The sequence below is a fragment of the Thunnus maccoyii genome, chromosome 22, assembly GCF_910596095.1.
Source record: "Thunnus maccoyii chromosome 22, fThuMac1.1, whole genome shotgun sequence".
Taxonomy (NCBI): domain Eukaryota; kingdom Metazoa; phylum Chordata; class Actinopteri; order Scombriformes; family Scombridae; genus Thunnus; species Thunnus maccoyii.
This window is the reverse complement of record NC_056554.1, coordinates 3,064,395-3,346,216: the sequence shown is the minus strand read 5'-3', so window position 1 is coordinate 3,346,216 and position 281,822 is coordinate 3,064,395. Positions and strand designations below refer to the sequence as shown.

At 39.3% G+C, this 281,822-nt stretch overlaps 5 protein-coding genes across 24 annotated transcripts; 2 read left to right on the top strand and 3 right to left on the bottom strand.

The window, feature by feature from the left end:
• Window positions 1-43,185: 43,185 nt before the first annotated feature.
• On the bottom strand, window positions 43,186-143,387 carry ablim2 (actin binding LIM protein family, member 2). Of its 15 annotated transcripts, none has more exons than XM_042400520.1 (23): window positions 143,095-143,387; window positions 109,565-109,726; window positions 93,659-93,842; window positions 88,274-88,386; window positions 87,848-87,974; window positions 86,778-86,871; window positions 77,739-77,826; window positions 76,969-77,027; window positions 75,471-75,524; window positions 73,743-73,820; window positions 73,444-73,587; window positions 72,757-72,789; window positions 71,025-71,142; window positions 68,914-69,201; window positions 61,664-61,771; window positions 59,150-59,203; window positions 55,584-55,621; window positions 55,281-55,389; window positions 55,108-55,166; window positions 52,203-52,263; window positions 50,969-50,976; window positions 50,768-50,848; window positions 43,186-45,230 (listed from the first exon to the last, which is right to left on the bottom strand). In XM_042400520.1, exons 1-23 carry the CDS (start codon window positions 143,105-143,107, stop codon window positions 45,117-45,119), a joined length of 2,187 nt encoding a protein of 728 aa, XP_042256454.1. In that variant the 5' UTR covers window positions 143,108-143,387; the 3' UTR covers window positions 43,186-45,116. The 15 variants fall into 15 exon arrangements, with proteins under 15 accessions (XP_042256454.1, XP_042256453.1, XP_042256455.1 ...); XM_042400519.1 differs by lacking the exon at window positions 143,095-143,387 and adding an exon at window positions 119,958-120,181; XM_042400521.1 differs by lacking the exon at window positions 143,095-143,387 and adding an exon at window positions 119,958-120,181 and having other exon boundaries at window positions 75,471-75,521.
• A 2,609-nt stretch (window positions 143,388-145,996) lies between these two features.
• On the top strand, window positions 145,997-156,231 carry zcchc4 (zinc finger, CCHC domain containing 4). The gene is made up of 13 exons (XM_042402429.1): window positions 145,997-146,203; window positions 146,515-146,633; window positions 146,709-146,791; window positions 147,045-147,317; window positions 148,630-148,710; window positions 152,946-153,018; window positions 153,092-153,242; window positions 154,412-154,512; window positions 154,807-154,928; window positions 155,365-155,440; window positions 155,554-155,605; window positions 155,714-155,861; window positions 155,974-156,231. Exons 1-13 carry the CDS (start codon window positions 146,116-146,118, stop codon window positions 156,095-156,097), a joined length of 1,491 nt encoding a protein of 496 aa, XP_042258363.1. The 5' UTR covers window positions 145,997-146,115; the 3' UTR covers window positions 156,098-156,231.
• Window positions 148,718-152,937, bottom strand: si:dkey-219e21.4 (nuclear factor 7, ovary). Its single transcript, XM_042402430.1, has 5 exons — window positions 152,031-152,937; window positions 149,924-150,340; window positions 149,806-149,825; window positions 149,580-149,710; window positions 148,718-149,424 (listed from the first exon to the last, which is right to left on the bottom strand). Exons 2-5 carry the CDS (start codon window positions 150,137-150,139, stop codon window positions 148,826-148,828), a joined length of 966 nt encoding a protein of 321 aa, XP_042258364.1. The 5' UTR covers window positions 150,140-150,340; window positions 152,031-152,937; the 3' UTR covers window positions 148,718-148,825.
• Window positions 156,232-170,651: 14,420 nt separating the features above from the next.
• Window positions 170,652-265,374, top strand: pde5ab (phosphodiesterase 5A, cGMP-specific, b). 6 transcript variants are annotated; one of them, XM_042400973.1, is made up of 22 exons: window positions 170,652-170,875; window positions 206,184-206,703; window positions 207,049-207,222; window positions 213,539-213,628; window positions 215,050-215,121; window positions 215,828-215,917; window positions 216,022-216,159; window positions 231,981-232,048; window positions 239,098-239,206; window positions 239,294-239,378; window positions 240,698-240,873; window positions 244,462-244,521; window positions 246,849-246,995; window positions 250,095-250,220; window positions 250,844-250,938; window positions 251,085-251,172; window positions 255,461-255,561; window positions 256,921-256,998; window positions 257,938-258,001; window positions 263,982-264,056; window positions 264,847-264,930; window positions 265,155-265,374. In XM_042400973.1, exons 1-22 carry the CDS (start codon window positions 170,871-170,873, stop codon window positions 265,272-265,274), a joined length of 2,565 nt encoding a protein of 854 aa, XP_042256907.1. In that variant the 5' UTR covers window positions 170,652-170,870; the 3' UTR covers window positions 265,275-265,374. The 6 variants fall into 6 exon arrangements, with proteins under 6 accessions (XP_042256907.1, XP_042256910.1, XP_042256908.1 ...); XM_042400976.1 differs by lacking the exon at window positions 170,652-170,875 and adding an exon at window positions 171,602-171,675; XM_042400974.1 differs by lacking the exon at window positions 170,652-170,875 and adding an exon at window positions 196,753-197,060.
• A 4,014-nt stretch (window positions 265,375-269,388) lies between these two features.
• Window positions 269,389-274,423, bottom strand: mad2l1 (MAD2 mitotic arrest deficient-like 1 (yeast)). The gene is made up of 5 exons (XM_042400331.1): window positions 274,235-274,423; window positions 271,900-272,046; window positions 270,631-270,751; window positions 270,031-270,134; window positions 269,389-269,920 (listed from the first exon to the last, which is right to left on the bottom strand). Exons 1-5 carry the CDS (start codon window positions 274,296-274,298, stop codon window positions 269,748-269,750), a joined length of 609 nt encoding a protein of 202 aa, XP_042256265.1. The 5' UTR covers window positions 274,299-274,423; the 3' UTR covers window positions 269,389-269,747.
• Window positions 274,424-281,822: the final 7,399 nt, after the last annotated feature.

Sequence of the window (281,822 nt, the reverse complement as noted above, 5' to 3'; positions counted from 1 at the left end):
TAATACTGCTTTTTGTCTCAGTAGCTCACTGCCCGCAATGTTTGTAGATTTGTCTTCACATGTGATTTGCCTTTGCAGCTGGGATGACTACTGTTGCTCATTCTGACTATACATACAGTATCAGTCAAAGGTTTGGACACACCAACTCATTCAAGGGTTTTTCTTTATTTTTACTATTTTCTGCATTGTAGAACAATACTGAAGACGTCAGAATTTTGAAAGAACACATATGGAACTATGTAGTAAAAAGTAAAAAGTGTTAATTGAAAACCATTTCAGGTAACTACCTCATAAAGTTGGTTAAGATATTGCCAATAGTGTGCAAAGCTGTTATCAAGGCAAACAGTGACAGGAATCTAAAATACGAAACATATTTTGGTTTGTTTAACACTTTTTTGTTTACATACTTCCATATTTATTATTTTACAGTTTTCATGTCTTCAGTGTTGTTCTACAATGTAGAAAGTAGTAAAAATGAAGAAAAACCCTTGAATGAATAGATGTACATACTATACATACTTAAGTAATTTTAGCCATGCTAGCAGCATGGCTCTAGGGATGACAGTGTTGATCTGTCGGCCGCTTAGTTAGTCCAACACTTTGGTCCAGACTGGATGAACTGGAATAACTTTAACAGTTACTCTAGCGCCATCATCAGTTCAACATTTTAATTTGTTCAATACTTTTGTTTTATGATCAAACACCTGCAAAACAAGGTACATTTACATCAGTCTCAGCTTTACTTTGTGTTTTGTGTTAATGAGCAAATGTTAGCATTGTAACACACTTAACTAAGATGTGAATTTGATAACAGTATTGTCATTGTGAACATGGACATGTGGACATGTTAGCATGCTAGCAGATAGGCCAAAGCTATATCTACAGTAAGTAAAACTCACAGAGTTGCTAGCAGACTGTAGATTTTTTCCAACCTGTATTTTTACCCAAAAACTTGCCCAGAGTATCCCTAACAAAGCAACATTATGGGGTACTCCTGATGTTCAACAGTACCCTCTGAGTTGCCTCAGCATATTGGATAGATTTTTGACCCTAGCTCTCACTGATGTTTGTTGATGCATAGCTCATAAAATTGCCAAATGTTTCACCACCCTAAGCTCAACCAACATCGATAAGAGAGGGAAGTTTATGCTTTTCCATCTAAAGCTAGATATTTTGCTAGTGCCCTTTAAATATAAAAATAAATGTCTGAATCAAACATTATTTATATTTACAATACACATTAAAAGTTTGGTTAATATTGGCTTTCTGGCTTCCTAAGTTGCTCATGTTTGCTAGCTAGCTAAGTTTTACCTTTTTTAGCTAGGCACACTATAAAAATAACATCTTAATATTACTTTCAGATTGTTTCAATTTGAGCCAGAAATATAGCAATGCTCATCAGACTAACTGGCTAACTGTTAGCTCACCTATGCAAGCTAATATTACCTTACTTCCATGGTGTAAAAATGCTAATTTAAAAAATCAATATGCATTTTAATATAATAATAATAAAGCTGTAGCTTTTTTTTTTTTTTTTTTTTTTTAAATTGGCTGGCATATCATCTTTTGGGAAGTATCTGTTGAAACTGTCAAGGAGGCTAAAGTGAGGCAATAACTCCTGTCATTGTTTGGATGCTTATGTCATAACTGTCCATAAAGTCTCTGAGTTCAGGGAACATTTCAACACTGCCCTCTTCGACTTGCACGGGCCATCGCTCCAGCTTCCTTTTAAATGCTGTCACCTTGTAAGAAAGAGCAAGGTGATTTGTGTTTGGGACTTGGAGGGACATGTTTATACAATTCAATTTGTCAAAAATGTCTGCCAAATATGCAAGGCTCAACCCACTTTGGGTCAGTAAGATGGTCAGCAAGGGAAAAACCACAATCTGATAGGAAGATATGGACCTCTTCACACAGTTCAAACAGTCTGATCAATACTTTTCCCTGAGAAAGCCATCTGACCTCTGTGGGAAACAGTAGTGATTCATGGTCTGATCCCATTTCATGGCAGAGTGTGACGAACAGTCTAGATTGCACTGGCTGGGATTTTATGAAGTTAACTGTCATTTGGAGAACACAACAAAGTTCTGGCTTGAGGTTCTTTCTAGCTAGGGCCTCTCTGTGGATAAGGCAGTGTGAAAATTTCACATGCAGAGCGACTTCCAAAACACTGGTTTTTAGCCCCTTTCTTGTCTTCTGCATAGTGCCAGGAGACACACTTTTCCCAACTCAGTCCCTCTTTGTGCATTTTACTGTCCAGGTTATTAAAAATGTTTTCAGAAATGTTTTCTTTACTCTGTTAGTGAGCCCAATTGTGTCATTTAACAGCAGAATAGTCTCAAGTGTAAGAGCTATTTTCTCACCATGCATAGCTCTTATCATTGCAATGGCTGCTGGGCAAACGAGGCTCTCTGCAATAGTGTGCGGCTTTTTCGATTGAACCAGCAGATATGCTACTTCATATGAAGCTGCCAGGGCCTTAGCGGGGACTGTAGCGTACTCACTCACCACTGTCTTTTGGCTCTGTAGTTCTCCCTCCTTACATCGAAAAAAGCTTGTTGGGAGCTTGAGCTCTTGGAACCACTGGTGCCTTGTGTTTTCTTGCGACTTTCGGGTGACCCACCTTGAGACACCTCCTGTTGGCCCAAGTCTTGAGCTGGAATACTTTTTTTGAGAAGACGATTCTCCATATTCATTCCATGTGATAGCTAGCAAAACTGGCTACAGCTGCTTGGTTAAGCACGATTCTGTGGCATAAAAGTGCCTTTTTGTGTCCAATCAGAACTCATTTGCACGCACACTCTCACAAACACACTCAATAAAATCTATTCTAAAGTAATCACTGGTACAGGCGATGTAATGTAAAAACCATTCACCAGTCTAAAATATGTTATTTTACTTTTTTCTCCACAATCATCTGGCGACCCACGGAAATAAGGTTGGAACCCCCAGGTTGAGAACCAATACTCTAAAGTATTCCTTGTTCTATGTCCTTGATGACAGTATGGTCTCTGATTCAGCATCCTCCGCCCCTGATGTCTTTATGACAGACTGTTGTCCACTTGCTCATATATTTTTAATGGAGCCAACCCAAACACACAAACATGCAAAACAATAAAAATCCGGTGGCCAATACAAACAGGAGCAGATGTGTAATTATGTCTTGTAATTACTCACACACACACACACACAAACACACACACACACACACACACACACACACACATACACTCACCATGACAAGTGAAAGGCCATATGGTTCAATGAAAGATGACTGGATGCTCAAAAGAAGGCTGGATGAAGGAGGATTGGATTGGGGGTGGGTGGGGGTTGATGGATCCAGGGTGGGGCTTATGGAAAAAAAAAACCCAAAAAACTCCTATTCAGTATATTTCCTGATTTTTACCAACAGAAAACATCCAGTGTTCATCTCCTCTGATCGTGTCACTTTCACTTTTGGCTTTGTGTGTGTATATATTTATTACATATGTGTTTAATATATAGAATACACAGGCTCATGACCAGAAATTCATTTTGAATCCAGACTGGGTAAAATACACCCTGCAGTTGCCATGTGGAGCTCAGCTTATGAAGGCTGGAGTAAAGGGAATGGAGGCATTAAAGCAAGACTTTCTAGTCAGTATAGTCATTTTTTAGGAGAGGACATGACACATTCTTCCTCTTACAAATGAAAAGTCAAAATCTTAAGTAATAAAACTCATCCTTGCTCACTTCAGTAAATTCAGGGGTTTTGCTGCTACAGCCTTACTTGGTCTGGTATGACCAGTAGCTTATGGTTGCTGTTGTTAGGAAATATTAGCAAGCTTTGTTATGTAACTGGCATTACTGAGTCAGTTCATTGACTTCATGACTTTTCTCAACTTGCTACTCTTACGCTACATGTTAGCATGTCACAGATAAACATTTCCAGAAACAAGTTTGTTGTTCCCAACTTGCAAAAAGGGTAATAACTGATCTTGTTTTCAGTTGAAGGTATCCCGTCAACTGTTTACAAGATGTCTGTTTTATAATAAATGTAGCCTCCTACCTGCTCGCTTGCTGACAAGTATCAACTTAAAATGTTATAGTATGTCAATGTTTTGTTTACAGCTTATTTCCACTGCCCCAAGGTGGCCAATAAAGAGTCTTAAAGTAACAGCTGCATTATTACCAAGTGTGATTTTTTGGTCCCATCTTGTAGAGGGGCCCTGGCTTAAAATATTGTGCTTATGTGATGCATTTTAATAAAATACATTGGAGTAATTTGTGTGAGCGAAAAAAAGCGTTCAGGAGTATCAATAGAGACCCACCGTTTCTTTTTTGCCCTGGAGCCCTATTGTGGGTTTATTCGGCCGTGGCAGCACCAGACACTCCAGATACACATGATTACACGCACAAGCTCTGTATTTAATCAACACAGCCTGAGTGCCAGGACAGAAGAAATACCTGGCTGCAGTTTTCTGTACATGCTTGTGTGTGTGCATGGATACATTTGGATGAGAAAGACTCGACCCTGCTTTTAGGCCAAATGGATGTAACCTACAGCTGTGAACATCCAGTGAAATAAATGAATTAAACTCAGATTTCTTTAATGAAGTGAAAAATCTGCCCTTGGAATGAGATAATTCCATTTATTTTCTATGCTAATCAACTATCTTTTCTTAGATGAAGAGTTGTGTTGTTGATAGTAAAGTGGCTTACTTAAATTAAATATATTAAACACCACTGAAAACCCATAGAATTCTGTCACTCTATTGGAGATATTTTTTACAGTACAGCAAAGAGCCATCGGTATGCACCATGCACACACTCAAACCAGGACTATATAAAAGCCATATGCTCCAGCAATGTGGTGGGTGATCCCGGGGATGGAATGAAATGAAATGACTTCATCTCTTCCACTGGATCCAAAAGGAAGAGGGGTGGAGGAGGTGGGACAGACAGAGCCTGGAGAGCAGAGGATGTTTCATCATCCTGTACGAATCAACGGCTGCTTCAGCTTACTGTCACATGGTATTTATAGTTTCAGCGGTTGCTGGAAGTCTTCTGTGTGTGTGTGTGTGTTTGGAGTTTCATACGAGACTCACACAAGCTCACAAACACACATCTCAGTCACCCGCCATGCCGGCTGATGGTTGTTTGGCATGCAGGTAGGAAACTTAACACGAAGGGCTTATTCAGCTTGTAACCAACCAGAGTGCATTCGTGTGTGCGTGTATGTGTGTGTGTGTGTGAGCAGGCAGCGCCACACACCATTGGCTCCTAAGTGGTCAGAGCAGGCTCCATCCAGCCAACCAGTATTTAGCCAAATCCCAGCTGCGTTTCCAGTCTGGGAACAGGTCTCAAGAGTTCATACATGCAACTGAATGTTTCTAACACTGGTAATTATTCAAGTTCAGCTTTCAGCTTTAATAATATCACTCACATTATAATGGAATTAAGTAATTTTGTAAAGAGTGGGAAGCATTTACAATCTAATTTGACCCTTTTTTGGCAAAAAATATTGTGAAAATTAGACAACTGAAAAAACTCATAAATAATACAGTGAATGGTACCACTTGTTATATAACTAATATGCAGCACAATATATCTATATAATGCTAAATTTAAATTAACCCAATATAACCACTGACAATAATGGGATAATGCTAAATGCTAAAATGTAATGTAACAGTCACACAAAGAATCATGAAGTCAGTGAATTGACTCAGTAATTTTAGCTGCACAGCAATATCTGTCTTAAGTTTGCTAATATCAGCTAACATTTACCAAATAAAGTAATGGTGATAACAGACAACAGTGAAGCTGTAATGACAAAGCCATTATATTAAAGTGTATTTTATTGCTTATCAAGTCTTTTAATTCTAAAGAGGAAGAATTCATCATCCCCTGAGGATGAATCCTAATGTGGTTTTGGTGACCTGCAGACTTTTTGTGCCATCATCAGATTTCAAAACTTACAAATAATATCAAAACGTAAGAAGAATATCACAATGTAATGTACAGATTTTATGTACAGCCTTTTCTATTTTATCATATATTTTCTATATTATTCCTCCAGCACCAAGATATCTCATAATCTAATACTCAGATTGCCATGAAAGGTGCTGAACATGTTTATGTTCCCAAGAAGATAAACCCTTTGACTTTATTGACTCTACAACCATTCCTCTAGCCCCACCCTCAGAACAAATTTGACATATTCAACTCCACTACTGGTAAGGCTCTAAGAGTATTAAAATTGTGGTTTTCAGCCCAACTAGAGTTCCAGGTACTCTGATTTCCATGCCACACAGCAAAATACACATGAATAAGGTATCACAGTAATAGCATTGCCACTGGCATGACCAATAGTCCCTCCATGCTACGCTGCAACTCCATACCCATTGATTGTAAAGAGGTCAATTACAGAGGTTATATTTCCCCACTCAGGTCAATAAAATTCCACTTAATCATTTTTATAAATATCAATAAAGGAAGTAAATTTTCAAGGCAATCCTGAGATTCAGGGCAAACACACTAAACTATTCCAGAGACTGAGCCTCCTTCTCTGGCTGTACACACTATCGCTTGCCTTTTTCTCTCTTCCAAGAAATACTGAGAAAACAAACACCAGTTTGAAACTGAAATCTAATCTCAAACACTTTTCTTTCCAATGTAATGTAAGTCATGTAAATAACTACACAGCTACCGCGCTCTACTGAAACATCAAAGAGAGAAGGGAAAAAACCTCACATGAGAGCCGGGACCATGTAAGGACAAACCAGGAGTCCACATGATTCATGTTAGGAAACCAACCTTGTTCAGCTATGAAACCGTATCGGATCAATAGCTTAAATGCCTATGCTTCTTCTTATTACTGAAACCTCATGAAGTCTCCCAAAATTACATAAGCTATATAAAGGGATTGATTAAAAAGTTATTCCAGTAACGCAAAACATGTCTGCCTCTCACACAAGAATCTGATCTGTAAGAGCATGTGCTCTTTCAGTAGAACCATTACAGATGGTTGGATTGGTGCTGTATTAGCAGTAAGGTTGTGTTCAGACAGACAACAGCAGTGTGTGAAAAAAAAAAAAACGTGGCTGCCTCAGTTATTTGAGTGGGACCAATTTTACATAGCTGGGGTGCCAGCGGAGAGAGCTCCATCAAAAAGTTGAACCTGGCTCAATTTGAATCACAATGCAAAACAGCTTCATCCTATGAGGTGCTGCATTGGCCAGTCAAATACATGCAAACGCACTTCCCTGTTAGATTACTTTGTTATGTCAGTGCTGTCCAGGCAAACAGTGGCAACTGTTGTAAAGAAACAAAGTTATTGCTGCCGTTATAACTCTTTTGGTGTCTGATAAGACTTCAAACTCAAATTGGAATTCTTGGGTGGTATTTCATTGTCTCAGCAGTGCCTCAAGTAACACGGCCACACCAACAAACCCACTTGCACTTATTATAAAATGCGGGCTTATTTTGGTCTGAATGCTTAATAATGCCGACATGGTACCGGACTGTTGTAGTGAAGAGGGAGCTGAGCCTGAAGGCAAAGTTCTTGATTTCCAGTCAATCTATGTTCTAACCCTTAACTATGGTCATGAGTTTGGGTGATGACTGAAAAAGAATGGGATCATGCATAGAAACAGCCAAAACTAGTTTCATTAGCAGGATTGCTGGGATCACCCTTAGAGATAGGGTGACGCCTTTAGACATCTGGAAGGAGTTTAGAGTCAAACCACACACCCTTCATATTGAAAGGAGCCAGTTGAGGTGGTTCGGGTACCTGATCTGGATGCCATAGGGTGGGGCTAGCCCCTCCAAGAATTACAATAGCCACACTGTAGCCATCCAAGAAATTACCAGGTGCTTGACATATAAACTCCTGTATGATTTTCTTCATTTGGCTGCTGTTTATAATATTCTGGTAGATGAGTTCCAATGGAACCCCCATTTACTATGTTCTCTGTATTGGAATCACCTACTTGAGTTCACATTGCTCACGTCAAAGCGAGATGCATTTAGTGAAGTGACACTGTTTCACCATAAAAGAATCTTGTCAAATGAACCAGAAACTAGTGAAAATGCTGAAGTGGAGGCAGGTAGAGAGAGAGAGTTACACCAGCCAGAGGAGACCACCTGTGACAGGTACAGTAGCTCCTCCGCTGCTGCTCACTCCTGCAGTGCTGTTAGCGGCCAGCAGCCTGAGAAGGGTTACTGGCGCCCAGCCTTTATGATGTAACCTACCCCCCAAAATAATCCACAACTAGCAAAGGAGCTCCAGAGCCTGTAGGAGCAGGATATTGTGTCACCAGTGAATAACACAGCCCCTACCTAGCCCGAGCATAACAAAAACTCTGGATGCCTCCTGGATGCCTTATTGTGGAGGTGTTTTGCGCACATCCAACTGGGAGGAGACCCCAGGACAAGTCCAGAACATACTGGAGAGATTAAATACCCCATCTGGCCTGGAAACATTCCCCAGGATGAGCTGGAGGACTTGGCTAGGGAGAAGCATGTTTCGTATACCTCAGTCTGCTGCTGCCCAAACCCGGATAAGCAGGAGATAATTGATGGATGGCATTTCAGATGGTTATAAACAAGGTACCACTTTGTCTCTTTGATACACGCCCTTTCAAAATGAGTTAAATATGCTGGAAAAAACAGAACATCCATTATTTTGATGATTGATCCCATTGCTTCTGTGTCAATACTTCTAATATTTCCAATACACAAGGAATTCATCATGGGCTAACAGCTCACACACTAAGTATTTGTGGACTAACACAGCGGCAGATTTATTGGCGAATCAATGGATATGAAGGGTTTAAGATAATTAAATGACAAGTAATGTCTCTGTTCATTATGAGGCAAGTTACTTTCAGTGGGTGGCATCCATTCATTGTAAGGCCATTTGAAAGGCCAGCGCTAAGAATAAAGCCACAATTGAATTGAAATGATTTGTTTTTTTCCCTCCCTGGCGAGAATTTGAGGTGAGGACACATCGCCAAGGGAAACACATATTTTCAAAGACACAAATTGTGCAGTAAATCCTGAGAGCCGGGTCCGGATTTATAGCCTAATGAGAGGCAAAAAGAGGAGTATTAGGGAGAAGATGATGAGGTAATAAGAAAATGGTGATGAGTTTCATATGTCTGCCTTAGTAATACATGTAGTACACACAAGATAGGGGGCAAGTGGCACAGTGCATGACAAAGACCAAAACCATGTTTATATTGCTCTTATTGTTGAGTGCCTCTTTCCATTTTATAAATTGTGTTTTTATTTGCTGTTTTCATATGCTTTGTATTATTATACACTTTTATTATCAACTGCTGATTTGAAAAATGCTACGTAAATAAAGTTTACTTACTTACTTATATGTATGCTACATGGTAGCTTGAACACCATGAGGACTGCTTCTCCAGCTAACTCAGTGAAAGAACATGGCTAGATGAGACCAGATTAGACACCTTTTTTTAAACGCTAATTTTTACATTATCTTTACTGTTTGACAAAGGTTGACATTTAGAAATCACTTAGAAATCACTGCTGATTCAAATCCTTCAAATGCACCTCAGTATGTATGTCAACAAGCAACAGAATCACTCTTCACAACAGTGTGACATTATTGACTGTTTTAGGTTCAGTAGTGAGTTTGATCTGTTTTGTTAAAGGTGAACTCAACCAATTTTACACATCAAAGTCTATTTCCAGGTGTTGGAAGCACTACTGCTTAGTATGTTAAATGATGTCACTTGAGCTGAGGATTACAAGTTTGAGAATGAAAAAAATCTGGGGGTGTGGAGTTAGAAAGAAGTGAGGTTACCAGACCTCTGTAGCCCGCTTGTCATCTGCTGGAGGCTAGCGGCTTTACACTACATTAGCTGCTACTAGCGTGAAAACCTGAAGCTCCAACCGAACTGTCTGTGGTTGAGTTACATTGGGGTAATGAAGGCACCAGGTTTTGAAAAAGAAAGAATGCATAGAATATAAACATATATATAAATATAAATAAATATAATATCTCTGGTTTTACTGCATTCATTTTGATAAAACCTTATATTTCAAACAGTCCATTGTGAGTCTGACACTGTTATAGAAGTGAAATTCTAAATTGGTGGAGTGCACTTTGAAGTTCAGTACAAACAGGCCTTTACAAGCACTGCAACAAAGTTATCACATCTTGATCTTTTCTAGGTAATTGTTTCATTTACCTTACGAAGCAGCTGGATTTGTGAGATCACAACATCACAAGATCCCACAAGAATCCATCTTGTCTGGCTTCAAATTATGCAATTGTGTCTGAAACACTGGTGGTTCAGACCAATCAGCATGGCAAAGCCGCCTCGCAAGGTAAGACGGTGATAGACGGTGATAGACAGATGGTTCATCCGATCACCTGCCAAGTATTTTTTTGAAAGTGCCTGCCCTTTTCCAAACACTTTCCATGGATGACTTCTCAGATTGTTCTGTGTAACAAACCATCTGACGCGTCAGGTTACGTTTCTGTGGTTTGCACAGTTTTTAAGTCGGGATTTAACTATGAAGTAACATACTGTGAATCACTGCTGAGTTGACAATGGTGCTTTCAGTCATCAATGAGGGGAACTCCAATGCTACAAGCTAATGATTCAGTGACACTGATGATTTAATACACTCAGTTCAGCATGAGAATTCAGTGTTAGGATTTGTCTGTACATGTACTTAATGCCTCTACTATGTCAGTAGTTTATCTTAGGCAATGCTAACTAACATATCCACTGGTTTAGTCCACTTTTGATGACAGGAGTTGGCAAAATATATACACCTCTCCTAGTAAAGCAAAATAAATCGACAGTACACGATCTATAGCCTCCAGAATTCAACACAAATTTAAAAAATGTTTAAAAAAATCATCCTTCATTAAGGTCAGACTTACTGCAGTGTTGTTGTATTAGACTGCATTAGTTTTAGCTAGGTGTACCTCATAAACTGAATGTATTATCACCTTAGAAAGTTGTTCTGTTGAACTGGAGCAACATTAGCATTCATTTGGAGACATTTTTGTGTCCAGCAAATGGATGTAAGTCCAATATTCACTCTCCTTTTAGCTCTGTTTTGGTCTCCACCAACTCCTGGAGAATGAAAAATGTTGCCTTTTAGCTGATAATGTGCCGCTTTTTTTACCAGTTGTCTTCTACATTACTCAGTCACTTCCTCCATTGTTAATATAAGAAATATCAATATAAAAATATCAATGTCTTTATTCTGCTCCTCATGAAAACAGCACTTTGAGATTCTACATTTCTAAAACTCCATTGGAAATAAATGAGATGAAATGTCCACTTGTGTTCCAGCTCTTGACACATTTTTGTGTGCATGTGCAGAGAGAGCGAGAGGGACGATGTGAGTGTGTCCTGTGTGACGGAGAAGAGTGAAGCCTTGTTAAGGCTCAGCTCTACTTTCCATTCGCCCTCTTGTTATAGCTGCTATTTACTCAGGGATTCCAGTGTATAGATGGTTCAGTGTGGCAAGACACACCCACATCCACACACTCAAAATCATACAACTATGTATATATATATATATATATATATAGCATTATAAATCTACCAACAAACATACACTCAAACATATGTCCATAAAAGCCCATGTGCACACTTCAAGGCAAGGTGGGAATGCCACAGCTGCCCTTCACAGCTGTAACTCCAACCAACACAATTTTTTCCCACTTTTTCTTTTTTTCCACCCATTATTTTTTCAATTAATTTTTTAAAAGGGTGTGTCACTCTCATTATCAGTATAAATATGGCAATTGGAGCCTAGAATAGCTGGCATTTGCATCGGCAGAGGAGGAATAAAGTGGGTTAGAATAATAACAGAATGGAAACTTTGCGTGAAATTGACTTTCAGCTTCGCCGTTAGCACGCGGGCCTTATATAAATAATGACTAGAGTGGGGCTGCCAACCACACACACACACACACACATACACACACACACATACACATTCACCTACAGTACACACACATATACACACTGTTCACTTGGAAAGAAATGCCAGGGCCTGCTTATTAACATTAAGTCAATTTGCCAAAAGCCACACATGGCAAATATGTGGTGCTGTAAGAGAAGGGAGGGAGGGAAGGATAAAAATTAAGGAAGGAGGGAGGGAAGGAAGGAAAGAAAGAATGGAGGAAAAAAGAGGGGAAAAAGAAATAAAAAAAGAAAGAAGGGAGGGACAGTGGAAAGCAAGAAGGAAAAAAGAAAGAAAGAAGGGAGGGAGGAAAGAAAGAAAGAAAGGAAAAATAAAATAAAAAAGAAGGAAAAACAAAAAAGAAATAGGAAAGAAAGAAGAAAGGAAGGATTTCTTTTGACACTTCCAAGAAGCGAGCACCCTCAACCCTCAGTACAGCACACTGCAGTTCTAACATGCACAATATAACAGCAAGATTAACTGTAGACACTGGGATGACTACGGTGTGTGTGTGTGTGTGTGTGTGTGTGTGTGTGTGTGTGTGTGTGTGTGTGTGTGTGCTTATATAAAGTGGCCTTGGGAAGCAGTAAGCAGATTATGCTACATTTTCCTTTGGATGAATGTTGGAAGATAGGGACACACTTTTATTGTGTGTGGGTGTGTGTGCATCCCTCCATCTGCTTTCAATAGATTTTTGGAGTTGCCGTGGCACCCGGCAGGTTTCTGAATCTCTCTGAGCTTCAAGAGCGCGTGCACACACACACACAACCACAGAGGAGACAGAGGTCACTACAGGACCTTTTACAATCACACACACACGTTTCCTCTTTACACCTGTGGCCCTGTGGGACCCACTGTGCTTTCATCAGGACCTGCTACTGCTTCAGACGCCCAACAGTAAGTAAAGAGTTAAAGCTGCAACATTCACCTTTTTTACATTAAAATACCTGGAGGGAAACAGGAGATCTATGCTATCAGTTTGACAGCCTGTCCAAGCTGCATATAAAATTCTGTCACTTGAGTTAAACACAATTAGGGCTGCAACTAACGATTATTTTCATTATTGATTAATGTGATGATTATTTTCCCAATTAAGTGATGAATCGTTTTGGCTATAAAATGTCAGAAAATAGTGAATATATATAACTTTTTAATCATGTATTTATTTTATAATTTCTTAGAGCCCAAGACGACGTTTTCAAAAGTTTTGTTTTGTCCAATCAACAGTCCTGAATCCAAAGATAACCCTCCCAAATCATCACGTTTGAGAAGCTGCAACCAGAAAATGGCATTTTTCCTTAAAAATTGATTACAATGATTATTTGATTATCAAAATAGTTGCTGATTTATTTCCTGTCAATAAACTAATGGATTAATCATTGCAGCTCTGATCACAATCATTAATACGATTAAACCAACATAGCATCTATTTTTCATTACGTCGTTCTATAAGTCCAAATGAGTATTTTCTGAGTAATCAGTAAGGAGATTGTTGCACATGATTTAGGATTTTATTATAGTAAATATGGAATTTATAAAGGCCTGATACCATGAGACCACAAAGTTTCCCCATAACTTATTCATATGAAACATCCATCCATTCATTTTCTGCTGCTTATCCAGGACTGGGTCGTGGTGGCATTAGACTAAGTAAGGAAACCCGGACAACCTTCACCCCGGCAACGCCCTCCAGTTTCTCCTGGGGATCCCAAGGCGTTCCTAGGCCAATAGAGATATGAAGTCCCTCCAGCTGGTACTGGGTCTGCTCCGGGGTCTCCTACCAGTTAGACGTGCCTGGAACACCTCCAGACGGAGGCATCCTGGAGGATCCTATCCAGATGGTGCCCAAACCACCTCAGCTGGCTCCTTTTGATGCGAAGGAGCAGCAGTTCTACCCCGAGCTCCCCTCGCATTTTATTATCAATTCATCTATCAATAGTTTTCCCAATAATCAATACATTTTTTACAGTATAAAATGTCAAACAATAATGAAAATAGCTTTTTTTGTGCGACCAACAACCCAGAACTCAAAGACAGAGTATAAAAATTACAATGAGAGAAAACAGAGAAAAGCAGCAAATGCTCAAGAACTTAAACAATTGTCAAAATGTTGTGTTTTTCATAAGGTGTCATGTAAAATGTTTGCAACACACTACATGAAACGTCAAAATATCAACTACAAAAAACTTCATATCTCCCTTTTAAAATAATATTTGTTCATACCTATGTGCACCGTATTTCTATGTAGTGTGTTTAGCTATTTTCCTCTACATAAATGTCCAAAATAGCACAAAAGACAGATGTATTTAGTCTGGATACCTGCAGCACTAGTTCAGCAGTTAACCACAGTGAGAGTAATGATGGGCAGCTGAGAGTGTGGAATGGACTCATTCATTCACACGGTGGGTGAGATTTAATGAGTGACTCAGCGCAGCAGGAAGTGACATTATAAATCTGTCACTGGCTATTTCCTCTCACGGGTCACCAGTGGCTGATCAGGTTCAAGCACTTCCATGATTGAAATTTTCCCTTTTTCCCTTCCTCCTCTTCCTCTCACCCCTTCTATTACTTTTTCTTCAGATGAGGATGAAAAAGTCATTTTTGGATTTAAAATGATATTTAATACATTTAAATTGCATCATTTTCTTACAGAAAATTACAAGTATTTGCCCCCAAAAAATGAGAAATATGATAAAAGACAGGAAAGAGAAAGTGCACGAGAGTTATAAAGAGACATAGAGACGCCATGGAGACGTTACAGTATGAGCTGGTTGTGATACACACACTGCTGGACAGCTGGGCAACACATTATCATAAATGTGTGCACACGAGTTAGGAGGGTGAACACTGAAGAGAAGGATGAACAGAGGATGATGAAAGGAGAGAAATGAGAGGAAAGGAAAGCCTGAGGCGCTGAATACCTGTAGCTACACACCTGCGTCACACACACACACACACACACATTTACACACAGAAATCGAGACAAGCTGCTTGTACGCTCCTGCTGCCTGCGGCTAAATGAAGCCTGTGTGTCAGTATGAGAATCTCTGGCATTTCATTCCTATAAAGTAGCGAGCTGGAAGATTTTCTGACCACAGCATGAATCTGCCTCATCACATTCCATCCAATCAGTGCAGCCTCAGCCTTAAGACAGACTCGGTTTGTCTCGTTTGACTTGCGTTCTGGTGTGAAGGCATGCAGAGGCAGTAGGGAGGTATGGGCTGGGGTTTGTGTGTGTGTGTGTGTGTGCGTGTGTCTGAGTACATATTTTTTGTCCCGGGTGAGTGTGTGTTGCTTTGTCTCTCTGGATGTTAAAAGGCTTAGACTCTCTCTCTCTCTCTCTCTATCTCTCTCTCTAGGGGGGATTGGTGTTTTTTTTCTGTTGTCTTCACCCTGCAGGCTTTTTAATAAACAGCCTTTATCTGTGATCAGACTATAACAACAAGGCAGACCCTGACCCTATACCCTTCATACAGGAAATGGAATCCCACTGGCACTGAAGCAGTGTGTTTTAGGGGTTTTTATCATTATTATGAATGAATGAACAGCCAAAATGTAGACAAAACAACATTTTAAAAAAGATGGAAGGAAATTGAAAGACCCCATATGAGGAAAAACATTAATAACATACAGCATGTTGTAAAATGTGTGTGCTTTACATATTAAGATAATATACAATGTTTGCAGAATTATACTTTAATGCTGCACGAATCAGTCTTTACCTAAACAATGAATCAAATGAATATGTGTAGGCGTTGCACATGGTGATGTCTGTAGATAATTATCACACAACTCTGTAGTTCCACTCAACTCTACTGGCCATTTTAGCCTCTTTAAGCTCATTGTTTTGGTTTCATGGCCCATTAACTCTGCTCTAACAAACAGCAGACAGACAAAGTTAGCGACTAGCTGGTGAACATGGTGGAGCATTTAGCAGCTAAAGAAGCAGATATTTTTCTCAGAAGTCGGTGACCAAAGTGGAGCAAACTAAACTTCATCAGGCGGCCAGAAACATGACTCCAGATGTTTGCAAATGTTGCTCATTGTCTCTTGGATGTGCTAATAGACAACACGTTTGCCATGGCTGCTTTTTAAAGAGGACACATTCTGCACATTTTCAGGTCTTTATTTTTAATCTGGGGCTCCACTGGAATATCTTTGCATGATTAACAGTTGAAAAAACTCCTTATTTAACTCATACTGGCTCTTTATGCAGCCCTTCAGTTCAGCCTCTGTCTGAAACAGGCAGTTTTAGCTCCCGTCTCTTTAAGGCCCCTTTCTAAGCAGCCCACTCTGTTCATGGGAGACTTCCAGTGGCTCAAACCATGCAACAAACTATAGTAGTAGGACTACTCACTACTTTTTCTCGTTCTTTACTCAAAATGTTAACTTCTCAAATACATGTTTGAGCCGAAATCTGATCCAAAATATGAGCCAGGCTGAAGCCCTCACTTTTGACTTGCAGGGAGCATCTCTACATATGTTAACCCCAGGTTTTGGAACTCTGACCATGTTCAACATAGAAATACGACGATAATAGTATATAACTAACAGAAACCACAAAAAGCATAATATGTCCCTTTAAAGCTAATAAGATGTCAATGTTGTGTTTTCAGCTTGTATCGATGCCCCCAAGTGGTCAAAAATATGCTTTTATGTAGCTTTAGCATTGTACTATTTGGGCTGAGTATTGAACTTTAATACTTCTTGACTACAGACTGAAATGTGTCTGTTGCAGCGAGTATCAGCAAAGCAATCTGCAAGTAGTGAAAGTTGGCATTGAAAGCTTGGACAGATTCTTCAGCTTGTTTACTGGTTCTTTGATCATACATTTTCTGATCAAGCAATTCAAAACTTTCCAAACTAAAGACTATATTTTCTTTGGGCAAAGTTCTTAGCTTCAGAATTATACAGAGCAGAGCACATCCAAATCTATTTCTTTGTTCTTACTGGACTTTAACTGTGGTTATGAATCCCATCTCTTTTTTCGTTGGTTGAACACAATGTTTTTTTCTTCAACCTCTATATATGAACCTACATATTATGTAAGTTGTAAAGGTATAGAGTATATACAACACATATAGTAAACAGATTGTGCAGTTTGTGCAGTAAGTGGCCATAATAATGTATACGAACATTTATGCTTAGGTACCATATAACCTTTCAATAAAAGATGTAAAAATACTATCCAAAAACACACAATCCTACATTTCCCCTAATGCACCATCACATGATGAATAGTATTCCACATAAAGTGACTTTGACCTGTAAAATCAGTGGAGTTATCCTTAATAGTTCTCCTGTTACTGTACTATTACTGTGTCTACTTCATGATTTCTAAAACATCTAAAAAAAACAGTCGAATGACCAGAAAGCTTCACTCACACCTTCCTGACACACAATCAGGAGCTGATGATTAGCTTGACAAGTCAACATTATTTCTTACATACTCTCCCTTGTTTCCTCCCAGTAAAAAGGAGCTTCAGAGTGGTGTGAGGTGAGGAAAAGCAGGTGTTGTTTTGGGTGTTGCGAGACATTCAGGGACCTTATGGCATGGCTGTTAACAAGTCCAGGCCAGTGGTCTGACCTACATTGATGCATTCATGTACTGTAGGCTCACGTGAAGGAGGAGGAGATAGAGGAGGTGATTTAAGGTCCAGATGATGCCTCCCTTTCTTCTGGCTTTATTATGATCATTCTTTGTCTCAGAGCTCTGGAGCATCTGTTTGTGTGTGTGTTTGAGTGTGTCTGTGGGTGCGTTTGATATACGTATGTATGAGAGGTATTTCATGAGGGCAGGGAGATAAATGATGTTGGTGAAAGAATGAAGGGACCCCACAGTTTGAAACAATGAGTAACGGTATATGTGCACGGGTGTGTATAGCGTGTGTGTGTGTGTGTGTGTGTATAGCGTGTGTGTGTAATGGCCACAGTGAACACCCAAGCAGAAGAACAGCTGTGCATGATGAGGCATAGTCTGAAAAATGTGATGACACAATGTAAAACACCTTCAACATCTATTTGCCTTTAAGATTTGGTCTTCAGTCTGACCTTCAACAGTGATTCCACATTTTGTCCTCCAAATGGACTCAACAGATACAAATCTATATTCCATTACAGGCCACTTAGATGAAACTGGCTGTTTTGATTGCCTGGAAAGACTTGGCAGCAGTGGGTGTCACTGGGATTATGAAGTGAACACCTCCCTTCAAAATGTTTTTATATTAAAGCAGACCTACAGCTCCTCCAGGAGGTTTTCCAAGGTAAAGTGTACTGGCCTAGCTAAAGAGATGTAATCAAAAACAAATACATTGCTTGGTCTTGGATAGAAATGGATAATGCACTCTAAACAATTAAGAGAGTAATTTTCTAATTTCACACCAATAACTGCAATTTAAAGCCTAAAAAGCCTTGTGAATTTTTTAGGCCAATGCCTTCATTGATATTTGAGAAAATAATGGCCAATTACATACAGAGCTGCAATGATTAGTCGATAACTCAATTAGTCAATCCACAGAAAATGAATCACCAACTACTTTGATAATCAATTAAAAGTCTTTTTTTTTTTAAGATAAAATGTATTTTCAATGCCAAATTCTGACTCCAGCTTCTCAAATATAAATATTTTCTGGTTTCTTTAGTCTGCTATGACAATAAACTAAACATCTTTGGGTTGTGGACTGTTGGGACTAAAAAAGAAGACATTTTATGGACCAAACAACAAATCAATTGATCGTGAAAACAGTCAACAGATTAATTGATCATGAAGATAATCAATAGTTGCAGCCCTAGTGATATATCATCAGATATTCAGATCTTTTATATAAATACATAGGACATAATATTTTTGAGAAGGATCCTGTAAATTGGTTAAGGAATTGTAACCAAGCTATGCAATGAATTCAACATTTCACAGTGCCCCCTATGGTCAAAGTATGTAATGGCAACAACATTGTTAAATTACTCAACTAAATTTCTGTACGGCAATTTCTGGTTAATTATTGTGCGACACTCACTGATACTGTTTACATTATCTGTGATAATGTAATATTGGTTTGTATACGACCTTTTTATCCCATAATCTGCTCACACTGGCTAATAGAGCCTGACTAATAAATTGGTCAGACTGATATATCAGCTCATTGCAGATACATTGGTATCGCTGTGTATGTCAGCTGATAAACGACAAGAAATTGAAGCAGAGAAATGTCAAAGATGAGTTTTGAAACAGTCTCACCATTCTATAGTTTGTACACCAGAGAGTAGTGACCAGTTTATTTTTACACTGTAACACAGTCTTGCCCAGTACATTTCTTGGTTGTAATAGTTAAAACAAACCTTAAAGCTGGAGTGTGGGGGTTTTGTCTCCCTCTTCTGGCAGTGAGAGTAAAGGGAGGCGCTCAGCTGTGACTGCCTGACACAGGCAGTATGTAACTAAAACCAAAAACTCATTTTTTGACAGTCCACTGGGATTTGTCCCAAAACAGTATGTCCGATAGCCAGTACACCACTGGCCATAACCTGCTGTTGCGGCTGTAAATGGGTGGATAAATTGTTTTGAACGTCACCAACCCCTGCGAAATGACTCATTTCATTATCAGAATTTGATCTATTTAGTCCTATGACATTTGGAAAGTCTAGAAGAGCCACTCAATTAACGGCCAAACAGCCAGCATGGGAATATTGCACCCGACATGAGATATAAAAAATCTTATCTGGTGGTGATAGGCTTGATCGGCATTGTGTGAACTCATTTGACAAGGGCTTGAATTAACAGACGTTCATTCATATGTAAAAGTTCTACACTGCGAGTTAAACAAAATATTTATTTTTGTACTGGGTTGTGTAAAGAAAGTTATGATCAGCTGATATATCATTATCAGATATTTTTAACTCTCAAATATCAATATCATCACTTGCGCTATAGTGGCTGCTAATAAAATAAAACAGATAAGGTTGGTAACTAAGTGGTTTGTACATTATGTTTATAATTTTTCTATAGTTTGGTGGGGTCACTTGTTTCTATTGTGGCAATAGATAATAATTTACAGAAACCACAGCTTGTATTTTTTATCTATGCACCAACCAGTTCTATATTGTAACTTTGATGATAGATTCTAGAGTCTTACTTAACAAAACATCAAGGAAAATCATCAAGGAAAACAAAGTACATATGACACAGACCTACATTGATCAAAAAAAATTACCAAGGTATTATTTCGGCTTAATACCATTTATTGCATTTCAAATGATTGACTTTCAAGTACTTTCTGATCTTTACTTCCAAAAATGATAGAAGTTATAGTTCCTGGATTTGTGATGCGACCCCTAAGCCTTTACTGAGTGGTACATCCTCTAAATAGACAGTCCTTGACTTTGCTTAGCATCTGTGAACCATTTAGCTTGCCTTTAACAGGAGCTGGGAGCCTCATTCAGATGAACACCGCTCTTACAACTCGCATTACACTGCTCCCTGAAGGTAAGTGAGGTTGAAACTCCATCCGCTTCTCTTTAAATGCATCTACTTTGGACCAAACCCAAGCCACACCACTTTACTCCGTTTACTTTTCCTTGGATGTGGCTGAGGCGCTAACGATACATTCGCTCTTCATCTCTCTATCTCCATCTCCTCATCACTGGCAATCGCTACCATGTGGGGGATGCTAGTTAGGTTTGTAGTGCGTGTGTACGTGAATGTGGACTGTACCAAATTTTGGATAACACTATACCATATCATCATAGGTGCCTGGTTATGTATTAAAATGGGAGAGCAAACTTGGAAAGATACATAATTGGTGGGGAGGTGCAATGTGTGTAAAAATGTAATTTAAAATAAACTGCATTTGCTTCACTTGCTCCACTGCTAAGGCGCCTATGCATATCATTACAAATCACATTTTTATCTACTTTTGAGGAAAAACATGCAAAGAAATTGACAATGGGAAAAGAGATAAGTGGTGAGAATGTACAAGCCATGAAATAAGCTATTTAACACACACACAGATTGTTAGAGAGCTAATATGAATACTGATATGAACTTTTAAACAGTGATAAAATGTGAAACTGCTGGTAAAGGCTGATTTATCATTCTCTATTTCTCTGTTTAGCGTCTTCAGGTTATGCTCGCTCATTGTTGCTAATTTTGGAGCTAACCCCCTTCGCTTTTCCAGCAGTTGGGGAAACAGACTTGCCTTTTCTTGGTCTTGAGAAGCTGTACATTTACTGCCAGACTGACAACTTACTGCTAACCTTTTCCTCCACTCAGCTTGCATTTACCGTCACTTTTCTGCCGCTTGCTCTCTTGCTCAACCACTCACTCACCTGCTACACCACATTTTATGCACTGCCCTATTCCTTAAAAGGAGCTACACTACCAAGAGTTTCCTAGGCAACGACACAGAGGTTAACTCACATTTCAGAACAGCGCTGCACAGAGGCTCCCAAATGCTATTGATTTCTGAATGAATGGAAATTTGGTGTTATTATTGGCATTAAAAATTTTTCTTTTGGCCTGGTGGGGGTTCTTGTTGGCCTGGCAGCCCACCAGGCTTGTACTATTATAGGGGAAACACTGAACTGCCTGTGGACGTATTTGCTCCGTTTTACATGCATAACCATAGTCATTGTGTATTGGGCCCTGAGCGCTTCCAAAACGCAAGTGACCTATGCTCAACAATGTACCTGAACGCCTCCTATGTAGTCAATCACTGCTGATCTGCTAAACGTGCTGCTAACGCTACGCTTTCTGTCTAGACGTGGGATAGTGTCCATTCTTGATTCAAAGCTCTGTTTTTGTTGTCTACTTTTCTCTTTTTAAATCACATTTCTCTGACTTGTGTCACGCCTCGTCTCTGGTCTCTCTGATATGCTGGAGTCAGTGTGCAGAGCCCTGAAGCTCCGCCCTGCCTCTGCACAGAGCAGAACAGCTCACTGATCCCTTTTTTATTCAAAGTTTATTAATATTGAATGTATCGCGTGTCCAAATTGCACCAAATTCGACACTGCACTCCCTTTTTTCCCCAGCCATACACCCTCCAAGAGTGGAGTCGATCAGATGAATGGTTCAAGAGATACGTGAAGGACATACATACAGACAGAGATTCCTTCCTTTTGTAGACAAATTCATTGTTCAATTTGTGTTTGTAGCTACTCTTGTAACAAGGGTTATGAAGTGTTGGATTTGTTGTCATGTTATTTCCTCTTTTATGTATAGATAGCTATTCATCTGACTGGCTCAATGATATGCCTGTGGTATTCTGATATGAGTAATAGGCATACTAAAATCCACTACTGGTCCGCCAGTTTTCCCCCCATATCATTTTTATACATATCTCAGCTTAAAAAAATTCAGGCCCATCCAGATTTTTCCAGTCATTAGCCACGTTCTGTATTCGCTACTGTATCTTTGGCATGTCTGTACTATAATTCAAGAAATCATGATAAAAGGCACTTAGAAGACAAACTCCAAGATTTAGGTGAAATATAAAGATCAGAAGTGAAGTGAAAAGAAGGCGAACGTGGACAGACTGAATGGAAATAATGGGAGTCTCTGTGGATGTTTGATGGACATATTTTACAGAGTGGATGAGAAAGACAGAGGAAGAGTGAGACAAAGGCTCTCCTGTGTACCAACCTCACTGAACTGTGTGTGAAGAACTGACTACACACTTACATACACACCAATAGACAGCTCATACCCCCTCAGACAGTGACTCACAGCACTGGGGGTTCATCTGTTAAATTCCTTGACATCTTACACACATACACATATACACACACACACACCTCCCTATCCATTATTTCTCACTAATGCTTTTCTTTTACCTGCCCTGCAGCAAAGTCTGTATGTTATATGACATCTTAATGGAACAGAACTTCCCCTAAACCTGCCTGACTAACATGCTCACTTACCTAACACTAATACACACACACCTCTGTTATACTTGAGCTGATGTTGACTTAGACATTCTTCAACACCTGAGGTTAAGCCTATTTATCTTCACATGCTGACAGCCTAACACTGACCCTGATTTGAAATATATTTCACTCTTAAAAAAAGCTTTTGGATGAATATTTGGATTCCGTAAGATATCATAAATATAACACACAGACACACACACACACACACACACACACACACACACACACACACACTGTATTTATCTGTATATCAATGGTCAAACATATCTGCAGTGCATTTCTATATGCTGTGCATTTGCTGTCAAATTGCCTTAATTTGCTTGCATTTTGTTTATTTGCAGCATTTTTGGCTTCACATGCATCCGTTTTGTCTTTTCACATGTATTGTCTTCAGTTGCAGTGCTTTGAGTTCTCTTGGCTATCGTTTAAGCCATAAACTGTTAGAAAATTGTGAAAAATTTCCAGGATGACATCTTTTAATTACTTGTTTTGTCCAACCAACAATCCAAAAACCAGATATTCCATTTAAAATAATACAAAAAAGGCAAAGTCCTGGTCTCCTGCACAGTACTTGGAAGGATGTTGAAGAACACACAGTAACTCAGCACCAGCTTGTAACCTTCTTACATAATTTTTAATCTCTCTAATCACTTCTGGTGTTTCCTTTCAGTTGAAACAGTTGAGGATCACAGCAAGGGAAAAGTGCCAACAATCAGTCCAACAGATGATTGAATTACAAAGGCTCTCTCATGCAAGGAAATGTGTGTCTGGGTTCTCAAATGGCATTTTAAAAATGATAAATATGTGTTTGTGTTTTGCATCGGTGATGAGCGGAGATGAAGAATAGTTAGCAAGGAGATAACGCACTCTCTCTCACACACAAACACACACACACAGCACAAACATCCTTTCTACAACCAAAACACAGCCGCTCTGATGCTCAAGTGTCAGTGATGCTGTAGGTTGAAGGCCGGTGACAACCTGTTTGTTTAACCATAAACGTACACTTCAGACAACTTCCTTCTTCCCATGTCAACATGCAGCACGAACATATTCAATACAAAAACACTTGATCAAGTGTCTAAATGTCAAGTGATATTTTTTAAATGGAAATTAACAAGTTCCTTAGATTTTGCTTCTATTTTTGGTGATAGACCACTGAGTATCTTCTCCTATTTTATTATTTTAAAATGACTGTTGTATATTTCAGTGTTTTTCCATCAATCAGTGAACAGTTTGTGTCCCTCCTTGTGTAAAGGATGTTTCACTTTTGGTACACAGCTCCACTAACAAACCCAGAGAGAAGACAGAGTGTGAAGTGAAGAAAGGGAATGATGGTTTGCTGAACTTGTATTGACAGAGGCTGAACTATCTAAACACATTAGCTGTAAGCTGCAGATACCGGCCGTGTCCCGACTTGAAGTTGAACACCTCAGCTTTTTTAACGCAAGCATTGCAATCATGCATTTCGTCTGTCTCCTCACAAGCACTGACAGGCAGACAGAGTTGAGGCAGAAAGACAGATGTCTTCTGCTAAATCACCTCTGAGCTCTGCTCAATGCAAAATGCTCTTTTTAACTCATTATGGAGACGACTACCTCAGCCAGACTGTCCTATAGGGGACGATATCAGGCCATGGTTTACTTAGTGTTGTAACCTAAAGCTGGAAACACACACCCCACTCACAACCACTGTTTCCACTAGCATATACAGATTTCCTTGGTGCTATGTTTGAGTAGTTTGGGCAATAATCTATATTTTCAGCTGGTATTATCATCATTGCGTTTGATGATACCTGATTGGGTGGTTGCATAGAGGGCAGCCTGGATAGGATTTATCTGCACTAGATAATCAATATTCTTTCATCAGAATCAGAACTTCCATAACGCAGCATTAAGGCTTTTGTAAGAAGAATCATTTGTATCATTCGTCTTACAACACACATTTTCACTGAATAATTAAAGTCCTCTTCCACTCAAAATTGTGTTTTGCTTATTATTACTCAGCAGTGGAAGAAGTATTCAGATCCTTTACTTAAGTAAAAACACCAATACAGCAATGTAAAAATACTCCATTGCAAGTAAAAGTCCTGCATGAAAAATCCTACTACAGTAAAAGTACATAAGTATTATGAGCTTGATGTAGTTAAAGTATTGCAGTAAAAGTACATAAGTATTATGAGCTTAATGTAGTTAAAGTATTGCAGTAAAAGTATTGGTTTGGTCCCTCTGACTGATATATTATTATATATGACATCATTAGATTATTAATAGTGAAGCATCAGTGTTAGAGCAGCATGTTACTGTTGTAGCTGCTGGAGGTGGAGCTAGTTTACACTACTTTATATACAGTTAGCTAGTTTAGTCCAGTAGTTCCCAACCTAGGGGTTAAGTACATGCACCTCAAAATACTTAAATACAGTACTTGAGCAAACGTGCTTAGTTACTTTCCACAACTAATGTTACTTCAGTTGGATGTTTGAGCTTCTCTACAGAATGATGGACATGCAGAGTTTGTTGTCACATTCATCTGCTGAAGGAGGAAAGTTTCTCTGTGATCACCTTAAATCTCAGTTTAACACAAGTTCCTACAAGCATGATTTCTGACATCATGATTAGTGTGGAGCCAATCCTGGTCCAGCGGTAACCTCCGGGGCTGAAAAATGAAGCCAACGCAGAAGTGCCAAGTGAGTCAATCCCCATAGATGCCCAACTTTACAGCAGAAATAAACATGTTTACAGTCTGGTACAACAGACCGTTTTGGTCTCTATAGCTAATTTCCCCTTTCATGACAACTGTACAGGGGGTGAATTTTTTTATAACTCACTTGTTTAAATTTTATTAGCCGGGAGTTAGGCGGAATCAGGCACTGCCAACATGGCGACAGCTGGAGCCGCCCACTTTGAGCTTCAAAACTGCTCTTCGGAAACCAATGGGTGACGTCACGGTGGCTACGTCCATATTTTTTTTACAATCTATGACTGTGGTCCAGTATGCACATTAAAACAATGATGTGGAAACTCCAGTGCACAAATACTGAGAATGGACTTTACAGTGATGTATGAGACATCTTGTGTCCAGCAGGAAAACTTTTGAAATGAAATATATTTGCATATTCACAGATTCTGGATTTTTTAACAAGGTAGAAGGAGTAAATGTCATTTTAAGTATTTCTAACAAGGAAAAAAAAAAACACACACACAATTGTGTCAGACACAATTCTTATTCAAAGCAGAGAATCATTATATGTATGATTGTTGAAGGGGCTTTTAATATATAATAACAAGCTGAGTTTTTAGGGCTGATTAAAATAATGTTTTCAGCCTTGTTATCAGTTCCCTTCCCAAAATGTGCCTTTACAGCAGTTTCAGAGCAACTCTGAGACTCATCAGCCATAGCCTGATCTGAGTGTCCAAATTTTGAGTGTGAAATTTATTAAATATTTGAAACCTCCTACAATGGAGTGAAATTATGGAGTGAAGTTCTTTTTTTAAACATTATTTCTGCCCTTCACAAATGTGATGTTGACGCTCCGAGTCTCAGTTGTAAAAATGAAACTTGACCTTAAACTTGATCTTAATGAGAATGTCGGGCTGTGACTGGTGGACGGACACACATACATACTAATAGGTGCAAGTGTGTGCACATGCCAATGTGACACACCATACAGTATGTGTAAGGAAAGGTTGCACATGCCCACAAACTCAGCAGAAGTGTACTCGCATTAACTCACACCCCAGATCAAATATTTCATCTTTTTTTCATCTTTATGACTTCTGGATATGAAGGTAGAGTCCTCCTGCAGGCAAACACCTGGACCAGACAGCAGAGAGAGGATTATACACAGCGAGTGAGAGAGAGGATATTGTCTGGAGACAGAGAGCAGACTGGAAATGTTGGCCTAAAGCAAGACACAGTGGGATACAAATACTATGGAGGGAGGGGGGTGGGGGTGGGGGGGGAGGGGGGGGGGGGGACAGAAGGAGAAAAATGATACAAAAGGAGGAGGGGAACAAAAGGAAGGATAAAATAGTATAGAAAGAAGGGAGAACCAAAGAAAAACTTGCAATTGCAATGCACATAGGACGTGTAATGTCACTCATATTTACGATATTTCAGGCAGCACATGAAGGCAGCAGTTGTAATGCTTGCAACAGGAGGGATATAACTGAACACATGGGGTTTACTGACAGGGGGCCTGTGTATCAAATCTCAGCTCCCACTGTTACCATGGCATCTCAACACACACACACACACACACACACACACACACACACACACACACACACACACAGACACACACACTGGACCCAGATGTCCAATAGTGATGATGTCATCAGCAGGATCAACGGTATTGACAGGGCTGAGATAATGGAGCCAGCTGTTTCACACATAGGAAGTGTTTTCTCCATTAGAGCACTGATTCACATAAAGAATACAACTGATAACATTTCCATTTACACTGAATAAAATAAACATATTTTCAAGAGGTCATGTTAATTTGAATAGTTATGGCTTTGAAGGCTTGAGTCCTCAAAAAAAACAAAATAATAAGCAATATTTCAATTCTCTCACTGTTCGTTAAGTTGCCGTTAACAAACAAGCTAGTTAGTGTAGTCGTTAGTTAGTAATTAGTGTATGGGTTGATTTCCTGTCCTTTCATAGAAATATATTCTATATTTTTTCAGAGATGATGGTAATTGTGTCTGTTATTCATTATTACATCAACAAATATCAGATTACATAGAAAAATGTAAGTGTGTGGGTAGATGTAGCGACCCAAACCACTAGGAAGCATCTTTCCCAAAGTATGAACTTTTCAAGAATGTTAGAAAAATAAAATATATATTTTTCTGTATCGGATTACTAAGATGTTTTTCTGTGGAGAAGCCTGGCCAGAGTGTCAAGGAAGATGGTAGGAGGCAGAGATTTGTTGATTGACTTAAAAAAAAGGTGATTTATTTACACTGTGCAACTGTAGAACACATGGAAGTCCAAAAAAAATGAAAAGAAAAACAACTGGTGGCTAACTTGAGAAAGCTCAATTCGTAAAACATCACATCACAGGCACACAGCTGCAACTCATACACACTAAAGAACCCCCCCCCCCCCCCCATTAAACAGGCCCTCCAATCAGCTGCACAGTCAGCTTGTGATCAGTCAGGCAGAACCACATGTCTCTCAGGGGTTTCAGTCTCTCACACCTACAACAGGTAAATGACAACGTATCAGTCAACACTATCTGTTCAAACAAGACTGTAAATATTTCTAACTGTATGCAAAGAACGTTCTTCTTTTTCTTCTTTCAGCTGCTACCGTTAGGGGTCTCTCCAGCGGATCTTCCATTTCCATCTCTTCCTGTCCTCTGCATCTTCCTCTGTCTTACCAACCACCTGCATGTCTTCCCTCACCATATCCTCTTTTCCTCTTGCCTGGCAGCTCCATCTCCAGCATCCCAATATAAACAGCATCTCTCCTCTACACATGTCCAAACCATTTCAATCTCACCTCTCGCTCTGTCTCCAAACCATCCAACCTGAGCTGTCCCTCTAATATACTCATCGTTAATCCTGTCTGTCCTCGTCACTCCCAACGAAAATCTTCACCTCTGCCACCTCCAGCTCCACTTCCTTTCTTTTTTGCAGTGCTACCGCCTCCAAACCATACAACATAGCTGGTCTCACTACCCTCTTATAGACCTTCCCGTTCACTCTTGCTGGTACACATTCTGTCATAGATCACTCCTGACACTGCACTCTCTTCTTTACCTCTCTTACGCACTCCCAAGGTGATTTTTGCTCCTCAAGACTTAAAAGGTTCATTTTAGTCGAGGACTAGACTTTACTGCCCCTTACAGTAAACTTGCAGCTCTCATTTAGCCTGTATGAGAAAATGAGAGAATAATCATGACAATGAAAGCACATGATGAGAGGCATCATCATATTTCAAAATAATGCCATCCAAAGTCTGACTAAAACTGAAACTAAAGCAGAGTGTTCTGCAGAAGTCTAAATAAGTAACCTCCCATCACTGAACATTTGATTGTTAATTCAGACACTGTGACAATGTGAGGAAAAGCTCCTCTCAGTCTGTCTCTCTCTCACGATGGGCTGGACCAAACCAACTTTCAGGGTGGTCCGAAAACATAATTTATTACTTGTTTTTGTCAGTTGCTGAAAATAGAAAAATGATCAGTGATACATTGGGGACTGTATGATAATAAGTTTATTTGTAAAAAGACAAAAAGTGGGGTAGCAACACCATAACTTTGCTCCTCCTAATTGAATAACGGAGATGCATTTGCTCCCCTTGCTCCACTGCTCAGGCGTCTATGCCACCTCTACGTCTTGCATCCTCATCATTCCACTGTCCTCCCTCTCATTCATGCTCACGTATCCCATCTCGTTCCTTCTGACTTTCATTCCTCTTCTCTCCAGTGCATACCTCCACCTCTCCTTTCTCTCCTCAACCTGCTCCCTACTAATCATAGTCCATAGGCAGAGACTCCTGCCCGATCTCATCCGTCAACCTGTCCGTCACCATTAGCAAACGAGAAAGGGCTCAGAGCCGATCCTTGACGTAATCCCTCCTCCACCCTGAACCCATCCGTCACTCCAACCGCACACCTCACCGCTGTCACACTGCACCACTCTTAAATACTTCTCTGCCGCTCCTGACTTCCTCATACAATACCGCACCTCCTCTCTGCACCCTGTCATGTGCTTTCTCTAGATCCACAAAGACTCAATGCAACTCCTTCTGACCTTCTCTACACTTCTCCATCAACATTCTCAAAGCAAACATCACATCTGTGGTGCTCTTTCCTGGCATGAACCCATACTGCCGCTCACTAATCATCACGTCTCCTCTCAACCTAGCTTCCACTACTGATTTCCATTACTTCATGCTGTGGCTTATCAACTTTACACCTCTGTAGTTAGGACAGCTCTGCACATCACTCCCTTATTCTTGAAAATCGGTACCAGTACACGTCTTCTCCACTCCTCAGGCATCCTCTCACTTTCCAAAATTGTGTTAAACAATCTAGTTAGAATCTCTTAGAATCTCTCATCAACTGTCTTTTCGCTCTTCATCCTCTTCATAGCTGCCCTCACTTCCTCCTTACTAATCTGCCGCACTTCCTGGTTCGATATCCCCACATTATCCAACCTTCTCTCTCTCTCATTCTATTCATCAGCCCCTCAAAGTTCTCCTTCCACCTTCTTAACACATTCTCCTCACTAGTCAGCATGTTTCCATGTCTATCTTTCATCATCCTAACCTTCTCCACATCCTTCCCAGCTCAGTCCCTCCTAGCCGATCGGTACAAGTCCTTTTCTCCTTTCTTAGTGTCCAACCTCTCAATACAACTCGCCATACGCCTTTTCCTTCACGCCTTCACCACTTCTCTCTCTTCTCCTTACACTGCATCTCCTAGTACTCCAGTCTACTTTCTTCAAATGACAAACACCAAGTGTCAAAAGCAATCTCAAATACTTGGTTTAATCCATGACATCATCGGTGATGTCAGGAAGAGCATGGAAAGTATGATCAGTCAGAACAACAAAAGCTGCTATTCAGAAAACTAACTAATTAAATCCATACACAATAACTGAACTAAATCAATACTTGTCTGTACTGATTTAACCATAAAATGCTGATGTAAATAACAAAACATAATGCTAAACGCTAACAAATCAGGGATAGCATGCACTAGCAATGCTAAAGATAAAGATGTTATACTGGCTAAACAAATGACAGGCCTGGGAGGAAATGCACTAAAGTGGAAATGGACAAATGTAAGGAACAAATTATCTTTACTGACATTTGTTGGGAACAGGATGACTCACATGTTGGCGGGAAAAAATACATTTCTGCTACACAAATTTGTTTTCCTCAGATTTTTCAGATTTTTTTTATTGTGAAATATTGAATAGCTTTATCTGTTCAGGCCTATAAAAATATTTTAAAGACAAAATACAACAAAAAATACTTTCATTGTGCATGATTTACAGCAGTGAAAGGCAAATAGCAGCCCGTGGCTCAAATCTGGCCCTCCAGCAAAAACATCTGGCCCCTGAAGAAAGCTGAACTTTTAACTTTCAGAATTTACATCAAAACGTTTGTTTTTCAAAAATGAACTCAGTAGACAGTAAATCTACTATTACATCTGTAGTCTGCTAGTGCAACACAGAGGAAACATTTTCATATAAAAGTCTTTTTTTTTTGCCAAATTTATTTTAATATAAGTTGCTCTAATTATGTCCCTCGCTTAGTAATGACAGGAACTGACATCTGCTGTTGGATACAGTGCCAAAAGAAAGAGTTTCATCGATCAATTATATTAAATTGATTATTAGAAATAAAGGACAAAATATTGGAAAAATACAGGCCTGTGTTTTCACCACAACTGTAACCCCCCTGACCCCCCACATGAAAAAACTGGCCCATGGTTGAATGGTTTCACATATGGTTTTTAGACCTAACAAAGCAAGCTGCTGCTACTTTTTCTACAGTGACTCAGCATTAACAACACAGTAACCTCCTCTAGTTTCATGTTTAGTAATGATTAAATTGTGCAAAATTGTAAATTCTCAGAAGTACTTCAGTGTCAGTTCAAGATAATTTGGCCCTGATCTGCCCCCCAGTGGATTTAATTTAAATCATCCAGCTACACACAAAGTACACTAAAGATTGTTAAAAATATATATTCAGTCTCATTTCATTCCTGTTGAGGATGGGACTGACTGCTTTTAAACAATCCAGTGTAACGTGAGTCTAACCCCTCAGTGTTGTTTACCGCTCCTCTCTCCTCCGTGTCTGCAGGTTACATTTTTGGCTCACAGCTCCATCCTCTCTACAAGCCAGCAGGATGTATACAATTTGTCTGCCTGCTATTGTCCATTGTCACATAACAAGTGGCTGTGGTGAAGCCGGCCTGGCCTTCCAAGCAGCTGAGGAAATACAGAGCCTCAGGCACATACAGACACATGTACAACAAAGGGTAAAAATAAAGACAAGAGGCTGTGGAAGTATAAAGTGTTCTTGGAATTCAAATTCAGGACAGAGCCATGTCGGGTAAGGTAAAAACTGGTACATAAACAGTACTACCTGTTCTGAACAAGGATCGTACAACTGCAACATTTTTCATATATTTTAAATCAACATTTTACCTATTTTAGACTGCACTTTATTCTTCATTCATAATCATCAATCAGTTATGACTGTCCCTCCAGTAAAAGTGTCCCAGTTGATGATTTTACAGCCACATCATCCCTGTGTGTAAACCATAGGAGTTGAGAAGCAAACACAGCATACTGGAAAAAAACCATATCACAATTTGAATGTCAATAAGAGATATAATGTAAAAGGTATTGACCTTGCTTAGTGATAAAACTGATGAAAACAGGGTTTTGTGGTTCAGAATAAACATGGTTCTTATATCCCTGAACCCTGATAATCTCCACTATCCATTCATATGTGGATATTTGTGCTGTATTGAAAACTGCTTTACATAAAGAAAAAAAAATGACGATATTTCAATGATTTATTTTCCATAGTGTCTCCTTGAACATGTATAGTATACTTCTAGCCACAAAAAGATGGCGTATCTGATGAGCCTGACTAAAAGGTTAAGCAAAGTTCTTGTTTTTAACATTGGAGAACTTGTGCTTCTTTCCTTAATTGTAAAAATTTGGTACTGTAGAAAACATGTTTATATTTCTAAAGGTTTTAAGAAAGTAAAGCTATTTTACTGTAAAAATGAAGTGGCACACAACTGATTTGTACTTCAGCATCAGAGCAAGGAGAAGAAAATCTATAAAAGCACATGAGTCATTTTATAATAAATTGTTGGTTACTGGGAATATTAGTAACTCGGATTTGTTAGGAATGTTTTGTTTTTGGGGGGGTCAGGATTTGCACAATATGTAATTTATTTGCAATAGAGCTAAATCATTTGTTGATGGATCCATAATTGTCTGTCAGAAAATTATCAGCAACTATTTTGACAATTGAGTCATTGTTATTTTTGAAAGTAAAAATGCTGAAAAACTTCACTGTTTTCAGCTTCTATGTGAATATTTGCTGGTTTTCTTTGGGGTTTGAACTGTTGGTCAACAATTTCACTATTCTGTGACATTTTATAGATCAAATACTACATCAATTAATCAATAAAACAACTGGCAGTTTAATCAATAATGAAAATGATCATTAGCTGTAGCCCTGATTTCCAACATCACTTGAAAGCAGCAAGTTCTAAACCCTCTAAATAGACGGCTAATGATGGTGATTGAGGCTTTATTAGAAGTCATTTCCAGTGCAAGTTGATTTTTTTAATCCCATCAACAGTTCCAGACTAATTATTCTGAATCTCATGTTTTGTCTATCTGGTTGCTCTATTGTATTTGATTAATTGGATTTGTCCCACATCATTAAATTGCAGGAACGCCCTGCTCCATCCACAGTCTGTTGCATTAAGCTGGGAGGGGTGGGGGGGGAGTTACTGGCTGCTAGATCAGCTGATGCCTGCAACCCTTCCTCTCAGCCTGTTACTGTACAGCCTCAGCCAAATTTCTACATCAAGATATATTTTTTTTAATGGAGTTTTGAATGGTGAAATAAACCCTCCTTAAACAAATCAGACACTGCCTCCCTTGCCGTTCTCTCCTCTCCTTTCTCCTTGTCTGGAGGTCACAACAGACAGTTGTCAGACATCAAGGCTCCCAGCTGGTCTCCCTCCTCCTCCTCCTCCTCCTCCTCCTCCTCTGATGCTGGGAATAGCCTGCAGCCTTCAGCCAGGGGCATCACACACCCTCAGTCTGCCAATTAATCACACTCCTCCCTCCTTCCCCTCTCCTCTTCCTCCTCTCCTCTCCTATACCACATGGTCCTTTGTACCCCTTATAGTCCCATTCACATCACTGAAGCTCCTGTATTTTTTGTGCTGACATGTGTCTGTACTCTAATACATCACAATTATACAATTTTGATTTAACAGCATAGATAAAATCTATTCTACATCACAAAAAGAACTAGGTAGTGAGATAGTAACAGTCATTATGGGTATGCGATTTAAATATCACAATAAAACGTCTAAATAAGGGGAAAATATAATATAGACAAAGAAAATAACAAAGGCAAACACTGTTAAAGACAATAAATTCACTATGAAGTCATCACTCAGCACCACAAAGACATTATAATTACATTTAATGATATTTAAGTGCTGTTAATTGGATTAATAAAAATACCAAACTGCACAAAGTTGACCATAAACAATTATAGCAGCACCACATTAGTCCACAAAAGCATTACATGTCAATATACGACATTTAAAAAAAAAAAAAAATGACATGAAGGGAAACTCAACATACATCCTCCTCCTTCACTTTTACCTCCATTTACTGGTTCAGGGAGGCAGCTTTCAAGCCAGCTGACCTCCGTGACAACAAACCGCGCTAAAAGCAAACAAGCAGCGAGCAACTGGTGAATGAAAGTCGACCCGGACAAAGTATTTCAAACCAGCAAGCAGCTTACCTTTGTCGTTTTTCATCCTTTTCCAAGTTAAAAATAAATATTCCTCTCGGGCCGGTGACAATAGAGGCAGGACGGGCACGCCTGTCAAACCCCCCCCCAAACAGTGACTGACAGCGGCGGCAGCCAATCGTAGGCTACGTCACAGGAGGCGGGTCTTGTGGCGTTCACAGCCATGTGGGACACCTTGCTCAATATGTGAGAGAAAATATACAGTGTTTTGGCCTTTGTTGTTCTGTTGGCGTCTAGCATGCTGTCTATTCTCACAATAAATTACATCCATGAAGCACCTGATCATAGGCTGCTTTTCTCTGATAAAAATTAAAGGAAAATTACAATCTTTCATGGTACATCTCTGATTTACCATCTCTGATTCGGTTTAAATTTCTGAATCTGCTGATGCGCAAATTAAGATGAAAAACACTGAAATTACATATTTCTAATGGCTTTATTGGTTTCAAAGGAAAAATATGCATAGAAGTGAACTCACATGTTGTTATATATTGCTATTTCTTCTAGTGTCTTTCCTGAAAAAGAACATAATCTGTGTGAAACAATTTAGTTTTACACTTACATAAATCTGAGAGACTAGCAGCATGGCTCTATGGACGGTATGTTGGCTGGTCAGTCCACCACTTTGATCCAGACTCAGATATCTTGACAAACTGACTGATGGTTTAAGATGAAACTTTGTGCAGACATTTATAGCATGCAGAGAATATCTGTTGAATCCAAAGATTTTTTTTTGACTTGATATTTCATTACTATCCTTATATGCTGAGTGATATGGGTGACAAGAATGAAGCTCATTCTCTGCACATCTTCACGCATTCTTTCAGGTTGAACACTGTCTAATGAATGCAATAAATGAAATATCAAAGAAATGAAACCATTTCATTCTCATTATGCTTGAGACCCCTGGAGCTCCCTTAAGGACATGGTACATTTAGATTTAATTAGATAAAACATCATAATAAGGAAATTTGGCTGTTGTAGCAGTAGAGAGGATATGACAGGAACAACTTAATACAGTTCTATAATACCACAACAAATGCATTGTTAGAGATCTTCTTGGAACACCTTTGTGATCTTAAGTCATTTTCTGATCATTATAGTAATAACAATCCAGTAAGGGAGGTCAAATAACCAGAATATATCAGACAAGAGCCAACACTGTTGAATTTAATATTTATTACAAGATGGACATCAGATATTTCTTTGCAAATTTGCAGCAAGTCCAACCAGGAAGCAAATCAGACAAATACATTCAGCTATAACAAAACCCCATCCATCAGACCTTTGATTTCATTATCAGACACACTAAAAAATGAATAGTTGTCGAGATATATCATAAATCCGGTTATAAAACGCTATGACTTGAATTCAGCTGATTATGACTCATAGGGTACATTCATTTCTCCACATTGAAATAGATTTTCATTTCAGCATGCACATTCTGTTGCTCTGAATGTCTGTATTGAGAAAGGAACTTCCAAATATTGTTTCTCAATGTGAATCTTACACCACAGGCTCTGCGCAATGTGTGAAGGTCCTCAGTGTTGTTTTCTCTGGGTCAGAGGCCTGTTTGTCTAAAGACATGAAAGGTCTCTCTGTTGCAATCCAGCCTGGTTGGGTTTACATCCACTCACTGCTCTGGAACATCACTTTAGCTGCATTCACACTGTAGGCTTCATGCTCAATTTGAAATTACCACTCATATTAGCACTGTTCATATCTTTCTTGGATGTAACCAATATCTGATACTGCCACATATGAGAAAGATGTCCTCGATGTTTCATCACAGTTGGAAGCAGTTATGGGCCTTTTCCCTACACATGTTCTAGCTTGCTTGACTCGGTTTGACTTGGCACATCAGCCCTGCCAGCATGGATTTGCATCTTCACTACAACAGGGCTACCACATGGATGTATTAAGAGAACTGGACACAGTGTTGGAGGCAGGGCCCTGTTCATTCCTATGAAAGTTGCTCAGTGGCGCATGAAGCCAAAAAAACCCACATCCTGCTGTGAAGAAATTACCTGGATGTTGCTCACATTTCCTGATTATTGGGCCCACGCAGTATACGCACCAGAGACTTCCACCAGCCGGGCCGGCTAACGGCTAACTTGAATGAGGAGAAAATAATTAAATCATGCGACTCTTCTAGACTTTCCATATGTTATCGGACCAAATGGATCAGATTCTGATAGTATCATTTCGCGGGGGTTGTCATGCTCAAAACAATTTATCCATCATTTTACAGCTGCTCCTTTTCCCGTTATTGTGTGTCCCTGTCGGACCTGGAAGGTGTAATTACACAGTTTGGCCACAATGTCAAATTGGCTTGAAAGCCCAGCACACCTCCTGGGGGCTTGGGCTACCCACTTGAAGGTGTGTCTTTAACTAATGGTGTGCTTGTCTTGAGTTGATGACGTTTGAAAGCAATGTCCTCTTTAGCACTGTTTAGTCAGGCCCCCAGGAAGTGCACTGGGCTGTGACTAGTGGTCAAAGGAGCGGCTGTAAAAAGGTAGATAAACACATTTCTTTTCTTATAAATTCTTCACAATAAAAGCCTTCTGTTAGTTTGTCAGTGGAAAGCTTTTAATATGAAGCAGCAGGAAATGTTTTCATCAGCAGTAACTTGAAACGACTCCTATATCACTGAAAGTGAACAGGAAACAGTATATCTGAAAGTACAAACAGGGACATAGGAGAGAAACTAAACTCCAAATCACAGAGATTCAGATAGAAGCTACAGAAGTACTGAGAGCTGAACACAAAGAGACTTTTAAAAACATCTTTTTCTCTGGTCTCCAGCACAGATATGAGTTGAGTCTTGTAACACACGCTTGTTTGAAGGGAAGAAGGGGGGTCATCACAGGTTGGTCATGGTCGGTCCTGCCACATCCTGCTTGGAGGCGGATTGACCTGACTTCGGAGATGGTCCATCTCAGGAGGACTCCCTTAACTTGTTACTTCACCCAAGGGCGGTGCCTAAATGTCCTGCGTCACACACAGTATTGTGTGCCTGATGCATGTTGTCGTCAGCTCATTGGGTCATCTCATCACTTTTTGGATAAGCTAGCAAAACCGTTACCTAAAAGTTTGTTTATTAACCGAATCATTGCCTTAATCCTAAGATTAAACGTAAACATACAAGACTCACGCTTCATTGTAACTTCAGAAAATTTTTTTTTTTTTGTGATCATCGATCTACAAAGAGACACTTGGATTTTTGCTCCTTGTACTGCTGGCATGGCTGCAACCATGACTAGACTTCCCTGCAGATTTTCAAATGACTTTTACCTTACTGTTGATGAATTCTCAAATTTCCCATCATAATGTTTTACTAAAAAAGATGTACAACTAAATAGTGCTAAAATATATTGACATTTAGATGGACTGAATTATGTCCAATGTCAGATGGGGGGTCTGTGTTCTGATATCAGTGTAGTATCTTGCATCAATAGATGCCAACCACAAACAGGCTTAACAAGGCAGGCTATCAAGAGAGTGAGACCAAATATACAAATTATAGGAAAACATGAATAGTATATTCTGTATGCCTTCATACTTGACATGCATCAAATAAACTGTTCTCATATTGTATGCATGTATTATTCAGTCCAGTTTGCCTAATTTTCCAAGCTTTAGAAATAAAACTAGCCCATACTTTGCCACTCAGTCTAACTTCTTATTTTTATCAAACCAAAATAATTCAGGTAATAATAATTTGTTCTGAATTCTTACAAAGGAGCATGCATGTTATCATATAAAGTACACCACAATAAAACTAAGTGAAGGCAGGTGGTCTGTGTGAATACATAAAGATGAATTCACATTTAGTAACACAAACTTGCTAAAATGAAGTTAGCTTGTTAACAGTTAGCTAACATTAGCTTGCCAGTAAATTTCATCCAATATTTACATGGCACATGATATGGGGCACATGTTATTACATTCTAATGTTAGCATGACTAGTGCAAATTAAAAAGAGTAACCTACATTATTTGTACAAAACTAACATAACTCACCCTCCATTGTGGAAAACTGATGAATGTGCACTCAGAGCACGGGATGAGATGGTCACAGAGAACACCGAAATGTGCACTGTTATGTCCCGCAAAACCACCATCCAGGTGAAATACTAAGTTTTTAGGGAGTCCCTCATCTCAGACGCAACTTGGCACAACTCAGCGCGTTTAAACTGGTAATGGAAATGCAAATCAACGCAGCATGGTTTGACTTGACGTGGCCAAAAGTGCCAATGGAAAAACACTATTTGAGTCTTTTTTACACCCTCATTAGGTTAATCAGTATAATCTTTGATAATGCATTAATGCTTCAAGTTTCATAAAAGTCAGAACAGTGGAGTCTGACATCATGCCTGATGGTGGTTGGGCCCAGTCCAATCCATGATCCTCCTAGATGCTAATGGATAGCCAATTTGGAAGAGAGCATTGGGCAGCTGGAGCTAGAGGGAACTGTAAAGCCGTAATGATTAAATGTTGTTTTTTTCCTCCTGTTTATTGACTTGCTGCTCAGCATTCTCACAGTCTTTACATCCAGGATATAAAACACTGCTTTAGTGTTGCAGATTTTTTGCTGACACAAGGAAACATGTGTGAATCTTTTGCTTAAAACAGCTAGGATTATTATTATTGTGGGTCAGACAGCAGACTTCTGAAGCAATGGCTGCAAAGCAGGCCTGTAATCATCAATATGACATTCCTAAGTATGTATTCATAGATGCCTGGTTATGTATTAAAATGGGGGAGCAAACTTGGAAAGATACATTATTAAATAGTAATTTAAAACAAATTTCCTGTATTTCTACACTACCTTTATCTTGGATTGTCTTGGATTGAGTCAAGAAACAACCACCTGCACTAGTCAAGATTAGTTAGACTGAGGATGCTATGAAAACCAGGAATGCATCAAGAACAGTATATAATAGGGTGGATCAGGACAGGGAATGATTATGAGAAGAATGGCTATTTCATATTTGACATAATACTCATAAAAACATTATGTAGCCTAAAATGTTAGTAGGTTGCAGGCTACTAGGTCATCTTCAAGGTCAAACAAGGACAGACAATTTATATAAATGAAATAGTCTCACAACACATATGATTTAAACCTGGTTAAACAACCTGACGGTTGCTGTTCTCAATACTCACAAGGCATCTTCAAAGTCTAACAGTTGCAACAAAGTACAAACAGTTTGGATGAATGAAATGGCCTCACAACAACTATCTAATTCCAATCCCACACACAGGTTCTAGTGGAAGCTATTGTAGTTGTAATGTTATACAGGAATGAATAATCACAACTTCAAAAGCAGATTATTTTAAATGGAGTTATTATTATAGCAAAGGTTCAGGAACAAGACCACACTCCTCTCTCTCACTGAATACAATCACCTGTGCCTCACTAATTCAATCACCTGTGCATATTTATATAAGCGTGTCTAACCCCTTTTCTCCCGTTTGTCTCAGCTCTCACGCGACCTATGACACGCTTGCATCGCAAACGCTTACCTCCCGCCCGTGCTCCTTGATCCACGTTCCTCGGCAACATACCGCCCAAGACTAGATCCAGCAGTACCAACATGATATCTCCTTCACCACCACATCCACATGGAAGCCCTCTCCTCCAGCTGATCAGCTGGGATCCAGACGCTCCACATGCATCCACGCAATGGCCCACTGGGACGCTGCTCTTTTCCAAGCGATTAACATCTTCAACCGGATGTTTGCTCACCTCCGGCGAGCTCTCAAGGAGACGGTCGTCCCACTCCTACGAAACGATGATAAAGACAAAGTTTCCAACTCTATGCAGACTCTACTTCCATCAACTCTCTCGCTGGCAGCTCAAATTCTCCCGCTCCTCCGGGTTCATTGTCCGCCGCCGGGCCGACACACATCAATGACGTCACAATGCCGCCTACTACAACAGAACCGAGACTTCTTCAGCCCCGGCTGAAGGCCAGGCTGAACTCCAGATACAAATCCCGTTTCGCTGAACCGACAACAAAGCCAGGTTCTTCCTGCTCCTCTCTGCCTCCACCTCCACCACCGCTCCGGACGGCCGCTCACTTCCGGGTTCCCCGTCCAGCGCCACCCTCTCGCAGGGCCAGGTCGTATCTTCCCCTAGCCTGCTCCCTCCCTGTCTGATCTGTTGCATGTTTTTCATCTTTTCTCCGATCCCCGTGTCTGCAGGCTGCACAATCAACCCACCATACACTATCCTCATCCAATCCTGAACCCTCTCAACAATCCAAATAAAACTACTTTTCATACCGTTCAAATGGTGTGGTCTTTGCTAGTGAACCTACATTATCTCAAATCAAGGATTATTTTAATGCACAACTCAGAAGGTGATTTTTGCTCCTCAAGACTTAAAAGGTTCATTTTAGTCGAGGACTAGACTTTACTGCCCCTTACAGTAAACTTGCAGCTCTCATTTAGCCTGTATGAGAAAATGAGAGAATAATCACAATAATGAAAGCACAGCGCAGAGCAGCAAGATGAGAGGTCATTACATGGAGTGATGCATCATCACATTTAAAAACAATTCTGCCCACAGTCTGACTAAAACTGAAACTTAAGCAGAGTGTTCTGTAGAAGTCTAAATAAGTAACTTCCCATCACTGAACATTTGATTGATTTTTAATTCAGACACTGACAATGTGAGGAAAAGCTCCTCTCAGTCTGTCTTTCTCTCACAATGGGCTGGACCAAACCAACTTTCAGGGTGGTCCGAAAACACTTATTACTTGTTTTTGTCAGTTGCTGAAAATAGAAAAATGATCATTGATATAGGCTGCTTAAATATAATCACCTAATTGCGGAGACTGTATGATAAGTTTATTTTTAAAAAGACAAAAAGTGGGTTAGCAAAACCATAACTTTGTGTGAATAATAGGGATGCATTCGCTCCACTTGCTCCATTGCTCAGGCGCCTATGTACATATTCCTTAGTGTGTAATCACCTGAAAATAAGAATCGTTGTGTTTACGTTCCCTTAGGATGAGCCCTTTATATTTACATAGGGAGCGCGTCCTCTTTCACAGAAGCCAGCATGTTGCAGTGTTGTGTTTCTACAGTAGCCCAGAATCCTTAAAGGTCCTTAAAGTTGTTTAAGAGTGGAATAAATAAGAATAAAACTGGCGCAGATTTTGTTTCCATTATCTTGCGTTTTCATTGGCTGCACTTGTCAACATGGTACTAACTAACCCTATTCACATACTGAAAAGAAAAAAAGCCTTAGATGCATTGATAAGATACTCTCTTTGCTGCAGTGTGAACATAGCTGAAGATGCTTTCATCAGTCTTAGTGTAAGCAACCTCGTCTCCTCAACATTATGTTATATTCTACTAAATAGTTTTGCCTGATGCCTTTTGGAGCTAATGTAATTGCTGTATGGATTATGTTCACTTTTTGGCCACTTGGGGGCCGTGGAAAAAAATAGTGAACACAGCGACATGTTATCTGTTAAGTTAATATGTTGAACTTGTTAGCAAACAAGCAGTTACGGAGCAACATTATCATTTATTTGGAGGCATGATAATTCTCTGAAGGTTCATCACTACAAGCGACACCTCTCACATTACACACTGTCATCTGATACATTATTATAAGGATATTGATTATAGCTGCTTTAAAGTTAGTCACCAATGACTTTTTCTTTATTTAACCATTGACTGTATATACATATGGACAACATGTCTCCACTTCCTACCACCATGCAAAAGTGAAGCCAAAATATCTCCTTTCTGGGAGCTGTCATCTTACTTGTGGCTCATTTGGAGCCAGAGTCTGTGCTGTAGAGTTGGCGAAGGTTTGAGAGTGGCTGTCACACCTGTCAATCATGATGTCATGGTCCCTTTTTATATAATCAAATAACTAATTAAAAACAAACTTATCAGAAAAAATAACACTTGGGCAAACATCAGCGTAATAAGAACTACCTAAAATGACAGAAACCAACTTTGGAAAAAATTTATTTTTTTAGTTTGGCTCATATCCCATCCACTAACATGGAGGGGGCGGGACTTATGACCTACACTGCAGCCAGCCACCAGGAAGCAATCGAGATATTTTGGCTTCACTTCTGGGGAGCTGTCATGATGTCCATCTTTTACGCAGTCAGTGGATTTAACCAAGAAGACCACAATCTTTCTCTTACTTTAACAAGCTGCTGTGAGTGCCTTAGCATACTCATAATCATGCTTTACTTTCTACTAGCGGATATTATAGGAAAAAACAAAACTAAATTTGTCAGCTAATACATTCAGTATGAACATGTTGCGACGTGGCACATACGTTCATTAAAAATGCCTTCTCATTATGTTGAACAAAAACATAATCCAAATGGCATCATTTTAGATTCAAAACATATTTGCTGTTGCAAAATAGTAAACAAACGTAATTTTTAGGGGACAATCTCAGGCTGATTTCTGCAGTTTCTACTCCTACAACCTGCTCTCTATGGCAGTGGCTTATGCTAATGTTTCCACAGCTGTATAAATCTGACGCTAACCCTTAATTCTGACAGTTTCTAACACCAGCTGTTTAAATGCTGCTGTGAACTATTTGGTGATCATCTATCACTACTGATCATATCATAGACTCAACTCCTTCTCCCTGATATCTTTAAAAAAACATCCACACGTCTCTGGTATACACTTTACTTGAAGCTATAGTTATTCCATACAAAGAAGAAACTAATTTTTCACAATCATTTAATAAACACAAGCACTCAAATCCATGGCGACTCTGTAGTTTGGATAAAGCACTTTAATAGCAGATGAATATTAGAAAGAAGACATGACGGTTTATGACAACAGTTAGTGTGTTACTTACAGGAGCAAAATTTGATTTGACACTCAGATTAAACTAAAAATTTGATATGTTTTTCTTCAAAAACTCTGTGGTGCCATTCACTCGACACTACACCCTTAAGATTTCAAAATAACATCCCTTCCTTGATATTGCAATTAAATAAATATCTAACACAAGCTAATGTAAGCAGCTGACCCGGGCCTTTCATCTGAATTAATGTAACCAGAAAATAATCAATCACTCAAACCACATTGATGATATTATTTTCATACATTTCTTAACTGAGGTCATCGGATAAAACCCCATTTTCCCATCCTCATGCATGCCTGAAGAGTTATACACCATGGCTTGTATACAGACAAATATATCTGGTATATGTCCAGTATATGTTCACATACATCTTACAGTATGTTAGTTGTCGAGTTGATGGATTTACTGCCCAGAAATCAAGCGAAGCTGATGTACTTCAGCTTAAATGTGTAGCTTTGACTGTACACAACAATGCTTTCAAACAACAAACATATAAAGAGTTAAATCTCTATCTGAGAAGATATAACACAGTTATAGTATTGAGTTTTAAATCAAGCAAGACCTCACTTGTTATGCTTAAGTGCTGCTGCAGGTCTGTGAAGCTTAACAAAGTCAGCATGGGCTTTTTGTCTTGTAACAAAATCATGATTTCTCTCAGCTGTGTCTCATGATTGCTTTAATGATCCTTTCCAGAAGTCAAAAATAGCTTATAAAAATAATTTCATTTTTGTTTTGTTGATGTGAGTGCATGTCAATCTGGCAATGCTGCATGTTTGACACCTTTGCACACCCTGAAACCTTCTGCACTGTATGTCTATTGAGGGATCTGCAGGGCCCCACATTCTCCTTTTTTTTATTCCTCCCTCTATCTGTGATTCACTGCCATGTTGTGGCCCCTATCCAGCCTTGGCTCCCCTATCTGTGCAGATTTACAAGGGGCTTGTGTAAGATATGGGACTGCATTCAAACGTATCAGGGCAGGCATGTCAAAACTACCCAGCCAGTCTTCTCTGATTGAGCTTGAAATTGAAAACAAAAGCGTATGATAAGGTGCTTTTACAGTTTTTGAAGTAAAAGATCAGAGAAGCTGAAGTAGTTTCTTATCCCTGTCTTTGGCCTTGACATGCTTCAACAGTCAATGTGTACAACTCTGCAGTCTCTTCACTGTCCTAAAGTAATGGCAAGGGTGTAAAAATGTAAAAATGAACTCAGTGCAGGGAGAACAACTTAAGATGATGGAGAGACAGCAAGAGAGAAAAGGCAAAACAAATGATATGTAGACAGACAACATGATAAACCCTCGCAAAGTGAAAACAAACAAGCTGTGAGTGAAAAACTCAAGATAGAAACAGGGAGATAAGTCAAGATAGACAGAGTAGAAGAAGGCGCACAAAAAACAGTCAGAACCACAGAAACCTGGAGGAAGGCCTGCACGAGAATTACAAAAAGCTGTTATTTTTTTTGCCAGGGAGTATGACTGCGCCTGGATGGGCGGGCGGGGGCAGATGCAGAAACCACATGGGAGGCGAGGAGCATCAACACAGGCCATGCAAACGCAGCTCCTCTTCCTCCTCCATAAGGTTGTCAGTCAAACATTCGGACCACATTGCATACAAAAAGCTATAGATGCTGCCTCAACATCGTGAAAATGTTCCCACACGGAGTGCCTCTCCGTGGCATCACAGGCAGATGGCATGGCGTTTTACAGGTGGAAAGTTGGGGTATCATGGCGGTGCATATATAGATATTTCAGATGAGTTGTTTTTTTCTTTTCTGCTTCCTTCTGGACAGGACAGGTGCTTGTTGAGATGCTGCTTGGCGCCTTTTTTTGTTTTGGTCTAAAAAAGGCGTGCCCTCTTCTTCATGTCATTCCTCTTCCAGAGGGCCAGGCGGTCAAACTGATCGAGGGTCATACCGAACACCCGATGGAAGTCTTCAGGTGATAGATGTCTCTGGAAATGCAAAACACAGCAAAGGAAAGATACTGACTTAGTGAAAAAGACCAATATTGTACTTATCTTTAAAGAGACTGGTGAGGACAGTCTCTCAAACTCTACTGAACACCACTCTTCCAAAACATATTCCCTCATTTGGGGTATTGATGATAGAGATGGAGAGTGCTTGTACCACCATCTAATGTCTCCAGGGTGGATGGTTGGTGGGAGCAAAGATTCTCATTCTCACCAACAGTCAATGTTTGTGTCTTTTTACCATAAAGGTGATCCTTCTCTAACCTCAACCAAGTACTCATTGTTGACTAAACTTGAAAAAACTACAGCTACAGTTTCTTCATCCAACTGATGATGGCACCAGATCAGCAAAATGCTCACATGGGTTGTTTTGGAATGTACTGAAAAGCAACTTTTTTGTCATGTATGCGTTATTGGATTTAAAATAAGCTCCAAGGGGCTAGTGAGTTGGGGGAAAAAAGCCATTAATGATGAAAATATAATTCAAACTATAAACGGCAATTTTGTTTTTCAACTGTCAAAGCCATGTAATTCATTTTTTTCAGGGAAGCAGGTTGGCTAGCTAGCTAACCAACAGCACCTATACTGTATAGGCTAATATGGATAGTGTGAACTTAAAAGCTCAGTTAGGCTAACTATATAACTTAGATAAGTTATTATGGCTAGAAATCGATTTTTTTAGTTTGTGTCTCTTCCTAATAGCATGGTCAAACTAGAAGGTGGCCCAACAAAATTAATTTGCATTTTGTCATGAAATAGACTGCTGGAGGCTTTATGTAATGATTACTTGCGGTCAGGCCTTGCATAGTTTCAGTTATGGCAAAATGGATATAAAGAGGTGAGCTCTAACTGGGATAACTTCTCATTATGATTGGACAGGGTTATATAAAACTGAATGGTGCAATAGAGCTACTACAATAACATCCTGTACCTTGGACTCTTTTTGCAATTGGTCAACAGCGCAAATGTGTGTGTCATTGCTCACTAAAGTGGAAGTAAAGTGCCAATCCACTGATCATGGCAATTCCAGGGAAAATAACTGATTTGGGGTTGAATGTGTGGTGTGATCAACACCAGCTTTCTCTTTGCTTGTAGTTGTTGAATTTTCACTAGGCTTCACTGATATAAACCAAATGTTCCACTAAGCCAGAAAGCATCTGGTTCTTTGGCTCAATTCATCAGGGTTTTTACCTGAACCAATGAGATTATTTAAGCCTCCAATAGAGCTCTGCTGCTGAGAAACATATTTGGCACCTGTCTGCCGAGACCTGGCATATAATTTTCCCCATGACATGCTGATGAGTCTCTTCTCAGGAGACTGTGATGTTTACAGTGAGACAGTAGCCTACAATGGGTTACAAATCAGGAGAGTTCTAAATAACAATAACAATGGCACACTTTGTCCTAGCAAAGGGTGCAATTAGCAAACGAAAGACCTCCGACATTTTGCTGATGGCATATATTACCCTCTTTTGCTTGATGGTGCATCAATAGCCAGCTTCATACTCTCAAACTGGACTCACATATATGACATTCACCCAATCCTTAGACAATGTTGGTGTTCATCACATAAACAGATGTTACATTGCCTTCTGTACTGAGGTTTAACACAGCAAACTGAATTCTGTGCCTCAGAAGTTTATCCAAACAAAAGTACTTTCCAAAACCAAACTTGGCTCACACTGCACGCTGCAAACTCCTCTGTAAATGTCAAGAATATACCATGGAACAAAAACATGCATGGTGTTGATTTAGACCCAGAACAAAAGCATAAGCTGCTTCATTGTAAAACTCTGGCTGTAGTGTGCACAGCAGTTGTGAGTCTCTCTGATGATAGTCATGGTAAATTAGAGGCAGGCTGTTGTTGTGTGATAGCCAATCGCCTGGTTTCTATAACAACCAGATTGAGGAATGTGGAGCGATAGATTTCCACCCCGAGGCAACAACATCCCGACCCCTTTTATTTTTCACCTGTCATGCTGACAGGATAATAACATGATAAAAAAATAGACAGAGAATATAATCTCTATTACCAGGAAAATTGGATTTTCAAAATATGTCACACAATAAAGATATCATTACTATCATTACAGTATTATCCAATAATTTCCTTCAGATGGTGTAACCTTACCTTCCCACCCCATAACTTCTTATTGTTAAAATTTTAACTTTTACAAGTCAAAGGGTAAATAAATGGATTGTAAAACCACTGGTACAATACTTATATAGTTTCAGACTTTCAAGGGTGTGGCACTTTTGGCCACACCCCAAGACAGTGATGTCACAGAGGGTGTTTTCCATTAGTTGTTGAAACACTGGCTGTGACACAAGCTCAGCTTTGTTTGATATATTTTTCATATACCAAAAAATACATGTATCTTACCCTTGAGCTTAATCTTTTCTTCCTCTGACAAGACTAAAAGTATTTAGGAATACTTTTAAGAAAATCTTTTGGCATGAAAAGGGTTGAAATTAAAGATACTTAATATACATGAAAAATGTCAGATAACTCTAAATTCTGAGTGGTCTAGCTGGGGTATCTTAGAACAGATTGAACTGCATATATTCATGATTTGCATAAACCAAAGTGCATATGAGTTTAAATGTGTACTAAAATAATTTCAAATGTGAGACGTATTAGTGTCACATCTACAGATTGTTGTTTGATGCATGTTCATCACAGTATGTTACAAGCTGCTCAGATCTTTTACTCTTTGAATCAACAAGCTTTTGCCCGCAGGATGATGACATCACTGCTAGTGTGTTGGGTGACACGCACATACTACGATAGAAGAAGCATGACACACACACACCCACGCCGTGCAGATAAAGAGGGGGGAAGGATACATTTCACCACATTGTAACTCATGCTGCAGACAGAGCCAGGCTAGCTGTTCCCCCCCTGTTTCCAGTTTTTATGCTAAGCTAGGCTAACCACGTCTTGACTCTTGCTCTGTACCCATCTTTTCATCTCACATCTTTCATTTCTCAGAAAGAAAGCGAATAAGCATACTTCCCTAAAATGTTCAACTATTCCTGTAAGTTTTGCCTCTGCACTATGTACAACTACAGGTCAAAAATATCACATTTGGTTGTACTGCCTCATGGAAAAGAGCCTCTGTCTTGGCTCTGAGTTTGAGTTTTGATACCAGTTTAGCTGCTGATTAGTTTGGGTAAACCAACAGCACTTTGAGGTCAAGGATCAAGCACAGTGGTGGGTTAGAGAGAGGTTGGAATATTTCTTCAATATACACACAAATGACCATACGACTCCAGTCTTGTGCTCTCAACCACAGAGGGGATCTCTTGCGTCAGTAACACCTCAATATCCCGACGATCCGACTCCTCTTGGGACAATATTCCCATAATCAAAAGGCTCACAGGGAGTTCTCATATTAGGGTGACTGAAGGTTTAAATGTTTTAAGGGGGGTGTTTTTGAAAGGAAAAAGTTCATGAAACCTCTTCTGGGGACATCAGATCTGCACCACAAGACTAACCAGAATTTGTGGTAAAGTTTTTAAATGGGATTTTTATCCAATGTGGAAGTTTATTTAAGTTGACTAAAACATTTTCTATTTTCAACTGAGCAATGTTAATGAGAGTTCTGAATCTATAAATGGGTAGTTTAAGAAAAACAGCTGCAGGAAATTAGTTATTACAGGACATTAAGTCCAATTATGCTTAATTTTTTATTATAAGGCATGCATGTGGGTTAAACTTGCTGTGACCCTGAGAAAGTGCTAGTAATGTAATACAACTTCAGAACCTAAAACCAACACTACTGCCAATTATATTCACATTTCCAATAAAATCTGACAATTTATTGACTTTATTTTGCACAAAGTACAGCTCAAACTTAAGCATTTTTCTCGCAGTAAACTGTGCCACAAGACCAAAAGTATGTGGACACCCGAATATTACACCCATATGTGATTGTTGAACATCTCTTTCCAAAACCATGGGCATTAATCTGCTGCTATAATGGTCTCCACTCTTCTGGGAAGTACAGATTTTGGAACATGCCTGCAGAGATTTGCTCCCATTCAGGCACAAGAGCATTAGTGCAGTCGGGCACTCATCGACTGCGAGCCAGGCTTTATTGCCTAAAGGTGTTGGATAGGGTTAAGGTCAGGGCTCTGTGCGGACCAGTCAAGTTCTTCCACACCAAACTAGGAAAAACGTTTCTTCATAGAGCTGGCTTTGTGCACGGGAGCATTGTCATGTTGATACAGGAAAGGGACTTCCCAAACTGTTGCCACAGACTTCCCCTAAATGAGACTAATGGCTTCAATATGCTAAAAACAAACTAGGTCATAGAAGGTTGTCCGACAGTGTTTATACCTGTTTGTAATGGCTACACTCAAGATGGGGGTGAAAATCATCAAAACATACCAGTGGCACCACACACCTTGTTAATATTATGTAAGAATGCAAGGTGAGCCTTCAGGGCAAAGGTACCTGCAGTCAACCCAATGCTTCTAACACTATTTTAGCAACTAATGCTACTTCCAAACCATGTTGGCTCCTAAAAATCACTGCTTACTCAAACAGTTTATTGTTGCTGATGTGGCAACAATAGTTTCTAGTACCTTTTTAATTTAGTGCTTTAAAATAAAACTTGAGTGATTATTAATGTTTCCTTTTTTTGGTAATTCTAAACTTAACACTTCATTAACAACTGAAAATATTAGATCTGAGCTGAATCAATAGTAAATAACAGCTAAATCAAATCCAATCAATTCAGCATTGAATTGCAGTGCAAATTATCTGAAGATGCATACACACAGGGTTGTAGCCAGGATTTTAGAAATACTGAGGTCCAGATTCCCCCATTTTCCCCATGTTTATTTATTCACTCAACTGAGCGATTCAATTTTCTGCTAATTTTATCCTCCAAAATGATGGTCTAAATGTAATTTCAAAGCCTTCACCACATTGCTAGAAATATAAATCTGGTGGTGAAATACTAAATCCATTTATGTAATTTAATTTAACAATTTTTCCCTCTAAGAAAAGTGTGCCAAAATGTAATATCTTTTGTGTAAAGTCGAGGACATGACAGACCCTGATGTCCTCAATGGCCCTGAATGCATCATACCATCACCAAGATCCCAAACTTTCATAGCTTTCCTCTTACTTTCTAATATAATCATATCTTTTTTTCTAAGATTGAAGGTGGAAAGTGGGTTCCCCACTCTATTAGATGATCTGACAAGCACTTCCTGTGAAGCATATTGAGGCCTTTAGGGGTCTAGGCCCATATCATGAAAGACAAAATACACACAAAACACCCTCCTGTCCACATACTTTTGGCCAAACATTTATCCACCTTAACAGAAATTGGAGATGGCATTTCTTTAAGCTTTGGCTTATACAGTAGCTCTCTCACTACTTCACCCAAACCACACAATTCTGACTTTTCTAACTCATTTCTAAGCTGCAATTTCTCCAGTTTTTTAATGATCTGTGAATAGAAGGGAGGAAATGACAGAGCAGGGAGAGGAAGATTAGAGCTCACCTCCAGTCTGGTGCGATCTATGTCTCTGGGAAGCTTCACTTTCACTCTATGCGTCACTGCCAGCATTTCATAGGGGTAGACCTGGCGAGCACAAAGTAAGCATTGTAGGAGATTTATTAGGGAACACAATTATAATCCAGTGTTCATATAACACTGCCAAGAATATTATTTCTAAGTATTAACAAATGAGGGAAATCTTACCTTGTACTCTGAGAAAGAAAGGAAAGAGAAAGAGAGAATTAATCTGGTGGAACAATGAGTTTTTATTTGAATTGCAGACCTATTATGATACAGCCTGAAAATAAATTACAACTCGTGGACTCAAATCTCCTCAAAACATTGGGTTTCAAAAGGCGTCAAAAGCATTATAAAAGGTTGTTCTACACACACACACACACACACACACACACACACACACACACACACACACACTGTTACGAGTTTGGCATCCCTTCAACTCACTCTTTGCCCAAGATAAAGCCGGGACTGTACACACACATACTTGTAAACACACATCAATAATTCTGCAGCTGGAAAAATGACATCACCTCTCCACGCTGTTACCTCCACTCACTGATCTGGAGCCAGAGCTGCCAGGCTCCATATGCATGGGAACAATGTAATCGGGGATTGTAAACTGACCTTAGATCTGTACTCAAAAGGAAAGATGATATGGGCCTTTCCACATTTTATCGTTTAAAATTTTAGCTGATACTGTTATCTGGAGCTGGGAATCCAGCCTGTGACCTTTCTATTAAAAAACAGTCTCATACTGCACATAGATGTACACAATGCAGTAGGATGTATTAACACACTGATACAGCTCTTGTGTGTTGGCTCTGTACTACAGGATTTATAATGAAACAATGGAGTTGCAAAGTGGGAAAGTTTCTCCAGAAGTTAAAATTCTGTTCATTTTCTTTAAGGAGGCTAAGAGTTTGGCTTGGATGGACATGAAACTCTACTGGTCTGAATATCAGTATAAATGACAAGCAACTGTGTTTGAAAATATCTGTTTTTTTGATTAAAAACTCAAAGATATGTTAACTACAACGCCTATGGAATATTTTGGTCCAATCACAGTGTGGGCATGCTATTGTCAGTGTAATATTGTCAGTGACAATTCAAAGACAACTCTGAAATGGGAATTTAGGGGAGAAGAACACCTCCAGAACAGCAGATCCTCAAACCTTTACTCTATGACTACAACGTTAAATTGCAGATTTTAAGAACCAGTTAACATAAACTTAAATTAATAAATAAATAATATTTAATACGTGTCTGCAGTAATTTGCAGTTAGTGACTGTATGAGGTTACAAAGCTGTATGTACTTTTGGCATTTAGCTGATGCACCGATGAACAGTGCAACAATGGAAACAACTGACATTAGCAAGAACAAAATAAAGAGCCGAGGATTAATAGCCTCACTCTCACCTCTCATGCCTCCCCAGCTCTGGGAGTCTGGGTCCACTTCATCCTCCACCATCTCAGCAGCCTGTAGGAACACACACACATATACATACACCTTTTAGACCACTGTTCAGCCCAGAACGTTGCTGTTTTTCATCAAAGCATGGGTTCATCTGAGAGTCTTTTAGTCACTGTGTTTGACCTTAATTTGTTCACATTCTTTCAGGGTGACCAACAGGAAGTGAGTGTCACACATTCTTCCGATAGTGAGCTTACATCCCTTAGTTTAAGACTAAAAGACAACTGAGAAGAGAAGGAAGCGCTCATGTTGGAAAGTGTTTGTCTGTCTGTTAATAGAACACAAGACACATAACCATGTTTATAGATGAGAAGAAAACATTAGCTAGAAGGCTGATATGGGTTGTGGTTCTTGAGGCTCTTTTTGTGTTGTGTCATGTCTATCTTCTGGCTTTTTGGTCAGTATAACTATTAGCCATAATGGTAGTAAAGTATAAATGATTGCAGCATGGCTATGCCAGTCGCTCAACCACTTTGGTCCAACCATTCAATAATTGGAGCAAAGTTTGATGTATCATATAGTCACTATTGGATACGTTGCCATTAATTTCATACAGACATTTGTGATCCCCAGCAGATAACTTCCTAATGATAAGGTGAAACCCTGACCCTTTCTCTAGCACCAGAATGAGGTTCATATTTTTGTTTTTTAGTGTAATATCTCGACAATTATTGGATGGACTGGCACAACTTTTTTTTTCTCTACAGGATGAACTGTTATCACTTTGTTGGTCTTCTGACATTTCATGTTTTGCCACCATCAGGTTACAATTTCAGTTTGAATAGTACTTTGCCAAATTTATGACCAAATGAATTACATTACCATCAGCCTCAGCTGTACTTTGTGTTTAATTCTAATTATTAAATGTAAGCATGCTGATATACTAAACTAATATGAACCTGGGAAACTATACAGTCTAAACATCAGCATGTTTATATTGTCATTCTGGACATGTTAGCATTTAGCCTCACAGAGCCGCTAGCTTGGCTGTAGACTCTTTGTACTGTTTCTTGAAAGAGAACACATGACATTTAATTTATGGATATCTATACTTTAGCAGAATAAAACAAAATCATCCAAGTAAGTGCAATGAATTTTTACTTTAAATGGAGATCGAGCACTACTGTATATCATTCTGTGTGTATGCAATGTGCTTGCATAAAAATGTATTGTATATTATAAGTATAATGTTACATAGCTCCACGGTTAATAGAAAACAACATATCTCCCTTCATTCTGCTTCCAACATACTAAATCCACATTGTCAACAACACTAACCAGTAATGTCAGCAAGTGAAAAATAGTTCAATATACTTTGTGCCATGAATCCGTCACGGCTCCTGAGCTTTCATTTCCTTCTCTGTTCTGTTTTGTCTGCCTGTCCTCTATCCATCAACAAACTCAGAGGGAGAGCAGCAACGTCACATCAGTGGATGATAGACTAAATACCCCCAACGTCCTCATAATAAACTGGAGCCCTGCTTGTGAGGAGTGCATGGTACTGACTGACCTCTGAGTAATGTGATACCAAAACTGTGACAGAAAAGCTCAGGGAGGTTGAATTTTAAAACTGTGGAAAACATTCAAATGGTCTTAAATGCCACTCTGAAACTTCCTGTGTTGATTAGTGTAGGTCGGAGGTTGACTGAGAGAGGGGAGTGTTGATTTGATAAAACCTGTGGTGTAAACACATGAAATTGGAGGCCTGTTACTGTAACACAGTGGGTGATAGAGCTAGAGTAAGAAACAGCACCACCTAGTGGTCTCAAATGCAACAACAGTTAGATCCAACCAACACCTCAGTTAAGGCCCTCTCTTTCTTAGATCAAATAGCAAACCAAGAGAGCTTCCTCCTTGTCGTACAGTGGGCACTCAGGGTTTTTCTGTGCAATGGGGTACTATTATTATTTCAGGTGCGTTCAATTTTGGTTTTACTTCAAAACAAAATGGTAGCCAATCTGGCTTAATTGTTGTGTTGGTTTATTTACAACCCAGATGACCACCAGTTGGACCTACTTTCAGCTAAATTGCCATTCAGAGAGCTCAGCAATTACTTTGGTGAGTCAGTGTTATCTTAACTGATAAAACCAATGGCCAGAGCTATGAAAATGCAACTCAAGTTGTAATAAACCATAGTTGTCATTTGAGGACTAAAGGTAAAGTTATGGGATTTTAATACTTTTTGATTTCCTCCACTTCCTTGCAAATACCCTGTTTGAGTTTCTTTTTATGCTGTTCTATTTGTTGAACAATTCCTAATATATAGCCTCTGTCCCTTTACTGTCCCATCTTTGGTTTTATGTTTTTTTAGGCAATATGTGTTGAATTTTTATGTAGAAACTTTTACAGTATTCTGATCGCATACATTTTTGTCTGTAAAAAATGACACAGTCCCATTAAACATTAGCACAGTTAATGTGCTGCTCCCACTGTCTTTTTGATAGTACCACTGGGGGGCGCCAAAGTTGGAAATTTTCAAATTTACATAGGGCCTTTTTTTGAGTAATTTCTGGCTTTATATCCATTAGCTGGTGCATAAGAATGTGACCACATTAATTTATTTATAAATAAATATCTTTGTTAAATATATATATATATATATATATATATATATATATATATATATATATATATATATATATATATATATATATATATTTAAATGACTTGATCATCTCTAGTAAATTCTTGAAAGACTCTTTTCACTACCCTATTGGTTACATAGGAACTTTTTAATTATTTTTTTAAAATACATATTACAGCCATTTTGAAATGGCTCCAGTTGTGACCAAAGCAACCACTTGTGCCATAACAATATTTGGATAATCTGTCACAAATGTAGCAGCTCACCTTATAGATGCCATTCCTTCCATAGCCAGGTAAGGATGCAGACTTACTGTAGGGGAAATCTGATGAGAGACAAAGACATTTATGATCATTTTACACTGTAGTTTTTGTTCAAAGATTCATGTTGTTTAATTTGTTTCACTCACACCAGGCTGAGCTTGTGATTGGCTACTTACTTGGGTGAGAAGTGTCAGTGGGCAGACTGCAGGTTGACTTGCAGGGATCAAGGTCTTCTGGACCCATATGTCCATCAATCTCACTCTTCAAAATCATCCAACTGGTCCTCTGTAGAGAGAGAGGGAAAGAAAGAGAGAGAGACAGAGACAGAAAGATGGACAGAAGTGATGGATGATGGAAAAGTATGAGTTAGTGAATTAGTAAATGGATGTATCTGTATAGTATTAAATGTGACTTGAAAAAAGGACAGATATGGACAGACAGATACAGACACTTTTGTGTAAACACTCACTCACACCCACCTTGCTATCGTCCCCATCCTGCCAGGATGTTCTAGAAGCTGTAAAACAGTCAGATGTTACATGATGTCACAGTTAATGTGCTAGATCATCTGCCTCTCCGCTCCAGTGTAATGCACTATTAACTCTAGAGTAAATCACCTCTGGACCATGACATCATCAGCTGTAGACAGCACCTACAGGGAGCTCCACATGCACTGTGTAACTGTACAGTAAAACAGGGTGGATAGCAACCAGTAACATCTGTATCAACACAGTACTCCAACATTTTGGGAGTTTGACCCATTGGTCATAGGAGGAAGATATTTCAACAACTATAACCCTGACTACCATGAAATTTGATATGGATATTCATGGTTGCCTGATTTGACCCCATGCTCTTTCATCTAGTGTCACTATATGGTCAACAAACACTTTTCTCCAATACAAGCTAGCAGCTGTGTTATGGTATTGAGGTGCATACAGACAGTAAATGTATTCTTTCATATTGATATACTATGTTACTGTTTCATTACATTTGTCCTTGTCACCTCAACACTTCTTTTTATACAGCTGTGACGCTACCTTGGTATACATTGCTATATTAGTATTTAGCTATATTAGCTTTAACTACTATTTGTTAGCTGTTCATCAGAGCTAAAACAATGGATCAATTAGTTGATCGACACAAAATTAATCTGCAGCTTTTTCGGGAACTGATTAATCTTTTAGGTCAATTTTTGTAACAAAAATGGCAAACCTTATTGATTCCAGGTTATCAGTTGTGATTTTTTGCTGCTCTTCATTGTCTTATCTGATGGTAAACTCAGTTTCTCTGGATTTTTGACTGTCAGACAAAGCAATTTCAGACTTTGCAAATGATGTTATATAGACCAAAGATTAATCAATTATCAGCAGAATAATCAAACTTTCTCAAGGACTACAACATACATATTTTGGATAGGGAGGACAGATGGTTTGAAAGAGTGAAGGATGGTGATCTACGTCAAAGTAGGGAAACCATCTCTCAACAGAGGAGGAGGGCTACGACACCAATTATCCCCCACCTACAATGCTGTCCTTTCATCCCTTCCCAGGAGATTTAACAACCACTCACATTTGGCCTCATGTGACAACTCCAATGACTGTTGTTTACACTTGGCCTCAGGTGACACCAACACACAGCCAGGAGCACTAACAAACCAAGTGGTATCAATGACCTTGATAACAGCCCCACAGAGGTTAAATACCTGGGACTCCCTGCCAGTCAGTTAGAACTGAAGAAGCCCCTTGGATGAGAAGTGAGATGTCTTGAAGGATCTATAACCAGTCAACCAGATTAAATCCTCCTTGGAAGTAGGAGCATTCATTACTTGGAAGAAAGGCTCAGATTTTCTTTTCCTTTTTCTCTCTGGCAGACAGCACCAGCTGTGTCAATGACTTAACGTTTGCTTGAATGTATACTATCTAAGATGCTGACAGCTAGCTTATACATCTGTATGACATATGCAGCTGGTTTACTTGTCATATTTGAAAAAGATTAATATTTCCTTGTGTGATTGAGGTGATAAAAGCTCCTGTGTCCATGTGGTTTGGTTGAACCCTTTCATATGCTTGACTGTGTTTCTTCAGAAATGCAACATGTAGCTGGAGGGTAACTATAGTGAAAACCACACACCATATTTTAGACACACAAACAATGGTCAGGAGTGACGGTGATAAAAACAGTGACCGGCACAACACTAATGCCACCATACAAAGTGATTCATGTACCCAACCATTCACAGTGAACACGCTGTCACAGTTTCACCACTAAAACCAACAAATGAGCTGGTGAGATGAGTGCAGACATGCATGAACGGGATGAGCAAATTAACACCAATAGACCCCCAATCCCAATCAACTTCACTCCCAAATGGGTTGTATTATTTATATAGATATGTTGCAATATGTTGCAATATCAATCAGACATTGAAATTTGGCCTTTGTTTGAGTAAAACCCAATTATGCAAACTTTGTTTCTAAGATCAAATTTTTTAAAAAGCAGTATGATGTTATCACTAGACCCTGATCAAGGATTTTTCCCTTCTCTCTAGTTAATTTTAAGTCTAAATCTACTAGTTAAATTTAAGTATTGCAGAAAACTGCTACCACACCGCCCTCTAGAAAATTTTAATCACGTTTGGCAACACCCCAATCAGTGATGTCATAGAAGGTGTTTTGCATTTGACTTCTGATGTAAAATACCTCCTGTGACATCACTGATTAGAGAGCAGCCAGAAATGCAACATACTTCAATGTTTCAGCCTGTAAAGACCCGTACATCAGCTCTTTAAAACTACAGTAGGATTATATGCAGGCAAGTGGCTCCAAATGGCAGTGAGAAGCTGTTCTAGCTACTGAAGATCAAAACATTTTGAATTGATTAGTTAGAAATTAACTTTAAAAAATATCAAGTAAGCTATCAATTAACCTAATCAAGTGCACATTCCTGGTAGATTACTTGGAAACTTAAACTGAGAAATTCTACTGTTTACTTCACAATCGTCGATATGGAAAATAAAATCATTTCTAAGATAACTTTCCAGAATTTCTAAATATCCCAGTATTATAGACCGCTGTGCAGTGTTTTGGCATCTGATAAATCTTGGATGTAGCACAACTCACAGATGTAGTGAGGCCTTAGTAAGCTTCTCATAAAGTGCTAACAGCACTGAAACAGTGCAGATGATCCGACAAGCGCTTCCACCATAAGAGAATTATTTTGGGTTGTTTGTGGATTGTCTGTTTCAGTAACTTTCCGAAACAATCTGACTGTTATGCCCATTTTATGCAATGACTGTTCAGGTCTTTTATTCATTCCTCATACAACTGCTTCCTTTTGTCAAGACTACAAAGACTCGCAAAACGCACTTAATTCTTGGAGAGCGATTGGGTAGGCAGTGTGATGAAGCCAGAGGGAGGTTATTACAGCAGGCTTTTTAAAACCACTTTCAAGTGTGGCTATTTGGAAGAGGTATAACACTTAATCTTAGATATGCTTGAAGCATACTGAACTGTTTACTCAAGCTGGTCTTCCTGGTTTGCATTTTATCTTGTCACGGGTACCTGGAGCATTATGCCCACAACGATTGTTTTCTGTCTGCATGTCAACTTAGGCTGATAGTGTCAGCTAAATTTTTTACATATTTATCTTGCCTCGTTAAAGCCTTTTATTTCAGGGAAGGGCAACTTCTCTCAGAGCAGGGTCATATGAAAACACCTTAGATTTGCTTCTACCTTAAAAGCTTCTGGTTTGCAAAAGTCAATGTTTTTTTTGGTACATTTTGTCATAACCTTGTGCTCAATCACAATGTCAAACCTTGATAGATTTTGCTTTTGTCTATTAAGTTGATTTATAACACTGAATGGGTGCTGTACTCTTACACCAGCCCTATGCATGTAGATCCATGGAGTCTACTAGACCAGTGCAGGCCTAGGTGAAAAGGGAGGAGAGCTTGGATAAACAGATGATGAGATGACTGACAGGCGACATGCAACACATCGTGCAGAGACCAGACCAGAGAAGGTAGTGTTAACGAGGACTGTACCATGCTGTCTGTAGATGGGGGGTTTTCTATAGATATTATCTTTGACCATAGTCTCTGGAGATGGGAACAGGCGCAGAGGAAAGAAAATGGAAGAAGCCAACATGGGAGGGAGAGAAAGAAAGAGAGAGAATGAGAAAAAGAAACATGAGTTAGCAGTTACTGGGGGATGAGATATTTTGAAGAAGCAAAGGAGGCGCAGTATAGTTTGATTCAACACAAGACATTTGTCATTTTTATTATGGCACATCAGAAACATCAGCAGTTTTGTATTATTCATGCAGCATATTCAAAATATATCAATTTATTGGTCTTTGTTGAAGGGGAATGGGAGGTTATTTGATGCAGAACTATTCATTGACATTCAAAGAATAATATATGAAATCACATATGTTCCCCAGGCATCAAACAGTCCAATTGTATTAGCAAATCTTTAAAGAATTTCAGAGAATGTAATAATTATAAAACCATTCAAAAAGGGGCACCTACATTAATAATATAAACATCACAACAATAGAGCAAAGTCAAAAGTTAATTTAAGTCATGTTGCATTAACTGTAATACCAGATTAAGTTCCTCTGGAGGATAATGGGGATAGTATGTTCTTCCCTAAGGCTGATCTAATCCATTTTAGTGTCAGTGGACCCAGACAGGCCCCTGACAGAGATGCTTAGTAACAACTGTCACACATTAAGCCACAGCAGAAACATGACTCACAATAAAACAACACATGTGGGTCATTTATCTGGCTTGTTTCAGTGCCTGCCAGCATCTGAAACAATATCCATATAAAAGCAATAAGGACGAAGACTATGAAAGCCATTAAGTGGATAATCATTGGCTGTTTTTTCCACTTAACTTGCTTCCAACATGGGAGGTTTTTTTTCCTCTGCATGACTGACAGTGTAATTGTCAATGGGAACAATATGTTGGATCAAATGGGTTTTCCTCTGTGAGAGACTGAAAGTAATGAAAGATACACTGTTTAATGTCAAATCCTATCCAAATGTATTGTAAATTTTATTATAAGTGATGCAATCTCATGTCAGATCATTGCTGTGTCAGAAAGGAATTGCTTTGAAATTAGCAAACAGTAGGGACACCAGGAATAAAAGAGTCTGAGATATATATATTAAAAAAAAACAGAAAGGCAAGAAGTCAACACTATAAAGTACAACGTTAAGACATTGGGCCTCATGCAAGAACCACCCATATGAACATATTAATTCTTAAGTAGCATGTACGAGGGATTTAGGGACATTTTCAAACCTGTAGTTTATTTGCTCTGGTCCAAATTGACGGATGAGTCGGTAAAACTTTTGACTAGTATGGTAGGTTGGATCACGTTCCACAAATAAACCACTCCAGAATCAATTTGTGTTTTCATACAGCACGTCCAAAATAAAACCCACAAAAACGTGACAAACATCTAAATCATTGCAATTCAAATTTAAGGCTGTTACCCCCTGTTATTTCAGAAAGGTTGTTTCACCATAACAGGACCACATGGCAGTGAAGACATTTTGGATATGCAAGCCCTGCATTTAAGAACAGAGAAAAGGCAATACCACAGCTAATAAAAGCCATTAAAATGTTTTGATTAGGGAAGGTCATTTGATAGATAAATTAAGATAATTAAAATGTAAAATATAATACAGTTTTGTATTGATTTTGAGGAGGTGCTGTATTTTGTTCTGGTATTTTAAGTCTACAGTCATAGTTGGAGTACTTGCCATTAGATCAAACCATTCATTCTTTATTTCTGTGACTTTCTGGACTTAAACCCCTGCAGAATGAAGTTCTTTTTATCATTTTTGTGAATGAAACCAGTAGCAGAAAAGGTAGCCTTAGTTTACAATAAGGTGTGCACTTAAGACATTTTGCAAAATTTTATTAGGGATAAAAACAAGCAAGTCTCACATAAAAAAGAGAGGTGTAGAATAAGGATATGAACATGTTTTTGCATGAGGCCCATTGTAACCAGTTTGGTACTGTAAATCTAACATATATTGTTACCTTCACAAGACTTAGCAGCATATACCTGGGCAGAAAGAGGTCCAATGCCCTGGAAAAAAAAAGTCTTACTTGGTCAAAACTAGCAATCTTGAATTGGCTGGCCTCCAGGTGTTGAAGTTTTAATCTTGCTGCAGTGATGTAGAAGTGTATTTGATACACCTAACATTTTTGGGTGGATCAGAGGTACAACAGAAACTTTCATCCATTGGAAGGTCAATGAAACAATGCTTTTCAGTTTGGGGTTAAGGAATTGGTTGGCAAACCAACCTAAACTGTGCTATCAAATAATTTAGTGACAGAGATTCTCATTACTACGAATGCCAAACAAGTTGGCACTAATAGTTTTGTAAAGCTCATGTTGTTTTTGTAATGTTATGATTTGGTAGCCTGCCTTGTAATTCACCTTCATACCACACATCACAGCCTTGTCCATAGAATGTGTAAAGATGTAGGGAAGATTAAGAGTTAAGCTGCGAGCCAAGCGGTGCGGTTATGGCCTACCTGGTATGTGGAAATGTCGAGGAGCAGCCACGTATGTAGAAGCAGAGGAAGGGGATTTGCCATCAGAGTAGGTGGATAAGCTTGGGGTACTCCGACCACTTTCACTACCTCCAGTTGGGGACGCAGTTGGGTGAGCAATGGATATGAAAGGCAAAAGGGGAGGGGTTTGGGGGAAAAAAAGGGTGTTGGGGGGCAAAAGGGCAGCGTTATGGTAGGCATATTGATAAAGCTCAAATATAAAGCTTTGATTATGACATTTATGCAGGTGACTTGATGACCCAGCCGTTTACTATATTTATATTTGTTTTACTGAAACTATATCTTATGCAAATTCACTGCGTTTTTGGTGGAATGTCCTGCTTATTATCCACTTATTAAAGTGATGGGATACAAAACTCATCCTGGTAGACTTCTGGATGTTACTTTAGCATACACTATGTTACGCTATGTTGTCCCTCAGTCCAAATCTCCTTTTCCTCAACAACTTGCTCCAGATCCTTCACAATGGCACTCAGGTGAGCTGGGAGGTGTAATCTCTCCTGAGTCTCTCCGAGTCTGTTACATCTGAAACACCACACAAAGGCATCCAGGGTGCCTGAACCATGTCTTATGACTCCTCTCATTGCAAAGCAGTGGCATCCTAAAAGCTAGGCACTGTGAAATTACTGGTCTCCCTAATCAAACATAGCATGGAACCAGCCATCCTTCTCAGAAACCTTGCTTCAGCTACTGGTACTTTCAATTTTAGTCTGTTTATCCAAAGCCTATGACTATAGTTGAGGGTCAAAATGAAGACCAGTCCATAAATTGATAGCTTTGCTTTGTAGCAAAGGGTTTGTTCACTACCATGACCCAGTGTGAAGCCTGGATTACCGCTGCAGGTGCTCCTAACTCACATGTCACAACTTTTTGATACCCTACACTTGTGAACAAGACCCCAAGATAGAGTACCTTAACTCCTCCACTTAGGGTAACTGTCACTGCCACTTAGACTGACCAATCCACCTTTTTGCATAATAAACATGGAGATGCTGATCTTGATTGCGTCACACTTAACAAACTGCTCAAGAGCTTACCCTTGATTGAACTAAAGCCTCTTTCACACATAGTTCCCGGCAAATTTCTGCGATAACTTTTCAGGCACCGCTAGTGATTTTTACTATTCACACATGCAGCTACATTCAGGAACATTTCTGTCTTGCGCCACTTCACACATGCTACGGCAATGCCGGGATAGATGGGGCAAAGGACAGTCCAGCAGATGGCAGTAATAAAACACTTATGGATGCCAACCGCCATAAAACTAAACAGAGGAAGAGAGCTAAACTCACATAACTCAGATCAACCTTTCAGTTCTGATTAAATATGAATTAAGATTATATTACTGCATTGCCTATTTCTCTCCTCAAATGTTTTTAGAAACTAAACAGTGTACTGTTTAGCTGTAATATGAAAAAGTTTGTGACTGCCATGTTGAAAACAAACAAGCCAAAACCAATCACCTCCCAACTCGCAGTACTTCACCCACAGGTCAAGTCTTGTGATTGGTTCGCTCGCTCCACATGAAAGCGTCTTTTGTCAGATGGACGTAACCCTATATGTGCTTGTCCCTGCAATGTTACCACTTTCATTCACAACAAAGCCGAACCAGCATTTTCCCTGAAATGGTACTAGGTCTCGTGGTCAGAAATTGGCGGTACAGATTTCCCAGAATATCCATCCCTGCTCCCATTCACACATGACCTGTGAAAGGGGCTTAAAAGGACAACATGCTACATCTTACAGTATATCCATTATGTTTCATATCCAAAATTTCACCAACCTTTGTCGATCAAAGGTTGCTTTTCATGGCTAAATACACCATGCAGCTGCTTTTGATTTGGTTCCACTGGCTGGCGTAAACCTGTCTGTGTGGAGTTTGGATGTTCTTCCTGTGGCTGTGGGGGCATCCTCCGGGCCCTCCAGTTTCCTCCCACAGTCCAAAGACATACAGGTTAGGTTAACTGGAGACTCTACATTACCCATAGGTGTTACCTTTGACAGACTGGCAACCTGTAACTATACCAGGAGTTGGGATAGGCTTCAGCCCCCTATGACCCTGTGCAGGATAAGTGGATCTGCTTCACAGAACAAAGTGCTTCACACTGAAGTGATTAATCGAAGCCACTGAACTGATTCATTCAAAACTTGCAGAGTTCTTGAAACCCAGCCCGTTTTCACACCTATGCACATCTGGCCAGTTGCTGCAGAAAGTGGAGGTATAGACTATAGGAGTGTTGGTTTTGAATAGCTCTAATCACTGTTCAGACACAGCTGGTATTGTTCTAAACAGCTCTTTTCAGGAGGGGATGGTCTTGGAGACTTTGTTCTCATCACTTAATAGCTTAAGGTACAAAATCCCAATGATAATAATCAATAATGGCAGTGAAAGTTACCCATAATTATGTTTGATCTTTGTTTTTTCCAGTTTGGGTGTGTGTGTGTTGTTGTAAGTGTTAAGTGCATGTTTGACCATGACCAGGGTCCACCCTATTGTGTTACGTCACAGGCAGGCTGGGTGATGGAGTCACTGACACCCTTAAGGCCAAAACTAATAAACACTCTACATCCAGAGCTTTGAGGAAGAAACAGAGAGAGGAATTGAGTGTGTGTGTGTGTGTGTGTGTGTGTGTGTTTGTGTGTGTGTGTGTGAAAGAAAGTGTTAGCTGATTGAACACACACTCTTCTCCCCTCAGACAAAGAGGAACCAACAGCAGCAATCTGGATGCAAGTGGATGAGATCACTGACACACACAGCAGTGCCGTTAGTGCAGGTTTGAGTGATCTCCTACACATAAACACAATCACACACACATGCCCATAAACACACACACGCGTACACACCAGAGTACTGTTAGTGCAGGTCTAAATGTAGGGCAGATCCTCCACACAAACATCTGGTGCTAAGGTTGAACGTGATGGAGGCTTGGGGAGTTTGGGGAGGAGATGCATTATAATTCGTCTTAACAGGTTGCACAAAAGGTCGACAAAAGGTGGACACCATTCATCACTCAAAAACCAATAACACAATAACAAGATATAAAAGTTGATTGCAAAAAAGCATGCATTATTCATCCTTGCAAGGTCACTTCCCCATCTCCCCCTCAATCGGAATCACTTGACAACACATTTGAATAGTCTGAGAGCGTTGTTTAGGTCTTACTACAACAGTAACTCTTATGAGGGAACCTGATAACTTATTAAAACATGAGCCTGTTGCATGACAACAAATAGCCCTCTTTCACGGTGTGTTAGGAACCGCTAGAGCCTGAAAGAGGCCAGCGACGCACTGTGTTACATGCCACTGCAACTGGCAACCAGACCCCAAATTACAGCTCGGCCAGCTCGGGCTATTTCATTCCTCTATTCCCCCTCCTCTCTTTCATCTTCCCCATTGGAGAACTCCCCTCTCAGCCTCTCCACCCTGTCATGGAAAAACCACCAAAACCCTGGACCACGTGTTCGTGATTTTCTGTGCAAATGTTCAAGTGGAAGCTCATTCCGTTCCTTCTCTACCTCCTCCTTTTAATCAGGCTATTTCAAGGTCCAGTGATGCACATGTTAGAAAAATGTGTTCCTACTGTTGTATATAGGACAAAAATACTAATCCTTTTTAATGCAAAGGTTCTATAAGTGAAAAGGAGCTACTTCAATTAGGACTGTCACTCTTTATTCAAAATTGAAACTACCATTTGAACATTATAAAAAAATATATTAGATCTGTAATGATCTGTTTAAATTCAACATTCTCAGTGTAGAAGTGCAACAGGCTGTGCCTTCTTCTTCAGCAGAGGGCGGTTCCTAAAATGCACTGTCTGATGCAGTAAATTAGACTATTGTTGTGATCTTTGCTAACGCAAAATGGAGAACAAAAACGGAGAACAAAAAGTGCTAAACAGATCATCATGACACCAAACAATCTCAGAAGTAATGGAGAAATAGTGGATAAAGGTAGGGCCAGGGACACACTGCCTGCATGAGCAGCATGTGTACAATGCTGAACTTCTTGCTTTTCATTTTGGCGCCCATGTTAACAGGTTAGAGCAGCCACAAAGCCTGTGTGAGCCACACATCTCACGCACATCTCACGTGCAGCTGGAGCAGTGCATGATCTAGAGATTCAGTGTCTTGCCTATTTTTTCATGACATGCGCGGTTCTCAGCAAAAATAGAAATAGATAATAGAAGTGATCTGTTGATAGTCATATTGACATCATACTAGCAACATTACACCTTCCACTATAGTTTCAATGTCCATATCTGTAGAATATGTCACAGACATGAAAAAAATATGAAGTGTCACCGCTGCATGTCAGCCTGCATGGTGCATGCCAAGCCAGGGAGCCTCTCTGGTGGGGAACTCTCCTGCTCGCATTCTGTGATATTAGTTCAAACGGAGGCTCCTGCCTGTTCTTTTACCTGCTTTCAAATTGAGATTTGATGTTGTTATTTTTTGTTGTGAGTTAGTTTGAGGTTTGTGTTTGGCTCGTTCGGGGAACTAGGTGTTGTCTGGAGGGATTTTCTTCACTTGGAGCTGTGACAGTGGGGCGAAATAATCAATATAATCAATAAAAAATCCCTGTCCTGTGTGAGGAGTGCATGTGCCTGTCACCGAAGTAGCCCCAACCTGACCCCACTATGCCTGTCAGAAAGAAAGCCACTTTCACCACGCTTCTTAATCTTTTTCTGTCTAAACTAAATTTAAATGAAATTTATAATGAAATCATACGAAACATTCTATTATTGATGGCCATTATCAAAGTCAAACTCTATGTAGAAAGATAGTCTGGCAGTGTCAGCGCCTTGGCAGCAACACTGTCTGTATGGACACTGCACATGTGCAAGCCACAGCGATTCAGCAATGCACACATGCTGCTCAGGTCGAGGTAGGCTGTGTGGCCCAGGCCTAAAGTTGTTTCCTGACTTGTAAAACACAACTGCCCTACAGTAACATTAACTTATCTCTCAAGTGACGCAGCATAGGCACTGCAAATGAACAAGACAATGTCAATTCTAAGACATAGTTCAGGGTTAGGCAATGTGTGTAGCATTTGGAGTGATTTGAAAAAATTCCATTAGTTAAAGTTTGTTCGAACTTTTCCTGCATCTGCTTCTTCAGCATTTGGTTCTATTAGTTATGATAATATTGTACTCACTAATGTAACTGATCAGATCTTGGAATGCTGTGACATCCTTAAAATATGTCCAATAGGGCAGCAAACGTGTGATCAGGTGATAAGACAGGTTATAAATACATGGCAGTTACCAATTAATTTGAGGTAACACTACGAGCATACACATAATGCCGCTAATAATCCCTCATTGCACAATGGAACTTTGAAGAACACAGCTACAGCAACTAGGGTAGGTCAAATTTGAACAAAGGAAAGAAGTCAGGCTGTACACTGTGGTGGATGCTGGGCAATAATTTTATTGTTTGTCTTATCTTTCTCTTTAAAATTCATCTAACTAACCTGGGGAGTTAGTTTTCAACCAGTCTCTTCCCTTCTGGACTTACTTTTAGCAAGGTCACTGTATTGCGAGTTTTCAGCACTTATTTTGGTGAGTACAATGTCATCATAACTGATAAGAGAAAACGGCTCTTGGCTTTTAAGATACGAAAATAAAACCCAAGTTGTTATAAACTGTAGTTTCCCTTTAAACTGTGTCAGGGTGTATCTTTAATGACTCTTATCTGTTGTAAAAAATATGCTGGTGATAACATCTGCAGATGGTCAATATACCACATGTATGCAGTTTGGGTAATGATGCTGCAGAGTCTCCAAGATTTATGCTGACCAATCCCTCTTTCTTATCTCCTTGGCTTGCAGCTAAAACATCTCAATATTTGTCAGTGCCTTGGTCAAGGGAGTTGTTTCTAAGGAATGCATTTACTGATAATAGTTTGACATGACTTGACATTATGTGTTTCTGTCAAAAAACAACTGATTTTAACAATGATTGTCATCACTCTGCCAACAAACCTCAATGTGCCTTTTCATCAGTCATCAAAAAAAAAACAACTGCATTCTCCTTTAGATTCACATCAAGGACACAAGAAGATAAACACCAAAGGGATACAGTTGGCCACATGATAATGAACAAGGAATCATTCAGGAAAAACAACGGGGTAAATTATAGGTCAAAAGCAGGCAAACAATTGGGTCAACAATCTGAACAGACAAGCACAAAAACGAAAAAATCATGAATCACCCTAAACCTTCCCCTATAAAGCCAGGGTTAAACTCAGATCTACATCAAGTTAAACCATGCACGACAACAACCACGTCCACAGACACAGGTGAACAGGGCAAGCAGAATGAGAAAACTGAGTGGTCCTACAAATGTACCTTGATGCACACCATGAAACCCGACAACACCACGATACCGGACAACAACATCACAAAACCTGCTAACCATTCCACTAGGGGACAGGGGGACACAAAGAAGAGAAAAACTACTGAGGTTTTACCGTTAGGAGGAGGTAAACTGAGATGCAGGGATGTCCTAGGTTTAGGGTCAGGTAGGGGGTCCTGTTTGAACCCTGAAGGGCAAAAGGGAGGTGGTTGGATAAGCCTTTCTGTATGGGTTACAACGTGCAAGGGGAATGTGTACAATACTGGTTTGTGATGTTGATTTCGGGGACGTGTGGTATCGTGAATAGCATTAACAGTTTCATGGCTTTAGTTCAAGAATTAAATAAAATAAACCTTCATGTGTGATCAAACAGTGGTTAGAGCAGATTGACCCAAATGCAGTGCACACCAGGTCAGATGTTCTGTTTCCCATTATGACTCATGGGTCTATGGTGAACCGAGAGACTCAAAGACCCAGAGTGAGCGTTTCCATCACATGGTTAATTTGGTGCTTAACCACAGCCCATGCCAAGTGAAGTCAGGACCAATTTCATGGCCGAATCACAGCACTCCATTCTTTAGGACCTTTGATCACAGTCAAATACAGAGCGGACCGGCAATGTGCTGCTTTGGTAAAATCAAGAGTTTCATGTTTTTGATTCTAAATTCAACGGTTACATGTTTCCTCTCTGCTTGGGGAACATCTGTAATTTTGTGCCAAAATTGAGCACTACACAAATATCCTTTCAAATATCAGTTTTCTTTTTAATGGCTTGACAGCAGCAATGATACCAGCAAATGGTCCATTGTCTGTATTGGACCAGGTCTTAGTCTCAATCTCGGCATGCTTTGATACCTCTGAAGTAAGGGATGAAGTTGTGCTGCTGCAGCATGGCCAGGGTGGTGGGGTTGAGGTGTAAAGACAAGCCTCCACTGCCACTTGCTGGTGTGGGTGAGTACTTGCCACCACCTCCACCAACACCACTCCCTTCAGCCCCTCCAGAATAGTGCATAGGGAGGGAGGATGAGTCCCTGGCCCAGCTGGAGGGGGACTTACTGCCACCCATGACGGTTGGGGGCAAAGGAAGAGAACTGGAGTCACGGCCCTGGCTGCTGTATCTACTGCCAAGGGATACCTCTGGCCCTGAATGTCCAATCAGATCACAGGAAACATGTTGTGTCACATGTTGAGCCATGGATAAAATTATAAATGTATTAACTTCGTTTATAGTTCATTTTTTTTGTGCAGGAACAGTACATTTGTGGTGCTGAAGTATTTATCAGTTTACGAAAGTTCAACAGTACATTCTGAAGCCTTAAATATTGATCTTAAAGATCAACTGTAAATTTCAGAAAATTTCACGTTTACACAATTACACATTTTTATGTTATGAAGCAAGCCCTGTCAACCTATTCAAAAAGTAATATGGAAGACTGAGGAGTGACACTGAAATAATTATTACGAATTAGGGCCTGTATTTATCAAGCGTCTCAGAGTAGGAAATCAGTCATAAGTGACTGAAAATTGTGTATACAGATATTTTTATCTACTTGTGGGGTAAAAAAGCAACTTTCTTAACTTTAGAAATTACTTTTATCTTTTCTTGAGAGATAGGAGAAATTATGGTACAGGTAACTTTACGCCTTTGCAACAGTGGTGATTTGGGTCTACCAATTTCTACAGTGATCAGTCAATCTTTTGTCGATCAGTACTTTAAATAATGCGCAGATTGGTTTATTTCCCCACCACTCAGCATTACATTATGGAAAGATAAGCTGCATTCATGCAAATCACTGTCATCAACTTATTTATTTTGCTTTGCCATAGGCAGGACTATAATATTCGAGAGATATGATCATACCTAATACATGTATGTATTTAAGACTGGTTGACTTTACAAAAAATACCAAATGTTCCCCCACCTGTAGGGCACATATGTAAATAGGGGGTGTAGTTGAAGATTTCTTTAGCCCATCGAGGGTTTGAACCTTGCTGAGAATGCCACAGTGCACAATATATCAAAGAGGTATTATAAAATGCATTAAATATATAGTATGTACATGTATTCAATTTGTCATAATATTTTTACATATATAATCTAGATAACTAACCCTGATTATTTGCCTACACATAAAAGCAGTGCTATTTTCTGCATTTCAAATTGTTCCACTGTTTAATACTCCAAACCCCAACTATTAGGAAAATATGTTATTTATGTCATGCCAATTTCTACATTGTGTCATAACACAGCAGTGTCACACTATCTCCCAGGAGTCATCCTTCTCCTTTCTGAAAGTCAGTGTACGAAGCTTTCTGAATAATTCTCAAGTCCTTTTCTGAGTATCCGTAGTGTTAGTAGTCCTTGGTCAGCACAATTCCTATAGGAGGGATTCTTAGATGCTTGATAAATGCTGGCCCAAAAAAGGAAAATACATCATTTCTACTTTGAGCAATGATACTGTAGGTAAATATGTACAGTTCTCAAACACATTGTATCATACAGGAATGAATGGCTGGTGTCAGGGGAAAAGTTTATCAGGATGTAAAAATAGCAGACTTTTACTTAGCTGGACAGCCATGCAGTTTTTTTCCAATCATCCAATGGGTTTTGACAGTGTAATATAAGGGTTGCAGAATTTAATCAAGCCGTAGAGCATGTAATTTAATTTCTGGTTTTGGGTATGGTCACCAGCAGGAAATCTTCTCAAAATACAGGGAGTGAGGAATCATTTGTGATGTTTGTAGCAGATGTTTTCCCCTAAATACAGTAAGCAAGTGTTTTTTTCCCACCATCTTGTTCCCTATCATTCACTAAGAGGTAAGTGGAAAGAGTATGAATGTGATCTCACATGATTCATGGGAAATGTAATCCTTCAAATTTTATTTAAACTTTAATAGAATTTTTCTCGTGACAACAGCCATATATGGATTGTGGGGTGTGTGTCACATGCGAATGAGGATGATACCTGCTCGGCTGTAATTCTGGGGGGAACGGGACGGGGTGTAACGTCCGTAGCCCCCCAGAGAGCTGTTGGAGCTGGGGCTGGAAGGCCTCCGCTGACGGGGTGACTTCTCCCCATCGCCCTGGACACACGATTAAAATACAAAAAAAGTACATTCTGGTTATAAACATTACTGCAGATTTACTCCTTAATCACAGTCATGCAGGAATGTGGGAAAGAGTCCATCTCTGATATGTTCCTAATGAGCTGGATCAATCATGTTGCAGAAGGCATACAAAGAATCTAGGAAAACGTATGGCTAACGTCAAGATAACACAGATGTCAGGGGAAATACTCATACTGTTATGTCTAAGAGCTTGATTCACAACATGAATCAACAAATGGAAAAAATAGGTCTTTGAAGTCAGAAATGGATTTTAATACATGTGCCAAACAAAAATAGAGGCACAAAAATGTGATTAGATATACATGTTCCAAATGTTGCTTGGTATACAACATTGAAGTTTTTTCTTTCTGCAAAAAATGTGTAATAATGGCACAAAGTTATTATTATTATACTGTTATTATACTTGTACACTACTACTTGTGAATCAGAGACGTCAAGTTGAATATCTTTGTTTGGATTCAATACAAGTGTATGATTTATTTGTTTGAGGCATAGTATTAATGGGAAAGTTTTTGCATAGTGCATCTTTGCTACGCATAGAATTTATACAAAAAAACACTAGTTAAAGCATGACAATGGTGAAATTTAAAGGATAATTCACTTTTATTACTATTTGGGTCTTAATTGCAGAGATCTGGGTATGCAACTAGACTTATATTCAGACTGAATTGCCATTTTGTTTCAAATCATTAATTCAACTTGTCATCACATTCATGTTTCTGGTTGGGAAGGGGGTAATTTATTTTTGTTTTGCCTTAACCAATTAGTAGTGATTGATGTCTCCATCTCAGTGAGCCATTTTTAGTCAACACTGTTGCTGCAGTAGCGCTTGCTAGGAGCAGGAGCAATTGTTACTACCACTACTACCAGCAGCTTGACAGGGTTTTCTGACAATCAAAGAAACATACCAGTTTAAGAGTTGTTATTTCTATAGGTCTTCCAACAACCTGACCAGCTGCGCCCATCACATCCATGCTTGTCATTATTTTTGTGGCCATTTTCACATATGAACTTGGCATCCATGTAGGAAGATGGTGTCCCCATTTTTAATTCCACACCTACAAAGCTCTGATTAGTCAATTGCTCCTCCAGCTGGTGCATATATCAATGGGCACAACATTAAACCTTTTTGAATTACAGAAAAGCAAAGAGGTGGGCGGTAATTCTGAGATCTGAACCAGACTGCGATGACATCACTAAAAACTAGTTTGATGGGACATGAAACATGAGCAGTCTGACTATCATACAGGTTTTAAACAATCCCTCAGTCAAATTTATTTAACCCAAATTGTAATAAACTGGAATTATCCTTTAAGAATATGAACATATCAGCTGCTTTAATAGTCTATATGGACCACTAAAACACATATCAAAGTTCTCATTTTCCCTAAAAAAGCCTTAAAGATCTCAACTGAAGTCTTTTCAAGTATACAACTCCTTTGTGCTCACACACACACACACACACACACACACACACACACACACACACACACACACACACACACAGGAAGCATGTTAAACTGATGAAGGTAAATGACACCCACAATGAGACATAGTGCATTATATTACCTCAGTAGGAGTAGGAGAAAGCAGCTGGGGGGACTGCAAATGAAGAGGGGGAGAAAGCCAATGATTAGGACGAACTCATATGTGAGGTAATATGAGTTAAGCATCCAGCCATGAGAGTGATCACTCAATGTCAGTGAGTAATAACGTCCACTGTTAGGACGTTCCTGATGGATGGAAGAACTGAATGAACTGGGTCCAAAGTATACGTTTTAATTTACATGCTCAGGGCTATGAGACTGTGACTGCACTGCAAAGGAATGGGGATGTGTTTGTGAAAGAAAAGCGAGCACTGACAAATGACTGTTACTGATGTCATTGACTGAGGGAGGGTGATGGAGGGATAGCAAGGTGAAAAATGATAAAAACTGACTCAAAACACAAAAGGTAGATTACTTAAGAAAATCAGTTGGTTGTTTAAATTGTTTGGGATAGAAAAGCAATAATTTTTTTTTTTTAAAAAACTCTATTTAAATGAAAGCATCAAATCAGTTTTTTAAATTTGTTGTTATCATCATATATGTATATTTTAATTGGTATAGTTTGTGTACAGCTTTCTAATATGACACCCTTTATACGCTGAAGTACTTGAGTACTTAGATGCTATCTTCAATTAGAAACTAGTGAGAAGAAAAGAGTTAGGAAAGAGGGCAGAAAGACAAAGTAAAGAGCTGTGGGAGGCTGCTCTACCTCTCCATAGTGCCTCTCCTCAGATGGGTAGCTGACGTAGGGAGAGTAGGACAGCATGTCAGGCCTGTCTATGTTATAGATAGCCTTGGTCTTTGGAAGGGCTGCCAGGTCCTTGTAGTCCAGCATCTCCTCTCCTAGTTTGGCCTGGCAGCAGGAAGAGAACATTTGTAGATCATTTACTGGTAATCCAGAGGTTTACATGAGTTTATATGCATCAAACAAATGTTGCACTGAAGTAGAAAGATGAACTGTGTGCAGCTACTGCCTCCTAGTGGTGAGTAGAAGCGGTGTAAGCTTACGTAGATGACTCTGCTGGGAGAGCCCGAGGCGCTGGATGCTGGGACTGAAGTGATGCTCTCAGATGAAGTCCGGGTCACCTGAAACACACATACACACATACACAATTATTGCTTAACTATACTGGTTGCTCATAGGTTGAGGGAGGCGGCAGAGAGACATATTTGGTATATTTACTGCTCATCAAGCTCATGCTTTGTGTGAACAGCCCCGAATTCAATTAAACCTGCCTTGTTCTGTTCTTTTAAACAACCCCATTCACTTTTCATCAGTGTTGCATGTCTAGCAGTTTTGTTAGTGAAGCAATTTTTATTCATAAATTATTCCCTTTATTCTATTTCCATTAATGGATTAATCTGTAAAATGCTACAAAATAGTGAATAGCTAGTGTTTCAGCTGTTAGCAATTTAAGCTACCTGCCTTTTTACAAAATGATATCCATTGTGCTTTTAGGTTTATGGAAGCTAGTTAGCCTAGCTTGCTAAAATCAGCTGGAAGTTACTTTTTCTTTTTTTTTTTTACATTATTTTAACACTAGGTGAGTCACTAGCAGCTCCTACACTCTCAGTGTTGTGGAGAGAATGTAACTGACTTAACTGTCAAAAGCAACAGATAGCCCCATCAGTCACTAGCACTACACATTGCTATAGTTCAAACCTACACTGAACAGTAATATGCTTAAAACTGCCTATTAGGCTGTTGAAATTGAAGTGGTGTAACAGTATTTTTGGTGCCCCATCCACATCCACCTTCACTGTTGTATATAAAACACTCTACATCTCCTGCTTCACTGTAAAGTCTATTCTCAGTGTTTGTGCACTGGAAGCTTCAAGTTTCCACATCACACTTGTGTAAGTTGTATACTGGACCAAGATGGCTCCAAATTAGTTGTGATGTCACAAATGCTCATTAGCCCACCCCTTAAAAACCAGATTTTCAATGGGCACAGAGAAACTTTCCACTTTCAGCAGATAAATGTGAAAACAGCGTTCTAGTGTCAAACTTTGCACACACATCATTCTGCACAGTAAAGCTCAAACATCCAACTGTAGGAAGAAGAAGAAAAACACATTTCTGAGTGGCGGGGGACTTTAAACCTTAACTAATTATGACTTTACATCATTTTTGGAACTTTTTAGTCAGCACAAGCAAAAACACATTTTAATTTATTTATGTTCAACCAGACATAAATACTGCATTACACACACAAAGTACAGTGGCTTTATTAGTGAAGCTGTGTCGAGCGTGGGCAATCAGCACCAATCAGTTATTGTTGTTAAAGCGCACAAGTTGAAGACAGAGAGTGGACTTTCCCCTTCATAACAAGTTAAATAGTAAACAAAGGATAATACTATTGCTTAATCTTGAAACATCTCAGATTTGTCCCCTGTCTGTTCAAATTGTGAGTGTCACTTTCTGTAAATACAGATGATATATTCTGCAGATGCAGGTACTGAGACACATCAGCCATCTCTACTCGCTCATTAAACCATCCCTGTACATGCACAGACTGATAATCAGCATATTACAGCATCATCAGTCACTGACCAATCAAATCTGTCAGTTCTGCATCACATGAGAAGTGTTCAGTATTGTATGTGTGTTTTTACAGTACATGGCTGCTGCTCAACATGAAGCAAATACATTAAGGTGTCAAACGTTATGATCAACCCATGCAGCAGATGACTGTGGAGGGGCTGAGTGGGGTTTGGGTGGGTGCAGGGACGTACAGGAGCACCAACCTCTTGCTCAGGGATGTCATTGATCTGTATCCGGACCTGCTTCTGGGAAGGAGAGGGGTTATGATGAGGAATGAAAATGGGGATGGAGGAAGGGCAGGGCTGCTGATTCAATGGTAAAACAATGGTATTTTGTCCCTAACTGTCAATTAAATCCCTCCTCCTCATTATGAATGGTCAGTCGCACCTTCCTTGTATTTACTGAGTAGTCTGGAAAACCCTTCTAAAGAGTTGAACTGTTGAGAGTTAATACAACTAACAAGGTGACTTTTTTGCTCACTTGTAGAGCAGTCAGTATGTTTACTACAGAGGACAGCTTGTAATACTGGTCTATAACTAATGTTAGATATTGTGCAGAATCCTGAAAACTAAGAGAGAGAAGTGTATGTATGGGTCAGATACAATAAAAGTAGTCAAAAGATTTCTGAGCAAGGCCTTCAAAACAGTAGCTTAGGTTGAAGGGGACAAGTAGTATTGGAAAACCTAAACTTTTTGTTTGGCTCAATCTTATAATCTCGTTTATCTAGAAATACATTTTTAAAAACTTCTGGCAGTGGAGTGAAATAATTTGAAAAGTAAAATAAGTGAAACATCACAGGTTTAGGAAATTCTTTCCCTGAAATTAAAGCTACATTTGTTGTTTTTTATTATTATTATTATTTTGGCCACTTGGGGGCAGTGGAGCAAGATGAAAACAAAACATTAATGGCACCCTGTGGAGTTTTCTTGTAAACAAACAGTCTCTACTACTTACAGTGTTACCCACCAAAATGCCTTGAGGTTGAATGCATTTCCTTCCTCGTAGAACATTTACAAAGATTTTTTCTTAAAACTTTGAAAGCTACATGGTTTACATCCATGTTTGCTAGCTTGCTGGAGGTCAGAAACTCCACAGATAATCTCTATATGATCACCTTATAAAGTTGCTGTTAACATTGTTGCTAACATGTTTTACACTAGCAGTCATTGCTAGTGAGTATATAGAAATGCATTCTGCAACTTAATAACTTCAAGCTTTTCTTTAGTCTCCCAGAGTATAATTATATAGGATATACATGGGATCCATTCTCATACACATAAAGAGATTTTAGACAAAATAGCAGGCATTGACCGTTTGCTGTTTTCTCATCCAAGTTAGAACACAAAAAAGTCAAAATGGTCTAGCACCGCAGTTCTCCAATGTAGTTGTAAGGACTCCTGAGGGATATTAAGCGGTTTCAGGGTTCATTAGGCAGGTCAAAAACAAAATGAGGAATAAGTGAACTAATTCAACTGCTCTTATCTCCCTAAAATGCACTTCCACAATTGAAAACCCCACAACATCTGAAATCAGCACATATGACATGTACGTATACATTTTAAGAAATGCGGCTCTGTGGTCTAAAAGTTCCATTTTAGTTGTATCTGGGGATTTGTGACATGACAGCATGAAGAGTCTGATCTCTTTCCTCAAGTATAGAGTCGTGGTTTGACAATCTTTTCCACCCACCTTACTCTTCTCCTCCTGCTTGGCTGCTTGTCTGCATGGAGGGTGCCAGATAGAAGATCCTGAAGAGACAGAGAGAGACAGGAACTGTCAGAAATCAGATGCAGCCATGCATTATGACTTTTGATGTACTCTGTACTTTCCCACTGTAATAATTTACTTACAAATATGATTATTTTTGTAAAATATGCCCACCTTTCATGTATTAGCTTGCATATTCTGTTCCTGATTTTACCCTATTAGCTGATTATTTTCCAGGAGCAGGAACTCACTAACAAAATTTTCATCTTATCCTTTTAAGGAAATGACATCTATGCAAGACGAAGCTAGAGACCCCAATATGACTCTTCTACTTTGGTTTCTGGTTTCAGAACTCTACTTCCATTATTAAATCAATATTCCTTTCAGTGACAAACACGTGGCAGCTCAATAGGAGTTAAGACAAATCAAGCTCTTACGGCAAAGCACCAGCTGCTACTTTATTTTAGTGCCACAGCAGATATACTGATATAGCTGATATACTGTTGTAGGTGAATGAGAAGAAAGAGAGGCTGAAGACAGATTGGAATAAGAGAGTGAAGAGAAAAAAAACGTGTCATCACCTGATTTTTATCTGTGGTGCTCCTTATGATCTAAGAATAGACAGTCATGCGTTTTTGAATCCTCTGTGGTTAGGCAGCAATAGCAACAGTACCTGCCCTGAAGTTTGGAGCTACAATAAAAGAAGTCTTTGAAGGACCTGCAGACAACCTTAGTGGGATCCAAAACTTTACCTTGCAGATACATTTCTTCTCCCTCTGCAAACATCTGCTCACAGCGGACACAGCGGGCACATGTGGGGTGGTAATGCTTCTCTCCAGCCTGTTACATATAAAACAAGAAAAGGTTTTAATAATGTGGCAGTCATTGTTGTGTTTGGTCTCTTCTGGATATTGTTACAGGGGTGCTTAAGCAATTTAGTATTGTAATTCAATAATGTTGGACTTGCAAAAAACATTTTTTAAAAAGGAATGATCAGAATTGAAGCAGCAGTAGTTTGGGTCAAGCTCCAAAAACACCAGATCCTACATTACCCATTATGCAACTCAGTAGCTTGTCAGTTTAGTTATTTTCTCAGACATGACAGAGCTCATCCTGAGCCACAGAAGACATACTGTACAACTGTTTTTACAGGCTGAACAGTGTCTCCATGACTACTAAACAGTCTTTAATGTGTAAAATCAGGCGAGACAAAGTAACCCCAGTCTTCTTCTTAATAATCAGCTGTAGAATGCACATAAGTATAGTGCTCATGCATAGTTCTGATAATGATGATAAACCAATGCAGCTCAGGAAAAACGGCAAAAAAAACCCCACTCACAACTGAACAAGAAAAGACTAGTTGTGGATTTCACAGCTGAGTACTTAACATATTTAAGGAATACAAATGTGCCTAAGTGCTTTGTCTCATCTCAGTGCATGATGATCTGGAAAAACACTGTCTCACCAACCCTGCAACCACAAACTGATTCAAAGATATTAGTGTTTGTGTGTGTGCATCCAAGAGGTTTCTCTCTGCATGTCTGAAAGCTCACTTTATTAGCAAATTCATGAATAGTTGATTCAAAATGCTGATGCAGTATGAATAGCTAGTCCCTGGAGTGTTGCTGACCTTATTGTAATTCGGAATTCAATTAGCATTCCTTAATTAAGGTGCCACAAGCTACAAATGACCAAAGAAAAGGGTGTGTTGTATGAGTTGACCACAAGGTGGAGCCTTTGTGTTGCGCAATAGGCATTGCAGTAGCGTTTAGTGCAGAGAAGGATGCAAAGGCAACATACAATCATCTTGACTCATCTAAGACTTACATAATGAACTCAAAATGCAAGGTACATAACAATTAGTTGTTAATTTTGGCTTCAATGGTGAAATCGCCCTCTCCACTCAACTCAAATTGTCCAAAACATTCAAAAAATGATCCAATAAACCTAAACAATAGTAAGCACTGGCTGACCATTTATCATGACCTGTGAGTTTAGCATGGAGTTACTATTATGTGGCTTGATGTTTAGAGGTTAATGGGGGTGATATGTTATCTCCAGAGCTTGAAGAGGAATCCACAAGGCAGTGTGAGTCTTCAAGGCGAGGATGTATGTGTCTGTGATACTTAAATCTTTAAAGCCATAGTGTACAATGCCTCTGGGTGAAACCACAGGCACCAGGGATCTAGAGGTCCTCACCGGTCCACCCTGTTCTCAGGTCTCGGTTACTAGTAATCGAGTCGAGTTAGGTCCAAAATACTGCTGCCAATGTTGGTGAAGACTCAAAAATGCATTTTTTCATTTGGGTCAGTTTGGATCGGATTAGCTTAGCACCTAACTGTTCTCAGGTCCCTTTTGGACTTTGGCTCTTTTTTTGAAAAATGCATTAATGCATGTTGGGTTCGTGTAGATTTCATGGGTCCATCATGTATCTATCCAAAATTTTGGATGAATGACGACCTCCAAGGGCACCTCAACAGTGTCTAAGCTAACTTAAGCTAGTTTGTCTCAAACCTTTTCTCCAAAAAACAAAACTAAATTATGACTGTTTATTCAGTCTATTATGTAATCCAAAGACCATCCTATTTGTACAGCCATTATTCAATATCAGTGAGTTTTTCTGTCTTGTTTTGTGTTATGACAACACAAAACTCTACTGGAACCAAGCAGAATTATCTCACTCTGTTGGCAGATTTTCTTGTTTTAAAACATATGATTTATGGACTCACCAATGAACCAAATCACTTAAAATGGATTCCTTTGCAATGAGACCTTTTCTCTTCTTGCAAAACAGTCATCTAAATTCTGTTGATCTCGGCCTCCCAAAGGAATCCCATATTGCTTCAACAGCGGACTGATTGCTTACAAATCCTCTGCGGTCCCGCCACTTTGCTGCATCATCTCAATATGGAACAATACCAGAAAACAGGACGTCGACACCCTATTTCTTGGATAACACCCTGCTTAATTCTTATCTGGAACAAATAGACAGCAGGTGGAGAGAGGAAGCAACCTGACATGTACTGACTAAAAACGAGCATGTGGACTCCATCCAGGTACAACTGGGAGAAAAATAGAGGTCAGGTGCTTGAGTACTGGCAGCATCTTGTGGACGCCATGCCAAAAGTTCATATTTGAACTGAATTGAGACAGATAAATAGACAGAGACTGAGAGAAAAGAGGAAGTTGACTTAGAAACATTGAGGCCCAGAGATAAAAGCCCGGAACTGGATTGAAATTCAAACATGGAAAGTATGAGGAGGCCGGAAAGGAGATAGCCCTGCAATCAAATCCCTCCTTTGTCAGAATCTGAAGCAGCAAGAGGGGAAAATTATCATATTCAATGTCCTGCAGGGCTGATAAGTCAAGGAAGAGGAGGGGTTGAGGATATTAGAGGGGGAATGAACTTGAAAGCTAATGACTGGATGTTTTACTTTGGAATGGGGCTGTAGCTGGGGAGCCAGGATTGAGGTTTGTGGCTGAGGCTCCTGCCGAGTTTTAGGCTTACCCACACATCTGTGGTAGAGAGCAGGGAGAGATGATGGCAACTAAGTGGTAAAAGGGCAGCTGAGGTTACCTCTTCATTTACCCAATTACCTACAGACCATCTGCTCTCTCAAAATTATCCTCTCTCTGCCACCCTGTCCATCACCTCATCTAGCAAGTGCAGAAACCAGTCAGGCGAGGGAGGTGGTCCATTTAGAAGATTGGAATAGATTTTGGTGAGCCTGGCACGGCTACAGCACAAACACACACACAAAATCAATGATGTGTTTCATAGTCTAGGTCAGTCTTTCATCAAGTCAAGTGTACCTACATCAAACTCTGTGTTTCAAAGTAATAATTTGTGACATTTTCCTACTCTCTGCATCACTGACTACAACACAACAGAAATTCAATCAATATCCAAGCTTCAAGCTTGAACATTCCCTGTTCTACAAACTCACACTCAAGGTCTCAGTGTACTTCAAACAAACTAGGTCGTACAATATATGAATACTTGCTTGAAAAGGCAGCCAGACGAGCATGCAGTTAATGGGTTGATTACAATGCGCACTATCTGACAGACTCTTCTTGAAGGCCTTCATGTGTTGCACTCAATTATACAAACAAAAGGTGAAGAAAGCAATTGTGCGAAGAAGGAAAAGAGAGCTTGAGAGAGTTCAAACCTTGCCTACTTTCTCACCTCCACACACCCAGCCAATCGTTGCGTAAAGTGACTGTGATTGTCAGATTGTTTCATTAAGTTACAAAAATTGTCGGATGCAGTCCCCCTTTATTCCGCCATTGTGAGCAAGATTTAAACGCTGTTAGATGGTCCAACAGGGACTTTGAAGCATACTGAGGCCTTTCTCTCACACTAGAGTGAGAATGAGTGTTATACTGTATTTCTGGCTTACTTGGAGCAAACAGAAGAACAGCTTGTGGTCAGAATTATTTTCTCATGGAGAGAGCGAAGATGTCGAACTTTGTGGCTGCACTACCTTGTGAGCTCAGTTTCAACTTTGACCTTGTTTGTCCATGGTGTAACCTGAGAGAGACTCATGATGGACAATGCCCAAACCCTTCTTGACTGCTGGATTCTTACTCATCTTCTCAGAGGTAGGCTACTTGTCAGTTTTCTTCTGTATTAAAATAAAATCATTGCTGGAGTAAACCTACATTATACCGCCCCTCTGCACTGTGCTCTTTCACCCACTGTTCCATAAGCATACTTATATCTCTGCCTAACAGAAAATCCAGACATCAGAGCACTTACTCACACTATATGACTGACAGGTGATTACTGGGACGAGCAATGAACAGACACAGCAATGAGTACTGAGCTGCTAAGATAGAGGCAAAAACAATAAACAGTCTCAATTCGCCCTCCTCCACCACTACCAGCTCCAGTTATTGACTCGTTACATCCCCACAGAACAGACTCTTTGATCTCAACCAAATGTCATGACATTTTAAATGCTCAGTCTCTCCATTACTGTTTCAAAGTGCAGTCCAGCACAGGTAGAGTGGCTGGAAATGGCCTCTACTCCTAATACACTGAGACAACTCTGCATGGTGGCATTTGATTTAAAAATTACAAAGACTCCCAAAGAGCTGGGACTTTGTTTATTGAGCATGACAAAATCTTTCAGAGGAACTGTGCCTCAGAAGGTCTGTTTGCATGTCATATTTAATATCATACAATATCAACTCACTCTTGGTGCTGCAGCAGGAAAAGTTGAGTGGAAGAGATAGCCTAGTTAACTGTTAGCTAGCGTTTTTTTACATATGAATTCTACAAGAAGAACTATTTAGTCTCTTGGAACATTTTATTAAAATGTCAACATCACACTAATATTATGGGTATGAAGCATTCAAATCTTGGTTTAAAATGTTCAAATCCTGTTTCTCGATAGCTCAAACCTACTTTCAACCTTTCACATTTAGTTTTATTTTATCAAGTGTGAATTTGACAGTGGTGGAATAAGTATTCTTTAGTTAGCTTTAGTTAAGTAAGAGTACCAAGTTCTGCATTCAAAATCCTACTTACAGTAAAAGTACAGAAGTACAGAAGTATTATCAGCAAAATGTTCTTTAAGTATCAAGAGTAAAAGTTGATACTGATGCATCAATATGTAAGAAGCATTTTACTGTTGCACCTGGTCAAATCTAGAGACAACTACTTTGTACACAGTCCTTGTTTGGTCCAGTGATTCCCAAAAGATAACTCTGGCGGGTTGTTAGATGATTCATTTGGTAGGAAAGAAGAAAAAACAAAGTTATGCTTCACAAAACTTTTTTGTGAACAATTTTAACCCTTTGATCTCTAAAAGTTATTTAAATGAAACCATCTCTTTGGTGGAACTGCTAACAACTCACTGACATCTGAAATGTGACAAGGGACCCCAACTAGCCAAAAAGGTTGGGAACCTATGGTATAATTTTTAACGAAAAGTTGTACCTTATTAGCTTGTCGTATGTTTTTTTAATGTAAAATCTTAGAAGTAAAAAGTAGCAGAAAATGAAAATATTCAAAGTATAAGTACCTAAAAATGTACTTAATTACAGTACTTGATTAAATGTACTTAGTTACTTTCCACCATTGGAGTTTGATTTCAGGAGAGATTGTTTTACTTTTTTAGACTCTCTACTGCTCCATAGTCATATGACTCATACTTTTCAGGTAGTAAATGTGTTTCTTATTAGTATCAATTCAAAAACTCAAAACTCTGGGTAATATGGTGAAAACGTTAACCTCTGCCTCAAGCAAATAAACTCCACTACTCCCTCGTCAGTACACACACATGAACAAAACACACACAGACACTTTATAGGTAGAGTTCCTTTTAGTTCTGCTTGACTGACTTTAGCTCCAGACCCTGCAGGGCCAAAGAACCAAGTACACACCTGATCGCCCAACACAATGGCAAATGGAGGTGGATGATGTCATTTACACACAAACACACACACTGAGAGAAACACAGAAACATGCTCTCATTCCATTTCTTATGTTTCCGCTGCTCTCTAGACACTGGAACCTGATAGGTGTTTATGAAAGGAGAGAATGTGAGAGACCGCTATGTGATGAAAGAAACGAGAGAAAGTGAGAGAGAGGGATTGTTGTTCGTCCCTATAAAGCTGCTCTGTTGTTCCGAGGTCACGGCGGGAGCTTCCAAGACCCCCAGTCTAAAAGCTTTCTTCCTTTCCTCCTCCCCTCATCCCTCTATCCGCCCAAGGAGAGTATCCCGTGTCTGTTCCCTCCATCACCACAGAACAACAGGCTGCTTGACTACCACATTCTCCTGCACTGATTTCTACCTGCCTCTCCCATCCAGTCCTTTCCATCTCTCTCTGTCTCGTCTTACTCATTAAACTACCAGGCTAAATTGCATGGACTGCTGCAAAACATCAGACTTATTTTAATCACAGTCACACAAATGTTTCTTGGAGGTAGGGCAGCTGTATGAATATACTCATTGATAACACTAAACATAAAGATCCTACAGCTTTTCAGAATACATAATAGCTGAGAGGGAATACTTCAGGGAATACTTCATACATTATAATTATAATTCAGTAAATATAATTATAATAACTGCAACCAGATCTGTATGTTGTCTATGTATTATATGGTTTTACACAGCTCTTAGGTTGGCTTTGAAGGATAACGTCGGCTATATTTTTCTTATATATTTTCTGTACAAATCCCATTGAAAAGACCAAACCCTTATTCCTCTGTGTCGTAGAGCTTCATTGTTATCCAAGACTAACACTAGGTGATCTGCTCCTGCTGTCACTGCCCTGCTGTCGGAAATACACACTAGCACCAAAAAAAGCACCAAATGTGGATTAAAGTAATCCCCAACAAATGTGTTATTTTTTTCTGTTTGAGTAAAGTTTGCTAAAAAACTATAGTGCACAGTCATTTTAGGAATTTACTGACACTTTTTGAAAATTCATATATTTGCAACACATTTTAAGCATAGTTGGTTCTGGTTTTTTCGTGCAATTTGTTGAAAATAATGAAGATAAAGAAAAATGTCGGCCTTATTCTTTCAGGTGAACTTTCAGTTAAAAATAAAGAGCTATATGTGTTGTTCTTCTACCAGCTATCTCAGCTAGTGATATCATGAATCTCGTCATAATTTAACAGAGTAAAATTTCTGTTCACCACTAAGATCCATCAGACAACCACTGAACCACTTCAGCATTTTGTGTGCATAAAAATAAGACACCTCAGCTTGAAAATATGTTATTGATTATGCTGAATATATAGAATTTCTTGGAGTCAGCAAGACATGTGTTTTATTATTTAGCATGACTACATGAAAAATGAAAGCAGTATGCAGGTAGGAAACCCCATTAGTCTAATTTTTCATAAAATCTAAATATTAAACCTTGGTTCCAAGATCATATGAACAAAAATTCATTGGTAAAAATGGAATAATCTCACCCCAGTGTCAGATTTTTGGCCCCATTGTGTAGTCCGGTTGTTGGCCACCTGCATTGCTTTTTTACTCTTCTAGTCTAGTTTTGTCTGTTCCACTATTTTTGCAGTGAAACTCTCTCTTTCTGTCCATCTGTGTATATACTGTTCAATAAGGCACACAGACTGAATCAGGTCACACACACACACACACACACACACACACACACACACACACACACACACACAAACAGCAAAATGACACACACATGACTTAATGACAGTGACAACCTGGGGATGACGTGTCTGTTCTGACATGTTTCTGACACCATGTATCTAATAACATTTCAGAATTCATTGGACACCGGTGACGTTTTGTAGCTGTCGGTATTTTCTAGAACAGGAGGCTGCGTCACTTTGTTTCATGGCACAGAGAGGAATGTAGAGGCAGACTGGCACCTGAGAGTGAGTGACAAGCCTGAGAGGCAGAGGAGGAGAGGGAACAAAGAGAGCTAATATGTGTGTGTGTGCTGTAGATGGTGAGGTCAAAGCCGTTAGCCCAGAGCAAAGAAAAAGAAAAAGAGATTGTGCTGAATAGCCATGCAGATCCTGGCTGGCTGGTTATTCTCTGTGGACCCACACACAGCAGGCTACAGTGGGACTAATGCATAATCTCACCCCATTCGCCTCTGGAAGCTGCACTGTGCACTGTCCTTTTCATAGTCACAGGGAAATTCTAGTACTGACGATGTCAAAGCTTAAAAACTGTAAAGTCATACATAAAACAGAGCTTTTTCGAGATCTATACCGAGGTGTAGGTATTCTATAAGCCCTTCTCTATGCATTTATTATGCATCTCTTCTGCGTTATGGGCTGTATAAGATCTAATAAAATTTTAAACATCCCTTTGGGGAAATGAGGTCAACACTGGAGCCTCTTGCTATGAGAAAAACAAGATCATAACATTATACAAAATAGTAATGGTAGAAGACAGAAACAGAAGAATATGATGACAATAAGTTTATGCTTTAAAGTGGCACTCAAGTGATTTACTTTTTTCACCTCAAAAAACTGAAGACCCACAAAAGACATATTTTAAAAAGAATTGTCAAAATTGGAGAAGCAGAGGCTGAGATATCCTGACTTCTAGTCCATAGTATGGGTCAGGATCAAGAATCCTACATTTCCCAGAATGCAACATGATAGTGTCTTACCATTAGACCCTTTCTGACTGGTAAATCCCTACCTCTTTTCACCTCAATGCACCCAGATCCAAGAGAATTACAAGCTCTGTGATAAGATGTGTCTTACCTAAATGCACGTTGGGAGTTGTAGTTTCTTTGTTTTTATATGCACAGGTTGCATTTTTATATTGCAGTTGCTCATCTTTTGTACTGGTGATCCAACTAGGAGAGTTTGAGCCCAATATGTGCTCCAACTGCAAGTCAAGTGACATAGTCTGTGCAAAAAATGAACAGTACTTTTATTCTCGGAACATTGGATGCCTGAAATAACTCCTCCCACGTACTCTACTTCCTCAGACTTGACAGAGCTTATCCAGAGCCACAAAAGACATTGTACAATTGTTTATACAAACTAAGTAGTACTCCCTGTGACTAGTTAATTGACATGTACAATTGGTGGAGTGCCCCTTTAAGGCCTCTTTATGTATTTATCCTGCATCCAACATGCATTTCTGATGCATGTTTTTGTTGTTATTTGTTGATTATTACACAGCAGTATTGCTCATAAAAACCTTTATATCTATTTCTTGTTTAGTCTCTATGAGGGCGAGCTAAAAACTACAAGCTACATCCCGGTGAGCTAAAAGCTACCGTAAAGTATTTATTTTAAATGTAACCCGTCAGTGCTGTGACTTTACCTCCAGGACTTTTCCGGTGATGTACTTCTTGCAGCTCTCGCACTGGATGCCGAACATGGCGTGGTAGTCCATCTCGCAGTAGGGGATCCCATCCCTGGTGGCACAAAACAGGACAAGACAGCAGATTAGAGACAGCGCAGGCGATCAGACACACTTCACTTCACACAGGAGACAGCTTAGAGCGTCAGAATCCTCTGAACTGACAGCAATCAGCAAGTGCTTAAGGAAGGTGCTGGGTATAGCTCCTGCTGCAGCCATCCAACCATCAGAATGTACACACAGTGCAAGACTGTTCAAAAGTAGTTCTACAGCATCCTCTGCTTCCAGAATTGTGATGTAATATATGTAGTTCTTATTATTACAATATAATTCAGAGGATGGTATTACAGTGCTCATATCTGAAATCATAGCTTGGTTTCTTAAAGTGTTTACTCTACATCTACTCTCCTTATTATTTGTACTCCAGTAGGTATTGTAGTTTGGGGTTACATACCATCAATATGAAACTGTGACAGAAAACAAAAATTAAATTTTTCATTGAAGAGTGTCAAGAATGGGTGTAATATGGTGAACACTTTTAGATTTAGTCAAAAGAAAAGTTTGCTTTGACCAATTTCTTAGACTTCAAGCCTGTGGTTAAATATAATCATAGGTCCTTTTTTTCAAGATTAGAAAAGATCAAAAAAATTATATTTTTGGCTTTACACAGATGGGTGACAATTTTGAAAAACAAACAAAAAAACAGTGTAAAATGTAATAGTGTGGTGTTTTTCCACCAGAAGAACTCAGTGCTCTTTGTCATAGATTCTCAAAGTGTGTGGAACTTTATTGGAGTGATAAACAGCAATGTTTTTAAATATATTCCCTGATTTGGTGTTTTGATGATGGTGGTGGAGAATGCTAAGAATGTTAAAGTGTTTCCTTTAATTTGTCAAAAAGTGGCAAGAAATGTAAAATTACCTGATTTGATGGAAATTTGGCAGCCAAATAAAAGGAACTCTGGTTTTGATTGATTCAGTTGTAAGATCTTCTGTGACACTTGAGTTAAAAGCAATGAAGGCCAGACTTACTTGCTGATGTACTCGGCATTGAGGACCTTGTTGCAGACTTTACACTTGAAGCAGCCCAGGTGCCAATGCTTGTCCAGTGCTACAAGGGACTGTTCATTCTGAAACTCCTTCCCACAGCCGCAGCAGTCTGCACACAGGACGGAGAGATGAAGGGAGATCAATCGATGAGAAATAATACTAAAGTTTGCTTTTTCCGAGCCGAAGAATTCTCTGTGCAGTACTTTGATTTAAGTTAAAGGACAAAAAGAACATTTTGGTTTCCGGAGAAGGGAATGGCTTGACACAAATTAAGAAAGTGCCAATTTAAGAGATGGAACAGAAAATTATGGTACCAAGCAGTGCAAAAAACATAGTTTGCAAGGGGCAAAAGTTTACCTTTGGCATGATTTAGAGACAGAGAGACAGAGACATAAACAAAGTACTAACTGTGGACAGCCTGTATGGGTGCAGGGCTGTTGGCAGGGAGAGGCTGGGTACAGTTTTGGCAGATACACTCCTTCCCGTTAAATGTCACTCGGTCACCAGCCGGGAATGGCTGTCTGCAAACAAAAAGAAAACAGTCAGAACATCAAGCTAAGGCTTTGTCTGATATACTGTACGTTCTGCTTCTAAAAAGCTTACAAACTTATTAAAAGCTTTTGAAACAGGCAGGGTGAGGCAGATTTCATTGCAGACTGATGAGTAAAATCCTCCTACACCATACCTGAAAGAATTCTCTGAACAAACATGAAGTTAAAGCATTAACTGATGACTATCTGTTTGATCAATGACTATCTGATTGACTATTGATGACTATCTGTGGTTAGGATGTAGCCTCCGTCTAATCATTAGGGAGTAACGTTTACTGGACATTTTCAGTGAAAGGCTATCCCAAAACTGCTGAGTAATTTATGATGAGGCATTGCTTTTCCATATATTTAAAAATAGGACTCATAGTTTTTGAGATTTAAACCTTAATTGATGGGGAGTCCCTGTCATACTCTCATTGACTGCAATACAGTCTGCTGGCTGTTTGTCTCCTCTCATTCCAGTTCCTTAAACTTACAGATTCTCTCTTCCTTCAAACGCTTTGTACACATATAATACATTCTCATGGTAAGGTAATCCTGCTGCCACCAATAATGCACAAATTTCTAAACTACAAGCTCTAGTTTTAGGCAAATAAATTTCTCCTCAACAAAACTGGAACTTTTTTCTGACATTTAAGGGAATGTCTGCCAGCTCAATGGTAGATCTCAGTACTGTTCTCATAGTCAGCTTTCCCTGACAGATAACAAGCTTCTGCATTCGATACCTGCTCATTGTTGTTTTAGATTTTCAATATTATTGAGCTTCCAGTAATGCAATCTAAATCAGCTTTCAACAATCACACGCAATTTCTACAGAAACTGTCTTTTCTAGTCTGATTTATTTTGGATTTGGATTAATTTGGGCACGACTGTGTGTACTTTTGTTCTGTAATAAACCTCAGAGCACCATAATAAACATAATCCAAAGTGCAAGACATTAGGAAAAGGCATGTTTGTCTAAACTGTCTCCATAGCCCATAAAAAGAAAGAAATGTGGCAGTGACAAGATTTTTCTCAACCTTGAATGGAAAGTCCTGCCTTTCTTTTGAAATATCGGGAATGAAAAGAGAGACAGGTATTGATTACAAATCCATCATATTTGTACACAGACACTGACTCATTCTCATCAGTCTGAATAGGAGTGACAGGATCAAGGTCATCGTTGTAAAACATTAAAGCAGACAATAAATTACAAAAGTTTCTTTCTGAGATGGTGCAGAACAGTAAATAACTGTGTCATCAGCATAAAAGTGGAAATTTGCAATTCCAAGACTGTGACAGGAAAAATAAGGGGCTCCAATACTCAACCCTGTGGTGCACCCTCGGTCACATTTAGAGATATTGATTTAAGCCCTTCAACCTGCACATATTGTGATCTGCCTGATAAATAGTGTGCTTCAATGGAAGAATTTGACTGGCCCGCACAGAGCCCTGACCTCAACCCCATCCAACACCATTGAGATAAACTGGAACATTGACTACCAGCCAGGCCTCATCACCCAAGAACAGTCACCAAACTAATTCTTGTGCATGGCACCAAATCCCTGCAGCCATGTTCCAAATGCTCTTGAAAAACCTTCCCAGAGGAGTGGAGGCTGTAATAGTAGCAGATCACTGCCTATGGTTTTGGAAATTACATGTTCAGTATTCACATTTAGGTGTAATGTTCGGGTGTGACCAAGTCATCACCTGGTTACACATTAAATGTTATATAAATGAGCTGATCTTGTTGTGACACAAATGTAATAACTTTTATTTCCAGACAGAGTTTGTTTACTTCCAGGCAGCATTTCGTGGGCAATTGAAGAAGTGCAGCTTAAGGCACACTGACACTGGATTCAACATTCAGACATGGATGCTGCTGCAAGGAAATGATTAGATCAAGCTATTGAGTAATTGTAAATTTATTCACCAGCCAAAGTCCCTTCAGAGACAAATGACATTATAATGTTAGAGTCAATATAAACACAGTGTAACCATGTTTATATCTCCTGGCTGTTGGTACATGCTGCTCAAATGCAGCTGCTGTCACTGAGTCAAGTACAGACGGAATAACTATTCCTTGGCAAAGCAGGGCTCTGACTGGCTGCCACGTGCTGCTTCCCACAGCTCGGAAATGTGATATTAGAGCTGCTGTCACACTATGACAGCCAGCTACTGAGGAGAAATACATCCAGGCAAACTGGGAGAGGCAGAGATTACTGGTTATTCATGCATAAACAGTCAAGTTCTGGGTTTTTTTTTTCAGGGTTGGCATAACGAGTCTTTCTGGTTTAAAGATTCACTTGTATAGCTTCTTGTTGTAATCTGTACAAATACAGAGGCAGGGGGAGGGGGTGGCTGCAGCACTGCCCCTGCCTATTTTATTATGTTTAACTTATATGCTTGTTTACCACAGCCAATTCAGTAACTATTTTCTTTTGTTTAACCTATTGTTTTATTAATTTTTCTTTCATATGTTTCTACTGATCAGCATTCCTTTGGTTTTGGTTCTTCTGTTTTGTTAAATATTTGAAGACCTCTGTTAGTGCAATACCAATGAAGTTTTTTATGTTGGTATAATAACTTTGTGAGAAATGTGAGTCACGCATTGTGATTGTGCAATGTGCTGTAAAAGAGTCCAAAAGAAACCAAATTTGCTGTTGTTATTAATGAAAATGGCTAAAATGTAAAGAAAAAAAGAACTAAAAATCAGGAAACATGACTATAAATTGATGCATTCTGTGATGATAGCCAAGTTTGACAGTGTTGATTAATGAGTCATCTGATCCTTTCTCAGTGGTTTAACATAAATTGTATGCAGTGATATATTGCAATTTAAACATGTATTGAACTTGCAGGTGAATTGTGTGGTAGCAAACATATACAAATGCAGACAGACAGACATAAACACACAACAAAGCCCAGACAGTGAGTGAAAACACAGCTAGATTACTCTTGATGAATTACTGAAGATCAATACAGTGCTGTGACCATCACACACACACACACACACACACACACACAGCTGAGCTGGATGTCTCCCTTAGGCTCTCTCAACCTATTTTTATATTCCTCACAATAAGCCTGTGTGTTTTGCTACCACAAAAGTGATATTTGTTATAAGAGGAGCACAGGAGTTTCATGATCACATTACAAACCTCAAATGCCACACTGGAACATTCTGATCTCTGATTCAGTGGAGGGATCACCAAGGTATGATAGCATGATAACACACACGCACATAGAAAAACCCACCCCCAGTTCAGAAGATACTTAACACTAGCTGTGGGAATGGGCTAAGTGGCCGCACTGTCTGACCACACACTTAACATGCCTGCCAGAGAGAGGCTCCCATTACCTTTCTAGGCCTGAGAAACAACACTGGTCATACACACACATTGCACAGTCAGTAAGAGCATGCACATGGCTGGAAACAGGTGAGGATGACACGTGTCTTCATGTGTGTGCCTATATTTATACATCTATGTTATAGTTTTATGTACTTGTAAATGACACCTACAGTCCACCAGAGGAGTCCTGCTGTTGATGATGTGTGTAAAATAACACATTGCGTGTGCCATATCTCCATCTGAAAAGATGTTTTTGTATCTTGATTTTGAGCTCTTTTAGTCACGGGAAGTACAAGGAGGGGTCAGGCCACCAGCTGATGCAGACATATCCGTTTTGCATCATAGTTAGCCTATTCACTTCCTAATGTAGCATGTAAACGTGGTTAAGACCTTGTATGACCTTCATAATTATTTAAGACACTTTTAGATCTGTAAGAACCCACAGAGACACGGAACATTGTGGAAAAGGAGTGCTCTGAGCTAATGAGGTTTAGGTTAAAGGTTCACTTAATGATAGATGCAAAACAGGCATACATCAGAGGAACTCAAATGTAGAAATGTGTATGTGCATGTACCCCTCCCCACATTTTGGTTACCTACAAGTCATCTTTGGGTGTTATTAACAAATGTGGCTAAAAGCTAAAACCCTAGAGGTGGATGCTAAGGTAGGTGGCATTCAGTGCACTCAGAATGCTGCTACTAGCAAACCCAGCAAACAAATACAAAAAAAAAACTGAACACATAATAATTCTTAGGTCTCAGCATTAGCTTCCAATGTGTCATAAAAAAGAGCTTAAGGTGCAACTGCTTGCCTATAAATCTCAACCAAAATACATCTCGGACTGTCTTTAAATTAAATGAACCCCCTCAGCCTCTCAGTTCATCGGTTAGAGGTCCACTAACTGTTCCCAGAGAGCTCACTAGAGATTAAGAAGCAGCATTTAGTTAAGGCCGGGGTATGCTTGAACCAAAGTAGCTCATATAAAGTGTCGTGCAACCACACCTAAAGTAAAAAGCATTTCTAACTGTTCTGAATGGCCACACTCAAAGTCAGGCCGTCGTAGAGAGAGGGGCAGGAAGTGATGAAACATACAAATGGGGATTATGGCACATACTTTTGGACGGTCTCACCTACAGACACTTGTAGTTTCGCACTTGGTTGTGCACACGAAAGGTGACGGAAGCAGTTGTGTAAAGAATGAAAAACATGAATTTGAGAAGGAGGTTCAAGTCATGCCTACTTTCTAACCTCTGCACACCTGACTGATCACTGCATGAAGTGGGCATGATTGTGACGAAAGTCACAAAAATTGTCAGATGCATCAGAAAGAGGGTTTCAGATGCTGAATAAGACCTGCCCAAAATTTTATTACCTTTAAATTCAGGTTAAAAACATCTATGTTCTCCGCTGCCTTTGATTAAACCTGAATTCATCATCATCATCACCCATAATGTATGTAATAATCCCTCCTTGCACTGGAAACTGTGTGCACGCAACTATGGGAAGTACAGTGGGTCAAAATTGAGCCAGAATGTTTCCGACGGACAACTTGGGTGATGACAAGCCTAGGGGTTTGTTTAAAAATAGTGTTTCTTGACCTGCCTGATTTCTTTTTACTATGCCATGTTCCCAGTTTTTAGCAATGAACTAGATCAGTGCAATGATATTATTACTGATAAGAATGATGACCAAAACTACAGGTTGCATGGAACTGAAATGTCTCTTTAAGCTATGAGTCTTTTTTGATTCCTTAGAGTCTGAAAACATCAAATTCATGACTTGAGTGCAAAAAATGTGACCCAAGTCTACATCTTACAGTGTTTGGAGTTGTAGAGCTGGACACCAGAGTACAACAGAAGATGTGGCTACGTGAAACTAAATGCTATCCCCCAAATCCTTGGTCTCTTACTTGCAGGAGGCGCAGACGAAGCAGCGAGGGTGGTAAGTCTTTCCCAGGGCGGACACCACCTCCCCCTCAATGAAGTCCTGGCAGCTGAAGCAACGAGTCCCGTACATCCGCTGATAGTCCAGAGTGCAGATATATTCACCCTGACGCACAAAAAAGCCTCCCTGGGCCAGTTCACATCCACACACTGAGAGGAGGCAGGGAGGGAGGAGAAAGGGAAGCATGGACAGAAGAAAGGAAAGGTTAAAAAAAGACAGATTACACAAAACTGATAACTGAAATAATTTAATAGCAAAAACTATAAGAATACAAATGCATCCTCTGCAACATGAATGGCGTCAAGCTAATTACAAAATCAAAGTCATTGTGCATAGTGACTTATTCATCACAAGGGTAGGCATCAGCTTTGTCATCCACTTTTTACTAGGTTATGTCTTTTCTCAATGTAGATGACTGACCAATAATGATATAATTGTTCTTTGTAGCCATGCTAGCAATGGTAATCAATCGGTGGGTTGGTCCAGACTGAAATATCTTGACAAATATTGGATTGATTGCCGTTTGGAACAGACATTAATGTTGTCCTCAGGATGAATTGTAATTGTAATCCCATGACTTTTCCTCTAGTGCCACTAATAGCTAAAAATGTATTTTCTGTTTTTAGTCATAATAGCCAAATTTGGCTAATATGCTAAACTACCATGGAGAACGTTATACTTGCTAAATCTGCATCGACATGTTAACATTGTCATTGTGAGCATTTTAGCATTGCGACATTAGCATTTAGCTCAAAGCACAACTGTACCAAACAACAGCCTCACAGAGCCACCAGCACTGTAGATTCTTAGTATTGCGATTATATTCTTTCTTATCTTTTACTCTCTTTTTTTCTCCTAAAATAAACTTTCATAATGGTATGTTCTGTCTTGCCTTTGACTCTTTAACTTTTTTATGATTTGTCCATTTGTTTTGCTAGTATACTATGGGTACAACTGCGTAAAAAAGGCCCTTATAATTATTTATTTTCCTCATAAATCCTGTTTGTTTGATTGACATTGCTATGTTTAAGAAGCAGGTATATCTTGTGAATGTGAAATATCATCAATTCTTTTTAACCTATTACCTTTTTATCATGAAGTGTGTTGATGTAAATGACTTGACAATACTGTCTATCAACAAAGCCTCAGCAGAAAAAAAGATATAATGATCTCACAAAGCAGCAACACACACACACACACACACACACACACACATACAGACATCCATTTGAAAAGAAGTCAAATGAAGACAAGGCATTGTGGTGAGCAGAGCCAGTTTGACACATCTGGTTGTTTTCAGTCGGCTTAAAGAGCCAATAACATCACAGTGTGAGAATGGGTGTGTTATTAGCTTGTGTGTGTGTGTGTGTAAAGACTGCAATGTGCCTATTAACAATGCATGACAGGATCTCCAAATGTCTCCCTTGAAAAACACAATGATTACACACAGTAACCATGGCAACCGCATGACATCACAGAGCAGCCACACCCTCAGGGGAAACCTCGCTCTATTTTTCCACTCCTTTAGCAAAAACAAAAGCCTTTCCTTTCTTTTCCCTCCATTCTTTCTGTCTAGGGAAAAAAAAAACAGGAAAGATAAATGAGAGATGTTTGCACTGGTTGGTGTCACAACCCGGGACTGCTCAGTGAACTTTTAGCACAAACACACACTGTCTCAATCTGGCAGGGATGTGTGAAGGTATGAGCTAAGACAGATTTGAGGCAGGTGGGTGAGATCACACACACACACATAACATACGCTTTACAGAACACACACATACATGCTTGCAGGAATGTGAGAAGGTAAGAGGTGACACATGTACAAAACGTGGATGAAATCATACGCAACACACTGCAGAGAATAGGCTCAGACACACCCAGACACACTTGCAGTAGTGCCTATGGGTTTTCTTGCTCTCATTAAGGTTAGTTATTGGTTATAAACTGATGTCCACATTGCTGGCAGACAGCTCAACAACAAATATCCAACTAGCACCGTGACCTAGGCCAAGTTTCTGTCCACTGAAACCAGTAAGAGACCAGTTCACAACCCCAGGAACAGGAGTGGTCGCAGCTTTGTTTAGCTGGATTTATTCTTATTACGGTGCAAAGGAGCCTATGAACATAGTCTTTGTAGCTACATCAAAGGCTACACCAGAGCTATTATGCACCTCCTAAAAAATGTAATTACATGTCAAGGCTACGGCAGCGATGGAGAAATCACATGGAGACTGCATGGATACTTGTTGATAGTGAAGACATCATACCATGCCCAGTAATTCTTTCCTTTTCAGGGACACTTTTGTGATCTAGCAAAAAAAAAAAAAGCAAAGCATAGCTATGGCACCCAGAAGTTGCTTGACGCCCTCCTGGATCCATATTCTTCACGTATGTTTGCAGTCTATCTCCCTCATGTTGTCATTCTGATTTCCCCTACTGTAATTTTATTATTATTATTTTGTTCTGCTCTGTACACGTATCCACTGTATTATTGCATTTCTGTCCATCCTGGAAGAAGGTTATCTCTTTCCTGAGGTTTCTTACATTTGCTTTTTCTGGTAAGTTTTTCCTTATCTGAATCAAAGATCTTAAGATAGAGGCTGTCATATGCTGTACAGATTAGATTAAAGCTCTTTGAAGCAATTTTGTGAGTTTGGCTATATAAATAAATTGACTTGACAGCTGGTATGATTACACAAAAATAGGTTTTCAGTAGTTAGTGAGGCAAAGCATATATATACATGAATAAATGATGAAATGTAAGCACAGTTATTTTGCAGTATATAATTAAAAAACAGATTTTCTCACTTGCCCATAATGCAAATAGCCTTTTGGGGGGCTAACAGCATTAGAAAATGATCAAATTGGTCCAACTGTCTCCAGAAACATCACTATGCTTCAAACAAAGTGCTGATCTGATTGTCTCTTTCTCCAGCAGAGAAACAAAGGAGTTTACATTTTCAAAAAAGACAAACTGACAGTAATGCCCGCTTTACACAGTGATTGGCTATGTAGGGTTTAATCTTCTCTCTCAAGCTTACTACTTCTATCACTTTTCATGTGTTCAACTGAGTGCAACACTATGCACGGTTTAGAGGAGAGACTGCCTGAAAGTGTGCGCTGTTATTCCAATTTGTATGATTCATCACCTGGAAAGGAAAAAGACACACAAAACACATTCTTGGAGAGAAGTGAGGGAAGCAATGGGCCTTAGACTTTTGCCTTAGACATGATTTAATGATACATAGAACAACATAGTAGTTGTGAAACATACTGAGGCATCTACACTGGATGATCCATAAACCACACTGTTGAACGTTTTCAATGGAACTACAGTAATAGTCCCTATAAGCATTGTTAACAGTGAGGTTTGTAGATTATCTAGAATAACAGGGACAGTTATGATGCATGTTGGTTTAATGGGAACCTGACCTTCACCTGAACTGATCCTAATGAGACATTTTAATCATATTCCATATTCCATGTTGTTAAATCCTGTCGTCAAATCCTGATATTTGGGTCTAAGTTGTAGTGGAAGTGCAGCTTTTCATTTCTCTAGTGGTAGAGGTAATCTCTTGCTGTGATGTTGCGCAACTACTAAATGCATGTAGGGGATCAAGCCTGTGCATAGAGCGATTACAGTGAACTTAAAAGTGACAGAGAATGTAAAATGAAGGCAGGTTTGCAACGTTTGTGATGTTTTTCATCCGTCTTAAATCATTTAAACTAAACTGAAACTTCCACATTTCACATTTTCCTTTTAGTTACATAACAATCCAACTTTCCCACCCTTTTATCTCCTTGTAAAAAATTTGACCGACATGTTGGATAACCTTTGTCCAGCATTTTCACCATTTCATTTTTTCATCAAGCCCGTCCAGGGGTTACACCATGCTAATAAAACAACCACAACAATACGAGCAGGAATGTTTTCTCAGGAAGTGGACGGAATACTTTCCAGCGGCTGCTACCGGCTCCCTTACATCCGGTTCAGATGTCTGGCAACGTGTCTAGAATGAGATAATGCCCTGGGCTGATGGAGAAAACACCAGCAGAGTGGAAAGCCTGGTGGATGGATAATTGGTTGGATGGACTGAAGGATGCAGGAGAAGGAGAAACATACTGTAAGTACACTAAGATCATGTTCTGGTTTAACAGTTTAAATGGAAAATACAACCATAAAGTCTAAAGCATTCTCTACAACAACATAAGGTTCTTTGTAAAAACCTTACAGAACATTTTCGATGAGAGTTTATCGCAACTAGAATCTTATCAAGTTTTAACATATCTATAATCAAACTGGCCCAGTAAGACTTGGACTTGACTCAGATTTAAGTCACAATAATGAGGACTTGAGACTTCTTTGAGACTTGAGTGATTTGACTTACTTACTTGATTGCCTAAGGACTTGAGATTTGAAAGAAAGAAGTCTAAAGTTCTGACCTGGTGAAATCCCACAACATAAAAAAAGAAAACAGTAACACAGCAGGCATAGCCACGCCAACTGAACATTCACTCTGAGGCCTGTGCATTTAAAGAACTCTGTGTCAAATAGAAAAAAACACTGTCAATGAGACACAACTTGACGCGTGACTTGGACTTGTGTTGAAGGATTTGAGACTTTAGACGTGCTCTCACACTCCTGACACTTGACTAGTCTCAAATGACTTGAGATTTGATTTGAAATTGGCTGAGCAAGACTTGAGACTTGACATGAACTTCCCCAAAAGATTTAAAACAGTCCTGCTACAGAAAAAAGCTGGATAGAGATGGAGACAGAGATCCTCACTCTGAGTCCTGAGTGGAGCTTCCCGTCAGCTCGTCTTTCAGTCCTTCAATATTTATACCTGTGTTGCCAGTTGGCACACAGACTCCTCTCCTCACTACATTATAACTTAAGCAGCTCAGCAGCTGCGCCAATAGAAGCTCAAGTTGAAGCCCATTCATCATGTATAGGCCGAACACCAGCAGAAAGCATTACATCCTTTTAACAGTTACAGTAAACCCAATCACTTTATATCATTGTTTTCATCTGCAGTGCAGCACCATGGTATATATACTGCACAGAGCACAAGGTTACTGGACTACAAACTAGTCTCTAATGCAGACAAAAAAAGTGTGTGAGTGCACTGTATAAGTGAGTGGAAGACTTTCTATCTTGTCCTTCATCGCTAATGGAAACCACCAAAGTCGACTTCCTCTCATCCCTTTCTCGTTATTCTCACTTCTCCAATCTGTCATTCCCTAATCCCTCATTCATTCGGGAGTAGTGTTAAAAGACAGTGAGAGGTTGAAGAAATGAAGCAGAACCGTGTGAGGAAGTCAGTAAATTGTGTTTAATCAAATGAAGATTGAAGTTCACTTTTAAATACGCTGTTACAGAAACATTAGTCCTACAGCAAATGCAACCAAAGGTGATAAATTCTTTACTTGTAATAAATTCTTTATTTTTAGTTCTCATTGTACAGTAATGTGTCATAACTTCTTCTAGAGAATTAAACAATGTGCAGTCCTTCAGCAGGTGTATAAATCACATGTAAGTACTGATTCCAAAGTCTTGTGGAATCAGTGCTAACGTTAGCACAGCATTTTGTATTCCAGGAGCATTCCTCTTTAACAGCAACATGGGTCTTCTCAAATATTGAATGCTGTAAAAGAACAGACGTATTAAATTGCTACTGGTACACAACCAATGTTATGTGGAGTTGTTGAAAATGATATTATGATGATATTGAACAGCGCATCTCCTAGCATCGCTGGCCAAGAACTGTTTTATCCTCTTTTGAAAAAGTGAGCATGTTTTTCTGTGTTTATTTCCACTCTGACCAGAATAAAATTCCCAGAGCAACACTGAATACTGTTTTGTTTTTTTTATATTATCGAGCAAATGCTGAAATTACAGAAATTAAACAGTATCTATATTAGCCATTTCATTAAAATGCACAAGTATCAGAATCAGCCTTGAACCCTGCTCCAAACCCAACTGAATGTTATGCTCATCGTTTTGTAACAATTTAATTTCCATGACAACAGAGGGTGTGTGTGTGTTATCCTCGCACTTGGGCCTGTGAGTGAGATCATGATGAACCTAATTAGTCTTTTTGTCCTGAGATTCAGCTGAGGAGAACAGAATGTGCTGGGCTACATGCCTGCAGAGAGATAAAACTTCCATGTACCACAAGAGGGTTTGACCTTTTGAACCCTGGGTGTATGTGTATGAATAAGTGTTTGTGTGTGTGTGTGTGTGTGTGTGTGTGTGTGTGTGTGTGTGTGCGTGTGTGTAACTTCATAACTAGAAGTCCAAAAAAAAATCCAAAATCCAAAAAAAAAAGCATCACTGACTCTACTTTGAACTCTATCCTAGTTCTTCATAATTACATACAATAACAGTGCTAACATAAATATTAGTGCTTCTTAGTTGCGAGTGTGAAGTAGGTATAAAGGTTACATTGCAGTAGGAACATGATTACGACATTTTTCAAGGCTAAAAAGCAGATTACTTCACAGGAAACTGATTACTTCCATATCTAAAGGCTTATGTCATGTGCTGTGAAGCTACTTACATAATGTGAGTGTACTCAGAGGCTCTTGCAGGAATTCAATGTGCTATCGAATCTGCTTCCTCCACACTGGAGGATCTCAGAGCACAGTTTGTACTGCTTTTACTTGGTGCTCGGTGTTGTGGTTTTTAAATAAAATATGTCACATCTGTTTTACTCATGTAAACATAAGACAATAGAAAAATAAGAAAGAAAGAAATCGAGGGCGTAACAATGGTATAGACATTTAGGGGGAAAAGTTTTTAGAAGGGCTTGGGAAAATGCGTTTTGATGCTAAAACATACGTACTTTGACCAAAATTGAATTTTTGGATTTGAATACACATGGAACACTAATGTGAAGCTACAGAATGATATAAAAAAAATCAAAAAATAATGTACCCACCCTTTAAATGAATGCTAATGTTGCTCCGTGTCTACTGGAAATAGGCAAGTTTGCTAACATGTTACTAATATTAACTTTACAAGGTCATGAAATGTTAAACGTGGCATTTAGCTTTTTGTAGAATTCTGCCCCCTGGTGGCCTTTAAAAGACTTTTAATGCATCTATAAATCCAAATTTAGCCTGTTTGAGAATACGTTTTTGTTCATATGCTTCTATTTAAACAACACTGAGCATTAAAGAAATAAGGCCTCTTTTGCTCAATTTCAAAAAGCATCACTACTGAAATCATTCTAGTATCGAATTTTTAAACTCACTGACCTAGCCCCAGCCAAAACACATAAATGCTCATTTATGTGTTTGTGTGTGTGTGTGTGTGTGTGTGTGTGTGTGTGTGTGTGTGTGTGTGTGTAGTCTACTCAACCACCCACAGAACAAGAAAATACAGGATGCAGCACCCTCAAAAGGAATTGAATTTGCATGTCATGTAAGACATAATTTGACCTAATCCAATTCAGCAGCCCTGAGCTAGCTTTGGAGAATTAAAATACACAGATGCATCTGAGGAGGCCTGCCTAGTGTGAACGTCTAAAAGATAGATGTGAAATATGTTCAATGTGTCTTTCCAACACACCTCACCCCCAGAGAGCTTATTTACAGACACAATATGGCTTCATATAAAATATGCACTGTGTCCTTTCATGAGTGTGACCTTGACACAACTTCATGTTTCACAATGACTCTCTCTATGCATGTTTGTGAGTGTATGTGAGTGTGTGTGCAGGGTTAAATATACATGTGCTATGTCTTTTCTGCTATGAATGCACGACCTTGACTGCAACTCATGTTTTACAATGACTTGCCATCCATGTGTGTGCCTGCATGTGCGTGCGTGTGTGTGTGTGTGTGTGCGTGCGTGTGTGTGTGGTGGGATGGGGGTTGTGGATGGAGGAGTGTTGTCATCTACTAGTCTATTGTATGACCTCGACTGTACAGTTTTCAGCTTACTGCCATTGATTTTACCAACTATGAGACTGTGCTTGAAAGGGAAAATATCCAAGGTTAATACTTCTGACAAGTCATATAGACCCACTGCAGTCCAGGCTTCCTCTATACTGCCCTAAATTGCTAGCAGGCATCTAATGCGGCAATAGGCAGGGGAAGTCTGTCTTTTGTCTAAATCACTGGGCTAAATTACACTATCTCACAATACACTGTTGACTAGCTTGTGAGGGTTTATGTTGTTTAAATCTGACTTACGATTTTCATTACAGACTGGGTTGATTCCACTAGGATAAACAACTAAAAGAACATTTCCCACTTATTACAACTTTGCAGTTTTTCCCTTCATTTCTATCTGTTATGATGACAGTATACTCACCAAAGTAATTGCTGAAATCTGGGAATATTGCAGCATCACTACAATGAAGTCAGATGGGGCAAGACACGAGCAGTCACACAATCAGGCAGGTTGTAAACCAGCAATTTGGTTAGATTATCTAAAGCCATTTATTTGGAAGTAAAAGAAAAAATGAAGAAAAAACTACATGCCCACAACCACAATAAGTAAAGCAGGTCAAAGTTGAACCAAACCAAACTTTTCCATGACAACAGAGCAACTGTGAGATGTAGATAAAAAAGCTACTTGCAGCCTGATAATCAGACTCAATTTCCATGTTGTTTCACTCAATTGTTTCAGCCTGACATCATATTCATCACAGCTGACTTATGTTTGGGAGGGGCTTTATTTTGTTGTGTTTAATCAGTCAGCAGTGAATGACATATTAGTCCCGCCAACATTATTTGCTGTCAACACAGAGGCTGCCGTAGTGCTTGCTAGAAACAGTTAACTGTTTTCACAGTGATAGAAAAAATATGATGAGTTGTTTTTCTCTGTAACAACATGTACAGTTACATCAAATCTCCTTCACGCTTGTCACCATTTTTCAGTCACTATTCTTCATTGATTTAGCTAGCCAACTAGCTATGTAGGAAAGTGATTCTTAATCCCACTTACAAAGCTCTGACTGGACAAACGTTTCTCCAATTGGTGGAAAGAGCCATCAGTGTAAAAAAAAAAAAAGGGGGGGGGGGGGACTGTTCATCGTCATTGTTCTTTTCCAAATAAGCTCGGCTAACTTGGAGGTTTTGTTTAAAGCCTGTGTGATGCCATGTTTCTTGCCCCGTCAGACTTCTTTACTGCAATTTTGCCGAGTTCCAAGATCTCTGTAATTAATTTAGCAGATACAACTTAATCATTACCAACAGTAAGGATGGTCATAACTACAAAAAGTGCTATGAAACTTAACTTCCCTTTGAATGTTGGATCCTTTCCTGGAAATTTCAGGTGTGCAGGAAATACAGTTTGCTACCATACACATTATACATGTAGATCTGATGCTGCCTGTTTATTAGAAATTTGAGTATCAGTGTGTTGTCTAGAATGAGTTTTCATTCTATAAAACATCATCCAGCCAAAAAGAGGTGCTCAATTGTGTGAAAGGAGATAGGGTAAAGGCAAAAAGTTGAAAATCTGATACTTTTAAAAAGTATCAGCATTCAAATAACTCAGAACTCCAGTGCATGCATCATATGCACAATATAACTTGTATGCCAGATTGTCCTTCAACTCCCTTCAAGTGTGCATGTATGCTCCCTTTCCCAATATACACATGTATATGTGTGTGAGGTCAGCACTCCTGGCCCAATGACGAACACACACTCTCCCCCCCGGCTCCGTTCTGGTCAGCCTGCTTCCAAGAAGGAGACAGTCCAATAGCCAACACCCTACTGAGAACATCACAACCATCTGCTATTATAACACCACTGATCTGACCAATAGGACTTCCACATGTGGCCATCAGTGTGTATTTAACAAGCTCACTTCCAGGAAGAAATGCATTCTAGCTGGGAAGTTGTGCAAAAACAATGCAATCCATAAATCTGTCAAAGCCTCAAGGGAAGAACAACTGTTTGAAATAGACAGTCAAAGCTGTAATTTCACACTACACACAGTAAACATGCTCACTGTCTTTACTGACTGACCATAGATGTTTATATACACTCAATTATAGTCCTCCTCTCCTCACATTAGTTGACCAAACAATGTCAAACAATGTAACATACTTGCTTGTTCCAACACTTGCAACTGTATCATATGGTCTTTATCAGTAGATGAGGTTAGTTCACCTGTCCAAGGGACTGATTTCTATTATTCTTAGTCCTTTTAGGACTTTTCGTCAGTATTGCCTTCAAAGTCAAGTTTGACAAAATTCCATCTGCTGATGAAGACCATGTGATGTAAGAAAGCTTCAGAACAAGACAGTATGTGGATCTTGGATCAAATATGGGAGCAGGTACAATTAAAAACCTGGTTAAATCCCACAACACCCACCATTCTCCCAAGAGATTAATAATGTTCCATTGCCGATAGGTTCAGAGAATACCTTGATATAAGTGCCAAGGTCCACTTGCTAGTTTTCAGAGCTTTCAGTCACATCTCATTGTCTTTGTTTAACGAAAGTAGCTGGCTCAATTGTCACCATGACAACTACTGTTCATATATAGGGTAGAGATTGTAACCAGTACCTCATTTAAAGGTTGGTCTTTGGCTTTGGATATGAATGGATGTGTATGGACTCCTACTCGATGACCTTGACCAACTCCCAATAGATGCTGTGACTAGTGTTGGCCTGCAACTTTAGTTATCTGCTTCTAGAGTTCCATTGCCAAAAGTCCTCACCAATTTACCAATGTAGTGTTCCCAAAGCAGTTGGAAATGATGACATAAAATACTTGTCTTCCTCTCTGAGGGGGCCTAGATTAAGAGCATGTGATAGCACCCTAGCCATCTGCACTGATGTAACTATAATTTGGACCTTTGAGGTTTAAGATTCTCTTTACCATCTATTGTTTCCAAAGGTCAATGAATGAACATCCAAGCTCAAACACTGGTGAAAATCCACAAAACATTGTGTTGAAAATGGTCAGTTCTCCTCATTTTTCATCTTTCGTCCTCTTGACCTCATGTATTTCCTATTTGGGATAACAGAAATCAAGTCTGGCACCATGAATACTCACCATCTCAAGGCAGAGATCAACAATATTTTAAGCAAAAAAGCGTGCATATGTTTATTTTTCCAAAGACATGGATGTGGCATTGAGAGTCACTCTGGCTTGGCAGACTATGTCTATATGAATAAAACTGTTTACAGCTTTACAGAGAGTCAAGCAGAAAGCAGTTAAAGCCACCACTCTTGTGATTGTGGGTGTGTGTGTTCTGGAGCGCATGTGGATGTGGTGTGTGAATGACAAAGAGGGAGAGTGTGTCTGACATAAAGGAGTGTTTCCATATCACCATTCCAGCTCTTACACTCTACATTTATCAGTTTTCATACAGGCTTGCCTGCATTAGGGTGTGACCACATATTTTTGCATTTGAGTATTCCCTGCTGTATTCAAATGCTATTTGGATGATGTGATGGCCTTTCATAAAAGCAAAAACAGATTAGGGATAAAAGTCTGTCTGAGTTGTTTTGCCAAGTCGTTTTGTCTGCAGCTCTCTGCTATTGATGGTGTCTGAGTGTCAGCTTAAGGCGTCTGAGAAGCAGACATAACAGGATATATAGGGGCAGAGTCAGTTGGTACATAAATAAAACATACTTCCTCAACCACATAGCTTGATGTCTGTGGAAGTCTCCATGAAAACCGCAGTTAGTGCCAATCAAATGCTCCAATGCTTGAAGCTGTATCGCACTGTGGCAGTGATGTAGCAGTTAACAGTGAACAAAATTAAGCGTGAGCTCAGGACCTTCATGCCTGTTTTCTCGAAAAAACAAAACAAAACAAAAAACTTAAGTGGTATCATTTTGTAATAACAGATCCTTTATGAATGTTATTTTTCTCTATTAATAGTTAATAACTATTTTAATAATGCTTTATAGATCAGTAATGAGTCAAATTTTGCGTTGCCTGGTTGTGAAAAGTAGCAGTAATTCAAGTGACAAAGATGTGTATCTAAACTGTATTCTGCAATTCTGCAGGAATTAAACAAAAGCATCTGTTTATGGGGCCCCAGTGTCAGGGGCCCCAGAGGCCCCAACTGTAGTGGCTAGGGCCTTAAAGACATGGTAAAACATTTTCCAAGTTCTAATCATATGCCCATGTGTGAATTAGTCAGTTATCTCTTGGTATAGGCCAATTGTACAGTACGACAAAAAAAAGTGTTTATGTGTGTTTCTGTAATAACAATAATATATTTCTGATGACTTATCCTTAACTCAGGGGTGTAAGCATGTGTTTGTTTGTTTGTTTGTTTGTTTGTTTGTTTGTTTGTTTGTTTGTTTGTTTGTTTGTTTGTTTGTTTGTTTACTAGCTAACCCCAGCCATCATCAAGGCTGGATTACAAGCCGGGCAAAGCAGGCAACTGTGCCGGGACCCCAGAAACTCAATGGCCTCAAAAGCTCCTGATTCACTGTGTTATACACTGTGTATAATATAATATAATATAATATAATATAATATAATATAATATAATATAATATAATATAATATAATATACAGTACATGTCTTGTCAACCAGTCTTTCTGAGCGGTATTAACATGGTGCACCCTCATTAATAAATGTGTGATTAGCCATATTACCACAAGCAGGGAGTCAATGGGGGCTCACATCACATTTTTGCCCCTGGACCCACTAACAGACTCACCTGGCCATGCTTTAACACTGCATTTACGTGTACATGTTGCTATAAACACTGAGGCTGTGTTTACTCTTAGCAGTCCAAAGCTACCTTGATATCAGGCCAATGTACTGCACAATGCTAAAGAGGCTAACATTAACTCATATTAATCCAGTCATCCTCTCTGCTCGGTGTTAATTACACTGGCTAGCTGAGTGTCGATGGTTCCTCACTTCAGACCTGGCGCTGTTAGCCTGCTGGCTAACACCCAGGCTGGTTGTAATTGGCGCTAATACAGCAATACAGTCGGGGGTCAGGGTCTTGGTTCTGTTCCAGGTTAATTTTTGATGGAGTGCAGTTGGTCAGAGGTGAGGCAGACTTCAATAGAGAGTCTGCTTATGGTCTACAAATCAAACACTAATCGGGGACGATATTTCACATGATTTTATTGTCAAGTGACATGCATAACAGAGCATGCTAAAAGAAACTTCTAAGTGAGCACTACAGTATACTGTGTTGAACTTGGCTTCTGACGCTGAGTCAGATGTCTTCTCTTGTCTTTGATGTTCAGGGTTTGAACTGAAGATAAAACAATTTGAGCCCCACTCAGCCCGCTAAGGTTTATTTTATTTCCATCCATGAGTTTCAGATTCCTGTCAGTCCACATCTGGAGGTTTTAATAGCAAACTACCCAACCCAACTCCCCACCTAACCCTCGCAGTGCTGGGAGCATGAGCACATTTAATAACGCAAATTAGTTGGAATTTCAATTAATGTCGTCATACTTTGGATTTACGGACAGGAGAAATGTTTTGTTGTTTTCTGTGTGAACTGGGTGGAGTGATTAGCGCCCTTACATAGCTCTACATGGTATTAATATACCCCCTGAATTAGCCAGCCCCAATGCTTCCTAATTAAGCCCTTTTGAAAGGGCGCCAAATAACTTGCTTTCAAGTATTAACATCTGATGAATTCATATGTGTGACCCGAGGCATGTAATCATCACAATTTGCTCATTTCTATTTAAGTCAAACATAAAGGCTCCTCATGAAAGAAATAACTCATCTCAATTAATAAGGAATGACTCTCACTCCTTCATAGCTGCACAATATCAAACCACAGCACACTGGTCATTTTCTACTAATCAAGCTGCTTTATTAAGCTGTAGTAAATTTATAAAAGGAATAAATAAGGTAGTGGCGTGCATTGCTGTGTGCCAAAATATGTTCTTGATACCACTGGGAGGCACCAAACTAAGAAATTTTAAAATTCTACATTTCGTTGCTTTAAGAAAAAGTATAAATACCAAAATTTAAAAATACTCCATTACAAGTTGATATCATGTATTCATGTATTCAGTACATAAGTATTAGCTAAATTACATAAGTATCAAAAGTAAAAGTATTCATTATGTATCATGTATTATTGGCTTAGTATTACTGATATTGATACATAAGCATATAAGCAGCATTCTAATATTGTTCCTGGTTGACGTCAATTTTGACTATTTTATTTACTGTTGGGCAGTTTAGTCAACAACAATGCATTGTATGTCATAAGTTCATCACAGATTTGTGTGTAAAAACATAAACTATATGTCATACTACTCTGCTGTCAGTGCAATAGGTAAAATATCGGCCAATATACTGTATCCAGCTTTGCAGTGGTCCTTTTACTTTACCAATAATATTCCTGTATGCTCTCAGATCACTTTTCATAAGTGAATCTTCCATCAGCAGCAAGTAGTATAAACATTAGCTAGCTAACCATGTGATCTCTACTTACGCTTTCCTCACAGAGTTGAAAGCAGCTGATCAATCAAGGTTTAAAGGATCATTCCACTTTATTACAATTTGATCCTTACCTGCACAGGGGGTTTGATTTAAATCCTTATCATCTGACTGCTTGTTTTTTTTGCCATGTCAGACTTCTTTCAAGGATTTCCACATTCACAGGTTGGTGAGTACAATGTTTATATTTTGTTTGGCTAACAAAGACTGGCCAAAACTACTAAAACAATATCCAAGTTGTAATAAATTAGAATGATCCTTGAAGAGCTAGCTCAAATATGCTGATCATTGCACTTGACCTATGTCATCCCCACAAATGCATCATGACCCTTCACACACTCTGCTGCTTCATCTCTTCCTCATGGAGCAAAAGATGCAGGAGGAGCAAAAGGAGGGGTGTAGGAATGTGCAGACAGGGAGTCTGCTGGTCAGTGTAAGATTAAAGGTGATAAACTCCAGGAAGCTGCCGACATTGTAGCGACCACCCCCCCCTCCTCCGGTCTCCTAGCAACCGTGTGTGTTGACAACAACAGTGGTCTGACACAAGGCTAGTGCTGAGAGTCTGGGCTGGGAGGGGCGCAAACACACAATCCTATAAAGCATGATCACATGTAAAAAGAAAAAAAAATCCAACACCAACCCACAAATATAGAACACAGTCACGTTTCAAGTGTCTGACACCCCCTCACTTACTCATGCATACACACATACTCACTAACACGCACACAATGTAACCCACCCATCAGTATTGAGTGTGTCAGCGTATTGCCTCGTATTGCTCAACTATCAATAACAATGTCATTACAAACGACTGTACAATAATGAAGATGAAATATTGGTCACAAAGGTGCAGAGGCCTCCTGTAAGTGTTCAGTAATGGATGACTCCCTGTGAAAGGCCTGGTCACACTACAAATTGGCACACCTCCTCATGGAATAGGTGGTGCTAGAAGCTTGGTGATGTAATGACTCTTACATTGATCATTCATGAACTACAGTAACTGGCAAGCTAACCGCTAACTCTAACCTACTGGAACATGATGCCACTTGTCAGTCACAATGCATTCCAAGATGGCTGGCTTGCTGAGTGAAAGTTAGCTCCGTCGCTAACTGGACAGCACACATATTTGTACCATTAACTCTAATCGTGTCTTTTTTGTGGAGCAGTGTGCACTTGTTTGAAGAATAGGGTTTTATAAAAATGGATGATGTAATTAGTATAGTTTTCCTATTCCAAAAAATAGCAACATTTGTGTTTTTTCTATTCAAAAAAGGTCACATTTTTGTTTTTTCCAAAGGGGTCTATGATAAGGTCTAGTGTCCACATGAGCGTATTTGGTCTAAACATTACGAAAAGGCACATATTGGTACTTCTTAAAAAAAGTCACAGTCTGGGTTTTGGGTGTGGGTAGTGGGGTGACAGTGCAAAGCTGAAAGTTGAGGGCTGATTGGTTTGTACCTTTACAGATGAAGCACTTGATGTGGAAGTGTTTGTTCTGGACTCGGAGTGCTTCCCCCTTGCAGGGCTTCCCACAGTTCTGACAGGCGATGGGGCCTCCTCCTCGTCCTTGCTTCTGCTTCTGCTGCTCCACAGGGCTGTGGACAGCCTGCTGCTGGAACACTGCCGCAGACACAGACAGAGACACGGAGAAGACAACTTAGGATCTTAGGATCAAATACACTGCCTTCAAACGAAAGAAGTTAAACAAAAAAATAATGTATAGACTCTTATTTACCTGTGGGCAGTCTTAATACATGCTTTCTGTTCTGCTATTGGTCACTGATGATGCATTTAAGTCAAGGTGGCATCTCATTTGACTGTGCCACATAACTGTGTTTGGAGGGCCACTCCAAAAAAGGGTTAAGTGGTACAACTGAATTGATCTAAATCAGCAATTACATTAGTAAGATTTAAAGGCTATTCCACCATGAATAGAAGACTATTGTGCGAATATTTTTGGCCTGAAAATATATAATACCATGTATCTTTGATCCAAAAATATCTGCATCAATTCTGGCCTCATATTAGTGACTCATATTTATACTCAGCATGTCCCCATTTGAAGAAAGTTTCCACCATCTTTTTACTTAAACACACGCATCTAACTTTGCTATGTCATATTTCATCCTTGCAATGAAATACTGCTTTGATCCAAAAATATCCAAGTCATCTCAGAATGTCACATCAAACAATGATATGAGAAACAATATTCTTTATTTCTTTTTTTTTTCTTTGACTCACACAAGCGAGTCCCAACGATGTGACTGAGTACATGATTCCCACAATCTCTACAATGTGAGGATACTTGTCACACACACACACAATAGAAAGCCTAGAAAGTCTAAACACTGATGTTGGATGAACGTCATAACTTTGACAAGTTACCAATTATTTTCCAAGCAGTTACTCTCCTTTGTTCCACACAGGAAAAAGAGAGTGTGCCAAGAAAAAATTATGTCAACACCAGCAATGAAACACAGTGTAACTGTAACTTAGCACAATAACATCCGTGAGGTATCTGTGACGATGCAACATAAGAAGGTAAACATACTCCGCAAGAGTCTGAAATCTCCATGCTATCAGTACCATCAGTAAATCTCACCCTTTTCCTCCCCATTTCATCATATCCCTGGCAAAATATGTCCACATACTGATCAGCCTTTCAGCCAATACTGACTGGGGGCATCAGCTGAATAAAAGGCCCTTTGTCTTTTCAGGAAACATTCGTGTCGTCAGACCGGTTTCATCGGGACTCCATGGTTACCGGTAATTGGGCTTGGAAAGGGGAGTTCATCAAATGAATTGATTTAGAGAAAAAGACGAGGAGAGAAAGGAAGCATAGGCATAACACTCTGAGCCAAACAGAGCTGCTTTCTGGAAACCCACCAAGAACTTGTTTCTGGTGGACATTATGCTTCTTCTTTAAGGTTTGCTCTATTCATTGGGTATTTATTGGCACAATATTTTGAGTTAAAGCTACAATGTTTCTATCTACCCCATATTGTGGAAAAATAAAAGGTACATTTTATAGCTAAAGTTAAAGTCATGTAGACTAAAGAGGCTATCTAACTTGGGTGATTCTTATTTATGTAATCAAAGTAAGGAACTTGCATTTCCCATATACCATGCTGAAACAGTGGGCCCACTGGAAAATGAGTTAAAGAGATTTGCTTATGGGTCGGCCTCAGGGCCTAGGGGTTAGGGCTGTGACCATGAACCACAATGTCCCTGGTTCCAGTCCAACCGGGGGCCTGTGATGCATGGCATTTTCCATGTCCCTCTTCCCTTGTTTCCATTCATATCTTTGCTATGCTATCTGATAAAGACATAAATGCCAAAAGATATATATTTATATTAAAAAAAAGACATGAGATTGCACCAAGGTGCAGTTTGTTTGTGGATAACATCTTGTATGTTTTCCTTCAGGTGTGATTTCGATTTCTAGTTCTCCCCTACACACAAAGAGGCATTTGCCCATTTGCGACCTGCTTGGCAAGGGTGATGCCTGAGTAAAAACAGACACCAGTCTATCCAGACCTACAGTAGCACCACATTCTTCAGCAAGTTTTACAAGGACCTCTCACCCACAGCAGGGAACAAAGCCATTAATCAGTTTTGTAGTGTGTGTGTCTGTGTGTCCAAGACAAACACGGTCTCCCAAACCTCCTTTGATCTCTTTAGTATGATAATTTTCCATCATTTTATTTATCTAGGCTTCCTTTCAGAGTTTCAACAGTATGGTCCCCAAATCATTTTTTTATTCAAATAGAAAGTAGATTTTTCAAGCTCAAAGACAAAAAAAGTAAATTGGTGATACCGAGCATTCTTGAGGTCAGCAAATATAATCAAAATATAGAAAAAGGAAATTCTTCATAGAGTTTTCTTTGGAGGATGCTGAAATCCACCAAGCTGTTTTCATTCAGTCCATATGTCTAGATTACAATCTGATCTCTGACTTGAGAATGTGCTGACTCCCAAATTGAATAAAGACATGAATAGAGATTTTCAACAATCTTACATAGATCTTATTGTCAGAAGGAGGTGGGGCTTTATTGAAGCTACCCGTGTTAAGAGTACATGTGGGCATGCTAACCAATAAAGACAAGAATTTAGGAGGGGAAAGTCTTGAGTCCTCGTAAAAAAAGGTCTGAGAACAAGTTGATTGCAACCATCTGGAAAAGACAACAGTCCAAAAGTGAGAAAGGGTTGGGAGGAGGGTAGGCAGCAGGGATTTGTAGTCACAGGAGAGCCGGGAGGGGTTCTGCCTCTTGATCTGACCCAGTGTGCATTGCTGAAGCCTTGCACCTGTTAAGGGGGATCCAGTGTCTTTACTTCCTCTTCAAACAGCAAATAGAAGAGGAGGGCGGGGATGAGGATGAGACAGGAAGAGGTGACCTTTTGGGTCAGATGTAGAATCCAGCAAGTTGTTCCAGACATCAAGGCTGCCACTAATCAAGACACTTGTAGTGAACTGTGATCAGGGTCCAATAATGTGTCAGTGGGGTAGTGGTGAACAGTCAACTGTTTACAGTTCTCTTCTCTGCTCTTTCATTCCATTCTTAGGACTCTCACAAGGTTAGAGATTAGCATCTTTGTTTCAGGCATTTCAAAATTCTATGTAATCAGAGTAACTTGTATCTTTTTACCATAATGCATATTGGTCCCTTGACCAGAGGGCAGGTCTGCCACGTGAGCATGGTATAATTTCCTCTGGGGTATCCCCAACAAATCTTTCCAATTCCCCTTTGCATTGCTTCCTCTAGCTGGATGATACCAACATGGCAAACACTGCCACAAAATTTCTCTCCCAGAATTAAAAAGAATCACTTGGCCAATATCTGCCACAAGTCACCTACAGTAGTCAGTGAGGAACAAATCGATTAAAAATTGTGAGCTGGATAAAAAAGTGCACCAGTGAATTTCAGGTCCCTGTTAGCAACAAGTAGTAAGGAGGACAAAGGTTAAGACCTCAGTGACCCAACAATTTAGTGCTCATAAATAATGAAAAAGGTTTTGGGGGACAAAGTAGAGACAAAGAAAGGCTTTTTAAGAGATCAAGTAGAGGAAGCAGAGAGTGGTAATTCATTTGGGTAAGGGTGACGTAAGGTACTTGTGGAGGTAATGAGTTTTCTTTCTACGATGAAGGACAGAGAGTGACTGTGCTGTGCCTAGCAGCATGTAGAGGCCTTCCCCTTCTATCCCCACCCCATCCCCCACTCCTGCCAGTGCCCTGTCTTCTCCGGGCCCAGTTGTCCATATCATCAATCAGCCTTTCTGGTGTCTGTTCTCTGGCTGATGGCCACTACTGATGCCGTTGTCCTAAAGGTCACAGCCAGACAGGCAGCTATCTGAGCAATGCAACACTACATGTCTGTACTGCGTACAGTCACACCACTGGAAGCCTCCGGGAACGCACATTGACCATTGACGGAGGTTTGCAGCTTACCACCTGTGCACGTATACCATGCAACTGCCCAAACATAGCCATGTATGTTATATTTATCATATTACGTCTTATTCAGGGTCACTCACAAAAAATGAGAAGGTATTCATTCAATATTTTGCTCAACGACACTTTCAATATATGAATGCTACAAGCTTTTTGGCACCAAGTGGGAAGTTTTGTAATCAAAAAAACGACCCAACAATCTACAGGGTTAAGCTACAACATAGACAGGCTTTTAAGGTACATATACATGTAATAAGGAACCACGGGCCACTACTGTGTGGAACACACAAGCAGCTATATCTCGAATACCTTTTCAAGAAGCCATGCTAAAGCACCTCCTAAAAATAGAGTGTTCTCTCAACTCAAAGGGGATCCCATGGTGCTCTGCAACATTCCTGGTGTGAACCATCTGCAGAGGCGACAGGGGTGGGCAGGGGATCAAAATGCTCACATTACCACAGCAGGAGTACTTTTGGTGGCTGAGCTGTTGACCTTGGGGACTTTCACTTTCTCATGAGTAAACACATTAATATACTCCAAAAGATGTAGATTACCTATTGTTCTTACTCTTATGGTAAAACCAGGAAATACAACAAAGATATTGGTTCTATATGGCATAATATTGTATTACCAAAATGCCGGTAAATATGAATAAACAACTGGTGTTATTTACCCATTTTAAAATAAATATACCACTTATGATAAAAGTTAAGCATACAACATAATACAGTATCCTACCTGTTTAAAGGGATTCTTCACTATACCAGCATTTTAATAGTTTCACTTGTTAGCATCGATCCTGCCTAAAAATCTAGTTTAAATTCTTTGTTGATTTTGACCATCAACAAAGAATAGACTTTCTGTAGCTGTGAAATGAAAAGAAAAATCAATACCATATCTTCTAAAAGTTCCATTGGAATGTAGACAATTCGCATCTACAATGGTTATGCTAATATCTGAATTTAACAGCACTAATCTTTGCTAGCATTGATATTCTACACCGAAAATAGTGTCTTTACATGGTGTCTGCAAGTTCCATCAGGTTTCAATTCAGCTTATTATCAAATTTATGGTCAACTGACCAATAAATGTGAATCTATGGAGACAAAAGTGCATGGATGGCAGATTTCAGCCCTCGAACACACCACACCAAGAATCTGTAAGATTTTAAAGACCTATTAAACTAAAGGAGGGCTGGGCTGAAGCTGCCTTGAGCTTAGATAATATGATTAACAACATGTGAAAACTTTTTAAAGATCTGCTAACACCTGGCCTTACGTTTCTATAGCATTACTTCACTGCTCAAGAGTTTCCTGTCTATCCTCCCGACAGAAATTTCACTCCATATAACTATAATGTTTATGTGACTAAAAATGCACATAAACTAGACATTATGAATGAGTAATGTTATTTCCTGCTCTCTTCAAACCCGACATCCACCTGTTATGCCTGCAACCTAACCTGAGCAGCATCTGATCTCTGACCCTGAGGTCAAGCACTACAGAAAGCTGACCTCTGACCTCTTCGGCAAATGACACCATGGCACCCTTGTTGGCTCGGGCCTTATAAAGAAAGAGGGAAAGAGGTACGTCATATAAACAGAGAAGTGTAGGAAATGGACCAACTGAGTTAGCTCATTTCCTGAGTGCAGAGGAGACAGTAGGAGGCTTATTTTGACATTGGAATCTTCTATCATTACTATTACTACTATTTATATTTGTTACCAGACCATTATTAAATTAGTCATAAATCTTATTAGTAGCCCAAAGTGAAGCTAAAACAGTAGCTAATGTGCTTTCTAATGAATATGGTCTTTGTGCTAAACATATGATTCCTGCCATTCCAGTGGCAGATGACTCAGTGAATATTTCTTCCACGTGGATGACAAACACTGCCTACAGATATGATCCCACGTGATACTGCAGCTGGCTCAACTGGAACGTTTCCATGTATTTGCCTCAAGTCAAAACACTATGAGGTCCAATCAGCATAAATAAATACTGTTTCATTCCTGTCTTCATTTCACATTTTCATATGTTAAACCCTTTCACCAGGAATATAAAATAACTGCTTCAGAACAAGCTGTCGGATCTGCTTTATCAAAGCTACAATAGGTACAACACTATATGACCTACAGTATTAACACACTTTGTCCACATATTATTGTGTACTTTTGGTCTAGGCTCTTTTGTTTAAATGAAAGTTTAATTTTTGGAACCACTTGAACAACTTTTTTGTAATTTTGGGACCCGACTACTCATACTTTTAGTGTACTTAATAGTAGATTGTGCCCCATATCAAAGACACAATTCTGTTCATTATTGATTCATGTATTAATTATTTTTCCAATAATAGTCTAAAAAGCCACAAAATAGTAAATCTATGATATCTGAGAGCCAAAGGTGATGTTTTCAAATTCCTTGCTTTTTCCAACCAATAGCAAAACTCAAAAGTATTTGACATATTAGAATTACGGTATATTGGACGATTCCGCAGCCCACATTTTAAGTCCAAGGCCAAGATTCAGTGCAAATGCAGGAAGTGATGAGTCCTTTATGTAGAAGGTCAGGGTCATCCAATATCTTGTCTGGTGAAAGGATTGGGTGTTTTTTTGCTTGCTAAATAACATAAGTGATTAATCAATTATCAAAATTGTTGTCAATCTACTTTATTCTTATGTGATTATGCTATTTAAAAGATATATACACTTTGACACATCATGCTTGGTTTCACTGAGATACAGTATATCAGCGAAGACAAAGACAGAGAAAAAAGGACAAGAGGAAGAAAAAGTCTGATCAGTCTGAGCCCGGGGACCGAAGTTATTTTTGGACAAAGATGAAGATAGAGACAATGAGATGGCAGAAAATTAAAAAAAAAAAAAAAAGAAAAGATAAAGTCTGATAAAGTCTGATGCTCTCATCGCTAGCCTGCGTGAGAGTGCTGCTCAATAGCAGGGGTCATATAACTGGAGAACAGATACTATGATGCAGCAGAAAATCACAGCACAGCTCAGCATTTTGCAGTACACGTGAAGGATGTTTTGCTTTAATAACTGTTAATAACCTAAGAAAGCTGACTGGGGAAGAACAAAAAGGGCGGTGTAGGTGGAAGTAAAAAGACAGTGAAGGATTGGAGCTGTGTGTGTTTGCAGGCCATTTATTACAGCCCAGAGAGAAACACCATGACTCATGAATAGAGCCTCTCTGTAGAAAGCATTGTGTCAGCTGTTTAAGCAGAGCTAGTGCAAAAACACTGGCATATGCCAAGCAGGTTTAGCCCGTAAAGGGAGAGGGCCTAATACAACAGCAGTTGGATACAAACACACAGCCCATTATCAACATTCACAGGACATTACTCTACCTTGAACTGCACCAAGATACATTATGCCGTCGCTAAGTGAGCACAGAGTGACCCTAATTAGACAGACTGTTGCGTAATTCACCTGCTACTTGAGCAATACCAGTAACTAAGTTCATGCATTATAAATGTCAAACTCAGTGAGATTGTTGTGCAATAACTGACAAACTGTAATTTTTAAGGCTGCATTAATCGATATTTTATATTATCAGTGGGTCAAATGACTATAGTAATGGGGAAATAGCAACTCATAGTGATAAACCCGCAGAGAACAACATTGCAGTTCCCTTCAGATCTACACATCATTTTAGCATCTTTCAGCTCAGTGTGACACAACTGTTTCATCATTATTCATTCAGCTTTAACATTGACGTGATGAACTGTCCAGCAGCCCTGAAGGTCAGGTCACATAAGGATACTCTTTGGGGATGTAGCAGTTTAAAAACAATAAAACATCTTTTTTTATTTCAGTTCTTAGAAATATAAATATCAACAGGGATAGTAAACGGATGGATACACAGATGGTTTGTTTACTGGCAGGTCCAGAATAGTGACGGGCGTCGCTGTGACTGCTGACGACCAGCCAGTCATTACATCACACGCTCAGGATACACTGTCCTCGGCTAAGACTGAGACACTGAAGTGAAGTGTTATGTGTCTGTGTGTGCATGACTTTATGCATGTATGCATGTACCTGTTGACTTAACACCTAGACTATGTACGTGTGTGTATTGCATATTTACTGCACTTGCATGAAAAAACATGACATAAGATCAGATATATTTTTTTTTTTTGTTTGATCAATTGTGCTTTTGGTCATTTTTCCTGTTAATTGATGAGTGTATGTGGAACGAATGATGTGCTGGAAACAGGTGATTAATTTTAGTGTAAATGATTATATATAAAACAATCAACATTCCTACTTGAACCATGTGCTTCTATGCCGTATGTGTACAGTATGTGTGTGGAAGCACGTGGCCTGTGTGTGTGTGTGTGTGTATGTGGGTGTGTCGCCTGTGAGTCCTCACCACCAAACTTTACAAGCTTCGTCACATTGTGTTGGCAGCGTACACGCCTCCCTGTTCTATACAAGTTATGGCCCTGCATTTAGAAACCAACACACACTGACAGCTTAACACTGGATTGGCTTTAAAAAGGGTGTTGAGGACAAGACACAGGGAAGGAGAGGAAATATTTGTGATGTGTTTATGAGAACCAACAGTAAGTCTTCTTCTTACAGGCAACTGGAAAGGAGTCAGTAGTGGAAAGTACATTTACTCAAGTACATGAGTACAAAGTTTTGACGCACTTTTTTAAGCCTTTTTTGCTACTTTGTCTATTCCACTACAATTCCTAGTGAAATACTGTATTTTTAGTCTACATTTGATAACTATAGAGTTACTGGTTATGCTAACAGAATTAGCATATAATATACAATGTATTTTTAAAGATTAAACTACCTAATAATATAAAAAGTAGTTAAATAGCTGACCTCAACTAGCCAGCAGAGCTGAAATCTTAATGCTACACCCATTTGTTAGCATACAAAAAACTATAGCTCGTGTGAAAATTAACCAGCATGGCAGTGTGTGCACTTGTGTCAGCGTAACTTGGTTCCTTCCATATCCATGATATCCACCAACGCTCTGTTTTAATGTCATTTTCACAGTTTTTTAGCTTGCTAAAACATCTACACTGCTCACTCCTCCTTGTCTTTCTACTGTTAGAGCTATGTCTGAATTAGCCGTAGCCATTCAACTCACCAATGCACTTGTGTCATTCTCTGGAGCTGGTGACATTTATCCCACAATGGTGTAGGGATTATGGGAAATGGTGTTTTTTAAAAGCCACTATAAATTATTAAATAAACAACAATGTAATGTCTTTTTCTTTTTTAAGAGGTTTCTCTTAGTAAAGTGAATGGACTATTGAGTAAAATTATGTTCCAGTGCTGGATTTTTAGCAATTTGCTCTATTACAAATGTTAATGGGTTTTAGAATGAGGATTGCTTACTTCTGAATCAGACCCATGGAAATTCCAGTTTCACAGTAACACTTTATATGCATTAAAGCCATTAATACAAATAATAAACATTAGCAGGAAGACAGGACTTTGACTTGCAAATAGAGTATTTTACATGGTAGTATTGCAATCTTATTTCTGAATACTTCCACCACTGGTAGAGGTTGATGATTGGAGTATGTCAGTTGTATGAGCCAAAACGTACATGGATGCCGGTATATTGTTTTTGCAAAAAACAGTAGTTTTGTTACTGTAAATACACAATATTGTACAAAGCAATAATCAATGGCCTATTGTTTTTCACTCTCAATCTATAAGTCACCATAAGAATACTATTGGAACATCCAAGAAAACATTAAATCCCCATTAATATATACAGTATGTGCAGAGAAAATTAAAAGCTGAGTAAACCTTAAAAGAAAATTACAACCTTATTATCTAATATCAAAGACACTCTGTAAATCACTATAGTAATATCAGTGATTTCTTCTCAGCAACTGGCCCTTACCCCTTTGTGAGAAGCCCAAATGGCTGAACTCCCAGTGTTAGAGATGCAGGCAGGGGACCAAGACAACAGTGTTGTTGCCAGAGATGTTGCAAGCAGGCTGCATATCAACCTGCAGCATAAGCATTCAGCCTGCTACTCCAGGCTTGTTGTTGTCATTCACATACACACACCACGCTTAAAAAGAAAGTGCTATACAGTTCTGACTGTGGTTACATAATAGGAGGCCTGTTTAGCTGTAGGTACAGTACAATTTACATAGAAACACAAACATGCTGTAAATAAAAATACAGTCATATGACTTACAGCTTTTAAATTATTTCCATATTGAGGAATTATATGTTATCTGTTATTGTACTAAACGATAAATCAATGTCTATTTAAGAACTAAGTTAGCAAGTTGAAATGGTAAACGGTCCTGTTTAGTACAAGAAAAGGTACAAGCACTCTTCCCTCCCTGGCAGGTGAACACACCAAATACAGCATAATAAAGATTTTTAAAGGTCATTGTTACCTTTCTCCTCTGGCATTGTCACTCAGTTGTTTTCCGTAACTTGATATATATTTATGTCCTTTAGTGATAATAATTAAAGATAATATCCAAAAAATCTTTTCAGAGCCCCCTGATAGTGTTGCAACACATCCTCCGCACACTCTGCAGCTCTGGTGTAATAATAAATGGGAGCACAGAGTGAGCGCTCTGTCTGTCACTATCTCTGGAATGAGCTGTGGGTCATATGACTCCCTATGTCTCTCTCTCTCTCTCTCTCTCGCTCTCTCTCTCTCCTACCTCTCTGACTTATTGCGACTATCTGTTATAAATAGAAGCATGTGGAGCTCAAAGAGAATGACACCTCCTCCTGGTAATCTGTCACTGGGCGTGTCCCAGTCTAACCACTCCACACCAAACTTTGACAGCCATATGAATCAAACCAGGGTCCTGTGAATCCTATGATAAGTTCACAAGTAAAATAAAAAACAGTTCAATAGTAATTTCAGAGGAAAAATTTGAGTGCCCTCAAATTTGAGCACCTAGTTTGGCAACTAGGGGGCCCTGCTCTGAAATGGAGCTTGGTTTGAGGAGAAAAGGTCTCAATCCATATTTTTTATATCAACAGTGGATCAATTGATGTGTAATGTGAAATTTGTTGCTCGTAGTTAAAAACCCACCTAGAAGTTTTACCAATTCCGCAGTTGCCCTCACCTCTACAGAGCTTTTTAGCCTCTTTTATCTCATTGTTTTGTTTTTTTTAGGTTCTGCAAACTCCCCTTTCGTCAACCATGTTTCCAGCTGCAGCAGCAAAAAGCTAGACGGCTCAGCTACATCCACTGTACACTACCTACTGAGCCCCCAGAAAAACAAAGCTAATGACTAGCTTGTTAAGAAAGTAGAACATCTAGCAGAAGTTGGTGAAGACCAAACTAGAGCTAAAAGGAGAGTGAATATTGTATTATGTATATGTATTAGGCGGACACAAACACAACTCAAAGTGAAAGCTAAAGTCACTCTGCATCCACTGGATATGTAAATAGGATACTGTTTGCTAGCACATTAGCCACAACAATTTTGCAAGGCAAAAGCAGGTCACATTTTGCTTTTTGCCATTTCCTGTAAGTGCAGTAAGTGGCATAAATCTGCTCTCTGTATGTATGTGACTGATTGACTGACTGGAGATCACACAAACCGTTATTTTGTCAAATCACCCTTGTTGCTTACAATCACATCTAACAAACAGAGCTAACGGTTTTACTGTGTACACATCTTTGTGTGTGTATTTTGGCAGACAGGGGGTATATCTACAGCTCAAATTCTGTGAGCACAGTCCTGCTTTGAAGTCACCTCTGAAAAGTAAGGGGGATAATGAGAGCCATAGAGTGTAGAGAGCCCTAGAGTGAATAATGACATGCAATTAAGTTCACTTTCAAGGACAAGAATAACTTTCCCTCAATAGGATAAACTTTAATTTACACTCTGCTGATCAGCAAATGTCATTGTCGTCAGTTACTCTGTGATGGTGTGTATCAGACTACAATCTGTCTCAGTAATTCAAAAGTTTGGTACTTGACGTAGGCTGAAGGTAGTTGGATATAACATATAGAGACTACATCTCCCTTACAAAGCTGTCCACTGGAAAAATGTAGCTTGTTAAACTATGAGCTACAGTACTTGAAAAACAGAGGCAAGCTGTAAAGCGGGTTTACATAACCAACATGCCAAAGGTAAGGCAGATAGTAGGTTTACTATCTTCCCATTCAAAAAAAACAAACAAACAAAAACAACTGATAGCTCCATCTCACTGTTGACATTACAAGTCTTCCTGCCAAGATCCTTGGCCTGGTACCAACAAGGTCAGAGTTGAATCTGAGGTGTACAACCACACTCCCAAGGTATTGCTGTTGCAAGGTGCAGGGCAAAGTTGCATTCTCCAGCGGTTTGTGCGTAGAGAGCCTTAAAGCTTTAGTGAGTCTAAAAATGAGCTGTTTGTCCTAATGGTGGAACTAGTGAAAGGTCAAGTAGTCATCAAAAACATTAGTATCCATCTGCTGGGGACTAAGAACATCCACAGCAAAGTCTGTGGATATTCAAAGAGTAGTTTTAATAGGGTGCTCTTTTGAGTTAAGGGTTTAAGGCACTAACCATGTAATTGGGAACTTGGTTTTGCAAGTTTTTATCCCCTCATTTCCTGTCACCTCTCTACTATCAACTCATTAAGTAATAAAATGGCCATAATATTGGCCCTCTTGGAATTATGTGAGCCTTTCTGCACTCGAGAAGGACTACATTATAATAGTAAAGACTCTGGAACAGCACAGCATAATCAATAGTCCTGATACAGAACCAGTGATTAAAGACAAGAACTTGCCTGAACTTTATGTCACATATCTTTTATTTTTTCATTTTGTGCTTGGGAAATGTAACAGCAGGGATACACTATTGAAAATAGCTTCATCACTTTAAAGCTGTTTGATTTAGAAAGAAAAGACACCATGCTGTTGGGGAAAGCTAGTAACGATTGACACTAAGCAACACTACTGCCTTTTACTACCTTATTTGCCTTATATTGCAAATATGAAACATCAGGCCAATTCTGAGTTTAAACACTCAAGAAATCAGTCGGTCTGTGATGTTATCTATTGCCAAAAATGTCAAGGGATAAACACTGACACAAAAGAGCAATTTGTGTGAATATAAATAAATTACCTAACCTTACATGGATTACAGATAGTATAATCATCCAACCTCCTCCTTAGCTGCATTACGCAAGTATCTACACTGCATCTGTCTAGATATCTGACTTATGTTCAAGGTGGCTTCATATTGAGTGGCAAAGTGTTTGTTTGTATTTGGAGACTGGCTTTAACTCTCACCATTGATCGTAGCTGATACGTAATCAATATCCAGGGAGCAGCAACATTTAGCTGTAGGGATTCCTCGCTGCTGCTGTAATCAAACTAACTAACTAAGAACAGAGCTGACATACTGTACCCCAAAAATGTAAACAAATTAACATAAATACATTAACACATACTCCACTGCTGATTCTCAAATTGCAAGAGTTCACCAAAGTTTTAACATGTTCACTATAACAACTTTATAAAGTGTTAGTATGTCAGATGTTGTGTTTAAATGTTGCTCTGCTGCCCCCATGTGGCCAAAACTATCAATCAGTACTGCTTTAAGAAGATAAGGCCTAAACATGCTTTAAAATGCAGCATATAAAACGTTTTGCGTAATGCACCTTTTTCTTGCAAATTAAAGTTTTAATTTTCTGAGGCTGGTAACTCTAATCAACCTGCTCCATGTGAAAAGTGCCCTGAGATAACTTTTGTTGATGATTTGGCGCTATATAAATAAAATTGAATTGAATTGAATTGAATCAACTTATCATCTGCAGCAAAGGTACTTCTTGATCTTCCTTTCCTGGGGCGGTCCTCATCAGAGCCAGTTTCATTGTAGAGTTTGATGGTTTTTGCAACTCCACTTGAAGAAACTTTCATGTCTTAAAGTAATGATGGACTTTTGTTTCTTGCCATAATATGGATTACTACAGTAGTGGAATAGGGCTATTTGCTGTATACCATCATTACCTCAGCACAACACAAAATGTATCAAGGCAGGAAGGCAGGAATTCTGCCAATTAACTTGTGATAAGGTTTACCTGTTCAATGAAAAGCATTTCAGGTGACTACCTCATGAAGTTAAGATGGTTAAGATATTGCCAATAGTGTGTAAAGCTGTAATCAAGGCAAACTATGGCTATTGTGAGGAACCTAAATTAGGACATTTTGTTTATCACGTGATTCCATAAATGTTATTTTATAGTTATGATGTTTTCAGTATTGTTCTACAATGTAAAAAATAGTAACAATAAAGAAAACCCTTGAATGACTAGGTGTGTCCAAACTTTTGACTGGTACTGTATATAAATATGTTCAGTTTTTAAGAGGAAATGGATGGTGATGACCATTTCGAGCAGATTTCTACTTGTCACAAGGAATACTATTCAGCCTGTGAGAACACCTCTGAAGGAGCTTTCTAAAGTTTCAGGAAATAACCCTGATGATGCCGTCAGGGTTATCTTGAATTGGGCTTTAGACTTTACATCTTTAACTGAAAGCCTGTGTTACAACCTGGGGGCATGGAGTTTGAAAGATGCATTTACCAGGCAGGAAAAGTCTAATGAAAGATGCTGTTGAGTTGTATTATAGAAAATGTAGGAAAAAAAGGTTTTGGGAACTTGGCTTTTACTAGGTACTAAAACTCAGGAAATCCCAGCTTCTACTGCATCAGTCTGTCTCTTGCCCAAGTTCCAAAACTTTAGGTAAGGCAACACGAAATAACTGTAGTTCCCCCCTTTACATGTTTGTTTTAGGTTTTCTGCAAATAATTTCATAATGACGCAAACTGCGGTCTCAAAGGTCTTTGTACATAATAAAATATATGGCGTGACTTGACATCACCAGTCAGCTTCATGGGAAACTCAGTACTCTCAAACAAACTCTATGGCCAAAGTATACAGCAAATGGTTGCGTGATGTGACTGAAAACCATATGTACAGTGAGAAACAATGAGGTCATTCTTCATTCAGCTGGTGCTGGGTCACCTTAGGGTAATTGTAATGATGTTGGACTGTCTCCATCTTCTGCGGTACAACAAAACAATAGCCATGTCCACAATGGTGAAGTAACTAGGCAGATTCATTAGGCACTGAGCCAAGCATTGAGAGCATGACTGAACCAGATGACCTAAGGAGGAACAGTCTGCCATAATGATGAAATAAGTGACCATCCCTTTGGTGGATCTGCCTAAGTTTTACTTATTTTTATTGGACATGCTAGCAGAAAGGTTTTACGGATAGCAATGTCCTTTAATCGGTTGGTCTACCACTTTGATCCTCACTGAAATATGTCAACAACTATTGGATGGATTGCTGCGAAATTCTGTACAAACATTCATGGTCCCAAGAGGATGAATCCCAGTGACTTTAGTGGTCTTTGACTCTTCCTCTAGCTTTGGTGATCCTCTAACTTTTCCTTTAGCGCCACCAGCAGGTCAAAATTTCCACTACTCCTGACTAAATATCTGCAAAATTAAGACATGTTTGTGTTTAGCACTAATTAGGAAATGTAAGGATGCAAAGATGTTAAACACACGAGGTGAACATTGTCATTGTAAGCTTGTTAGTATAGCTAATTAGCATTTCTCTCAAAGCACCATTGTGTTTACTATAGGCAACATATGACCTCACAGAGCTCATAGCATGGCTGTACACTTTCAGTCTTTTTACCCTCCTGAACACAATAATTAGCTTTTGAAGCTTTCAGAATTGGCCTAGAAACAAAATGTCACTTGAACTCTCATAGACAGAGGACAGGCTCAGCATGAGCTGCATTCAAAGCCATGACACTGCAGGTGAATGGTTTCTACCCTGTCAAGCCAGAGCAGCAGGTTTCCAGAGAGGAGGTTATTAAAAACTTCCCAAAATAACAAACAGGATGTTCCAGAGAAGTATAGAAAAGCTAAGATGATTGTCAGCGAGCAGAGCCACATGCCAGAGGGACTGAGCATGGCCTCATTTTATCCCTGACACTGTCCCCCTTCTTCCTCACATCCTTTATTCCTCTCTCCTCTGTCTTTCCCTGCTGTCTGAAGCTGTGACGGATCATCACTGGAACATAAATCAAAGGAAGTGCTTAGTAAATGGTAGGAAGCTCTGGGTGAACAGCATAGCATGGGGCCGCTTGCGGACTTTGCCATGTGACTCAGCAGCCGGCACCACTTGTGTGTTTGTGTTTGTGTATGTGTGTGTGTGTGTGTGTTGGAGAGAGAGAGACAGAAAGACACAGGATCTGCATTGCAAATCATCCAGCACCAGAGCTGCCAAGGGTTGTCTACAGCAAATCCAAATGTGGGACCAAAACAGAGCGCTGCCACTTGCAGCGGAGCCAAAATATTGAAGCAACAACACAATTTACCGCCGCATGATGACATTTACGAGGATCAAAATGCCAAATATGATAATAAAAATACCACATTGAGCTTTTGTCATAGGAATTTATGAGGACTTTGTGGTGCATTTTGAATAAATGCCACTCTGCATGTGAAAAATACTGACTGAAAAACAATGACTCAGCTGCTTTCCCCTCTGACTGCGATCAATGACAATCTGGGTTTAGCTTCCAAATGATCTCATAACTTTCTGCAATGTTTTCCAGAGGAGCACATCTTGCATGGCACTGAAACAAATGTTGAAAAGGAAAACTAACAGAGAACAAGTACAGTAACAATGCAAAAAACAGCTCAGCTCTTGACATTTCAGAGAGACATGTCAGCATAAAATCATTTTCTCTCTCTTTCCCTCAGTAGGGAGTATTTGCAAAAGTTTGGGCAGATTTGTGCGCACTGCAGTGTTCTGTGGTCATCCTAATCTGTCATCCTGCACACGCTTTATTAACTTCCTAGAGAGGAACAGGGAAGCAGAGAAAGAGAAAGAGGCATTGAGAGACAGAGTACACACTTCCTGCATGCCTGGATCAGCTGGAAGGATGCTTTGGGTGTTTCATTTTCTTGATCTAGAATCTTGACCTTGCTCCCATATTTCCATTTGGTGCAGGCATTCAAACCAACAAACAACCTGGTTTCGTAACTTCTAAGATAAAGCTGCCAATCTAAAATATGTTGCAACGAAATTCATCAAACTGCATACGCCAAAGATTTATCGTGACAATTGCACACAAACTCCCTGACTGTGCGTTTGTTTCTGGGTTGTGAGCATATGACAGCTAGCTAATCACAGAGAGCTTGAAAGTGCAAGTGAATCAGACCACTGTTCCAAATTGAAGTGAGTCATGATGTCAGCCCAGATTCCACATTCAATTGAAACTCTCACAGTTCTCTCTCAGCTAAATAACAGCTTTTTTTTTTTAGGTTTATTCTTTTAGTTTTTAATTCCCAAACAGCTCCAGCTGATTCAATCTGTGTCAATGATGATTTAGTATAAGTTCAGCTGTGTTACAGATTTGTTTGTACATGAACTGAAGCTAAGAAGCTAAGAATGTCACACAGCAGTTATATAAAGAGTTGCCACTGCCTCTAACACAGAAGAGAAATAAAGCTCCTGTTCATGATTCAACTTGTTACCAGCTACAAGCTAGGCTAAGCTAAACTAGCCTCAAACCAGATTACGATTAGGAGCCCAGATGCAGGGAGGTAACAGGTAGGTTAAAATTGAACAAAGTAAGTCTGTAAATTGTAATGGATGTTTACAACAGACAGTTTTTACAGTTATAATTTTAACCAAACTGTTTTCTCTTTTCCAAATACAGTAAGTGTGGCTAACTTGGGTTTTATTTATAACCTCCCTGATCTCATGGCGTTCTTTGCATTAACTTGGTGAGCAATAGTATAATTACCAATAGGAATAATGACCAAAACTGAGGGAAAAAACCCAGAAACCCTACATTCAGCATGCAAAGTATATAATGAAGACATAGGAAGGAGAGTGCTATAATACCACTCTAATGATATACCTCCTTACAACCTTTTGACCTTGACCTTATCAGTATCACTCACCACTCCCAAGCATTTTCCTACAATCATTGTTAATCATGTCACGTATGCACATACCGTGCAAAGCATCCTGGACTTAATCATTACACCCTGCAGTATTCTAACTCTAATAGGAAACCACTGGGTCATTATATAGCAGGTTAATGCATGAGAAGCCTACAGCACTAAAGTGAACCACACTATCATAAAGAGCTTCACTTCAAAGGCTCAGATGACCATATCACTACTGGGAATACTGGTGTGGGGAATAATGGATAAGGGAATGAGATGGGAGCCCCTAAAGCTCACTGAGGGACCACAGAGGCTGGTGATGTGGGTCTCTCTCTCTCTCTCTCTCTCCCTTTGTTAGTGTGTGTGAGCCTCTGCAATGCACCATCGACCCCAATCCCAAGTCCAATTCCTGGTCATAAAGCCGAGTTAAAAGCAGGACTTTAACCTATAGGTAGGACAGTGTGTGTGTGTGTAACTGCAAAACCTTTAGACAGCCAAAAGGAGTCTGATTGAATATAATGTGATTTAACCTCAATGAATTCATCTTCTCTTGTCACTACTGCATCGCTAATGTAGGGCAAGAAATACAGGTCATATTCACATTGTGGTTACAAGCAGGCAGCATCTTTCATGCCTGCACCAACTGTTACAAATCAACGTTAACAAACAATAATGTTTTATGATGTTACAATGCTGTGGTTATGGTCTGGTTAGGTTTAGACAAAAAAACACTTGGTTAGGGTTAGGGAAAGATCATGGTTTGGGTTAAAATGATCACTTGAAACATAGTTGGAAGCAAACATTGGTTTCCTGCAGCAAAGTACAGCTAAGTCCATTTTTTGCCATCTATTTATCTAGTCTTCCACCCAACCTGCCACCTCCAAATAAGGACATTTGTCACCTCAAATAGACGTCATTGGTCTCATGGCATCTATTTCAGACATTGTGGGAGTTCTATAGAAGTCTATCAGACTACCCTGCATGTTGAAAAATGACACTAAGGGGAACTCAGCGTGTTAAAAAGTGACACAGAGGGGCATGACAAAGCGTCAGTATTTGACGAGTCGGGAGTTAGAACAGGCTGTTTATCCCTGCTCCACTACATTTACTTGAAAGCTTACTTAAAAGATTAAGATTTTACATTTAAACCACTGTACATACCCTCATGCTGCTTAGTTGAATTTCTCAGTCTAAAGTCCATAATTGTTGTTATTTGTATATCTGATGTCTGGATTTGTTATCTGAATGGATAGAAGAGATGGAGCAATACCGAAATGGAGGTCACGAAATTGAGCTCAGGACATTCGCTATCTCCCTTTCCCAGATGACAAACACTGAAGCAAGGCCATTTCACTAGTGTGTATGTGGGCGTATGGGTGGACGTGTGTGTGAGAGTGAGAGGGAGACAGAAAGTAGGTGCAACTGCTGTATATCATAGTTATTTAGTTCTGCTCCTGCAAATGCGGCTCCTTCCTGAAATGAAATATAGAGTGCAATAGATACTATAAATTAAAAACTCTGCACTGGTAGAGAGCTGTTCTGTGTTATCTGAATGTGTGTTTTTATGTACGTATGTAAACAGGGGAAAAGCCTCCAGTTCAATAACACAAAATAAAGCAGATTTTATATTTAACACATGCTAGAGAGAGAGACACACACACACACATACACACACTGTCAGTTCCAGCTTTTCACTGGAGGGAGGAGGAGGATAAATGAGGCTGTAACCAATGGCAACGAGTGAAATAGGGATGGATGGATGCGTGCCAGGAAGGGAGGAGCTCTCTATAGCTCAAATGTCGTATGACCTGGAATGACTCTCGACTCTTTCCTTCTCCTTCATCCTCTCTTTCTCCTTCTTGACCTCTTTCTCCTTTTCCTCTGTCTCTCCATCACAGTTGGATCAGTCATCAGTTATTTGGCCAATTTGATTTCTCTGTTAAATGTTTAGTAATTATTCATGTAAGTAAATATTCATGACTTTAGTTCATCTCCAGAATGTTCTTGCTGGGTTTTTTTTTATGTTTTTAATGCATTATATAAAGCACTTTGAATTGCCTTCTGTATGAAATGTGCTCTACAAATAAACTTGCCTCGCCCTGCCTGGTGTTTAAGTGGGAACGCTTGTGTTGACACAAAGTGCTGAAATCTGATGCCACCCGACTCAGCAAGACAAACTAAATGGTGGTTGGAGAAGTAGTTTATTTGTTATGATGAGAATTCTCAAAAAATATATTTAGAAAGGCAGGTGTGGATGGTGCAAACAAATAAAGGCCGGGCGTAATAACTTCCAGGTAAAATAACATTGAGGGGCGGGTGTACTATGATGTCTCTCATGGTAAATTCAATTTAATGTACATTTTCAGAGTCATGTCATACGTTATCATGTCATGATGATAACTATTATAATCATATATACAGTATATATAAATTGTTTCATCAGGGAATTAAAAGGGGTAATAAGGGCTTGTCTTTAATAGAAATCTATTCCAAGGCATATCTGCTGTTGCTGAGAATTTATATTTTAGTGATTGTTTTAGTTGGTTCAAATTTTGCTGGAATTTGATGGGCATTCCACTTAATCTGTATATGGTTTAAACATAATATATCTGCATTAACATCTTCATCCATGTCTAATAACTTTAATCTAAGAATATATTTTGCCCAACTCCAAACTTCTGCAGAGCCCAGGTCTCATGATTTAATATCATATTATTTACTTTGCCTCCTCCCCTCTAGTAGAGGGCAGCAAACCTTTGGCACAGCACATTCAGTCAGCCAGAAGTTTGATGAAGATGATGAAGAAGACATTGATGAGGCCCCACAGAATTTTTATGAACTGTGAGGCATTTGCAGAATCATCCAAGTTTTTAGGGTGAAACAGTCTGTTATCCTGTAAAATTTAAGGGATCTCAAAAATAACACAAAGTTGTGTTAAGCAGCCAAAACCCAAAGTATAGCCAGTCTAAAATCAAAATTAGACAATAATAATAAAATTGTTAAATCCTCATTTAAATTTCTGGTTGTTCTTAGAATGTTATTTAAATACATATGAAACAACATGGTGCACTATCCTGTTAGATTTTTACTTTTATTTTTGTTGGCCTGGTTTTGGCTCAAAATCTGACTTTAGTGTGTGTGTATGTGTGCACATGCTCACTTGATGGTGATTATATAAGCATATAAACAGGGGGAACACCCTGCAGTTAAAGGACCAGTGTGTAAAAATTGGGGGGATCTATTGGCAGAAATGGAATATAATATTCATAAGTATGTTTTAATTAGCATATAGTCACATGAAAATAAGAATTGCTGTGTTTTCGTTACCTTAGAATGAGCCCTTTATATCTACATAGAGGGTCCTCTTCCATGGAGCCCGCCATGTTGCACCGCCATGTTTCTACAGTAGCCCAGAACAGACAAACCATACTCTGGCTCTAGAGAGGGCCTTTAGTGTTTTTCACGAGTTTCGCAACCACCGTAGGTTCTCCTACACGCTTGGAAGGAGAGATGGAGGGGAGGGGTATTCAGTCGGTTGTAATCTGTAACCTCACCGCTAGATGCCACTAAATCATACACACTGGTCCTTTACAGTAAATATCATTACATTAGCATGCAGTATATTTAGCGTATTAAAAAGAGAGAAAAACGCATACACATACAACTTTAATTAGCTCTATAACCAACTCTAACTGTAACCCAAATTCTCATCTTAACCTGCATTTTGCAAAACAAACAGCAAACTTACTTTCCTCATCTTGCCACCCTCATGTGCTCCTCATGACTATACAGACACACATTCAACACACTGTCTGAAGCTGATGCTGAAGATTAGTGATCACCAGGGAACCGCAACATGAAGCAAATTTCTGTTCTTCCCATCATCAGCAGAGACTTAACACCAGAGAAAAGAAATCACTTGTCTGACCCACATTTAGGGTCCTACTTCGGATGCCTTAATACTAACATGGCGCTCTATGTGATGTGATCTGGGTGTGATAATCTGGTTAATTGGTTCATTCAGTGGGGAGCTGTGGAGGCTGTGGAGTTCAGTTGAAGACATGACTGCTGGAACATCGGAGGAAAGGAGAGGATGTAAAGACAGGAAAGGAGATAGGAGGAAAGGGAAGGAAAGAAGATAAGGAGATCACAGAATATAAGGAGAGGAGAGGAGACGGTATAGTAGGAAGGAGGGGAGAGAAGATAGGAGAAAAAGAAAGGAGAAAATAGATGAGAAAAGTAGAGGAGATAAAAGAAAAGGAGGGGAAAGGGGAAAGATAGGAGGAAAGGAAGGAGGAAAGAGGAGATGAGACAAGATAAGATAGGAGGAAAGAATAGGAGAGGAGATAGGAGAGAGGAGGACACAAGAAGAGATGAAAAGAGAGAAGACAAACAAGGAGGAAAGAAGAAGAAAGGGGAAAGGAAAGGAAAGGAACGGTGAGAAAAGAAAATAGAACAAAAGGAAACTAGATAAAAGAGGAAAGGAAAATGGAACAGAGGACAGATAGAGGAAGGTGTTGCCTTTTTTTGATAGTGCTGAAGAAACAGACAGAATAGGAAAACGGGAGTGTTGGAGGAAAGAAAATGTGTTTAGAGTTTTTACTCAACTGGCATAAGTGCGCACAGAGATATTATACCTCATATCAGTGCATCAGTGTGTCTAACACCACACCGCCACAGACAGCAATCCAGTCTCAAAGAATGATCAATCATACACACACACATACACAGAGAGAGAGAGAGAGAGAGAGAGAGAGAGAGACACTCAGGAGAAAGCGATTTGATGAATAATTCACTGGAGCTCATTGATCTTTGTGTCTTTCTCCTTCTCTCCACATACAGTAGCAGTAATCTGATCCAGGTTTAAAGTGCAGAGTTAGCTCTCAAGGTAGCTGCACACATTCCCATGATGCATCTGACAAACACAAAGGACAACATGTCCTGTTTCCTCTTAGCAGTCACTACAAATAGCCACAGTAGGCATATGTTCATCACATTAAAATAGTTGCTGAGTTATTATGAGGACAAAATAAACCCTGGATGTTTTTAGACTACAATACAGAAGGTTTCTAATTACACATTTTCCACATTACAATATTAATGTTTTCCCAGCAGACAGTGAAACAGCAGGTTCATTCATGTGTCCTCCGGAAATAGGTAGTGCTAGAAGTTTGGTAACCAGCCATGAACATGGTAGTGCTAATCAGTATAAACCCAACCCCTAGCAACAGTGCTGGAAAGTGAAGCTGTTTTCACGTAGTGGCTACGTGCAACTTCTGGCAGCATCACATGACGCACACTGGCCAAAAAAGCATTTTTTCCAATACACAATCATTAGTAAAGGAGGAACGGTAAAATGGTGGCAATTTTTTTGAATGTCATAAAACCTCCTGAAATGACCCTATTTATTTTCAGGATTTTATCTATTTGGTTCAATTAAGTTTGTAAAGTCTAGAATAGCTATACCCGTAAATTATTTTATCCCATTCATGTATGCAGGAAGTCAACAGGAAGTCAGCTCAGCCAGAGAATGTGATGGACACACTTATTGCTTTATGAGCCCAAAATCGCAGAAGCACGAGGAGGCCCACCAGAGACTTCTTCAGTGTATGCACCCAGTGAGCAGCTCATAGTCCTACATTCATATACTCTATCTAATACATCTAGAATCCAGAAGCCATGGAGATACCCAATAATACTGAAAAATAATATCTTGCTCCTAGCTGCCCAATAACTTACAATGACACTCACTGCCTCCACAAGTCTGACCCTCTCTTGCTAAAGTAAACTTCAATTCATTACAATTTTGACATTTCAGAACAGCCACTGACTTTTTCTAGTTTTAAATTGGAAGCACGTCAAGGACAAGAGGTATCTCAGGATCTTGCTCATAAGTGAGGGCAAGACAGAGGTCGAGATCAACATGGATCAATATGGATTGATGTGATGAAGGGGAAGCGGAACCTAAAGGCCAAGTTCCCAGTTGACCAGTTGAGAATGGATACAAAAGGGTGTGAGGAGTTTCCTGTGCAGGGTGTCTGGGTTCACCCTTAGGGACAGGGGAAGGAGTCTGGACATCCAGAAGAAGTACAGAGTAGAACAGCTGCTCCTTTACTCCTTCACATTTAAAAGAGTCAGTTGAGGTGGTTTGGCATCTGATCCACCTAAGGATCCACCAGGATGCCCCCCGAGCACCTCCTTGTAAAGGTATTCCAGGCATTTTTAATGGAACAAGACCCTGGGATAGGCCCAGAAGACCCTGGATGGATTATATATATCCCTTCTAGCATGAGGACGTGACAGGGGAGAATGACAACCTGGCTACCTTGCTTAGCCTGTGGCCAGATGTATAGATAGCATGTTGACATGTGTACAGTTACCTGCTAACCTTTAGTATTTTAATATAACACATTTATACATTTAGCATGTTATCATGCTATGTTAGCACTAATCTGAGGCTGACAGGGATTCAGTCATTTGTTTTCAAGATATCCTGTCACGAGCTTAAGTGTTTGTATTGCCGAATTGGTGACAACCTTCCAAGTTTAATGGCTAAGTTGGTAAGTGAGTACAGTGTTGACCTCCTCTATTTGAAAAGTGCCCTGAGGTTTGTGGATTATCTTGAACTTGCAGTCAAACTGTTGTGCATCCCGCAGTTCAAAAACACCAAGTGCAAAAGTGCATTAGATTATGCAACAGTGACAGTGTTGTTACCCCCTACTGGCCTGGAGTACAAATGCTAAAATAATTTACACAAATAACCCAATAATGAAACACCCATATTGAACACAGGATGTTAAATCAAACAATAAAAGTAAAAAATTCTAAAAAGGTGAGTTTTTGAGTAACTTCTTGAGCATAGCAAGATTAGCGCAGTCATAGATGTGTTTGGGGAGAGAGCTCCGGGGGTGGGGGTGGTGACTATGGAGAGGGTTCGGTAATTGGTCCTGGATGGTGGGGGAACAGGATGTTGGCGTCAGAGGACTGGAGGCCACAGGAGGGAGTGTGGTGATGGAGAATGTCAATGAGGTACAGTAGCAGGGGGCCTGGTTATTACAGCAGTACTGCACTTCAATAAAGTTGGGGCACTTGTGAGAGACCCATTTTTAAAAAGAATGTTCAAGATTGCAGGAGAGCTCAAAATATCCTGACTTGTATGGATCAAGCTCCAAAAACCAGTGGATCCTACATTTACCATAATGCAACTTCATAGCATCTTTCATTAGACCCTCTCTGCCAGATCTTTCAAAATTTTAAGCAGCCTCTGTGTTAAAATTTGTCTCCAAGACAAATTGAGATAGCATCACTATGATATTATCAGGGTTATATTCTAAGACTGGCTTCTCCAGCACCACTGAAAACACCATACAACTGTTTTCATAAGGCTGAGTAGACAAGTAAACCAGTCTAGATGTGTAAAATCATTCAAAACACAGTTCCTGTTTGACATTTCATCCTATAAAGAATCGCATGAACAATTTCCATGTATTGTCAGCTCATTTAACTACATGGCTGCGATTCTTGAATGAAAATGCTACAGCTGCTTGAATATGGCCGATAGCATAACTTTGTGTAATGTATGCTTCCTGTAAAATGCATGGCTGACCTTGATGGCTGCTGTCACACCTAAATGTCACACACTCAGCATGTTCTACACAAGAAGACTCAATTAAAAAGAAGCTCCGTGCTGCATACTGGAGCTGTGAGGTGTGCCTTGAGGAATGAATAAGATATGACTCAATGGATGTGGAAGATCTGTGGAGAAAAGCAGTCTGGAATAGAAAAGCCTGAAGGTGCTTATATCTTTCTGAATGTAATTTCACATCTCTGTTGCAGTTTTTTACTGTAATCCACTTGCTATATTCATTTGTATATCAAGGGTATTTTCTACTTTTGATGGAGCTAGGCTAGCACTTTCCCCTGCTTCCCATTTTTAATGCTGTTGATGTTATTTTAACCTTAGAAAATGTACGCTTCTGAATTTGAGTCCCCTGATTGTCTAAATGCATTTTACACAGGTTTTCCACACTAAAAATAATAAAATCATCTCTCTATATAGTGTGTATTGTACCTACAATATTTCATGAGGCATCAGCTCCAATTTAAAAATATCAGCTATGACCATTGAAAGACTGTCTAAAGTATTCAGTCCGAGGGGGCATGTAGGATAAACAACATGCCATTCTTGCCATCATCAAAGGCCCATGTAAAATAGCAGGCTGCAGGGAAATGTCACAAGCCCACACTACATTGCAGGCTTAATTACTACTGTGTGTCTTTGTGTGTCTGTGCGTGCGTGCGTGTGTGTGTGTGTGTGTGTGTGTGTGTGTGGTTTGTGTGCGTGTAACTCCAGTGCAGGGGCTTAGCACCAGGGAGGTCAACCAGTATTTATCCCAGTAAGAAGAGCTGTGGTGTAAGCTTGACTCTTGTCTGGATCTGCCCACCAGTTGTGCCCACTGTTATTTCATTCAGCAGCAGCACCAGCATGACCAGAACTACTAGAGAAACTTGAAACAACATCCAAGAAATAAAATATAGCTAAAACAAATATTTTTACTCACATTGCTCGATTGGGTTTTTCACAGAAGACATTTTTGCCATGTCACAGTAAGAAAACCACAAGTGCAAATAATAAAATGAATGATGGCTTAGTTGCATGTAGCTGCTTCAGTTTCAGGGTCGTGGTATTGCACATGCTGGCTCTCTGTCACACTGTCATGACTTACTGGGACACTTGAATAGAACGTGACTAATAACACCTGTGCTTTTTATTACTATGACCGGTCCACATGTCCTTTCTGAAATAGGCCAGTGAAGACTTGTTTACAGGCTGAATGCTAAAAACAAAAATCAAAGCTTTTAATATAACTTACAACCCACAGACAGTTAAAAGCTTTATGTTGGCTGTTAAAAATACTAATCAGTGGTCCCTCTTGCCTACTATCTACAGTCTGTCTGATTTTTCACATAGCTTAACACCAATAAACTGACCTTTTCAAACTAAAGATGTTGCCAAAATCAAGTAAAGCAAGCTTGTAGGTTACCAACACATATGTGCAAACTGATCGCTTGAATGCATTTAACCAACCACAAGCTGATATCATCTGACATCATTTAATTACTTAATTTTTAATTTTTAAAAAATGGTAGGCAGATTTGCACTTTACGTCATCTGCACAAATTTGGCTGCTGGATTCAAGTTCATAGGTTGAAGGTACAGTGACGTAAATATATAAAGCTGATATTTTATGATAGATTATGTTGTATTTGCATCTTTATTACAAAAAGTTCTGGGCTTTACTGCTAAGTCTTTGACTATCCAGTTCTAGCGTCTTTGTAGGAGAACAGTAACTTAACTGTAAATAAAAAGATTAAATATATTTTTCACCCAAAGAAAAAACAGAGAAGGTGAAAGTTCTTTGCTTGCAGTCTTCCTCTCAGGAAAAACCGAGGGCAAAAAAAGTGTTTCAGTCAGTGTTTATTCGTCCACAACAGCTTAGACAACTTAGCCCCTTGATCTGGAAAGTTAACTGTTATTTTTCTCTATTTTTCTCTTGTCTGTGTACATTCATAAATTGAAGTCATAGAGCCTCAGGATAAGCTCAAATATAACACTCAAGTGGAAACACTTTAAACCCAAGCTGACGCGTCTCAATTAGCGACACACGGGGCAAATCCAAGTCCACTCGACTCTGTAATACACTTCAAAAAGTGAGCTTGAAGGGTCAGTAATGACCTTGGATATAATAGTGTACAAAAAAAGTCATAGCACAAGGGATAATAACTGAAAGATTTCTGAAGCTTTCAGCTAGTAGACTGCTTGTCAAAATCAGCATTAATGTTAAAATGATTTGATTCATTACAGAAAATGTACTGACTGTATTGCTGACAGGGTGATCTTTTAAATGAGTTATTATGTAAAAATATTAAACTGGGACAAATTGTTGCCTACAGTTTCACAAGGACTTCCTGCCTGTCTTTTATTTCATATAATTGTGAATTATTTAACTTCGGTATTAACTAATTGAGTTTATGTGATTATCAGATTAATCAATGGCGCGTTATCGAAACGACCTTTAGTTACAGCCCTGATTATAATCTATTGCTGATAACATTACATTGGAAAGGCGTGGATGACTGATGTGGTATTTATGAATTTAGTACAGTAATAATAGTAATATATACAGGGAGGACACTCATTGACCAATATCAGTGTGGCAATGATACAAACTCCCTCACACACACACACACACACACACACACACACACACACACACACACACACACACACATATAAGGTATTCTCATGAATTATCTACAGACATTACCACATTCATACAGAGACGCAGCAGTCATTTTCTTCACTCTTTCCACTCTCTTTTCCCTTCAACAAACACTTCATCAAGTACAACCTGCACATGTGTAAACAAATTCATCATCTTTCCTGACAGAGAACACACAGGTAGGCACACACACACCCCGGAGACACATGCCTTTTAGCTTTCAGCACAAAACTCCTGCATACTGCGGCAACATATGACTTGTGACACACGTTATTTAATGGCACAGAGCCAAAAGGAACCAGTGTTACTGCGACAGTGTCACAACAGCCAAAAGATAATCACACAATTGCTCACTAGCAAGTACTTAACCAGTACTTACTGGTTCATAGCGTGTATTAATGGTGGTTATTAACTTGGTTAAGAGTTTGAAAAGTTCTACAGTGACTTAAGAAATGGAGCTAAGTGTTAGAGCAGCAACAAGGCAATGTTGGTTTTGGTCTTCTCAGGGGATTTGTTGACAGTGAGAAAATATGAGTAACACAAGTCTTAACCTTTAAAGGAATACTTCAACATTTTTGGAAATACACTTATTTGTCTCCAGATGTATCGGAGGTTAGCAGATACAGTTGTGAATACAGGTTTCGGTGATGTTACCGAACCTGGCAAGAAATGGTTCTGGCACATAACTCCCCGTTAAACCTAAATGTGTTATTTACATCTTATTTGTGTACAAAAAGAAATACAAATGAGATATACGCTAATTTGTGATCTTCAGGGGTGTTAGTAGGTGTATTTTTAAACTTTGGACAGAGCCAGGCTAGCTGTTTCCCCCTGCTCCCAGTCTTTATGCTAAGCTAGGCTAACCATGAACCGACTCTGTAATCAACACGCAGATTGACATTGATCTCCTCATCTCACTCTCTTCAATGTTACCCTACTCTTTCAAATTTAAACATAAGTAGAAATGATCGCAAACAATAGTAAAAAGGTCAGAGGTCAATTATTGTAAAAAATTGACAATATGATTTATCAGAGATGGATTATGTAAGCCCATGCGTCATGTGTTGCAAGTAGATACACAATATCCAGTGAAGAGCGACAGAGAAAGTGTGTAATGAACGTGTTGCATTAGCCTTGCAAGCTAATGGTAGCTAATGTTTAAATTAAAGAAAAAATATAGCTTTGGCTCAGGTTTGGGTCTCAAATTTGCCTGTCTACTATAGTTCAGTTGGGTCAAGTCAAGAAAAAGTCTGGTTTATTTCAACCAGACGCATTTCCCATAAATGTTGCCATTGTGACTCTATAGTTATCATGCTAACTTTGCACTCCAGCTCTGTTGCAGAGATTCAGGGAAATGAGGACTTGCGCAGCATATATCAGGGCAAGCTGCTGATGCTTATAAAGCTTTCCCAATATACATGAATTTAACATGAATCACTTCAAACACTGAGTCAGACTGAAAGTAAGTAGCCACCTGGAATAGCCATATTATGGCTAACTGAAGGTATCAACATCCGGGGCAACTTGCCGGGAAACATGTCAGGTTGAACTAAGCCAGAATTTTTCCTTAAAAGATGCAGATACAGGCTAGATCTTAGTATCAGTTTTAGGCCAATGCTGAATTGGATCAGTTCACCAACATCTGTATAGAGTGAGGAGGTGCTGAGGTCCACTTAGACAGAAGTGTTACTGATGGTGATGCTGATGATACAGCAGTGTGATGTGTGTTGACAGTCCTCATCATCTGTCTTTGTGCATCACTAGGCAATTTACAAATGCACAGGCCTGCATAGCCAGTTCAGCTGTACACAGACTGCTTGAGAAAAGCAGTATTGATCAGACTTTAGTCACCGAAAGTGATTCCCTGTGGCGACGGGGCTCAGCGCTGTCAACGTGCCTCAGCTAAGGAGATACCTGGAAACTAAACACAAGCTGTGTTAATGATCTAATCTAATGTAAGTCTTTCTGCTGCTAAACAGACAGCGATCAACCACTGTACATTATATTTTTCTGGGATTAAAAGAATGCAGACAGGCCTGCAGATTGATTGTGCTACTGAACGTTCTCTCAGGGCATGTTCATGCCGAGCCTGTTCTGAGAGGTTTATTTAAACTCCAGTGCACCACTCCTATACTAGGTAAACAATGTCAAAAACAGGTGGCACCAAACAGTCACACTGAGACGCCTGTAAATACAGATCTCATATTTCTCTCAAAGAGAGAGGCGATTTTTAATCCTTCTTCATTTTTAGGAGAACATAATCTGAACTAGAGGTTAGAATTTGATCCAGATCCTGCAGGATTGTGGTAGGACTGTGCTGTCAAGACTGCGATGAATTGGGAAAAGTCAGCAACAGGAGTGGATAAGAAATCGGAAGAAGTGACATCTGTGATCTGATAGTCGTGTTATATGCCAAAGTCATTTCACTGTGGAGTCATGTGTGACTATTTGATCAATATAAATTCTTAAATTCTGTTAAACATACACCTTTTGGTCACACATAAGGCGAAATCAATAGCGTTTTATTAATTACTCACGTCAGAACTGTGACATCACATCCTTTTTCGGGGCTAAGAGCAGGGCAGTTTTGTTGTACAGAAAGCTAATTTAACCTTTCCAGCTTTTTGGGTAGAAGCTCTGTAATCAATATTTCCTCTGGACTGAAACAGAATGTAGAATCAATTTGCTGGCTGCAGCTTCTTGAATGTGAGGATTTGAAGTTTTTTGTGTTGTACATGATAGTAAACTGAATATCTTTAGAGTTTGGACTGTTGATCAGATAAAACAAGACATTTGAAGAGGTCACCATGAGCTCTAAGAAATTAAAGCAGATGTTTTTTGCTATTTTCTGACATTTTATAGACAAGATGAGTAATCAGTTAATCAAGAAAATAAGCATCAGATTAATCGATAATCAAATAATTGTTAGTTGCTGCCCTAAACCCAACAAAAGGAAACAACTCCAAAGCACAAATTCCACAAAACAACAAGATGATCAATCACCAAAATAGATTGCCAAAGTTACTTTAAAGTCAATGTAACAACACGGTCTACTTCACTTGTAATTAAACAGTAAATTGCAGCATGATAAGCTTTCCAATGTGCTTAGAGCAAAGAAAAACAAGGTATAAATCACAACTGTACTATATTTCAACTATATTGAAATACAACAGGATCTCTCTCCATGCACACACACACACACACACACACACACACACCTGAGACTGTTTATCAGGAGCAACCTGGCCGTACATGTGGAGACCAGCTGTCATCACACTCAGGTAGATTTCTGAAATGAATTTTCTGCTCACACATCCAGCCAAACATTCTTCCAAGAGGTGAAAGGTGAAACTCCTAAAAGCATCGCAGAGAAAATCCCAGACAAACAATATACCTTGTTTGTCCCTGTCACTTTACAGCAGTGTGTTAATGAATTTCTCCTGTCTCGTATCCCAGTCCAACCGCAGCACTCTCATTAGCAGCTCTAGCAGTGCCGCAGAGCATCGATAGGTCTCAAACTGAGGGATATTGTGATTTTTGTATTTAAATCACAGTAATATTCACCCTATCTCACTTAGGTTTTTCACACTTTATAGATCACAATTCCAGCTTAGAAAAACAAATAAAGACACACGGATGCCTGGAACTCAAAAACCTCCTGTTATTCCAACTTTGGGAGCGTTCACACTTTATTCCAAGATGGTTACCCCCCAAAGCTAGCTTAAAATAAAATGCTATTAACTTTTTTTATCCTGTTACATATTTGTAGCTAGTGGGGCGTAGCTCCTTTTCAATCATCTAAATTGACTGAATTACAGTTAAAATATGATTTTGTTTCAATCTAGTGGAAGGGATTACAGCCATTTTACCATAACTTTGTTTACAACTCTGAAGTTATTTTTGCCAAAATGGGAGACAGCTGATATCTCCAACTCTGAATTGCGAGTAGAAAGCTAATGTTAACGTTTTTTCCCATTTAACTTTTTATTTTGGTCTAAATAGTATAAGTAAATGCAGCATTTTGTCAAAGAGGACTGTTAGCTAGCTAGTTAGCGTACAACCTGAGAAAATATAAGTTGCTAAGCTACATTTAAAAGTTCAGTGTTTATTCATGTCCCAAATGTGTTGTTATGAATTTGTGGTTGTAAATATGTGCTGGTGAGTGCCAAATGTGTGAGTTTTTACAGACTCTTAAATAATGTAGCTTATGTTGTGATATGAATATGACCTAAGGGGTTAGCATTCTGAACAGAGCCAAATCCTAACTTGAAGGGACGATACTTTTCATTTTTTTCTTGAAAAAATCTAAATTTCTTTCACACATCCAAAAAGCAGCCTGGTCACTAGCTCCCAGTGTTGGGTCTCGTAAGGTCCCTTAAAGGCACCCTGGGGACTCCTTAGCATAATGTCAGCTCATGTAACATCAGTATTAAATTACCTCATATTGATAGGAATGATCGCAGAGTCTTGGAGTAACCTCGCACTAACACAAACACTCAAACCATGTAGTTCCATCTTCATCCAGAATTTTGATGTTATCCTTTAAAATTAACCTTTATGACATTTAATGTACCACCACTCCCCAAAGCGCTGAGGTCTTTGATCAGGATAAGTTGTGGAACTTGATTAACTACATATATTTATTTGCTTATGTAAAACACACAGTACAGTACAGGAGCTGAACTGCTAAATACACAAGTTTCAAATAAGGTCCAGCCTCTTGTTACATGTGTTGGATCCTCCTCAGGGACAATAGCCAGCTGTGACAGGGGCCAGGCCTGCTTTAGGCAACAGTCATGCCTCTTTAAACCAGAAGTGACTGCAGAGCAACATGATGAAAACAGCCACCAAACCCACTGTGGGCGTTTCTACATCCCGTCTAATTAGCCCACATGACATTCATTTTAACAGGGACAAATTTGAAACCGTGTCTTAACATTAGGCGACCTCAGCCTCAATTGTAGCGTCACATATTTGGGTGCATCCTGATGCTGCTGCCTTCATTGGCACAGAAAGGGTAGGAAGATATAGTACTTTTAACGCATTTAAATACATTTTATATACGTTTCACACAGGGGAATATTATAGTGATGCCACAGAAGATGAAAAATGTTTAAATTGAGACTGAGCAACCACGGTCTCAGTGTTGATCAACACACTTACATTGGAAGCCCTATAGAAATGTTATTATGATATTATTGGAATTATTATTTAGGCTATTAACAAGGATTAACCCAATGTTAGAGGGAAGCCAGTATATTTAAAAAAAAAAAAAAAAAAGAAAAGAAGAAAAAAAAAGGTCTTACCAGTGCTGCTCATGATGCCAGTCAGATGTCTTCTCCAGTCAGATGATGCACAGTAAATAAGCCACTATCCACATTGGCAGTACATGGATGATGCCAGCAGCCGCAGAGCGCACACCCAGCAGGATGAATGCGGGGAGATGACAGCAGGGGCGGGCTGCACAGAGCCTGGTTGTCTCTGGCTGCTGAGATCTCCTCAAACAGCCGCACTGTGAGGACAATGTCCTGCATACACTGCAGGGCTGCGCTGCCTCTATATGGCAGACAGTGCAGGTTGGGTGTGGGCGCACGGTGGACAAACGCGACCAGTCAAGTCAGATAGAAGAGTGAGGGGGCGTTTCCGGAAAGCATTTTCAAGATAAAAGTCTGTTTAAAGGTTAGGAGTCTTATTGAGAAGTCCAGTGGACTCAAAATCTACTCAGTTTAAGTGGTCATATCAGAAATTTAAAGAAAAATTCACTAGCCTAATCAAAGACTTCCCTAAATTTGTTTCAATATCTGTGCCTGATATTACATCATTTAACACAATGTCAATAATATTACAAAATATGCTATTTAGGATTGTTATGTAAAGTAAAAATAAAGAATATATATATATATATATATATATATTTTTAGGAAGCAAATCCTCATCCGTGGGCAGATAAAACTATTAAGGGATCCAGGGCAAACATCTGCCCCCAGCTGACCCCCCCCCCACACATACCACACACAACCCACAACACATATCAACTTCACACTTACAAACCCCAAACCAACCAGTGATAGCTAATATGTCAATCATTGTGTTCTGATTTGATTAAACACAACTTTATACAGGAATATGTGCCGTCATGTGAACACAATATCAACTAAAATAATAAAAGAATTCAGACTGATTGAAATGAAAGTGATTCACCAGTAACCGAACAAAAGTGCTCACAGGGATGGGAATTTAAACATGTACATTTCCATGACAAACAGACAACCCCACCTGCCCAAGAAGATACAATAAAAAGCTTCAGAACAGCTACTGTGTTGTCTTTATGGGATTGATTTGTCAGCTGAATTAAAAATAGATTTTTGACACCAGGCCCTTTCACAAGACAGGGAGACAAGATTAGATGATAATGATCTTGTTTATATTGTACGAAGCAAATATCCAATTAATCAAATTAGCAAAAGCAATTAAGCTGGAGGTTTGGGTCCATGGGTATCTGCGGGCCTGCATGGGGAAGTGGCTCATCATGCCTGGTTGGTAATCCAATCTTGTTTGAATCACTTTTCCCATCAAAATTCATGTTCACAGCAGATGTACAAAAACACATTTATATACAGTAGCTATATACCTATATAACATATGCCCATGCAAGATAATAGCCTTCATTTTATGTGGCTGTAAAAATATAGTGAATAAACAATCATACATATACTGCTTTGAAAAATAAAACACTGTCGATCCACTCCATATGTATCAGTTGACTACCAAAAGCCATTTATGGCACTTTCTTTGACAATACAAGTTTTTTGTGTATTTTGATGTAATTTTGTTCTGTATGCACAAAATGTTTACATGCTCATTACTCCATTCTCGTCGCCACAGCCTTTATGCTTTTCTTGGTAAGGAAAACATGCAAAGCTTCCTGTCTTGCTGTAGGTGACATCCAGTAGCTTGTCTCTGCGCTGCTTCAGCACCCAGCAGCCTGCTCCCACACCGACCATCCCTGTGCTGGCAGCGCCACTGCGCTGTGCTGCGACATATATGGGGAATGTAGTCTTTACGGGAAAAAACAACCGTTTTAATGCGCAGCGTGCCGTTGGTTTTGGACTACAAGTTCAGCGTAAACAAACTGCATTGTGACAGAGGGACTGGCAGTGATCATTATTAAATGTCAGACAATCAGTCTGGATATATGTCTGTACCAAAAATGTTTAAGCGTTTGTTTGAATTATTTTAATTCCATCTGCAGAGAAGCACTGAAGATGTTGAACACATGCTCTTTTTTATTTCTATTATAAAGCATCATCGCTTTATAACTGGGTCAGTGATTTATTAAATGCCTTTTGGGAACAACTGAGGCGGAGAAACTGGAGAAAGATGTCTGCTCTAAGCAGACTGAATATGGGATTTTGTGAACAATATAAAACGCACATCTGTCTTATACAGCCCTTAGTCACGACCAGGCTATTGGCCTGGCTGAGCTGCACTAACCTAGAGTCAAAATTGGAAAAGTCAGTGGACCCAGTGAAAAAGATTGTTTAACAAACTGCCTATATAGCTCTGTTTAATTGCTCTGTGTAATTTCAGTAATTCATTTAATCATTCCCTCACTATTCCTAATTCCTACATGCATATTTGGTCAATTTGCATTCAGGAATAAGATAGAATTCCATCTTCTGTGACATTTTGTTGCTATTATTAAAATGTTTCAACAAACAGACATCATTCTACAGCTGAGGTGCAACTGTGCATGGAAACATCATTTCAAATGCATGAATAAGTAAAACAAAGGAGTTGATATAGAATATAGAGCTAATATTTAATAATAATGCTTTTTTAAATCTATTGGCAGAGTAAACAATAATTTTAAAAAAGTAAAATAAAAATAAACTATTTCGACATTAAAAAAATCTTTTTCTCATAGCCTTTAACTGCATCTTACAGTCTTCCTTGCTCAGTATTATGTATAATAATGTCAGGACTTAAAGAATCAATGAATGAACAGATTTCCATCCAAAGCCATTTTAGCCCACATCAGGAGGACTGTTGTTATGGATATGTATCCATTAGAATAAAATGAAATCCACTCTTGAAATGAAGTCATAATGATTTTACATCCAAGTACAAACGCGTCAGTTTGACTGAAATTAAATTCTCATGTTGGGATACTCGTCAAACAAACCTACGAGCTTTTACTGCGACAAAACATTCATGACGTCACATGTGCGCCGCATAGAGACGGCATGGTTTTCACTTGTCAGGCTGCAGTCTCGTGTTAACAAGTTTCAATTAACGTTCATTAACTGTGTAACTTGTTAAACAACATGGACGTAGCCGCGGCTGCCGACGACACTTTCGGAATAGAAGTTATTGTTGCAGAGGGCGATAAAACAGCGCCATGTTGCCCGCATGGTAAGACAAACACTAGTAGCAAAACTGCGTCAGAAAATCTTGTATTTCAAAATTACTTTGCTTTTTATTGTATGTGTATACTTAATAACATATTTTTAGTGAAACTATACGAATTGATAATGTCTTTTGATGAATTCGGAATACAGATATTAAAAAACCCTCAATGAAATATGCTGTCAGTGTTATTTGTCAGGAAATAGTGGCAGTAACAGATAGTTAAATATGTGCTGCCTTTTAATGAATGTTTCTACTGTGGATCTGTCATGGGCATCACATTACATAACGTGTGTGTGTGTGTGTTTTTCTGTCAGGTCCAACCTTGTTATTTGAAAAAGTTGGAAAAGGAGGTGAGAAAGGCCGGAGGTTTTATGCCTGCTCAGCCTGTAGAGACAGAAAAGACTGCAACTTTTTCCAGTGGGAAGATGACAAGGTAGGCTTTATGGATTTATATTTGCCACTGTAACACAATATCAAAAACAATCATTTTAATGAACTTGTTTTGAAGGTGTCAGAGGCCAGGTTGTTGGCCAGAGAGGCAGAGAACAAGTTGAAGAGGCCTCCGTTCACTCAGCAGGAGTACAGCACAAGGTAAGAAGTCAACTGCACACCGTCATTGTCTCCACTGAAGGCTGTATCGCTATAATGTATGTATTTACTTGTTTACTGTTAAATGTTGTCTCCATACAAGCCATAATGAGCTAAATTTTTACTGTATATCCTGACTTTTTAAAGGATTAAGATAGGTATGATGTCAAATTGACACGACCAAATTCAGAACTCTCATTCAAAAAGTGAGGATTTTAACTGACACTTCTCCCATGGCCTGTAACTCTTCCCTCAGGTTCAGAAAGTTTGCCGCCCTCCGGCTGGATGAGAAGAAGTTCTGTCAGGATTGTCAGATGCTGCTCCTTCCAGGAGATCTCAGCGCCCACTCCTCCCACAGATCCACCGCCATCATTGCAGCTCAGCTGAGGAGGCCCAGCGCGCTGCTGCGTCCGCTGGACAACAAGAAGAGCAACGCCCAGTACCTGTTCACCGACCGCAGCTCCCACTTTTTGCTGGACACTCTGGCCGGTCTGGGATACAAGAAGGTGCTGTGTGTGGGAACACCCAGGTGAGGAGATTCCTGAGTGTGAAGATGCTGGTATAACATCCTGTTTTAAAGGGTCACTCCACCAGTTTAACTTCAACTAAATTTAGTCGGCCCACTAGTCAAGGAGAGTACTGCTCAGCCTGAAGTCTGAAAAAATAACCCTGATGATGTCATAATGATGTCATCAGCTTTGAAAACTACAGATATATAAGAGTTGGTGTTACAAACAGGTATCTTTGAGTTTGGGAGATGTGGGCATTTACCTGGCAGGGAGTATCGACAGAAGATACATACATAGTGGTTGCATTATGGGAAATGTAGGATCAAGGCTTTCTGACTAAAAGTCAGTATATCTCAGTCTCTGCTGCTCCGATTTTGATGATTCTTTTTGCATCTATGTCTTATGAATCCCTCCACTTTATGGAAGGTCAATAGTAAATTGCTGGAGTGCCTCTTTAAAAGGCTAGTTCACCTAAATTACAAAAAAATCTCATTTACTCCCTGTACAACTGTACAAACAGAATTTAATTAATGGTGTTCAGAGATTTGAAAAAAAAAATACATTTGAGTCACCAACCATGAACAGTTTCTTGCATCTTTTCAGTAGCCAGGTTTTAGTGTCTCGTGATGGCTTCAATATATGCTCTGATGTTTTTCACCAGGATGATGAACATTTTCAACAAAACATAAGATTTCTGCTTATTTCTGATATGTAACAAGAAACTGCAGCACTGCAAGAAATTTTGAAATAGTTCAGCATATCTTGGCCATAGTTCATAAAAAACCATAGTGAAGGCATCCTTATTACAATCGTGTATGTTTTCAAAAAATAATCATCAGCGGCGTTATAGTAATCCGAATTTTAAAACTCTCCAATATTGATATTGGCCTCATTAATCCCATATCAGTCAGGCTGGACAAAATGAATTTTGACAAAATAATCTTATCCCAAGGTCCAATTACTAGCTTTGTCTGGAGCTGTCAGTTGCACTTCATGGTTATCATCAGTGGTTGGAGTAGGCTTAGTTGACACTCTTGACTGATGTTTGGCCATGTTATAACATCCTCTGATGAAGACTGTGAAATACAGTTGAAAGCCCCGGAACAAGCCACTAAGTGGTCCTAAAGTAAAAATTATTTTGTCAAACTACTGTTTCCAAGTTCAAGAATGAGCTTAATGGTCACTTCTAGTTTTATTTTTACACTGGAAACAACTGATCCTCAAAAACTAATATCTGTCTAACTTAAGTCAAACAACTGAGGTCTTAAACACTGTTTGAAATCAGTTTTTATTCATGTTTTAGTCAGTGATGATTGTTGCTGTTTGTGTCAGACTGCAGGAGCTGATCAAGTTGAGAAACCTGGAGCAGAAACACGAGCCAATGAAGAGTCTCCTGCTGGACATCGACTTCAGGTTGGTTCGTCTTATTTGATATAATTGATTAGCTATATACATGGATGGGAAAGACTGCACTTATAATCATTAGCAAAACATTCTGCATCACTGTGTCTGAAGTTTGACTCTGGCATCATGGCGTGTTGAGGTGACAGAGCTGCAGGTGGTTTGGCCAGGTCTGGCTCTCTGGTGGTCTCAGGAACCGCATGGCGGGGTACAGAGGCTCTGTGAACTGGTGATGAGCCCGGTCGAACACTGACGTCACGGCTGCAGAAAACCTCTGCAGGACGAACATGCTCTCTGCGTCGTAAAACATCAGCTGGCCCTTGTCGTAATTCACCCACACTCCCACTCTTCCCAGCGGCGTTTGCCCGACACCCTGACACGCCACGGACCGGTCGTTGTGCCAAGCAGACAGTTGCCCGTTCCTGAGCTCCACGCACCACGAGTTCCTGTTTCGGCCCAGTTTGGCGCCTTTGTCCCGTCCCTTTCTCTCCAGGCTGCCGTAGGCTACGCCCACCGCCCAGGCGGAGCAGCAGCGCACTTCCACCTCCCAATAGCTCTGTCCGGCTGTGACATGAGACGAGCCCAGAGCGCAGCACACCTTATCAAACTGCAGGGGGTGCTCCGGAACTGAGCGGGCGGAGCCTGAGAAGGTCATGCCATGGCCTTCTGAGGTCACCACTATCTGGCCATGGCACGTCTGCCTGTCAATCACCATGGGCAAGCAATCTAAAATTAAACACAGAATCCACAGATTTGCTGATGACATTTGGATCTTTTTTTCCTGGATGTGTAACAAAGCTCTGCCCAACTGAACTCACTTCAACACCCTGCTGCCCTAAATGACTTAGCTCAATATCATGTAGAAATAATCATCTTAGTACCTAACAGTAGAGTCTTCCTCTGCAGCTGGGCTTTCAGGCTTTTGGAGATGGAGGATAATGTTTTCAGGAGCCTTTCAAATCTCTCTTCATTCAGTCGGATTTCCTTCTCAGAGGCTTCTGGCTTCTTAGAACTGGGAGAGAGATCAGATTAAAGGGAAACTGAGAGGTTTAAAACAGAGCTCTAGAGGAAATAGTTTAAACCTTTCAGCTAATGGTGCAGTTTTACCTCAGATTCTCAGAATGGCCCTTGAGAAAAGAGACACAAAGAGAAATAGTGATGAAAACAGCAGACAATTACCCTCAATCACTATATTTCGTTACTGTGTCAGTGAGCAGAGTCTGACCTCTCTGTCTGCCTCGGGGCTCTTGCTCAGCGCTGCCTGGGTGCTGCTGATGCTCTTGGAGACTTGGTCCTGGTGTTGTTTCCAGCCCTTCAGAACCTGGTCCAGTCTGGTCCTGGTCTGCCTTAGGTCCAGCTCCAGAGAGTCCAGGACAGCCTGCTCGTCCCGCTTCAGGATGACCCGCATGGCTTCGAAGCGCTCTCGAACCTGCTGCTTCATCACATCTGTGCTCCTCTTCAAGGGGAAATGGAGAGCATGAGGGGCATCAAGGTACTTTCAGTCCTCCATGCTGGGGGTCTGATGTGTATAGTAACTGTTACTTACAGACAGATCTGCCTTGCGTTTCTTCAGAGACTGGATGTGGGCCTCAGTCTTGCATCTCTCTGCCTGCAGCTCCTCCATACGTCTAGATAGCTGCTCCTGCAGAGGAAGGATGCATGGAAGGATTTAAATTTCAATAACCTTAGAGGATGATGTGGACAAGCTCAAAGTTGGACTAGGAAAACTAGAAAAGAAAAACAGCAAATCCTAGAAACCTAGGATGTTTGACATTTCTGCATGATGAAATCCTTAAATAATTATATATAATCCATTATTAAAATTGTCTCTGATTCACTTTCTGGCTCCCACTCCTCATCCCTGCAGCTCCAGGCTACATTAGCCACTACTAGCATAACACACCCAAATCTCCCACCCAACTGTTGGCAGTAAAGTTGCATTCTGGGTAATGTAGGTGCCGGGTTCTCATCAAGAAAGAGGAATGTGTGGACTAAAAAAAGATGGTATTTATGATTCGGCGGCAACAATTTTTATCCTTTTAAACAAAAAGTTATAGGAGTGGAACGCTAAATAGGTGGAGTACTCTTTCAAGCAAACAAGCAAATGAAGAAAACATCTTCACCACTTTGGAAACACATACCTGGCATAAAGAAACAGCCTGCAAATACACAAAGGACCAGCAAATGCAGAAATGCTGCACAGCACGATGACAGTTCTTGTGAGACGCTAAAAGCTAATTTAATTAATTACGCGCTAATAGTGAGATGCTAACGCTAGGTGCCAGTATCTCCATTAATATTAATTAAAAATAATACCTTTTATTAAGTGGTCAGTCACTGATGGTTTGGTCTGAATAAATCTTACACAGTGCACCTTTTTAAAGGATGGTTAGTCTTAAAATAGTCAGGAGCTTACATGAACAGTGAAACATGCTTTTCCCACCATAATCATTCCTCCTGTTCATACTGACCATTAGAAGATCCCTTCATAATGACCTTGTAAGTGATGGGAACAAAATCCACAGTCCTCCTTCTGTGCAAAAATGTATTTAAAAGTTTATCTGAAGCAAACATGAGGCTTCACATTCAAATGAGTCAAATCAAGTAGATATCTTTCAATGTTAGTCTTTTTAGTGCCAAAGACCCTCTTTTTGTTACTATGCTTCCACCACAGTTCAACAGGGAAACACTGTTCAAGATACTTTGTATTGTACACTTTTTTGAGTATTTTGTATTAAAAAGACAAACTGTGGAAGATAGTCTGACAGCTGAAGGTTCATATTACCTTCAGAAAAAGGTTTAAATACATTTTTGCTCAAAACAAGGACTGGATTTTGGTCCCCATCATTTACATTGTAAGTGTGAAGGGATATGAAGGGATCTTCTAATGGTCAATATGAACCGAAGAAATTATTACAGTAAGAAAAACTTATTTCAATGTTGACATGAGCACCAGACTATTGTTGTAAGATAGACTTGAAAAATTGGGAACCTATCCTTTAAACTCTCTGAGCCACCGTAGTTTCAGCACTAAAATGATCACAGAAGATACGTAGCTTTGATTTTACTTAATGTTAAAGGACACAGTTATTAAGAGGGAGCACTGTACATGTTTGGACGTAGCCCTTCTCGTTTGTCTTTGTCAAAGTGCATACACACTCAGCATGTCAGAGTTCAACCCCAGTTTTGAATTCTAGTCTGTGAACCTCACTGGTCTCGCTGATTGTGTTTTGAACAGGAAATGTATTTGCAGAAGTTTGTGAGATACTTTTCATCTCTAAGCTGTGAAAATGTTGCAGCCTGTGTGCTGCACCACATCACCTCATCATTACCTGGGAGGGCTGCACAGCTTTGGCTATCTTCTTCTGTAGTTTTGGTGAACGTGGGAAAGGCTGAACAACCCTGTCACTGTTGGAGTCCAGTGGAGTGAAGCTCAGTCCTTCCTGAATTACACCGTGAGCTCCTGCAGAGGGCGCCGGAAGACCACTCTGTACTGACTGAGCCTGTGTTGACTGGCCATTGCCAACAGACAATGCTTCTTTTTCTGCCATTTCTGAGGAAAACAACAGACATGTTAAACCTCTACCTGACATATTTTCTCCTTTTGCACTGAAGCATTTTTACATTGGCTATGTTTGCAGAGTAAACCAGTCTTTCAGGTTTTTTTGAAAGTCTGAAAACCTGTTCGTTGATAGTCAATGCCAAGCTGTTTGCGAAGAGTCTGTACAAGTCATGGTCTCGTTTTCTCAAATCTAGCACAAAGATAGTTATCTTCACAGCTGTCTGAATATTGTGCATTCAGATTTATATTTTTCAGCAAGTTCCCCACTTCCTGTGGAATAACCTTAAGACCTCTACATGCTGTAAAACCAGTATATACATCATGCAGTCAAATATAGACTTCTTTTAACATTCTTAAATAATGTTTTCTCAGCAGTGCTTACCTGAGGTCTGCTCTCTCCGTCTCTCTGCTGTTTGTTTCTGTAAAGAATGTACAAGCTAGAAACGCAGAGAGGGTGTGTTCTTGCAAGCTTCAGCCTGCACCACACATACTCAGACACCTTATTGTTACCTGGATACACACCTCAGGATCCACAGTGTGTTTGCTGTCCTTGTGTGCATGTATAGTAGATAAGTTCAGACTTGCTCTTTTTTTCCCCAACTCGCTTTTATACAAATGAAACAGAAAATAAATCTTCTCTTGTAACTTTTAATGCTAAATAACACACGATTTCTTTATGTTTCAGGTACGCCCAGTTCTACAGCCAGGATGAGTTCTGTCACTACAACATGTTCAATCATCACTTCTTTAATGGAGAGGTAGGTGTAAACACACTTCTTTTTAATGTATTTGGTTTCCAGCACTTAATAATAAGGATCTGTTCATTGTTAGGTATCCAGTGCAGTCTTGCAGGCCTTTCTCAGACAGTCTGACGGGGAGAAGGTGGTGATGGTGGCTGACCCTCCATTCGGTGGCCTGGTGAAGCCTCTGGCCAACAGTTTCTCTCTGATCTCAAAGACATGGAAGAAGCTACAGAGCTCTGGTCAGTGTCAGTCAGGAGTTAGATTTTTTTTTTCTTTCAATAATTCAACTCCCTAGCATATTTTCATTGTCCCACAAGAACTCTTTTCACAGCATTGCAGTTTAAAAACTAAAACACAATAAAAATATAAAACATAAAAACTGCAAATACTATACATACAACACAAAATACAATAAAAAAAGTCAATTTCAAAGCCAAAAAATATAAGAGCAAAAGTGTCAAGAATGGATTAAACTGTAGCCATATCATTAGCTACTATGATATGGCTACAATTATTACGAATTATTAGTCCTCACCCTCAAACCCTGTAGTAAACATCTGAATGTACTGTCATGTTGGAAAGAAATAATCATTTTTGTAATACAGCACTATAAAACTAGTGTTAACTTCTATCCTTCAATACAAAAAAATAGCTGTTCTTTATTTCCTTGTCATCTACATGTCTCATCAGCCAGCGAGGATGCTAACTGGGAAGCTGTAGCCTCATCGTTACACAAAATGGAGTTAGCATGATATCATTTACTGTATGTAGTCATGAAGTGCATATTTAAGACCCTTTCTAAGTTTCTTATTTTGATATGAGCCAGCTGGAAACATGAAAAAGTCATTTGGAGAAGACGTTTTCAGCCAAATCACAGGGTTAATGGTCATTAGCTAGCAAGTTACAGCTAATCAAATCTGCAAGTGGCAGTGCTAGAAATGAGAGGTCTGCTGTCTTTCTGAAATCAAGAAGCCATTGCTTTAAAAGTTACCACAGATTTCGAGTGGTAACTGTGCCACTGTTAGCATTGTAAACTGCTAACCTGCAGTGCTAGAAGCTTGAAACTGTCAAGTTGTCAACTAATATGTGCTGCTCACTGGTGATTTTACTTCCTACCTTTTCAATGTTGCCCAGCTGTTTCCCACATTTAAACTGCTATACCAACAAATCACTGAGTCCAAACTGATCTGTGACACACATAGAAAAATAACACCATCAACTTCCTGTCAGCATTAAATATAATAAGCCTCCTCTGAAAATGTTGCTCTTTCTTGCATATTGCTTCACTGTTCACATGAAGACTCAGTTTGTTTTATGAAAAGGATCCTGAAACTTCGAGTCTATTTAAAATTCATAACCTCAAGTCCAGTATCTGAACCTAACATCCTATGTGTTTGTGTGTGTGTAGACGGCAGTAATATGGACATGCCCATGATCTGGATCTTCCCGTACTTCTTTGAGCCTCGTATCCTGGAGTGTCTACCTTCATTCATCATGCTGGACTACCAGGTACCAGCAGAACACCTGTTTTAATTAATGATTGAGAAGGATGATAAGCAGATTTAGAGATTTAGCCTCAAGGGTTATGGTTAAGGTTAGGGTTAAGGTTAGGGTTAGGTAAGGATTAGGGTAAGAAGTTTCAATAGGATATAAGGATACATCTCTAGCAGTCTTTGGTTTTCATTTTGATACAAATGTGCAGTATCTGGGGTTTTTTGATAGGTCTGTATCAAGTATTTAACAAATGAATATGACCTAAACTGCTACTGTGGACTATAAGCAATATTTTTTTTTTCTCACCAGATTGACTATGACAACCATCCTCTGTATAAGCATGGGAAGACAGGCAGGAAGCAGTCTCCTGTCAGGCTGTTCACTAACATCTCTCCCAGAGACATTGTCCTTCCCAAAGAAGAGGGCTACAGGTACCAAAACACTGACTCTGTCAACTCTAACTAGGATGATTTTTTATTCAAGACCTAAGAAAAGAAATTTTATTGAGCATCAAAGTTCATCCTTAACCTTAGAAGCAGTAGTTTTTCCTAGAGCTTTCAGTTACATCTCATGGTCTTGATCAGCAGATGGAGTTTGCTTAGTCGTCATGGAGATTGTTCAGTTGGTTGATCTTTTGAATGGAGACAGGGGTTACAATGTTCCTCTCATAGGCAACCACCTATTAGCAAACTCCATCTGCTGAGGAAGACCATGGTTGAAAGCTTGTTAAAACTTGCTACTGTGAATTTTCAGTTTTTTCAGTCCAATGTTGCATGGATTATTTTCAAACAGTAAAATGGTGAAGAAGCATGCAGTTTATGTCTTTATTGTGTTAAAGGATGATGCATTTGCTCTTCATCCTGCTAGATTATGCTCTGTATGTGAGAGATACGTATGGTCCCTCAACAAGCACTGTGCTAAATGCAACGTCTGCCCATCTAAGGTATAATACCTCAACTTTACATACATTATTCTTTATCTTGTTGACTCTGATTAAGGCAGTTAATACAATTTAAAAAATATGCTACAACTTCCAATTCCTCTCCGTGTCTCCAGGACGGCCGTGAGTGGAAGCACTGCTCAGAATGTGGGAAATGTGTGAAACCATGTATGTACATTTATACATAATCATGCTTGATACTTTCAGAATTTAGAAGTTTTTGCATCACATTCTGTACTATATTGAGGGTTTTGCTTCATTTTTTTTCCCTCCAAGCATGGAGACACTGTCAGTCTTGTGGCCACTGTGCCCTCCCAGACCACCCATGTGGCCACAGCCAAGGAAAGGAGGGCTGCTTCAACTGTGGAAGCCTGGAGCACAAACGCAAAGGCTGCCCTCTCAAAGATTCACACAGGATCAACAAGTGAGTTCAGAGAACAGGCCCCATTATGGATAACTACACCAAAACGATTAAATATTTACATGTCTTAACTTGTTCCTCTGCATGTGTCTGTCTATCTGTTTTGATTGTGCAGTCATCGGTCCAAAGCCAAGAATGGAAGCAAAAATGTATCCCATCGTCCTCTTTTCAAGCCTAAGGCTAAGAGGAAGTCCGGAGCAGCTCGCAGAGCAAAGAAGGCAGCTGCTCAATCTAAATGACCTCAGAGTTCATGCAGTGTCTTGTCAGCTGTGCAATCACAAGCAATGTTTTTTTTGTTTTGTTTAAACTCAAATTGCAGTTCTTAACAGTTTTAATAATTGTTTCAGTAGAATAAAAAGTAATACAAAGAGAATTTGCCTTGTATTCATTTAAATGGTGTGATGCTTTTGCCTTAACCGCCCTAATCTGAAGGAAACCAGTTCATGCTCATAAAATCATATCTAGAGAATTGACATACCTGTTCTTATCTTTTCACTTAATGTCAACTCCTTACCTCCTTATCTGTAGTGAAAAACGCTTTAAAACTGCATTAAATTACTTTTTTGGCCACTGGCCAAAGCTGTAAAAACAATATTTACATGGCAAGCAATTGCCTATTTACAGATCCAGCGGGCACAGAGCAACATTAGCATTCATTTGGAGTTGTGTTTCTGTCCACTTAATGAATTTAAGTCCAACATTCACTCTCCTTGAAGCCCTGTTTTGGTTAGTACCAACAGTTTTTTTTGTGTGATGAACTCTGCACACCTGCTCTATCAGTGATAATAAGGCCTAATTTGCTATGCTGGCCTAAATCAATCCCATAACCATGCCTTGTATTTGATATAAGCAACTCAGTCTTTTGTCATATTCTTATATTGTTTAGTTTATGCCTAGTTGAGACTCGGACCCCCTGTATGTAGATTTTGCCCTGTTTGATTGTTAGAATAAAATGAGTTACCTGCCTTTTCAGCTGAGATAAATCTTGATGAATTATGAGGTCAAAATACTTATATTATGAGAATATTTTACAAACAAGAGTAAGACCTATTTCACAGCAGACAGTTTGACTTATCAGAGCAGGAAAACACAGGTGAAACTAATAATATTAAAAGTGGCTCACTTTTTGGACCAGAACTCCACAACAAGCCAAAAAGCACACATACTTGACATATTATGGCTTTGTAAAGTTTATATGGCTAATGTGTTAGCTAGCAGTTGCATAATTACACATCCAATGGATACGGAGAAACATTAGCATTCATTTATAGTGATTTTGTTCACTTAATGAATGTACATACTCATTCTCCTTTTAGTTCCTGTTTTGGTCTTTCCACCAACTTCTGAGAAATATATCTGGCTCTTTAATTGCTAGATGTTCCACTTTGTTAACAAGCTGGTCGCCAGGTTATAGGAGCCATTTTTACTGAACACAGTAGGCTGAGGAGATTTGAGTTTGCTAGCTTGAATACCAAAACAAGCTAAAAGAGACTAAAAAGTTCTGCAACAGTGAGGAGACAGGCATTGATAGTGAACATTCTCTGTGTATTCATCACTATGAGCAACATCTTTCACATGCATACATGGTCATTTAATCCATTTTAAATGTAAAAATATTCATTAGTCTCTAGTCTCTAGTCTTGTACTGTGGTGTATGCGAGTCCTCAAAAAGACTGGAAAGTTTAAAGGCCTTTATAGATTAGTCAATTCTAAAAAGTTCTATCTATCACTTCTTTGGTTCAGAAGTCTCAGTTTGCCCACTCTTACTAAACAAGGTGTAAAATAATATAATCCAGCAGGCTTTACTGAACACAGCTGAGTGACGAATGTTCTAAACAGTGCTTTTGTGTCCAGTCTCTAAATACAGCCCAAGACAGAGTATAGTCATTAGCACAGTCAGTCAGACTGGCTGGTTTTCCTTCATTTAGTTATATTCCAGATGGTGTTTAAAATGTCTTGAAGAGTCTTGAATTTGACATCCTGAAACCTGACCTGACCGTAATACATGAGCCAAAAATAGCTGTGTTGCTTCCTGATGGTATAAAATGAGTTTAGCTTCAGCCACTAGATGGCAGTATTGTTCAGGTCTACTCTGCTTATGATGCTTGATTCTTACCAAATAACCTGTTATTTAGTGGTTATTGTTTCACTGGGATTTATGTATACATTAAGTACAAGTTGTGTTGATAATACAACAAATACATTTTATATTGGTTTTGTCTGAGTGTGACAGTCCCACGCCCCTGTGACACTGCTGAAACAGTCCACACACACTGATCGCTTCCAGTCAAACAAGGAGTGTCTTATAAAGTAGATAGATGGGTATACAGAACATCCTGCCAGAAACACGTACTGTATATGTTTACAGTGATGATAGTGAAAAGCCAGATTCATCGTGAGTCACACACACACACACACGCACACACACACACACCTGCTTTCAGTGATGTTTACCCAGTCTGAACGCTGAAGGCTACCAGACACAGGAACACTTCCCCTCACTGTGGATATATACAGTGACTGATTTACACTATTTTCTAAAAAGCCATGAGCTCTTGCCGGTATGTTGCTGTCCAGCACTTTACAGTATTCTCTGCTACAGTACACTCTTTTTCTTCAAAATCATAAACATGTTACAGAGCATGGAGACCTTTATTTCTTTACGTCTTTAAGCACAAGTTATTGCTTCTTAACACATTCAAATCTGTGTTTGTTTTGTTGTATTTTAATGCAATATCATAGCGCTGTATAACTGCCCTCTATTCCCTGTAAAGCTTCTTATCTATTCAAACTACTATTTTAAATAGACTACATTCTCATACATGGGATTCAATCTACTACTAATACTGTTATTGAGATATTTGAATAGAATGTTAAAGAACATGAGAGAAACCATGAGAGACTAATCTTTTTTTTTTGCAGTCATGAAGTACTGGGGAAGTGGTGTTATCTATTGTTTTGCTTCCACTCCAGCATGATGGATTTGAAATGTAGCTTAAAGCTGCACTAAGTTTTATATTAACAATGGATGTTGGGTGGTAAGAGTCACCAGTGGTGGACAGTCAGTAACTAAGTACATTTACCCAAGTACTGTTCTGTACTGTACATGTGATGCTACTTTATACTTCCACTCTACTACATTTCAGAGGGACATATTGTACTTTCTACTCCACTACATGTATTTGACAGCTTTAGTTACTTTTCAAATGCAGATTTGACACAATGGATAATATAACAAGCTTTTGAAGTACAACACATTGTTAAAGATGAAACCAGTGGTTTCCAACCTTTTTGGTTTTTGACGTCTTACAAAAAGCAGTGTGTAGTCGGAGTCACATTTCAGATGTCTATGAGTTTTTAAAGGTATACTATGTAGGATTTTGCTAAAAAAAACCAAACAAACAATGTATTGACTTATATGAAAGTAATCACTCTCAATCGTCACTTATGAGCCACTAGAAGTGTGTGGTGATGTATATATCTACAGGGACTCTGCCCTCTGCCTGTATTATTTTTCTGTGTTAGTGGTAATCATTCATCATTTGTGACATTACAACTCAGTGAGAAAATACAAAATAATGCAAAGTATGTAAAAAGAGTAATTGTTCAGTCACATCAATTTATACAGTCAAATTCAACATGGACGCATGAAACAATTTGTTTCTGTAAAGACGAATCTGTAATTCAGCTGTATGCAACAGGCTGCATGATGACGCCAAGTTTGACTTCAGCAGCTTTAATGGCTGAACTAAAGTAAATGACTTTGACTCTGGATGGGTGTTTCTTTCTGGTTGACCAGCATGATGTTGGTGTGACATTTGTATGAATCCCACCAACAGTCTTCCGGGCTCTGAGTGCGGTGAGACGCCACAGTTTAAAATCTGTAAGGTTCTGTCCAAACGCTGTTGTGCTACTCCTACTGATGCATATATATCACTTTCTTTTCAATAGAATGATGCCAGTGCCACATACCTGTTGTTTGATTGGTCTGATTTGCTGAAGAAAGAGCAAGTTGCTGTGTCTCTCCCTCAACAGCTGGTGGGGATTCTTGTCCAGCATTTCAAATGCAAGGCACAACTTCCCCATGTGTTCGAAACTTGCAAAGAATTGAATGATGTTGATTAAGACCACGAATCATTTTCAGTATGACCAGCTGGAGAGAAATTAGACACATACAGCTAACAGTTAATGTTAGATATGTAATGAAATGTGCTGCTCAAAGACTCAGAAAGACTCAGATGATCCACGTTTGTTGGGCTCGTGCAAACCATTGCTTCTTTTCTTGAGGATCTTGAGGGCCACAGTGTTTTTGGTGTCTTTGTCTTGGCAGTGAGCAACTCTGCTGAAGCAGCCATTAAACGTGAAGTGCTGGAGCAGGCAATCACTCAAACTGCTGTGCAGCTCATCGTTGGGTTGTAGCTCTGAGTTTAACAGGTGCTTGTAGACATAAGTCATTACATGCAGTCAACACATCTTGCACAAACATACAACTCTCATCTGGAGGAACCACAAAAAACAACTCTGTCATCAAAGTACATCATCAATATGTGAATATTTGGTTATAAATGGTCATAAATCCTTTCTGCAGTTTCACTGAATTGTTTATTTTTGTAAGTAGCCCAAAGCAATTTTTTTCACATGCAACAGTATTTGGCCTTATTTAGATGAATACAGAACATGTGGACTTCTCCTTTTAAATGGGCACTTAACTGAGATTGTAACCAACTAACATAACTGAATGTTAAACTCATCACAAACAATTAACTGAAAAATAGATGTGAGACCATATTTCAACATTTACAGTGGTGATTTTTTGCAGTGTATAATAGGTGAGAACGTGTTGGTGCGTTTAGTCTCTCTCACTTCTTTTCTTTTTCTCCCTTCTTGAGGCCCCCGATGACTGCGGTTTTCTCTTTCTATGCTTTCACGTTTCTTTCTTCTGTAGAGGAACTCTACACCATGACAGAAGAACTCATTTTCCAGAATGTCAGAATAAAAGTTTTCCTGAAATGTATGAAGAGCAACCATTTGTAAAAGACAGATACAGACTGAAGCATTAAGCGTTTCACTGGGGCTCTATGTGACTTCCTATTAAGGAAGAAAATCAATGTGATTTTGACTGAAAGAAAAGTCACTCCTCCATATTCTGCCAGACATGTAAATTAATAAATAAACAAAACTTGTAGCCCTCCTTCAGCTCAGTAATGATTATTGTCAGTATCAATTCAATTTTCAGTAATTTATTCTAGTAACTGATTCATTCTAGAGTCTATACAGTGTCAGGAAATAGTGAAAAATGGTCATCACCATTTCAGAGGAGCCTTTTTGTCTTTTTCTTTTGTGTCACACCAACTAAACCAAATCCCCAAAACATCCAGCATAACATCTAAACATATGAAACACAGAAAAGATGCAAATCACATTTAAGAAGCTGTAGCCAGTGAATATTTTGCACTTTTGATTGATAATGAAACTTAAATAATTAATCAATTATAATTGTTGTCAATTAATTTTCCATCCATCGACTAATCAATGAATTCTTTCAGGACTAGTTTTTTATTTTGCTACATATGGGTATTTGCTGTTTTCTTATTATATGATACACAATACTGTTTATTATATAACCATTAAATTTGTGAAATAGTCCAATACATTTTTAAACTAAAGCTCACTATCATGAAAATGTTATTTCATCCTGATTCCAGCAGTTTTTATTTCACTTCAACATTTTTTTCCCAATGCCTGTTTCATAATGCCACTTTTCATCACAAAGCCCTTTCCTTTCAATCATGACAACCAGGAGCATAGCCATCTATGTGATTGGCTGATTTTTTGATATATAAATATACAGTTATATTTTTGCTTTTAGGGTTGGTAGGGTGAGGCATGGTCTGTTCCAGTTGAAACACTTCAAAATTTGTGCATGAGGTGCAAAATGAGTTGTTGAGACTTGTTTAAACACACACTCGCACTTCATGGTCCCTGTAGGCAGGTCTTGACAGTGACAGTGACACCTACTTGGAGCAGCTTTTAAGGCTAGAATTCAACAAAGAAATCAAGACAAAAATAACAAAGTAAGACAGCATGCCAAGTGAGAACAAAACAAAAGAAATCAGTAAGTAAACAAAAGCAGGAAATTCAGACAGAAAGGGCCAAGAGGCCAGCAGAGCATTTAAAGAAGCTGAGCATTGATGTGTGATTCAAATGCTAAGCAGGCAGAGAAAGATCTGTATCTGTCATCCTTCCTCTCTATGAAATGGAAATGAGCCCAGAGAGATGGAAAACGGGGGAAAAAATCTCATTATGTATAAGATAAAATGTGGAAGAATGGAGCGTTTTCATGCCTCCCTTTTCTCTGCTCTAATGAATTTCATATTCACACATCAAAACAGTAGACCAAAGTAGAAGGTTATAATGCAGGTATATGGAGTGGGAAGATGTCAGGGCAGGGGGGGATGTTTATAGAAATGAAAAGAGACTAACAAAAGTATGGACTCAAAGTGCACACATACACAACACCAAACATGTGAGCCCAGAGCCTATTCAGTATGACAACATAATTAAACCAATGAATACTCAATGATATCATGACATAAAACTACAGTCTACAAAAACTACAGAGATTTCAAACAGATAATCAAACATGAAATTGCCCTTATATACTCCAGTCTAGGAGTCATGGTAGCGGCTCGATGAGGCTGTACTTCATGGTGCTTTGAGTGATGTTTAGTAGGTAATGTTTAGCATGTTCACCATATTAGTTTAGGGTGTTGGCATGCTAATGACAATGTTGAGGATTAGTTTAGGAGTTACTGTGCTTGCGCATAGATCAAAATAGTAGACAAAGTATTTTTTAGTAATTTTTTTGACCTGATGTTGGCACAACAAATAAACAAACAAATAGTTTTTGAGATATTTCATTCAAAACCAAAACTGGAATCTCATGGTAATGCTAAACGTGGGGATCCCCAGGATTCATCCACTTGGGAACACAAATTTACCTTGTAAGGCAGCTGGATTCGCAAGATCACGACATCACAAGATCACACAAGAATCCATCTCGTCAGGCTTCAAGTTATGCACTTGTGTCCGAACCACCGGGGGTTCAGACCAATCAGTGTCCAATGAGGATTCTTGCGTGATCTCACGAATCCAGCTGCCTTGCAAGGTAAAACGAAGATGGATGGTGATAGACAGATGGTTCATCCAATCACCTGCCAAGTATTTTTTGAAAGTGCCTGCCCTTTTCCAAACTGTTTCCAAGAATGACTTCTGAGATGGTTCTATGTAACAAACCCTCTGGCACGTCAGGTTAAACATAAACGTCTGTGACAACCTTTCATCGCTATCCATCCAGTAGTCTTTGAGATATTTTAGTCTGGAGGAAAATTGTGGCCCAACTGACGAACATGGCCATATATAGAGCCATCCCGCTAGCATGGCTAAAATCCTTAACGTCATTGATACATGCACTGCAGTGATACACAAATAACTATTGCGTTTGCTTTACTACGTTTAGAAATTACACAGTAATTTCAGAGGAAAAAGTCATACTGATATCTGCTGGTGGAAGGTTTTCTCAAAACTGTTGTGTATCAGCATCTATTTAAGATGGTACAGCTCCAACAGATAAGAAACTGAGTATTTAGTAGCTTGTATTGTTTATCTAACACAAAGGTATTGAATGGCTTTCACTTTGCATTTCTGTTATGATAATGGACTTTCTAATATGAGTTAAGATGAATAAATCTACTACTCATAGTTTCAAATCATTAAATAAAAGCAACTTTTGCTTGGCCTGTTGAGAGGGAACATTAGAGAGTCCACTCACTTTATCATGCTTTAAATGAAAAATGAAGAATGAATGAAGTCATTCAATGCTGGGGAAGAGAGTAGCAACTATCCAAAAATGGCAATAGACATCATCCATGTGTGCTAAAAATAATTGTACTTGCAGGTCAAATCAAGAGGTTGTGACCGACAAATAATAAGGCAAATATAAAAAGGGACACTAGACAGCCCTAGAGCTCTTCTTCTTTTATTTTTAGAGGATAATTGCTAGCTGTTTGCACAATGGCTTGAGAGATGCTGTGGACTGCTGTGAGCATACGTTTGAATTCAAATGTTTTTAGTAAAGCTGTTAAATAATTCCATTTGATACTATCACAGGTTTTTCAGATTACTAATTTACCAATGCAGCTCAGTTGTCAGATATTTCTGAAATTTTCATCACAAGAAAAAGGTCTCCGGCATTATTGCATGCTGGTCAGCCCTCGATGATAACAAAAACCAAAGACCTGTTATACAGTCCAGAAAGTGTTAGTGCTCATCTGTTTCTATAGAATGTCTTATTGCTATTTCAGTGACAGTTTTATTTATTATTTTATATGTATTTTATGCCAGTATGTCTCATTTCCTCCAAACTCAAACTCCAAATTCTGTATATTCATGCTAATCTAATCTCTTGTGGTCACCATGAACTACAGCTCTCTTAGCATAGCATGCTGCATCCCAGTCAGCTGATAGCACGGTCTCCAACTGTGCTTTGTATCTCAGAGTAAACTCTGGTGTTTGGACTGGCTGAGCTTCCCTGAGCTCACCAAATCCCTTAACGGGAAATGATGTTCTGGACGGCCTGGCCATCAGCATGCTGGGTAAACACTGCAGACAGGGGATGTTCTGGGTGCCACCGGCATGAAGTTTGTTATACACTAGCAAGAACAAGGTATATATTGCCTCCTTTGTTGAATTTAATTTTTTTAGGGGTTGAATACATGCAATAAATGAATATATACTGTATGTGTATAAATATATTCTATAAATGTAGACAGTACTTACTTTAACAGGGTTAGAAAAGTAAAAAAAATGTAAATACATGTTAAAATACTACAACATAAAAACAAGATATTATCACAAATATATTTAAATATAACATATATACACTTTCTTTTATTTTATTTTTTTGACTGTGAAGCACTTTATAACTGGTGTTTGTGAAAGGTGCTATATAAATAAACTTTGCTTGCTTTTACAACAAGTACAAAGTTATAGCTAATGTCACAGGGTTATAAAAGTTTAAAAATAATTACAGAAGACATATGCATGTGCAAAATATATAGTAATAATAATAATCATAATGAACATTGAATAATAAATACAAGATATGACCACAAATACATTAAAATATAACATGTATACCACAACTACAAAAAATGACAAGAACAAAGTTACATTTAATAGCAGTAGAAAGAAAGAAATGTGAAAAGAAATAAATATAAAACTAAAGAAATTAAAAACATTAAAACAAAACAAGAACATTTAAATTAAATTAAAAAATGTAATTTCATGTATATAAAAAGGCGCTGAAACTTCATATCATAAGGATGACTTAACTTTTAATTCATCAAAACTGATATTGCACTAAACTTAGAGACAGTAAGACATAAATACATATTTACAAGACATTTGGGGACAATGTTCCAGGTATTAACAAAGCTGATCAGCTGCTGTGAGTATTCTGTACTATGTGGTACAGATTTTTTGTCTTTTTTATAAGGTTGCACTAATCCAATACAAATATTTATAATTTACTGTATTTATTAATATTTAAATCTAATATTAAATCTAATAAGAATATAACAACAAATACTCTTTATGATTATTAGAATCTGAGCTGATAGTAGATCTGATGATTGTATTCTAAAGAGAAGCGAGGCTTCAAATAGCAGATCACAGCTTTAGTGTTTGAATACAGGTTATTAAAGGATAGGTCAAAGAGAGTGGCTGTTTTATCCCCACTGAACTGAAGAAGCATTCTGTAAAAAAGCTGAAAGAGGCGGTTGTCGGGTCTATTCCCATCCTGTCTGAAAGCGTTTCCTGTCTGAACCCTCACTGACCTTTTGAAGCAAAGCTCTTTTTTTCAGCCACTTTAATCCCTCCGCTGCAGGTGGCCACACACACACACACACACACACACAGATGCACACCTATATACACTTGAAAGCAGGAGTGGATGCATTCAAGAAACATCAATGACATGTACACACACATGCTTATGTCCCTGCCACTCCTACACACAGAGAAATGTGCATGTTCCCTGTGAACCCACAATGATGAACCCATACACACACACACACACACACACACACACGGTCACCGCAAAGAGACTGAGAACTGAGCATGCTTTGTACTCTTAAATGTCTATCACAGGACTACTTCAATAAAAGACACGTCAGCGGTACTGTACACACAAGCTAGTAATGATTTTTTAAAACAAGACATTTGGTCCTTTGCTTTTGTAACTTCATTTCAGTTGAAAGTTGAAGGTAGAAAGAAAGTAGAAAGTTGAAATATTATCACTTGCTAGAAAAACAGTAATGTTGAAATAAAGAGTAGTTTATTCACAGTAAAAAATTTGGGGTTTTTTTCTTCATTGAAATGTTTATTGCAGCAGAGAGGAAACATCCTTAAAAAGGACACGGCAACAGAAGGTGGAATGATGTTGTATATCGCACACTTTAAGTAGCAGAGAAAAATCACCATGGCCGAGGGGAGAGGACCAGGGCGGGGTCTATGGTATATGGGTCACTAGGGCAAGAATACAAACAGAATAACAACATTTCTGCTTCTACCAGATGATGGCAACCCTTGAGTTAGAAATGGAATTCCTTTTAAGCAAGGGGCAGCTTTCACCTAAAATTATAGTGCATTCTGCCTTTTAGGGGCTGTGGATATGACTGAGTACTCCATCTTAACTTGGGAACAAACCATATTACTGGTAGGTTACAAACCCAGTTTTACCTTTTGATTTATAGAATCATGTGGCTCACACCTCAGGAAAGCCAATACCTGTCAAATAGGACTAAATTTCTCCCTGAAATGGAGTGAAACATGTGGTTTGTCCAACCCTTTCACCAAACAAAACATTGATATTGGACCACATTGGATCTCCAAAGCACCAGATTACATCAGGTGCCAGCATTTTTAACCCTTGTGCCTCACTAGGGACCTAAAAGGACCTTTAACATTTTATTTTTTTTGATTACTTTGGCTGTGATTATGCTGTAGCCATGATTTTTGGCAAAGGTGTATATTTTTTTATCCAATTGTGGAAGTCCAACCACAGATCCTATATTAAGTCTATAATACAGTGAATGGAAACAGTACTGACTTTCAGCATGTTAGGGCCCTTTTAGGTCCCATTGAAATCCATTAAAACCACATTTTTTGATCCCGTGGTTGCTACTGCATAAATTCATGTATTCTCTTTTATAAGACTTCCAAACTGAAGCCCTGGCTTCAAAATTTTAGTTTGTACTATTTTCCAGCAGATTGAGCCATTTTCTCTTTTTAACCCTTTGTGCAAAATGCATGCTATTTTCCTGGTTCCACTAGGGGCATTAATCCTCTATTATGAACACTGCAGCCAAGTATATTACAGCTTCAGTGTGAATATATGTGTGGGTAGGAGGAAACTGGTGTGGGTGTGTGTGTGTGGCCGAAATACATACCCTTATTTATTTTGATCCAATGGCCGCAATATTGTATAAGCATGCATTCTATTTTATTAGGCTTTCAAAGTGAAGCCCTGGCTTCAAAATTGTAGTTTTTACTATTTTCCAGCTGATTGAGCCATTTTCTCCTGTTTGCCCCTGAAGAACAAATAAATACCATCAGAATTTCTCTCCACTAGAGGCTAAGCCAGGGGCATTCAATGCATTATCAAGCTTTGCAGGACATTGTAGCAAATTCATTCATCCAAAAATGGTTTGTTTGTATTGATATGGATATCCAAGGGTGGTGTATGTGTGTGAATGGAAAAACTAGTGTGTGTGTGTGTGTGCAGCTAAAAAGAGGTCATTTATATGGGCTGCAGGTCACATTACTCCTCTCTCCCTCTCTCTCTCTCTCAGACACACGCATACACACACACCTTCACCCCCCTGCCCACACTCATACACACATCCACGCACTTGCACACACATGCACGTGCACGTGCAGGCCTTCTGACTCAGTAGAATATAGGATATTATACCTGATACAGATGCCTACATGAGTTACAGTACAGTATATGCTATTGAGCTTTGAAGGTGTGTGTGTGTGTGTGTGTGTGTGTGCTTGGAGTGACAGAACAAGTGCATATCTGTCACTTTGTCTATGTGTGTGTGTGTGTATGTGAAGCAAGAGGGCAAGTGATTCCCATGGCATTTTTTTCATTTGCTCTGATTTATGTGTCTTTTCAATACTGATTCATGTGTTCAAAGCCCCCCAGTTACATAGATGCCCATACATACCCATACATGCACTCCTTCCAGACATAGACATTTGCAGCACTGCAAAGGCACAGCAGGGCAAAAACCAAACAAGGCATCCTAAACCATTAGTTTGTTTATGTAGCTGCAGTCGTAGCTAAACTTATAAATACAGCCAGCTCTCGAGCTATGCATTTCTTACTCGTGACACACACAAACACGCACACACACATGCACGCGTGCACATGCACCTGCTCGCTCACCCACACACTCACTCACTCACTCACACAGTCATTCATTTCTGTTCTGAATTTTTGAATGTGAAATGTTGAATTTTGTTGTTCGAAGTGATGTTGTATTTATGTTATATTTCTAGAGCAAAATAAGATAATATGCTATTGGAAAGTAAAAACTTTGGAGGGTAATAGTACACTTTACATACACTATAAGTTAACAGGTCAGATTCTATACCTTAATCCTATACTGCACAAAAATAATTGTTGTTTTGTTCCTTATTATGTATGACTGAAAATAATTCATTCATTCATTCATTCATTCAATATTTGGTAGTTATGATCAGGACTGAACTTGGTTAAAAATTTAACTCAGTGAAAGTGTAAAAAAAATATGAATATATAATATTTACATAGCAGTTTTTGATGGGGACCTTTTAGGTCCCTAATGTACTGAGAGGGAGTTTTTTGTTACATCTGACATTGTACAAAAAATAATAATGCATAAATATCAATGTTGTTGCTAATCATTGACATATCCCAGACTGTGTTAATCCCCCAAAAAATTTCCCACTTGCCTCTAGTATATTGAAAATATTTCAATTTTTGTGTTTTTCTATTATGAAAATTAAGGGTATCATCACAAAAACTGGCATTTAAATGGTTAAAATTCTGAAAATGAATAAATATTTGATAGTTATGATCAAGCCTGAAGTTGGTTAAAAAAAATGAACTCAGTGAAAGTGGAAAAAAATATTAATATATAATATTTATATGGCAGTTTTTGATGGGGACCTATTAGGTCCCTAATATGCTCTATTGATACTATTTTAAAGCAAGCCCCAAAAATAAGTTCCTTGCTACAATGTACACATCAGCTACAATCTGCACATACTGGTATGGTTAAGGTTAGGGAATGATGGTGGTTATGGTTCATCTGTTCCAGATGACAGTTGACAACAGTGAGAAAAAAGTGGTGAAATCTTTGGTCATCAATCCTAAATGAGGGTTCCAGATCTCATGGTGATATGAGTCCTCCAACTGCCAATTTAGCAGGGATCCAGACCGCAAATTTTAACACAAATAGCCCTGTGTTAAAATCCTGACAGTGTCGGAAATTTAGGACCACAACCCTCCAATGTGACTGCTACTATGACCCACGTTTACAAACTACCCAATCAGAATATATCACATTATTACATGTATTACTCTGGCAAGCTAAAATATAATCTGGCACTCAATATGGTCCTCTTTTCCTTGTAAACCGACTCTACATTTTTCAATCCATGAAATTGCCAGTGCTGCGGCTAAAGTTTGTTTATTGTTTTGATGAAATTTTCAAAGATGAGAGCGATGCACATGGATGATGAGAGTTGATGGCCTATCTCTATTTGTATCTTTTTTTTTTCTATTTACATTGCACTACTATGGTTCACCAAGCACCCATTGCACCATCTGATGGTATCAGGCGGTCTGACAATGACTGCAATCCTTTATTTACCCTTTCTCACACAGTGTGACATGAAAAGAACTTGCAAGACTGCTGCTATTGCACAGTGTTTAGGTGTAGCTTAACCCTAACCCATGGGTGAAGATAATGGTTACGATTTTAAAAAAGCGAACATTTAACTGCTGTAATGGGACACAAACTAAGGTTCCCCCTATGAAAGTTTGGAAACACCAATCCACCAACCTGACCTCCACACCTTTGCTACATAAAGGACACACTGCCGGAACTGGATATAAATCATGCATATTAGATCCTCCAGTATGAACGTAACTCCAAGGAAACTAGGCTGTGTGTCTAATCTCTGTGACATGGAGTCCAATTTACAGAGAAAAGTTTAGAGAACCTAGCTAACGACCGCTAAACTAGACAGCTATTCCCACTAGAACAATTTTGTTTTGCATGTCCTCAGCGTTGGCCCCGAGTGTGCTAGTTGTTTTCACTCCAGATACCTAATTAAGATGCCAGTTAAGTAGTTGGCAGGAGTTAAAATACAGACATATTATACCACTCATCCCCCTGACTATATCTTCACCGTCTCATTATTCTTCTCCTGCAATCAATAAGGAAAATTACTGATCTGCCAAAGTCATGCAAGAATCCAAAATCTTGTGTGAATGGGTGAAAGACAGCAGGTAAGGAGGGGGTTAGGGGTCCCTGTATGGGCAGCCTCTGCAGGCCTGCACAGTCTCCAGGCTGGAGAGGAGGAGGAGGAGGGGTAGCCAGGGAGGGAAAAAGAGGGATGATTGGAGGGAGAGTGGTGTATGTTTCACTGGAGGCTGGTGAGGTCCCTGGCGTGGGACACAGGGAGCAATTATTATGATCCTGTCTCCGCTTCCCTCACTCACTTTTTAACACTCTTTTTCCCATTCAGTTCCAAAAAAGGACACAGCTAAATCCAAGGAAGGGAGGGTAGGGGGTGAAAACCAAGGAACCCCCTTGGTAGACTCCATCAGTGCATGAGTGTGTATGTCGAAGCTGCAGAGGTCGCTTAGCAGAGCCAGAAGGACTTTCCACCGCCATGGGGTGAGTACGATACTTTAGTGAGGATGGGGGCTGCCGGTTTAGACAAACCGCAACCACATTTATCCGCGAGTTCCCCATCGCTAGGACTAGCAGCTTGTGTGTGTGTTGGTGTGTGAGGGAGACTGATGGAAGGAAGGAGAGTTTTGTGTTGTTTTAAAGAGGAAGCACTGATACTGGACTGTAATGAATCTGACTGCTCAGACTGTGTGTGTGTTTGAGCAGACCTGTTACTATAACTGGCTACATAATGGAACAATCTGAGTGTAATTCCTTCTGAGGGTAGACTTTTACACTGTGCCGAAAGAAAAGTGGTGCTGGCGTTGAAATAAAAAACACAACTTAAGAGGACTGCTGTCTCAATGCTGCAAGGGGAATTTGAAGTTCAAGTCTCATTTGTGACCTAACTGCAGTGGCACGGTTTCATTAAAATACTGCCAGACTGAGCATGTCAACTCTCTCTTTGACAACCCCTCATCTCCTTCCACTTGGCTTTGCCCAGGATGATTTTTCACATGTAGCCGTCGCCCGCCCACACAGACTAACATAAATAAACACATGCCGTCACTTTATAAAAGAAAAAAAAAAGTCGGCGCACATCCCAGAGTCCTGCACCGAGCAGCACCAGTTCCAATGAGGTCGTGGGACTTGTGGGCTGAATCTGAATCATATCCAGGAATTCAGGGACGGGGCTTGAGCGCCAAAGCCAGGAAATCCTCACCTTTGACCCCCCTTTTTTGAGAGCCGACTATTGTGATTGGCCGAGCCAGCTGAGGCGAGCAGAGACTTTCGCTTGTGGACTGGTCAGTTTTTCTTTTGAACTATGCGTGGGTGTGTGTGTACTCTCTACCTTCTCTCCCCTGCGCTTTCAGTTTACTTTTGCACCTTTTTCAAGCATTTTCTGTCAAATCCAGTCAGATTCTTTCCCTCTTACACTTCGAAGCACACATAAACATGTGGAATTTTCAATACCTCCTTAATGAGCTCAGAATTCTTGACATTTTTCCTCTTATCTTCTAAAGCAGCTCATCAGTTCTGGTGGCTTATCAGTGATGTCAGCCTTGGAGAGGTCAGCATCCCAACTTGTTTGCTACCTGAGCCCGTGGATGAGTTTGTTCTGACTATATAAGGCGTCTGTTTTCTCTCCCTTGGTCTCGCTCCTCGTTCTGCGATCCAGCCTGCTTAACAGTGGAAATATCTCAAGGGGCCTTTTTGCTTTTTTTTCACCACACAGGATCAGAGATGTTTATCTGCAGAGTTCTTTGGAAATGATCGAGGAAGTGGATGGGTGGATGTCGCACGTAGGGCTGGTCTAGCTCTGAGCCTTGATGTGTGCATGCTTGAGGAATTATAGGTTTGGAGGGAAATGAAGCAAAGTGGAAACTGTCTTTGCTGCTAAAACTCTGGAGCGTATTATTAGTATTATTTTTATACCCTAATTAGAACATCAAAAGATCGACAGCTTAGCTGGAATTTTGCTCCATTTATGTTGACTGAAGGCTCTACAATTACCGGCTTACAGTGACAAAACCCCATGTTAGCTCACTGCGCGTGGTTCAAAGCTGTACTATGCACAAGGCTGCTCAGTATTTTTTGTATTAAAAACCTCATTTCCAGCAGCAGCAAGCAGCTGTTTTCAGCAAAAAAAAATGATAAACCTGCCAAATACTGTTGGCATCAGACCCCTCCAGCTAGACAGGTTTGCTCTCTCTCCATGAATTGTATAAAACATTATTAACATAATACATGAAGAAAATAGTTTAAATTTAATACATTGGTGAGAAAAAATCAATAATATGATAATTGTTCTGATGAACTGATGATCTATTCAGTTATATCTGTACCCTAATGCTATAGTTTAAGGTAACAATTACTGAAATAGTTTAAATGGGTTTTGTTAGTTTGTCTTTTTCTGTTGGTGTGTCAGTTGTTAGCTTGTAATGTCTTGGCTAACGTGATGTTTGCTCTTGTCTTCTGTGTAAAGTAGCTGTGCTAATGCTTCATTCACACAATTTTGGCAGAATTGGAAGAACAGAAAAACTAGCCGCTAGTCTGACTTGAGAGTGACCAGGTAAATAGCCTAAATTAGATATCATTGTGCTTTGCATTTGTGACGGTTCATTAGCAAGTGAAAGCAGTTACTAGCAAATCGTGTATAGCACCTTTTAGCTGAATTGATTGTATTAGTGTTAATATTCTGCTAGCAATATATTCTTCTGTAGTTCTTTTTACCAAGCAGGAGATATTGTAGTTCTTAGAAATGTTTCCAACTCAGACCCTGATGCTTTCTTAAAGACTAGCTAAGACTAGCTGGAGAGGAAAATGGAACATCTAAAGAACCAGATATTTTTCTTGGGAGTTGGTGGAGATCAAAACAGAGTTAAAATAAAGGTGAATATCGGACTTATATTCATCAAGTGGACAGAAACAGAGCGCCAAATGAATGCTAATGTTGCTTCGTGCTGGGCCATAGCCACAACTTTAAGAATAATGAGGTCATGAATCCAAGTGGTAGCAAGTTTTTTGGTCAGCGATAAAGAGTGACTTTTGGCATTTCAAACATTCATCCTTTAAACTCTTATCTGTGTCTGCTGTGACTGAAGCCATGCTATATTTCTAACCTCTGATTTGATATAAACACTCTGAACAGTCATGTCTGTTTATAGAGGGATATATTTGTTCTTTCTCCAGCGGGAGAAAACCCTTTTGGGTGTAACGGTTTGATTAATGGCCCTGCTCTTCGGCTAGATTTGGATTAGGCCTGCAAGCCCCGCTTGGAAGTTATTACTTTATAATGGGAACATGTAAGCAAAGGCCATGTGCTTTTCATCACTCCAGGAACGACAATTGCATAATGAAAAACAAAAGGAAAAAAGAGAAGATCGAAAATGTACATACAGTGTGTGATCTTTGGAGATGAACAAGTGTCGGCATAAGTCTGTGTTTTTGTAGTTTGATTCACATTTCCTCTGTTCTTTCTTTCTCTCTTTCTTTTCTTTTTTTGGTGTGTCTGCAGTCATTTCTTTCGAGGTTACATGAGTCACTTATTCCCTCTGGGGGTGACAGTGATGGAGCCAAGTTCCCATTGTGTTCATCCCGAATTTCCATTTCAGGATGCAAGCTATTCCAAGCCATACTTGGTTAAAAATAAACCTCAAAAAATGAGATGAGATGTAGAAGAGAAACAGTGATCCAGGCAGAGAGGGGAGGGAGTGGAATGAAGCGAACAGATGTGGAAAAGCTGTTCCATGCTTCGTTTAGCTCATCTAGATATCCACTGAATGTGGCAGACTGTGCTAGAGACAAGTCAGAAAGTATCGATTTTCATCCAGGTCTTGAAACTGATGCTCAGGCGAACAAAGATTGAGTTTTCACGCTTCTGTTTGACACCTTAACACCACTGGCGAGTTTTGACATCAGTTCCAGAAACACGTAGATGGGGAAAGCCGAGATGTGTGAAAGTATGACTTACACTGAACAGACTGTGTTCTCTATGGTACCCATCATAAGCTATAATAGCAGGACAGAGCCTGACCAGCTGGCTCATGTGTAGAATCTAGGACACGTTTCCGCTGGAGAGGTGAAGTATCAGTAAGCCGGCGTCTCAGCGTTTATGTGAGCTGGGAAATTGATTCAATAAATCTGTGAATGGGTGAGCATAAACAGAATCAGGTCCGCAGGAAGAAGGTGAATAATTTGAATTATTATAGCCATGACCAAAGCTGTCTCTTGGAGACAAAGATTCACTGTCCTTATTTTTTTAGCTGCAAACTCTGCACACCTTCTGTGTAATATATCACTGATAATAAGAACGCTCCAGACATGTGCTCAGAAGTTCAAAAAGATAATACTGGCCTTATATAAGCAACTTCATCTCATGGAATGTTCTTACACTGTCATGTTTATGCCCAGCAGAGATTCAGTGGGCTTCAAACTTTTTGCATATTTGAAAATAAAGAGTTAACCTGCCTCAATGGCTGGACTAAATCATGTTGAATGCATGGTACGCCATAGTGGTGTGAAAATAGTTTTATAACTACTTCAGTTACATGATAATATTTCACAAAAATGAAAATTAGAACTTTTTCAAGGCAGACATTTTGACTAGCATGTGAAACTAACAACATTAGTATTCATTTGGATTTGTGCCTTTGTTCACCTTATGAATCTAAACCCAATATTCACTTGTCTTTTAGCTCTGTTTTGGTCTCCACCAACTCCTAATAAAAATACCTGGCGATTTAGCTTAAAATCTCCACTATGTACATTAGCTAGTTGCTAACTTTGTCTGCTGTTGCCAGGTGGATAAGCTAGAGTGGGTTTATGAGAACTTGTTTGCTTAAAATAGCTGCCTGGCAGGGCTGGAAATGAGGTTGATGAGAGGGAAACAAAGTAGTTGTCAGCCTTAAAACCAAAATATTGAGCTGAAAGAGGCTAAAAAGCTGTGCAGAGCTGAGGGGAATGACAGAGTTAGTTAATAACTGTCATTCACAGAGACTCACATTAGGCATCATTTGACCCATTGTTCATATAAAAATATTGATTAGTGCAGCTTAGTGTCCTTAGCAGCCATACTTGTGAGGCATCATACCAGGGTGCTGGAACCCACAAAACTAAATGGAATTCATCCTTTATTAATGGTATTAACCTGTGCTTTTCCTGAAAATTCAAAATGTCTGCGATAAAAACAGTATCATTTCTTTTGCTTTAACAGATTTTTGTTTATATTTATGTCATCAAAAGCCTCTTCTCTGATTTGATTTACTCACTCTTTCTTGATTTGTGGCTTTAGAGAGTTCAAATTAGAGCAAAATAGGTCTTTTAAAAGAAAAAATACATATCAAAAGTCATTTGCTTTATCAATTCAGTGGTGGCAGGGTAGTGGTGGCCTAAAGGTAAGAGAAGCGAGTTTGTGACTGTCACTTCAATTCCCGGACCAGCAGGATAAATCTGGGTGGGGAAAGTGAAAACGCAGCACCCTCATTACCTCCAATGAGGTGCCCTTGAGCAAGGCCCTTAACTCAAAACTGCTCCAGTGGAGCTGCTCAGTGGCTGGCAGATCAGACTGTGGTTGTACTGAGCAGCCTCCGGGTGAATGTGTGTAACTGTGTGAATGTGATCATTGTGTTCCAGCAAAAGGGGGGCTTCCTCTCGGTGAAACTTTGTTGAATAAATAAAGGTTAAAAAAATCTTCCCTGAATCGATCTCTGGCAACAACTATCTGTATATCTACCTCATTTATTTTAGGGTTTTCGGTTGGGCTTCTTTGAGGTTGGCAGTAGATCCACTGGGGGGCATCTTGTCTTCATGTACACTTCAAAATGACATGGGGATTACCTGACTTACGGTGAATCATCAGCAAGCAAAAGTTAAAGTTAGAATTTATCCATATTTTAATTTACGTACATCATCAAAGTTTACAGCATCTAGCATACAGCATTTCTGTTCTTGCCCCAACCCTTTATTTTGTGTAGACACATGTGCTAAGTAGGTGGTTCACCGCACTAACAAGACATTACAAACATTGTTGACCAGCCCATCGCTCAGGTCCAGCCACACATTAGTCTGTTCATTAACTCTGTAGCAAACCCAGAGTCAGCTGAATCTCCCAACACTGCTGGTGTCTTTGAGGACAAAATCACAGCAGTGGTTACTTCAGGTTAAACATTCCCACAGTATGGTATATGGTTATGTTACTATAGTGTTGACGCAGTACGTAATGCAGATATACATCTGGTACCATCATCTGTGGCTGTGTGCGCACTGTTCACACCAATTACATGGACATATTCTTGCGAGTCAACAAGAACACCACTCTTGAAGTCAACCGAAACAGGAAAAGCCATATGTGATATATAACTTGGATAAAACTGACATGGATGTGTGTTGTTTTCTTCTTTGTGGCGCCTTGTACTTTTGTCTTTACAAATGCGTATTCTGTTTGGTTGCTATGTGTTTTTTAAGGAGGCAGAAGAGGAAATTATTAGTTTGGAGGTACCACAGATCAGCAAGCCAATCAACAACAATGAGCCATGCACAGTTGGCATGGCCACAGACCATAATGTTACTAATTCTGACAGGAACAACCAGCCTATGGGTGTGGAGGCTAGGGTGGTCAATGGGTGTGTATTGCCTCCCATCACAGAGCTGCAATTAAAGTTCATAAAAACAATATTTCCCTAACCGTAACCCTACTATAGAGAGTGATCATTTTAAATTGCATTGGACATGAATAAGATCGTCATCAAATGTAATCCAGGGTTTAGCAGAATCATCCAATATCAATGTTTTTGTCTGGTAATGGAGTTGGGTACTTACACAATCAACAGAGGAAGAGACGGGTTCAGTGGAGGTCCACGGCTCATTTTAGAATAGGGTTAATCCTGCCACGCAAACAAGCACAGGATAAATTCAATATCCAACAAAATTTAAAAACTAGAAAAGTGTTTAAGAACCTCATCTGCTACCATATATGTTTTTTTAAAAATCCTTAAATGTTTGGGCATCTGTTTGTTCGCTAGGTTTATAGATTTATCAGTCAATATCGATCAGACACCCTCCTGTTTGAGTTTTTACCAGAACATATGAGCAGAACAACAGGTGGTCCTCCTACCATTCTCATAAGGGTTGTTTCTGCAAGCCCACCCTTTCACAGCTGAATGCCACCCGGCTCAGTGTCAGCATCCAGAACAGACCTCCGCGGGCGGTGATGATTATGATGGATGCCAAGGACCCGCTTTTCCCCAACACGTTACTTAACACCTACTGCTGGCTATTCATCAGCAGGCTGCAGCACCAGGGCTAATCCAGTTAGCAGGGCAGGCGTGGAGCACAGGAGCCCACTGAGGGAATAGAGTGCACGGGTGTATTATTTTCATCTAATAAAATGCCACTGAAACGTGGCTGCAGTGATTTATTCTCTTTGTGACCAGTGTGGAACATTTTCATTTTGTGGGTAACATCTTACATCTTTTTTATTTTAAAAGTAAGGTTTTATTTATGAAGTCTGGAGTGTGCCACCAAAATAATGATAATAAATTGAAATAAAATGAAACAACTTTTACAAAGGTAATACATTTATCAACTTTAAAATAATCTTATGAATTGATCGCATAAATATAATAATTATATTTTTTTAAAGCTGCAAAAAAGGTCAAAGTCACACACCTTTGACATAATATGACCTTGTAGAGTTGATATGGCTAACATGCTAGCAAACATGCCTGTTTACATATCCAGCAGACACGGAGCAACACTAGCATTTATTTGGAGCCGTGTTTCTGTCCACCTGATGAGTGTAAGTCTTGTAATATGTAATATTCACTCTCCGCATAGCTCTGATTTGGTTTCCAGCAACTCCTGAGAAAAATCTGGTTTTAGCTGCTAAATGCTCCACTTAGATCACCAGCTAGTTGCTAACATTGTCTGTCTGTTTTTTGGTGCTGGGCAGGTGGTGTACAGCAGGTTTATCTGCATAAATCACTCTAATGCCAAGACTTTTTGCCTTTTAAAGTGGTGTAGTATGTGAAGATGGTGACTGATGGTAAGAAAAATTAGTCAGGAGATGGTGTGATAGTGTTTTCATAGTTCAACTTCAGTCTGATGCCAAGAGAGACTGAATATATATGTAGGAATTATGATTTAGATTCTTAGCATCATGCCTATATTAAGAAAAAGATCTGTCCACTACAACTAGAATATAAGCAGACAGATACAGTATATTGGTGTAACTCCCATCCTGATAAGCAATCATAAGTGTTGTCAGAGATGTGTTCTTGTTTTCTTCTTTACAGACTGAAGTTCACTACCTCTCAGAAAGTTTATCTGCTTGTTTAAGCACTTACTAGTAGATAAATGTCATTATTGCCATAGTCCTTCCCTTGACATCTAGGATATCATTAGGAACTGGATGTACAAGCAATGATAGTCCCACAGTTTACACACATTGCACAGAGTGATCAATATTAGTTAATGTTTAATGTACTGTATGACATAGCGATATCCCAGGTATGTGTGCAGATGAGGACTAAATCTGTGTTATTCTATCCCATTATTGTGGTCCTGGTCTGTAATGTTCATTACAACTGCAGTTCCATTTCTTTTTCTCATGAAAACTGAGTAATGCTTGAGTCATTATTATTATTATCTACTAGGATCATTTACACTATTTTTAATAGGTGGTAATATTTACAGTAATGTACTTTTAGTTAGCGAACATATCATCTGACTTGTTTAGCAAACATTTTCCAACTTGGCAGCAATTTTCATTCCAACTCTTTTTCAAACACTGTTTGTGTGGTATTAGCTTCGCTATCCAAGTAGACTGGACGAAGGTTAGTTGGCAATCTTTGCACAAAAGGACTACAAAAATTTGTATTCATTTGTAGAAAGCCAAATTTAAAATGGTACTTCTGGGTTCTGTTTCAAAGGTAGAAAACTTAAATTCACATTTTAATTTGTAATAACAGGAATTACAAAACTCCAGCCTCGGAACATAACTTTATACAGCATAATGTTGTGCGGTTTACTGCATATATTTAGATAAGAATGTTTTTTTAAGAAACAAATTAGTAACTTTGTTTATGTAATATCTCTGTTTTTAGCAAGTTTTTAATAAACACCATTTCCCATAAGCCCCAGCTGATTGCGGGTTAAATGTTAGGCCTAAACAGAATAGGCAAGTCCATGGATGAATGGAGAGGTTGCAGTGAGTTCAGACATATTTTTTAAACAGGAAAGATTACAGCTAAAAAGTTTGAAATATGACATTAGAAGAAGTGTTGGTTGGTATCATGGGTACTGACAAAACCAAGTTAAGATGACAAAAGTGTCCGCTCTGTTGTAGTGGTAAATTTTCATGGGAACTGTAGTTTTGTTACAATCAAGGGGTTTTGATTTGTAATAGCAAGTGTGGTAGTGGATGCTAATTATGGATAAATAAGGACATCAATACTGTGTAAATTCAATTAACAAATTTGCACCATAACTACATTTTTGTAGATCATCATGACAGGACATACTACTGTAGTATAAAATGATGATGATAATTATGAACATGAACATTTTTAGAATACACCCTTCATGAAAGTGAGTATCCTTATTATCTATAAACATAATTTCAATAACCCTCTGACAGACATCTTGTTGTCACAATGGATATGTAGCATGTTGGAGCACAGTACTTCATATACTTCCACATCCTGTGAACATTCATTATATGTGTCAGAGCCCAGATGGGGAAGCTAATATTGACTTTAAAGGAAGCCCAGTGATGCCCTATATATAGATGTAGCATTTAGCACGTTTACATCCCCCTTTATATTCCTGTAGCAGTCCTCAATGAGGACCTCAATGGTTCCATCACCGTCCGTTTGATACTCTATTTCTCACACTGATGAAGATCGGTCATGCTCTACAGCAGTCATTTCACTTCTTACCCTGTTTCCTAGCAACTAATGACCCTCTGATGGTTTTTAATACACCTTGTGCTTGGTGGGGAGGGGGCCAGTGAGGGTTTTTACAAGCATTGATCATTAAAAGTTGATGTGAGGACTGACACACTTTTCTGTGGAGTGGGCATATGTATAAGAACAGTTGAAGGAAATGCAGCAGGCCTAAGGTAATTTTGGTTCTTACAATTTGGTAATGTGCAGATATGTAATGATGTGGTTTGTATTTTTCCCGGTTCAACTTCGACCCATCATACTTACTGAAATATGGTTGACAGCACTATCAACTGAGCCACTGTGCTACCCATTTGACTGTCAAAACTTAAATATGTAGGTTGTAATTTATGAAAATTAGTTTTATGTATCTCTTCTTCAAATGTGGATTTAGCTGCTCAACATGTTGGACATGTCGCTCAGCATGCAGCATCTTGTATTTCAGTGATGTTTTCTCTTGACATTTACAAAAAGGTAAGCTAATGTAACATTATAAAGGGCTGTGGACGTGGATGTAACTTTTAATGCTACTTTCAGCTGGCTATCTTTGGTGTTTATCCATAGGAATTAGCAGAATTAATGTAGGCTGTCAACTAGTGCTGGGAAGTTTGAGTGTTTGAATTGTCTCAGCACATTCAAGTCCGGGCTTCTAAATGTATCAAGTATTTTGAGTATTTTGAGTTTTCTAGTACTGGGTGTTGTGCACGTCTCAGGCCACTACAATGCAGGATACTAGCCAGATGTGTGTGTGTTAGGGATGTGCCTGAATCCAAATACGTTATTCAGCAAAGCACAAATAGTGTTTTTTTTTACTAGCATTTATTTCATACAAATATTTTAAAAATTATTTGTTTTCAGGAAGAAAAAAAAAACACGTCAGATCGGTTTCATCACTATCTCAGTTTTTTCTCCTCTGCTCCGCTGTTACGTCTATCAGCAGGTCTCAACGAGGGGAGTCATCCACCTGCTACATGACACACATTCCTTATTAGGACATCACTCCCAGAGGTGGGGGTGTTCACCAGAGATAAAGCCGCGCTAGTGACACACGCAAAGTGCTCTCAAGGAACTCTCCATAATCTGTTGTTTCCCTTCTCCTTTCCACAAATTTAGTTTGTAAAAGCTACAAACTGTCTATGTGTTATGGGTGTATAAATAATTTGTGATGCACTTGATTTTCACTCAGTAGTCAGCGTAGTTGTCTATGATCTGAGAGTCTCAAGTTCGAAAAATATAGACACTTAATTTAATAAACACTTATTTTAACACTTTAATATCCTAAAATTAAAAGTGTAATAAAAACAAAAACTGTATTTTTACAGCTTTTTCCACTTTTATTCAAATACAAATATAAATAATTTTGCTGCCCCAACAAATATAGATACAAATACAAATACTGGGCTCTCTGCACATCCCTAAGTGTGTATCAAGTGGTAGTACAGAGGAAACGGTTACAGTGATCAACCACTTCTATGGATCAAAAAGCTTGGGACAGAAACATTCCTATACAAATGCTGTTTAAAGAATTTGCTTATAGTAATCAAGTATAATCAAGTAGTCCGCTTACAGTGTTAATTTTGGGTCTTTTCATACATGAAAACACATGGAAAAAAATACATAAACTATATGAAAACTAAAATCGTACTTGGTGATATATGCACAGTATTAGAATATATTATTAAAAATCTATCAGCACTCTGCTCTGCAATTCTTTAAAGCTATTTGATGTGGATTTCTACAACTGATGATGATATGATGACGATGACAATGATTATCAGTAGTGATGAGGATGATGATGATGATGATGATAATTTCAGCAGTTAATTAACGTGGTTGAGGTGAGAAGGAAAAGGAGCTTTCCATAGTCTGAAAAACTATCTGAAAAACTCAATGATTATCTTGGATTGGGTATGAGATTTCAGATTTTTAATAGAAAGCCTGTGCATTAGCTTTGTTCATCAAATTTGAAAGACAAAGGCATCTATGAGACAGGGAAGGTCATACAGAAGACACTACCGAGTTGCATTAAGGGAACCGTAGGTTCTAGTGTAGCGGCCTCTGCTGCTTCGATTTTGATTAATCCTTTTTCGATCTGTGATGCTAAATCGCTAGAGAGCCCAGTTCCAACTGGTGTCCAACAGAGCATGATAAAAGTCAGATTAACTGTTATGTCTCCATAAATTTATTTCTTACAGTACATGTGATAGCTTGTATCATTTCAGATGATGGTATTTGAAAATGTAATCAGGCTTTATCTCATGCTAAAGGAACACCTTGAGTTTGAACTTTGCCTTGTGGCTGTTGCTGTTTTGGTGACCCAGTGAACTAATTATCTTATCTCCTCAGGTATCTGAAGAATTTACACATTCCTCCTTGAACATATGTTGTTTAGCATTAATCAGGTCTGGCTAGAGGTGTATTTGTGTTGTCTGTGGAGGTGTAAGCATGTGTTACTGCTAGAAGAATAAAAATTACGTATGTGTGAGGCATAATTTGTACATCGTGTTTGCAGAGACATACAGCAGATCACAACCACATGCATATGAAAACCTTTGCCTACTGGCATTATAAGTAATACAATTAAGTTTCAACTATGGGGAAATCAAGCTAATGAATATTTTCTACAATTCAGGGAATCAAAGATACTTGTCTGGAATTAAATACAGCTGCTAAAACCTGTATTATGAAAAGATTTCATTTAAACATATGTTTGCAGGCAGGACCTGAGATTTATTAGACAGGTTTAGAAGTAGCTGAGTGGAACAACAAGCTGTTATCATTTATTTCCCATCAACACCTTCCCTCATGTTGGAAAATTCTAAGAAGGTAGCAGTTTCTGAGAATATTGAGTAGTCATACCAAGATTAGGTTGCTACATGTCTATGAAAGCATCCAATAAAAGAATAATTGGATCCCTTGATGTCTGTCTGCCCTTCCATATGTAATGCAAACAGCATCAGTGATAAACCAAAAGTTCATGTTGTATTACTGCAACACCCAGTGGGTTCTTGTCAGTCCCTACACAAGAGGTTCAGCCAAAATGCCTCAAATGTGGATGACCAGAATAACATGTACTGACCTGTGTATGGTGTGTAAGTGGTGCATCACTTGACGTGCTGCATGTATCTGCATTCTGCCATAGTGTCTTTTTAAATGGAGTTATCGTTATAACAAAGGTTCAGGAACAAGACCACGCTCCTCTCTCTCACTAATTCAATCATCCGTGCATACCTATATAAGCGTGTCAAACCCCTTTCTCTCCCGTTCGTCTCAGTTCTCACACGACATACGACACGCTTGCATCACAAACGCTTACCTCCCGCCCATGCTCCGCGATGCACGTTCCTCGGCAACATACCGCCTACGACTAGATCCAGCAGTACCAACGTGATATCTCCTTCACCACCACATCCATATGGAACCCTTCCCCTCCAGACATCGCACTTCTGATCAGCTGTGATCTGGACGCTCCACACGCATCCACGCCATGGCCCATTCGAAAGCGGCTCTTTTCCAAGCGATTAACATCTTCAACCGGATGTTTGGAGCTCTCAAGGAGACGGTCGTCCCACTCTCACCAAACGATGATAAAGACAAAGTTTCCAACTCTATGCGGACTCTACTTCCATCAACTCTCTCAGCAGCTCAAATCCTCCCGCTCTTCCGGGTTCATTGTCCGCCGCCGGGCCGACGCACACCAATGACATCACAACAGCGCCTACTACAACAGAACCCAGACTTCTTCAGCCCCGGCTGAAGGCCAGGCTGAACTCCAGATAAAAATCCTGTTTCGCCAAACCGACAACAAAGCCAGGTTCTTCCTGCTCCTCTCTGCCTCCACCTCCACCACCACTCCGGACGGCCGCTCACTTCCAGGTTCCCGTACGCTGCATGTCGATGATGTCACGACGCAGCCAACTGCTTCAGCCCTCTCGTAGGGCCAGGTCGTATCTTCCCCTGTGGCTGCTGCCTCCTGTCTGATCTGTCTCGTGTTTTTTCATCTTTTCTCTCATCCCTGTGTCTGCAGGCTGCAGAATCAATCCCCGCACATACATCGTCCCTTCATCCCTCACCCCTTGACCCTCAACCCTTCATCCCTCACTCCTCAACCCTCATCCCTTCATCCCTCCCTCAATCCATCCTTTATGAATCATCCTGGCTCTCTTCCGTTGATATTATTTGTTTACAGCACCCCTTTTCGCTTCCACAGCTACTATAGGTCCCTCGACTCACCTGCTTCTTTTCATTCATTCATCCTTTATTTACATCTCGAGGTATCATTGAGGGCATGCCCTCATTTTCAGTGACATTGACTGACTATCAACTGCTTTGCCACAGTGAACAATTTTCATCGCAATCGCTTCATATCGATTCATTGCTTCAGGGAGCCTTGTTTTCCTCATCATTAGTTGGTACGTAAGGAAGCCACAGAGCTCCCTCCTTTCTAACCCCCTCCGTTTTGTATTTGTTTTTGTCTCATCCCTGTGTCCGCAGGCTGCACAATCAACCCCTGCACATACATCCCCTCTTCACGGCATCCTTTTCTCTTCCCTTCCGTCAGCTGCAGTTACCTCAGTACTTTCGGCTCCACTCGCCCCCACAGCTCTTTTCTTCTCTTTCCTCCCATAGCTACTACTGGTCCTGCTGTTACCTCAGCCACAGTCGCACCAAGCCTCGGTGCTCCCTCTACTGGACCCAATCCATTTCCTCCTATTCTATCCCTGCCCCCCCCCCCCCCCCCCCCGACCACCATGCCATCCGCTTTCCCACCCTTAACTACCACATCTTATACCAAACGTTCGCCCCTCACTTCAGACTTCCTGGCCCACTACCAAACTCTCCACACAGGCAACCTGTCTGCCCACATGGACAGAGTCAGTCCACGTTCCTAACCGTACTCTGGCCAATTCTTCCGCACTGGAGCTGCTTCAACCGCTTCCAAATAAGAAATCCCAGACCACCTGTTAAAATTAAATAAATAAATTCTTGACCGCTAGTCTTCCCAAGATTCCATACCTACCTCAGCGACATTCAAAGAGCTCGTTCTCACTCAGTCCAATAAAGTTAACTTTGGGGGATGACGAAGCAGAAAGCTCATCAAGACATGTCCCTTACCCTGAGTCTCGACCCCCGGGTTCCTAGACGCTCCGGCCTCTTTGTGATTCCATTTGGTCCCCGGTCATCCCCATGCCATCGACCCCCTTGATCCCTCTCCTCGACCCACATCCAGCCCACCATACACTATTCTCATCTAATCCTGAACCCTCTCGACAATCCAAATAAAACTACTTTTTATACCGTTCAAATGGCGTGGTCTTTGTCAGTGAACTACTACTGGGGTGCACCATTGTCCAAAATTTTCAAATCCTACACACAGAGAATTCAAAGCTAGACTATGTATATTTTCAAATTCTCTTAAAAATGACAAGTTAAAAATGACAAATTTACAGCCAGTAAGAACACCTTTGCTAATATCAATACGTGCACTGTACGATCAGAGGTTTTACTCCTACATCCTTAAATGGTTATTACTAGTAGCTCATGTGGCTAATGTTGCTGTACATACTGCCGCGTGGCTGGCGTTACTGATTCAGTTTGCTGACTTTCTGACTCTTAACTTTTGCTACACTACACTTTAACATTCACCAGTATCCTGTAACTGCCACTTAGCAGCATACTTCAGCATAATTACATTCATTCACATTCATTCATTACATTTCACAATAGTTTTACAAATTTACTAATTTGGCCATTTGCTATTGTTTTGCTAAATTTTTTTATATTCAGTTGATATTTTTATCTTGTGTGGTACTTTTTTTAATTAGTATTTCTTTTATGTCATAGCTGATTTTGTAACTGATTGGGTTTGCAATTTTCTGTAATCTTGCTGTCATAAATAACAACAATATAGCTCTCTTGAATCTTGAAGAATACTGCAGGGGTTTTTGGAAGAGGGCTTTTTGATGAATTTACTTGTTTACTGGTATGGGAACAAGGATACCATAACATATTATTCATAAAGTCCATATCACTTCATAATATGGTGTTTCAGTAGGATGCTAACTGTATTAGAGGTAAGAAAATAGGGCTGCAAAGTCGGGACTTTTTAATTCTACACATTTAAGCTCTAAGTTGTTTTCATCATAAATTAAGTTCACCAGCAGGTCATCTATCAAAAATATGATTTTTTAACTATGGTGTCTCCATTCTGACTTAAAGCCAGGTAACTATACCTTTACTATGCCTTTCTAACATGACTCATGTACTGTAATTATTGACCAGGGAGCATGTGGTTAAGCAGTTTGTACTGATCAGGCCTGTGTAAGTGCATCATGGGACACGTTGTGTGTGCGCAGTATGCGTGTGTCTGTATGTGTGAGTAGTAACCAAACACCATCTGAGCACAACCCTGAGGCATCACACAACCACTCACATAAACACACACCTACACTCACACATGCACACGGACAGCTTTAATGAGTGTGTTTCCATTCAACAAGATTTTTTCCCCCCCTTGTGTTTCCACAAGGCAATTTTTCCATGTACATGCACACACGCAAATACACCTGAAATAGACAGGTAAAAGGAAAAAGTGCGTTCAAAATAATTCATCAACTGAAACTTTTTCTTTATGTAATAATATCATACATATTTATTTTGCCATGTGTTATTGTTCTCACGTTTTTAAAGAGTAGAACTGTGTTTTTCAGTTTTTCGGGTTGTCTGTACCCATCTGTCTTTTCCCTGCAGAGGATTAGTTCTGATGTGGGACAGCCAGCTTCTCTTGAGCCATAAGCCAAGTAGCTTTCACCACTCTGTGTGATTTAAATTTTTTGTGATGACTCAGGTTTGGTCTCAGACTGTGCTGAGGCCTGAGATGAATCAACATTTCTTTTCAGGTCAGTTTAAAGATCATTAGATGAATTTTATGCTTTTCTTAGACAGCTGATAGTAGAGAGATGAGAGGAGAGAGAGTTGAGGAACAAAGTTCCTTGGCTTATGGCCTAAACCCCTAGGCCACAATGGCACCACAGTATGTTTATTGGCTGGACCGGCCATGGACCAGCCCTATAACCACGGTTGTCTGTGAGTGAGTGAGTGAGTGATGAACTTACACTGTTGGTCAGCCGGCTGTGTTTGAGTTTCCCCATTGGTCGTTACTCTTTCAAAATGAATCGGCGCAAGATGATGGAAGCGGAAGACAGCAACACAACACAGACTGTCTGTTTCCTGCTCCAAGCTCTGATGCTCTCAGCTGCGGTATTAAATGCAGTGAAGTCAAATTCCCGTTTAAACAGACGCATAACAGCATCTCTGCGTCTCCTCTGCCGTCCAGTGTGACCGACTCTCCGGCTGACAGCACTCCAGCTTATTTGGACACTCCGCTGTGCGTTTGCATTTTATAACTGAACTAATACCAGGAAGCAAGCTTTTTATGCTCTGCAGGTGTACTTCATTTGACTGTAACTGCGGTAACCGGGCAGAGATAAGCCTCCTGAATTTGCACCCAAAATGCTGTCGGAACTTTCATTTAAAATTTCCACCACAGCCTCCATGATCATCAACCGGGAAAGAGGCAGAAAAAAGGCACATGGAGGCATGAGGGAGAGCAAAGAGCACCCAAATAACCATCACTCTGACAAAACACTCAATGAAGAGTGAAAAATGAGACACATCCGCAGAGTGAAACAGATGAAAGAGCAGGGGGAGTTAACAGATAATTAGAATAGTATTAATTATCTTTCAAATTAAACATCCCAAGATATGAGTGGAAAGTATTGTTCTTGCAACTGCATTACTTTTTTTGACTCAAATGTAGCTTAACCATGTCATGTGATATGCTACTTCAGTACATTTTACCAGCAAATATTACTGGGACCACTACAGATGAACATTAATATCCAGGAATTCAGATTATAGACAAAACCACTGACTGTCCCTGTAAGAAACTGGCCACAATTTCACACATTGCCGATACACAGTTCAGCCATATACTAGGTTTTGACCTAGTCTTGTTGTTAATTTTCTTCTCTTTGACATGTCTGTAAATGTAACATAAATTATAGTTAAAGCCACTATGTGCAGCAATTTTATGTAATAATGGAATCTTTCAAATCATCAAATCAAAATTGAACAATCCTTTTGAAAAGTGGTGCAGTTTATGCGTCTGTCAGCCCATTTGTCTCAGTGTCTTTTTTTATACTACGACTAGGAGGGCAGCAGTCAGAAATGCTAAAATTATACACATAGTGGCTTTAATGATAGTTGCTGCAATGGATATTCTACGAGCTGATGACAGATGTTATGCTTCTTATACTGTCTTGGGAAACTTTTCTCCTTCACGAGAAATAATGGACTTTATTCATAAAGTTACTATGTATAGTATTTGAAAATAACATCCATCAGGTGGTTTTATCTAAATACCTAACAAAATGTATATTATCAGAATGATTAAAAGGATGCTATAATGACACAAATGAGCTACAGCCTTTATTCACCACCGTGTTGAGGTTTGATAGCATTTTATTGAATGCAAATTCAGTGTTAAATTCAGTCTTTTTGAACCCCTTAAGGAGAGCTATTAGGTTTAGGTTTCTACAGTTGTAAGTAACTAAAATTATCAATAATTTAAAGTTCAAAGATGTATAATTACCTTTTGTTATCTGAGCACTTTGAAACACTGCAATTTTGAGTTGAGAGTTGATATATGAAATGTTGACTAAATGTATCTGACACATGAAATGAACTACTTTCGGCTACATTTACATCTAAAGTATAAATAGAAAAGATTAGCCAAAGCTGATTGCCATTTTAGCTTAGCATCTACCCAGGTGACCATCAGATGATCAGCTGTCCCTCTTGGATTGTGTGAAGAGTTTTTAAAAAGTGAATTCAGTATAGAGAAATGTGTTCAACCAATTGTAAAAAAAAAAAAAAAAAGTAAATAATAAATTGATGAGATTAAAATGATGATATGATAGGCATGAGAAGAAATGAAATTATGTAACAAGATCATCTAAATAATTTCTCTAGACATGAGTCACCACTGTCACTGTCGAAATCTTTGATTTGATCAGTTTCTTTTACTCCACAAATGATCTTTGGTGCTGAGTACAGACGGCTTTTTGATTTTAGCCATTATGGAATTAACGTTGATTAACTAGAGATGATATAATTAAAAAGGTTTCATGAGAGATAGCATTGATCAGCATCAGAGTTTAGTGAGTCCAGAGATTGTATTTACTGGGAACCCAGTTTGGAAACCAGCCCTCAAAATAAGTGCTGTACACATAACAATTGCCACTTACATGCCCCTCATTTTTAAGATTATCATACCTGCCAGTTTATTCATTTAAAAGTCAGTCGTTTGGCTATATTTTGGGCCAACATCTCTCAGTTACTGTGTTTCTAAGGGCTCCAGCCATAGCATACCACCTCCAGTACATGCTCACTCTAATAACCACAGCTGCCAAGATGAATCATGGGTCTCCACTCCTTCCTTCATTTTCTCCCACAACAACACACCACTGTGTTACATTAATCCTCAGAAAACAAACCATCATACAACTATGCTCCTGCTACATTAGGGTGGGAATTTTTTGACATCTCCTCTTGGCAATTACCTAACAAAATACAAAGTTCAGAATGAGGTCAGACAAACAATGCAGTAAAATACAAGGGGAAATCTATACATATTACCTTGCAGACTGATAGATGCATTCCAGATGGGAACATCTACTGTAAGGCTATCTTTGCTAAGTTATGGGGGCCATTATGACTATGGAAACTGCCATAAATCTGGACAGTAATTGAGATCAGGACAAGAATCTTTCATGCAAGATAAATGAACGGGAAACTGAAAGCATTCCCAGGCGTGAAGCAAAAAGCCAAAGTCCTCTGGGAGACAAACGATAGGAAAGAGGGCATTGTTGCTTCACATATTTGTGGTACCGTACAAACACAGATACGTATGTATGATTTGTGGTTCAAAGTTTATACAGTACACTTAATAAATCCAGGAATCCAAAAAGAACATATCAGGTTTTTGGTTAAAAAAAAAAAAAGCCTTTCATCAGTTCAGTTTCAATAGTTCAAGCCAACTAAGATTGAGCTCAAAATAAACAAAAGTGCACAAACACATTTATTTGATTAAAAAGGTTTAAGGCTAAAAGGCAGGTACACAAGAGTAAATACTGGTCAAATCCAGCTGCATCAGCCATGCTGACCTCTCCAAGGCTCCACTCGAGATGACCAACATGTTTGTTCTCTCTTACACTCCTGAAACACATGGACCCTTTTACCTGATTTCAAAGTAATGAAAAGTGCTGTATGTTCCCCGAGCTGGGATCTCACATCATTACTATTTAAAGTTTTCAAGGTGACGCAAACTTTCTTTCCAGCTGGAACACTGAATTTATTCTTTTTTCATTGCCTTGTCTGATTTTCCAGAAAGGACGCTGGCAATGTACTGTTTCATACACAATGTGTTTGAAACCAAGCTTTGAGTTTTCCTTACACGGTCTTGCTTTTCTCTTTAGTTTTTGAAAGTTCTTTGGTAACACATTCCCCTTCTGAGATGCTTGCAATATGAACAGGGGAGATGCAGCTGAGATAGCAAATCTCGTCTCATCAAGAACCCTGTGACTCTGAGCTCATCTGCATAACACTCATCAAGAAGCTAAGAGGCCATGCAAATGGATGATAATGGTTCAGCCGGGTGGCTGTCATCATGCACCATTTATGCTCTGTGGGGGCGGAGAGGCTATCAATTATGGCATCACTCAAAAACTGTGATGACTGAGAAAAGGATGCAAAAGTCTCAGCTAAGATACTTTGTGGCTGTTCTGAAAGTTAGTCTCTATCTGGCCTATACACATCCTACGCATTCAAATCTTCATTGAAGCCATACAATGTTTATAATGATGGAGTACTGAAACCACAGACACCATGTATTTTATGCCTGCTGCACCAATCCATGAAATAGACATATTGTATATGTCTTGTGCAGCACTAAATATACAATTCCCCAAAAGTCATCCTGACAGATTTGGTATCTTTGGAAGCTTTGAAATTTAGTCCCATGGGTTTTAACATATTTACTTGCACCACAAAAGCTTGTCATTAATGACCTACCAGCAGGTCAGTGAGGATAAAGGTTAAAATTCTGTAATATAGTTAAATTAACTGTAATATATAAATCATGTACCTTATGTAGGGGTCCTTACTTGTGTCTCTCAACATCTGAATAAATGGAGGTTATGTCACATTAAGGGGCCCAATCCAGTCTTTGTTTAGTCCATGTTTTTATCTCAGGTAATCATCTTTTTTTACATTTCATACAGGTATTGCCTTCTATGTAAATGTATTTCAAAATTTCAAGGACAGTTGTGTCATCCACTTCTCCACTGATTACCTATTTACAGTACAAGTACCCTTGCTAGCAAGGCTATCGAAAAAGTAGCCCATCAATGCCTTTGTCTTAGAGTTTTATTTGTCCCTTACTGAAGTTTTTAAGACCTAACCCTACTGAACCTGACTGATATGGCCAAATTTGTGATCTGAATCCAACCCAAAATCTGAAGCTATATTTTTACTTAATTTCATCCATTACTGAATGTTTACCAGGCTAATGCAAGTCATTGGCTACACTCTTTTATTGCTCTTTCCGATGGGTGTTGCAGATCTACTTGAAGCAAAAAGAAAGACAGACTTTTTTTTTCTTTTAAATGAGTTACATTTGAAAACAACCAAACCCAAACTAGACAAAGGCGTAGAGCTTTATAAAACAAGATGGGTCAGGTAGCTGTACAGGGGCAGCAATGCCTTACTTAGTAACACATTAAATATTGTGATTACTTTTTTCAATAGCAAGCAGCGGCGTGTTGTCCATTAAGGGCACCTCCACTCCTGCAATTCCAATTGTGAAATACATATTTTAATGAAAAATCTTTTCTGTTATTGTTGTGTTGTGTGTGTGTATAAATTTCAGTCATACTTTTCTCCACCTGATGGCAGTATGGCTAAGTAGCTAACCAATGATAAGCCTAAATAATTACTTGTTACTAGTTTTGTTCAGGTTGTGTGGGCCCTGCAACTTCATTGTAAGGATGGGACTTCTGAAATATTAGCTAAACTAGCTGTCAGTAAATTGCTTGATGACAATAGGCTGGCTGTCCATTTAACTACAATGTATTGAACCATACTAACTCTAAACAAAACCCAGGTGATTTCTGAATGTAGGTTTGCCAAAGGCTAGCCAGCTAGGGGTGTAGTGGTACGTGTATTCGTCCTGAACTGTTCAGCACAGATTGTTTGGTTCGGTATGTGACTTTCCTTGGTTCGGAATGCTCTGTGACCCAAACAACTACTGTCAAAATAGTTTAGTAATTCCACTTACTACGATGTGGAGAACAATAATTCTAGAGCATGAATTCCACCCAGAACGTTTTGGCAAAGCACCACTTAGCTGTAGCATGCTCATGGATGTATGCTAGCTGGCTTAGCCAAGGTAGCCTGGTTAAGCTGGTTACCCTGTTGTGTCGCTGCCATCAGAATGACAAACGAGAGACCCATAACACTGACTAAATTATTACTGACTATTAATAAACATGCTCCGATATCTCTGTGGTGAAGCGATATCACATTTCCCCATCTCCCCATCTCCCACCCTCTGTGACTGTTGGTGCTGGGTGAAGCCATTTAGAACAATGATAAAAACATTTGATTTCTGATGTGGTCAGACAGCACGTCCAGAATCAGTTCTGAGAGAGAAAGATGTAGTTAAAAAGTATGAAAGTAAAAGTAGTGGTTTGGTCCCTCTGACTGATATATTATTATATATGACATCATTAGATTATTAATACTGAAGCATCAGTGTGTAAGCAGCATGTTACAGTTGTAGCTGCTGGAGGTGGAGCTAGTTTGAACTACTTTATACACAGTTAGACCATAAATCAGAATAAAACAGCTGTCAGCAGGTGTCATGACTCCTTGCAAGAAACAGAAAGGTTGTTTTCCTTTTCCACTGCAGCCAAGCTAAACAGTTTCAGTAATAGTTTCCACTGCAACAACTAAACAGTTTCAGTACTAGTTTCCATTGCGGCACAACTAAACAGTTTCAATACTAGTTTCCACTGTGACACAACTAAACTATTTCAGTAATAGTTATGACCAACGAGCCAATGTTGGATGTTTACATTTTTCAAAATAAAAGACCAAAATGTTATTTTCTACCTTTCTTTTTTTCCCTGCTGTACCAAAATCGTACCGAGCTGTGAATTTTATGTACCGTTACAACCCTATAGCCAGCTAACAAGAAAAATCCACTCTGGGCTGAAGTACCTCTCCACACCTCTCGGCCCTGTGTCAAAGTAACACATCCCAGACCAGTGTGTTCACTGACACAGAGACGAAACTGATATGAACCCTTCAATCCATGAATGAATGAAAGAATGTTTTATTTTCATGTCTGGTGATTTACATGACCCATCCCTCATGAAGTTATTCAGATGCATTAACTAACAACAAAATAAACATTCCAGCATGTTAACCCACCGTTACCTAACAACACAGTACATAAATGTCATCCAAATATAAACATAAAGATCATCCAAACATAAGCATATACTAAATCCTCTCACATATAACGCTCTAGGAGTTATCCCACGATGAATATCTAGACAGCTAGATAGATAGATAGATAGATAGATAGATAGACACAGCCACAATACACAAATTCTAACAAAACAAAATACATTTGCAACCATTTGTGCCAAACACTGTATATTTGATCCAGTTCATAAACCAAAACTCTGCAGTCCATATAGAATAGAGTCTGAGGACTTTATCTATCATATGTTACTTTTCTTCTCCTATCCCATGCTTTAGAAAGTTATTCAGAAAATGCAAAAACATTTTTTGCATTATTTACATTATTTTCGAAACCATTTTCTTCAAGTCCACCCCCTTCTAGTCAATCAAATCATTCAGATGTCCATCAACCTCCAACAGACAAATCCCAATAAAATATTTCACTGGTGTTCAGACATTCTCCCGTTCCCTCCACTCAACCCACCACCTCCAAATGAGGAAATTTGTCAACTTATATATACGTTATCTCAACTGCGCCACTGGTCTGGATGATAATTACTACGGCTGCCAGATGGCATCTTCACTCAAATGTACCTATATGTCATTTTTGGACAAATGACATTACGACCTGTTGTGTGGTTTTTCTTGGGAGGACAGTCTCCTTCAATCTAACTCCTGGTAAGACAGCAAACAAGCTGCCTAGTTCCTAGTTTTATATTCCTATACATGTTTAATACAGAAGATATGATATGTGAGTGAGCTGAGTAACAGAACTTTATGACATTTTTCAAGTAACTTACTAACTAACCCAATCTCCCATGTTACTGGGGGTTTGAAGCCTATCCCAGCATGCACTGGACCAAAGGCAGGGCAGGCTTCTGAGCCAATGCTATACCTAAATTTCTTCAATTAATTTCTATTCTAACTGTAGTAACACTGATGAACATGAACATTTCCATAAAGTTATTTCTGAATTTATTCACACTGTTCACCTCATAGTAAAGTGATTTATATTTCAGCAGAAACAGATTGATGTTTTCTTTTAGCCGGTCAGGAAATTGCATTTTTGTCAGGGATTGGGAGCATCAGTGCTGACCCCTAAATTCATATTCTGCATTCAAACTCTCCCAGGCTGCAGTGTGTGTATAAAATAAACCAAGAAAGTGTTTGATGGGACAGTAAATTGCTGCAGTTCAAGTTAGTATTGGTGCAAATAACTAAATGGTACTTCCACCTCAGAATGGAGGTTTAAGGCTTAAAGACAGATTATGTCAGCTTGTTCAACTGCTGTCGCTTTGCTTATATGCTACTGAAGACATTCCAGCGATTTCTCAGAAAACACATTTTCATTTGAGCTGGCAGAACAGCTCTGTCGCCCTCGCTCTCCTCTTGTGAGATTTATTCCTGTTGTCCCCGCTCTGTGCCGACACTGTGCAGACACACGTCTGTGTTTTCTCAAACATTTGCTGGATAGAGGGAAGCCATTAAACCTAGCTCTGCTCACAAACAGCCCTGTTTTCAGGATCCAAGGTGATGCTGAAAAGAATGCTTTTATCTCCGCAACTGAATATTTTCATGGCATAATGCTTCTGGCAGGGCCGACCTATGCTGCATTGTGCTGCAGAATAGTCACAATCTAAGCTCTGTGGCTGCAGCTTGAATCCAAAAAGTCCAAGACAGACGTGTGTAAACTGTTGGTTTCAAAGAGGTTTCAAGAGAAAATTTTAGATACAGATTTTTATCAACATGTGAAGGAGTATGGCCATAAGTTTAAACATCATCAGTGAGGGTTTCCTATGTCAACATCAATATCTAACTACTGATGCAAACTGTGAGCTGAGTCTTGTTCAGGTATGGTCAATGGCCCAGTCAGGTTTTTATTTCCTTCCTTCATGTTTCAGACTTGTTTACTGAGCTTCTCCAGACAGAGGAGCCTGAGGGCAAAGTCCACTGACACACAGCGAAGAATGAGCAGAAATATGCCCACCCTTTATTTCTGCCCATTTTCACTGTGTCTCTCTCTCTGTATTTGTGTGTGTGTGCCTGTGTATACACAGCTGTGACTACCGCTGATTCATGTGTGTCTTTGCATGCCTGTTTGCATTTGATACAGTACCTTAAGCACATTATTGTCTTATATAATGCATGAATGTGTGCATACAGTATACATACAGTATTTTGTAGTTTGAATATAGGGTGAGCACCTGATGTATGTGTGTATATGTGAATGCATGTGTCCCAGTGTGTGTGTATACTGTGTATACTATATGATTAGGATGCTTGTTTGGAGTGTTCTAACTGTATGTGTGTGTGTGTGTGTGTGTGTGTGTGTGTGTGTGGCCCACATTGGGGCTGTGTATGGAAATTTTCAGTGCTGGTTGGTTATCTGATAGCAGTTCAGAGAGACTGGTTTACAACAGTGACCTTCTTGTGTCATCCAGCAGAGGTTTCACTGTGTGTTGTGTGATGAGGGAGTGATGGCTTCAACCATCAACCTTTCCTGCTCGCAGTCGATGACGATGAGGCTGATACTGACTGGCCTTTAAAGGATCATTCTTGTTTATTACATCTAGGGTTTCATCTAAGAGTTTTGTCCATCATTCTTATCATTAATGATAACATTGTACTCACTTATCTTTTGGTGAGATATGGGAACCCAACTAAAGTTGACTTCTGCTGAAAAGAAGTCAGATGATCAGGTTTTAAACAAACCCACAACAGGTTTGTCAAACTTATTTGGTAAGTGATTTTCTAAACTAAAATTGCGGTGAGTAAAATATTTCATTTGACCTGAAAATTTTAAGATTTTAACTATTGAATACTGGCACAAAATAACAACATTTTTAATTCCTAGTGTTTTGTAACATATTACAGTAATGTCATTACCTTTAACAGAAACGAGTAGTGTAAGGGATTACAAAATTTTGATATTCAGTAATTACATTTCAGTCACTAATCCCAGCAATGCTTCATTACTTCGACAGTTTGGAGGTCATCTTGTTTGCTGTCATACTGGTAGTTTGATGGAGGGTTGATATCACTTTAGTCTCTTGTGTGTTCAGTGGACAGACAGGTCTGGTACGTGCTAGCTTTGTGCTAGGCTGGAGGTTTGGGGACAGTTAGCCACCACCTAAAGAGGACTAATGCAACTCCAGGTACTGTAACTCCAAAGTTGTCTTATTTACATGTTGTTTCTTCTTAGCTTGCTTGCTAATGTTAGCTACCGGTAAGGCAGGAAAACAGCTGAGAGGACGACACTTCATGCAGTCACTGGGGCTAATGTTAACGGTTAAGCTAACGTGAAGTGAGCTGTTCATGGCCACCTCTAAAGTCCAAAAGCTTGTTAAACCACAATGTCTCCTTTTCTTTTTCTACAAATGTTAAGTGCAGAAGATAAATGAGTAATATGTTATTTGTCAATGTTTATATTTGTCAAGTAACTTACCTAACACTTAATTCCAAAGATATCATTGTTGCCCTTCAGACACACCAAAACTCTATTGCACTTTTTATACCAACACACAAGCATGCATCAAGAAAATACCTCTCTTTACTGTCTCTCTCTCTCAGCCACCTGCACACACTCCCTGACCAGTCAGTCGGACCAGTCTGTCAGAGAAAGCCTTTCAATTATCTCAGCTCAGATCTGACCACAGGGGACAAAGAGGAGTGTGAGACATTCTTCAGGATGTTCTTCTAGATATTACTCTCTGCTTTCTGCTTTTTGTGCAGCGCCTACAGGCACAATGTTTGTTCCAGTTCTGTATAGTCACCACTTTTACAAGTCTACTATGACATTGTTGTTATACTATGTTGTTATCCTTTGTGATAGACAGAGGTGGAGGTGCACAGCTGAAGAGGGAAAACCTGAGTGGTACAGACAAGTTGCGACTAGCTCAGCTTTGACCACATTAAAAGGAACTTCAGGAGCCAAAGAGCCTGAGGGTTGTTACTTTGTGTGTAAATGTGTGTGTGTGTTACAGGGATGCAGTGGTGAGTAAACATACTTGAACTGACCTCTGGTCACCTTTTTATTTGTGGAAAAAAATCCCATTCTAAAGCTGATGCTTTACCAATAGGTAAAGTCAATAGTTACAATACATTATTCTAAGAAAGTTTAAACTGATGTAGGTTACATCAAATGCATTCTTTTTACACAGTCAAACAAATTACAGGTGACATACACTGACAATGTGTAGGCATTATAGTTTTTAGCTAGCTAAGGTAGGCAACGTTAGTAGTCCGTTGCTCCACCTGTCTTTACAAATATTGGATGGATTGCCATTAACAGACATTCATGGTTACCGCAGGATGAATGCTAATTAGCTTTGTGAAATTCTGTCTCTAGCACCATGATGAAGTTGACATTTTTGGTTTTGAGTGAAATATCTGGACAGCAGTCCCCTGACTTTTCATCTAGCATCACTAGCAAGTCAAAATTTTCAATTCTCTATAGAAATATGTCAACATCTACTTGATGGATTGTCACAAAATTTTGTATGGACATGTGTGGTTGCCAGGTGATGATTCCTAATGACTTCGGTGATCCCAAGTACAGCCTCATAGAGCTACTAGCATAATTGTAGACTTTTACTTTTAAATATTTGGAGGTTGTTTTTAGCAAGTAAAGGAAGTCTGCTAAACCTGTACTAGTGTATATCTTGTTGGCGGTAATTGCTTCCATTTGCATATATTTTGCATCTGTTTTCCATGAAATTTTTCAAGAGCTGTTGGTGGGGATTTAGGTGTAGATAGCGTATAGTCCTGGTAAAGTACTGTGGAAGAGAAAATATCACAAAAATAGTGTTTTCAGTGCAGTAATAAGCTGCAGAGTACATAAACATTATGGAGTGATCCCTTATCAGTGTCAGACAAGGCAAAACCTTTAGATTTTCATCAGATAGGCTGCTTTAGATGGGTTAAAAAGAACATATACGAGATAGAAAATGTCAGGGGAATACAGGATGAACAATGTAAGGATAAAATACACTTTAAAGAAACAATACAATGTGAAAAAATCACACAAAGACAGAATTCAGACTGAATCAAAAACAAGTAAAGGTGCATCTAATTACATGTCCCACTCCTTTTCCATCTCAACATTAGACTGACTACAGGCTCTGCTGTCTCTGATTGGCTGCCTGTGCAGTGAGAGTGGTGGGAGGTGTAGAGGGGGTTGGGATGCTGCTGGTGCCCCCCTACCCCCCAACCCTCCGGGACGACCAGCCACCATCTGCTGGTAAGGTAACACCACCGGTGGGGGCCAAGTGTCCAGCTGGGTGGACACTGGAGACCAGCACAGCGAGAGCAGACACAGAGGCTGAAAGCCATTAGACTTCATCAATAAAAGCCCAAGCTCCTCCAGTTATGTGATTCACTGGATAATTGAAAAGTTAATCACTGCTAGGGTTTATTGTGAATTGTTTATTTTGAATTAGCAGCTGTACAGGGGAAATAAGGTCAAGAGATGAATAAATGAGCGGAGAATCAGGATTGAAGTTGCACTTGTGAAGAATTTGCCCACACCAAGGAATTCCTTCAATTTCCTCTATTTAGTTCCACTTCTCAAGTGTAACAGGGGCTGATAGAGCTAAAAATTGTACCAATATTGACATAATCTTTAAAAGATTTTGATGTCATGTTTGATGTCAAGTATTCAGCTGTTCTCCTAATTCTTATCTAAGTGGAAATGTCTCTGAAACAGCAGCTAATATTTGCCTTGTTTTTGTCTACACTTTATTGGAGTGTGAGAAAACGAATCCATCTGCATCTCTCCGGGAATTCATTACTGCAGATGGGGCTGGAAGGCAAATACTGCAGCCACTATAAATCAGTATTATATAAACCAAATATCTGAAAAACCTCTGTTATGGCTTATTCCCTGGGGATGATAAATGTGCATCATAGTGTAAAAGCCAACATAAATCACTATATATAAACTGTCTCAGCAGTGAGTTCATCATATTTTAGGACTGGTATGTTTATCCCCTATATATCACTACAGTAGTAAAATGTGTTTTGCATCATAGGATATTTCAATAACATTCTTCAGTACTTGTGTAGAAACTAATGTATCAGCGGTAATTAATTTCTTTTAATACCACACCAGATTTCCTTAACTAATTAGGCCTGTAAGGAATTTCCAGCCTTTTTTTTTTCCGGCCAGTTTTCACATCATCCTATTTGAAACCAACCATCTGTGACTGCCCCATTTTACCTCACCAACTGTCCCATTTTACTTGAACATGCCATCAAAGTGAGGTAGAGGTTCTTGATGTGTTTGATGATCTAAAGTTTCTAAAGTATTTTACTCTGCAACATATTTTCTTTATAGAAATATATATAGAAATATAGCAGAGAGTCATAACAAATTCTAAAAATAACACTTAAGGTAGTCTTCAGAATTTTAGGTAGTTTTCTTGGTAATCTACCAAAAAGCGTCGCAAATTACCTGACCTCACCCTACACTGATTCTAACAAACTTTATCTCTAAAATCTGTAACAAGCACAAGCTAAACTTCTGCTAACCCAACCCTGATTTTTAATCAGGTTCAGGCCATTTTATTGTGTAAAGATTCAGATCTTGGGTTGGGTTCTTGTCTCAAATTTTGTCAGTAGCCTACCAGCTGGGTTCAGTTGGGTCGGGCTGTAAAGAGTTATTTCCGGGTTCGGTTTAGTTTTAAACCCCAGCATGACACAGAACTCCACCCTACGCTTCCCATTTGGTCACATTTCTTACAACCTTAAGAGGTTCCAGAAATGATCAACTTTGTTTCATTAGTTCCTAGAATGTGTAGAGAAAATCTGTACATCATGGTTATATATAAATTCTTAGAGAATATACACTAATGTTTCCCTGAAACCTAAACAAAAGATTTAACTCATTAAAGGTTCCGGTGATGCAATGTTCTATTAAAAGAACAGAAGAGCAGTTCTAGGAACTACTTTGACCACATGGGGAACTTACGCATGTCCTCCTAACCTTCCCAGAACATTTCCCCACTCAGAGATTGCTGATGGTTGTTTTATGGAGACCACATAGTTCTTCAGGGTATTTTAATTTACAAATTAATTGATTTATTTCAAAAGGAGAAAGACTTGGAGAGACAAGATGACAAATGGCTTACATCTAACTGTTCTGTTTAGTAAATAATATAGAATTAACAATCTTGACATGAATGTATTTTTTACAATCAGACTGGATGAAAACACTAAACACTAGACAATAGGTAAGCAGATATAATTTTCTTTAAAAGGGCACTACACCAGTTTTACAAATAAAAATCAGCTTACACATCAGCAGCACTACTCAGCCTGTGAAAACAGTTGTATAATATCTGCTTTGGCTGCGGAGGAGCTTTGTCAAGTCTGCGAAAATAACCCCCTGATGATGTCATAGTGATGTCATCAGGGTTGTCCTGCTGTAGCTTTGGTCAGAGAATCCTGTAGCAGAAAGCAGAAATCCTGTATTGAAAATTGGGGCCGCAGAATTTGAAAGACATGGGTGTTTATCAGGCATAGACAGTCTAACAAAGAAATGCTATTGGTTGTGTCATGGGAAATGTAGGATCTGGGGGTTTTTTTAAGTTTGACCCATACTATAGACAAAAAAGCAGGATATCTTGGCCTCCGCTGCGTGGATGTTTACCATTCTTGATTTAAACTGTCTCTTGTGAGTCCTCTAACATTATGGGAAGACAACACTAAAATTACAGAAGCATCCCTTTAATGTTTGCTGTCCAAAATTGTATAATTATTTTGTCTTATTGTTTGTACCAGGACTCCTTAGAAAACAATACTGAGGGGATAATCCTGGTCAAATTAAGTAAATTATATACCTAGTTTGTATTTAATCACATTTGCTTTCCCATCTTTATCCACTATTTTCCTTTGTATGAGTTCCTTTCTTTATATGTACATCATATAGGGTCCTATTATCAACATATTCTCATAATATTTAGGTATATTAAGAATATAGGAGTGTAAATGGTTTCCTATGATTTTTGTAGGCTTTGTTTTTATCATAAGGGTACATGAGTGAGAGAGAGGGGGAAGCCTACTTCTCTCTCTCTCTCTCTCTCTCTCTCTCTCTCTCTCTCTCTCTCTCTCTCGCTCTCTCTCTCTCTCTCTCTCTCGTCCTCCACTAGTCGCTTCAGCAACTAGGAAGCGCACAGTCACTGCTTTAAGATCCGCGCGCACCGACCGAGCGACCGGCTCCCGTGCAGCTCTCTCTTTGAGCCGCTCTCTCTTTTCTTTCTTTCTCTCTCTCTCTCTCCCTCTCCGTACACATTATTCTGCACCGGCTCCTCCGTGTATAGATGTAGACGGTAACCGGAGCTCACAGTAGGAGACTGTTGTCGCCTTTGCGCCATGGAGGACTGCTGTTCCCCGGGAAGCGAGAGGATGGAAGCGTGGCTGGACGACCACTTGGAGTTCACCCACTCCTACTTTATCAGGAAGGCGTCAAGGTAACGGGGGGGGGGGGGGGCGGAGTGGAGAGGAGAGGAGAGGAGAGGGGTGCTGCCACTCAGTGTGTCACACTGTTTTACTTTGTGTATGTGCAGCCTCCAAGTAAACTCACTTTGCTCTTGTGTGCAGACTCACAGCCAATCAGGAGCAGTTTAATTTCCTCTGCTAGTTTAGAGTGTTTTCATTATAGGTATCACTTTACTTCTCTATGTAACCCTGCACTGATCTTATCTAACAACAAACATCCTGTCCGGTGGAGGTGAATGTGGTTCTCTCAGCTCCACCTCGGACCTGGAAACCTTGCGTTCCCGCTCAGGTAGTCTACCTGCAGGGCTGTGGATGTCAGAGAGCTGCTGTAATGCACTCTGGTGATTCACGCTGACTCTGTCTCCGCAGGGCCTCTCACAGCTCGGCTCTAATTCATTTCACCATCCACTTCACAATCAGTAACAGCTCCGAGAGGTGCACAGCGGCCTGTAATCATTAACTTTTACTGCTGCCAATGATTCTATTTAATTCTCAGTGCATACTGTTGAATAGGTCATTGGTGATAATTATACAAGCCTTCCACATAGGTGCCTGTGCCATAAATGAAATGAGTTTTTTTTTTTCTGTTGCAGCCTCCTCACACACACTCACAGTTTTAGACGTTAGAGAGTGTGGCAAGGAGCAAATTAGCCATTTAATTTGTTATGCAAACACAGACTCCAAATCAGTCTATCTCAGGCTGTAGCAGCCACATAAGGCTTTTTTTTTTTATTTTTTACAGCAGACATATCTGGGCTTTTCATCAGCCTGGCAGCACTTCATCAGAACACTCTAGGTCTGTGTTTGCTTTAGTGACAAACCCTTTCAGATCCATTTATCCTCTTATACCACCATGGCAACTTCACAAAGTTTTCTTTTCATCCAGCGACAGCAAAACAGTCCATCTCAAACCCATCTCCGTCTTCAGATATTTTTCCATACAGAGCATTGTCAGAGGACATATTTCCTAGCGCACTGTTTTCCTCCCCTGCTGTTTTTGACCACATTACAAAAGCAAAAAGTGAGTGATTGGCTCAGCGCAAGAGGTTTGCACACATCAGCCATTCTGCCGTTCTGGTTGAGAAGCATTTCTTAGAGAGGTATTGATTCAGCCACACCTCCCCTGTATACATTAGGGTCGACTCTGTGGGGAGGCAGCGCACTCAATGGGAGATGGAGTAACCTGACTGGGTCTGACACACTGCAGTCTCTCATGCTTTGGCGAGATAACAGCCCATTCTCTTTGGCTCTCCAAGTTTTATTTGCCTGGCTCGGAGCCCAAGATACCATGGTTAATTTCATGGCCAGCGCCTTTTACCGTCTCCTCCAGATTTTGGCCTTCCGCTCAGGTGAACAGAGCCTTTGACTGGCGTGAAAACAACCAGAACGAGTCACGTGACCTTGCGGTCGCTGAGTGTGTTTGGAAGCTTGTGTGTGTGTGTGTGTGTGTGTGTTGGCATTGCATGGGTTGATTAGACAATGTGTTAGCTGATTAGAGAGCTTCTCCGTAATCACATCCAATTTAGTGCTCACACACAAACATACACCATGCCTGACACACACACGCACACATTGGATTTGTCTCAGTAAATACCCAAATTAGACAGTTTAAGGAGCTACAGCACGCACACACACAGCCAAAAATGAAAACAAAGATATCCACTGTTCCTACATTCACCTTCATTGCCCATGCTCACTTAGATTTTATCTTCATGCATTCATGCATTTCTTTGTAACACTCTCCTGTAATGAAATTGTTCGTTGCATTATGCTTAGTGCCACTATTTGCTGCATTCTTGCTGTTGTCATTGCTATGACGTGTTTTTATTTGCTGTTGTAACAGACCAATTTCCCATGCTCAAAGTTTCATTTTTGCTTGCAGACTATTCTCTTGTGATTTAGAAAAAAAACGTTTTCAGATGCAAAAAATATGCAGAAAAAAAGTCACACACAAAAAGAAATCAGTTTCCCAACAGGAAAGGATTATTTGGCAGAGAGGATGAGCAGATACTGTTACCATTTACCTTCAACTCAAGCAACCAGGGCTAATTTTCCAATTCATCTCAGGTTTTCTCCTGTGGCGTTTTCAGTTTTAGTAAATAATTTAGTTTTTATTATGAGAAAGACTTTTAAAAAAGAAGAAAAACTAGTTTCAAACTAGTTTAATTTGACTTCCCTAATCTTGGGTATTTCTTTGCTCTAAAATTAAACTTAAAGGATATGTCACTTTTGAAAGAGTAAATAATAAAATTGTCTTCTTACTAATGAAAAGTTGAATTTATAAACAGTAACTTATGGTGCCTAATGTTAGCAAACTTTATATAGATATTGTTGTGTTACTGATATTACTGAGTCAGTTTACTGACCGTTTTTGTGCTACTGTGAGAATACATTTTAACATGTCAAAGATGAATATTTCAGTGTAATATAAAAATAAAATAACATGTAAAACAAGCAGTAAACACAATGTACCTCACCAGGACACATTTTTGTTGTTTAATACTGTTGGTCCCATTCATATTGCTGACTTTAAAGCATCTGAATTAAGAGAATTTTGGGAAATGTAGAAAAAATTAATTTGTCATTATCCTTTAATTGCCTCTTTTGGCCACTGTGGCCACTGTTCAGCAAATAACATGAATTCAACATAAATTGTTTCAAAACCAAATCTAATTCATAAAGTTGTGACAATAAGAAGTTTAGAAATCCTAAGTAGCCAAGCAACACCCTTCTCCAGATACACCACCTCTCATTGGTCTCTGGTTGGGTACAAACAAGTCCTCTGTACCGTAGTGTTAATTTGTTATGTGGTTAAAGTGTAACAACAACTTTAGCTTTGTGTCTACGTAACACTATTGTCACATGGGTTTTAGCTATGCTAGTGGCATGGCTCAGGATGTTGGTCAGTTGACCCAACATTTTGGTCCAGACTGAAATATCTCAACATCTACCTGATGGATTGACATCTGGTTTTGTACAAATATTGATCTTCCCTAGAAGATATATTCTACTGACTTTGGTGATACCCTGACTTTTCTTCTAGCACCTCCATGAGGTTGACATTTTTGGTTTTTATTGACATACAGTATCTTGACAAATATTGGATGGATTGCTGTGAAATTTGGTTCAGGTTCATTGTCCTTGGAGGATGAATTATAAAAAAATGTATCCTGACTTTTTAGCTTGTGCCATCGTTATTGGTAATTGGACTAAGTTGGACCAAATACACACTACACTGGCCAGGTTGATATAGACATTTGAGAGATAAACATGCGTAAGAGTGGAATTGGGACCCTCAACATCATGTGTGTGCACCGGAGAAATAATAATCCAGAAAACTGTCGGAGAGAGACTCGTGTTATAAGCCAGTTGATCAGGTTTCAGGTCAGTCCCCCAAGTTCACCTTGTGTGTTTGTCCTCCATTTTTTTGCCTTTTCAGTGCAAATTGCAGCACAAATGATAAAGACCAGACAAAATGTTGTGTTGTCAGAAGATTTTGTAGTTTGCCTATTGTCCAGTGTATTGTTCAATTTGTTTGTTTTAACCGTCTGTGTATGTTGGTGGAAATGGTCATTATATAAGGGGTAGTCTTTTAGATTTAAAAAAGTAAGGTCTGTTAGTCATGAGCTACATGTAATCTGTTTCTCAGGTGATCATGTCTTTTCATGTCTGACTCTTTTACCTCTGGTACATCTGTAACCCTTCCTTTGACAGCTTTACAGATACCGCATGTTGTAGTTTGTCAAAGAGAGACTGATTTGATTTCTTCTCCGTTTCAACAGGGAGATGGTGAATGCCTGGTTCGCTGAGCGCGTCCACACCATCCAGCCATCTGCTTCCAAAGAAAATCCTGCACAGCAGCGGTCACACCAGTCCTCCACAGACACCGGGCCCCCTTCTGCCCCCTCCTCCTCCACCATCCTCCCAGCCAACCTCAGCCTCTTGGACAACCGCAGCCCTTCCCCGGCCACGGTCTCCAGCCCGGCCCCCGGCACCCCAACTCGCAAAATCTCAGCGTCAGAGTTCGACCGACCACTCAGACCCATTGTGGTCAAAGACTCTGAGGGCTCTCTTACTTTTCTGAGCGACTCCGACCGTGAAACTGTCCCTCTGCGGGGCTCTGTGATGGGTGAGGGTGTTAGCGGGGGAGGTGGGAATGGAGGTAGTGGCAGCGACCGCTGCGCCAGGCTGCTGGAGCTGGTGAAGGAAGTGTCGAGTCATCTGGATGTGACAGCACTCTGCCACAAGATCTTCCTCCACATCAATGAGTTGATTGCCGCAGACCGCTACTCGCTGTTCCTGGTACGAATAGATGGAAAAAGGCTGGGGGTCAATCTATAACTCTGACTGGTTTAACTGGAACACTGAGATCAGCCAAAACGGCAGGAACAGGGACATACAGTACCATGTGAAAAGCTCCAGTTAATTATAGTTCCAAAAAGGTGCAAGGGAAAGACCCTAGTTATACTTAGTCTACTCAATGGATTTGTAAAATTCAAATGTTTCTTTTCCTGACTGTTTTTATAGTGTAAGCTCACAGTAACGGGTAGAATCATATAACAAATAACATGTAATTTTTCTCTTGGTCATCCATTCCCCTGTTTTAAATCAGTGGTGTGACCACATCCTGTGTGTGTGTGGTCGCAGGTGGGCGAGGACAGCTCAAATAGGAAGTTCTTGGTCAGCCGCCTGTTCGACGTGGCCGAGGGATCCACACTAGAAGAATCCTCCAGTAACTGCATCCGGCTGGAGTGGAACAAGGGCATCGTGGGACATGTAGCCGCCACAGGACAGCCGCTCAATATCAAGAATGCTTATGAGGTGAAGACTAAACGTCTTGTTTTGTCGCCATTTTTCCTAACATTAGTAGGGTTGGTTTGATGCTGGTGAGGCAAGTAATGAGGTGGTTTGCTGTGTGTGGTGAAACAGGCTTGTGTTTGCTTTGGGGTTTATTTGATGGTTCTTGCTGACAGGGCACAGACCTGAGGGGGTAGGAGGGGGATCAAAGAAGGGCAAGTAGGTCAGAGTGCTCCTCTGAAGGGTTCATCTTCACCCCCCCTACCCCACACCCCCACCCCATCGCCCACACACACACACACACACACACACTCTGAACTGATTGTTCTCTTTCAGTCTAGTGACATTTAACCCTAGACAGTTTCAGTGTATTGACCTTCTGAGTGATCTGGTTTCAACACAATATTTCTCTCACTTCAATCAATGGCTATCAATCTGACTTTAAAATCTGTCACCAACAATATGTTTTTATGTTTTTCAACATAAAACACATTCAAACAAGATTACACTTTAAAATAATAGTTTGACATTTGGGGGGAAAGGTCTGTTCTCTGTCTTGCTGAGATTGAGAGGAAAAGATCAATACCACCATGTCTGTGTGTTAAGTTTGGAGCTAGAGCTAGGAGACGATTAGCCTCGCTTAGCATAACTGGAAACAGTGAGAAAACTGTAACTGTAACTATTTGATGGCTAATCTAGGCTAATTGCCTACTGACTCCAGCTCTACAAACATGAGAATGGTATCAAATTTCTCATCTCACTCTCAGAAAGAAAGTGAATGGATGTACTGTATTTATTAATGTTGTACAATTATCATTGAATCATATGGACATATGTGGTAATACCAACATCTGATCAGAAAATGTATCACCCTTTTAAAAAAATATTCTGTTCTCATATAATCTGCATTAATGTGATAGTAATTTTTATCCAGACACATAATATTTAATATATCAATGCCAATAAGCTGGACAAATTTAATTGCTGAGTTTACCCTGAAACTATTTTTCCCCCAATTTCTGGCTTCAGAAATTTGGAAAATTGGTTTTCAGCACCGTGACTTCTGCACATTGACCTTTAACCCCTCCAGCTGCCCTCCAAACTATAATTTGTAGGAGTTTTCATATCATTTTTATTTGAACAGTGTCCCCTGATTACATATTTTAAACTGAAAAGTGTTTGGGGTGGAAATTACATGAACATGGCATTACTATTATGTGTGTTAGCATGTGAGTATATGTGTATGTCCGTTTCTTTGACTGCACTCTAACCCTCCGGAAGAATTTTGAGTGTCTTCAAAACGAAGCAGATGTGTGTGTTATGTTTATGTACTATGTGTGTGTGGGTGGAGGAGAGAGAGAGAGAGAGAGAGAGAGAGAGAGAGAGAGAGAGGCAGAGAGAGGTAGAAAGGAGGCACGAAATAGAGAGAGAGGAAGTAAGCTATAATTAAATGCATGTGTGTGGTCATATCAGTCTGACTTTAGTGCGTGAGTGCATGTGTGTGCTTACATGAAATGTCTTCCTCTACAATTAATTTCTATTTGAATGTCAGCAGAGAACTCTGCCAAAAACAAAGTCTGATATTCTATAGCCTTATACAATTATCTTTATGACTATAATACTTGGCAGTGTCAAGACTTCAGACAATGAAATTATACAGTTGTACTTTTTCCAATATAAATGAACTCGGAGAATCAAATTTGGAGGATTTTCTTTCATAACGTGTCCTTTTCTTGATTTTCTGTCTTGTTTCAAGTTGTTGGAAGCTGTTTCTTCAAAGTCCTTGACAGCAGTGAAGTTCTGTGAGAAACAAGTGGAATTACCTCACTGCTTCTGCAGGATTTTTGTTTTAAACAAAAGAATAAGACACAAGACGCATGAACATTTTCTTATTTGCTTCTAGTGTAGTTAGCCATGCAGATAGTTTTGGTTTTATTTGTCCAGGTTTTGAGATATCTGTCTCTCAGATATCTGCCTCCGCCACATCACAATATAGGTGATTGGAGCTTTGTTTGTGGTGCTCATGGCACTGAAAAATTCCATTGTAAAATATTTTATCAATTTTTACTTCTGTTAATAATCCACAGTGTTATACATTTTCATAGAGGGTACTTCACCAAAGAAATAGCTAGCTGGTAGCTAGCAGGTGGGTCAGTTGTTGAGTGTAATGTTCATCATTTAAGCGATCGGTAGCTGACGTTAACGCTAGCTTCAGTAGCTAAAGTGCAGCGCTGTTAACAGTATCAACAGCTAGGGGTCATCAGTCAGATATCAAATACTGTCAAACTTGCTATATTTAGGTTTATATGTTATGCTGCCATAAAACAATAACACACTTGCCCAAAACTGGCCAAGTATGCACCACATATAATTTAAATGTCACAATTATTCTTGATTAATGTGAAGTAAACCACTAACATACTGTAACATCTCATTAAATGTTCGCTAAATTTGTCAACGTCTATAGAAAAGTTTTTTCATGTAGAAACAAGACAAGAGTTTGTCATGTCATTGTTACAAATGTATCTTGTTTGAAATTATGTCACCACCAGAAATACCAGAAATACATGCCTGCAGTCTAATTTATTGCAATTGAAACCACAATATCGGTTAGAAAAACCACAGTTAGATATTTTTCATTGAGCTCTGCTCTGGACGTTACAGGTTTTGCTTCACCGCCTTGAAAAAAGACTGATAATGAAATTTCAATAGGACCACAATCACAAAACAGCATTATCAGCGTCTGACATCATTTATTTTATGTGTGTGTGTGTGTAAGATTTTGTAAGGTTTACCCTCCTCCTTTGATAGCTCTGTCATCTGGTTGCCAGCCAACCAGAAGATGATGATGATGATGATGTGTGAGAGAGAGAAAGAGATGCATGAAAGGAGACGGGCGAGAAAATGACAAATAGAGAACAAAAGTGGATGATGGGATGGTCCACCTGTGTCCAATTAGTTTTCTGTGTGTGTGTGTGTGTGTGCACCTTCTAAGTGAGTGCACTTGAGGGTTCAAGTGTGTTTTTAAGTGTGCGTGCACTTGTGTGTTTTTGTGCTTGTCATGTGTGTAATTAAAGCCTGTAAGTATGTGTGAATATGTGTAATGAAAAACATGTGTGTGTTTGATTCTAGGTGAGTGCATACTTGTGTGGGAGAGTGTGTGTGTGTGTATTTGGCGATGAGTCACCTTGTTGGTGTGTGTACAGTTCTGTTTGTGTACATGTGTGTATGAATACATAGAAATGTGTGTGTGTCAATCAATATGAGTGTGTGTTTAGCTGTGTGCACTAACAGACTCAATTAATACACAATGCTACTCTAGATCAGAGGTTCTCAAACGTTTTCATGTCAAGGACCTCTAAACTGATTCAAAGTACACCACGGACCCACATGTGATAAGATTTTTGCTTTTAGATGTTTTATTACAGAAATTGTACAAAACCCATGACCAACAAAGTCACATATTCCGTCATTGTGCTACTTATGGATGTAATTAACTTATTCCCCATTTTGCTGGGGACCCCGTGAACCCCCTCAAGGACCCCACTACTGCTCTAGATTATCTGAGTGTACAGTGTACGCTGCAGGCTGTATTTGTGCTAGTTGTGTATACATAAATGTGTGTGTGTATGTGTGCTACTGCAGAACATGATACTGCTTCCAGGAAGTTCATCTGCGTCATTTGAGGGACTCCCCATATCTCTGATTGGATATTTAACTTCCCATTAGTCCGCTCAGGATTACATTTGACTCAGCAGTGTGATGGGAAACAAACCCCCCTCTGCCTGTTTACATTAGTTCAGCCCTCCGCTGGCTGAACCGACTAAGTGTCTGGCAGCGGCTTGGGCCAAACCAATCCGCAGAGAGGCCGGGGGGTGGGGAGCAGGGGGTGATGTCCTTATCAATGCCTTCACTGTGCAGCATCCAAAATGCAATCTTGAGGAAAAAAAATATTCCCCGTGGGACTTGTCTATCATTCCACCAAATTTTGTTTTGATTTCAGTTGATCCCACCAGATATTTCTTGGATTTTGAAAGACACGTGAGAATGTAAACTTTGTGGGCAGATAGTTTTCTTGCTCTGGAGTGAATGCTGTGTTGCAGCAGTGAAAGGATGTTGTGGCTTGTGTCAGAGTGAGTCATGGTGAAATGTCATGATGATGGTTTGGTAGCTAGGTGTGGGCTGGTGTTTCAATGGGGCGCTTTAGCTGAAAAATATGTAAAAGAGAATGTCAGCCAGAATGAGCCAAAGCCAAAGTGACTCTCTTTTATACCGTAAATTCTCTAATTATAGGTGGTATTAAAAAAATGAGCCAGTCTCAATTAGCAACAACAAACCATTTCTTAATTTTAGTGGCTGTAGGAATATTTCAAATCTGGCATTTTCCTAATGTCGGTTGTGCTTTATTTGTTAAATTGTGCTCTTATACTTACACTACTAAACATTTTGGAAATTAATTGTTGCATTGATGGAATTAGTTCTAGTTTTCCCGTTTCCAAAATGTTCACATGTAAGAGCAGAATTTAGAAATCATCAGGACCACTCTTATGTATCAGGTTCCTAATTTATTCCAGTTGCTTCTACTTTGCAGTTTTATTGATCAGTGTGAAGCTTCTATCATGACACTTAACACTTCCTGCAGATGTTGAACAGTAAATTCACAAGACTTGGCGCACGAGTCGTAAATAGTCAAGAAACATAATCACAACGTCTTAATCGGAATGAATTTGAAGTTTTAATGCGAAAATGAACTAAAATCAGTTTAATGAGAATCTTTTTAGATTTGATGGATTTACTTTTATATTTCAGCACATCAGCTTCTACATTTCAGCAGGTGTTGTAAACAGCTGCCTCAGGGTGTTTCTGCAGGAGTTGGTCCAGTATCATGTTGTATTGCAGCTGTAACATCACCTCCTCTAATATCTCTGTGACTGTCACATGACCGCCTGTCATATTATTCATGGAGTGCTTTGCTTTAGAAAGATGCATTTTTAGTAACTAACTTCATATCAGACTGTATATTCCCTCTTAGTTTTCATCACAGTACAGCGCTGCTCTGATGACACGTCATTGACAGCTTGATTTTTTCTAATTGTTTCAGGTCCACTAGTACCTGGACTGTTAAATCTGTTATGTTTTTGTCTGCTGAAGAGCAAAACTTCAAATCATTTTTTACTCTTTTGTGACATTTTTTTTTAATGAAACTGGCAATTTTACAAACGGGCACCTACTCATGAACAGGTGACATTCATCTTGCTGAAACGAGTGATTTATATTCATGAAGTGCAGAGAGTTTGGAACACTTGTACGAACAAAACCTCACAAAAAAAAAGAGGGAGAGAGTTTTAGGATAAGAATACCAAAATGTTCTCGCATGAGAGCCATTCTTTGTTGTTCTTGATTTATGAATATGATATTTCCCTAAGAAACAAAAAGGTTTTACACAGTCGTCAACCATTCAATTGTCAGCGAAAGCAGACAAAAGCTGTATTGAGAAAAATTTATTAGTTTGGTGAAGCTACTAAAAATGAACAATGAAATGTGTGTTCAGTCCTTTCTGGAATAACAAGTGTAATATTTAAAATTTGCATTAACAGCAAACAGCAAATTAAAACAAAATCAGATGTGAAAACTGAAAAAGGAAACTCATAAACAACTTTAAACTTATAAATATGCACAAAAAAATCCTGCTGTTATAGAATCATAAGGAGGCTTTTATCATGCTGTGTTGTTTAGAGTGTAATCGTGAAATTGGTGCAGTATTCCTCTTCTAATGAAGGTTTTATACACACACATACACACACGAAGGCAGTCCCCTTGAGTCTAGAGGATAATGGTAATGGACACAGAGAAGCCTGGTGTTTAAAGGTCAGCTGGCAGACAAAACATCCCTTCATCCAGCAGTCCTCAACATGCCTTCAGAAGCCACTTCTCTGTCTTAAAAGGTGTTTTCCTCCTTGTGATTGGTACTACACAAACTATCTGTTAGACTTCTATTTTGTAGAAGTGGAATTTTGTGCCGCATAATGTTGGATGCGTGCATCTACTACAGATTATCACTTTCTTTATGCAAATTGGACCTGCAGTTGTCGTGAGTGTAGGTGGTTGTACTGGTTCATGAGGGTTTGAATACTGATGAGGTCTGAAGCTGCAGAAGACCCATACTTTATCCAAATGTTTAGTCTCTCTTAGTTAGAGTTATATAGAGTTTCACTAGGAATCAGTGGTGAACTACCAGACCAGATATGATTATTAAAATCTGATATGAGTCCTGATATTTAAACAGTTTTATTGCTTTAGAGATGGAATTGAATTCTGTCTATATGCTCTGTCTCCCCAGGACCCCAGATTCAACGCTGAGGTCGACCTGATCACCGGTTACAAGACCCAGAGTATCCTTTGTCTGCCCATAAAGAACCACAGAGACGAAGTAAGACGACACACACTGGAACATTACACACACACATAGTGTTTAACTTCTGAATCCTAAAGTTATAAATGTTAACCATAAACCACAAGCTGTAAAAGGCTTATAAAAGGACTATTAGTCAAATGTTTAAGAATACTTTTTATTGTATTGTATGATATTTCTTCTGGGAAAGTGCCCAGAAGAAAAATAAATACACAATTTCCCAGATCAAGAATTAATTTTCATGGTCAATGATATTTTTATCTTATTTATTGTCATATGTCATATACACAGTAGTGTACGAAATAAAGAGATTTTCTGTCTTTTAAAAATTGTTGGCATTTTTGTTAATATTCCTGTTCTGTTTCTGTTGATTGATATGACTTGTTCTGATACTGTTTTTTTTTTTTTACTTACTGTGTGGCTGACTGCAAATAAGCATATTTCCCACAATGTTGTGCTGTACCTTTGAGTTCCTACCTATAGGAAGTATCCTTGAGCCATTTACACAATTAGCAGACATTCTTATCCAGTATGGTGGAATCTGAGACTTTATTGCAACAGTCTTTACACCAATTTTATAAATTGATCACCTTGACTTCCAATAATCCAATTTAGTCAAAGAGGCCTTGCTGACAAGAACGTACACAGGATCTATGATACTGAAGTACTCAGAATTTCCTCTAAATGTCTCACTGCCTTTTGGAGAAGCACTGTCGTTAGGTTACCTGCTCCAGTTTTAACTTTCTGATACAATATATATTATATAATATTTATAATCTTGCCAGTCATTCCTGGCATCTTCTTGGGGGAAGCTGGAATCATATCTTATATATATGATTTTGTATATCATGCAAATAAAGATGCTATTTTGACAAAGGTGTGGCGACAGCTTTTTCGTCAGCATTGTCTCTCTTGTTGTCTCCCCACTGTGAAGCAGAAATAAGGTTTAGAACTTGATTTTGTGCTTCTGCACATGGTTGGATTAACCTGCTACAGGGCCCCTATTAAACCCCCCTTCTCCCTATGCTCTGTGAGCTGTGCATAGTTTTTCTACACTTAAGGGTTGAGTATGCTAATTAATTTGTACAATCGTTCAAATAAGGATAGTGGCGCTAGACATCATTCACGGACGGTGTCGCATTCTGTTGTACACCCGAAAAGTGGCAGGAGTAGTTGTGTGAAAAAGGAAAATAGAGAGTGTATTAAGTGGGCGTACTTGTCAAGATGTCAGTTTCAGAAAATTGCAAAAATTGTTAGATGCAGCTGCCCCGATACCGACGTGTGAAAGGTTTTGAAGGCAGCAGGTTTCAGATTCTGTGAGATGATCTTACAAGTACTTTGTTAAAAGCATACTGGGGCGTGCATAAAGCAGGATGTACAGAAATGAATGACCCTTGTCATCAACTCTGTCTGTGTTTTATCCATCTTACCCATCGTAGGTAGTTGGAGTGGCTCAGGCTATCAATAAGAAATGTGGGGAGAACGGTGCCTTCACTGAACAGGATGAAAAGGTCGGTAAAATTCATTATTTCCCTTTTTTTTTTTACTTGTGTTATCATACAACAAGTTAGAGTAATTTTTACTTATGTTATTTTACTCAAACCTACAGTAAGTCACATCTGTGTGCTGCACTTACTAGAAATTATAATGGAGTGAAAATTGGTTTTCCGGCATTCCCTAACTAAACAGAACTTTCTGGTTTGTAATGAATAACAGATTAACATTCAAAGTAATCAGGACTCACTCACTTGTGTTGAAGCAGCTTGATTCATTGGCATAATTTAACTGATTTTACTTTAAATGCTGATAATTCCAGTTTGTAGGGCCAAACAACTTGCAATTGTTATTTTGTCAAAGAATATGAGTTGGTTTTACAAGTCAGTTTTACAGTGTACAAGCACCATGTTTTATTACTGTGTCTAAACTCAGCATCAGGAAAAAATATCTGCAGGTTGTTGATCTGAACTGAAAGTGTTGGATTAACTGGACACTGTTACCAAACTTGTGTCTGAAGCCCTCAGATACATTCAACTGTCTGCCTTTGCCTCAATCCATCTCTCTCCATCTCTATGTTTCCTCTCTCATATCGTCTGTCATATCTCAATCTTAACTTCCTTTCCCCTTCTGCTCTGTTTCTCACTGATTTATCCTTTTTTCCATGCATCAGTCAGGTCTTTCCTTCTCTGTGATGCCAGATGTTCTGTTCCTCCCCAACAGGACTTCTCAGCCTACTTGGCCTTTTCAGGCATCGTCCTGCACAACGCCCAGCTCTATGAGACGTCGCAGTTGGAGAACAGACGCAATCAGGTGGGTGTGAGCATATATTTATGAAAGTATGTGTACGTATAGACACGACACTGTGCATGATGTGTTCTAATGAGTCCTCTGTGTGTGTGTGTGTGTGTGTGCAGGTGCTGTTGGACCTGGCCAGTCTGATCTTTGAGGAGCAGCAGTGTCTGGAGGTTTTACTGAGAAAGATCGCAGGAACCATCTTGTCCTTCATGCAGGCCCAGGCTTGTACTGTCTTCATCGCCGACGAAGACTCCATGGTCAGCACACACACACCCACACACACACACACACACACATACACACACATGCTCAAATACTAAAAACATGCTCATACTTGTGTTTCCAATGCATGTCACTCATTCGGCCTCCAAATTATACAAATCATGCTTGTCTGCTACCAGTGATATACCCAACACTTTCTGGACTATTTTGAACTAAATTACTTTATTTTACACATGGTGCGTTCAGGTGGTTAACTTCTAAATTCTGCCATTTTCAGATTTACCACCAAAAATTTGCCTTTGAATGTCCCACGAAATGGTTCCACAATACCTGAGCGGACATGGTGGATGACTTGCAGTAAACCGTAAACCAGGTTAATGCTAAATATATCCATATGACGTTCAGTGCACAGTAGCACATGTCGTGACTGCTAACAAGAGTAAACAATGGAATTTTTATCTGGCCCATATTACTGCCGTAGTCAATGTGATGGATTTATCAGTGAGCGTGCAAACACTTGGTCACATGATTCGTTTTATGAAATGCTGCAGAAGTCCTCGCAGGTCAGACAGTCACAATGATGGACACTGATTGGCTGAAAATATGATCTCCAACAGTTTCAAAATTGAAGAATGTCTCCTTCAGTAATGTGATATATCAGAAGTACACAGTTTTCACCCAGGTTTATTTTATGGGTCCCATAGTTTACTGTTGTTTCCTCGGAATGAAGGAATATGTCATATAAATTCATAGAAGGATTCCTGTAAAGAGTTATGTAATTTGGCACCAATTAAAGGGTGTAGATAGTGTTCATTTGATCTTTTATTCAGTGCACCACCGGTTACCTGAACATGCAAAAATGCAGGTGTACAATTTAACATACAAAGATAAGATTTTCAATAATAAAAGAAAAATGAATGAATATTCAATCTAAATGGAGTAGTTCTTTTAAGGAAAATATTAGAAACAAACGACTGTTTATATACTCAACACAACTAAACTCAACTCTCTTAGAACTTTGTCCCTATAAACTTACATAGTTCTTTCCAAGAAACGTCATGGTGAATTTTTAGAAAATCGCTGCCCCATAGAATAAAGGGATACGTAAAGCTGAAGCATTAATTGATTTTATATCAAAATCCTGATTTGAAAGAGTATAATTTTCAAATCGCAAGAGCTGTGATTTCAATTATAACATACATGATTAACAGTGTCTTAACAAGCTGTCATGTTTGTTTGTCTGATCTCGAACATTGTCAGACCAGATATGACTCAGTTTGCTTAAGTTTATCATTTGTAAGCAACATTCACATAACCCGCATAAACCAGCAGATTGTCTTATTACAATTACAGGCCAACTATGTACAGTAAATAATATTGGCAAATAAGATATTTCCCTCACACTTTTCTTCATAATGTCATATTTAGTTTGCTTTTTGTTTTATATGAGTAAGCCAGATTTCCAGTTTCTACTTATTGTACATTTTTGCAAATTTTAGATACAATTTTACACAATTAAAGCAATATTGTTTCAGCAATATATAATGGGGTTTCCCTCTCACCATTTTTTCATCTCTGGTAATAGCAACACATTTAGAAAAAAAGTAAAAGTGATGTCTAATCTCTTCCAATATATATATTAGACTTTAACGATGTCAAAGTTACAGGCACAATTCCTTAATTTACTTTCCTACAGAAAATATGGGCTGATAATGCAGCCTGTATGTATGAGTAAGTACTGAATAATTAATGATATAGAGGCACAAACAAAGACAAATAGTATGGTGAATATTTCTTGAAGCCGTGGTATGCATACATTGTGCAGCAACAGAATGAGCTGTTACAACCAAAATGAAAAAGTGACAAATGGCACAACTGAGTGAGCAAAGTGAGATGATGCGAAGGAAGTGATGATGATGATAATGATGTGGAGGTTTTGTTGAGGTAAACAAAAGAGCAGCAGGATAGAGAAGACACCAAACAAAATAATCCTCTCAAGCTTTACTGTTGTATTGAAACACTGTTGTCATTTATTTGCTATCATATTTCAAAGAGTAAGAATTTGCATATCAGCTAGCATAAAACTTAGTTTGCCCCTGTCACATACTGTTGATAATTAAAGCTGGTCATTTACAGAGGATTTTTGACGGTTTGGTTTGTTGTTAATTCATTATATTAAGTACAAATACAATGTATAGGAGTCTGTAGATATAAAATGTAAATGGTAGATGTATTATCTGTACCTTACCAAAATTCAAATTGTGTTAAAAATCAGAACTCTAGGTTTGTTATCTTAAGCTTTATTTCTTTCTTTCCAGGACATGTTGTGCTTGGCATATTATGAGATATTAGTTCCAAATTGACCATATAAACCAAAATGGCAGTTCCCCCCTTAGCTGCCTTGCCTCAAAGACTCAAAATGATCTGGAGGACCTTTTCTTGAAGAGGGGTCCTGTGTCAAATCAAGTTTGAACCATTATTACATCTGATTTTGGGCTTGCATGGTGTATATCCCTAAATTAATGTGTTTTATCCTGTGGCCAGGTAGTATTCCATCAGTGTGGGATGTTTATCCATCTCTGTTCTGTTCACCGCTCACATATTTCTATATTTTTCAATCGTTCTGGGCACAAGAATGTTTGTTCCACCTCTTATGACCTTTTAGTGTTGAAGCATAGTCTGGTACTTGCTCTAATCTCCAGATAAAGGTTTCAGCTGCATGCCATAAAACCTGAAATGTTTCATCATTGAACAAAAGCTTTTCCAGCTACGACAAAGGCTGAAAAGATGCATTCTCATTGGTAGAAAATGTTGATTCATTCAGGAAAAGGACAATAAGAATAATATAATAAGAATTTTGCTTCTTCAAATTCAAGCTTCTTTCACACGACAAGACAAAATTTACCAACTATTGTTGTATAATGATATTTTTTAAGTAACTGCAGTTCATTAGTCACTAACTAAACTCAAAGTCAAACTTGGTCCAGTTTAATTCATCTGCACCCACTTTTTTGTGCTTCTTGACATCAGCTTGATATCTGCAGGCAGCTTGCTAGCTAGCATTAGCTAATTCGCTACGTGACAGGGACAGACTGCTCAAAGTAGGATCCGTACACTAATGATTAAAGGTAACTTCTCATCAATAAGTACCAAGGGCGCAAATCAGTGTGAAGAGTTAGCTAGCTGCCTGGAGTCATGGAAGTCCCGTAAACTTTGGTGAGTGTATATATACTGTAACTATTCACGTCACAGTTCATGGGAGTTTACGTTGTGACTCAAGACAGCTAATACAGCTATCTACATTACTTTTTGACTAAAAACAAACCTTTTCACGCACATTGTAACAGCTTGTTTTCCATGAAGTAGAAATTTGACATATAGCAAAAACAAGTCCAAATCGAATTAATCGAATTCATTCATTGATTTTGATTTATCGTTCAGCGCTACATACATTACACCAAAATATATGGATAGTGTAGTTTGCACTGTGATACTTTTTAGGGAGGACAACCTGACAACTTTGGCAAAATATAATATAGCCTATATCATTACTAGCACAAGCCTTGGAAATCTTTGTAAAGCCACAATTTGCACAAAGAAAATGAAAACAGAATTTAAAAATGACAAAATCAAGTCCAGAACATATATATTATATAATAGAGTTATTTTTATGTGTTTTATAGTAAAATAGTAAAAGACAGGGAGCATTTGTTCTAAAGGTAACTACCATGTCATAATAATGGCTGTTCAAATAGCTTTGTAACATATCAGTACGACAATGGAAGGCAGTTTTGTTTCACTTACGGCTGAAAAATGAAATGAAGTTAAACAGAAGGAAATGAATAGCAGCTTTCAGGAACATAATGAGGTATGTCAGACTGACTTCTGACACTTGACCGCGAGTAGAAATGCAGCATTTCTGCTCTACAAATCAACAAGTTTTATACACAGAGCAGACAGGACAGTGGCTGGCCGTGTTTTAAGGTAAATACAGTCTATGCTTCTTACTGACAGTCTCTTTCACTTTACTTACTCACACACACATGCACACACACACAAGCACACTGTTAGAGTCCTCTGTGGGCATTAACATTTGTTTTGGCTTGCCCTCCTAAGGGGCGTACAGTGCCTGAAAAACACACACTCACACACTTCACACTCACACACAGAAAACAAGCACACAGGAAAAGGAAGCTAATTAACTGTCATACACCGAGGGAGATTGATAGACGAGCTCAGTTACAGCACTCCCACATCTCTATAGATGCAAGGCAACTAAAAACCAACTCATGCCCGCACATCACCTCCAATAAAAATTTATATTAAACCACAACGACAACATTTAAAATCCAGTGCATAAAAAAGAGTAACTTGTTTAACCTTTTTTTCTTGTCCTGTAACTTCAATATTGCAGACTATTGAATTTAGTAGCACCTCTGAACAAATCTATTTGCTGGGATAACCTCTGTGTTGAAGTCTGTTTACTAGTTAAACTGAGTCTTTTGATTGGTGCATACTGGTCGAATGCAACTAAACAAATTTGGTTTAGAATTTTTTCTGACAGAAGAAATTAGAGAATAGGGTATTAGAGTTGATGAAGATGGTAGTCATACGTGGAAGATTTACATTGTCACATATATACAGGATTTCCAGGTTTAGACTATGATTTAACACCCCATGCTAGCATGCTAGCTTACTTGTGTTGCATTTCAAAAAGAAAAAACTCTAATTACTGAAGTACTTGTACTGTAGCAGTGAACTGGAACATGCTTCTGTGTGAAAGTTCATTCTTGAACTTGGGAACACTAATTTGACAAAATAATTTTAACTCAAGGTCCACTTACTGGCTTTTTCTGGAACTCAGCAAATGGTGACAATAGAGTTGGTTTAGTGTTTTGTGTCAAAGGGATACACTTCCAAATTTTGAAGACATTTAGCTCTTGTACAAGGTCCACCTACTAGGGATGTTAATGATTAATCATTAATGGATTAAGTGACGTTAAGAATTTAACTGATTAAAAATGTACTAATCGACAATGTATGTTTTGTGTACCATTTCTCCGGAGCTCACATATATGAATTTTTATACCATGAGAGGGCGTACTTCACCTTTGCAGTTCAGAAAAACTACTAGTGCAACAAAGGAAGAAGCAGTCAGTGGGAAATGATGAGGTTAGATGAAGAGGGCAAAACATAGTCCAGTGTGGGAGCATGACACTGTAAAAGAAGATAATGCTCAATGTAAATATTTCGACACCATCTTAAAATACAGCTCCAATACAACGTCAATGTTGTACCACCTGAAAAGTCAGCACCCCCCGACAGTTGCAGTGCAGGTCGAAGGTGGAACACCGTCCTCCCAACAAACTATCATGACGTATCATGGTGTTAGCAAGAAGATGCTGTAGTGATGTACGTGCAGAGGCAATAACTCAGAAGCTTTGCTTTATGAATCTTATAAACGTGGTGGACAGTGAGGGATTTCATGAGCTACTGAACTACATTGAACCAGACTTTGCATCCCTTCAAGAGGTACAATTACTAGCCGCGTTGAGAAGCGGTACAATGAAAAGAAAGACGAGCTTGAGGCGCAGTTACTTTCAGCCGACAAGGTGGCTATAACAACTGACTGTTGGACTGCGTTAACTGCGGAGAGTTACATCACAGTTACATGCCACTACATCAATAAAGACTGGCATTTGAAATCAGCGGTCCTGTTAACCGAGGCCATACCAGTCAGACACACAGGAGACAACCTAGCTGTAAAGTTGAACGAGGCTGTGCGGACATGGGGGCTAGCTGGTTGAGTGACAGCCTGTGTGGCAAACAATCTCACTGGTGCTAACTGGAATTCTGTTCCATGCTTCATGCACACTTTACATTTGGCCATTAATGATCGATTTGCCAGCTATGTACACCAGGTCATTGCTGCAGCTGGGAAGCTGGTGAGGCACTTCAATCATAGCACCGGAGCACTTCTCCAAAGCACTGGAGAGCAAGCAGCAACAAATGAACAAATGAAACTACCAGCTCACCACGTAATACAGTCCTGCAAAACAAGATGGAACTTGGTCTACAAGATGTTTGAAAGTCTGCTGGAGCAATGCTTGGCAGTTACCTCTATGCTGTCAGATTGCACAGTGACCAAACTCCAAGATGCCAGAGTATTGGAGCTGAAAAATGAATACTGGCAGCTTATGGACGATGTAGCGCCACTCTTGGGAGCACTCCATTGTGCCACTACCATTATGTCTTCCGAAAAACAGGACTCAATCTCCAACACATACCCAATCACCTTCAGTTTGATCAATTCCCACCTACTGAGAAAAGAGGGTGACAGCAGCTGGGTTGTGGAGGTCAAGTCCAAAGTCTGGGCCTCGCTGGATGAATGAATGAAGGTAATTACCTGAACTAATTGCATCCTTATTTTACCCAAGTTATCCCGGATTTTTTTTTTTTTACTGTTGCAATGTAATTTTTGTATGAACACTTTTGAAACTGTTTATTGGCTTAATTAGAACTGCAAATGTAAGATAACTAATGCATAGCAATTATTCAGTGCATTATGCATTATGTGCACAGGTTCAGTCCCCAGACTTGGTGTTATCACTAGCACTGATTGCGCCAATGTTAGATCCTGGCCACAAACACCTTGAGGACCAGTACTTTTCAAATTAACAGTGCTGAAACAGAGGTAAAAAGTTACTTGGCGAAAACCCTGCTCCTCTGGATGTAAACACTGTTAGCTGGTAGAAAGCAAACATGGAATGATTCCCGAGGCTGGCCAGGTTGGCCAGGCACTATTTGTGCATCTCAGGGACACGGGTGCCATCAGAGAGGGTGTTTTCTGCAGCTTGACTTAACAGTGAACAGACTGCGCACAAGACACACTCCTAACCATGTAGAGTATTTTTTATTTTCCTTTTATACAGCACTTTATGTTTATTTAAAAAATGGGTTTGGTTTGGTTTGGTCTGCCTTGCTAGTATAGAAATGGCAGTAATTGCGCCCCATTTGACATTGTTTTGTTTGGCGGCGCCATTTGTTGAATAAGGACAGGCAGACATGAGCAGCTGTTTCAAACGAGAACCTTACTGTTTTATTATTCTGTTCATTTAAATTGTTTGTGCTTCATGAATTAATGTATCACATAACTAATTTGCTACTAGAATTGTTTAAATAAAACTTAAACTGAGACAAAAACATGCGTTTAGTATCTTATTAATTATTAATGATTAATTAATTATTGATTGTTAACATGTTCAACTATCGATTAAGGAAAATGCACGAAATTTGCAACCCTACCACCTACCAGCTTTTTTCCTGAGCTTTCAACTGCATGTCACAGACTTCATCAGCATATGATGATAACTGAGCTCCAACTTGGTTTTCCATGTTGTCCAAGTTGTTCACTGAGGTGGTTCAGTTTCCTTATTCACTGATGAAGGCTCTGAGCAGTTGAACACTCAGAAAAAAGTAAGTTAGTAAGTGGACTTTGAGTTACATAAACACTTTAAGTTGTTTGGGAAAGATGTACATCTAACTTGACTTACTATAAGTCATTTTGGACAAAAGCATCTCTTTCATTCAAGCTAAACACTTGCACAACTGATTTCACTGAGTTTCACTTAAGTTACCTTCAACAAAAGAGAAGATAATCAGGGAACATTTGCTACTGTGTTCGGGTGGAACAAAATCTTCTTTATACAGGACATGGTCTCAGTGTTACATGGTTGGAGACCATTCCTTACAGTAATGACAGTAGCCCTTTGACAACAGCTCAAATTTAATCTTTTCTGGGAAAACTCCCAACATTTTTACACTGAAATAAAAATCACAAGGTTTCACACTTGTTCAGATGAGAAATTGGATAATTAACATCATATGAGGGTTTGAAATAAATTTTTCCTTACAGAAAGGTAAGTGCCACTTTATCACAGCGAAGGTCACAAAACAGAAAAGCACTCCCTCTCAGGCTCCCTCTGTTCTTGCTGTATTTATGGAGTGAGTGGAGTGGGACTGCAGGGCGGTCAAGATGACGACAGCAAGTTAAGCGCTCTGCCATAATTTTGGACCGCAAACAGCAGTGGTTTGAAAGGAAGGTGGTGACTCAGGGTGATTTCGAGAGGGGAAAATGACAGCTAATATACATGTAATGAGACTGCCCACCCAGAAAATGGAGCGTTATTAAAGGCTTCCTTAGTAAGGGCAGATTTAATCAAAAACCTCTGGTTTTGTTGCAGAAAAAACTCCAAACCCCCTTTTTTTTAACCAAAGTAAAGTCTTGAGTCTTTCAGTCCTTTCTTGATCATGCATGACTGGTTAGGGTTCAGAAAATGGTCCCAATTATTTAATTCATTTTAAGTGGTTATGAGTGGTCGTTATAATCAGTTTGGAGATGTGTGAGTCAGGAATTGCACATGTTAAACTCCTGAACAGACACACACAAAAAAAACATTTGTACAAAGAACAGACAGCTGCTTGATTATCCCAAGGGCTGGGTAATTGAGCAAAAAAAACAAACCCTGCAGAGGATTAATCATGTTGCTGAGAGCTTTAGGAGTGTGGTTATGTAAACATTTTACAGATGGATTAAAGTCTGTGTAAAGGAAAATCAGAGATTTCTTTTTAAACACATTATACATGTTAGAAAATAATTGCTGAAAACGGGAAAAAACTGTGAACTATCTACTAACTAGCACTGAATTGTGGAATTAAACCATTAAACTGTTTTTCTCCATTTCAGTGTTCAGGATTTTTTGGGGCGGGCCTGAAATGGTAGCTCAATGACGTAATTGAGTCACACTAGAATGACCCCTCCCCTAACACTATTTAAGAACTAAAGCCCCTTAGCATCAGCTGGGTGTGTAGTCTGTTGTTTGCTAATGGCAGCTTGCAATTCTTTCATTGCAAGCTTAGCATTAGCATCTGGGGGCATGTTTGCAAAAGTCACAACAATAGATGCAAACTCGCAGTGCCTTGCAATAATGGCACTGTCCGTACACCAAACTTTGTTAATATAAATGCACAGTCCCCCATGCCCCTCTGGACTTACCAGAGTCATTAGCTGTGGTATCTGCCCTGAGGATTTAGCACCCAGTAGCTCAATGGCGCCATCGGGGAAGCTGCTGTTAAGCCACGTTTCTGTAAAAATCATTACGTTGCAGTCCATAATCCTTTTTTAAGTGGTGATCCGCAGTCACAGTTCATCCGTGTTGTTATAATAACCATGTCTTTAATCAAAGAAACTTTGTTTCACTATGTATAGTGCTTCACGTCAGGCTTGTGTATGTGTATGTCTGCCTGAGGAAATGTATCCTGCACACACACATACACACTCCCTACTTGATTATAATAAGTCATTCTTAATGATAGTTTGACTAACATTTCAACACATTTATTACCGACACATATGAGGCTTTCAACAAAAAATGATGAATTGAACGAACAAGTCTGCTGTTTTGACTGTCAAGTTACTTTTAATAAATGAACAGTATGTTATTATAAGTATGCCACAAATGTCAACTGCAGTGAACATTATAGCCCATTTAGCAGCTGATCCATGGGCAATGGGTTGACATGCTTCGCACTTTAATTTTTTAATGTTAAGGTATGAAATTGTTTTGTTTAATTTTGTCATTATCAATCAATATCCAAACATGCATAATGGTCTTTGGATTTTCCAACTTAAACAATACGATACATCTTTTTTTCTCTAGCATGAACAAGATTTTCCAATACACAGGATTCAATGTAACTTTATCTGCACTTACCTACATCACTGCACTTGGCTCTTAAAACTGCACCCAGTCATTTCCATCCTCACCACCAATCCCAACAACAAGAGTTAGATTTTATAATTCATTCCACTGGGCTGAAGGCTGACTGCACTGAATGTCAAGTTATTGTAAATATTGGTTTCACAAAGTATCAACTATATAGCCAATTCACCATTCAATATTTGTGTTTTGGTCTGGGTTAACTGGATGGGGAATGCTATGCTGTTGAAGTGGTCTGGATAAGGTTACAAAACATTGGTGTTTAAGTTTCCTTGGTATTTATTATAACCAGGTTAGCCCCATTGAGATGAGGCTTTTTTCAACACTGTGCAGGCCATGAAAGCAGCTTTCATAGAGTTGCAGAACAACTTTACACGAGTGATAAATTCAAAATACAGTTTATACCTCTAGTAGTAGCTGCAGCTGTAGCCCTGCAGTCAGTTTTGGTTTTATTTGTCAGTGTTTTGACATATGTGTCTGAGATTCTGCACCTGTGTTTTTCCTACTATGACAATTGAAAATGAATGTTTCATTTGGACATGATAAAAAAAAACATGAGTTAGCAAGATTTATTCAGAGCATAATGACATGTGAAGTATACGATTGGAATAAAAGTCTCCCAAAGGGGTGATTGAAAAAAAGTTTGGGAACCACTAATCTGAATAATCCACATACCTCACTGTTAGGAGTTTCCACTGGAACTACTTTCTTCTGAAAAAATAGTCCCAATAAAACCTGCTGACAGAGATTATTCAGAGTAATGGGGGACACTGTTTCCGCAAAGACACATTGCTGCTAAATGTATCCACTTATTATCCAGGTATCACTTATTCAGTGAAATGCCTCAGCCAGATGCACTGGCACAAAATTTGGTACAAACCCTCATGATTCCCAGATGTTGAATCCTACTGAGTTTGGTGCTTTCCTGACTCTTTCCTCTGGTGCCATCATGAGATTGATGCTTTAAGTGAAGTGTCTCAATAATTATTGAATGGATTTTGTCAATCAAATTGAATCAAGATGTTACAGGCATTCATGTTCTCTGCATGATGAATTGTAATAACTATTGAGATTCCTTGACTTCTAGCACCTTCATCAGGTCAGAATTTTAATACTTGGTTGACTTATTTGTGTTTAGTACTAATTAGCGATGTTAGCATGGTAAGCTGGTGAGCATGGTAAACCTGCTAAACATCAGGGTATAAACATTGTCATTGTAAGCATGTTGAACCTCTGGGGCTGAAAAATTAAGCCAATATGGAAGTGCCAAAAACTGCAGTTCCTCAAATTGCCACTTGAGGCTGGCTCCAAAGGCGAGTCAGTCCTCATAGACCCCCATGTTAAAATGTCTTTGTTAATATACAGTCTATGGTTATCACAGTTAACCATAGACTGTAAATGCACCGTGCTAACCAAGCCATCAGCTAGCGTTAGAGTCAGCTCCACCCTCTCATCCAAATATGGTCACTTCTGACTCCAAAAATCCAAGATGGCGACGGTCAAAATGCAAATTCAAGGCTTCAAAACGGGAGTCCACAAACCCATGGGTGTTGTCATGGTGACTATGTCCATTATTTTTTGCAGTCTATGCTTCACACAGCTGTTAGCATGGCTTTGGAATGTAATGCAAATTTTAGATTGAGCACAAATTCAAGGAAAGATGCAAGTAGGTGGAAACGGGCTGAATGAATATATTCAATGAATACAATTAAAGAAAGAACTGGAGCTCCTGGAGAGTAATTAAGATGTTGAGCCTCCATTGTATGGGGGTTGAGGCAGAAATCGCAGTGACCGATATCTGAAAACTGGGAAAAATAAAACAAAGCAAAGTGAGAAAACTTGGGTGAACTGATCCTTTAATATTATGAATCAAGATGTTTTATTTCTTGTATGCACAGAGCTGCATAGGCTCTGTTACAACACAGTTTATAAGACAGTGTGTGTGTGTGTGATTGCCCCTCTCATGACCTCAGGGTTGCCAGACCAGCTGTCTCCCTTTCTTTTATACCCCTCCCCTTTCTCTCTCGTCTCTCTTTCCTTACTAAACATTTACTTGGAGATTAGAGACTTTTACTGGCCTTATCTGCCAGACAGCCCTCTGTATACAGGTGTCAGTGTTTAATGTCTGTAGTTTCTCAAGTGGAACCCACAGGTCTGTGGATTTTAACATAACTTTTCCTCTAGGATAGGTGCTTTCCTGTAGGAAGTCTAGTAAATAACAGTGCTGGTCTTTAACACTGAGCAAATCAACAATAACACAAGAATTTTTAAGACGTTGGCCTGCATTGGCTCACTTCATTTTACTGGAGTGTGTGTGGCATCTATTTGGAAAGACTGCTGTGTGTGTGTGTGTGTGTGCGTGTGTCTTTGTGTATGCTTGTGTTCAATGGAACCAGTATGTACAATACCAGTCAAAAGTCTGGACACACCTTCCTATTCACTTGAATGAGAAAGTGTGTCCAAACTTTTGAGTGATACTGTGCAGTATGTGTGTGATGTATTTTCGTATGTACATGTATGAGCAGGTGTGTACACATGTGTGTGCATAAAATAATTAGTGCTTTGCTTGTGCATGCATGTATATGGTGTGTGTAACATATTTGCATTCATATTTGTGTGTGCACCGTATGCATTTTGTTAGTATGTGTTTGCATGTGTGTGCATAATACAATATGTCTGTGTTTGCTAGCATGCGTATGATGTGCGTGCATGAGTGTGTGTTTGTTTTGTGTTTGTGTGTGTGAATGATATGTGATAGGGTTTGACATCTGGCTCGCCACTGGGATTTCTGTTTTGCTCTTCTGTGTTGTTTAACTCTCCCCCTGTAGAAATAAATCTAGAATTGGCTACAAGTCTGCAATATATTAGACAGCGCGTTTGTGTGTGTGTGTATGTGTGTATGTGTGTGTGTATGTTGTAGCAATCTCAACAGTTGTTAAACCACCTGCTGTTTTCTATTCTCTCTTTATTCTCCCTGTCTTTCTTTAAAAGAAGCTTCTTATCATCCTTTCTTTGATTTTTGACATATCACTACCTTCCAAAACAATCCACTTGACTGTTTTGACAACTCATACTCAGACTTTCTGATCTGCAACATCTGTGGTTAAGATGTGGTAAAGTTTAAGCAACTGAAAATTCTTGGTTTAGGGAGAGATGCAAAGAACGTGGTCATGGTTAAAACATTACTAAGAGTCTACAGCCACACTAACAGCTCTGTTAGGCTGTACTTCGCACTAAATGCTACCATCAGTGTGGCAACATGCTCACAATGAAAATGCTAACATGCAGATGTTTGAAAGGTCCAAAACTCCAGCCACACATGTAGTAGAAAGAACAACTTCTTTTGTGAGACCAACTCATTTTGGCTGATGGCCTTCATCACAGATGTGGACCATGCCCCTTGGAGTAGGTAAAGATGTTTTCCACACTCTCCTTCCACTCTGTGGTTCTGAGAGGCACTCACCATGGTAAAAACAACACCACAACAATAGACACAAGTAAAGCTAAAGCTAATGGAAATGGCATTAGTTACCATATATTTGGTCATAAACCAAAGTATTGGACAAGTTGAAATTTTGACCCTATGATGATGGTAGACTTGGTACAGCTCATCCTTTGGGGAATCTGAATATCTGTACCAATTTTCATGGTAATCCATTTAATAGTTGTCAAGACATTTCACTTAAAACCACGAATGTAAACCTTAGTAGTACTCAGGATCACCAAAGTCAGTAGAATTCATCAGCAGGAAACCTTTAATGTCTAACATATTTATGCCAATCCATCTGGTAGATGTAGAGATATTTCACTGGATAAGTGAAAATGTTGACCTGCTAGTGGCTCTAAATGAGAAGTCAGGGAATCACCAAAGTGTTTAGGATGCGTCCTCTGGTGACTATGAATGTCTGTACCACATTTCATTGCAATCCATTCAGTAGTTAATAAAATTGGAGTCTGGAACAAAGTAGTGGGAACAACTTGACAACATTACCATCCATACAGCCAAATCGCTACTATGGCTAAAACCTACTTTGTTAACAGTAGGGAAAGATTGTTTACAGGAAACCAACATTAATTTTTATGTCTCAAGATATGAATTGTGGTGTTTTTGTCAAACCCAAGCTTTGTTGACCAGTGCTGTCATTTTTCTGGTGAGGACGGTCTCAAATGTCTTACCTTTGTCTGCTTTCTCCAATGATTAGCTCTACTATTAAACACATAAATCACTTTGTTGTGTTGTGGATTGAGAAAATGACTGGAGATCTATGATTTAACATCAGTGCTGTAGTACTCTAGTCAAGGACTCGGACTCGAGTCTGACTTGTGTCCTGATTTTCAGGACTCGTGACTCGACTTGGACTTGAGCAATGATGACTTGGACTCGGACTTGGACTCGAGTATTGACTGACTCGGAAGTTGGAGATGAGGACTCAGACTTGTTAATTGATAAAGAAATAAAAGTTTTTTTGCGTGTTTTTGTTAGTTTTTTTGTAATAGGCCCTTCTAATTTGGCATAAGGTATTAGCTATATTAATTAGAGATGCACTGATTGATCGTCCACTGATCTAAAACGGACGGTTTTCAGCTGATTAGCCATTAATGACTGGCAGATCTGTCTCATGTATACGATTTTTTGCCAGTCAAATATTCCACTATGGTTCATGTCACGCACATAGCGGTAGCTGCGGCACAGACGTCACACAAACAGCGCACAAATAGTACAGTCACACACACATAACATGTTGTTGGTGTGGAAGTTCTTTAGCGTGAGTGAAGAAGACACAAAGCTTGCAATTGTAATACCTTTAAGTCCAAAAATCCCCCAAAATCTTTTTTAATTCTTAATAAAGAAAGAAAATAAGAAAAAAACAGAATCGTTAGGTCAGACCTTTAAAAAATTAGAAATCAGAATTGGCTAAGAAAATTGCAATCAGTGCATCATTAATATTCGTGTGAAATGGTGAATGCTGTGTCATTTTTGTTTAATGTGGACCTTTTTTATTTGTATGTCAGCTCTTTGACCATGCCAGAGTGGAGCACTGGAGCCCATCTTAGAACTTGACTCAGACTCAACCCTGATGACTCGGACTTAGACTCAGGTAATGGGGACCCGACTCGGACTCGACTCGGACTCTTCTTTGGTGACTCAGACTTGGACTCAGACTCAAACTCTGGGGACTCGAAACTTGACTCGGACTCTTCTTTGGTGACTTGACTACAACGTTGTTTAACACTAAATGACAGCAGACCCCATGGACATGACCAATGAACCTTTCCTTTGTCCTTCCTTGACATTTAAAACCTTGACTGATACTTCCAAAGATTCTGAAAAGACAAGCTCGATTTATTTCAATATTCCTACACAGGAAAAAAAAATCCATTATCCTGTGTCATCCTGCTATAAACCTTCCACCTTGCCAGCAACCCCCTATTAATGTCATAACATTGCAGGGTCCTTTTTCTGTTTAAAACAGCTTTATTACCCTCACCTAGAAAGGGTCAGGTTGAACTAATGGTAGAGTGAAGGTGTGTGTATGTGCATGCAAGTGTAAGGGGGCAGATTTTTCCAATACAAAGAGGGCTCGTCCATCTTTAACATCCTGTCCCCACCTCTTAAAAATGGAAAAAGGATCCTTTGCGAGCGGTTGGGAGTTCAGGTTGAGAGAAAACAAGTCCCTATAAGGGGGGAAAGGCAAAAGGAGCACTGGAATGTCGAAATAAACTCTCCTTCTGGCAAGGCTTGATGGATAATAGATCAACGTCCCTTTTTTTCATGCTGGGAGACATGTGCACGATACCACTGCTTAATTGACGATATATGGATGTTGCGTTTAGCTATAATGGCTTAATTGAAGGGAATGACAAGTTGATATGTCCAGAGAACACAATGGGTAGACCTGCAGCAAAGCATGGAGTACGTTTGTATGAGATTCAAAACTAGACCAAAACAAGCACATGTTTGCCACCTGATGCTAAAGGCATTACGCCAATCACAAGTCGCCCCCCACCCAGCATGTCCTATATCACTCAGTCAGTGATATCTCAGACAAATAAACTCACTTTTATTCTCTTTGCAGAACTCCTTCTCGAGTGTCTTTCACATGGAATACGAGGAGCTGGATGAAGTCCTAGACGCCCCCAAAAGGTAAGGCAATCACCATCAACTGAAACCCATTATTAAATTAAAAGTCTTGCAGATTGGCCTTGAGGCATACTCCAGCTGTTCCACCGGTTATTAGCGCTAATGTTTCCTTGAATTTGCAAACAGCCCTTTTCCTCGCCCACAGAAGCTCTTAGATGACGTTTGTGTAACAGACACTTGCACAAGGATTCATTACCATCACATACATTCAGAGAAGAGAAGCAGAAAAAGAGAGGTGTAAGGCAATGTTTTGGCAGTAATGGAAGTCTTGTTGTGCCCATTCATTCACTTCAAATTGAAAGAGAAAAGACAAGACAGTGTTACAGTCCAATACTCATAAGTTTGCTGTGCTGATTTGCAACCCCTCAGAATCTTTTTGAGGTAACCCACCTCCTTCACCTGCCAATTTCCCAGACATTTAATCATTGGCTTTGGGCTCAAAGCGCTTGTTCTCATTAGCTGAGCTCGTTTGGCTTGATACACTGTTTTCAGGGTCGATCTGACAGCTCCTCAATCACAACCTGTTTATCATGACAAAATGGGCCCTTTTACTGTCTGGGAGGCAGTCCGAGACCTTTCCAAGACAGTCTAACAATCGTCCGTCACGCACAGACAGTTTTTTTCAAGTCAGCATACATTCTTATTGCATGTGACAGCTCTATTAGTTGCATATGTGGAGTAGCATTTCTACTACAGTGGATAGAGCTGTGCTGTAAAATCCTTTTTAGCCAGGAAATATGTGTTCATGTTACCTGTGTGTGTTTGTACTGTGTAATACAGTTAGCAATGCCACTTAAAGAGGTCATGTGAGGAATTTTGGAACATAATATTGTCACATCCCAATAAAAACGTAGCTTTCTGTCATTAAGAGAAACTCTCTAAAATCTAGTGTCCTTTTCCTGTTTTGTGCCATAAAATAATCACCTTACCTGCTATCCACTAATACAGGAATTGTGACGTTCTTAAGAGATTAAGATACTTCAAACAAAGTGCATATTGGATCGTCAAACAGCATCTGAAACCCCCTCTCCAGACACCTTTTGGATATCAGAGTTTGGGGGCACACATTCGACAAAAGTCATGACTTTTCTGTAATTTGTCAAAACACCTATGTTTTTTTTGCTTTTAAGCACTTTGAGGTGCATTTTTTTCTATGAAAGGTGCTATACAAATAAAGTTATCATCATTATTATTATTATTAGTAGTATTATTATTATGTTTCCTTAACCTTAACCAAGTGCTGTTACTAACATGTCTATTAAAGATATTAACCCTGCTTTGGTTGCAGGAGAGGATACTGTTGATAAAAAGACATGAAATATATTGACAGTGATCAGGTTGCAGATATGTTCAATATAAACATTTCCCTGTGAATCCAAAATGCAGTCCAGGCCACATTAGGTTTATTCAAAAAGGGATTTGCTATTGAACTTTAGTTATTTGACAAAAAGTCATGTATTCACTTTTTCTTGAACCGGCACTATATCTCAGTCTTCATCAGCAGTTTATTCTTTACAGTGCAAACTCCTGCCATTCATAAAGACTGTGAATGCGGTTGTAAGCTTTGGGAAAAGTTAGTAAGTGGACCTTGAATCAAAATTTATTTTTGTCAAACTACTATGAGCTTTCACACTTACTGCAAATTAGTTGTACATGAAAGTATTTTTTTGGAAACAGGGTTTGTTGTGTTCTTATTAAACTGTATTTGCAGTGAAGAAGAAATATTCCACTTACTGCAGTTCAGTAATAGCACAATTACCTTTCCTTTTCTCCTGTTTTTCCCCTAGAAGTGATAATTGTGCTGATTATGAACAATTATCAGAAACAGGAAAAGGAAGCACTAAAGAGAAAAAAAGAAATGTCTCAAAGGAAAAAGGGCAGAAGTGAAGATAGAGCAGCCCATCAGAGAACCAAAGCATTTACAGATTTAAGCATTTACAGAATGAGTAGAGGGTCAGGATAAGAAGAAAAGGGATTGGAGGAGGCTACAGCTGCAGAGCTTCCTGGCATCAACTCGCGTTCCAGCCAGGAGGAGTGAATAAGCTGTAATCTGATTTAAGATGCAATGAGATAGATAGAAACCCCTCAACCCCACCATCTCCAGCCACACTCGTCTCCAGGGAGGCCTGGCCTCCCCCGTTGCTACGCAGCGTCTAAAATTCAATCTTAATCTCAGCCCAAGCAACAGAATTGGATTGTGTGTGTGTGTGTGTGTGTGTGTGTGTGTGTGTGTGTGTGTGTGTGTGCAGGTGTGTTTGGTATATACTGTATATGTGTTTGCATTGTCTTCCCAATATATGGGGCTTATATCAGTGCTGTCAGTCTTCCTCTATAATTCAATTCAAATTTCATTCCTTATTATTTTTAATATTTGAATTATATTTGAATTCCTAATACTCAAATTAAGCCTATTATTAATATTTACTGTGTGTCTATATACTGTATACACAGGCTTAAGCATTACCAGTGCTGCTATCAGCATGAAGTTGTTGATAGCGTGAGTAGGAGCTCTGTGTCCAAACCCCACACTGCAGGTTACAGCACTGATCACACAGGCTCAAGTCTTGTACTGTAAAATTTTTCCATTTGTGGATGGAAAAACTTTTCATACATTGCTTCTTAAACAGTCAGGAGTAGTGATCTCCATGGGTACAACGCTCTCTGCCATTTCTGATATTGTGACGTTACATTAGCACATTGAACATGAGATTGTGATTCAGACACACTCAGAAAATGTTATTGTTCATCAGACTGGTGTGACAGAAGCATTTCCTTTTCACATGCGTGCAGGCCAAGGTGAGATTTGCTAATTTTAGCCAACACATTCATAAAAAATAAAAAAATACACATTTGAATAGTAATCTCAGCATTCAGTTAGTATCTTTTTTTACTATTCAAATAATATTCATTCCCAAAATTCGTTCCAACAACTCTAGCCTCTTGGTGGTCTTTTAATAGATTTTGGCCAGTCAGTACAGTCCACCTGAAATAGTAGATACTATATGCTTCAGTTTGATGGATTACTTATTAAGATTATACGTGATTAATAATACTCTGGCTGTGCTAGAATTCCTCAACCTGATTTATTTGATAGTAATGAATCTGATCAGATTTCACTCAAGCTTTAAAATCTGGAGGACACACTGAAAACTGGACTTTCTTAAAATTACATTTGGTACAGAAATCAAACTCACAAATGTTGAGTATTGGCACAAAATTTCAGCTTGCAGCTTGCTTCAATGAAGAACTGTCATTATCTTCAAAACAACATCAAACAAACATCAGTCAAAGCCTAGTTTATATGCTGTGATCATCCATATGACTGTATGTGGTGATATTCTATGGAGAAGCAAGGATTTATAATTACAGGAATTATAAGACAAACTCTTTAACAGAAATATCTTCCGGAAATGTTACATGATTTTGAAAATAGCTATGCTACTCCAAAGCTGCAGAGAAATGGGGACACACTAGTACCGCTAAATGTACAATCATTACTCTACAGTTTCTGGCTGTAGAGCTCACTAGTGCACCAAATGTGTATTTATATGCAGCTGAAAATAGTCCCCAATAAATGCACAATTTACCTTGTTTGAGTAAAGTGAGAAACTTCGGAGCCTTTTTTTAAAAAATGAAACCATGTATTTATGACTGGTTTTTAAAGATTGACATCTATAGTAGGAACCAATGGGAAGGGTGGGGAAGTCAGAAAGTATTGAAAGCTCCACTATACACTATTGGTTTTGGAATCTTGTTTTCTCTAGGTACAACCAAATCACGCCATGTTGTTGCCATGTTAGATTAATCACTGCCAAATTTCGGTACCTTGAGAGCAGGTTGTGTTGTGAATTCAAATAAATATCGATAAGATTCCTTACGAGTCTATTGTAAAGCTTTGACTTTTGTCTTTTCAGCAGTCCTTGCCATATAAAGTGCGTTACAACAAGGCAAAAGTTTGGGCTAGTCTAAAAACAAGGCCTACCTAGTCTGTTGCTGGCCACATTTGCATCTGCAGATTAATTCCATACCCGATATGTTATGATCCACTAAAGTTAAGCACAATACAAGATGAATAAATCCCAGTTTATGTTATCTTTGCCGCCATCTTGACTGTACACATCTGGCAGAAATCTGTACTCTACTGAGTGCACTCTTCTAGTTATATGTCTTTGTATTGTACATTCTACTGTGAGTCACAAACCTCTTTTTCCATCAGGTTTTATTGACTCTATTTTCACACTAATTCCAGCTCCAGAGATATAGATAAGAGACATAAAGTCAATAAAACCTGATAGAAAGCACAAGTTGTCACCCTCTTTTTATTGGTGAAACAAACGGACCCGTCAGAACTCGTAGGAGGAGATTTAATATAGTTTTCTAAGATCTGAACAGTTTGACTGCATTTAAACCGAGTATGTGGATATTCTTTAAATGAAGGTATTGTTTCTGTGTGCAAGAACAGAGCTCACTCTGTAAGTGGACAAACGAGAGAAAAAGAAAAAAGTCATTACTGAAAATACCAACAGTGTCAGGGATGACACAAACCAGATGCCTTATCTTGTCTGGTCCTCCATCGCATCTCATTTTTTTATAAACTGCTCTCATGGCTGTTCCTCCCCTGGTTAGATCTAATAACTGTCTTTAAATACCACTTGTGTATGTGCTGTGAGGGCTGTGATACGGCAAAACTGGGCAGCTGCAACTGGGCCAACGAGGGAGGGGAGGGCCCTGCAGGATGTTGGCTTTGACCGGCTGGAACCGCAGGAGGCTTTTTATAGTGACATTAACCCCAGGCCACGGCTTCCCAATGACACAGTGTCTGTTTCATTGAAACAGGAAGTTCAGTCGAGCTGAACAGCGGAGCATTTCCAGTTGACAAAGTGGGACAATTAACTTTTTTCTGGATCTAGAGTTTGATTGTGGTCCTGAATTGAAAGCCAACGTAGCGCCGTCATGGTTCTTATTGATGCCGGTAGCTATACTGTGGCCTCATTTGAGTCAATCACAGAGAGAGGGAGAGGAAACGTGGATTTTAGTGTGTTTGGGTGATTAAAGTCGAGTACAAATGCACATACTGCACAGTATGTCCATCTGAAGTGTGTGTGTGTGCTGAGTTGAAGCCAGTCTGGACAGCACACATTGTTATAATTAGCCTGAAGCCATCCAACATGAAACTTTGATCATGGATAGGATGTCAGAAACCAAGAAAAACACAAACACACACACACACATCTGTCTCCCCCTTTTCTTCTCCCAAACACACACACACCGAAACACAAGTTTTCTATTTGTCGTTCTCTCTGTCATCCACCAACACACACTCTAATATTTACTCCCTCTCTCCTTGAGACACACACACACACACACACATACCATCGCACCGCAGCATTACAGCCAAAATCCACTGGCTTTTGCCTCAACCTCATGTTATGTTTATATATCCATTTTCCATCATTTATCATGCAGTATTATAGCTGACTCTGTGGTTGGACTTGGAGCGACTAAAGATAACAAACAGGCTTATTAAGCGCTGACAGACGTGACTGACGGCTTAGCTCTCAGACCTGAGCCAGAGTGCAGGGTGGACTCAGGTGCAGCTTTCAGGCTGCAGTTCTCTCATTAACCAGCAGATGTTTTATTATTTGGTGCTGTTAGCCTGGAGCTGTAGGAAGCAGTTTTATGGTTATAATGATTGCTGGTTTAAAAGAAGAGCTGGGCAAATGTGTAAAGGGACAGTCAAAAACGATCACTGAAGTTTCTCTGAGAGCATTACTGAAAGTGACAAACCAAAACGAATCGCGGAAAAATCTTTTTTTCGTCCACTCTGTACAGACTTATTCAACAAGATTTAAGAGACTACATGCTAGCTGCTCTGTGAAGCTGGGTTAGGCACAGCTAAATGCTAACATGCTAAATGTTAACATGCTGATGTTTAGAGAACATAATGTTTAGCATGTTCACATCTTAGCTGTGTGTGTGTATAGTATGCTAACATTTGTTAATTAGCACTAAATACAAAGTACAGCTGACCTTTCCTTAGTTTTGCAAGTATTTGATTATTAACTAAAGTATTGGACAAAAAATGTATCCTGATAATGGCACAAGATGAAAAGTTATTAATCTTGTGTAGATATCTGTATTAATATCTGTATTAGTTGTATGTCAATCCATCCAATAGTTGTCAAGAGATTTCACATCTGACCGTTATCACCATCCCTTCAGCTACACTGCTAGTGTGGCTATAAAGTGACTCCAAAAATACTCATCTCATAACAACTTTAATGTGCACTGTTTTAAACACCAGATGTGGTCTTTCCTCTATAAATAGTGTCTTTGTTTCTGTTCCAAATAAGTAGAACTAAGAAGTCAGTAGTCTAGTATCTATTATTCTAGATAGATGTCTAATCAGTTGACAAAAAGGGCATAATTTACAGCAACACACCATTAAGTGAAATTTTAATGCTGCACTAATCATTATTTATATACTAACATTGGATCCAACCCAACTTATTTTAGCCTCTTTTAGCATTGTTCTGGTTTTACCGCCCACGTTTTTACTGTTTCGGTTCCCTACTTAACACTCTCATCAACCTCATTTTACAGCAGCAGCAGCAGGCAACTGTTTTCAGACAGACAAAGTTAGTGACTAGCTGGTAAACATAGTGGAGCATTTATTGTCATATCAAGTTTATAATATGTCAGTATTATGTTTACAGCTTGTTGCGCTGTCCTAAATTGGATCTACATTAGAATTTAAAATATAGTGTCTTGGGTTTGAACAATCCATGGCAGATGCTTTTGTCTAATGTGACTACAATAACTGTACTCAGAACACTCCAGAGAAACAAGAGGTCAATGTCATCAAAAATTGGAAGTGTGCACCTCCCAAACAAGCAACCATAAGTGTGTTCAGTGCTATAGTTCAAACAACATGAATTTGTGCACAAATGGGTGCAGCAGGGTTACAGAGGTTAATGTAGTTGAGCTTGGTAATTAATCCCATTATTTACGGTGTATGATGGAGCTGTTTGTGTTGTTGTTTTTCTCCTCAGGGACTGTGATGTCAGTCAGATTAACTACATGTACGCTCAGTACGTTAAAAACACCATGCAGCCTCTCAACATCGCTGACGTCACCAAGGACCAACGCTTCCCCTGGACGGTAAGTATTCTTCTTCTCTTTTCCTCTCTTTTCTTTTTTTCTTTTAATTTTCCAAAGTGAGTAATTATAGCTGTTGTCCTCTGACAGAGTGAAAACCCAGATCACACCAGCAACCAGATAAAGAGTTTGCTCTGCACCCCCATCAGGAATGGCAAGAAAGACAAAGTCATTGGTAGGATCTTTTTCTTTCTCTGGTGGAGCGCCCTTTTGAAGTACTAAACCTGAGCTTAAACCTCCTCTTTTTCATCTGTTCATGACAGGAGCTTAAGTAAGCTGCAGTAAGATCTGTTAGGAGAAAACTAGACCACAGACAGACAATAGGTCCATGAAATAAGTGTATTTTTACACCAGTATCAGCCCCATATATCCACAAATGATGAGTAATTAAATTGTCTCTGTGGTGTTCCATTTATTTTCCAATGCAGTAATGAACATCAGCACCAGGGGCTACAGGCTTTAAAAATCTTACATCGTACAGCTGAGAACACATTAAGCCAGCATAGCATTACCACTTGTATTATCTGTCCATGAATAGTCCTGCCACTCCATCCATCACAGTGATTATCATCAGCATAATTAGCTGATAGCGGCTCAGTTAGTTGGATATGAAGATGACTAATGACCGTGGATGTCCCTCATTGATCAAATAAAACAGGTCCTCCAGCCTCTCCTCCAACCTTGAAGAGACCCGGTGACAAGAAGGATCAAAACAGCTCAATTTATTACAATGAAATGTTCTTCGTCCTTCACTTCCAACAGATTAATTCAGACTCACTAATATCTACTTCATGAATACATTAGCATTGGAGATGCAATATTCTGCTCCATCTCCCTAAATGCACAGGTTTGTGTCTAGGTGTAAACAAAAACTTGAAATAATTGTATCTCATTTTATGATAATGTTATTACTTATACAAAACTTATTTACATGTTGTGCAAGATGAGATAACTTATCATTTTAACTATATTCTCCAAAATCTCACCTGTGCTATAATGTTAATGCAGGTTGATAAGACAGAACCAGTTGTCTGTACTAACACCATGACCAGATTAACCTGTTAGGGCACTCAGTGTATAAATAAGGTTCTATTAGCCCCCCATTCTTCCAGCACTATATATTTTACTGCTAGTAAACTGCCTGGTCCCAGGTTTGCTGTGTGATAATTTGATTCAATACATTAAATCAGGAATGTGTCACATATAAGCACAAAACTGAGATATTGAAAGTCTTCTAACTCAATTTTGAGGGACAAGACAGGGCCTTAAGATGAGATAAGATAAGGTAATGGAGCAGGAGCCACTTTAAAGGTGTCTTGTAGAGTTTGCTATGAAATGCTACATGACATGTCAACAGAAGGTCATCTAAGATCTTGTTAGTCTTGCTTGGACTGAAGGTTTATGTAAATCACAGCTCATGAAACCAATAAAAATGAGACCAAGCCAGGGTTTGTGACCAGAAGTATCAATGTATGCCTTTGTGTGTGCATGTAGGTGTTTGTCAGTTGGTGAACAAGATGGATGAAGCGTCGGGCAGCGTGAAGGCCTTCAACAGGAACGATGAACAGTTCCTGGAGGCATTTGCCATCTTCTGTGGTCTCGGTATCCAGAACACACAGATGTACGAAACAGTGGAGAGAGCAATGGCCAAGCAGGAGGTCACTCTGGAGGTCGGCCTCACATACACACACACACACACACACACATCAGATATTCCCACTGGACTGTTTTCATTTTTGCCTGTGTGTGTGTATGTGTGTGTGTTCTGTAGCTCCTTAAACTGTCTAATTAGGATATTTACTGGGACAAATCTAATGTGTGCATGTGTGCATCAGACATGGTGTATGTTTGTGTGTGAACACTAAATTGTCTAATCCAGTGGTTCTCAAACTTTTTCATGTCAAGGACCCCTGAATTGAAACAAATTAGACCACAGATCCCCATTTGATAGGACTTTGTCTTGGGGTCCCATCTGATAAGATCTTTGCTTTTAGATGTTTTATCACAGAAAGTGTATGAAACCCATGACCAAGACAGTCATACATTCTGTCATTGTGTTACATATGGATGGAATTATAGTGGAAATAAATTATTCCCCTTTTTGCTGGGGCCCCACTGGAACCCCCTCAAGGACCCCTGGGGTTCCCAGACCCCACTTTGAGAACCACAAATTCCTACTAAGATCTTTACACTGTGATTTCAGTACATTCTGGTCCTAGTTAGCAATCTCAGGTCAATTCTGTAGTTGCAAGTATTACTTGGTACCAGGGGGATGGCATTATTTATGTTGCATCATCACATACTGCACATATTGCTTTACTGAAATAGTGTCAGCTACAAAAGAGTAGTATTGATCAACAACAAGTATGTAACAAGTAAGAAATAACATGTAGCAAATCACTATATCAGAGGCAGACAACTCAACTAGAGCTGATTTTTCACAAGATGTGAGCTAAACAAAGACATAAAGACTGAAACCAAAAATATTTAATCTCAGAACTCTGTGCTGTTGTACTTCTATCTTTGTGAGGAACCAGTTTGAATTTCAGGCATTGATAGTGAGGACGTTTTTAGAAGGAGAAGACAATTTGGCTAATTACATCTTCAAAGATTCAGTGTTAGGGTAAAGGTTAGAGGTTTAGGGTAAGGTTTGGATAAGATCTGGAATGTGTAGTTGTGAGTTAAGCAAGAGTGTGTTATGGCAGCAAAGGTCCTCACAAGTATAAAAGTACAGGAAAGTACAGTGTGTGTGAGAGCATCACTGATAGAGCTATTTGTGGGTGTGTGAGTGACAGTGATGAGGCGATGCAGAGGGATTTTTCAAGCTGCTTCTTGACACTTTCCTGCTTTCAGCCTCTGTGAAAGACAGTCAGCAAAGCATGCATTCATTATAACTCAGCCCACACACACACACAGTTCACTATTACGCCTTTGCAGTCTTATATACTCGTTCTCTCTACTCCTCTGAGCCACACACATGCTCACACACCATACACTCTTGCTGTTTTCAGTGTGTGTTTTCCATGGCAGAGCTGTCAGCTTCAGGGTGTCAGAGGTGACGTCTCCTCTCGGTTGCAGCTGACGCCCACCTCCTCTGCCACTTTACCCAGTTCACCCAGGCCTCCCTCCAACTGGTCTGGACTGTTCTGTCTCTCTCCTGTTTACTCTGCCTCTGGGTCTCAGTTCAGTTGTATGTGGCTGCTGAAGCCCTGTTTGGAACTGTCTCATCCACTGAGTGTAGACAGTCCCAGATGGCTCCTATAGGGGATATGGCTATGTGCTGCTCTTTATGGCAGATGGACAAAATTCTGTCATGCCTAGGGCAGTGTATCATTTATAGTGCCAGCACCAATACCAGTACCCTTAAGGTGATATCAATACCAGCAGAGTACATTCGATACTTTTTTTTTTCTATTAATACCCGTCATGTGAATGGAAGCATTCAGCTGCGTAAAATGCCACCACTCCTCCCCATCCAAATGATTTTTACACAAATACATTTTGAAAGTGTTCAAATTATTAAAATATTTATATTTGTGGCATCTCTTGTACACTAAACTGCCACCTCTGTCAAATACAGAACGCTTGACTTCACCACCACGGACTGTATGGGTCATAGCTGCTGTGGTAGTGGGCCAATCACATGTCGCTTGCAGTAATTGGCTGTGAGCAAAACCATACAAATAGTCTTTTTTTCTAGATCTGGGTTCAAAAAGGATTGAATACAGGTATTGTTTGACTGGATACATTTTGATACTATTTCGTACTTGGTTATTTTGGTTGATACCTAAAAGGTATTGAGTACTGATACCCAGCCCTAGTCAAGCCCCCATTGGAAGCCAACAAATTTCACACACACATGCATTGATTGCATTTTCACCTACTGCTAACAATAGTGGAGAAATTAGCAACAAAATAAGCCAAGCACAATTTTAATTCATGACATAATCAAGAACATGAACTGCATTATTTTCTAATTTCTTATTAGTTTCCATTGTAAAAAGGAGACATGTAAGTTTAACTTTGCTTAAACTGCGAGATTTTAGACCCAAAAAACACAAGATTGTCTTGCTATATATTGTCTTTTACTTTACATGTTGTTTTGTTCTGTGAATAAATCTTACTAACTTGAATCTTGACAACCTTGCTAGCATCAGAGTTCTGTTTTTTCTTTATTGTTCCCAAATTATTCTGATTCATAGGCTAGGGCTGGGCGATGCCAGAAAATCAAATCTCATGATTTTAATCTATTTTTGTAAGAATAATAAAATACCTGCACAACCTGCAAGGCTGTCATCATTATACATAAAATACTGACAGCTATTGACTGTCAGTACCAGATGCTTCAACTAAGTAGATCACATCCAGTTTAATAATCAGTTTAAGCACAGACGGAGCAGAAAGGATGATCTGCTGTTGTCTGTGTTTCTGTACAAGACATCAGTCTGATATCTGCAGACTGCTGCTAGCTGTAGTTAGCTACCTGGCAGGTAGAGACAAACTGAACAAAGCAAATTCTGGTAACGAGAGATGATACCTCATCAACAAACACAAGCCAAGAGCACAGATCAGTTTACAGCGTCATCTTCAGTCTGTCCTTTGCGTAGATGTGAGGTTTTCTCCAGTAACACTCCCAAGATCTTACTAACTTGGTTAACCATATGAAAACCTCCTCTTGCCCCCTTGACATCTTACCAACATATCTATTTAAAAATGTCATTGGCTCTATTGGTCCTGCTGTATTCTCCGTAATCAACAACTCTCTGTTATCTGCTCGTGGCCCTGCAGTGGTTCTTCTCCTACCTCTCCAATAGGAGTGTTGCAGTTTCTGTTGGCAGCTCTGCATGGTGAGGTACCTGCCTACATTATAGATCTACTGCAGCCCAATGTCACCAGCAGGTCTCTAAGGTCTACTGATCAGGGTTTGCTGGTTGTTTCTAGAACAAGACTTAAAACTAAAGGAGACTGCGCTTTGACGTTGTGGCTCCTAAACTTTGGAACTCTCTCTCATTGGATTTAAGATCTGTGGACAATGAGGACACCTTTAAAAAGCAGCTTGTTCAGACTTGCCTTTGTGTAATTTTATTGTCCAAATCTGTCAGATTTAAGTGTGTGATTGAAGTGGGGAGCAGATTAATAGGCACTGTAGGTGTGTTTTCTACGGAAAAACCTGATACAGTGTGACATTCCAAAGTCTGCATACCTCCTCTGATTTGTGTGTTTGTGTGTGTGTGTGTGTGTGTGTGTGTGTGTTCCAGGTCCTGTCATATCACGCCTCCGCCGCAGAGGAAGAATCGCGGGAACTCCAGGTAACAGCGGTAAATTACAATTTATTAATTTAACAATACACACACTCACACCTGCATGCACATTAGTACCCACCAATTCATGGGTTATTCAACACACAGCCATAAACACACTCACTCAAGCAGATGCTGTCCTTCAGGGTCAGAGGAGGCAAAGTGTGTGTAGATGAGCAGTAAAGTAACATAACACCACACCACTGAATCAGCAGGAAACCACAGTCAGTAGAGCAACTCTATAGGACTACTTTTCTCAGAAACACACACACACACATACACATTAACTTGTAGAGGAAATCATTGGCTGAGTCCTAAGTGGGTTTGCAAACTGATACTACAAAGGAGGAGGTTATGTGAGGGTAAAAAAATACTGTGTGTTGTCGAAAAAACGCTATATTAATTAAAATGTGTATTTAATTACCTCCAACCTGACTTTGGCGTGCATGAGCCGTCCATTTTTCTTTGTTTTTCCTGGCAAAGTCAGACATATCCAAGTTTCCAGAAAGATCGGTTTCCCAGTTGTAATTATGACTTGGATGTTGACATGATTGCTAAGAACAACTTGAAAACGGGTAAATACAATAATTCTCACGTGACATGAACTCAGCATTACCATTAGTCAGCTGTTGTCAGTGTGTGCAAATGAGCTCTTACATACAAGTTTGAAATTAAATGTGTGGCTCTAGGGCCATTTTTTGCGATGCAACTTAATTTTTGTATACACTTTACATATATGCGTCTGTAGCACCTCTCAAGGTGGTTTGAACTATCAGATTTCCATCTTGAATGCATTTCACGTAGCCTTTTTGAGATTGGATACATATCCAATGAGCCCAAGATGCATACAGTGTAAATGAGGTTAGAAAGTTTCAGAAAATGTATTTTAGAAAAGTTGACATCTCAGAAAAGAAACAGAAAACCTTCCGTGTCAGACACATTAATGTTTCAGAAAGACACATAAAAAATGTTTAGAAAACACTTTCAAAAGCTATCATGTTTTTAAGGTTAGAAAACTTAACATCTCAGAGAACAACTTAAAAACATTTCAGAAAATACATTTTTGACTTATTTTAGAAAACTTGCCATTTCAGAAAACACAACTGCATTTTAAAAATTCAACATTTTTTTTTAGGAAAAAAAACAATTAAGTTTTATTGATTTGTTTTCTGAAATGCTATATGTCCTCTGTAGGACTGTGTACTTTTCATCAGAGGTAAAATAGTGAATGTGACCAGAGTATCTTACAGCACTTAAAAATCAACACAGAAGGACTTTATGCATGGCTAATGTTGCTAATAATCCATCATTACACAGGAAAGCATGGATGTGCACAACTACATATGGCCATACTTACAAAATGCTCACCTTTGTTTTCGCCTCCAAATAAGTGTGACTAACCTGTTGGCTTGTTTACAACCCGTGTGATGCTATGACCTGTTTTTAGCGATAGCTGTGTTCTGAGTTCATCTGGTATTACTTTCAACATTAGCATGAGCAATGGAGCCAAGTGCCAGAGCTACAAAAATAATTCATTTAAGTAGAACGATGTTTGAAGTAAATATCCATGTAATATCCAAATATCCATAGCCTACCATGATTATATTGTGTATCAGAATACCAGCAGTATTTGAGGGAAAGCACTGATTCTTCTGCAACGGTTCCCTGGCATTGCGCTTGTTGCACCAAAAAATTACAGGAATTCCCTGCAGTCTTGCTTATGATTTTGTTAATGAGATCATTTGTTACTATATGACTGGTTTTCTAACAGCTCTCCAGATTTGAACCAATCACTGCAGCCCTTCTTTCACACCAGTCACAGCCTTGACATCACATGACCTGTGATGAAAGTCCTGTTCTGTTCTGGGGCTAAACTAACGGCATAACCTGATTAAGCAGGCTCCCTTGGGTGCTAGAGAAAGGATGTGTCATTTGGTATCTAGGACACAGGCTGGATTTTTTCGGGTATGCTCTACCTGAGGGACTGCTACATACTGTATGCGTGACACATCGGAAGATGAGAGACCCTTCATCATTGTGTAGTTAAAGCTTCTACTGTAACTGGAGCAGCGCTTTTAGGTCAGTTTTGTGACTTAAAAAGTGAGCAAGAATTAAGATTTAGAATGGAGGAAATAATATGAAAAAATTATCATTGGCCACCATTAACTAAATTATGCAGATGATACACTTTCATATTCATGTTTGTGTGTCACTGAATCTGCAGCCTATCTACATTTCCTAATGTTTGATTATGCGTGTGTGTGTGTGTGTGTGTGTGTGTGTGTGTGTGTGTGTGTGTGTGTGCGTGTGTGTGTGTGTGTGTTTGTGTGTGTGTGTGTTTGAAGGTAGCCACAATTCCGTCAGCCCAGTCCTTGTGTCTTATGGACTTCAGCTTCAGTGACTTCGACTTGTCGGACACTGAAACCACACTGGCTACCGTCCGCATGTTTGTCGACCTCAACCTGGTCCAGAACTTCCAGATGAAGCACACGGTAAGAACTGACCTGTGACCCATAAAGTAGTAGTATCAAAGCAGTGATTAAACATAAACTACTATATGCAGTTGCTATACTATATGCCTTTTTTTTATCCTTGAGGCCTGACAAACGTATCAAATACATTTTCTTCCGTGCAAAACATTTGCAAAGCCTATTTTTTCTTCTTATATTTTAGATTTGTTACATTTAATACTACATTGTTTATGGCAGACTGTCGTAAAATGCTGTGCTGCAGCAACTACAGCCACGACTGGTGTGGCTCATACATAACACACTGGCAGCTGCTTGGGTACAGTGGGACCTGCAGGTAGCCCTGACAAAGGTGAAGTTTTGAGAACACAGAGGAGCCGTGGAATTTGACAGTCAGTTCCTCCACTGTGGGCAGTGAATACTTGTCAGGGATCACGGCCTTGTTAACTGACCTGAGGTCGATTCATGGGCGAAGGCCCCCTGACTTTTTACTTTCCACCACCAAGTTGGAAATCCAGGGTGATGCATCCAATTCCTCAATTACGCCTACTTCTGGAAGGCTCTGTAGTTCAGCAGTCCCGTCATCGTGCAGGGCAAGGGGCAGGCAACGCAGGGGCTGAATGACTGGGCACACATCAGGGTTGAGGAGGGGCTGATGGTTAAAGGTGGTGATGCAGCCTAAGCTGTCAAGCAGAGAAGGCCAGCGCTTTTGCCAGAGTGAGCTAACAGCCAAGATGGCAGATGCTGTGTTGTCCAGGAGGGAGAACAAGTCACACAGCAAGACCATGCCCATGACATTGGCCCTGTGGTGGGACACTTGGAAGATGAACGATGGAAGAGCCTTGGTCCCATAACACACAGAGAAGGCGATTGTGCCCATCATGCCAATTTTTCCAATACGCCAGTTTCCATAGCCGTATAGATTTTCAGCACCAGCTGTGAGTGTCTGGAGTGGAAAAAGCTGGTGATGTTCAGGAGAGGCCGTAAAGCCCCTTTATCCAGCAGTAATGGCAGGAACACCCCATCAAATTCCACTGTGCACCACTTTAAAGGGTGCTAGATGACATGCTAAGCCAGCTGCAGATTCAGTTTGGAATGCTATTTCCACAGCCTTTAAACAAACGACATACAAACTATTCATGATTGAGCTTTCGAGCTGCTGGTAGGTGGTTGTTTGGATTTTTGAGAAAGCCAGAATAGCTGCTTTCAGTCTTTGAGCTAATGTAGGCTAATCAGCTCCCAGCTCTACTTTGATGAGTGTACAGATCTCATTGATATCAGTCTTCTCATCTCACAGCAAGAAAGTCCAAACTAATACTCCAACTTTTGTATTCTTTAATTAACTCCCCATAGAATGATTTAGTGCTATAGGTGATGGTGATAAAGGCTTGCCTTTTAAAGCTATAGGGCATACAGAACAGGAGATGGTAAATTTAGCCAGAAAACAGCTTTAGAACACTTTTAGCTTACAAATGATAAAAAATATAATATAAAAATGAAATGATATGATTAAGTTACAGATTACTACAGTGCATGAGCACAGGATACATTTCCAAACATACATACCCCCAGTAGGTTTCAATAGAATACACAAGGCTTTAATATAATGAAGGGTATTATCATGGCAGCACAGAAACCACAACAATTAGAACAACAAACAACACCACAACATACTGACACCACTTTAGCTTGTTGTTCTCAGCGTATGTCATGGAAAAAGACAAGAGCAGCTTCCTCTTTTATTAATTGCAGAAAACAATCTGCTTCTCATTGTCAGCAGCATTAGACCATTAGAACACTATTGTGTGTTTGTGTGAGTGAATGCACTTACGACTGAGTTAATATTTGCCTGCATCCTTAACTCATAGACCACACACACACACACACACACACACACACACACAGCATCATGATACACCTAAAACACTTCCTCTCCAAAAAATCCCTTACGCACTCTGCCTCCATTACTGCCGTCTTCCAGACCCACCGCTCTCTCTCTCTCGTGTCCGGCTCCCCTTCGGCGCCAGCACCGCCTGGTCGCTGGCGAGTTTGGCTCTCCTCCTCAGCACGCTCTCCATGTGAAGGGGTGCTTGTGTGATGGTGGCTGACCTCCGGAGTGCCTGCGGAGAGAGGCCTCATAAAGAGAGGCTTTGATTGGAGGAGATTAGGGCCCTCCAGCAGAGTTGGCTGTCAGTTTGACGTTCACGCCGGGAGCTGATGTGCTGACCACCCTGGAGCATCACAGCTTGGGTTTTGAACTGTGTGCAACATGTTCTTATCTAATTACAATTCTAACATATTGAATGTTTTGTAGCCATTCATTATAATCATTATATCAAATGAAAGTATAATGATCCCTGTTGAGAAAATGAGCCATAATTTTATTAATCGAACAATGGTTTTGGGGTTCTTATAGAGCCTGAGACTGAATTACTTTTACTCACTGTAGTGCAGCAAAGACGAACAAAGCACAGAGCATCGATTTGCTGGCAGGGTGCTGAGTCTTTACTTTCAGAAAGGGCAAACATCCTGACAGGAGAGTCCCTTCGCTCATCACATTTGCTTTTTCTCTCTGCTGCTGTTATTTTCCACCCACGCGTAATGTTTTTTAGTGGGGGGTTTTTTTTTTCTTCCTTTCAGTCACACAGTTCATGCCATGCAGCTAAAAACAATGAAATTGACTGGTTTGAAAAAAAATAAAGAAAATTTTATTCACTATGTTTATATTTTTATATACAGAGATGTAGAAAAATAGTGTTGTAACTAACTGTGTGACTAAATGCAAGGCTGGATTACCTACCAGGGGCCCAAAAGCAGGGCCGGATTAATCCGGTAGAGGGACCAGGGGGAAAAATTTTCTGTTGGGCCCCTCCTGATCCCCCACCTACTACCCTCGAGTGCAACCAGTACTCCTCTGCTGGAATAATACTTGATTTGAGTTAGTTTGTGGTAATTTGATTAAACACAACTTTATTTAGGATATACACCATGTTAGTATAATATTCATTAAAATGATAAAGCTCTTAAGGCTAGATTTTGACAGATTTGATCTCTATATAAATTGTGTTTACATGATGCATTTCCTGCCGTTACATTTACTTCTGTACTTTCCCTCTCCTGTAGAGTTTATGCCAGTGGATTCTGAGTGTGAAGAAGAACTACAGGAAGAATGTAGCCTATCACAACTGGAGACACGCCTTCAACACCTCCCAGTGCATGTTCGCCCTCCTCAAGTCAGGACGCTTACAGGTCAGTGTAGCTAATCACTGGTTAGACTGAGCTGTAATAAACAATTTACCTTTTTGTCAGTTATCGTTAAGTTAATTGTCACATAGCAGTGCAGTTGCAGGGAAGGACTAGTTTGCATTATTACAATAGCAATTACATAATTTTGAAGGAAAAAAACAATAGATAAAGCCATGTGTTGGAGGAAATCAATCTAAAAGCTGACAGTTTATTTTGGAGAATGGTGGGCAGTAATATTAAATTCGCATGATTTGTAGCTCATGGTCTGAATTACACAAGACCTATAATGAAAAATTGAAATGTTTCAAAGGATCTCGCACATCACCAAGAATAACCTTGTTTGGAAAACATTGGATGCTGGTGGTTTCCCTGACATGAAAGCTGTCATGCATGAAACTATGAGCAGCAGTAGTCTAGAGATATCAGAAACAGCCATGCTGGAGCTCTACTGTCAGCTGTGATGTAAAAGCTGTTGTTGTCCACTCCTGCCTGCGAGCTGAGCACCCACACTGCCAACAATGTGTGCAGTGTTACAACAGCAGCAGCCATTATGTGGATGTAGTTTTTTTTTTTCTTTCCTCCTATTGTTCCTCCCTCTTATAATCCATCCGTCCATCTCCTGACAGAATAATCTGAGCGATCTAGAGGTCTTGGCTCTGATGATTGCAACTCTCAGCCATGACCTGGACCACAGAGGAGTCAACAACTCCTACATACAGAGGTACAACAGGAGAGGATGAGTCACTGAAGCGTATGTGTGATTGTACTGTATATGCATGTGTGGGAGCATGCTGCTTCCACTCTGTGGGTTTTTTATTTCCTGTGTGTGTGTGTGTGTGTGTGTGTGTGTGTGTGTGTGTTGTCCAGGAGTGACCACCCACTGGCCCAGCTCTACTGCCACTCCACGATGGAGCATCACCACTTTGACCAGTGCCTCATGATCCTCACCAGCCCTGTAGGTGTACACACACACACACACACACACACACACACACAGAGGAAGCTTTTGAACCATCCTTCACAAGGGATTGGTCAAACTAGAGGGAACATCAGTCCTGCATGTTTTTTCTGTTGATGAAAGCAGTGGTGTAAATACAGGTGGATTTCATAAGCCACAATTCACCTGATCTCCATAAGCTTTAGCTTTGAATCACCTGTTTATCCATGGCCTCAGTCTTTTATCACATGCACAAAGAGTGATTTTTTTTCAGCGCTTAAAAGCCCCTATGTGTATTGTGTGTGATAAAAGCATCTTTCAATTTATTCCAATGAAATTATGTTTCTGTTTGTTGACAAAAACAGCTGTCTGCCTGTCTGCAGTGGGTGCAACAGTGTCATTTATGCTAGCATTAGTGGTCACCAAAGTTTGACATTTCAAATCCTACACGGAGGAGCAAGTTTAGCCTCTTTCAGTTTATGATTCAATTATAAGTATTTTACCTCTATTCACATCATCAATCAACATAATAATATACATGATAAAGTAACCTTGATAATATTCTCAGTATTAATATTATTAATTTTGTGTTTGCCCTAAAGGACTGTATGAAAATTATTGGGATTGTGTGGGTGGCTGACGTTTCACTTTTTAAAAAAGTATGACCCTTCCTAGGGTTAATAATGTTTTCTTTTAACCCTACTACATGACCCTCCCCATAACATGTCAAAATAATACAACAGTGTTAAACTGGTAAAACTTGTTTCATAGTGTACATCAATTTAAAACTTAATATCTTAAAGGAGTTTAAGCACTTTGTATGGAAGTTCTCTGAGAAATTTGCAAGGTAGTACAAAGTCAAGGGTTGTTGTGTCATGTAGCAACAACAAGCTAGCAAAGCTCTATAAATGGAACCATTTCTGCACATGCTCAGTGGCATCTGCCATACAAGGAACTACTCTTAAGAGACTGAAAATGTTACCGCTGTTATTATTTTTTGGAGCCATTTCTAAACAAACTACTGTAACCGTTGTCTTTGTGATGAAGGAACATGTCACCCAGTGCAACGGTGTGGCTCACTGACGTGTTTTCAATAGTTCTTGGACAACAACGGAGGTCTACGGGACTGAGGAATAAGATATATCAGGCTTTGGATACACACACAATACTTAAGTAGGATGAGTGTCATTGTGGGTTTGGCTCTGCACATGAGATTTGTTCACAATAAGAAAAATATAGAAAATCAGCCTTATCCTTCAAGAGATCTTCTAATGTGCACCACCAATGTACACGTTAATAAAGTTAAAGTTGGCTTTTTGATGTAACTATTTATGGAACTACTAACCATATTGCAAGGGAAACTGAAATAAACTCTGAATGTACGATGAAAAAAAAAAAAAGACCCTCCACTGCTCTCCCAGAAAAAGAAAAATGACAATACCCTTCCCCTTTTGTGACCCCTCTCCACCACAAATAATTTTCATACAGTCCCTAACCAGCCAGTAACAAGTGATCTATCTGTCCTGCTGACATTTTCACTTGACATGTAACTGGAGTAGCGGTTGCTAGGAACAGTTAACATTTGTTTGTACCTCATTTGTACGTTGCTTCAGCCACAAGCGTCTGCCAAATTAATAAATGTGATTTTGACATTTTTCTGTAAGTCAACCTACAACAGCATGTACAGCTGCATCCATCACATCCACATTTGATGCCATTTTTCTGTTGCCATTTTTCATAGATATAGCTAGCTAGCAATTATGGGAAGATTATCAATTGATTGTCAGACTGGGGAATACAGCTGTCAATGAGCACAACACCAGACCAGGACAAATCAAAGATGTGGGTGGGGAAAATGTCAGCCTTAGTTAAACTTGCTTCAATGAACATTTCTAATATTAACACTGAATCAGATGACTCTGTAATGTGAAAGGGTCACTCACAGTGCTGAAACCTTTTCAGCCTCTTTTAGTTCATTGTGGTTTTAAAGATCATTGATGGTATCATTCCATAATAAAAACACAAATTTGACCAAGCACTTATTATTCTCAGCTGATGCCACCGATGACCAGCTCTCTGCACTTTCAGTTACATGTGAGTGTAACAAAAGAAGAGCTGTCACTATCATCATGGAAATGAGTACAATAGAAGGAACATAGAGGGAACAAAAACATCAGGCAAATCGTCTCTTCACACTGGGATTTTATCCTCATCACAGTTATGCAAAACATGACATTAGCTGCCCTTTTGCAGCTGCAGCTGATTCAGTATGCAGCAGCTGAGCACTTGGCAGGCGCAATCAAGAAGCTCTCCTGGTGTCCCCACATGGCTCCCTGCCAGCCTCACAAAGGATTTTTAAAATTTTTATAGTTTACAAAGCTCTGTGTTGTCTTGCACCATGTACAGTAGGTCTCCTCTGTGGTCCTACAATAGCACCTACCTGTGGTTCATGTTCGGTCATTCGTGTTCCGGGCTCCAGATTAGAGAGTTTTTTTTCTTAGCAGAATTGATTGCCGCTGCCAAAAACTTCACTGTAGAAACTCATAATGTAATAACTGCGGTTAATGTAATAAAAAATGTAATAAAAACTGATAATGTAATAGTGTGCCCATAATTTAATAACAAGGCTGCTGTAAGAGTCTACAGCCATGCTAGCATGCTCACACTGGTAATGTTAGCATGTTGATGTTTAGCTGGTATAATGTTAACCATGTTCACCATGATGGTTTAGCGTGTCAGCAGGCTAACATTTGCTAATTAGCACTAAAAACAAAGTACAGCTGAGGCTGATGAGAATATCATTAGTTTTGCAGGTATGTGGTCATAAACTAAAGTAGAAACTTTGACGTGATGATGTTGCTAGGGGGCAAGTTGAGAGATTAAAGTTATTACAATCCAATACAATGGGTGGAAAAGTTGGTATATCAATAAAATCAAAATGAGACAAAGTGTGATGGAAACAGATTTAGCAAATAAATGATGACATACAGTAAGCATTGACTTGAGCTTAAAATTAAGCTCTCTATTTAGCCTACTCACTCTTACTGTTTACTTTGATGCACTCAACTATTAATATTCACAAAACAGTAGTCGATTTACTGAAATTTCAGTCAAAATTTGCACTATATTTGGATGAAACATGACTAGTGAAAACTTTGACGTGCTAGTAGTGCTAAAGGAAAGGTTTGAGGATCACCAACTATTAGCGATAACAGCAGTGTCCTAACACATTCAGTCAAAGCTAGCTTACCTGCTATGCTGACTTGGCTAACAACAACTCATCTTATGCCAGAACTTGAGGAATGTTCCTTTGCATTTTGAGTGAACCCACTCTTTAATCTTGTTAAGTTCTTTATGACAAAGGATTGACAGTCAGCGTTGCCAGATGTACGATAATTATTGTATTTGTACGATAATTTTAAGCTTCTGGTATGATACAATAACATTTTCCATCTGGCAACACTGTTGACAATGCAAACTTCTACATAAACAATGTTATCAACTGTAATTGATTGAAATTGTGATTAGACTGAAAGAACATTGAAAGGTCATCCTCAAACTGGGCAAAAATTCAAATCACTTCAACCTAACACTGTCAGTGTTCTCTTCATACAAAAACAGTGGCTTGATAATGGTTGTTGATCCTATCTATGAGCCTTAATGCTGTTGCCTGCTTGCAGCAGGATCTTGGATCTTTCTGTCTTATTTATTACGCCTATTGTGCTCATTTTCCAGCTGCTAGCCTACCACAGAACACTGTGATGGCCCAATAAAATACAGTGAATTACAGCCTGCTCTGATCTTTATGGCCTCAAAACAAACTCTAAATACACTCCCAATTCCACAGTACCACTTAACCCCACTGCTGCTGGCCACATTTAGACACATTCACACAGATGTGAGCACACACACACACAAACACACACACCCTTTAGAAAAGTACAAACCTTTTCACATGCAGGCTGATAAGCATTAATGCAGGCACACACTCTAAAAAGCACTTGAAATGGAAGGCGCATGGAATAATATGTCAACACACATGCATATAAACACTTAAGACATGCAGCCTGGATTCACTTGTTTAATTTAATTGTAACTGTGTTTTTGCAGGCCAGTGTTGTCATGGCAACCCTTTGGTGGTCTATCACAGTGCAAACTGTGGTCAACACTATTAACTATTCCTTAGAGGGTCGCTATCTCTCCCTGCAGTCTGTCTGTACATACACACACAAACTTTCATGTATGTGCTCTAAGTAAGTGTAAATCATGAAATAACATACCAAACTCTCTCTCTTTCTCTCTCCAGGGAAACCAGATCCTGAGCGGTCTCTCCCTGGACGAGTACAAGGCCACTCTGAAAATGATCGAGAGGGCTATTCTGGCCACTGACCTAGCCCTGTACATGAAGTAGGTACCAAATGTCAGGCCCAGATGGAAATCTGACTGGAGAGGCCTAGAAAGAGAGGGGGACTTACTGAGGGAAGGAAGGACAATTTGGGCAGAGCGAGGGAAGAGGATTGTGGAGTGCTTTGACTCGGGGTGACTGAGTTTGGTTAGCACTTGAACTCAGCTACAGGCCACAACAGTGATCAGTCAGATACTGAATTGGTGACACTAATCTTGGTGCCCACCTTGAAACTGTGGTGACTGTTTAGATCATCTGTGCTGCCGGGTTGAAGATGTCTGTGAAGCGTCCACGTTTTAGAATTTGTAGCTTCTTTGCAGCAACATCCGTATCTGAGGCATTGTTTACTGTCATGGCAACAACGTTCCATCAGAATCAGATTTATTGACCAAACATGGTCACATGAACACATACAAGGAAAATACACTTAATACCTTTTATTAAATTCCTTCAGAGTCTGGACAGACTCTGACTGGTTGGCGGAGGCATACAACCACGAGGTGTTTATTCTAGTTTGCCACTTGGGGGGGAGTGGAGCAAACTGTAAACACAACAATGACATGATAAAGTTCTACAAAAAATGCAAAATACTTGCATGCTGTGACTGGAAATGAAGTCGATGAGAGTTTGTGGACTAGAAAACCAAAACAATGAGCTAAAATAGGCTTAAAGGTTCTGTAGAGCTGAGGGGAACTGCAGGGTTGGTGATAATTCTCTGGAGGGTTGTCATTATGAGTGACACCTATCACATTAATCATAGTTATTTGATCCGTTATTAATATAAGAAATATTGGTTAGGGCAGCTTTAAGGTGTGTTTGTACAAAGACTCTAGTGGTTTCATGACTGTTTCTCCAGCCTGCCTTCAAGATGTAACACAGTAGGACACCAGGGAAATATATTGGCTGCTTTCATAAAAGGACTATTTGTCTAATGTCTTTCAAGTGTTTTTGCCATTTTTAATATGTTTCTTGGTTTCATCTAACCTTACACCAATACATTTATATTCGTAATCCACTATATACCATGTTAGTGGGATAATTTTTTTGTTTCGAGAAAAAAAAACAGTTTTACCAATATTTGAATTATGTGAAGAGAATTTAAATTTGTCCAATCAACAGACAGGAATAATTTGGTATGAGAAAACTCTATTTGTCTTGTCACATCTCTCCCCCCCCTTCTTTCAATCCCTCTTTCCTCTTTTTTTTTTTTACGCTTTTTCATTCATCTATGTGACTTCAGCTTTTATCATTCCTCTTTCAGTCTAGACAGTGGGTGGTAGAGGAGGTAAGTGGGTTATATATGAGGATAATTATCTGCTTTGTCATTGTGTGTGTGTGTGTGTGTGTGTGTGTGTTGTCAGGAGGCGCGGGGAGTTCTTTGAGCTCACCAAGAACAGCCAGTTTGTCTGGGAGGATGAACATCACCGAGACTTACTGAGGTGAGTAAAAAAATCCTCCAACACTCAAACACACTTTGTGGATGTTAAACACTGATATACACAAATACATCAACCATGGGGCTCACGCTTTGATTTTAAAGGAATATTTCAATATTTTGGGTAATACACTTATTTGAACAGAAGAGTATATTGTGTGCTATGAAATTTAACATATTTCTGGTTATTTTGTACAATCAGTTCTTTATTAATTAAAGTATTATTGATAAGATTTAAGATTATATTTGAAAAAGTTGGTGCATCAGTCGCTGCTTTAATTTCCCAGATTTCTCTTCACACAGAAAAGACTTTTGAAGTCAAACTTTGTCAGATGCTGTTAGTGATTTTAAACACACAATATTTACTTGTGTTTCACTTACAGCACCATTTATTAACACAAAGTGGTTGGATGTAGCCAGATGCTATGAGGAGCAAGCAAGCACATTTCACAAACATTAGTCACAAAGTGCTTCACAGTCAAAGAAATAAAATCAAATGCAATCAGAATAAATAAAAAACAGAGACACCAGATGAAATATACAAGGAAAGCAGTTAAAATAGACAAATTAAGATATAAAGTAGCACATACCACCCAAATGCCTGTCTGAACAAATGGGTTTTTAGCTGCTTTTTAAGAGTTATCCAAGGACCTTAAGCTTGTTGGAAGACTATTCCAAAGCTATGCTGACTGCTGACCTCCCCAGGTGTACGAGGTACACGTAGAAAGCCCTGGGTGGAGGATCTAAGAGCTCGGCTAGTGGTGTAGGGGTGCAGAAGGCCTGGCCATGTAGGGCTCTATAAGTGAGCACCAAAATATTAAAATGAATTCTAAAATTTACTGGAAGCCAGGTGCAATGAGATTAAAATAGGAGTTATATGTGACTATCTGAGGTGCTATTGACGATTATTTATCAACATGTGTTAATGTGTCTCCCCCTTCAGGTCAATGCTGATGACTGCATGCGACATCTCGGCCATCACCAAGCCCTGGCCGGTGCAAAAAAGGGTAAAAAAAATCTTATCTGTCTGTGTGTTTATACAATGTTTTGGCATTTTCAAATATACAATTTGCTCTCTCTGTCTTTCTCTCTGTTTTCTGTAATTAGTTTAGTTTCTGTGGGAGATATGACAACTTGTTTTGCTACCTTATCATAAACCATATTCTGCTATTCATCATTAAACAACATGAAAAACAGCAAGAAAATCAATGGCAGTGCATTTTAAGCGTTCGCTTGCCTTTGTTTTTTCTGTCATTGTGTCTGGGGTAATTGTTGTCACATCATTGGTACATAACGCTTTGTTTACTGTCAATAACTTGACAGCCACAGAAAGAAAAGTTTTTTTAAAAAGCTGCATTCTTTTAGGCCCATTTGGAAGCAGCAGAGCACGTTAAAAACACACCAGACATAGGATCCATCGTCTGGAAACCATGAATGTCTGTAAAGAAGTTTGTGCCAATCCATTCAGTAGGCATTGAGATATTTTGCTGGAAGAGCAAACACTTTGACCTGCTGTTTGCACTACAGGAAAAGTCAAGGGATCATCGAATTCAGTAGGTTTCATTCTACAGGGACTATGAATGTCGGTACAAAATTTCATGCCAATCCATCAAGTAGTTTTTGAGATATTTCAGTCTGGACCAAAGTGGTGGACCGACCTACTGACCTCGCCATCCTCAGAGCAATGCCACTAAATCTCTACATAATGACAGAGGACTGAAAACTGCTGCTAATTTGGTCACTGTGGACCACAACGTTTTAACATGTTGCGCTTTGGGCCACAACCCAATCAGTGATGTCACAGCAGGTGTTTTGCCTTTGAAAACTAATGAGAAGCACCTGCTGTGACATCACTGACTGGGGCGTGGTCCTAAATGCAACATGTTGAGAGGTTTTTAAAGAGAAATTCATTATGTGTTTCATGTTTTCTCACTCACTTTGTCTCAGTCATCTTTGATTTTGTGAGTTCTCACTCACACTCTGTTTACTCTTTCCCTCCCTCTCCTTCTGGTTCACACACATACACACACACATGCACGCACGCACAGACACACATTTGTTTCATCATTGTCCTTACCCATCTAAGAGCTGTGTCCCCGTTTCATCTCCCTGGTGACCTTCGTTAGTCTGCACCTCGTTAGAGACCGCAGGCACAGTGAAGAGAGGTTCAGACGGGCACAAACTCAGTATGTGTGTGTGTGTGTGTGTGTTGACAAGTGAGTGCTCATTAATAAAAACAGCTGTGCCCCTGTCCTCAGAAAACACCTCTAAAAACATCCAGGGTAGTAAACATGCACACACACACACACACACTCATGCAAATATGTTCTCTCTCACTTACATGCACATGCTAGCACCTGATCCAGATCTCATTATCAAACTGTGCCTTTCATCTGCCAGGACTGGAGTGAAAATGATTTCCTCTTTATCTTCTTCAAAAATGTCATTTTCATAAGATCTTTCTTTAACATCTGAGATAGATAGATAGTTATAATGCTCAGCATGCTAAAACATCTGCAGTTCCCCTCAGCCCTACAGCACATTTTAGCATCTCTCACCTCATTATTTTGCTTTTACAGGTGGAAACTTCACTGTTTGGTTGAGTCTCACCAGTCTCACCAACCTTGTTTCCAGCTGCAGCAGGCAGCTGTGTTTTTAGCAAAGAAGACTAATACACTGTACACTACCTACCCAGCACTAAACAAAGTTAGCAACTAGCTGGTGAAAATATTGGAGCATTTTAGAGCTGCCATGATTAATTGATTGACAGAAACTAATTGGCAACTATTTTGATGGTCAAATAATTGTTTTAGTCATTTTTAAGCAAAAATCTTGGTGGTTGCAACTTCTCAGATGTGAGAATTTATTTATTTATTAATTTATGTGTCATAGATGACAGTAAACTCAATTTCTTTTGGACTGTTGATCAGTTAAAACAAGACATCACAATTTTCACTATTATCTGACTTTATTGACAAAATGATTGGGAAAATAATCGGCAGATTAATCGATAATGAAAATAATCATTATTTGCATCTCTAGAGCAGTTAGCAACTAAAGAGCCTGATATGTTTCTCAGGAGTTGGTTGATCTACTCCAAATGAATGCTAATGCTCCTCTGTGTCTGCTGAATGTGTGAATAGGCAACTGTTTGCTAACACATTTGCCAAACCAACTTCACAAGGTGATAACATGTCAGTGTTGTGCTTACAACATTTTTCAGAAACCCAGAAAATCTTCCACTTTACTCTCTCCAGTGTAAACAATCTATTATCCAAGTCACAAGGCAAGACAGAACCTCTCCCAATAAAAATGAATTCTGTCTTATCAGAATATTTTGCCTTTTATTCATACCAAGCCTCAATCTCAAGACTCTCAGCCTCCCTTTGATCTTGGCCTTAAACAACCAATGCCCCCAAACAGTTTTATTTGCTTGACCATACTGATCATGAACATATGGAGTAAGTCTGTACACACATCCTCCAAAATCAACAGTTTGAAATACTTTCATAAATCCAGTAGTAGGTCTGCTGTTGTTGGACATTTAATGAAGCGGTCCCTGACCACTGCAGTTATTTTGACATGGAGCTGCATTAGTTAACTTGGTCTGCTATGCGGGCGTAAAAATGTTGGTGTTTTTGACTGACATGAGGGTAAGTAAATAAAGACAAAGTTACTTAGCCTCACCAGTTAACATTTGCCTCATGCCTAGTGTTGGTTTTAGTCAGCTGTAATAAGCTCTCTGGCTGGCTGAGTCCCCCTGCAGCTCTATAGTACTGAGCCTTGATTACAGTCTCAATCAGTGAACTGCACATGGCTTCAACACACACACACACACACACAGTGATATTATTGGAGCCCGAGGCTGCAGTCAGATCTCATTGACCTCTCTGTAAACAGACGGAGACCATTAACTTAGTGTGTCTACCACTCTTTTGGCAGACCTCTCCCTTTTTCTTGCTTCCTCTCTCTGACTCAATTTTCTCTCTTTTGTTCTTGACCTGTGTCTTTACATAAATATTTGTACTTTCTCTCACTTGCTGTTTCTACCATGCTTTTGCTTGTTTCTTTTCTTCCCTTTTTCTTCAGTCACTGTCAGTCAACTGTCACATGTGTTCCTCTTTGCCATCCTTGTATATATTTGTGGTCAATCTTGTTCCTTTCCAGTCATTTCACAATATTTGAGTTTGACACTGTTCAATCTGGCAGCGGGAGAAGCATGTTGTCAGCCACATGGTAGGCTGCCCAACCCTTTTCCCAACCCTTTTCCCAAAATCTGTTAGCTAGGATGTTCATTAAAATGATTCCACAAAAATTTAGTGGAGTATGTACAACAATAAAGCAACATTCTGATTGGCACAGCTAAAAAGCACATAGCAGTATCTTGGATCCTGATTGCTATTGTAAGCCTAAATCAGACATCACCAAGTGGTGGTTCTATCCAGACCCATGACAAATTTCTGATAAAGAGAATAAATAATAATGTTCATGGAGCATTATTTTTTCCAACGGTCACGGCTATAGACAGCGGGTGCAACTAATCCAGTTAATATGGCAATAGTTTCACTCAATTGAGCCAATCAGATCAATTGTTTACCCTGTGTGGCCAGTTCGCTAGACAGAGCAAGAGAGAATTGAGTGATGACAGCATGGCTTGCTCCAAAACAAGGAAACTTGATGCAGAACACTGAACTTCTAAAGATGAATGGACGGACCAATTTATGTTCATTCTGCCGGCAGCCAGTTCTAAACCAGTGTGTCTCATGTTCCGAAAACATGGCATTAATCAAATGCGGCAATGTGAAGCGCCACTACGAGACGAAGCAAAATCAAAGCCCAGGAACGTCCAAATGAATGTTCACTAAAGGTAGCATGGATTTTGGGGCAACATAAGAAAACATTTAGTGATGGGAAAATTGTGAAGGAGTGTTTGAACGCTGTTGCCAAGATGTTACTTGAGTGTAAACAAAAGACAAGTTGCATAAAAAATCAAGCAAATCCCAATGTCAGCTTCAACAACTACCAGAAATATTAGCAGACGATGTACTGGCACAGCTTGATGCAGCTATTCAGAGTGCAGCATTGATGAGTCTACAGCTGTCACTGATAATGTGCAGCTTTTGGAGTATGTTAGATTTTTTCACAAAGAAAGAGCTCTGTGAGGACCTGTTGGACCACTTGAGCCACATTCAAGAGGAGAGGACATACATAAAGGAGATGCTGGGAAAGAGGGGGATAGATCTTAAACAGGTGGTCTCAATCACCACAGATGGCACTCCTGCCATGGTAGGAAGAGAGAGGGTGGCTGTGGCACGAATGACAGAGGACAACCCTGATCTCATAGCTTACCACTGTATCATCCATCAGATTGTTCTGTATACCATTTTGTCAGAAGAGGTTGCTGAAGTAATGAACACAATGATGAAACTCATCAACTTCCTTAGGGCATCCTCATCCCATCAGCATCACCTGCTGAGAGAATTCCTGAAAGAAGTTGAGGCAAATGCCAATGACCTACTACTACTGCACAACAATATACGATTGCTGAGCAAAGACAACACATTGGGGTGTTTCTGGTCCATTCGAAAAGAAATAAAAGCTTTCTTTGAGCAGCTCAAGAGTCAGAAAGCAACACAGTTCTCACTCTTTTTTTGCAAGATGAGCACAAAATGGATATGGTTGCTTTTTTGGGTGATATCAAATCACACCTTCATGAGCTCAATTTAAAGCTGCAGGGCCAGAACAATTCAGTTTGTTATTTGATGACAGCTGTCTGCTCCTTCCAGAGGAAGCTGGACATTTTGTGTGGGAACAAATGCAACTAGAGAGAGATGTTTCTTCCTGTGTTGACTTCATAAACAAGCTGATTGGAAACTTCAGTAAAAGGTCTGACAGCTTCAGCCTTGGACAGTAGCTCATGCTAATCAGAATCCCGTCCTCATCACAGAAGTGAGAGGATTTTCAAAGCAGGTGACCCTCAAGTGGGCGCATGCTGGATCTCTACAGCTCATTGATCTGCAAGCAAATGTTGCGTTAAGAGAGCATTTTGATGCAACTGACCCCTTTCTGGCTACAGATTATGTCTGAGATGTTTTCCCTGGTCTAACCAAAGTAGCACTGCACACCTTGACCATGTTTGGATCGACTTACAGCTGTGAGTCAGTTTTCTCCACTATTAATATTATCAAAAACAAGTTCCGTTCCAGGCTCACCAATGAGCACCTACATGTACACGAGAATAGCACTAACTCCATACAAGCCCAGATTCAAACTACTGGCAAGGCAGTCACATGCCCATTTCTCTCACTAAGAGAGGAAGTAGAAAAAATGTAAAAGAAAAAAATAAAGAGAAAAAGAGTTGTTCAAGGCTGTTTGCACTTTTTCCAAAAGAGGCACTTCTTATTTATTTTATTCTGGAGATTCTGTCTTGTTTTCTTTTACCTGAAATGTAGGCCTTAAGTTCATTAGGCTGGGATTACTTTTATTTAAAGATAGCTATTTGTTTACTATACAAGTGCCATACAAGCTCAATGTGTATGTTAAAAGTATCCTACTATGAAAATTGACAATAAATATCGTTGAAATGATATGGAAATGTACATTGTTGATTTTATTTGATGGGCGTAGGGGTAGGCTATAAGACACAATATAGACTGTATGAGGTTTAGACCTTTGCTGGAAGGAAATTTTAGCAACTGGACCTCATTGAATTTTAATAAAATACCCCTGGCCTAAACTAATAGTGTAATAATATCCAAGTCTCTTCAAGAGGCAAAACTGATGTAACGACCTCTTTATTGCAAGTGACAGGGCTATTGCTATTTTTCATTTTTTAAAACCCACTTTCAAGTCCTTGATGTGTTCTTTGTCTTCCATGAACTGAAACTTCATTAAATCTTTCAATTAACACATCTGCTTTTGTATTTTAGATGCTGAATTGTGTAAATACAGTTGACTGAATTCATCAGTTTCTTCTCTCTGATCCAGATTGCAGAGCTGGTGGCCACTGAGTTCTTCGAACAAGGGGATAAAGAAAGAGAAGAGCTGAACATTGAGCCCAGTGTAAGTGCTTGTATATCACTTACAGGATTATTTTATGGTAACTTAAGCTGTAAAAAGTACAATTTAAGATATGGTGTCCCTCAGGGATCTGTTTTGGGTCCTTTAGATTTTAATCTATGTGTGTTACTGACGATACTCAAATGTATGTATGTTTTCTTTTTATTTTTGATTGTGAGTTTAAGGAACATTACACAGACTGCATTTTACCATTTAAAGAACATTACCAGTTTTTCTCTCCCTTGTCCATACAGAGAACCTAACCATACAGAGTTATATCATGTTTTATATTTATCTGGCTTCATTACTATAATCTGCCTCTGTGTGGTCTCCTAAGAAAGCAATAAATCTATAATCTAAACCTAAAGCTGTAAATTATCCAAAATGTGCCACCAGACTGGTGAGTAGGACCAGAAGGCATTAACTAAATTTGCTAATTGTTTCTAAAACTATATCATCAGTTTTTAAATTAGTGTTTGACCTTGCTCAAGGATATGTCTCGGGTTTGGTTTTATGTCATGCATCTGAAATCCTTTGAGATTAGGCGGGAGTTTCCTACCAACTGTTCATAAGCTTCAAAATGTTGCTTTCAGAAGTTAGAGTGTATATGACTCTATGCACTTGCAAAAGCAGCCTACCAAAAGAACTTCATATAGTGTCAAAAAGACAGCAGAAAGTGTTGCCATTTAGAAGCATTTGAATGCAACCTCAAACGTTATTCTGCCTTTTACCTCATTGTCATTGTTTGATGTTTCATGTAATTTACATGTCATTTCTTCAACTTTAACTTCAGGACCTGATGAATCGTGAGAAGAGAGATAAGATTCCCAGCATGCAGGTGTCCTTCATTGATGCCATCTGCACTCAGTTATATGAGGTAATTCAACCAATTTAACCCACAGTCTCCGCTGTTATTGCCAAAGGCATTCATCATATTATTTCCCACTTGCTGAACAGATGCAGATAGTCTGTCTCACATTGTAAAGATATGTGTGTAAATGGGAAGCAGGTTGTTAAATGAATGAAAATGTATTTAAAAATTACAGTATATAAAAAGTCTATTTTGTCTTGTTAAATAAAATGTCTTTGTCGCTGTCACAGACCTTGGCTGGCATGTCGGAGTATTGCTCCCCGTTACTGGAAGGATGTCAGAAAAACCGGCAGCATTGGAAGTGTTTGGCCGAGGAGTGTGAGAAAGGCCCAGTCAATGGCTTAGTGTGATCCCAATGCCAGTTTGGCTTTCAACCAACACACATTTCCAGGGCTCTCCCTGTCCTGCCCAGTCTCACAAAGTTTCATGAAATTAGCATGATATATAAAAGGACAAATAACAGGCTTGTGATCAGAAAGTGATAAAAAAAAAATCATTAACCTACCAAAAAAGATTACGTGGTGAGGCAGCACTAGATTTTGTGTGACAGTGATACACTAGCCTTCAGCTTAATCAACCTTAGAGCAGTTTCAGCTCCTCATGCAGATAATTCTTCTAAACCCTTAAGAACAATTCAGATTTATTACAGCTTGGGTCTTATTTTCATAGTTTTGGCCTTATCTGCTGAGACCTGAGAATGCACAACATCACTAAAAACATTGCTAAAAACACTGCTAACCTGTTAGCAGACTGTGTGTGTTGTTAACTAACCTGAAGGTTTACCTTACCTAGCTAAGGGGTCTCCGGGTTAGGTTTAACTTATTTGGAAGAAAAAACAAAGGCAAACAATAAAATTATTTCCCAAATTATTACCTCAAACATCCATCACAGTTTATAGACCAATGTCCTTCAACTTTTGCTTACTGTAGATCTGTGCAAAGAAGGAGTGCTCACTTATGCGCTTACTGTTGTTTTTTTTCCAAATAAAAGTAATTTGTAAAATCATATCCCAGATATTACTTTGCTGAGTACAATGTTATCATAACCGATAGAAATTATGGCATTACAATAAAAGAAGATAAGACCCAAGTTGTAATAACCACATTTTTTTACATTAGCTTAATTTAACTGTTAGCTAACGTTCCTCAATAATAAACAGGTGAGAATTACATGTCCAAGTTGATCATCATTTAAGAGATCATGCGTATTTCACCAAACTTTGTGAAACCTGTCTTCTTGTCCTCACCATTCTTTCATAGCTGTCACTCACCAGAGACAATAACAGTCAGCACTAAGCTATATTTATTACCATAGCCATTTTTATTTTTGCACAGAGTGGCTTTTGTCTTGAAGTCTCACATACACTATCTCACAGGTAGTGAATTGTAGGGGAACACTGATTGGTTAGACACCATTACAGTGGGATACAGATATTTACCATATACTATACATAGTGTCACAATAATCTGATAAGCTTGTTAAATGTCTTTGTTAACAGCACACACACTACAAGAGTTTGAGTCTTTTGTAACATTTTTTTTCACTCATTGTCTTAACTATTGCATATTTATTTTTGTTTTATATATTTATTAGAGTTTCTATATTGTAAGGTCATTCTCTTGTCAAGAGCACACAATTCTTTATATAGGAAGTGTAGTTTTCATACTTACAAAAAATCCCATCTTTGCTTTTTTGAAGGACCTTTCTTAGGAACAACTTTCAGATGACATTTGGAAATGTACTGTATTGTTATTTGATTTTTTTTTTTTTTTTTTTTTTCAAAAACAGCCAAAGACTAGGCCTGCAATTTCAAAGGGAAATGGGTCTACATTTTTCCACTGCCTTGTTGTTATAAAATAGGACCAATTCACAATTAAAACAAAAAAACTATTTCATTTGTCCATATCTCTCTACACCCATTAATGCCTGTCTCCTATAATAGGCTGTTTTTACATCCCATTTTTATAAACCTGAATAATGGACTAAGCAGCCTGACCAGACTGTGTTGTGATTTAGTCCTCAGACATCTCTGCATATCACAGCCAACAATAGAACATAATTGAACTTTGCTTAAAACCAACCAACAAGATGATAAAATCTGACATACCAATTGGCAAATGTACATCATAACATAAATTTTCAAAGTCCATTTATCAATCCTTAAACTTGCTCTTCAGCCATATTCAGGCAGGTTTACAGACTAATTTATAGAATGGAATGGAAGTTTTCTCCATATAAAATAATCCAGAATGTATCAGGGCGGTGCTGACAGGTTCATTAAATGTTAAAATCATTCAATTACATAGAGCAGAAATCACCGGTCCACAGCTTTCTAATGGTTAAAATCAATCAGTTTTTATTTATATAGCGCCAAATCACAACAAAAGTCATCTCAGGGCACTTTTCACATAGAGCAGGTCTAGACTGTACTCTTTAATTAACAGATACCCAACCATTCCCCCATGAGCAGCACTTGGCGACAGCGGTAAGAGTTATTGCTTTTTTCTTGTGAAATACCGAAAACTTTCCCCTCTTCAGGCCTCTAAAAATCCTTCAAATGAAACTATTGGAGAAGGAAAAATCACTCCTTGGTTGAACTGCTCTCAAGTCATGTCCACACTTGGACTGGGCATTGTTTGAGGGTTTTTTTAACAGTAGTGCCAATATGATACCTGGGTTTCAGTAAAAACGCTACTTTTTTTGATACCTTGCTTTATTATAACCCCCCTTTTTAAAGGTATACTATGCAGGATTTTCCTAAAAAAACGATGTATAGACTCATACAAAAGTAAATCCTCTCAATGGTCACTTATGACCTACTAGAGTGTGAGGCGGTGTTTTTATCTGCAGAGGCCCTGCCCTTTGCCTGTATTTTCTTATTATTTTTGCTGTATTTGGGATGTTTCTGGGCATCAACCTTTGGGCACAGGGTGTGAGGTTGGGACTTGTAGCATAGCAACAATGTTACATTGCTGTCTCCTGGGCGTGTTTATTTGCACTTTAGAACATAACCGCTGTGAAACAATCAGAAAATAACATTTTATTTTCATGGTTTCATGATTCATGGCTTTGTTCTCACCAGTGCTGCTCGCTCTCTTCATTCACTCTCTAGCTCGGTAGACCGCCACTACTCACTCTCTCTCTTGTTCACTCTTTAAGCCAGGAAGGAGGGGCCAACTTTGAATGCTGTGTTTAGAAACACAAGCTAACAAATCCTGCATAGTATACCTTTAATTTAACAAAAGAAGTAGAACTTTGCCCAAATGAAAATTGGCAGAATTAGGATTTAAATCAGTAAATATCTTGACCATTCATTCAATGCCAGCTTTCAGCACTTAAGTAGTTTTTGATATTCAGTGCAACAAACATATTTCAGTTGGTACAAAAAATATTGAGACTTGATGCCAGGCCCTAGTCCAGGTCATAAGATCTGATGATGATGGGTCACATGTAGACATTGCTTCATTTTAAGGGGTAATAAACCAAACCAGTTGGGAACCACTGCCATACTGAATAGTGAAAGTACATAAACAGCCTACTCAACAACCACTGTAAAAGTACCCAACAGGAATAAAATGAACCCCCAGACCCACTCAGTCGTCTCTGTTAAGTAATACAGAGCTTGAACTGGACACACACCAGTGGTCCACAGTACAAGACCATGGTTGTATAACACCATGTGCATTCTCCAGCCCCTGCTGTGAAATACACATTCATGAATTATTTGTTCCACTATCAATTTTCAGTTGGTGTATAAAAGGGATTGAAGGCAAAGAAGGTGTCGGTCACTTACTTCCACACTCAGCTGCCATCATTCAGACATCTTGTCTCTTTCCACTTTCCTCTCTTACAAACTTTCAGTACTCAGAACACAGTAACTGGTGCCACCTAGGTGCATTTTATTAACAGCAACAAACTGGCCTGACAGCCTTGTCTTAAACTAAAGCACTTTTGTAGACGCACATGTTCAGTAAGCTCATTTGTATTTGTGGTTGTGTTTTGTATTTGGAATAAGTCTCCAGGACTGTAATACACGTGCCTGTTGCCTGGCCTCTTTGCTTCTTGAAGGAACAAAATATCTACTATTTCCTCACTGCTGCAGTGTCTGGGTTGCTTAGAGGAGATTTTCTTATATTTCATTTGTTGCATGTTCATGAGAGGGCATTAGTGAGAAAGGCTTTTTTAGATAAAAGACTTATGGGTGTCTACTGCGGGTGAGGTAATGTAATATGCTGATATGGTACCAGTATGAAGGTGTTCCACATCTGCAACTGTCGACACCACTGAACACTGTGAGCCAAGTAAATGGTATATCCCATTAAAGAATAATGCTTATTTTCTATGTGTTCTGTGTATTGTTCTGTACTTTGCCATGCTGTGTGTACAACAGAGACCAACCAGTGACTTTATGTTGCACTGCCACCTTCTGGTCAAAAGCAATAAAACCACAAAAAGAAACACTGGTGATGGAGCCAAAAAAGTTTTTTTTTTAATTCATGAGATTTTATAAAAGTTTAACATATAAACAACTAGCTTCTAAAACAGAGTTGACAACTTGAAAGGGGGAAATAACAGTTCCTAACAGACAAATTTCTGCTTATGGGAAATATTCACATCAGTGTAGACAGAGCAGATTGCCTGTACATCCTTTTCAAAAGACAAACAAGACAGTGAAGTTCAGAGAGGGAAAGCGTACAGAATACTGGACAGAGACAGACGGTGAGGTAGGACAGGGCAGTGTAAAATCTACTGTTTTCTACTAGGGGCAGTGGGCGGTGCTATATACAGCTCATAGGGTTGAGAGGAAGCCATGGGTTAGAGGTTTAAACTGAGTCGGTCCTCTTGTACGCCACCATACTGTTCACCTTGTGGATGGAGGTGGTGAAGGAGCGCAAACGCACCTCCTCTGATTGGTCGATGATCTGCGGGCCGGACTCTTCCCACTTGTCAGGAACCACCAGGTCTTTGTCGGTGTACACCAGGAGGTCAAACGCACCTGGAGTGAAGCGGGGGAAAAGGTCAAAGGGTCAAAAAGGATCACTGGACCACTGTAGAAAAAGGATCTGGTAAAAAGAAAGAAAACAAAGTGTCTGTCTGGTTACTCACATGGCGTCTCCAGCAGTGGCAGGAAAGTGACTGTGGCTGTTATCTGTCTGATGACAGAGCGGATCTCATCCTGAATGGTTTTAATGGACTTCTCTCTGGGAGCACTGGGAGACAGACAAGAACTCAGTAAACACACATGATCTAAGGACAAACTACACCATCTGATACTTTCATAAGATTAAAAAAAAAAACAAAAAAAAAAACACCAATATTTCCACATTGGCAACATAATACAAATTTGTAAGATCTACTGATTCACACTTCATTGAAATAATGATAAGTGTAAAAAAAAGTGATTTTGCATTCTTTTATGACATCAAGTCAGCTATTTTTATACTATGTGATACAAAGGATTTTTTGAAGCCTCTGAAGCAGCTGCTTCAACTGATGAAGTGTGTTTGGCACTGGATGAGTCATGATTACCATCTGTTGGATTTTAATTGGACTGCAACTCAACACACACTGTATGAGATTCTGTCTTATCATTCATCGCTTCAACTCAAAAGTAAAATAGTCTCAGATACTGTTGAACTATTTTCAGAATGCTGTTACATGAGTGACTTCAAAGACCTTCTCTGAACAAGCAACAGAGGAGCTGACCTGCTCTCCTTGGCCGACTTGTCACACTCGATGTCAAACTGCCATCTCTCCAGCACCTCGTTGGTTTCCAGGCATGTGATCACCAACACCAGCTTCTGCACTGTGCACTCAAACAGCCACTCTGCAACACACACAACAAACACGTTCACTGACTTAAACGACCTGGACGGGATCTAATTAGAGGTGAAATGATTTGTCAATCAATGGGAACGGCGACTATTTTGATAATCGAATAATCATTTTAGTCGTCGTTTAAGGAAAAATGCCAAACATCTGGTGTTTGCAGCTTCTCAAATGACAGGATTTAAAACTTATGTGTCATACATAATAGAAAACTAAATATTTGAGTTTGTGACTGATGATCGGACAAAACAAACAAATGCCATTTGATGACATCACCTTGGGCTCTTATAACAGGCATTTTTCACTGTTCTCTGGCATTTTATAGACAAGGATTAATACAGAAAATAGTCAGCAGATTTATCAATAATGAAAACAATCGTTAGGTCTAATTCAATATTGTCCTTCTTCAGTTAGGGGGTATGATGCCGTCTCTGGTTCTTTTCAATACAACAAGAAATGAGACATAAAACATTTTTACAAATCTAAAAAAAAAAAAAAAAAAAGCACATCTAAACAGTCGAGACCATTTAACAGTTATACCTGAGCTCACACTGTTATGTACTCTGTACGTGTGTATTCTCAGAAACTGGAAAGGCCATAACAAAATCACAGAGTGTACTTCTATTATATTAAAGCAAATATTTTAGTGTGTTACACAATGAGCAGCTTCAGAGCTTAAATACCTGAATGAAATAATTGCCATTTGATTTGAAATGTCATGAAGGTATAGTTAAAAGGTGCATTTTGTTTTATTTAGTAACTACACATTTTATTGTGGTTTTAAACTCTGACTTTCATTACTTTCAAATGTAATTTAATAAGAAAATCCACAGTCTCTCCTAATGTGCCAATTATCTGCATGTATGCATGTCACGTAGCAAGTGAATGTGCAATACCTGCTGGAAAGAGACGATGTTGCTTTAGCCTGTGAGCCAACTGTTAGTAATGGATGAGATGAAGCAACAATATGGCCCTTATATTAAGTTTCTACAACATAATGAGACCATGTAAATCTTTTTCATACAGGTTTCACTTTCTCATCCGTATCTTGCCTCCTACAGTTAAAAATCTGTTGGGAGAAAAAACAACTTTGGAAGCTCAGATGTAGAGCTTTCATAGTAGAAAGAAGCATAACACTGAGGCTACCTTTGAGTTGAGACACCACGTTGGTCAGGTAGTTCTTCAGCTTGGGATCAGTGGTGAGTTGAAGGCTCATGTCATAGTGGGTAACTCTGGTGAATGTCTCTGGAGGATAGATGCCTCGCTGGTACAGGATGCTGTTGATGCCAAATGCTGCAGGTTCAGACAAGAAAACGTCAGAGATCCGTCTATCATTTGAACAGGACTCAAAGGCCTGTTCACACCTGGTATTAAAACGTGTCTTGGGTGATCTGATCACAATGGGACAGCTCTAAGTACAGGTGTGAGTGCACCCAAGATGTTTTGAGGATGCACTGAGATTAGAGATGTACAATATTGTATTTTTTGCCGGTATCTGATTTGCCAATATTTTCCAACTCATTTAGGCCGATACCGATATATGCACATGTTTTTTTTCACCTTGCCGAGGAGACTATTATGCATGCAATCACAGACTGTACTAAATATGATCAAGAAAGACAATATATGAAGGAAGAAGTTAGGAAGACTGGAGTTCAGGAGCTCAGCATTAAACTTAAACGTCTTCAAGTTTATTAGACAGGCAGGATTAATGGGCAGGATTAAGTTTCTGGTCCACACTCCGAAGCAGAAGGTGGCAGTAATGTGCCACCATATACTGGTTGCCAACTGCCATTATAAACCAAAAGGAAGTAGTAGTAGTTTTTTCAAACAGCGTGATAGATCCTGTCAGCCGAGGTGTTTCCTATCTGTGCATCCGACCACAGCAGCTCCTCCATGGACTGTTTCACCCTGACGGTCTGGTGCTTCCTCTGCAGGCTCTACTTCACTTAGCTGCCCGCAAGACCTGCTGCTTCTTCCCACTTTAACCTGAGTAACAAACTGGGGCTCGGTGCTCCGGTGTGTGAAGTGGAGCCTGTGGAGGAAGCACCAGGACAGTCGGGGTGAAACAGTCCGCAGTAGGACATACAGCTGGGCAGTGAAGGAGAGGTCACCCAATTGGCCTGTCATATCGGCAGAAATGTCCATTTCAGACCGATGCCGATATTTCATCTTAAAGCCTTTATCGGCCGATACTGATGACGTGCTGATATTATCACGCATCACGGAGATCCAATTTCCCCACCCTCAGTGAAACACAGAGAGCAGAGGAGGAAAATGATGCATTGCAAATGGAAATGATGTTTGTCATGTTTATTTGCTTATAGAATAGAAAGTGAGATACGGACACAAGTGGTCACTCAAGACGGATGTGGAGACACATTCTAATGCTAGGTGTGAACTGACGTACTTAGAGCTGTCCACTTGTGGTCAAAGCACCCAATTAATGCCAGTTCTGAACAGGGCCGAAGAGGTGATATGGAACACAACCAAATTAAATAATACACTGAAACACCCCTCAACACATCAACTATAAAAGTGTAAATAAGGCACATATAGGTGGTGGTGTAATATATGTGGTGGAATACAAAATAAGACAAATAATGAATGCAAAATATGCATGTTACATGTAGATATATCACACATTTACATGTCACAATACATTAAACAGAGTACACATTATTTGCAATATCAGAACCAGAACCAGGTTTATTGCCAAGTAGGTTTGCACATGTAAGGAATTGACTTTGGTGTTGTGGTGCAAGACAGTCAAAATAAACACAAAATGAAGTCATCCTCGATCATTTTAAAAAGAAAGAAGTTTACTTTAAAAAAAAAACAATGTAAAATATATTCTTAGATATTCATTCAGATATCTAACTAGATTAATTTAGATATTATGTGCAGATGAATGTCAGTTACAGCTTGTAGCAACATCTGCTTTTCTTTACCATTAGCATCAGTTATATAGTAAACTGACGGTAAGTTAGTGAACCTCGTTCATAAAACGAAACATTATCGACTTATTAACGAGCTACTAGCAAATGACACAAGTCTCAACTGTGACCAATACATTTCCTAAACCTTTATAGTCTTCTCTTGAATTCGGTATATATAGTACACCAAGTAGCACATAACATAATACTGTTTTTACTTGCAAATGAACTCTTTCTCCTGTTATCTTGCTCGGCTCGACTTCCTCCGTAGTTCAGTACGTGGTGGGCGGAGCACTTCACCGTGTTTAAAAGTTAAACTTTTAAGGAAATAAATGGATATTTCGTGGATAGTGCGCTCAATTTAAGTGTGGAGTTTAAACCTTTCCGACGAAACACTTAATTTGGAGATGTTTTCAGGGATGTCGTTGCTCTGTGGCTCCGCCGCACAGGCCTCGCAGCAGCAGCAGCTTAGCAAAGCATGCTGCGTGTCTAAAACGTTCAAAACGAGCAGTTGAGAAAACAAATGAGTCAGTAGAAATACTTACAGAAGAACTCGGCCACCAGCTCTGCGCTTCCTTTGAGAGTGATACCTTTTAATGTGCTGGTCATTTTCGTAATACTTTTAGTTTATCCTCGACAGTAAACCTTTGTTGTATGTTTTTTCTTTGCGTCTAGGCTTCAACTACCCGCCGTCCAGTTTGAAATTTGTCAGCGCTTTTGCGCATGCGTGAAAGGGTTCGGCGCAACGTTGATGACGTATTAAAAATTGCGTTTACAATCTTTTGACACTAGAGGGCACTACGTCGATACTCAACGCATAGACTGTATATAGATACACACACACACACACACACACACACACATATATATATGTATATATCTTTATATACAGTCAATGACTCAACCTCATGCTCAGATATTCAGATTAATTACTCTTTCATTATTGACTTTTCAACATTGATCTCATTCATATTCTTCGTGATTAATGTGTAATATGCAGTAATTATTCAGTTGCACTTAGAATAATAACTCAAATAATAGTTTGTTTGAACAATTAAAAGCTGCCCCCAGAAGGCCAGGGGAACAAAGGAGCAAAACAAAAATGTATCTAGAGAGTAATAGTCTCTCACATAATGAAGTTATATGTATATCCACAGCATTAATTCCACCAGTACAGCACTGCAGCACTCTGTTGCTCTTCTCTTATTAATATAAATATTGTCTTCACTCACTTATTAAATGTATAGATTTTATTAGTCTGTACCATCAGGTTTGTTATTTTAACACAATAAATGTTGTGCGGTTGTGTTGAGAACTCACCTAACCGTTTACAGTAACCAAACAAACTGGTATGAGGTATAAGTGTTGCTGACCCACTGACACAAAGTAATGCCAACTCTGCCACAAGTTCTTATTATTTTTCAACAGGACAGAACAGCTCATAGGGAGAGGGACAGTATCAAAGAGGAAAGTCAGAGACTGGTAAAAGCTATAAGGTTCTGCAAAAGAAAGTTTCCACAGCTGAACAGACCCTCAAAAAGCTGGAGACTGAGCACAAAAAGGCTCATCTAACAGACAAAGAAGATCAGATCTCCTCCCTGCGGGATGACAGACCAAGAACCGTTAATCCCCCTTGATGGCAAAGAGAGGCAGACCTACAGCAATCAGATGAGGTGAGCCAGCCAATTTTTGATCACAGGGCTCAGAAAAATGCTGGGACATATGGATTTTGCAAGAGTTCCTTCCTGAAAGAGAAGGAGGAAGCCCTAAACTAGAGTGAGGAGAATAAATACAAAATAAAATATGATCCTCTGGAGAAATGCTTCCAGAAGAAGCTGGCCTCAGAGAAAAATCATAGCTTTCTGCCCAGGAGGACGTCTTCAGAGGGGTTGTGGTTACGGGGAAATGTGAGCCAGAGGAAATGTGTAAAAGCATCCAGCTTCAGGTACATTCAGGAAATAAATAAATAATAAAGATATAATAAAGAATAGAATAGAGAAATAGACCAGCAGAGTGGAGGATGAGGTGAGCTGGTATAAAAGACATCTGTGATCGCAGGTTGTAAAAAATGTCAGAGGTCGGGAAAAACGGCTACAGAAAGAGCTCGGCCCTACTGAGGGAGAGAAAGCAAGGACAAAAAGTGACAAAGCAAATGTGATGCTCTAGAGAGAAGCTTCCAGAAGGAGTCAGCCTGAAGAGGAGCTTCACGCAATGGAGCCGTCAGACAAGGAGGACAGATTTTTAAAAGAGCTCCCTGAGAAGGAGATGAGAAGAAGGGAGCTCTGCAAGAAGGAGAGGGCTTTTGACTTGAACAGATACATGAGTATTACAAGGCTACAGAAGAGATTAGTTTCAGCATCAGGCACGCTGCTTTAGCTACTCATGTTGATTTGGAAGAACAGCCTTTGGTGCTGACATCACAGTAAGAAACAGACAGCTGTGGTGCCAAAATGGCCACAGCTGGTCTGGATCAAGATCGACCGATGGGACATGATGGGAATGATGGGCATGTAGTGCGTCACTTCTTTAAAGTTCCCAGAAGTGAGATGTGTCACTTCCATTAGTGGTCTTTTTTTCTTATTAACTTTACTTAACCAGATTTAAAGACGTTGAGAGTTTTCACTAATCGCTAATAAAAAATTTTTTTTTTTTTTTTTTTTTCATAAATCTCTCTCATGTTTTCATTGTCAGTGTTTGTTGACTCAGGCTACAATGTACAATAAAATTAAATGAAAATTAAAATAAAATCTTTAAAAATATGTAATAGTTTGTTGAAGACATATGACTTCCAACATTATTTCTGTTGTCTGTGGGTGTTTAGATTTGAACTAATACAGTAAGTACCGAGTCTATGTCCAAGTGTTTCAGGAGAGCTAATGTTAGCTAGCTTGCTTCTTCATAACTGGACCTGATGATGAACAATGATAACAATCATTATATACATCCATAACTTTAAGGCACTAAGCAAACTGTCTGTGGATGTCCAGAGTTTTATTTGAACTCAAGCATAGTGTGAAGATAGTTAGCTAATGTTAGCTAGCTATCTTCACACTGTGCAGACAAGAGGAGAGAGCAGCGCGAAAACACCAGCCTGTTGTACAAATGTGAGTAATTTTCCATTTAACTTGTAGAAGTTACAGATCAAAGAATAGATTGTTAATGACTATGAACATTAATAGCAATTGAAACTATTTACATGAATGATTAAATACTGCCTATTGAAACTTGAACTGAAAAACTTGAAGAATGTGTGAATGAGTTTTAACTTAAACATGTCTTCTCAATAACAGCCATGGTCCTGAGGAGCTGGAGGAGTGTTGTTTGGTGCTGAAAGAGCAGCAGTGATGTGCCCACGCAGCTGCTCCCCAAACTGCAAGTCTGGCTGAAGCGGATCATTTCCGTCATCTGGCCCCAGTGCCTCATCTACAGGCTCAGGTGTGTCTCCATCCTTGAGGCAGAAGTTTTGCAAAATGGCAAAAAAAAGCGATGTAAAAAGTAGAAAAAAAGTAAAAAAATATGGATCACCATTTGACCATCACATTAAATAAAGGAATTATACAATATAGAACTTCATTAGTTTTTTTAATCTAGGTATACAAGTAAACTGTTAAGTGAGATACATGTATATTTAATATACATATTATACATCCATGGGTAGACAGGTTAACAAAATATCCCAATGCTTGGACAAACATACAAAGCTAGAGAGACATGCTATTACAGCTAGCTCTTCTTTCCCAGATTCACAGCCTCAGTTGGGCAGCCTCCTCTTCAGCTTCTTGCTTCTCTTCTTCTTCTTCTTCTTCTTACCAAGGACAACAGCAACCAGCATCTGATCCATATCCATGCACTTCCATCAGTATTATCTGTTTAATTTGATAACTCCTCATTCACTCATCATCAATATCCACAACAACGACCTTTCACAACCTTCCCGTGACTGACTTTTATACAAAGGCCTACAGATCTTGAAACATTTTGTATATACAGATAAATATTTTTAAAATAATAAATATATATATGAAAATGAGTAGACACTTATGTATCTCCAAGGTGAGCTGAGATGGCGACATCATGAATAACACTGCTGTCCCAATTGCAGATAGAGTGTACTGCATGCTCAAATCTGAACTTGGCATACCTTTTATTGAGAGAGGGCTATTGAGACAAACTTTAAACATAACTAGCATAAGTAACCACAGATTCAACTTGCACATTGCAAACTGTCCATGGGTGAGATTTATTTGAACTCAAACAGTATGTAGTAAGACTGACTCAAGTTATTTTGGGAGAGCTAACGTTAGCTAGGAACCTTCTCTATTGCTTCTGGGTGGAATGACTGTTACAGCCATAGTTACAGTACATACTGATACACAAATTAAACATTAAAATCACAAGCTGCACACCCTCTGCATCCAACTTAGAACAGAGTAACTAAACATGAAAATGACCACATCATTAAATTTGTTTCAACATTTTATGGTCCATACTGCCCAAGAATGAAATATGGGTGTTGTTAGTTTTGCTCATTGCAGACAAAGAAACAACTTTTTGTTTTTCTGTTTTTTTCATTCCAAATACAAAATGGAAAAAACAACTGATGGAACACAGCCCATCTTTCCTCAGAAACTGCCATTAGCTGTTCCCATGCAGATATTTTAAAGCCCACTCAGCTCTCTTCTTGGTGGAAACCCTACTGCTCCCCTGCCAGCTGAAGGAAGTAATGACTGTATAAACCCACGGCAGTGAAGTCATCATAAAGAACATATTTAACAGCCTGCCTCTTGCTCATTGACAGGTCTTGTTTTTTTCCCCTACCACAGGCATGTTGCCATTCATCATTGGCCTTTCCAAAAACCTCATGTACACTGACAAAACGGAACACTGAAGCCCCCCTCGTGGGAATCCAGATGGCATAGAAATGAGTTTTTTCCCGTGTAAACTGTCTACAATCTAATAGCATCGATGTCTCTGCATCAGCAGAGGTTACCTGGCTTCAGTAATGTGACAAGAGCGCATCAAGTATTCATAACAACTCTGTCAAGTTCCAAAGACGTCCATGCTATGTCAGTTCACACTATTCAAATAAATTAAATTAATCTGTTATGACAATATTTTAATAACTGACTTAATCTGTTGCAGTGTGAGGGGAGTTGAGTTTTTTAGCTGACAACTACATCTGAATCTCATTATCTTAAGAGTTTAGTTTCTACACTAATGGCTTTGGGAATTATATTTCACAGTTAATTTACATTTTTGTATGTCTGCTTTGAATTACATACTTGCATTGTAATACTTTGCCACACATACAGCCAATAAATTAACACGCATGCCACCAGTAATCTAATAAATTTACAGGAAGTTGTGCGAACTGTAATCCCACAGTAGTGTTGATTGGTTTGTGGTCATTTTTAACTCAAACCCAGCCTACACTTTCGAGCCAAGTGTTGCAACACTGATTCCAATCCCAGTGTGAGACCCAACTGGTGTCACTTCATCAAATCTGGTCTAAACTAACAGCTCTATGGTTTTATATCGAAAGACCTCAGCACCACAGTCATGTTTCATAACAGAGACTGTGGGTGCTGGCATCCAGCCCTCTCAAAGAGAAGCCTCTCTTTCTGTCTGGCATCATGAAAATGATATATCCTTTTCTTGACTGTTTTCTGTGCTTATAAATGATTTAATGTGTTTTTTTCTTTAGGGAACAAACCTCAAGGAGGAGAAGCGGGGAATTTAGGAGACAGACTAACTTTTTGGCCTTCCATTAAACTTCAGATAGCCATTTTAGTAAATCTGCAATAAAATATTGTTTTCTTCAAACATCTTGTTTTTAAAAAATGACTTTTGATCACCTTTCAAAGTCAGGAAAGTATCTCAAAACACTGAAAATGTGTGCAGTCTGGTGAAATGTTAGCAGTCAAACCCCATTCAGGTATGCTGGCTTCATCTATCTGTTAAAGGTGTAGTGTGTATAATTTATTATACAACAGGTAGTTCCAACCAAGCAATCTGATTGGTCAACTAGACATTTAGCATGTGCTCAAATCAGCATGACAGCACAACTACCCATGCTCAAATGAAAAAAGCCTCATCACTAAAAATATTACTCCATCATTCATCAGAACTACAGACTGTGACGTTGCGCTGACAACAACAGTCATTTCTGGGTAGACGACTGGTGGTTGATTTGAATTGCGGAGATTTGTGAACTTGGCTAACTTGTTTTATTCTGTTGTCATTTTCAGCCGTAACTGTAACATTTGAAGATATATAGTTAAACACGGTGGTCCGACCTATCTGACGTTTCTGTTAGCTTTATTTTATGTACTGTGTTTCTTTGCTAGTGTCTTTCGTTTGTTTTGTTTTGTGATGTACATATACTAGATGCCACTAAATTCGACACATTGCACCTTTAAAGTCATGATGTTTTGTCATTCAGACACAGGTCTTCCTTAATGTAATTGTTCCATATCTGGCACACAATGATTGAGTTGAAAAGTATGAGGAAAAAACAGTGTGTGGGACGCTACCCTCCTCACAGTATGACCCTTAATTAATTTTGTAATTTATCATACTATTTCTCCACGGGCCAGTGCATGCTTTGATAAAAAACTTCTGATGTTAATTCTGGAGTCCTATTTGCTGTCATACTGTATGTGCAGAATATTCATAATTGTAACCATGCAGTTGTTAGTGTCTTATTTGATACTACCATTAGTAGTCTTCAAAGTCAGAACTTTCGAATCCTACACATTGGAGCTCAAATGAGCCTTCATAACAATGACTTCATTTTCTATTAAGGTTTCACACAAAACACACTTTTGTCATAAAACATTAAAGGAATCATTTGGCATTTTGGGAAATACGCTTGTTTGCTTTCTTGAAGTGAGTTAGATGAGCAGATCTATACCTCTCCCACATCTGTGTCTCACAGAAAATGTTTCAGATGCATTTTTCAGTCATCAGTTTCAGACATTTCTGATGGAACAAATACCTTCCTATTTTAATCAATAATTAATCAATACAGTATTTGTTTGCACTTTGTAACCTGAAATGTACTTCCCTCAGTTTTGCACATTTAATCACAGTGATTGTGAGTTGAGCGCTCCCAAAATGCGGGTGACGTACACTCAATACTGTGCCTGAACGCATCTTGTGTAGACATAGAGGGAAGACTGAAATTGCTGCTGCTCTGCTAACGTGCTGCTTTGCTATGCAGGCTGTATAGACACATTATAAGTATAGTGGTTGAGCCGGGAGATGGTTAGCTTAGCTTGACATAAAGGCTGGAAGAAGCAGGAAACAACTACCCTGGTTCTCTCCGAAGTTGAAAAAAATAACCAACAAACATCCACCAGCACCTCTGAAGCTCAGTAATTAACATGTTACTTCTTCATTGTCTGCCATTTTAATTGTGTAATGACCATTTGTTTCATATTTGATACATCTAGGTTTCATACATACAAAATATGCATATTGGTGATGCACATAGTAAACATGTCATATAGTATGATAGAATTCACTGAAAGATTGTGTGTCATATGTCTCAATACTTTTTAAGAGACTCTTTCACCACTGAACACATTTTTAATTCTAGCTCTAAGGGTTTAGATTTGCCTCTGTGAATACTCAAGTTTTGTTAAATGTGTGCAGACTTGTCAGCTGGTCCAGCATCCACAGACTGACGTTTGCTTCATGTGCATATTTGGCTCAACTCTCGCATTGTAACGTGCAAAGCAGCCCATCAGTCATCATCTGTAGCCAGGGAAGGTGTGTCCATTGCATTGCTAATTATATATCAACAGTTCAGAATATGTTTAAGTGTTGTCGCTATACAGTGTAATGAGGTGTTTGCAGCACATTCCTGTCCTGTAGGTGCTGCATTTGTCCTACTTGGAGCTGACTGGCTGAAGTGATGGGCGTGCAGCTCTCAGCCGGCTGGACCCGTGCCTCATGTTCCCTGGCTCTCCACATGCAACAGCTGGAGCTCTGCAAATAACTTTTCATGTCTCATTCACACGCAAACACACACATTCCTGCTTTCTCACAGATACACAAACCAAATGTGGGCATACTGTATACACACACAGAATGTATAGAGGATGTTATTGTTGAAGCTATTGACCTTTC

What these genes read in the sequence shown, in the direction of transcription:
- ablim2 (XM_042400519.1), bottom strand. An exon ending in CCCCATCTACAGACAGCATG is followed by an intron (nt 55,622 to 59,149) that starts GTACAGTCCTCG and finishes ACTGTTTTACAG; the next exon opens with CTTCTAGAACATCCTGGCAG. An exon ending in GAAGGAATGGCATCTATAAG is followed by an intron (nt 52,264 to 55,107) that starts GTGAGCTGCTAC and finishes GTGTTCCTACAG; the next exon opens with GCTGCTGAGATGGTGGAGGA.
- mad2l1 (XM_042400331.1), bottom strand. Translation starts at nt 274,298, where the DNA reads ATGACCAGCACATTAAAAGGTATCACTCTCAAAGGAAGCGCAGAGCTG. An exon ending in CGTGGTGTCTCAACTCAAAG is followed by an intron (nt 270,752 to 271,899) that starts GTAGCCTCAGTG and finishes TGTGTGTTGCAG; the next exon opens with AGTGGCTGTTTGAGTGCACA. An exon ending in GCCACTGCTGGAGACGCCAT is followed by an intron (nt 269,921 to 270,030) that starts GTGAGTAACCAG and finishes GCTTCACTCCAG; the next exon opens with GTGCGTTTGACCTCCTGGTG.
- zcchc4 (XM_042402429.1), top strand. Translation starts at nt 146,116, where the DNA reads ATGGACGTAGCCGCGGCTGCCGACGACACTTTCGGAATAGAAGTTATT. An exon ending in ATCACTTCTTTAATGGAGAG is followed by an intron (nt 153,019 to 153,091) that starts GTAGGTGTAAAC and finishes GTTCATTGTTAG; the next exon opens with GTATCCAGTGCAGTCTTGCA. An exon ending in CCCAAAGAAGAGGGCTACAG is followed by an intron (nt 154,929 to 155,364) that starts GTACCAAAACAC and finishes TCATCCTGCTAG; the next exon opens with ATTATGCTCTGTATGTGAGA.
- pde5ab (XM_042400971.1), top strand. Translation starts at nt 202,276, where the DNA reads ATGGAGGACTGCTGTTCCCCGGGAAGCGAGAGGATGGAAGCGTGGCTG. An exon ending in AGCAGGAGGTCACTCTGGAG is followed by an intron (nt 240,874 to 244,461) that starts GTCGGCCTCACA and finishes TGTGTGTTCCAG; the next exon opens with GTCCTGTCATATCACGCCTC. An exon ending in TCAAGTCAGGACGCTTACAG is followed by an intron (nt 250,221 to 250,843) that starts GTCAGTGTAGCT and finishes ATCTCCTGACAG; the next exon opens with AATAATCTGAGCGATCTAGA.
- si:dkey-219e21.4 (XM_042402430.1), bottom strand. Translation starts at nt 150,139, where the DNA reads ATGAAGCAGCAGGTTCGAGAGCGCTTCGAAGCCATGCGGGTCATCCTG. An exon ending in GGCCATTCTGAGAATCTGAG is followed by an intron (nt 149,711 to 149,805) that starts GTAAAACTGCAC and finishes TCTCTCTCCCAG; the next exon opens with TTCTAAGAAGCCAGAAGCCT. An exon ending in GAGGAAGACTCTACTGTTAG is followed by an intron (nt 149,425 to 149,579) that starts GTACTAAGATGA and finishes GTTTAATTTTAG; the next exon opens with ATTGCTTGCCCATGGTGATT.